Source organism: Monodon monoceros, unplaced genomic scaffold (genome assembly GCF_005190385.1).
Source record: "Monodon monoceros isolate NGI ecotype Baffin Bay Population unplaced genomic scaffold, NGI_Narwhal_1 Super_Scaffold_5, whole genome shotgun sequence".
Lineage (NCBI taxonomy): Eukaryota > Metazoa > Chordata > Mammalia > Artiodactyla > Monodontidae > Monodon > Monodon monoceros.
The window spans coordinates 21,793,146-22,056,861 of NW_021703782.1; the positions used below are offsets into that span (position 1 = coordinate 21,793,146).

Below are 263,716 nucleotides of genomic sequence, written 5' to 3' on the forward strand. Positions count from 1 at the left end.
CCTGGCCACACAATCAATACAATTGTCTCAGAGTAGCTATTCTCTTGGCTTTTATGAATACATCCTCCCCATTCCGAGGCCTAATCTGGCTTATTTTGATCTTAGCTTCCTGCTCTGGTTGACATCATTCTTGACTAAGTCAGTCCAGGTTCTTGGTGTGTATCTTGGCTGGTGCCCCAGTGTCAGCTTTTACATGTTGGATATTAGTTTGATCCCCTCGCCCATGATTCTTTGGAACTGATCTAGTATAATCTCTGGCTTGATTCAGTATACTTTCCCCTCCAGTTAATACTGTTTCTCCTGGGTCTTTGCTTCAGTCTCTTATCACATATATAGGTGTAGGAGTTTGCAAAAACAACAACAAAACAGTGCCTTGGGCACTGAGGTCAGTAGTCACCTGACCTCTCAGCTTATTCACAACGGCTGCTCTCAGGGCCACCTACTGGAACCTTCTGCCCACCCTCAGGAGAGCAGGGGAGAGGCTTGAACCCCTGTACCCAGTCTCTGCTCCAGCACTGCTTGGCCAAGTGACCCTCAGCTAGTTACTTAACCACCTCTGAGCTTCAGTTTCCAAATCTGTATGATGGAGGAATGATAACAATACTCACCCTGAAAGGTTGTTGTGAGTCAAATCATTGCAAGTGCTGAGGCAATACCAGGCTAGAGCCAACTCAGTACTGCCACCCTCGGCCGTTATCATTTAGGTTGCTGTGTGTTGAATTTCGTCATCATCCGGGACTTGAGGGCCCACATTCTTCCGTCTGCCTCTCAAGAGGCTTTCAGTCATTTTCCTCCATTACTTGGTTCAGAGGATGAGAACTCTTTTTAGTGTCTGTTGGTGGAAAAAAAAAACAATGATAAAGGTCAACCGGCTTCTGAGGTTAAGACGGTTAAAGCCCCGTAGCAGATTCTGGTCCCTGGGCAGTGTGTTTGTTTCCTGTGGCCGCAATAACAAGTCGCCACAAGCTTAGTGGCTTAACAAACACAAACTCTATCTCACTGTCACACAGGCCAGAATTCCTGACACAGGTCCCACAGGCTAAAATCAGGTGTTGGCCGGGCTGCTTTCCTTCCTGGGAGCTCTCAGGGAGAATCCGTTTCCTTACCTCTTCCAGCTTCTAGCTCCTTCTTTGGCTCTGACCTCCTTCCTCCACCTTCAAAGTCAGCAAAGCAAAGGTGGTCCTTCTCATGTCACATCTCCCCAGCCACCTTCCATCCTCAAATCCCTCTCTCTCAACTGGAGATGTTCTCCTCTTTTAAGGACTCATGGGGCTAGATTGAGCCCATCTGAATAAGGAAGGCTACTCTTCCCATCTCAAGGTCCTCACATCCCTCTCTCTCAACTGGAGATATTCTCCTCTTTTAAGGGCTCATGGGGCTAGATTGAGCCCACCTGAATAAGGCAGGCTACCCTCCCCATCTCAAGGTCCATGCCCTTAATCACACTAGCCGGGTAAGATAGCAGTCACAGGCTCTGGGGATCAGGGCGTCAACATCTTCAGGGGGTGGGGAAGTGCATGTTTTGTCCTGGGACCTTCTGGACTCCAGTCTTGCCCTGGCAGGAGATGGGACCTCAGGCCAAAGCATTGAATTTGCTTTTCTCCCTTACTTTAGTTGTAATATGATAACATTGGCTAGTGACATTAAGAGAATAAAAAAGCTTGAGTCTGGCCAGTGCCTGGCCCAGGTCACACACTCTACAAACGCTTCTCCGAGGTGCTCAGAATAACACACAGGAGAACCCTCTGAGAACTGTAAACACCATGCTGATCTAAGTTATTCTGGTGAACTCGGACCAGCCCAGCTTGTAGAGAATAAAGCTTGACTGAGGATATTTAAAAGGATATTTGTTTCAGAAGCAATTTGAGTTAGCTGGAAGGCAGTGAGTTCAAAAAAGATCAAGTGAATAATCTCACTTTAGAAAACTCATTAAAACTGTGTTTAAAGTAATGAATTTCAGTTCTGCATCCAGCCTGTTACCGCCACGGGTGGACGGTGCTCTTGGAGGTAGGATCCACATCGAGATCTGGTCCTGTGCTAACTTCCTAACTGGACACGCTGATGAACTGTAATTGAAACCGTCTTCACTCCCTGCTGGCGGAGCCCCAGAAACTTCTCTTCAGGGGACACAGACAGCTTGCCAGCAGAGCAATGCCTGGGACATCAGACCACAGGTTCGCATGTAGCCAGGCCATATCTCTCTCATCTCTTCACTCAGCAGCCGGCTCTCTCATCTGTGGCTGATTCGGTGCAGGAGGAGGGTCGGAAAGAGTGAGGTAGTAAGCACCAGGTGCAATGGCCGTCTCGGTGTCCCTTCCTGTGTCCTCATTCTTCTCCGTGGTCCCTGATGGCAATTTGGTGCCACTGAACACTTCCAGAAATTACATGTTTTTCCCTTTGAGATTTAAAAATGAAAGCACACGTGCATACACACGCACACGCTCACGTACACGACGCACACTTACACACCCCAAGGCCAGACCTCAGGCCCAGAGATTCTGATTTCACTGGTCTGGAGTAGAGCATCAGTATTAATATTTTTTTAGACTAAACACACGCACAAAAACAAAAAAAACGCTTCAAAACCATGAAACAGATTTATGGCAGGTACTCCATGAAACCCAGACGACAAGTGACATTTTATATCATTTACAAGTGATTTTTCAGAATCAGATCGACAGGGTGGTATCTATTGGCCACAGAACCATAAATGTTAAATGGCAACCCTACAACTTAGAAAAATTGTTTTCGGTGTCAGTGGTCTCCCAGGAGCCCGCTTGATTGGGTGCATGTAGAACTTTCTGGTGAATTGAATTTGTAATGATAAGATTTACTATAGTTTAGAACATGGCTGTGCCACTACCTAACATTGGCTCTTTGATGGGGGCCCCATCCTCTGTGTGGGGGGACAAGACAGTTGCATCAGGGAATCCTGCCCTCTGCCCTCTGGTATGTTTCCCAGTGGAGGGCTCTGAGGGGTGGGAGACTGATGAGGAGGGCCAGGCTGCCTTACTCCCTCTGCTGGTGGCCACACGTCGTCAAGGTGACCCTCTCCACAGGACTCCTTCCCTGGAACCACAGGACCCAGGGGTGGTCATGGCTGTACTCTCACTAACCCTTGTGTTCAAGCCCTCCTCCAATTGCCTAGTGGATAACTTTTCATCTGCTTCCTGCTGGGACTTGACAGATACCATTGAAATGAAGGATGCAGTTGGCTTTGTCTCTGAGACACACTCCAGGGTGTGTGTTGCCAGGTATCCCCCTGCAGGCTGACAAGGGAACATACACCACAGTGCTCATGATGGTGGGGTGTGGCAGGGAGTTGGGGCAGCCAACATGCTAATCTTGGGGAGGATGGATAATTAAAATGGGGTGGGAGCAAGCTCAGAAATACATGGTTAGAACTAACAAACCATGGTGGTGAAGGGGGAAAACCAGCGGGAGAAAGTGTTACCGAACCAAACTTGAGTCTCTTTGCCTGTGTACAGTAAAGCCTATTTATTGACACCAGCTGTGGTGAAGGAAAGTGCAGCATTTATTGCAGGGTGCCAAGCAAAGAGTCCAAGGAGCAGCTAGTGCTTAAGAAGCATTCACAGGATCTTTGTTGCGACATGCGGGATCTTTAGTTGAGGCATGCGTGCGGGATCTAGTTCCCCAACCAGGGATCGAATCCAGGCCCCCTGTATTGGGAGGGCGGTGTCTTACCCACTAGACCACCAGGGAAGTCCCTGGGGGAAGGTGTTTAAAGGCAGGGTGAGGGAAGGGTGTTGTGAGGTGCATGATCAGCTCGTGGACGTTCTTCTGATTGGTTGGTGGTGAGGTAATCAGGAGTCAATATCATCAGTCTCTGGTTCCAACGGATCTGTGATCTATCTATGTATGTGCCTGTGGGCAGCATACAGTTAACTTCTTCCACCCGGTGGGGGTTTCAGTATCTGCACAACAGCTCAAAGCACATGGCTCAGAATATTACCTACAGCCCTCGAGGAGGAACTAAAGGTTCTTGACTTTGTGTAATGGCTAAACTACTAATATTTTGTCTAGTTTGACTGTTTTCCTTTCTTTCTTCATTTTCTCACTTCTCTGATTAAATTTACTCCTTGGAACTCGGGTAAGGCCTAGGAGGCTAATGTTTTTCTACAGACAAGAGGCAGGCGGAGGACATGGGTTGGGGAGCTGTTCTGGGAAGGCCCCATAGGGTCCTGCTCAGTTACAAAAGCACAGAACCATTTCTGTGACCTAAAATGTGCACACACACAAAACAACACTACCAAGAGACAAGCTCATGGAAATCTAATACACAGCACCTCAAGTGGATGCCAGTGGTGAGGAGGAAGTAGGAAATGGGAGGTGCCAGGTTCTGAAGGGGAGGGCAGAATAAACAAGAGAAGCTTCTTGCACAGACTGATGCTAATTATATTTTACAAATGAAAGAGTATGACTAACTCAACTCACTTTTACCCAAGGTTAAAAAAATGCATTTTATAAGGGTAGGTTACCTTGTTACTACTCTTCTGTGGTACTCCACCAATCATGAATTATCTGAATGGGGTTCTTAAGAAACATCTCTCCCAATAATTTGATTGCCTTTGTGTTTTACAGAAGGCTTGATTTTGTGCAAAGAACCTGAAATTAATTCCTCCACTCTGTGTTATGGCAAAACACATGTTACCATGGTTTCTTAAAACAAAATTTCAATTAGCAGATGGAGCTACTGAGAGGAAAGTGTCTTACTGGTGTAGAAATTTAGAGCAGAATTAAGGCTAAAATAAACACATTTCAAAAAGTCCTACCATTTAGAATTATCATGAATTACTGCCAAGAGTACGGTGGTGTATTAATTATTGTGTTAAACATTCTTAATTTATATATATATATCATGAAAATTAGAAAATTTAGTATGAACATTTAGTTAACAATATTCTTTATTTTATGAATAATATTTTTAAACTTGGAGAATGTTGGCTAGAGGTAGATGAAATATAGGAACTTATTTAGATTTCACTGTGGAGGATTATAAACTATTGAAACATTTTGGAAATGAATCAATTGAGATCATCTAAATCATCAGAATTTAAATTATGTTATCTTTGTAGGGTACTTGAAACACTGGGAAATTACAAGGTGTGATATAAAGTCAGGGGTTTGTTATTACTCACAATTTGTTCTCCTGGTGATAGTACAAGTTTAGACAGGCTCCTAGTTGCTCAGAGTAAAGACTACATTTCCCAGCATCACTTGCAGGTACTTGCGGTCACATGGCTGTGTCTCTATGCAGTTAAAACTATTTCACCTTCTTGGAGCTTTCCTTAAGATCCAGCAACTTGCATCTTTTGCCGTCTTTATTCATTTCTCCTTGCTTTCTGGAATGTGGGTGCTGCTAAAGCTTCTGGGCTAGGTTTATTTATGTGTAAGAAAAATCAACTTCTACTAAGGTAAGCAAAAACTATCTGGAGTTTGTCACTTGAGGAGCCTAGTTCTAACTATTCCAAAGTTCTTTGTTGAGTCTCAAAGGTTTGAGACTTCAAAGGAGCAGCTAGTGTACTTGACAAGTTCTCACAAATAAATACATTTCCTATTGCAGTCCTAAGTGTCAATGGTGACACTAAAGACACCTGGTTGTCACTCTATTCTGTTCTCCCATCTTCTTGTGGTACCCACATTGCTCACTATGGAGGCATGGAACATGGCATGAAGAGTCCATAAGAAGCAATGAGCTTGTCTTTCATGTAGTTATGTTTGGGGTCCAAGAAGGCCTTGTGTGGCTTGTTCTGCTGACCTCTGGGACCTATGGGCCCTACTCTCCCCCTCTTCTCTGCTCTCCAGCCACACTGGCCTTTTTCTGTTCTCCCTATGCTCCAGGTCCCTCATGCTGCAGAGCCTTTGCCTATGCTTCTCCCTCTCCCGGGAAGTCTCCTCCCAACTGTCATGTCTTTGAGGTTTCACCTCCTACATGACTTCCTCAGGGAGCCCTCACTGTTCCTCCAGGTGAGATATGGTCCCACTGTTAAGTTTGCTTTCAGGGAGGGGCTGTGTCACTCTTTGCCCCATCATTCTATTCCTGGTACTTAGCACAGGACCAGGGACTTAGTGAGTGCTCAGTGAGATGTTTGTTTGAGAAATGTGGAACAGCATTGATTACTAAAATCATCATTGTCCTTCATATTTGGAGTGTCAGGGAGCTAGATGAGGAGAAGTGTGCCTTAACTATGCCATACCAGGCCTAAACTGTTCCAAGTTGTTACACTTTGTGTGTCCAATTATTATATATCTCCAGGTATACCTATATTCTTATAATGATGATATTTATTTTATACCAGAATTCTACTACACATGAATATTGAGAGGAGTCATTGGAAATGCAGATTACTGTTGAATGCAACTTAAAAAATACTCTCCCCATCCCATTTTGGTAGCACAGATGTTTCTTACTAAACTCGGTGGTAATATTAGAAATGAAACATATTTGCCAGTCTAGTGAAGGATGTTCCCCAGCACTGCCTCTGAAGACCAGGCCCCTTTGCTTTTCCTTTGATTTCTGGTGTTACCATGGTGCTGGCCCCATATTAGATATGCACCAGGTATTTTTGAATCAATAGAATGACTGAAAGAATTAGGCTATAAATTCATCTATCTATCAACCATCATCATTACTGTCTTCAAAATGGATCCCAAAGTAAAAGACTAGCAAGACCATAGAATCAGAGATACCTCTTACCACCTCCTAAAACTGAATCTCTTTCCTGACTTAACCTCCCTTTCTGGCTAACACCTTACCCCTTATCTCTTCTTAGCTTTATACTCTAAGGTTACAACAAATACCCTTGTAAGGGTCATCTCTGTGTTCTGTCCTCCTGTTCTCTTCTGGGTCCAGTGCAATCTGCCACAGCTGCTCTTACTTAGGCCACCAGGAAATGCCCACACCTCTTCTTTTTTTTTTTTTTGGGCCACGCCGCGGGGCATGTGAGACCTTAGTTCCCTGATCAGGGATCAAACCGGCGCCCCCTGCAGTGGAAGCACAGAGTCTTAACCACTGGACCACCAGGGAAGTCCCAAGAAATGCCCAACATTTCTAAATCCAACCATCCACTCTCTGTTTCAATCTAACTGGGGACCACTGGACAAAGTTGGTTACTCTCTCCCTCTTTTCCTTCTTCTTGGGCCATTCTTTCCCCTCTCCTCAAACCCTAGCTGCTGGAGTGCTCCCCAAACTCAGGATTTAGATTGTGTTCTCTTTTCTATCCACACTCGAGCCATGATCTTATGGCTTTAAATACCACAGATATGCTGACCATGCCCAAATTTACACGTCTAGCCCTTACTTTTTCCTTCAACTCTAGATTCCTATATCTGACAGCTTTCTTAACATTGCCCTTGGACTTCTAATATCTTGAACTTAGCATGTCTAAAACCAATGCCCCCCTCCCTGCCAGGCCTGCTCTGTCCACAGTCTTCCCCATGTCACAAATGGAAACAGCATGCTTCCCGTTCACATGCCAACAACCTTCAGCTTGTCCTTGACTCCTTTTCCACAACCCACATCCGATCCGTGAGCAAATCCCATCAGCTCTACCTTCAAAATACACCCAGAATGCCACTACTCCTGGTGCTCTGTTCCTGGCCAGGTCCGAGGCACCGTGCCCTCACACCTGGACTGCTGCATCACAGTTTAATTTGCCCTCTGCACCTGTACCTGTCTCTGTTCTCCATGCAGCAGCCAGCGCCATCATAAAAGGATGTAAAAAATGTAAGTCTGTTCTGAATGCACACCTTCTCATCTCGCTCAGAGTGAATCCAGAGCTCCCTGTGGCCTCCAAGGCCCTGCATGGCCGTCCCCTGCTGACCCTCTGCTTCAGGTCTTACTGCACTCCCTCCCCTCCCTCTGTCCAGGCATCCGGTTTCTGAGCCCTTCCTTGAGCATGCAAAATGCTCCACTCAGGGACTTTGCATCTGCCATCCCCTCTGCCCTATGCTTTTCTCCTAGACTTCTATCACAATTTCCCTCGGCTTCTCCGGAGCAGGACTCCCTCCATGCCCCTTGCTCAGCCCCTGGGCATCCAGCCTGAACTCATACCTCTTACCCATTGCAGCACATCCCGGTTCCACTCTTTGATTTATGTTTCTCATCAGCACCCATCACTGCCTGGTGTACTAGACATCTTACCTACGTATCTTGTTTACCTTCTCTCTCCTCCACTGCAGTGTAAGCTCCAAGAGGTCAGGGCTGTCCTTTTGTTGTGTTTCCTGCTGTATCCTGATACCTGGCACAAAATGGGTGCTTGTCAAGTTTGCGTGGTCAAGCAGGCTGCTCTGGTCTGTGTAGCCTTTGAAGAGTCACTGCCACCCGAGCAGCTGCAGAAGCCTGTCCTTGTCTGCACTGGTCTATGCTGGTCTGTCCTGGTCTGCACTAGTCCATACTGGACTCTACTGGTCTGCATTTTCTCTATGGTCTGCATAGGTCTATATTGGTCTGTACTGGTCTACAGTGGTCTGTACTGGTCTGTCCTGGTCTATACTGACCTCCACTGATCTATAGTGGTCTTCACTGGTCTGCACTGGGTGCAATATTCCATAAGTAATAATCAAATGAGTGAATTAATACAAATGTGATAAGGGATGCTGTAAAAGTGACAAGGAACAAAAGTAAAAATGCAATATATCATTCATGCATTTGTGGCCTAGCAAATCCTTTGGGGCCCAGTCTCCCCCAGATGAAGTCACGTTGGACCAGAGCAGAGAGGCAGAGGGTCTCTGTGTTGGTCAGTGGATAAGGAAGAACTGGGCTGCCTCAGCAAGAGCTGGACCTCGGCTGCTCGTGCCTCACCTCTGAGGACACAGATTTTTGCACAGTTCATATTGTCACACCTAAATGGCCTTTGAGATGCAAAATTCTGCTGACAAATGAAGGTTCTGCGCAATGGCTTGGGACCTCTGCCTGCCAGCCAAGATGCCACTCGGCTGCTTTCCATCCTCTCTCAGCGAGAGTGTTCAGTTGTGTAATTCCTTGACCAGTCTATTGGGCTTGGCATTATTTTATTGAAATGAATAGAAAACTAAAAAATGAGAGTGTTCATAATCTTCAGATATCACTTTCATCTCTCATATTGGCAAGATTAGTAAGTGTGACAACACACTGTGGGGTGAGGACATGAGACGGGCACTGCCAGTGCCATGGGTTCAAGGTCTATGGAGGGCACTTGTGCAACATCTACTGACCTTACTAATACATCTGACCAAGAGGCCTAGTTAAGTCCACTCCTAGAGCTTTCTCAGGTATACTCATGCACAAGTGAAATGACATAAATAAAAGTTCTCCATTGAAACATGGAATGGGAATATTGGAAATAACCAAAATGTCCATTAATAGGGGAATGGTTTAATAAATGATGCTACATTCATTAAATGGTATCTTCCGTCTGTAATAAGACTAAGGAGGACTTTTCCTTATTAATGTGGAGCTATTTCAACAAGGAAAGTGAAAATTGCAGTGGGCAGGACAGAACAGCAGGTATATTATATCACCCTCTGTACTTGCACAGAATATCTCTAAAAGGATACCCAGCGTACTGGCCGTGACAGTGGCCTCAGTGGGGTGACCGGGAGGGAGGGAGACTTCTTATAGTGTACTCAGATAGGTTTCATCGTAGTCTGCTTGGCTGCCAAGACAAAATACCTCAGGCTCGGTGGGTTAGACAACACACATTTATTTCTCACAGTTTTGGAGGCTGAAGTCCAAGAGCGAGGTGCTGGCAGGGTTGGTGTTGGTGAGACAGCTGCTTTCTTGCTGTGTCCTCACATGGCTTTTCCTCACAGCATGGAGAGAGAGAGCCCTGTTGTCTGTTACTCTTCTGCTAAGGTGTACACTAGTCCTATCAGATTAGGGCCTCAACCATATGACCTCATTTAACTCTAATCACCTCCTTTAAAACCTTATCTCCTAATACAGTGACATTGGGAGTTAACGCTTCAACATATGAATTGTGAGGGAACAAAATTTAGTTCATTCCAGTCTCAGGAGTGGAATCTAATGAAAACCTTGTAGGAAATCCTGAGGGATGCTGCAAATCTACCTCCTCTCTCTGACTCTCTCTGTATTGAAGTGTGTTATCCATACAAAGAAGTACACACGTCACATGGAGCAGTTCACAGCATCTTTGCAAACTGAACCTCCAGGCCACCAGCACCAGATAAAGAACTAGAATTTGACCAGCCCCCCAGAAACCCCCGGTCCCTTTTCCGTTGTTAGCCCTTTCCTCCAGTCTGCATTCTCCTAACTTCTAACAGCATTGATTGTTTTTGCCTGCTATGAATCTGGTGTGTGCCTTCTGAGGGTCTCATACCTGGGTTCAGTCAGATGCCCACTCAAGTAGAGTGACAAACTCTTACCTGGGACTGAGGGGATAACAGGGACACAGGACTTTCAGTTTTAAAACTGGGACAGTCCTGGGCAAGTGGGACTTGTTACTCACTGGAGGCTTAAGCCACTTGACTGTGTGTTCAAGTGTGAAGAAAAGAAATGCCTAAAGTCAGGAGTGAACTCTCAGAAGTACACGGTGAGCAAGTGTGTTTTTCTACCATGTCCTACTTGTTCTACCATCCGTCTCAGCTCACTGAGAATGTGCTATCGCTTTGATATTTGCCTGGTATGGATGAATGAATTTCCGGGAAAGCACATGTATGAGCTAATGTGTGTATCTTAGAGGCTGGACCTGACCTCCAGTCTGGTCCCTGAACTTGAACTTGGCCTGGGAGCCACAGGGAGCTCCTACCTCAGAGCCCAGCAGCCCTGCCCCACCACGCCTGCCCCTCCCAGGGTATTCCAGGGACGGGATTCAGGAGCTGGAGCTCCTCTCCTTGCCTCCGAAATTTTCTGTCCTTGGGAAAAATGGTTTCTGCTGATGAAGTGTGCCATGGGCTTCAGACTCTCATTAGGAACATTACTGTATTGTTTTGAAGACACCTTTCTTCTTTTTTCTGAAAACAGGAAGCAAATTTAGAGTCCGTGTAGTCTAGGAGAAGAATAAGGAATGTAATTAAATGGCATAAATGGTGTAAAGTAGTTTCCAAATGAGGAAGATTTGAAACAACATTTAAAAGAGAGGTAACTAGTCACAGAAAGCGAAAACTAAAGCAAGATTTTTTTTTCCCTGATGGAATCTGTCACAACTAAATTGTTTTTCGAGTTTTTATCACTGCATCATAAGGAAGTGATTCGATGTGTTTTAAACTATATTCTGAGAGAGTGTTTGGAGTATGTTAAAATAACACATTATGCTATGTGTGAATATTTGGGGAGATACACTGGGGTGCGGGTGCCTTCTGGAGATAACGCAGCCCTTCCTCAGAGCTGCCAGCAAGTGGTTAGAGAGGCTCTAGGTTGGGAGAGTTTAGACATGCAGACAGAGAAAACACTGCTTTAAAACAGTGGGCCGCAATTTGAAATTCAAGGTGGGCACTGCAGGGCTGACGAAGGCACTCCTTTGCAGTCATGCTGCTTTTCATAAGGTCCAGTCTATTAGCATGTTCCTGATTTTCCTAGGAAACCCAAGGAGGCCAGGCTAATCCCAGAGGAAGGAGGCAGTCAGTTGTCCATTCAACTCAGCACTGGGAAGTTCAGAAACTAAAGCTGGAAAAAGGAAATGCCCTGTTTCTGGAAAATTTCACCTAGCTACTGTTAAAAGGAAAATCACAGGCCCCAAATGGAGTCACTTATGTTAGCCAGGCCACCAAACCTGGGGCTTTATACCTAACCCAACAGCCATTTACAGCCTCTCTCAGGAACGGAGTTTTCTGGTCAACCCCAATGAGGTAATCTGTCACATGGGCACTCTCCATGCCCCAAAGGAAGATGAGGTAATCTACCACATAGACCCCTTCCGTCCCTCATAGGTAGGTCACCTAAGCCTGAAATCATCTTTTTTGTTTATGACTTCCTTGTCATGCCTTTCAAAACCTTTCCTTTTCTGTAGTCCTTTGCTGCCTGATTCATGAATTGTTCAATAAAGCCAGTTAGAGCTTTACCATTTACGGGATTGGATTTTGTTTAACACCACAGATTTAGGTGAATCCAGGTGCCTGGTTGTCTTCTCATAAGCCCCGCGCACCTAACCTGGGGGGATGGGAGAGCGAAGCCTCCCCCGTCCTCCCTCTTCCTTCCTCCCTCCTTCCTTCCTCCTCTGTCCTTCCACCCTCCCTCACTTACTGTTTAGCACAAATTCGTGTGCCTGAAGCACAGTGGGAAACGTCAGAGTTTGGAGCGGAGAAGGTTTACTGCAGGGTCATGCAGGGAGATGTGCGGCTCATGCCCCCCCAAAACCGTGAACTCCCGGGTTTCAGCAAAGCAGTTTTAAAGGCCAGGTGAGGGAAGGGGGTGGCAGGGTATGTGATCAGCTCGTGCACAATTCTCTGATTGGCTGTTGGTGAGGTAACAGGCGTTAACATTATCAGACCTTAGGCACCAGTAGGCCTGGGGGCTACATGCTCATGGTCATCAAGCAGTTAACATCTTTCATTCGGTGGGGGATTTTCACATCTGGAAATGTGCCTCAGATACTGTTATCTAGGAACTTCAGAGAGGAGCTAAAGCAAAGGATGGGGGGAAAGGTGTGCCCTGGGAACTCCCCATAGTGTCCTGCTCAGTTACAGTGGAACAACTACCAGGTGTTGGACAAAAGGTATATCAATGTGGTGAATTTTATGTGTCACCTTTATTAGGCTATGGTGCCCAGTCCACGCATCCCTGTAAAGGTATTTTGTAGATGAGATTCGCATTTAAATCAGTAGATTTGTGTAAAGCAGATTGCTTTATATTAATATAATGTGGGTGGGGCTCTTCCACTCAGCTGAAGACTTTAAGAGCAAAGACTGACCTCCAGGGGGAAGAGGGGATTCTGACTCCGGTTGCAACATCAGCATCAGCTATTCTGTCATCCTTGGAACCCGCCCTGCGGACTTCAGACTTGCCAGCCCCCACAATCATGCGTGCCATTTGCTTAAAATAAACCTCTCTTTATACACACACATTCAACTTGTTCTGTTTCTTTGGGAAACCCTAATACAATGAGTAAATTTAATTCCATTAAAAAGCATCTGTTGACAACATCAGGCTCATCGGGAATGATCCCTGGTCTCTGTGCCTCCTCTCAGCCAGGGAGGACAGGCATGTGACAAGGCCATTGCAGACCAATGTGATGGGGGCACGGCAGTGACAACATTGACTTGATGAGAGAAGGCCTTTTAGAAAAAGTGATGACTGACGCTGGGTCCTCATATAACAACACTCAATCATGATCCATACCCGTAGGTGACAGAGTGAATGAGGACTGAGGGGACACAGGGGACCGGAAGGTGAACCTGGACATGAGGGGGTCTGAGTTGGTCAGGACTGACTGAGGGCGGGGTCATAGATGTGCTGGTCAACAAAGGACGAGCCCTGGAAATGAACATCATTCCCAAGGTGAAGGACAGGATGAAAAGGCGTAGGATGGCTCTGGCAAGTCAATAGCTGTGGAGAAAGGAGAAGGTTCTGCAGGGGACTCGGGAATGGAGCTGACAGTGGACTGATGCTAAGGCTCGGGTCCTAGAAGTGAGAACCAGAGTGATGGAGGCTGGGGGCCACAGGTCAGGGGTGGTCACAGGCCCTGCAAAGTGAGGCACCCTTTCTGGAGCCCAGGCTGGGGTCTTTCGTTCTAGTTTAGCTTTTTATCTATTATCCTTTGAGTACAGTGCTCTCTTCCCTAAATTCTTAAGAAAACTGTGGCTCTTCTAGCATTAACTATTATACAAAGTGGGCACGGAATCCATTCAAGTGGGTTTAAGCAAAAAGAAATTCATTCTTAAGCAAAAAGAGTATCTATTGGCTTAAAGAAATTCCTGGAGGAACCAAGGGGAACCAGAAGATGCTTAGGACTTTTATAATGGGATTCCCATGCCAGAATCAATCCTCTGTGATTCTAGAACCTCCACCAGACCTGTCTCAGGAGATGTGTTTCCCTGCGCTACTTCTCACCACTCCCTTCTCCCATCTGCTTGGCTGAACTCAGGGTCCTGGCGGCAAGGGAGACTGGGAAATGCAGTCTTAGCTTTCCAGTCACTGCAGTGCAGGAAAGCCTGCTGGAAGGAGGCTGGCTTTGAGTGTCTCACCGCCCACCCTTCAGCCACCCAGCCTTACCACACCTGTGAGGTGCTCCCACTTTCACTCTTGCTGGTGCAACAACCCCTCATCCAATAGAAAACTCAAGTCACCCAGTGAAGGGAGGGAACAATCATCTATCACTGGTCCCACCTCCCTTCTCCAATTTGTTAATCATCCTCAGGGACAACATGCAAACGTTAACAACTGGCTTGGCAATGGCACCAATCATAGAAAAGCCAGACAGCCGGAGAGGAGCCCCTCCAAGCCCCTCCTCCATTGGCTGGATTATGGGGTCTCTGTGGAGGGTGGGGGTGACTCAGGTGACAGGGAAGGAACTCGGAGCTCTGGAGAGTGGTCCAGAAGTGTTCCCATGTGTTGGGCTGCACCCTGCAGGCCTACAAGACCTGTGCTTGCACAGCTTCAAGACCAAAGAAAGAACCCTGAGTCAGCAACATAGACATCAATGGTTTAAAGGATGGGGGAGCTTACATGTCTGAAACAAGTTCCTGGAGTGACACCCCACCGTGTGCAGTGGACAGCGGGCAGAACATGGTGGCAGTCTTCGCTCCCGGGGGAAGGGGAGATTACCAGTTATAGGGGAATTGATGTCAGGTGGGCTCATTAGTTACCAGGGAAACCAGCAGAGGGGCATGCCCCTCACCACCCTTTGATAAGAGCAATCACTAGCTGGAGCCTGGGGCAAGTAGGCAGGAAGGTCAGTCGTGAGTAGGGTGTAGGTGAAGCAGGCACTTGTTGGGCAGGGAATGTACAGAGAGCAAGAGAAGAGTCAACCTGAGTGGCCTGACTATACCCTATGTTTAGTAACCACCATGTCGTACTCGTGCCTGCTGGCCGAGAGCCCTGCTCTGTCCTCCAGAGTGCCTTGTGCACGACTGCTCAGCCTGCCAAAGGGGTCAAAGGTGTAGGAGGTCAAAGGTGATAACAACTTTTAAAATCTGTTGTGTTATGAGGACTTCAAATAATACACAAAAGTAGAGACAACAGTATTGTAAGCCCCACGTATCCATTGCTAGCTTCAACAGATATTAACATTCTACTGTTTTAACATTTCCCTTGTATTTTTTTTTAAACTGGAGTATTTTAAAGCAGATCCCAGAAAACGTCATTTTACATGTGGATACTTCAGTTTATGTATCTAATGGTAATTTAAGTAATGTTTTGCCCCTGGGAAAATGCTCTCCTGAAGCTGTCTTCTGCAACTGGGCCCTGAATCCTGACCCTACAGGCTCTGTTGCCTCTTGGAGACAAGGAAAACACTTGAGCTGGTATACATTCAGGGTATTAGACTGTAGGCAGAGTTCTGAGGGAGGCACAGAGGGCCAAGGCCTGCTGCCACACAGCAAGGAAAGTGCAGCAGGAGAATCACGCAAAGGGGCCATAGGCCCTGCCCCGGGGCCCACGGTTCCAGAGAGCAGACCTGAACTGCTTGCTCTGACCTTCCTGGACATGCACACTTCACCTTGTTCACACCCACACTCCGGACTGGGGAGGGCATGACGCAAAGGGGTGGGAAGAGCTGTTAGGAGCCACATGGGCTCCTTCTAACTGTCTTGGAGTCAGCCGAGGCCACCACCCTTGTCCCTGGTTCTGTTTTATCTCTACACCCCACACACAAGCGCTGCAAACGCCTGCTCAACAGAGTCCTGTCTTAGCAAAAGAGGCACCTTACAGTTATACTTGCAAAGTAGATTAATACTGTGTCATATGTGCATACCCAGTGTCCTTGACCAGCACTCCCTGCAGACTGTTTCAAGGAGGAATTCTAGAAAAACTAAACAGAAGAATCTTAATAGAAACAAAGCTTCCTGCCAAATACAGCAGAAGTATGTGCCATTAAAGCACAGAAAACTTTGTTCCTAATTCCAAGCCACCTTCTTCATCTCCACTGATTATAAGTTCTCATTTTCTTTACAACATAAATTGTAATACTCCATAGACCTAGTGATTTAGTTATCATCAGAGAATTGTTTCTATAAATTTGTACAATTTTGCCCGTTTTTGTGTCTAGATGCTCCAGGATTTATTTATTCTGGGAAAAGTCTCTTGATACAATCATATTGAAGTACAATTTTTTTTAAATAAATTTATTTATTTTTGGCTGTGTTGGGTCTCCGTTGCTGCACGTGGGCTTTCTCTAGTTGTGGCAAGAGTGCATTCTTTGCTGTGATGTGTGGGCTTCTCATTTCAGTGGCTTCTCTTGTTGTGGAGCATGAGCTCTAGGTGTGCGGGCTTCAGTAGTTGTAGCTCGCAGGCTCTAGAGCGCAGGCTCAGTAGTTGTTGTGCACGGGCTTAGTTGCTCTGCGGCATGTGGGATCTTTCCGGACCAGGGATCGAACCCGTGTGCCCTGAATTGGCAGGTGGATTCTTAACCACTGCACCACCAGGGAAGTCCTGAAGTACAATTTTGATGTCACGAATTTTGTGTTCTCACTGTGGTGGACATGCCTGCAGACCTTCCTCCTGGAAATGGAACTGAGTTCATTCCAGGTAACACTGGGCAGGGGGTGTCAATCACATGCCCCATTTTTCCCACCTCAGGTGCAACCTGAGGCCTGGGCTCTACTAGTTGAGTTCTTTTTAGGAAGTGAAATGGCTATTTGGAGAGACAGGGCTTTGCTTTTTCTTTTCTCAAAAGCTGGTGCCATAGTATCGTCTTCTATGTGCGTAAGGCAGCCAGCCCTTGCCTGGTAACAAAGGTACCAACCAGTTCCATCGCCACAAGGATCCCTAGTGTTGTCACGTCACACGCCTCCCCTGTCTGCCTCTCTCACCTCTCCATCCTTAATGCGTGGCAACTGCTAATCTGTCCTTCACTTCTGTAAGTTTGCCATTTCAAGAATGTTATGTAAATGGTATCATGTGGTATGTAACCTTTTAGGACTGGCTTTTTCATTTAGCACAATTCTCTAGAGATTCATCCAAGTTGTTGCTTGCATTAGTAGTTCATTTTTTAAAAGTTACTGAGTAGATTCTATGGTAAATCACACACGCAACAGTTTAAGAACACCCAGGATCTTTCCAATTTTGGCTATTACTGATGACACTGCTATAAATATTAGTATGCAGGTTTTGATGTGAACACAAGTTTTCCTTTATCTGAGATAAATGCCCAAGAGTACAAAATTATGGGTCGTATGGTAATTGCATGCTTAATTTTTTAAGAAATTACCCAACCATTTACCAGTGTGGCTGTACCATTTTATATTCTCACCAGCAATGTATGAGTGACTCAGTTTCTCTGCATCTTTGCCAGCATTTAGTGTGGTCACTAATTTTTATTTTGATAAATGTGTAGCAATATCTCATTATGGTTTTAATTTATATTTTCCTATTGAATAATAAAATTGAACATCTTTTCATGTCCTTATCTGCCATCTGTGCGTCCTCTTCTGTGAAATATCTGTTCATGTCTTTTGCCCATTTTTTCTTTTTTTAAAATTAATTAATTAATTAATTTACTTGGCTGCATCAGGTCTTAGTTGTTGTGCGTAGGCTCTTCATTGCAGTGCTCGGGCTTCTCTCTAGTTGTGGTGTGCAGGCTCTAGAACACATGGCCTCAGTAGTTGCAGTGAGAGGGCTAGTTGCCCCAAGGCATGTGGAATCTTAGTTCCCCACCCAGAGATCGAACCTTTGTATCCTGCATTGGAAGGCAGATTCTTAACCACTGGACCACCAGGGAAGTCCCTTTTGCCCACTCTCTCTCTTTTTTTTTTAATTAATTAAATTAATTAATTTATTTTTGGCTGCATTGGGTCTTCGTTGCTGCGCGTGGGCTTTCTCTAGGTGTGGTGAGAGGGGGCTACTCTTCCTTGTGGTACGCGGGCTTCTCACTGTGGTGGCTTCTCTTGTTGTGAATCACGGGCTCTAGGCACGCGGGCTTCAGTAGTTGTGGCACGTGGGCTCAGTAGTTGTGACTTGTGGGCTCTAGAGCACAGGCTCAGTAGATGTGGCGCATGGGCTTAGTTACTCCCAGGCATGTGGGATCTTCCCGGACCAGGGCTCGAATCTGTGTCCCCTGCATTGGCAGGCAGGTTCTTAACAACTGTGCCACCAGGGAAGCCCCCCTTTTGCCCACTTTCTAATTGAAAATGTTTTTAATTGTTGAGTTGTGAGTTGAGTTATATATTCTAGATACTAGTCCTTGGTCGGACATGTGGTTTGCAGTATTTTCTCCTAATCTGTAGCTCATTTTTTCATCCTTTTAAAGGGCCTTTAACAGATCAAAAAATTTTAATTTAGATGAGGTCCAATTTGTCAATGTTTCCTTTTGTGAATTTCACATTTGTTGTCAAGTCTATGAACTCTTTGCCTAGTCCTAGATCCCAAAGATTTTTTCCTATAAGTTTTATATTTTTATGTTTTACATCTAAGTTCATGATCCATTTGACCCCATTTAACTTAATCACCTCTTTAAAGTCCCTGTCTCCAAATACAGTCACATTCTAAGGTACTGGGGGTTAGGGCTTCAACATATAAATTTTGGAGGACACAACTCAGCCCATCAGAATTAGGAAGAATTGTCCTGCAGCTTTATTCTTTTTTTTTTTTTTTAACGTCTTTATTGGGGTATAATTGCTTTACAATTGTGTGTTAGTTTCTGCTTTATAACAAAGTGAATCAGTTATACATATACATATGTTCCCATATGTCTTCCCTCTTGCGTCTCCCTCCCTCCCACTCTCCCTATCCCACCCCTCCAGGCTGTCACAAAGCACCAAGCTAATATCCCTGTGCCATGCGGCTGCTTCCCACTAGCTATCTACCTTACTACGTTTGTTAGTGTGTATATGTCCATGACTCTCTCTCGCCCTGTCAAAGCTCACCCTTCCCCCTCCCCATATCCTCAAGTCCGTTCTCCAGTAGGTCTGCGTCTTTATTCCTGTCTTACCCCTAGGTTCTTCATGACATTTTTTTTTCTTAAATTCCATATATATGTGTTAGCATACGGTATTTGTCTTTTTCTTTCTGACTTGCTTCACTCTGTATGACAGACTCTAGGTCTATCCATCTCATTACAAATAGCTCAATTTCGTTTCTTTTTAAGGCTGAGTAATATTCCATTGTATATATGTGCCACATCTTCTTTATCCATTCATCCAATGATGGGCACTTAGGTTGTTTCCATCTCCGGGCTATTGTAAATAGAGCTGCAATGAACATTTTGGTACATGACTCTTTTTGAATTTTGGTTTTCTCAGGGTATATGCCCAGTAGTGGGATTGCTGGGTCATATGGTAATTCTATTTGTAGTTTTTTAAGGAACCTCCATACTGTTCTCCATAGTGGCTGAACCAATTCACATTCCCACCATCAGTGCAAGAGTGTTCCCTTTTCTCCACACCCTCTCCAGCATTTATTATTTCTAGCTTTTTTGATGATGGCCATTCTGACTGGTGTGAGATGATATCTCATTGTAGTTTTGATTTGCATTTCTCTAATGTTTAATGATGTTGAGCATTCTTTCATGTGTTTGTTGGCATTCTGTATATCTCCTTTGGAGAAATGTCTGTTTAGGTCTTCTGCCCATTTTTGGATTGGGTTTTTTGTTTTTTTGTTATTGAGCTGCATGAGCTGCTTGTAAATTTTGGAGATTAATCCTTTGTCAGTTGCTTCATTTGCAAATATTTTCTCCCATTCTGAGGGTTGTCTTTTGGTCTTGTTTATGGTTTCCTTTGCTGTGCAAGAGCTTTGAAGTTTCATTAGGTCCCATTTGTTTATTTTTGTTTTTATTTCCATTACTCTAGGAGGTGGATCAGAAAGGATCCTGCTGTGGTTTATGTCATAGAGTGTTCTGCCTATGTTTTCCTCTAAGAGTTTGATAGTTTCTGGCCTTACATTTAGGTCTTTAATCCATTTTGAGCTTATTTTTGTGTGTGGTGTTAGGGAGTGATCTAATCTCATACTTTTACATGTACCTGTCCAGTTTTCCCAGCACCATTTATTGAAGAGGCTGTCCTTTCTCCACTGTACTTTCCTGCCACCTTTATCAAAGATAAGGTGTCCATATGTGCGTGGGTTTATCTCTGGGCTTTCTATCCTGTTCCATTGATTTATCTTTCTGTTTTTGTGCCAGTACCATACTGTCTTGATTACTGTAGCTTTGTAGTATAGTCTGAAGTCAGGGAGCCTGATTCCTCCAGCTCCTTTTTTCGTTCTCAAGATTGCTTTGGCTATTCGGGGTCTTTTGTGTTTCCATACAAATTGCGAAATTTTTTGTTCTAGTTCTGTGACTGCAGCTTTATTCTTGTTTTTCAGAACTGTTTTGGTTATTCTAGGGCCTTTCCATTTCCATATACGTTTTAGAATAAGCATGGCTATGTATACCAAAAAAAAAATAAATGTGCAGGGATTTGGATAGAATTGCATTAAATCTATAGATCGATTTAGGGACAATTGACACCTTTACCATTTTGAGTCTTCTAGCCTATGAATACGGCATGCCCTCCATTTATTTAGGTCTTCTTTGCTTTTTTAAGATAGTTTTGAATTCTGTTTCAGTCCCTTGCAACAGAAGAACTCCTGACTAATATAGTCTCTTTGGTTGTAAGAAGTTTAGCCATTCGAGTAGCTTAAAAATATGCATATGTCTATGAATGCATGCATGCTCTATTTTGTTACTTAAATTTATTAGGCAAAGGAAAATATAATGTTTTAAAACTTTTTAAAATATGGAATGTTTACCCTATTTAGCAAATAAAATTGCATACTTTAAGGCTATTTCCTTGGCAATCTTCTTATAATCAAGTCAACAAAATTTTGGTTTACCAGATTTTCAAATCCTAGTAAAAGATCTTCAGAATGAAAATTCTTTTTGTTTTTTTTAATATTTATTTATGGCTGCACCTGGTATTAGTTCCAGCAGGTGGGATCTTTAGTTGCGGCATGCGGACTTCTTAGTTGTGGCATGCATGTGGGATCTAGCTCCCCGACCAGGGATCGAACCCAGGCCCCCTGCATTGGGAGCACAGTGTCTTATCCACTGGACTACCAGGGAAGTCCCCAGAATGAAAATTCTTACCAAGAAACAAAAGAGACACTTGCACATCACCGATGTCTTTCCTATGCAGGGATTTGTGTACTGTATTGACTTGTTTCCTCCATCTGAGATCAGAAGGATGTATGGGATGAAGTGGGACAGCGTTTGATCAGCACATCTGGGGACTTTAGGTTCTTCCCAAAAGCTATCTGTGCTCCTGTCATCCAGGACTGGCTCAATCTTCTCGAAGGTTTTTTTTGTTTGTTTTTTTTTTTTTTAATTCTCACACGTGTATAATCAGAGTGTGGTGAAGCAATGCAGTGTCCCTCATGCCTGTCATCCCTGTTTTCCTCTTCTGGAAATGTGATGTCTTTTTTCTGACACCAGACGTGGGGTGCTTCCTGACACCAATCAGTTCTCCAATTCTGACACCAGGTGGGTGTCCTACAATTCATTCATTCTGGTTCATTCTGACACCAACTCTCACCCTAGGTTGTCACCTGTGTTTCTGACCCACCAGCTGTAAATAGAAGGTTCCCATGTCCTCTTCCTTAGGTTCGATAATTCACTAGAAAGACTCACAGACCTTATGCTTACTTTACTTACATTCCCTGATTTGCTGTAAAGGGGACAACTCAGAACAGCCACATGGAAGAGGTGCATAGGATAAGGTAAGTGGTGGGAGGTGCAAGCTCCCATGCCCACTCTGGACAAGCCACCTCCCAGCACATCAATGTGTTCATCAACCTGGAAGCGGTCTGAATCTCACTGTTCAAGAGTTTTTATAACTAAATCTCTAGCTCCCCTCCACATCTGGAAGTCTGGGAAAGTCTTCACCTTCTAATCTCCTGTTTGGTCTTTCTGATGATCAGCCCCATCCTGAGACCCCAACTTGAGTCACCTCATTAAAATAAACTCATTGGGGCTCCTTATGAATAATAATGGACACTCTTACTACTCAAGAGATTGTGAGGGTTTTAAGAGCTCTGCCAGGAACTGGGGACAAAGATCAAAGACATATGGAACTCTGGTTGGACTAGTTCTTTTAAAGTTTCTTTCTGAGTTTAAATTTCTTTGATAATTCTTTTCTTCTTCCCTCACTTCCAAATTCTGTTCTCCACTTCTTGTCTCTCTCTGCTTGTCTCCTCCTGCTAAGGTTGGTGGAAGGATGGAAGGATTAAGGAAAAATGAGGAATATAATAAGGGGGAGAAAAACAGATTGTAGACTTGAAAATTAACATGGGGTAGAATTCAATGCAGTATCTGAAGCATAGAATGTTCCTGGAAGAAACCTGGTAAGAGTTGGTGTCTCTGGGGAGGGAAGCTGCGGGATGGGACATGTAATTCATGATTAATTTTTAAAATCCTTATGTTGGGTTACCTATTATTAAAAATCTCTCTTTTCTGTCTCTGTCTCAGCAAAAGACGACTATAACCTTTAAATTAATACTGTTAAAAAACAAAATTCAACAGAGTAAATTTGAAAATCTAATTGGCTTTATTAGGCAATTCATGAAGCAGGCAGCATCCCGTCTAGCAACTAGAAGGGTGCTCGGAGGGGTTGTAAAAAAATGGAAGGTTTTTATAGGAAGAAGCGTGGAGCAAGGGAGATATTAGCAAAATAAAAGAAAGGATTATTTTTATATCAGGACATTTTCTTGACAGACTTCCTCATTGGTGCTGACCAGAAAATTCCAAACTGGTTGATTAAGATTACATTTCTGGAAGAGGTTGAAACTGCAATTAGATCAGGTATTAAATCTAGTTTTGGTATCATGGGCTTTTAGCATGAGTGACACCATTTGGGGGGTATGGTTTTCTTTTCAGCAATGCAGAGGAAAAGGAATATGGAGAAAATATTATCAACTTAATAGAAAGTAAACATAAAACTAAATCAAATGAAAGAAATAAACAAATATATCTATAATCCAATAAATGAAAATGTATTAAACATATCCAATACAAGAAAAAAAATTCATTTGGAATAAGAAAAAACAATTGAGTCCTATGACTTATAAGACAGACACCTAAGACATAATCAAGGAACGATGACAGTGATATATAACTTTTAAAAACAGTAACCAAAAGAAAGATGATATAGCAGTATAAATTTAAGATAAATTAGACTCTGAAGAAAAAAATATTTAAGGATTAAAAAGGGTCATTATTGATGATAAAGGAATAATTACCAGGAAGATATAACAATTTTAAAAGCACAAGACCTATGTTGACCTGAAACAATAGACTCTCAGTTGTTTCTCCAGCAAAAAATCAGTTTATTTGGTATCAGCAAAGAATTGCAATTTGGGGTCTGCAACCATGGCAAGCCATGTGCAAGGCTTCAAGCAACAAGAAGACTCTTTGAAAGAGGGGGAAAGGAAGTTGGGAGGGCCATAGTAAACCAAGAGTCCATTGGAGGAATTGAGAGTATACTGCTTTTCCATTGGCTGAATTAACAGTTTCTCATTGGCTGAGCTCTTACCAGGTAAGAAGAGAAAGTCTTTCTTCTGCCTCTCAGGCTCTGCTATAACCTGTGGGGTGTGAGAGCTCCCCCTTCTGGCCTCCTGACTCTACTGTAATTGAGGTTTCTCTTTATTAATTTTTATACCTAACAACTCTTTTTCAACATATTATAAAGCAAAATTCTACAAGGATAGTGGCAGATTTTAACACATCTCTTCCAGAAATGAACAGATCAATCAGCCAAATATTTAGTAAAGATATGAAATATTTGAAGAACAAAATCAAAAGCTGGCAATAAAATAAAGCACATTCTTAGGACCCTGTGCCAAACAAATAATAATAACTGCTAACATTTGTGAAGTGCTTACCATGAGCCCAGCAGCATTCTATGTGCTTTACATGACTAACTCCTGCTAACTTAGGAAACTGACGCAGAGAGGAGCTGAGTCAATGACCCGGGATTACTCAGCCAGTAAGAGGCACAGCTGAATCTGAGCTTACCTGAACCAGATCCCGAGCTCTTCTCTGCTTGACCAGAGGTCAAGGGCCATATAGTCTGTATCACGACTACTTAACTCTGCAGTCATAGTGCTAAATAGACAGTACCTAAATTAGGGGCAGGATGGTATTCCAATAGACCTTTATTTACAAGATACAGGCAGGTGACTATACTTGGACTATAGGCTGTAGTTCACCAACTCCTATACTAAACTCTGTTGCGATTGCACCGTTTTTAGCTTATGTAGGAGAGTTATGAAAACTGAGAGCATGTGGGGCCACAGGGAAGGACAAGCATCAAAAGATCAACGTCAGGACCACCATATTCCCTGACCACGACCTGATGTTGTGCTACGTGTGGCCACTGGGAACATTCCTGTACAAACCTGTGTGGCATCAGTTTTCATTTCTCTCCTGTGAATATCTAGGGGAGAAGTTGCTGGGTCACATGGTAGTTGCATGTTGAACTTAATCAAATGCCAAGCTGTTTTCAGAAGTGGCTGTCCCATTTTACATCCCACTAGCAGCAGCCTGTGAGAGTTCCCGTGTCTCCACCTTTTCACCAGCACTTGGTATGGTCAGTCTTCTTAATTTTAGATATTTGAATAGGTGTGTGTTGACATCTCATTGATGTTGTAATTTTCATTTCCCTCGTGATTAATAATGTTGAACATCTTATTATGTGCTGCTATGCCACTTTTATATTTTCATTGGTAAATTATCTGTTCTAACCTTTTACCCGTTTTGTATTGGGATGTTTGTTTCTAACTGACCAAATCAAATGATCACAACAAAATGGTTGTTGTTTTATACCACTAAGTTTTGGGGTATTTTGTTATATAGCAATAATAACTGGAAAGACTTCCCCAGTTAAAGGGTACATGGGAATAAATTAGGTTCCTATGAGCAAGAGTTTGTAAGCAGCTCTTTACAGGAAACTGCACTCAGCAGGAAGTCCCTTTTCCTGTCACTTTAGCAAAGCTATATTGCAACTAACTTTTAACCCAGGCACCCCAATGCTCTGCTCATCTCCAGCGCAAGCACACCTTTCAAATCTTTTAATCACACAATACCTTGCCTGACTTGTCGGTTCTTCCCATAGATCAAAGAAGTAGAAATGAAGAGTAAGTAATTAACCGATGACCAGATCTCTTCCCTAGCTTCCCCTTCAGTAATCTCGGGAGCAGACTATGTGACTAAACTGTGTGAACAAGATAACACCTAGAGGAAGATCACAAGGCATCGACAAGCCTGTACACAAGCCTGCACACATCCCAATGGTTAACTGAGATTACCTCTTAAGGCCAAGCAGAATCTTTGGAGGTGGTTTTGGGGGGATGCTGAGTTCACCATCTCCTCAGATTGCTGGCATTCTGATTGAAGGCCCCTTTCTCCTCTACCATTTAGGAGTATGTAATTGATTTTGTAAGGGCGAGCAGTGGGACCTGATTTAGTTGGTAACAAGTTCGGGAGTCAGGAGCACTTGACCACTGGGAGGTCAGTGGGACTTCCCCTAGGTGAGTCTGGAGGGGTGGACCATCAGAAGCCAGGGACAGAGCAGGGATGGCAGTCTGGGGAATGGGATGCATTGCCTATGCCTGGGGGGTGGGGTGGGAGTGGTGGTGTTGCAGTAGAAGGGACCTGGGGGAGGGGGGAGGGGGGAGGGGGGAGGGAAGGGGATGTGTGTGCACTGCTTCTCTGCTGTGAAAGTGCTTATGAGAGAAAAGAGCTGGCATTTGTCAGCGGCCATCCCAGAGAAGGCAAAGCATTCTGTAATCGTTTCAGTCAGGTAAGGACCCTGTGCCCCCATTTCCTTTCTCCTGCTGAGCCCAGGGACCAGACACTGGTAAGCTCATCAGTGTAGGGGGAGGGGACGAGCAAGAAAGGGGAGGCAGAACTGGTTCTCCTCGCAGCCCAGCTCAGAGCCCAGTGCGGGGAGAGGTGACTCAGCTACCAAATGAGACTGTGTTGGTCACTTAAAATCACCTAAGATTTAAAAAAAAATTTAACTTGGGCATATTTGGGACCTACCTGAGCAAGGGCCGAGGTTGATAAACATCCCCCACTGAGCACATTTTTTTTTTTTTGCGGTACGCGGGCCTCTCACTGTTGTGGCCTCTCCCGTTGTGGAGCCCAGGCTCCGGAAGCGCAGGCTCAGCGGCCATGGCTCACGGGCCCAGCCGCTCCGCAGCATGTGGGATCTTCCCGGACCGGGGCACGAACCCGTGTCCCCTGCATCAGCAGGCGGACTCCCAACCACTATGCCACCAGGGAAGCCCCCGAGCACATTTTTAAAGAGACAACAGGAAAGCAAAATAAAATTGCATTTGTGTTACATCCTACCAGTTGTACTTGTTGGGTGTGTTTTATAAACAGGAACAACTTACATTTTAAAAGGGTCTTTGGTATTCCACACACAAAGGACTATTGAAAGGCATTTCCTATCTAGGGCTGGCTAAGTAATGCACAGCAGCGACTGGTTGGAAATAATTTCACTTTGACAATTCTCCACGAGTACTGTTTATATTCAGAGTATTTTTAGTTTCATGTGATAGTGCATATCTGTAGTGATGGGAAGTTGGATGCCATTTCCCATTCTGAGGAGGAGGAGGGTGGGGGACTGTCAACGGGTCCTTAGAGGGAAACTGGGGAAGAGTCCCTCAGGGATAGACAGGTAACTTGAGGAGGCCTCTGAGGAAGTAGGAGAGAGGACAGGGTGAAATGGCACAGGGAGAGGTGAGCTCCAGGGAAGATGGCATCTTCCCTAGGGACTCTGACCCCAAGACAGTGGGTCCAGGTGATCCTCAGTGGCAAAGCTCAAGCCATGGGGCATTAATATAGGTAGGCAAGGAGGTTTCAAGGGCCCAGAGCAAGAAGCAGCATTCAAGGCTGGTAAGCAAAGCTTTCAGAGCTGCACTCGACAAACTCACCTGCTCGTTCTAAGACATGCCTTCTGCGAAAGCCTAATTCTGTCTTGTGAGAATTAAGTTGAATGAGGCCAATACAGGCAATGTTGGGGACCAGAAATCCAAGAAAGAAATTCAGGAGACAGTGGTGTTGGTGTTGTCAGTGCCGCCCTCCTCTTCCTTCCCTCAAGGCTGCATACTGGCTTGTCCCTCTCCCCTGTCACCTCCACTGCCCACCCTTGGGATTCAAAATCCCAAAGGGAAAAATGATTTTTCTTAGTATTTACCCACTTATATTTTGTGATTCAGTATTGCTATGTATTGCATTTCCTCAAGCATTGAATGTTTGTATATCAAGTAAAACAGAGTGTTTAAAATTAATGGAACTTATGGTACCAGGGGTTCCTATGGTTGTTGTAATAACATTGGAACGTTTCAAATAATATCATTGAAAAATGAGCATGCGAAACTCGTGTTTCCGTGGACAGAAAACTCTAATGGAGGAATCTGCATTTTTAGTCTCTTGCCTTGTGGGCAATATGCCCGGAGGAAGCTAAGCTTGATGATAAAGACATGAGCTAGATTCCCCCAAACTTGGAGGGAGCAGCTTCCCACCTGGCATTCACTCTCTACTGAAGACTCCTCATTACCAGGTGAGAGTGCCCTCTCCATCTAGGTGCTGTCTCTAGGTATGAAGGAACTACTGAGATTTGGGGGACTTTATTTTTTTCTGTGGCCGCGCTGCGGGACCTTAGTTCTCCGACCAGGGATCGAACCCATGCCCTCTGCAGTGGAAGCGCAGAGTCTTAACCACTAGACAGCCAGGGAAGTCCTTTGGGGGATTTTTATTTTATTTTATTTTAGATTTGTAGTATCTGCAACACAACATTTGAATGAATGAACCAACTATATTAGAGCTGTTAAAAACAAGAGGCATGAAGTAGAAAAACCAGTGTGGAAAATGGTGCCATCTTTCCTGGCAGGAACATTGAGAAGCCCATTTATAACTGGAGAAGTGTATTCCCAGCCAGCACCCCAGGATTTTTCCAACTCTTTTGTATTTAAAAAAAGAAAAACAAGCAACCAAAGTGTCCATCAACAGATGAATGGATAAAGATGTGGTGTATATATATATACATTGTAATACTACTCAGCCATAAAAAGAATGAAATTTTTCCATTTGCAGCAACATGGATGGACTTGGAGTGAAATAAGTCAGACAGAGAAAGACAAAACTGTACCATAACACTTATATGTGGAATGTAAAAAAGAAAACAATCTAGTGAATATAACAAAAAAGAAGCAGACTCACAGATATAGAGAACCCATCAGTGGTTACCATTGGGGAGAGGGAAGGGAGAAGGGGCAAGATAGGGATTGGGGAGTAAGAGGTACAAACTGTTAGGTATAAAATACAAGGATATATTGTACAATGCAGGGAATATAGCCAACATTTTATAATAACTATAAATGGATATAACTTTTAAAACTATAAATGGAGTATAACCTTTAAAATTTGTGAATCATTATATTGTGTGCCTGTAACTTATATAATATTGTACAGCAAATATACTTCAATTAAAAAAAAAAAAAAGAAAACAAAATCACACAAAATAAAGCACCCTGAGATGACTGGAGTTCACACAATCAAATCTGGCCACCTATTAGGCCACCAGAACTAGAATACCTGACAGCAAAGGCGGCTATATTGGTGACAATTACCATATTTCCAAAAAAAAAAAGAGGCAGATTTTGAGTCCTACCTTGAGGTCCCTGGCTTGGCTCCTTGAAGCCCCAGTGGGGCTTGCTAAATGACCTTACTCTCTTTGGAGATGCGCTAACGAGATAACAGGACAGATTTCTCTGTGTCACAGTTCTTGCTATGTTGAGTCCATCACATTACTTTCCCGGGTGGGAACGATGAAACTGGTCGTCTGTGCCTTTCAGTTAACAGTATTCTCTAGTATTTCAAGGGCTTCTGTAACTAGCGCTGGAGTTTTGGGCTCAGGTGCGCTCGGTCCCCATGCCCTCCCAGCGCGTCCTGGGCGCGGCTGGAGCTGGCAGCCACTTGCGCCCAGCCTCTGCGCGCCCCCAGGCGCAGGATCTGCCCGGGGGAGTTTTTGACAAGTAGTCCTCACCTCTCCGCAGGTTAAACCTGACTGGGGCGGCTTCATTTCCATAACAACCCAAATCAAAGATCGCCTGGAGAGGCGGATGTGTGTACAAGTGGCACACTTTCGCTATTAAAATGACAACGACCGGAGGCTGAATCGAATTCGTTTAAAAATAGAATGAGACTCTCTCAGAGAAATTAAAATTGATTTAATCCTGTACTAACGTGAACTTGGAAACGGTAAATGTTGAAGCATTTCATAGCCTGCCTTGCACAATGACATGAGCAGCGACATTTCAAGAATATAGTGGTGCAGTAATAATAATAAATAAAAAGCAGTCAAATCTCCCCTGTGAAATATGGCCTTAATTGGCTGCCATGGGGTGGTGTGTATGAGCAACCATTGGAAAAAACAGCATAACAGAGAAACTGGCTTTTTTTTTCCATTCCTTCCTTCTTCCAAAATGTAATTAGTATACTAAAATCAACGTACATTTACATGGGGTATAATGCTGCTAAGAGCAGGACAAAACGGTTTAAATTACTTGCAGGTAATTTAGTTATTTTACAGGCTCAGATTTTTATTTTTATTTTTCAAATGAGAAGGTTAGTGAAACCATACTCAACAACGGTTTAAACATATAAGACAAATTGTTGTTTTGTGAATTTTTTAAAAAAGTTTGTGCAATGTGACAGTGTTAGAATATATTGCAGCAAATAACTCTTTGAGTTATTTGTAATTTTGAAAAGCATTTTCATCTTAATCCTTTAAATTCATTTAGTTTCTTGGTTTGGAAGGAGATAAATGATCTAATAAGTAATGTAAATTCACATAATTCATAAAAAATTCAATCTGTGTAGGTAGAATCTGAAAACCATGTGACTTCTCTTGCCTAGTCCCTTAATCTATGTTTAGCATCAGTCTCTATTGAATGGGAATTTCCATTCTTTCCTCTTAATTTTTGTAACTTTTTTTTTTTTTTGCTTATTCACAATGTGAGAGGATTTAAAAATTCTTCATATCACAGAAACATTTTAAATAAGATAATAGATCATTTTCTATGTGGATAAAAACATTTTTAATGTCTTTAAGTATAATATGGAAAAAATGTTAAACTATAACTAATTTTCTCATACTACCCTGGTCTAGTCTCCCTCAAATGGTCCTGCTTCTTTGCAATCCCCCTTGTATGTGCAGAGACCTTTCTTACTCAGGGCATCCTTAAAAACAGAGGCAGAACACAGATTTAAAAAAAATTATTAGGAAATAAGTAAGAATTCTTGAAATCCAACACATGCCTTTCTGGGATTGCTTTCAATTTTAATTACAGTGCTTTTAAAAAATTATGCTACATTATGAAAATGTAGTGGTGTTTCAGGTCCTGCAGGAGCCTATGGCTCGGGTGTCCTGTCATCTGCAAAGAGCAGAACCTATCTATGAGCAAATCGTTTGTTCCTACTCACCAAGAGGATGTTTCAGTGAGAGGTTAGGCAGGTCAAGAGAAATAATTTAAAGATTATCAGAATGACTAAGAAAATAAGACCACAAAAGTGATGATGTATAAGAATCTGGTGTACAAGTTTCCAGAGACTCCAGCTTCCTCTTTGCCTTTTCTGTCCTTCTTCTAGTAACATTTCATGCAGGGATATATGTACCCTGTATCATTTAGCAATATGGAAGACTAATATTAAAAAATAATTTAGGAGAATATTCATATGATAGATGTAAGCAAACACATTTCAAGTGCTTAACAATCTTCAGAGCACAACGAAGAATTCAATATTTGTCTGGAAACAATGAAGAGAAAACAGATTCCATATTGGGGACTCACACAGGCAAAGGACTTTTTTTCCCTTGAAATTTCATAGAGAGTAGCAAGTACTGATGTAGTAACTGAAGGGGCTTAAAGGAGCCACTAAGCACAGGAATTGAACATGGCTGGCAGGTAGAATGCACAGGCCCTGCAAAGGCTGTCTTCTGGAAAAGAAAGGCAAGAAGGCAGGTAACAGAGTTGTCCTCACCTCAGGATGTAATCTTTAGATTTCTCTGGACATAAAGTGACAAGGTACACAGGAGCCTAGGTCTTCTGTAGGACAGAGCCACAATGTGATATTGGGTAGGTTGTTCACTGCACAGGGGCATCTGGCTGAAGAGGAAATGAGGACTGAAATTCAGCCAGTACCCTCTTTGCCAGGCCTTGGGCCCTGGACAGCCAGAGAGCTATTTTTTACAAGTGGCCCTGGTCCTGGTACTAATGTCTCTCTCCCTAATCACAGTCACGTGGAGTGAGGAATCAACCTAGGGTGCAAAACGTGAAAATGGGCAGACTCAAGGCTTGAGAGAGTAGGGGAACTCTGGGATAGAGAAGAGAACACAGCAGCACTCCTGGAAGGGTCCTGGCCCTGCCTCTTGGTAGTGGAGGTGTTGGCAATGACCCGAGCCTCTGCCTTGGATGTCAAGCTACAGCCTCCTGCAGGAGCCAGCCTCCTGTCCACAGCTTTGTCCACAGCTGGCCGCCTACCTCTCACTCCTTATTCCATTATGTCCCCATCCCACCTAAAGAGATGCAGCAGAAATGTTCAAAATGAGAATTGAAGGATGGAGAGTCTATAGCCATGGCTGAAGTTGGTGGGCTGCTACCAGGGCCACAGACGAGCATTGCTTACCCTCCCCAAATTCTAAGTATAATTGTCTTCAGTATTTCCTCTGCATACGTTGAGCACCACATCAGATGGTGTTATAAGTTTTGCTTCAGCCACAAAATATAATTACAGAAACTCATGAGACAAATGATGATCTATTATATTATACATACCTCCATTTTTAGCTGTTTTGTTGCCTTATTTTTTTTTTAATTTCTGAAGGTCTCAGCCTACTTCTATTGCCGTTTTCTGTTTGGAGAGCTTTCTCACCTATTTTCATTTTTAATTTTATTTATTTATTTATTTATTTATTTGGCTTCACTGGGTCTTAGTTGCAGCACATGGGATCTTCGTTGCCGCATACGGTATCTTCATTGCCAGGTGCGGGATCTCCACTGCAGTATGCAGGATCTTCAGTTGCGGCATGCGGGATCCTTTTAGTTGTGGCACGCGGGTTCCTAGTTGCGGCATGCGGGATCCAGCTCCCTGACCAGGGATCGAACCCAGGCCTCCTGCACTGGGAGTGCAGAGTCTTAACCACTGGGCTACCAGGGAAGTCCCTTTCACCTATTTTTAAAGGATTACTCTGCTAACAACAAACTATCTGTTTTCCTTAATCTGAGAAATGTCTTTATTTTCCATTCCTTCCTGAAGACAGTTTTTCCAGATAGTGGATTCAAAATTGACAGTTTTCTTTCAAAATTTGAAAATGTCACCTCCTTCTGGCCTCCATTGTCTTATGTGAGAAATCTGCCATCATTTACATTGGTCTTTCTCTGTAGAGAATGTGTTGTTTCTCTCTGGCTATTTTTAAGAAATTTTCCTTTGTCCTTAGTTTTTAGAAGTGTAATTAGGAAGTTTTGGTGTGGATTTATTTGGATTTATCCAATGTAAGTTTTCCTCAGCTTCTTGAATTTGTAGGCACAGGTTTTCTGCACTGTCCGAAAGCAGAGTGCTCCTATGAAACCTTTTGTAAGACAAAATGGTGTAAAGCGAGGAAGCAATTACTTTAGGATGCATATTGCTAGCAGATGCACATAATAAACTGAGATAAAGCACAGTTCAAAGCTATGGCAGGATGATGCTGAGATGCTGAGTGCAGTTTCTAGGGAAGGAGATTGGCGGAGCCATTCTCACTGCTCGGGGTCCTTGGTGCCTCTGTAATGGCTGCTGCAAAACAAATGCTGAACACTATTTTCACCTTTTGCCTTTTTTGGTGAAAGCAAAAATCTTCTTTGAATTTCTTTCCATAGGCAAAAACAACTACCAATGGAGGTCTTTCGTAAAAGTGAAGTGGCATAAATCAAACTTTTGAAAAGTGGGGGACACCTATATATGTCTTGCCAAATTTGAGAAATTGTCAGCCATTATTTCTTTGACTACTTTCTCAGTCGCACACCCCTTCCTTCTGCTTCTGACACTCTAATAATATGAATACTAGATCTTTTGTTGCTGCCCCACAGATCCTAGAGGCTCTGTTCATGTTTTTCTATTTTATCTTGTTCAAGATAAAATATCTTGATTATCTTGAGTAAAATCTATTGATTTGTCCTCATGTTCGTTGATTCTATCCTATCATCTCCACACTACTACTGAGTCTACCCAGTGAGTTTTAAAAATTTCAGTTATTATATTTTTCATTTGATTCTTTTTAGAATAATTTTTATTTCTTTGCTGAGATTTTCCATTTAAAAAAATTGTTTCAAGATAAATTGTAATTGTAAATACTGGCTCTTGGTGTGATGAATTATTTTCGATTGTACGAGAACATTTTGGTATTATGTTAGGAGAGTCTTCATCCTTTCTAAGACTTTATTCTAGCAGGGAGTTTCCCTGTTTAGGTTTAGGGAATAGGTTCTTGCGTAGTTTTGTGGCTGCAATTGCAATGACAGTTTCCAGTTTCGTTTTCAGGGCCCTTTCAATGTTATTCTGGTCTGCCTCACTCTCGCGGTGCTGTTGGACTCACATATGCCTCTGCCATTGCCTGCAGGGAAAAGAGGCTCTCCCATGGGCTCCTGGTGTAGCCAGGCCACTTTCCGGGGTCAGGGGCAGACTCTGCTGGGCCTGGTTTGCCTTGTGCCATTGGGTGGAGGGCCAAGGGATTACGGGTCCCACTGCTGCTGGCCCTGTTGTTGGAATGGCCCAACTGCCTGTGCCTACTTGCGGAACAGGGTCTGGGTCACCTGCTGGGGCTTTCGGGCTGCCACTCATATAGATCAGACAGCAGATGCCACAAGGTTCCCTGATGGCGGTCAGCACTAGGTCTCTGTTGGGCTTCTCCTTTCCTGGTCCTTTGGTCAGAGGGAGTGGACTTTGTTTTTTCTTGGTCTATGACTGTTGGTCCAACTTACAGGCTCTCAAGCTCCAGTCTGAGATATGTAGGGGAGAAAAAGGAAGCCCATGGAACCCCTGTGTTGTCGTCCCTCAAGTTCTGCAGTCCATAGTCAGTGGCCTCCTTTATTCCAGCTTTCAGAGTCCTTTTATCATTAACTGTTAAATTATTTCCAGAATTCTCAGTTGTATTTAGAGAGGAGGAACAGGGAAAAGTGAGCCTTTGTCACCTTGTTCCAAAACCAGAAGGCTGCAATTGCCATTTTAAAAATCTGGATTATTAATTTCAATAATATGTGTCCGGGCTTCCCTGGTGACGCAGTGGTTGAGAGTCTGCCTGCCAATGCAGGGGACACGGGTTCGTGCCCCGGTCCGGGAAGATCCCACATGCCGTGGAGCGGCTGGGCCCGTGAGCCATGGCCGCTGAGCCTGCGCATCTGGAGCCTGTGCTCCACAATGGGAGAGGCCACAACAGTGAGAGGCCCGCGTACCGCAAATAAATAAATAAATAAATAAAATAAAATAACAATAATAATATAGGTCCCATGTTTTTCCATTTAATGAGTGGGAATTTTTCCAAGCAAAACAACTTTTAAAAATAGATTTCTCTGAATGGCCTCCAGACCTGACTGCTAGGCTCAAGGTAAGTCAGAGAGCCAGCTAGGTGTGATGCCCAGATCCCCTAGGAAGTCCCTTTGGATGGGACACATGGCTCTGGCTCTGGAAGCTGGTTCTCCCCTATTTTCTGACACCGATGAAAAATAGCAGAAAGCCTTTCTCTCCTTTCAAGAAAAAGAGGCAGCTAGTGCATAGACACATGCTTCCCACTTGTAGCTGTTTTATTTTTTAACTGTTTCCTTCTATTATTAGCAGTTTTTGACTTTCATAGTAACAGCCTTTGTATAGAGATGTCAGATTTCAGTAACTTTTATTTGTTAAAAAGGCAGGGAACTAGATTAATTGGACTCAGACCCTGGGAGAAGGTCTGGGCCAGTTCAGCCAGGCAAGATACCTCAAAGGGGATTCACTGGATTGACAGAGGGAAAAATATTCCATAAATTAGCTCAGTCAGGGTTATCAGCAGATTTAGATAAAGGCCTACAGGTCAGCAGGGTTTGGAAAGAAGCAGAGGAAAATGCAAGCAAAGAGGACTCAGGGTCAATTTTCATGACCAAGGGAGCGATGAGAGCCAGAGCCAGGGGTGGGCTGAGCTGAGCAGGCATCTGCTATGTTTCCCTGGCTACAGACCCCTCCTTCATGCTAAGGGTCTTAGAATTTGAAAAGCAACCAATCAGATGAAGTAAATGGTAACAGAGAAGACCGTGTCTAGTTTTGAGCCCTTGAGAGAAGGGCTGGGAGGCAGCATTTCACGAAGGCAATGATGCGGGAAGACTTGGGGAGATGGGACAGGACAGGGAGGCTGGGGGCCTATGGGGCACACACCTGTCCTCTCCTCTGGTGTTGGGTTCTTGGTGTGGACCAACTAGGGGTTTGGGAAGCGACCTTGCCTTGCTTGTCTCATGCTGTGTCAACAGAAGCAGAGGGTGGGGTGCAGGGCTGGGGAGTCAGGCCACACTTTGTGTGCGTGTCCCCTTGAGCCACCTGGCACAGTGGGGACCACCTTTCTCATTTACCGACACAGAATCAGTCAGGGAAGCTCACCTGCACATGACCACCCAGCTGGCCAGCAACAGGAGAAGAATTCCTCTGGACCTGTGCACCTGCCCGCCCTCTGGACAGTAGTGACCCAGGGAAGAAAGAAATAACACACCTAAACCCTTGGTGCTTCTGTGTTCTGTTCTGTAAGGGAGGCCCTTTGGTCTTATGCTTTGAGCACATGGATTCAACAGGCAGAGAATTGCAGGCTGGGTGGTTTAGGGAGTCTCAGGCTGGTGGGTTAAAAGTGAGAAAGAGGGGGAAGACAGCTAGAGGCAGACTCCCCAATGGTGTAAGGTAAAGGCTACCCGTGAGGGGAGGATTAGAAACAGTAATAATGTGTGCATATGCATTATAAATGACTGTGACATCAGAGAATGTTTAAAGTATGCTCTCTCTACTGTTACAGAAGATAGTTTACTCTTTAATACATTTTAGAAAGATTTGTCTTCAAAGATAAAGAATGGAGGGACTTCCCTGGTGGAGCAGTGGTTAAGAATCCGCCTGCCAATTCAGGGGACATGGGTTCGAGCCCTGGTCTGGGAAGATCCCACATGCCACGGAGTAACTAAGCCTGTGTGCCACAACTACTGGAGCCCACGCTCCTATAGCCCGTGGTCCACCACAAGAGAAGCCACCGCAGTAAGAAGCCTGTGCACTGCAATGAAGAGTAGCCTCCGCTCACCGCAACTAAAGCCCACAGGCAGCAGCAAAGACTGAATGCAGCCAAAATTAATTAATAAACAAATAAATTTATTAAGAAAAATAGGATAAAGGATGGAGTATATGAACCCATTATTCATTCTCCCATTATGTGGTCTTTTTTTTGGTAAATGAAGAAAAATTCCATTTTTTCTGCTGAAAATATGATGAATCAATGATGAACTTATTCCAGTATGTTCCCAGGAATCTACCAAGAATGCCCAGTTAGTGTGAGAAAATGGGCTCTACTCACCAAGGAGACTATCCTAGAGAGGGCTGGAAGAGTGAAACACCCACTGTCACTTTTTGAGGGGAAAATTCCTCTTTGCCATTCTATAATCAACCTGCTTCAACCATGTAGTATGTGTGGCACTGGCCCAACCATGAGCAATTAGAGTGCCCACCTTCCAAGCCACATTGGCTTGGGGTCCGGCCATCACTCATACCAGACTAATCATCATCTTCTCTGGGCATTTAGCTGGGAAAACCCCTCACTCTCTCTGGAGGGAGATGACTGAAAGGACCCCATGGGTCAGGAGAAAAAGAGGGGAGCATCTTGCTTCCACAAGGAGAGGCCCTGCCTGTGAATAAGGCCAAGAAAGGCATGCAGAGAGAGAGAGAAAGAGAGAGAGAGAAGACAGTGATGATATCATTTGAACACCTGGATCCAGACTTGTCTGATCCTAGAAACACCTGACATGCTTGATTTCCCAGTCATACAAGCCAACACATTCCTCGTTTTTAAAAAAAGTTTATTTGAATTGGGTTTCTCACTTGTAACTGAGTGATCCCTGATGAATCCTTTAGTGTAAAATACAGCCATTGTGCCAGAGTGTGCTGGGCTTCTCAGCTAGGTTGCTCTTAAACTGATTTAGTTAGCACAGTAAACACACAATAAACCTATCTGGAAAGCTATATACTACCCTTAATAGCAGTTTGGCTAGCTAAACTGGGGTCATGATAGCTCTGATCACTAGCCAGCTGCAAAAAGGTCACTGCCTAAGTAGGGGGTTCTATTGACTGAATTATGTCTCCCAAATTCAAATATTGAAGCCCTAAACCCCTATGTGATGGTATTTGGAGAATGCCTTTGAGAGGAAATTAGGTCATGAGCGTAGGGCCCCCATGAAGGGATTAGTGCCCTTATGAGAAGAGACCAGAAAGTTTCCTCTCTTTCTCCTCTCTGCTGTGTGAGGACACAGTAAGACAGTGGCTGTCTGCAAGCCAGGAAGAGAGTTCTCACCAGAACTGACTATGCTGGTGCCCTGATCTAGGACTTCCAGCCCCCAGAAGTGTGGGGAATAAGTGTCTGTTGTGTAAGCACCCCGTCTGTGGTGTTGTGTTATAGCAGTCCGAGCTATTGAGACAGGGGCTTAGTTGAGCCCCACAAATGGGAACTGGCTTCTTGAACTCCCAATGTACCAAATCCTCCTCTGGGAAGTTCAGCTACCACACCTTAGAGAGGAGGCTTTCCTCAGATGGAATTCTACTGCAGTGCAGTGGTGTGAGCTGTTACTTCATAAGCTTTTCCTACTGACCACCCCTTTCACTCCGTTACCCTTGTGTTTTGGCTCTTGAGGAGAGAGGGCAAAGAAAGCAGGAGTCAGCACCGTGGAGTGGTAACTGGAACACTGTGGAGGGAGGCATGGATGGGGAAGGGAGGCATCTGTGACTTCCTCCAACTGACGACCCTGATAAGAGAGATGTGGAACAGCCCATGCCGGAGACTTCTCCCTTCAACCCTGCCTTCTGGAAGCTCTACCTTTCCACCTGGAGGAGCTCACCAACAGCACTTGTGTTGATGGTCATTTTGGTCACAAAGTATATGGGAATGGTCAACGCCTAGCGTTTTCTTTGACTGTCCTCGTATGTTTTCATGAAGACATCTCCCCATTAGTGCTATACAAACTGTCTACTGGATTTGCTTGGAATACAGCAGAGGCTGGCAAACTTTTTCTTTGAAGGGCCAGATAGTAAATATTCTAGGCCTTTTGGGCCATACAGACTGACTCTGCCCTGACATGGGAAAGCAGCAGAAGATAGCATGTCAACAAATGGGCATGGCTGTGTTCCAATAAAACTTTATTTATGGACAATAAAATATGGATTTCATTTAACTTTTATGTGTCATTAAATGGTATTTTTCTTTTGATTTTTCCCCCCCAACCATTTAAAAATATGAAAATCATCCTGTTACAGCCAAGAGGAGCCCAAGGAGAAATGACTAAATGTAGCTTGGATGGGATCCTGGAACAGAAAAAGGACATTAGGGAAAAACTGAGGAAACTTGAATAAGTGTGGGTTTTAGTTAATAATAAAATATCAGTATAGGCTCATTAATTGTGACACAAGTACCATGCTAATGTGAGACATTAATAACAGAGGAAAGTGGGTGTGGGTTACATGGAAACTCAGTACTGCCGTTGCTATTTTTTGTAAATTAAAAAGTGTTCATAAAAAGTAAAGTTCATTAAACAACAACAGCATTTTTAGCTTATGAGTGTACAAAAGCAGATGGTGATCCAGATTTGGCCTAAGAGCTATAGTTTGCCAATTCTTGGTATAAAGAATAAAAAGGACTTCTATATCTGGCACTATGGTAGACCAGGAACTCTTCCTGACTCTCTTAGTAAAAACAGCTGAAAGTAATGATTAATAACAACAACAACAAAATTCTTAAATCTATCAATGATCTGGAAACAAAGTGTGATGGTTAATTTTATGTCAACTTGGCTAGGCTATGGTGCACAGATGTTTTGTCAACTATCTGTGAAGGTGCTGGATGCTGCTGCGAAGGGATTCTGTAGATAGGGTTAACATTTACAGTTGTTTGACTGTAAGTAAAGGAAATTACCATTGATAATGTGGATGGACCTCATCCAACCAGTTGAGGGCCTTAAAAGTAAAATTCAAGGTTTCCTGCAGAAGAATTCTGCCTCAGGACTGCAGTGTCAGCTCCTGTCTGTGTTTCTGGCCTGCCCTATGGATTTCAGATTTACCAGCCCCCACAACTGCATAAGCCAATTCGTAAAAAAACCTCTTTCTCTCCCTGGATATATTATATATCTATATGTGTATTGCATATATTTTGTTTCTGTTTCTCTGGAGGATTTTGACTGATATACAAAGTAAGGAATAGTAAGGACAAAACTGAATGAAGGCAACACTCTAAACAGGTAAGCTGGTTACTGAAACCAGCTTCCATCTTGAGGGCATTTGCTGAACCAGGTGTAAGTTCTAAGAGGAGAACCTCCTGCTTTGAGCTGGGACCCCAAAAGTCCACTCCATCAGTGCAGGAGTGGAGTATAAACAAGCCTTCCCTACCACACGGAGAATACAAAGGTAATTGCTGGCATTCCCTTAGATGAGCAGAAACCTCCCTGAGCATTTTAACTATAAGCCAGTGTTCATATAGACATTCACCTTGAAGTCACACTTGGAGTGACCCTAAATGCCTGGAATTTATTTTTCACATGGTTTCAAATTGACTGTGATCCCAGGGAATACATGGGAATACACTCACATCTTTCAGTAACCTAAACATAATCTTACATATCAAACATTCTCACACGAGTTTAGCAAAATGGGAGCCATTCACAGTTACAGTTTACTTACAGAAGGAAATAAGGTAGCTTGAGTGAGAACTAACAGCAATAACAGTCCACAGAAATAGGTTCCTAAAGTCTTCAAATATTGGGATTTTTAGACATAGGATATAGAGTAACTACAATTAACGCATTTGAATTAAGTAAAACGAAGTTTGAAAATAGAATAACAAACAAGAAACTATAAAGAATGATGAAACGATTATGAAAGAGAACTAATAGAACTTACAGAAATGAAAAAAAACATATAATTATTGAAATTAAGTACTCACTGAATGAGTATAGTAACTGATTGGGAATAACTGAAGGAAGAATTAGTGATTTGGTAGATAGAGATCATGGAATTATTCACGATGTGTGAGATAACAAAGAGATAAATAATGTGAATGATATTCTATCAATAATTAGAGGCCTTAGACTGTAAGCGGTCATTCTTAAACTTGAGCAAGCATCAGAGACGCCTGGAGGACTTGTTAAAATACAAATTGCTGGGACCCCCCCCCCCAGAGTTTCTGATTCAGTAGGATGTGGTTGAGAATTTGATTCTCTAACAAGTTCTCAATGATGCTGATGCTGCCGGTGGGGACCCCACTTTGAGAACCATTGTTGTCAGTGTGGTTCAAAGCTTTCCTTTGCATGTTCAAAAACCTACTTGTACTTATTGACTGTGGAAACTTGGAAAGTTTTCTTCACTTCTCTGTGCCCCAGTCCCTCCATCACAGGGTTGTTGTGGGGAACACATGCATTAACACTTAGTGCTGTGGTGGCAAGGGTGAGGATTCTGAAAGTGTTAGCTGTTACCGTGTTTTGTACATGGGACCTCTGACGCATTCTTTCCTGAGCATCCCAGATCACAGAATTTATGAGCCCTCTGAAAGTCATGTTAGGGACGTTCCAATGCTACCAGTTCTCTGAGATATAAGGGAGCCTGTTGTGTTAAAGTGCTTAAAGCCAATCATGAGGGAAGACTTGTCCTGATAGAATTTAATGCTGTACTATTTGAAAAGAAATTTACTTGTATTTACATGAAAGATTGAATATGCTGAATTCACTTCTGATCACGTAATTCCAAATAAAATGTTTAAATAAATAGATGAAACTCATTTGTAATGTCAATAAAAATAAAAATCAGTCAATCTAAGAAAGAAATTGAAAATTTTATTTGAACCAAATTGAGGATTATAACCTGGGAACAGCCCCTCAGAAAGTGCTGATAACTGTTCCAGCCATTAGAAGTCAAAGCATTGTTATATAAATTTTTTGAGATAGAGGGCTGTACATTAAATAACCTATTATTGACAGTTTACATAATCCAGATGTGCAAGTACAAAGTGGTGGGTCATGGTGACCCCTTACAAGATCAGGAAAGAATGTTATCTTTAAGGGGTTGTCTTGTTGATGCTAAGAGAAGGTTGCTCTTCATGGTTGAGCATGGTTCTGCCGTTAGGGGAGGTTTGGTTGATTCATGATGCTGATACACAATGCACAGTAGAGGGAAGAGAAAATTTTTTCATATTTAAATTGTTCTGGTCTTGCCATGAAATATGAATTTTTATTTCATAGTAATTAGTAGCATGTATTTGAATATAAGCAATTTATATGCTAAAATTCTTGGAAGAACTCATTCTCTCAAAGTGGATTATCCTGGAGCCACGCATATTGGCTGGCAGGAGCAATTGTACACGTATCTTCCCAACTCAGCAATGTCACTTTGGTAGCCTGACATCGGCCAAGGTGTGACACTGAGTGTATACACATAGAACATGGCAAATAGTAGGACTCAGGACTCTCCCTTCACCTTTACCCCAAGAATCAGTTGTTAAACATTTACCAGCACACCACTGGTTTAATAAATGGAATATTGCCCATACTTCTTTGCTTAGGAATCCTTTCTATAAAGATACTCTAAACTTCAGGGGTGTCCACCCTTATTTAAGTTCTGGTTTGTTTATGCTGAAATCTACATCATTGACTTTTTAAAATTTAGTTTTATTATAATCAGGTATGCATACACATAGCTCTAAGAAACAAACAGTTCTTGTATGGACAGTCTACTCAAGCTGGCTGTTCTCTGGCTCTCTGTACATCCCCTGCCCAACCAGTGCATGCTTCACCCGTATCTTACACGTATGACTGACTTTCCTACGTACTTGCCCCAGGCTCCAGCTAGTGATTGTTGTTTTCAAAGGGGTGGTGAGAGGTGTGCCCCTCTACTGGGTTTCCTGGTAACTAATGAACCCACCTGACGTCAATTCCCCTATAAATGGTAATCTCCCCTTCCCCTGGGGAGTGAAGACTACAACCATGTTCTGCCTGCTGTCCACCACACATGGTGGGGTGTCACTCCAGGACCTTGCTTCAGACATGTAAGCTCCCCCATTCATTAAACCATTGATGTCTCTATTTCTGACTCCAGGCTCTTTCTTTGGTCTTATAGCTGGGCAAGTGCAGGCCTTGTAGGTCTGCTGGGTGCAGCCCAACATTTCTACAGTGCTCTCTGTGAAAACCTGTGGTTCCCCTTGGTCCCTTCTGTCACTCATTTCACAGTCCTGGGAGCCTTCAGCTCTTGTCCCTCCCTCACATCACCATTTCCTATGTCCATCTCCCCAGGATAATTATTTCATAACTTTTAAAGATCACTACCTAGTGTTCTATTATTATAACTATGTCTTTTACCACTGAGCCACAGGGTATACTAAGAATACATTTTCTTTCTGGCACAGTTTTAAAATTTGTCCTGGATTCTTTCCCCATTTGCTTAATTTTTCTGTGCCCTTATCACTAACTCAAACTCAAACTTTCCACCACGTGTTGTAACCTCTGTTAATGTGTTTAGCTGCCTTAGAAGGTCTATCAATTTACTCTCACTCCTGTCCTCTCCTGTCCTCCTGGTATCTCCATGCATCACCATCCTGGGGAGCCCCCTCCTCCGTCTTGATTGAACCCCCCATTTCAATGTCTTGTCTTCTTCCTGTCTGAGTATTCCCTTCCTTGGATGGGACACATCCTATAACATCTTGCTACTCTAGTGTGGCCTGGAGGACTGATAGCTTTGACATCACCTGGGAACTTGCTACAACAAATGCAGACTCTCAGGCAATACCTCATACATACTGAGTTAGAATTCTCTCACTAAATTTTGAGAAGCACAGTTCCAGTAGCTTCCTAAGAAAGGATGCATGAGAGATAAATGTTTGAGAACTCAAATGTCTGAAAAAATTTTAATTCTACACTCACACATTATTATATGCTGGTCATAGAGCACTGGTTCGGAAATAGTTTCCCCAGAATCTTGGAAGCATTTTTCCATTACCTTTACAAACTCCTTATCCTTTCTTCAACTTGCTTTTTCCCCTTTGTCACCTTGTAGGATATTCCTTTTGTTCACAATTGTTTCATTTGTACCCACAGGATTTAAATTTACAGAGGTGACTGACTGGCAGCACAGAGAGGCCAATACCATTGAAAGAAGTCTTTTTTTTTTTTTTCTGTGGTATGTGGGCCTCTCACTGTTGTGGCCTCTCCCATTGCAGAGCACAGGCTCCGGACGCGCAGGCTTAGCGGCCATGGCTCATGGGCCCAGCCGCTCCGTGGCATGTGGGGTCTTCCCAGACCGGGGCACTAACCCGCGTCCCCTGCATCGGCAGGCGGACCCTCAACCACTGCGCCACGAGGGAAGCCCCGAAAGAAGATTTTTATATGTTACTTCCTGAGAGGAGAGAGACATGCCACCCCATGCTGGGCCACAGGGGAAACACCAAGCTTGGTCATGTGGCAGAAAGAGCAAGGGGAAAGCATTAGGCTAGAATCTTTATTGGGTTTATGTGAAAAGGCAAGGCAGAGCTGGGTAAAGGGTTTAGGATTGCCTAGTTGGAATAATTTGGTGGGCTTTGGGCTATAGAGATGGTCTCTAGTTGCCTAATTCCTGGCTCTGGTGTTACTAAACTTGGGTCCACTCATCTGCCTCACAGCAAAGCTAATCTACTGAAGCTGGATTGTGGTGAAGGAAAGTACAGTGTTTATATGCAGAGCACCAAGCAAGGAGAATGGGCAACTTGTGCTCAAAAGACCCAAACTCCATGATGGCTTTCCAGGGAAGGTTTTAAAAGCAACATCTGGGGTGAGGGTTGCAATATGTGGACCTTCTTCTGATTGGTTTTTAGTGAGGTAACAGGGTGATGTTTTCAGAATCTTAACCATCACATTTCTGATTCTAACCAGTCTGGGGTCTATGTGCTTGTGATCAGCATGTAGTCACCATCTGCCACCTGGGTTGGGGGTCTTTGTGTCTGCAGAACAACTCAACGATATGCATCAGATTGTTATGCATAGCCCTTGAGGAGGAACTAGGACTCTGTTTTATTGCTGAACTATTGTTTAAGCTATTATTACTTTCCTTACTTGACTGCTTTTCCTTTGTTTCTGCATTCCCTCATTTCCTCAATTAGTAACTGCTTGAGTCTGCTCTTTGGAACTCAGGAAAAGCCTAAGGGAATAAAACCTTTTTCTACAAACAAGAAACAGGGGACATGAAGGGCCTTTCTACCCAGGAGGGCCCTGGAGTATCCTCCTTCTACCCAGGAGGCCTCCGGAGGATACTGCTTGGTTTCACAATTTAACATATTTTAGCAAAAGGGGCTCTGAGGAGCTGTACAAAAGGAAAGACTTTTATAGGCAAAAGTGGGAACAAGAAAGTTATACCAGGCAAAAAAGTGAGTTAGTTATTGCAAGGTTACTTTCTTTGGGGGATGGCAGGGGTCTATCAGACAGATTATCAAACTGGGGCTTATCAGGAAATTCCTGATTAACTGATTCCTGATTCCATTTCTGAGAGAGCTGAAAATGTAACTAAGTCTTGGTTTGGTGACTTGGGGCTTAGCATAAGTGACTCCATTTGGGGCTGGTTGTCTTTTCTTTTTTTAACACTTACTAGATTATTACTGGTTTATTATAAAAGGATATAACACGGGAATGGCCAGATGGAAGAGATGCATGTTTCAAGGTATGGGGAAAAGTTAGGGAGCTTCTATGCCTCCTACAGGTGTGCCATTCTCTTGGAATCTCCATGTGTTCACCAACCTGGAAGCTCTCTGAACCCTGACCTTTTGGGTTTTTATGGAGGCTTCATTACATAGGCTTGATTGATTAAATCCCTGGTCATTGGCAATTGATTCAACCCCCAGCTCCTCTCCTCTCTCCTCCCTGGAGGTGGGGGGTTGGGACTGAATGCTCCAATGCTCTAATCACTTAGTTGCTTCCCCTGGCAAGCAGTTCCCATCCTTAAGGTGACCTAGGGGCTTTCCAGAAGTCACCTTGCTAATGTAACAAAAGACACCTTTAATGTTCTCATTACTTGGGAAATTCCAGGGATTTTAGGAGATCTATGCAAGAAACGGGATGAAGACCAAACAAATATTTATTATTATAAACACATTATCACACTTAGAATGTTCCTGCACTTGACTGTGTGGTGTTCCTAAGCAGAAGCCTCAGTGTTGCCCTCTGCAGAAAATCACCCTCCATCTTCCCCTAGGGTGGTGTGAGTGTGGGGGTGGGGTGAGAGTGGGAGTGGGGGTGGGAGTGGATAGCTGGCCCCTACCTCAGTCCCGGCCTCTGAGCCACCTTCTTCTCCAAGGCCACCTGTACTGCCACTTCTAGAGGACTGGGGCCTCTGATTTCTGAGTCTTTCAGGGGCTCCACTGTGAAAATCAGGTTGCAGCTTAGCATCTATCTGCATAGCCAGCTCAGAATTTGGTTCTTTCAGGTCTGCAGAATCAGATGCTTGCCAACTTTCCAGTTTTAGTTCTTACTGTCTCCTCTCCCATTCTCTTTTGTCTTGTGGGTTAATGTCTTCAAAAACTCTATTCACTATTGTTTTAGCAGGATTTGGGGAGGGGATGAAAGTGAAGGGATGTGTTTAAGCTGCCATATCTCCCCCCAGATTCCAGTGAGTTTTATCAAAATGATATGTTCACATGTGGAAAGTCTTTGTGATAAAAATATGACAATGAAATATTGAGACTGGTGGATCTTATGAAATCTGTTTTTACTCTATAAGCATATATTACTTAAGGAGATTTTATTTTTAAATGACTATCATGGGCCAGCCAGTGTGAATGACCTATTTACCTTCTATTCTCCCCTCTTTTTCATTGCCAGTACTGTGATTCCACTGGAGGAAGCCAACATGGTGGATTGTCCAGTCTGCCTTGTGGCCAGAGGCAGTTCATAACACAGTTCTGGCCAGAGAAACATAAGTGGATGCCCACTGTGAGTTTCTGGGAAAGTTTTGCTTTGCTTTCTTCCTTGTTGCTTCCTTTCCTTTCTGAATGGAATGTGGAAGTGACAGCTGGAGCTACAGTAGCCATCTTTCACCCTGAGGGAAAGGCCAAGATGATACAGAGTCCTTAGCTTTTTGACCTGCTGAAATAATGCAGTACTACTTGCCCTGGGACTGTTTTTGTATAGGGAGAAAAATGACCCCTCCTAATTAGTTTAAGCTGTGGTTTTGGTAGGTTTTCTCTTAGCCCCAGATGCATCCCTCAGTGAGATTTTTGGTATGTGGAAGGCAGTGTGGGAGTCTGCTCTAGAACCTTACTGGATTGTTACCATAATGTTACCCTGGAGTCAGATGCTCTCTAATACCAAGCATGGAGGTATCTCTGGCAGCTATAAGGAGCCCAGAATTATGCTGACTTTCAGGGTCTTCAGTAGCCCAGAAACACCACAGAGGACAATGTTTGACAAAAAAAAGTGTGGTGATCAAAAGTTGCAGTAGCCCTCCCTGTCCTCTTGAGGAGTTAATCTTCTGAAGGCGTTGACCCCACAGCAGGCGGGTGAAGGTTGTTCCTGAATCTGAAGTAACTGGATGCTTAAATGCCACTCCAGTGACAGTGGGATAAACAGTGTCTCCTGAGGGGACTTCTCTGTCCTGCAAGTTAAAACTTAATTTTACTGAAGGGGCAGTGATTTTACACTGGGAAGCAAGTCAGTCCAATGGCACATCTTCACCTTCATTTCAGGAAGAAAAAAAGGACATTTCATCAAAGTAAAGCTCATGTATATGGTTTAAAGAAAAAGGAAATTCTAGATTGTGTCTTGGACAGTATTCATGCTTCAAATAATTTACAATATCATAAGATATACACATCAGAAGAATTAATGATGACTGAATTTACCATTCATCACAAAACATTTAATTACATTTTGTAATTAAAATTTTTTATTTATTATGGCAAAGGAGTTTGAAACACATTTTAGAATTTGGAAAGAACTGTAAAAGGTTTTACAGGTTTAATGCATGGCTCTGCAAAGAATCGAGAAAGGTATAGTTACTAAGATTAATGTCAATCTGCTCAGGCTGCCATAACAAAGTACATACACTGGGACCTAAAACATGAGAAATTTATTCTTTCATAGTCCTGGAAGCTGGAAGTCTTGAGATCAAGGTGTTGGCATGATGGGTTTCTCCTGAGGACTCTCTCCTTGGCTTGTGTATGGCTATTTTCTCCCCGTGTCCTCACATGGTCTTCCCTCTGGGTGCACATCTTTGTATGATATCTTCTCATAAGGACACCACTCAGATAGGATTAGAGTCCACCCTCATGACCTCATTTGACCTTAGTGATCTCTGTAAAAATCCTACCTCCAAATATAATCAAATTCTGAGGTACTCAGGTTAAGACTCTAACATATGAATTTTGGGGGACATAGCTCAGCCCATGAGACCCTTTCTCCAGTCATACTGGATGGCTTGGCGGTGATTGTGCAGCGACCATTGTGCTTGCACACGTTTCCATGTTGTAGACCTCATTTAACAGTGCACAGCCGGAGGCTCACTCCAACAGTGCTTTCCCACTGTGGGTGCTCAGGCTACAAGCATAAAATCTGTTGATGACCAAGTTAATATCTTTATAAATTTAGAGTTGGAATACACTGTCACAATCATGTTTCTCATCTCACAAACAAGAACTCCAGGTCCAGAGAGGGTAAATGGCTTTCTTCCTTCTGTACACTTGGTGCCTCCCAGCCCCCTCTCCACCCCGTGCAGGCCTTCCCTCAAGTGTCACCATAGGAGGCATCAAGCCTCCAGACTAAGCCAACTGGCTGCCTACACCTCCAGGTCTGAGGTTCATGTGATAACAGAAAACATATTCTCTCATTGTGGAGGTGAAGTTTCACGGGACACATGGGTGAGTCACATATGCATGTGCAAAAATGGCGTCAGATGGCACACACAGGTGTTTCCAGTTTAAAAGGCTGTCTGGGCCATCCACCCCTCCCCACCCCAAAACCTCTTCCTACTTCCTCTAAATCATCCACAAAGAGGAAAAAAAATTCATATCACTGACAAAAATGAATATTTATGCACAGCCTGCCCATCCATCCACCCCCCCACCCATCCATCCATACACCCCTTCCTTCCTTCATTCAGTGTTTAAGGAGGCACTGGCTGAACTGCTGCAGATCCAGCAGTGGGCAAGACTGCGGGCCCTTTCCTCATGCAATTTACACTGGGGGCCATTGTTGAAACTGATGGGGCTGCTTTACAGAAGGCAAAAAGGGAAGGATTTTCAGTAGAGGCAACAAGTAGAAGGCATAGGAGCCAAGACAAGAACAAGGACCTTTCAGCTGGAGTGAGTGGTATGTTTAATATGATCTGCTTTGCAGTTTCAAAAGACTCATTGTGGCTGCCATTTTTGGAAGGCATAGAAGTGAAAGCAGAGAGGAGCAGTGGAGACAAAGGAATGTAGATATCTGTTTTGGAGGTGTGACCATCAGGACCTGTGCTGGGTTGGACGTGGAAGGTGAGGGAAAGGCAGGAAGCAAGGATGCACTAGGGTTTCTGCTTGCTAATGGGTGTGTGGTAGTGAGATGAATGGAGTGGGTAAGCCTGAGAGGATGCCATTTGGGAGTGAGTAGTAAACATCCGTGATTGGTGACATCTTGTTTTGTGGGAATCTTGGTACAGAGGGAGGCACACTCTGGCTGCTGACTGGACATTCAGGTGTAGCATCCTACCAGGGTGACATGGGGCACAGTCAGGGATCTGCTGTAGAAACAGCTGTCCAGAGGCCTGGGCCACATGTCCTTGTGTAGCAGTGTCCAATGGTGACAGCACCTTCAAACCATTATTCCTGAGCAGGATCTTGGCTCTGCTTTGCATATTTGGGTTCACAGCCAAGCCTGGTCCTACAGCCCATGTACCACCCATTTCTTCTCTGCTCAGATGACCCAGAATTAATGTTTGTGTTTGGTAACCAGAGAGGCTAATTGTATTATTTTCTGTGGGTGCTGTAACAAAGTACCTCAAACTGGGTGGCTTAAAACATGAGAATTTATCCTGTCATAATTCTGGAGACCAGAAGTCTGAAATCAAGTTCTCAGCAGGGCCATGTTCCCTTGGAAGGCTCTACGGGGAGACCTGTTCTTTGTCCCTTCCAGCCTCTGCAGGTTGTTGACACTCCTTGATTTGTGGACACATCACTCTGGTCTCAGCTTTTCTCTTCCCATGGGCTTCTCTTCTTCTGTCTGTGTGTCTCTTATAAAGACACTCGACATTGGATTTAGAGCCCACTGGATAATCCAGGATGATCTCCTCACTTCAGGATCCTTAGCTTTATTACATCTGCCAAGATTCTTTTTTCAAATAAGGTCACATTCTCAGGTTCCAGGAATGTGACATGGACACATCTTTTGGGGGACCACAATTCAACCCACAAGAGTTGAATTTTGGCCCTGTTAAGTGTGAGATGCATATGGCATGTGTGAGTGGAAGTGACTTAGTGAGCAAATGGAAATGTATATCTGGACCTAAGGGGAAAGGTCATCAGTATAGGAATGGAATTTAAAGAAGTGGAGCTGGATGGGCTCACCCAAAGGGAGCATGTTGATGGAGATGGGGCTTGGGGTGGAGCCCTGAGCAGCTACTGCCAATCAGGCAGTGTTCTGATTCTGCATTGCTGCATGACATATCCCTATAAAACTTAGTGGCTTAAAACAACTCTTTATTATTATTATCTTGATTCTGAGGGTCAGGAATTTGGACAGGGCACAGAAGGGATGCTTCATCCCTGTTCCACCATGTTTGGGGCCTCAGTTGGGAGGACTCAAATGGCTGGGTCTTGGCTGGGGCTTGGCTGGGCCTCTCTCTCTCTTTTTTCTCTCTATCCACGCAATCTTTCCACATGGCTAGCTTGAGCGCCCCTACATGGAGACTTCCAGGTGGTCAGACCAATAGATGGTGACTCAGGGCTCCACGAGATCAAGGCAGAAGCTGCAAGTCTAGCTACAGAACTGGCATGGTGCCATTTTCACCATTCTTGATGGGTCAAAGCCAGCCCAGAGTTGGGAGGAGAGGATGGACCCCTCCCCTCTGTGGAAGGAGTGCAGGGGTATTTGTAGCCAGCTTTATTCTGCCTTACCCAGATTGAGAGAGTCTGAGGAAGACCTATACTGACTTTATCTCACAGCAAAATTTGGGAAGAGATGCTATATCTTCCCACTAATCTTCTTCCTAGAGTCAGGCCTACCTGAGACTAGGTGGACTATCTGTATCATCCTTGGGGGTGTGTTAGAGCAAACTTTCTTCTCCTGCAATGCCACCCTCTCCCCAAATAGGACTGTATCTATTCAGAGACAGGAACCCCAGAAATCCCATTTCAGGGTATGTATGGGGTGTGTATGTGTGGTGTGCTCTGTGTGTGTTGTCTGTGGTGTGTGTGTGTGTGTGTGTGTGTGTGTGTGTGTGCGCACGTGTGTGTGTGATGCACACAGCTTTGTAAAGCGCCTGATGAAGTCGTCTCTGGATTTAGGTTGGTCTCCTGGGTTGTCTCTCTAAGGAGGGATGAGTGAATTGTGTGAACGTGGACTAGTTGGGTAACACCCAGTGGGTGTTCGTTGTCTTTATGTTCTCTGCATATTGATGGAAATGGAATCTTGCATCATAACCCCTCTCTAGTCTGGGTCAGCACTCCAGAGCTTTCAGCCCTTCAAGAGCTGATGTTTTTATTTTGAGGTAATTACCCAGAGGGTGGCCACTGGGGTCAGGGACCTCTCTTGAAGCATAAGTTAGAGTCAAAGGGTCCTGAGTTCACATGTTGGCCTCACTCACCAGGCGCTCCACATTTGGTCTATGAAATGGGGGTAACAACCTGAAAATATTTTCTTTTCACATGTGAAAGGGCCAGTGAATTACAAGGGAAACACATGGGCAGTCCAGCGTCACTCATTTGTATAATCCATGCTGCATCCTGATTTGATGGCTTGAGAAGAACTGAAGTGACAGCAAAGCTGGGAAGGGAGCTCAGCTGATGGCACAGTTGTCAGCTCCACCAGGCATGTGTTCACAAGCATGAAAATCGAAGGTGTGTCCAGGAGGAATGGAGGTCCTGAGCAGACTGGGATGGTTGATCACCCGGAGGGCAGATGCCCTGGCAAAGCTACCCCTCTTTTCCAAACCCTCCTTACGTACCAAGTAAGGGTGTAGGTGTGGATCCTGCTCTGGACTGAAGGTCTGTGTCCCTCAAATTCGTATGTTGAAGGCCTACCCCTTAATGGGATGGTGTTTGGAGGTGGGGCCTTTGGGAGATAATTATGGGTTTAGATGAGGTCATGAGGGTGGGACCCCTATGTGGAATTAGTGCCCTTATGAGAAGAGATACCACAGATCTTGTTCCCCTTGTCTCCACCATTTGGGGACAGTGAGAAGATGGCTATCTGTAAGCCCAGGAGAACCTCCTCAGCTCCCCACCATGCTGGCCTCCAGAACTCATCTTAGAAGCTGGGATTTGATATGGATATTCCCGGGTAGTGAGGACCAGGCAGCCAGGATGCTCCCAACCCCCACCCCATTTCCCCTGTTTGGGCTAGGCCAGGAGCTGCATTAGGTTCTCAGCCTTTGTTTTGGACAAGGGCAACCACTTTGGTGCCATCAGAAAGGTCCTCCTTCATGCAAAGCTCAGGAGCACAAGAAAATGGGATCAGGAAACTTGGGCCACTTTAAGGAATTACAACTTACAACAATAAAACTTATCCCCAAGAAATAAAACATTCAATATAAATTGGCCTGATGGAAGATTCTGGATTCCAATTAGGATTCTGATGAAATGTTACAATCTGTTTGCCAGAATATGATTTCAGAGACATTGAAAAGGAAACTTCAAAAAATATTTTGATTTGCTTCATTTGGGGCTTTCTAAATATTTAATGTTTAAAATCTTTCAGATTATTGAATCAAAATGATGTTTATTTCCAACTACTGATGTTTAGTTTATATTTGCCATTTATAAACATTCAACAAAATCAGTCTCATGTGGCATTTAGTAATGTTGGTAATTGCTATTATTGTTTTTTCTTAGAATTCTAGCTGTGTAAGTCATAGGAGGATGATGAAAAGCAAGGCTAATGTAATCCAAAGGGCATAAAAGCTCAGAGGTGATCCTAGGAAGCGTCCATACTTCTCCCTCCCACGGGGACGACTTCTAACAGTTTCTGCTGAATTCACTGTGAAGACACGGAGGGAAATGGCTCTAAATTAAATCTCAATATTCCAGCCAGCCTGGCCGCTCAGGCTAACAGCGTCTCAAAGTGCAGATAACATGCTGATGCTCTCGGGTCCCCCTTAGCAACAGGATTACCATGGAAACACATTGTAACTCACTGAGAGGAAGCAAGCAAGAGCAGGAGCGGTTTGCAGGAATTTCTTATTGAAATAATTACAGTAGGTCTCAGTGTGTTTAGGAAATGAGTGCACCATGACTTTTCAAAAAAATTTCCTTTACATAGCATGTTTGTGACAAGTCTTGCTTCCAAAGAGTTTAGCACAAATGTTTACTATTTTAAATCTAAATCATATTGTATTTAAGAAAAATATGTTTGGGGGGATACAGAGTGTCATATGCATTTAGATGTTTGTCCAGACATGAGCATCCCATGGAGGGGACTGGTTATATATGTCAGAGGCAGAAACGATGTACGTGAAATCTATTCTTTATAGAATTAAGGGTTTGATAGGATTTTGCATTAATTGAATGACTATGTGCCATTTGTGCTTTTATTCAATGTTCTTTATAGTGAATTACCACTTTTTTGGGTTGGATTGTATCAGCACCGTAGCTAGTACTGAGCCTTCTGCATATCTGATCATTTGGGATACTTTAGGGCTGCTATGAGAGATTTTGTTTCTATTTAGAAAACATTAGGTGCTTCTCTGAATCAGAACTAAAAGAATAATAAAATGTCATTTAATAAATTACTTCTAAAGATTCTTTGTAGTGGGGACCTGATTTTTATTTTAAAAAGTAGCCTTTTATGCTGGTGAAAAACCTGTATGTGTTCCTGGTAAAACTTGTAGAAATTATACGAAAGCACAAAGACAAATAGGAAGATTCTCCAGAAATCTCCTGCTGAGAGATACTCATCATCAAGGTTTTGCACTCTTCCTTGAAGTCTTTATTTTTAGGTGTATGTGTTGTTGTTTTATTTTAGTGATTGTGGTCAGGACAGTACTTAGGAGACAGGTATTTAACATGCAAAGCATTCATGAGAAGTGCTTCAGCTAAGAAGAAAAACTAAAGCACAAACCATACAGGTTGTTTGACATACAGAGAGGTTCTTCCCTCAAGAAAGATGGTACTCCGTGGAGAAATTAATTAAAGTGCTCACTATGGAAACACTATTTTAAAATTGATTCTGGCTATTATATTAACTTCTGAAGGCGATTTTCCAAGGATCCTGCTCCTGGGGAGGTGGTTGAATGTTGGAACTGCTCAGGTTGGCAGGGGCAGGTTTTCCACTCTGCTAACCTGGGTGGGCACTGAACTAGGTGCCCTAATAAATCTCTATTATTGTTTATCGAGTTGTAATTTTCATCTATTTTGATGTAAGAACATCCAGAGTTTTCTTAGGCCCAGGACCTTAGAATGAATACATTATATTAAGACAGTAATGAGTAAAACATCTAACAACATAACTCTCTGAAATAATAACATTGCTTATACACTGTGCAGAAAATACAATGAAATCCAAATCCTTCCACATCTAGGGATCCTGGGTGTGGGTTCTTTCGTTCCCTGCATTAACCACAGCACCCCTTTAGCAGAGCAGAGGACCATGAGTGGTGGGCACACTGGAGGCCCAGGGTGCCATGTCCATGGCTTGTGGGAGCTTTTATGAGCTGTCATCAGAATACAGAATAATGAGACCTCAATCTAGAAACTAAGGGCTGGGCTAGAGCCTGCAAATCAGTTAGTGATGGATTTTTCACTAGATTAATCAGTGGCTGGATTTCTTTTCCTTTGAAGAGAATTTGGAAGCTGGTTGCATTACTACAGACATTTTATAGGAGTCGAAAGTCACTTGAATACCACTATGTGCAGCAAAGAAAGTGCTTGAGGCAATTTATTTTCCACCATGTTTACCAGCAACAAGGTAAGGGAGGACTTTTTCAGAAAACGTTTTATTGTGGTAAAATATACCTAGCACAAAGTTTGTCATTTTAACTATTTTTAAGTGTACAGTGAAGTGGCAGTAAGTATACTCCCAATGATCTGTACCGATCACCACCACCCATTTCCAAAATGCTTTTATCACCCCAACACTTACCTCCAACCCATTAAACACTAACTCTTCATTCCCCTCCTCCCAGGCCCTGGCAGCCTTCTACTTTCTGTCTCGAGGAATCTGACTACTCTCAGTACTTCATAGAATACTTGCCCTTTTTGTGAGTGGTTTATTTCACTTACCAGAGTATCCTCAAGTTTCAACCATATTGTAGTATGTGTCAGAATTTCTGGCCTTCTTAAGGCTGCATAATATTTCATTTTATAGATATACCATATTTTGTTTATCCATTTATCCATCAATGCACACATGATTACTTCTATCCTTTGGCTATAGAGAATGATGCTGCTATGAACACAGGCGTACAAATATCAGTTCAAATCCCTGTCTTTAATTTTTTTGGGTATATATCCAGAGGTGGAATTGCTGGATTACGTATAGTACTTCTGTTTAATATTTTGAGGAACCACCCTACTTATCTACAAAGCAGCCGTATCATTTTACATTTTCACCAGCAATGTGTGAATGGTGAGGTTTCCAATTTCTCCACATCCCTGTCAACAATTCTTTTCTTTATCTCTCTCTCTCTTTCTTTCTTTCTTTTTTTTTTTTTGGTAGTAGCCATCCTAATGGGTGTGAAGTGGGGAATGGACATATTTTAAGAGATAGTGGTGGGAGATAAGGCAGAGAACCAATAACCAGTGTGGCTTTGCTCCCCAGACCAGCTCTCACCCCTGCTGGGAACTGTGCTCACTGCGAGGGTGCTGACAGTTGCTGCTCTGAGGATGCAGGTTAACTTGCATCCCACCTTCAGCCCCTTGGGGAAGACTTGCCACCTTCTCTTGGTGAACTTCCCATTGACCTTCACACTTCACTGTCCTGAACCAGAGAGACCAGGGCAGCAAATCACACTCTGTGACTGGGTTAATCTACCCAGTGAATTAAGGGGAAAAGAACGTGTTTGTATAGAAAAGTGTAACTTTCAGGGAAAAAGAAAGTGAAAAACCGAAATCAAGTGGGGTACCCTCTGCCATGTACCTAGGTGGAAACTTCCACCATCCAAGCTCCTGCCCTGATTTCATCACTGCTGCCATCTGCCCCTGTTAACCCCAAAGAGCTGGGACTAACGCTTAGCAGACTCAGTTCCTGAGAGTCTTTTGCCAGGACCTCTGTCAGTGTTGGCCATTTCATTTCTACTATCATAAATGTTTAAGAAAAGAGTCATTTGGAATCTTTCAATAAAGCTATTTGTTGTCCAGTTCAGATGGCGCCCATAGGAATTGTCCCTGGACATTTCTAGAAGGGATCTGTCACAACTGCCAGGACTTCCTGCAAGTTCTGGGCTGCAAATCACTGTTTTGTTTTGGAGAATGGAAACTGATCGCTTGTGGGGAGTCGTTACTGAGTATCCAGGACTGTGCTGGTCTGGGCTGAGAGGGAAAAGCTCTGACCAAAAATGTTGTCATGGGGTCAGTAGGAATATTATTTGATTTGCACTGTGTTGAAAAGCTAGAAGAAAGGTCACACATTCTACTAGGGATACGTATCCCGCCGCTTCACCTCAGGTGCAGGCTTAGTGGTCCCTCCCTCTGTTACAGATCTGGGGCAGACACAACTTTTTTGCAGGATTCTCCAAACACCACCTTTGCTTCACTCCAGCCTGATGTCTCTTCTGAGTCCCCATCTCCCCTGGGCACCTGCACTTGGAAGTCTCAGGAGAACTCAAACCCAACCCCTGATCTTCTCTCCCCAGTCAGACCTTCTTCCTGTATCCTTCTTGGTAAACAGATGATCTGCCCACTCTCTCATTGTGCCCTGAACTGCATGTCTGCTCTGAGTCCACAGTACAGACTGAAATGGTCTCCTGACCCCTCACCTGGACCTGCTGGCTCTCCACTGCGCCCCCTCCAATCCATTCTCTACTCAGCATTCAAAGGGATGCTCCAATATTCAAAAGGAGACCTGAGAGTTCCCTGCTTCCAACACCAGTAATTTCTGACTCTCTTAGGATAAAGGCCAAAATCAGTGCCATGGGTTGCGAGGTCTCCCTGGAGCCGGTCCCTGCCCGCCTGGCCTCTTCGCCTCCTGACATTTCGCTCTTCCTCACAGCCCAGTCTCTCGGGTTTAGTAGAGCAGCTATCCCCAACCTTTTTGGAACCAGAGACCGGTTTCATGGAAGACATTTTTTCCACAGACTGTGTGGGGGATGGTTCAGGTGGTAATGTGAGCAATGGGGAGCAACGTGGAGCAGCAGATGAAGCTTCGCTCGCTCTCCCACCACTTACCTGCTGCTGAGCAGCCCTGTTCCTAACAAGCGAGCACTGGTAGTGGTCTGTGCCCAGGGGGCTGGGGACACCTGCAGTAGAACATCTCACACTTCTGCCCTCTTCCATGGCCTAGAATGCCTTTCTTCCTGCCACCCCAGCAGTGCTCCTGGACTCTGGTCACAGATTGAGAGTCATTTCATTGGAAAGGCTTTCAGACACTCTTGAATAAGCTCAGCATCATCTGTGCTGCTATCTCAGACCACCACTCACCCTTTCACTGTTCTTCAGAGCTCTTTTCACGATTTGTAATCACATACCTATTTCCTTTTTTTAATGTTTATTGGAGTGTAGTTGCTTTACAATGTTGTGTTAGTTTCTACTGTACAGCAAAGTGAATCACCTATACGTATACATATATCCCCTCTTTTTTGTATTTCCTTCCCATTTAGGTCACCACAGAGCATTGAGTAGAGTTCCCTGTGCTACACTGTAGGTTTTCATTAGTTATCTATTTTATACATAGTATCAATAGTGTATATATGTCAATCCCAATCTCCCAATTCATCCCACCCTCCCCCTTCCCCCTTGGTATTCATATGTTTGTTCTCTACATCTGTGTCTCTATTTCTGCTTTGTAAGTAAGATCGTCTATAGCAATTTTTTCAGAGGCCACATACATGCATTAATGTACGATATTTGTTTTTCTCTTTCTGATTTATTCACTCTGTATGACAGTCTCTAGGTCCATCCACGTCTCTACAAATGACACAATTTCGTTCCATGTTATGGCTGAGTAATATTCCATTGTATATATGTACCACATCTTCTTTTTTTTCATTTTCACATACCTTTTAATGCCAAGGCTACATATGTCTACATTTCAGTATTATACTTTATTTTATTTATTTATTTTTACATCTTTTTTGGAGTATAATTACTTTACAATGTTGTGTTAGTTTCTGCTTTATAACAAAGTGAATCAGTTACACATATACATATATCCCCATATCTCTTCCCTCTTGTGTCTCCCTCCCTCCCACCCTCCCTATCCCACCCCTCTAGGTGGTCACAGAGCACCTAGCTGCTCTCCCTGTGCTATGCGGCTACTTCCCACTAGCTATCTGTTTTACATTTGTGTATATATGTCCATGCCACTCACTCACTTTGTCCCAGCTTCCCCTTCCCCCTCCCCATGTCCTCAAGTCCATTCTCTAGTAGGTCTGCATCTTTATTCCCATCCTGCCCCTAGGTTCTTCATGACTTTTTTTTTTTTTCTTAGATTCCATATATATGTGTTAGCATACGGTATTTGTTTTTCTCTTTCTGACTTACTTCACTCTGTATGACAGACTCTAGGTCCATCCACCTCACTACAAATAAATCAGTTTCGTTTCTTTTTTCATGGTTGATTAATATACCATTGTATATATGTGCCACATCTTCTTTATCCATTCATCTGTTGATGGACACTTAGGTTGCTTCCATGTCCTGGCTATTGTAAATAGTGCTGCAATGAAAATTGTGCTACATGACTCTTTTTGAATTATGGTTTTCTCATGGTATATGGCCAGTAGTGGGATTGCTGGGTAGTATGGTAGTTCTATTTTTAGTTTTTTTTTTTGTTTTTTTTTTTTGCGGTACACGGGCCTCTCACTGTTGTGGCCTCTCCTGCTGCGGAGCACATGCTCCGGGTGCGCAGGCTCAGCGGCCATGGCTCACGGGCCCAGCCGCTCTGTGGCATGTGGGATCTTCTCAGACCAGGGCACGAACCTGTGTCCCCTGCATCGGCAGGCGAACTCTCAACCACTGCACCACTAGGGAAGCCCTATTTTTAGTTTTTTAAGGAACCTCCATACTGTTCTCCATAGTGGCTGTATCAATTCACATTCGCATCAACAGTGCAAGAGGGTTCCCTTTTCTCCACACCCTCTCCAACATTTATTGTTTGTAGAGTTTTTGATGATGGCCATTCTGACTGGTGTGAGATGATATCTCATTGTAGTTTTGATTTGCATTTCTCTGAAGATCAATGATGTTGAGCATTCTTTCGTGTGTTTGTTGGCAATCTGTATATCTTCTTTGGAGAAATGTCTATTTAGGTCTTCTGTCCATCTTTGGATTGGGTTGTTTGTTTTTTTGATATTGAGCTGCAAGTGCTGCTTGTAAATTTTGGAGATTAATCCTTTGTCAGTTGCTTCATTTGCAAATATTTTCTTCCATTCTGAGGGGTGTCTTTTGGTCTTGTTTATGGTTTCCTTTGCTGTGCAAAAGGTTTGAAGTTTCATTAGGTCCCATTTGTTTATTTTTGTTTTTATTTCCATTTCTGTAGGAGGTAGGTCAAAAAGGATCTTGCTGTGATTTATGTCATAGAGTGTTCTGCCTATGTTTTCCTCTAAGAGTATTATAGTGTCTGGCCTTACATTTAGGTCTTTAATCCATTTTGAGCTTATTTTTGTGTATGGTGTTAGGGAGTGTTCTAATTTCATACTTTTACATGTACCTGTCCAGTTTTCCCAGCACCACTTATTGAAGAGACTGTCTTTTCTCCACTGTATATTCTTGCCTCCTTTATCAAAGATAAGGTGACCATATGTGCATGGGTTTATCTCTGGGCTTTCTATTCTGTTCCATTGATCTATATTTCTGTTTTTGTGCCAGTACCATACTGTCTTGATTACTGTAGCTTTGTAGTATAGTCTGAAGTCAGGGAGCCTGATTCCTCTAGCTCTGTTTTTCGTTCTCAAGATTGCTTTGGCTATTCAGGGTCTTTTGTGTTTCCATACAAATTGTGACATTTTTTGTTCTAGTTCTGTGAAAAACACCAGTGGTAGCTTGATAGGGATTGCATTGAATCCGTAGATTGCTTTGGGTAGTAGAGTCATTTTCACAATGTTGATTCTTCCAATCCAAGAACATGGTATATCTCTCCATCTATTTGTATCATCTTTAATTTCTTTCATCAGTGTCTTATAATTTTCTGCATACAGGTCTTTTGTCTCCTTAGGTAGGTTTATTCCTAGATATTTTATTTTTTTTTCTTGCAGTGGTAAATGGGAGTGTTTTCTTAATTTCACTTTCAGATTTTTCATCATTAGTGTACAGGAATGCCAGAGATTTCTGTGCATTAATTTTTGTATCCTGCTACTTTACGAAATTCATTGATTGGCTCTAGTAGTTTTCTGGTAGCATCTTTAGGATTCTCTATGTATAGTATCATGTCATCTGCAAACAGTGACAGCTTTATTTCTTCTTTTCCTATTTGGATTCGTTTTATATCTTTTTCTTCTCCGATTGCTGTGGCTAAGACTTCCAAAACTATGTTGAATAATAATGGTGAGAGTGGGCAACCTTGTCTTATTCCTGATCTTAGTGGAAATGGTTTCAGTTTTTCACCATTGAGGATGATGTTGGCTGTGGGTTTGTTATATATGGTGTTTATCATGTTTAAGTAAGTTCCCTCTATGCCTACTTTCTGGAGGGTTTCAATCATAAATGGGTGTTGAATTTTTTCAAAAGCTTTCTCTGCATCTATTGAGATGATCATATGGTTTTTCTCCTTCAATTTGTTAATATGGTGTATCACATTGGTTGATTGGTTAATATGGTGTATCACAAGAATCCTTGCATTCCTGGGATAAACCCCACTTGATCATGGTGCATGATCCTTTTAATGTGCTGTTGGATTCTGTTTGCTAGTATTTTGTTGAGGATTTTTGCATCTATGTTCATCAGTGATATTGGCCTGTAGTTTTCTTTCTTTGTGACATCTTTGTTTGGTTTTGGTATCTGGGTGGTGGTGGCCTCGTCGAATGAATTTGGGAGTGTTCCTCCCTCTGCTATATTTTGGAAGAGTTTGAGAAAGATGGGTGTTAGCTCTTCTCTAAATGTTTGATAGAATTTGCCTGTGAAGCCATCTGGTCCTGGGCTTTTGTTTGTTGGAAGATTTTTAATCACAGTTTCAATTTCAGTGCTTGTGATTGGTTTGTTCATATGTTCTATCTCTTCATGGTTCAGCCTCAGAAGGTTGTGCATGTCTAAGAATTTGTCCATTTCTTCCAGTTTGTCCATGTTATTGGCATAGAGTTGCTTGTAGTAATCTCTCATGATCCTTTGTATATCTGCAGTGTCAGTTGTTACTTCTCTTTTTTCATTTCTAATTCTATTGATTTGAGTCTTCTCCCTTTTTTTCTTCATGAGTCTGGCTAATGGTTTATCAATTTTGTTTATCTTCTCAAAGAACCAGCTTTTAGTTTTATTGATCTTTGCTATTGTTTCCTTCATATCTTTTTCATTTATTTCTGATCTGATCTTTATGATTTCTTTCCTTCTGCTAACTTTGGGGTTTTTTTGTTCTTCTTTCTCTAATTGCTTTAGGTGTAAGGTTAGGTTATTTATTTGAGATGTTTCTTGTTTCTTAAGGTATGATTGTATTGCTATAAACTTCCCTCTTAGAATTGCTTTTGCTGCATCCCATAGGTTTTGGGTCATCATGTTTTCATTGTCATTTGTTTCTAGGCATTTTTTGATTTCCTCTTTGATTTCTTCAGTGATCTCTTGGTTATTAAGTGGTGTATTGTTTAGCCTCCGTTTTTTTGTATTTTTTACAGATTTCTTTCCTGTAATTGATATCTAGTCTCATAGCATTGTGGTCAGAAAAGATACTAGATATGATTTCAATTTTCTTAAATTTACCAAGGCTGTACCACATCTTCTTTATCCATTTCTCTGTTGATGGACATTTAGGTTGTTTCCATGTTCTGGCTATTGTAAATAGCACTGCAATGAACAGTGGGGTGCACGTGTCTTTTTAAATTATGGTTTTCTCTGGGTATATGCCCAGTAGTAGGATTGCTGGGCTACATGGTAGTTCTATTTTTAATTTTTTAAGCCTCCATACTATTCTCCATAGTGGCTGTACCAATTTACCTTCCCACCAATAGTGCAAGAGGGTTCTCTTTCCTCCACACCCTCTTCAGCATTTATTATTTGTAAATTTTGTGATGATGACCATTCTGATCAGTGTGAGGTGATATCTCACTGTAGTTTGGCTTTGCATTTCTCTAATAATTAGTGATGTTGAGCATTTTTCCATGTGTTTGTTGGCCATCTGTATGTCTGCTTTGGAGAAATGTCTATTTAGGTCTTCCACCCATTTTTTGATTGTTTTTTTTCTTTTTTTTTAATATATTAAGTTGCATGAACTGTTTATGTATTTTGGAGATTAATCCTTTGTCTGTTGCTTCGTCTGCAAATATTTTCTCCCATTCTGAGGACTGTCTTTTTGTCTTGTTTATGGTTTCCTTTGCTGTGCAAAAGCTTTGAAGTTTCATTAGGTCCCATTTGTTTATTTTTGTTTTTATTCTCATTACTCTAGGAGGTGGGTCAAAAAAGATCGTGCTGCAATTTACGTCAAAGAGTGTTCTTCCTATGTTTTCCTCTAAGAGTTTTATAGTGTCTGGTCTTACATTTACGTCTTTAATCCATTTTATTTTTGTGTATGGTGTTAGGGAGTATTCTAATTTCATTCCTTTACGTGTTGCTGTCCAGTTTTCCCAGCACCACTTATTGAAGAGGCTGTCTTTGCTCCACTGTATATTCTGACCCTCTTTGTCATAGATTAGGTGACCATAGGTGCATGGGTTTATCCCTGGGCTTTCTATCCTGTTCCATTGATCTATATTTCTGATTTTGTGCCAGTACCATAACTGTCTTGATGACTGTAGTTTGTAGCATAGTCTGAAGCTGGGGAGCCTAATTCCTCCATCTCTAATTTTGTTTCTCAAGATTGCTTTTGCTATTTGAGGTCTTTTGCGTTTCCATACAAATTGTAAAATTTTTTCATTCTAATTCTGTGAAAAATGCCATTGGTAATTTGATAAGGATTGCATTGAATCTGTAGATTGCTTTGGGTAGTATAGTCATTTTCACAGTATTGATTCTTCCAGTCCAAGAACTTGGTATATCTCTCCATCTGTTTGTGTTGTCTTTGATTTCTTTCATCAGTATCTTGTAGTTTTCTGTATACAGGTCTTTTGCCTCCTTAGGTAGATTTCTTCCTAGGTATTTTATTCTTTTTGTTGCAATGGTAAATGGGAGTGTTTCCTTAATTTCTCTTTCTGATCTTTTGTTGTTAGTGTATAGGAATGCAAGAGATTTCTGTGTGTTTATTTCATTGTGTAATTAGATTCATTGATTAGCTCTAATAGTTTTCTGGTGGCATCTTTAGGATTTTCTATGTATAGTATTATGTCATCGGCAAACAGTGACAGTTTTACTTCTTCTTTTCCAATTTGTATTCCTTTTATTTCTTTTTCTACTCTGATTGCTATGACTAAGACTTCAAAATCTATGTTGAATAATAGTGGCGAGAGTGGGCACCCTTGTCTTGTTCCTGATTTTAGAGGAAATGCTTTCAGTTTTTCACCACTGAGACTAATGTTTGCTGTGGTGTTGTCATATATGGCCTTTATTATGTTGAGCTTGGTTCCCTCTATGCCCACTTTCTGGAAAGGTTTTATCATAAATGTGTGTTGAATTATGTCAGTAGCTTTTTGTGCATCTATTGAGACGATCATATGGTTTTTATTCTTCAATTTGTTAATATGGTGTATCACATTGATTGATTTGCATATATTGAAGAATCCTTGCATCCCTGGGATAAATCCCACTTGATCATGGTGTATGATCCTTTTAATGTGTTGTTGGATTTGGTTTGCTACTATTTTGTTGAGGATTTTTGCATCTATATTCACAGTGATATTGGTCTGTCATTTTCTTTTTTTGTAGTATCTTTGCCTGCTTTGGTATCAGGGTGATGGTGGCCTCATAGAATGAGTTTGGGAGTGTTCCTCCCTCTGCAGTTTTTTGGAAGAGTTTCAGAAGGATAGATGTTAACTAGTCTATAAATGTTTGATAGAATTCACCTGGGAAGCCATCTGGTCCTGCACTTTTGTTTCTTGGGAGTTTCTAAATCACAGATTCAATTTCAGTACTTGTAATTGGTCTGTTCATATTTTCTATTTCTCCCTGGTTCAGTCTTGGACGGTTGTACCTTTCTAACAATTTGTCCATTTCTTCTAGGTTGTCCATTTTATTGGTGTATAGTTGCTTGCAGTAGTCTTTTATGGTCCTTTGTATTTCTATGGTAACAATTGTAACTTCCCCTTTCTCATTTTTAATTTTATTGATTTGGGCCCTCTCCTTTTTTTCCTTGATGAGTCTGGCTACAGTTTCATCAATTTCGTTTATCTTTCAATGAATCAACTTTCAGTTTTATTGATCTTTTCTATTGTTTTCTTAGTCTCTATTTCATTTATTTCTGCTTTGATATTTCTAAATTCTTATTTTCTCTCTTATTAATGAAAATGTTGCATGCTAAATACACTCTTCTATACCTTACATTTTTTAGAAAAATCAATTTGTATTTTTGTTTTTAAATTAAAGTTTTAAATATCTGTTTAAACTTTTAGTTTCGTGATCATTGTAGATTCACATACAATTGTAAAGAAATAATAATGAGAAATGCCATGTACACTTCACCCACTTTCCCTCCATGGTCACATCTGCAAAGCTGTAGGGCAATACTACCACCCATACTGACATTGATACAGAGCATTGCTGTCATCACAAGGATCCCTCATGTTGCCCTTTCACAGCCACACCCACTTCCTCACCCCAACCACTCCTTATCTCCTGGCAAGTGCTAATCTGACCTCCATTTCTGTAATTTTTTTCATTTCAAGAATGTTATATAAATGGAAACAGATAGTATATTACCTTTTGAGACAGGTTTTTCACTTAGCATAATTATCTGGAAATTCATCCAGATTGTTGTGTATGCCAATAGTTCATTTATTTTTATTGTTGAGTCATATGCCATGATATGGATGTAACATGTTTGTTTGACCATTTAACCATTGAAGGACATCGGGGTTGTTTCCAGTTTTTGGCCATTACAAATAAAGCTGCTATAAATATTCATGTACAGGTTTTGGGGTGCACATAAGTTTTCATTTCTCTGGGATAAATGCTCAGGAGTGTAATTGCTGGATCATCTGATAGCTACATATGTAGTATTTTAAGAAACTTCCGAACAGTTTTCTAGAGTGGCTCTACCATTTTACATTCCCAATCAGCAATGTATGAGTGACCTAGTTTCTCACTGTGCTTCTAATTTGCATTTCTCTAATGGCTAATAATGCTGAACTTGTTTTCATTGTGCTTATTTGCCATCTGTGCATCGTCTTCATTGAAATGTCTATTCTTGTCTTTTGCTCAGTTTTCTAATTGGATTGTTTGCTTTTTTACCATTGAGTTTTGTGAGTTCTTTATATATTGTAGATACTAGTCCTTTGTGGGATATGTGGTTTGCAAATATTCACTTTCAAATTTATCTTTTCACCCCTCATTTATTTAAATGTCATTTCCCCTCTGTTTAATGTAAATTCTATGAGATTCCAGTGGAGTTCCATGAGATAGACCCATGTCGCCTTACTCCCCATGACATCTTCAGCCACCAGAGATGATGCTGGTTATATGGAGAGTGGGGAGTAGATGCAAAAAATGATAGTATATGTTTAGTGAATTTTATATAGTCGAAATCACACTACATCTAGTTTTAAAAGTACATTTATTGCTTATTTCTGGTTGCAAATAATACAAGTTAATTATAGAAATAGGGAAAATGAGCATAACACAGAGGAAGTGATCACTTGTGACAATATCACCTGGAGATAAGCATGTCTGTTTATATACATACACTAAAGTAAAATGCATTTGGACATATATGGATATATGTAGCTTGCTTTTAGCCCTGATTAGTTTTCATGGATCTTGATAGAAGGCATGAGACAAAGAATGTCATTACTTTCAAAATAGCAGGCAGCCTGAGCATCAGCCTGTTTGTGACATGGAGAGCCTGGATGGCACCACATAGGCAGTGAGTTGCACTGCAGGAGAAGAACATGAGCTTGGGGAAACCCACTGCTTTTTATAACAGGCAGTAAGCCCTGCTCTTTGTCCCAGAGAGGACATTACCTCATGCCTCAGCGTTGCTTGCTGCAAACACAACCCTGAGACATGGCCAGGACAAAGAGGAGTCAAGCCCTCAAATTCTTGGAACACCTGATAAGATGTGGGAGCAGTCGTGGGGAACTGTCTCTCTCAACATATGTATGCCATGTAACTTTTACCTATGCAGGACCATAGTTTACAATGTTTTGTAACATAGGTCTTTTGTGTAGCAAAAATATATTAACATTTTGTTATATTTATAATATGCATAACATGTACATGTCTATGTATATATACAGCTTTAAATATTTGAAATCAGGGTATTTAATGTTTTATAACACGCTTTTTTAGTTAGCAAAATTATATTAGCATATGTCATAATTTTTAAAGATTGCATATTATTATTATATATGAATAACTGCAGTTTCTTTAAATGAATTTTTATTGTATATTTAAATTGGCAGTGAGAATTTTATAGGCGAAATTTCTTGACCATAAGATGATTTTGGAATTACTGTTTTGTGTGTGTGATGAGAACACTAAAGATCTACCCTCTTAGCAAATTTTAAGTCTACCATACAATATTGTTAACTATAGTCACATTGTTGTACATTTGATCTCCAGAATTTATTCATCCTGCATAACTGAGACTTTGTACTCCTTGACCACCATCTGCCCATTTCTCCTACCCTCAAGCCTCTGGTAACCACCATTCTACTCTCTGTTTCTATGAGTTGAACTATTTTAGATTCCACATATAAGTGAGATCATGCAGTACTTATCTTTTTGCACTTGGCTTATTTCACTTAGCATAATGTTCGCCTGGTTCATCTATGTTGTCACAAAAGGGCAGGATTTCCTTATTTATTCATTCGTCTGTCAGTGGACACTTATATTGTTTGCTTATCTTGACTATTGTAAATCATGCTGCAATGAACATGGGAGTACAGACATCTCTTTGAGATCCTGATTTCATTTCCTTTGGGTATATGCCAAGAAGTGGAATTGCTGGATCATATGGTAGTTCTATTTTTTAATATTTTGAGGAACCTCCATAGTAGCTTTTTATAGTGGCTGAACGAATTTACTTTCCCACCAACAGTGTAGGAGGGTTCCCTTTTCTTCATATCCTCACCAACATTTGTTATCTTTCCTCTTTCTGATAGCAGTCATCCTAAAAGGTGTGAGGTCATATCTTGTGATTAAGATTTGCATTTCCCCGATGATTGGGTTAGAAATGGAGCAGTTTTCATGTACCTGTTGGTCATCCAGTCATATTCCTTAAGCCAGCTGGGAAGATCTACCTTATTCTGACATTGATAATAAGACTAAAAGGGGGCTAAAAGCATTGGGTTTGGAGTTTGACGTATATGCATTAGAATCCAGTTACCCATTAGAGCAGTGTGGCTTTAGCTACATTTTTAACCTTTTCTGAGTCTATTTCTACATCTATAAAATGGGGTAACCATTCCTATGGGACTTCTCTGAGCATTCAAGGAGATTATCTTTGTAAACCTTTAGCTCAACATCTGAGATCTAGTAATACGTATTTGCATAGTTGAGAGGAATGAATTTATTCAGAGCAAACAGCTGTCAACTTTGCCTGCCTCGAACAGAAATCATTATTGTTTGGACCTACTATGTTAGCCTTTGCTAACCTGGATTTTCAGTAATTGGATATTTAAGAAAATACTAAATGATGTTTTTAGTATCTTCTTCCACAGCAAACGCCAGAAGCACCTGGGTAAGAGCTGCCTGCATGGTGATTTCAAGGGTGTCCTTTCCTCAGAAAGCGTGTTTCAGTTTTGTGGAGGAGGGCTGAGCTGGAAGACCCCAGAAGGTGACGACCTGGAGGCAGTGGTTTTGGAAAAGGAGACCAGAGCTTGGCCCTCAGTGGGGTTGGGGGTCCAGGAAAGAGAGGGCCCTGGAGTAAGAGGAGGTACAGGCTTTGGGGTTTTGTGAGAGTGAGTGTGTGTATATATGTGTGTGAGTGTGAGTGTGTGTGTGAGTGTGAGTGTGTGTGTGTGTGTGTGTACACACAGGGCTGGAGGACCCCCTGGCCCTTGGGGGCTCAGTGTGGACTGCTAATAAAGGGACACCTGTAGAGGCTGGTGGCACTGCTCAGTGGCATCAAGAGTCTGAGGAGAAGACAACAATCGCCTCCAAGAGCTCTAAGTCAGCCTGGAGCCAAGCCCGCAGCTGCCCAGGGCAACTGGGAGCATGTGCAAAGAAGCACATCAGGAGCACCACAGGCCCACCTGCCCCATCACCAGTTTTCTGGTACTCACAGGTGACAAAGAGGACATTTCCTGCTGTCCCAGGTGGCCAGGAACTCAGTACAGCTTATCTGATTAAGAGAAATAATGAATAGATGAATGGATAAAGAAGATGTGGTACATATATACAATGGAATATTACTCAGCCATCAAAAGGAATGAAACTGAGTTATTTGTAGTGAGGTGGATGGACCCAGAGACTGTCATACAGAGTGAAGTAAGTCAGAAAGAGAAAAACAAATACCATATGCTAACACATATATATGGAATCTAAAAACCAAACAAACAAAATAAATGGTCAGAAGAACCTAGGGGCAAGACGAGAATAAAGATGCAGACCTACTAGAGAATGGACTTGAGGATATGGGGAGGGGTAAGGGTAAGCTGTGACAAAGTGAGAGCATGGCATGGACATATATACACTACCAAACGTAAAATAGATAGCTAGTGGGAAGCAGCTGCATAGCACAGGGAGATCAGCTAGGTGCTTTGTGACCACCTAGAGGGGTGGGATAGGGAGGGTGGGAGGGAGGGAGACGCAAGAGGGAAGAGATATGGGAATATATGTATATGTATAACTGATTCACTTTGTTATAAAGCAGAAACTCACACAGCATTGTAAAGCAATTATACTCCAATAAAGATGTTAAAAAAAGAGAGAAATAATGAAATGTGTCATTTACAAAATAGAAGTGGAAATATACAAAAATTAAGTGGCAAGAAGTCAAGGAACACTGCACATGTGTCATCTACCTGAGAGTGGGAAAGATTCTGAAGCAGAATCTGGGCAAAGCACTCCAGGTGAGCATCGTGGTCCTCAGCCAGACCCACAGGTGCTAGGGGGAGCCCTATGCGGCTCGAGGTCACCACCCAAGGTGCTGGCTCAGCCCCAGGCCAACTCAGGAGAAATTCAGGGAATTGTTCAAGCCTGTGAAGGCCATGAGATAACAGTGCTTTCAAGGAGGCATCTGATCCTAAGTTGGAGGCTGTTGGAATTTGCACAACATCGCTGTGAAGAAAGAGAGAGTGACATTGCAGCTGCCAACATTCACAGAGATTGCTGAGGATGGGGTCATCTGCCTCGCCATGCTCTCTAGGGATGCAATGTGTCCCACTTGTGAACAAATGGAGGTCTTACCTCTCCAGAGCAACATGGGGGTGGCCACTTGGGGAAGATTTGGGTAGCTTGATGGCTGTGGATCCCATTTCACAGAGTGGATCCATGCCTGCCCTGCCACTCTGCCTTAAGGGCCCGAAAGGTAGGTGTCCTCTAGTTCCACTTAGTGACTCCTGGTAGGCACTAAGCCCATGTTTGCAAAGAACCCAGAAAATAGGCAGAGGGCTTTACGTTCTCTTGTGCTTTTTAATATCACCATAGCTTGCCCTGACATTCCTTATGAAGGAACGAGTAGAAACCTGACAATCCTCAGTTTAAATTAAAAACTAGAGGTATGAACATGGAAAAAAAAAAAAAGAAAGTAAGGGTTAAAATGAAATTTCTGGTACCCACAGGCAAAGGAAGGCAGGGACATTCTTGCATATTTTAAGGACAAGTGTGTGAGGGTATAAGAAAATGCAGGTATTTGTCCATTTGTTTTGTAATTCACAAAGCACTTTCACATTCATCGTTCTCATTTAGGAAAAATTGGTTTTGAGGGGTATGAATTATGATTCCTATTTTATGCAAAGAGGAAAAATAATATTTGAAATGGTGAAGAAACTGTGACAAGCCCACCTGGGAAGTAGCAGATAGGGGTTGGGATGCTGGTAAATGTTTAACAATCAGCTTTCTGGAAAACAACAAACAAATAAACCTTGATCAATGTTTGCCGATTTCTGTGGTGTCAATGTTCCACCACAGCTAATTTTAAGCTACTAAGAAAATCAGTCTCACAAAATCCCTGACAATGTAACCAGCTCTTGTGAGCTGGTACTGAGGTAGGAGATAGATGGACCCCAGGCTGAGCAGCTGCAGCCAGTCTCTGTGCTGACACTTTGAGATAAGGAACTAGCAGCAGCATCAGGCCTGATTGGGTGAAAGACAAAATTACCACATTTTTCTCATTCTTGTGGTCAAGGGGATTTCCCAGAACACACATGTGCGGAGAAGGTGGTCAGTCTAGAAAAGGGGTCAAAGGAGGAAGGAACTGCCAGGCTGTAATCTGTGCTGCCAACCTCCCAGAAACCTTTCTGTTGGAATCCATCTTGACTGAGGGATGCACACTCACTCACCAGGAAGGACCCTGAGTCAAGCCAAATATGGGCACAAGCAAGATGATTGACCAGAGACAACCAGGAAGACTACTCCCATATAAGCAATCTAACCCACCCCCATTCCACACAACTCATTCCGCCAGTTCACCGTGTGTTCTTCCACATGTAATTTGCTTCTAATAAACACTTTATCTGCTTCACAGTCTGTCTCTTTGCTGAATTCTTTCTTCCAAGAAGACGAGGACCAAGGTCCTGCTTCAAGCTGCCACATCCCCCCACCCCCACACTGCTGAGGCCAGTACCAGCTAGCTCCCGCATACCACTGCTTGATAAAGAACCTGAGTGCATGTCTTTCTTTTTGTCCTGACTGCTTCCTCGCTGCCAGGGGATATTTAGGAGTAATAATTGTCATCCCCAGGAAGCAATGGGGAGGTGCTTGAAGTTGATAGGAAATTTTGTATTAAATATAAAATACTGCATGGATTAGTATGTCTTGAGCCTTTAGATGCTAATCCCTACTTACACTGTAAGGTCAAAATTGGTTCATTTTCTTGAGTTGTGTTTTTTTTTCTTGGGGGCTGTCAATAATACTTTTGCTGCATCCACGAGCCTTTGTGGTGATGCTGGTTTCTGGCAGCCCAGCTATATTTCTCAAATTTCTGTGACTACCCCTGAAGTCTTGGGAATTGGAAGGATGGTGGCCAGACCTCTTGGAGAAGCCCTCATGCAGATTTCCCGTCTGCACTGAGCTGCTGTCTGTCTGTGTTTGTGGTTTGTGCGCTGCGTGGGGAGCGTGTTGCCAGGGAGACAGGGCCAACCTGAAGGGAGGCAGTGGGAGTCCTTTTGCAGAGTCTCAGGAACTGGAGCTGGTTGCCTTTCCTGTGACTGGAAGGCCTTCTGCCACATGATGCTGCAGTAGGAGATACTGTGTGATGCGAGGGGTAGACGAGTGACTGCTGTGATTGTGGCAACCCTGCTGCACTGATGACATGAGGCTGCCCTTAATCCTCCACCAGAGCACCAGTCTTCCCATGGGAAATGCAGTGTGACATCTCTCAGGGCTTTGGCCTCCATCACCTATTTTAAAGTCATCTTCAACCCTGCATCTGCCATTTTAGGATGAACATATGGGTGGTTAATCACCATGTATCGACATTTCCAGTTAACCTGCACACAGAGTTTAGCTTCCTGACTCTGCATGTATTTCCTCTGGAAAAATAAAGAGTTGTCTCAGGCTTTCTTTCTGATACCACAGAATAAACTGAACCCCAGAGTCAGCGCTGCGGGAACGTGGTGGTCCTGAGGTCCTGATATCCCACTGCTGCTTCCAAGATGTCTAACTTCTCTCTTTTCACTTTCTCATCTGCAAAATTGCAGACAATACTTCCGGTCTCATAGGGGTTTGGTGTGGAAATTAATCAGTTGCTCCAAAGAAAATGCTTCTCACCGTCTCTGTCTCCTGGAATCACTCTGTAAATGCTGGTCCAAACTCCCAACCAAATTGCCAGTAGCAGTCAGATTGTATACAAGCTGTAAGGTTCTAATCCCCACATCTGTCCCCATCTTTTGTCAACTTGATCCAGCCCACACATTCTCTCTCCTGCCTCTCTACCCTAGGGGTCCCAGCCTGGCCTTTCTACAATATTTCAATTGATTAAAATCTATAGTTCTTATGTTCCTCTACATGATAATGCATTTTAAAAACTAAGATGAAAACTTCTAGTTATAAAATAAATAAGTCATGGAAATATAATGTACAGCATGGTGATTATAGTTAACAGTACTGTATTGTATATTTCAAAGTTGCTAAGACAGTAGATCTTAAAAGTTCTTACCACAAGAAAAAAGAATTGCGGTGATGGATGTTAACTAGACTTAATGTGATGATTATTTTGCAATATAGACATATGTCAAATCACTACATGGTACAACTGAAACTAATATGTTATAGGTCGATTACATCTCAAACATTTTAAAAACTGAAGTTATTTAAGTTAATTTCCTTTGAGAATTTGACGATTTTGTAGAACCACTGGAGGAACTTTGAAGCATGCCAAACTATACAAATTGTCATCAGTGCAACTGGAAGAACAGTGTTGCTCTGGACAAAACATCAGATATCTGAGTAATTATTAATGCAAAACCATGTGGTCATCCGAGAAATAGAACATCCCTGGGACATGAAGAGCCTCTCGTTGGCCTTTGGACTGAGCTTGGAAGACAATGTTTTTTTGTTTGTTTGTTTGTTTTGCGGTACGCGGGCCCCTCTCTGTTGTGGCCTTTCCCGTTGCGGAGCACAAGCTCCGGACGCGCAGGCTCAGCAGCCATGGCTCACGGGCCCAGCCACTCCGTGGCATGTGGGATCTTCCCGGACTGGAGCACGAACCCGTGTCCCCGGCATCGGCAGGCGGACTCTCAACCGCTGTGCCACCAGGGAAGCCCTGGAAGACAATGTTTTAAGGCTAAGTTCCCAATGCAGTGGCACTCTTTTAATAAACCCACATGGCGAGCTAGTATTCCAGGTCACCGGGAGGATCGTCGCTTAGAAGAGAAGGTATTTCTAGGGCAAAACTTGCTCTGCTAGGCAGTATCCTGCATGTTTGCCTGAGCAATCAGCACTTATTAGAGGTATAAAACAAGTTTCAAGTGTGTCCCTGCTCTTGACCTGGGGCACAGAGAAGTGTCAGTTCACGCTGGCACACCGAGCAGGGTGTCTGGAGACCCCCAGCTGCCTGGGTACACGTGCCTGGGAGGCACGCTTTTACTCTTTACATGGTGACAAAAGTAGGCCCTAGATAGGGACCAAAGGACAAGCTGAGCAGCCAGACCTGAAAGCACAAAGCTCAGGGCAGTTCTAGGGTGTCACAGCAGGTTTCTGTGAAACTTCACTCTGAGCTCTTCAACTACCTGGCTCATTTCCTAACTCTCTCTCAGCCATGCTCTCCTTGGTTCAAATTTTTGAGAAAGCATTTGATTGGCCACTGGGCGTTGAGTCGTCAGCAGGTTGGTTCCCTCTGGTCCAGTCAGCCGTTGTCGGGTTGGGTGGTAGGGAGGGATAATGGGCATCTTCCTGGCATGGCTCTGTCCTTCCAGAGCTGCGCGCTGCAGACACCTTAGCTGCTCCCGTCGCCCTTGAGATGAGGTCAAGCTCCTTTGCAAGGTCTTTCTAGACCTCTTCACTCCTCACTCACTGGCTTCATCACACACATCCTCCCTCCAGGGCTGGCTGCAAAATGTGCAAGCCCAGCACACAGTGAAAATGTGGAAGCCCCTTGTTCAAATAAGTAGGGAAAATGTGCCTTAAATTTACTTCGAAAGCTTTTTTCTTTCTCAGGTATGTTCCTTCTCTGCTTCTAATGGTGTTTATTTATTTATCTTCTTTTGTGTTTAATGATCTAAGGAAAAAACTGAGTTGTCATGAATGTTATTGTTCATCTTTATACTGGGCAATGTCAATTTTAAGTGCAAACAGCAGAGCATCTGGCTTGTATGCAGTCACTGAAATGACACAGTTTAGGTTTCCTGGCTGGTCCTGGGAGGCTTCCTCAAGCTGTCTAGTAGAGTTGGGCACAGACACTCAAGGAGGGAAGGAGGCAGAGAAGACCCCAGGCACACAGCTGGCTCAGGGAGTGCTCCCAGGCTCCCTGGGTCCCTGCTTATGACTTGGTGTCCTGGCACTGGTTTGACCAGGGCTGCTGAGTTCCCCCTTGCCAGCTTCAGAACAGATGTGCTATGCTCCAGGTGAGGGGAGATCTGGGGAAGCAGAGCCACCCCCATTCTCATGGGACCACTGTGCCCACCCATGGCAGATGGCTGACTCCCACAGGGATCTTCGCCTGGATCAGGGAAGAGCAAGAGGCTCACTCCAGCCAAGAGGTGACCTCCCACTGGCTGCCTACCAGGATGTGCAATGGTACAGCCAGCCTAGAGCTGGGGGAGCTGAACAGGTCCACCTCATGCCACCTGAGATGCTGCAGGCATGCCCATGTGAGCCTGGATCTCTGATAGGAGAGGAGAGCAGCTGAGGTCACAGCATGGGGACAGGGCATCTGAGCCAGATCCCCGCAAAGGCAAGAGGAAGCAAGAAGGTGAGAACTCATCCTGGGGAGGCAGATGGAGGTGGAACCACATGAGCTAACCTCCCTGGGCATACTCCACTGTTCCACTGACTCTGCTTACAAAACACAAAGTCAAAAGATACAATTATTAAGAATTTTGAGATGGTGAGAGTGGACCGCGGCATTAAACCCTAAGCATGTGCTACAACTTTGGTCTCCGTCAGCAGGCGGGCGCCATCTCCTTCTTGCTCCTTCTGTGGACAGGCTTTACTTCACCTCCCAGCCAGCTCACATGCTTTCCCTTTGCTTGGGGGAAAGCTCCCACAACCCCTTTGCCACCTTCTGGACTTAGCTAAAATATCACTTCCTGCAGGAGTCTCCCTGACCCACCCAAGCTGGAGCAAGGGCTCCTTAGACCCCTAGATCTCCTAGATGTGGATGTAATTGCTTGTTTCCTGAGCTGTGCACTATCTGGGACTGCTTCTGTCCTCCTCCTTGCTGTGTGCCAATATGTCACGGGCACATGCGATCACCCAATAAATACTTGCTAAATGAACGAATGAAGGAGCTAGCAGAGGATGAAGTATGCCTCAATGTCTGGAATGGTCTGGAACCTTCTGATTATGGATATAGGAAAGCAAATCTGGAGAAATGGCCCACTGTCCTTGACATTCCAGGAGAGTGGGGTCCATGCCCCTCTGACTGACCCATAATGCATGGAAACAAACTATCAAACGGTTTTTTTCTGCATGGAATGATGAGCTAGTCTATGGTATTAGTGAATAAGGATATTGTATTTTTATCTTTGGGAAACCACTGATATCTAAACACTCTCTAAATTATCAGGAAGCATCAAGAGCTTAGACAATGTGCATTTATGTCAGAATGGTAACAGAAAACCCAACAAGAAATTGGATTCTGTGGTGCTGTTTTTGATGTTTTGTACATCATTTCAATCTCCACTTATTAACTTTTCATTATGGAGAATTTCAAACACACAAAAATGCAGAAAGAGTCATATAATGACCTTCCTTGCACTCTCATGGGGCCTTCCTGCTTATCGACATTTTACCAATCTTGTTTCCTGGATCCCCCAGCTTTTTTTTTTTTCTTCTGAAGCATTTTAAAGTAAATCTCAGATATGGTGGTAGATTCCTACCCCTGTGAGACAGTTGCTCTCCGCTCCAGCACCTAGAATATTGACTGTCATTCTAGTGGTAGCACTTTAGGGCTGTCGCAGAAGCACAGGTGAAGCAGTAGGGAAGAGGGGAGGGTGGGTTGCTGACAGCAGCATTGAAAAGGGTCTGTTCAATGACCCTGCCTGTCTGAAAAGAGAAAGGCAGGGGGGCAAGGATCTTGCTCCAGGAAACATAGAGTGGTATGAAAAGGAACTCCAGCAGCTGCTGCCATACCTGGAACTGGAGAAACCACTTAAAACTCGGCAGGTGAGGGTCTAAAAGTTCAAGGGAGGAAATGACTTATCACAGGTAGCACCCTGAATGGAGCCTGTGTCTGGGACAGTTAGGGACATGTGCTCACCATATAGAGCCTGGGACTTAAAACTTGTAGGTTCACTTACAGATGGCAGATCTGTCACGGATTGTGAAGGGAGCCTGAGCATTTATGGGGCTTGATCTTCAACTCTGAGACCCCAGCACACCACCGACTGCCTGTTTCATGAGGGCTGCGGGGGCTTGGAAAGGCAGAGGGCCCATCACCCAGCACAACAGCCCTGGGTCCCTGAGTGAGACCTGACACCGCAGTAAAAAGAACAAGCTCTTTCCGCCCAGGTTAGTGGGTCTCAACTGGGGGAGGTGCAGGTCTGGGGTGTGTTTTTCACATTGCCCTCTCTCCTGCTCTCCCAGCCCAAACAACTCTGCAAAGCCCCAAACCAATCAGCTGACCCTTTCTCTGAGGCACAAAACTACTCACTTCTTTTGTACTCCATCATTTCTTGATTCTTACCACTTATCACATTGTGTTGAACTAGCAGGATGTGTGGATTTTTCCCCCCAGACTGAAGGGGAGGATCACTTTTTTTAAAAATCACCTTTGTATCATCCACTAGCATGCTGCATAGCAGGTGATGGAAGCAATAAGAATGTTTGTTACATAAATAAACAAAGTTGTTTAAAGAAAAAAAACCCTTAGTGTCACAGTGTATACATGTACAATGTACAAATTTGGTACTTCCCCCACTTTAAGCAAGCCAAGTGTTAAGATGTTACAGTGCCATAGGTCTCACCCACTTCAGGCAAATTTAATATATGAATTCAGCACTAAACGTGCTTTTCAAAAGGAATCTCATATTACAGATAGGATTTCTTAAAAGTGGATTGTGTTGGGGAGAGATACCTTTACAATGGGAAGATCAGGTGGCTGTGTCTTTAACCTGAGTGCTCGGACTTAATGTAGGGACAATGGATCAAAGGACTGGATGAGATGCCGTGAGAAGAGCATGAGGTCCCTCAGGCCAAGGGAGATGAAGGGTGTGATGCCTGCAGTGGGCTTTCAAAGGGTTTGAAAATGTGTTGAGAGAGAAAAGGTGTGATCAAGTACTGCAGAAGGTAAACAATTGTGAATGCAGGTGAGGGATACAAGGTTGCTAATTAACCTATGCCTCCAAGGCTTCTGTAGGTGTAAAAAATTTCAAAAAAGAAACTGGAGTGTGGGGGTGGTACGGAGAGAGAAGTTTCAGGAAGAGAAACGTATCTGATAAAGTGGGTGCCCTAGGAGGCAGGGCCAGCGGCTCTCAAAGAAGCTGCCCAGGGGGCTCTGACTTGGAGAACATGCTGTCTGGCCCTTGGTCTGCAGACCAGGAGTTCCACCTGCTGATGAGACGTACCTGTTCTATTCATCCTGTCATCAGTCCCTCATCCTCCCCACCTGGGCAATGGTGGGGAACAGATGTCTCCCAGGGGTTATTCTGTTTCCAGTCTCACCTTCCCAGTCCATTCTCCATCCTGCTTCTAGTCTGTGAACCTAGTCACATGAAAAGATGGTTTAATATACTTCTAGAAGTACCTGTTAACCAAAGAGTTAGTATAAGCCCTAGGCTCACTAGAGGGGCTCCCCGGAGGGGAGCTCCACTCCCTCATTCTGTGCAGCCATGCCAACCACTCGGACTCAAAGTCCCGCTCACAAGACTTAGTGAACACTGAATCCCCTGACCTTCTTATAATCCTCTTGAGGCTTCTGCTGGGCCTGCCCTTGCCCCACCAGCACAGTGCAGCTGCCTCCCTCTCCTCTGGGCTCCCTGTGCCCTATGAAACTCCCTGTGCAAGCACCCAGCACCCTGTAATGCCTGTGTGGTTTCTGGCACCCGCAGCACAATGCCTGACCCAGGCCGAAGGAAAGATACTTGTGGGCAGAATTGGGATTGTGTAATTGACAGAGAGAACTTGAACTTGCATATCCTCCAGTGCAGGGTTCCCTGGCCCAGCACATCCTCTTCCTGTAGGAAAACAGCTCCACCATCTAAGTGGAGAGAAGAACGTGCTGGGTGAGCTGGACATTAGGGGGAGGCATGTGGCCCACGGCAGAGGCTCTGGAAGTAGACATAACCAGGAAGATAGCTCAGGATCCTGGGTCAGGACCTAACTAGGGTTTCTGGATGAAATATAGAACACCAAGGCAAATTTGAATCTCAGATAAACAACAAATGATTTTTGGATGTAATTATGACCCAAATATTGCACGGGGTATACTCATACTAAAAAATTAAAAATGACTTATGTGAGGTTCAGACTTAACTGGATGTCTATTTTTTCTTTTTCTCCTGAATATGGCAACTCTACATCTAACTCCTTTTTCTGTTCTTCTACAAAGCCTCCTTGTTCTGATGTACATATAGTTTTTAAAAATATATTTGTTAAAAACTGTGATAAAAGAGGGCAGACAGCAGAAGCAAGAAGAACTACAATTCTGCAGCCTGTGGAACAAAAACCACATTCACAGAAAGACAGACAAAATGAAAAGGCAGAGGACTATGTACCAGTTGAAGAAACAAGATAAAACCCCAGAAAAACAACTAAATGTAGTGGAGATAGGCAACCTTCCAGAAAAAGAATTCAGAACAATGATAGTGAAGATGATCCAGGACCTCGGAAAAAGAATGGAGGCAAAGATCGAGAAGATGCAAGAAATATTTAACAAAGACCTGGAAGAATTAAAGAACAAACACCTAGAAGAATTAAAGAACAAACAAACAGAAATGAACAATACAATAACTGAAATGAAAAATACACTAGAAGGAATCAATAGCAGAATAACTGAGGCAGAAGAACGGATAAGTGACCTGGATGACAGAATGGTGGAATTCACTGCTGTGAAACAGAATAAAGAAAAAAGAATGAAAAGAAATGAACACAGCCTAAGAGACTTCTGGGACAACATTAAATGAACAACATTCACATTATAGGGGTCCCAGAAAGAGAGGAGAGAGAGAAAGGACCCGAGAAAATATTTGAAGAGATTATAGTTGAAAACTTCCCTAACATGGGAAAGGAAACAGTGACCCAAGTCCAGGAAACACAGAGAGTCCCAGCCAGGATAAACCCAAGGAGGGACACGCCAAGACACTTAGTAATCAAATTGACAAAAATTAAAGAAAAAGAAAAGTTATTGAAAGCAATAAGGGAAAAACGACAAATAACATACAAGGGAGCTCCCATAAGTTAACAGCTGATTTCTTAGCAGAAACTCTACAAGCCAGAAGGGAGTGGCATGATATATTTAAAGTGATGGAAGGGAAGAACCTACAACCAAGATTACCCAGCAAGGATCTCATTCAGATTCAATGGAGAAATCAAAAGCTTTACAGACAAGCAAAAGAATTCAGCACCACCAAACCAGCTCTACAACACATGCTAAAGGAACTTCTCTAAGTGGGAAACACAAGAGAAGAAAAGGACCTACAAAAATAAACCCATAACAATTAAGAAAATGCTAGTAGGAACACACATATAGATAATTACCTTAAATGTGAATGAATCAAATGCTCCAATCAAAAGAAATAAGCTCACTGAACAGATACAAAAATAAGAGCCATATATATGCTGTCTACAAGAGACCCACTTCAGACCTAATGACACATACAGACTGAAAATGAGGGGATGAAAAAAGATATTCTATCCATGGAAATGGAAATCCAAAGAAAGCTGGAGTAGCAATACTCATAACACATAAAATAGACTTTAAAGTAAAGACTGTTACAAGAGATAATGACACTACATAATGAACAAGGGATCAATCCAGGAAGAGCACATAGCAATTATAAATATATATGCACTCAACATAGGAGCACCTCAATACATAAGGCAACTGTTAACAGCTATGTAAGAGGAAATTGACAGTAACACAGTAATAATGGGGAACTTTAACACCTCACTTACACCAAAGGACAGATCATCCAGACAAAAAATTAATAAGGAAACACAAGCCTTAATGACACAATAGGCCAGATAGATTTAATTGATATTTTAGGACATTCCATCCAAAAATAGTAGATTACACTTTCTTCTCAAGTGCACACAGAACATTCTCCATGATAGATCACATCTTGGGTCACAAATCAAGCCTCAATAAATTTAAGAAAACCGATATCATACCAAACATCTTTGCCTATCACAATGCTATGAGATTAGAAATCAATTACAGGGAAAAGAATGTAAAAAGCACAAACACGTGGAGGCTAAACAATACATTACTAAATAACCAAGAGATCACTGAAGAAATCAAAGAGGAAATCAAAAAATGATGCAGCAAAAGCAGTTCTAAGAGGGAAGTTTATAGCAATACAATCCTACCTCAAGAAACAAGAAAAATCTCGAATAAACAATCTAACCTTACACCTAAAGGAACAAGAGAAAGAAGAACAAACAAAACCCAAAGTTAGTAGGAGGAAAGAAATCATAAAGGCCAGAGAAGAAATAAATGAAATAGCAACAAAGAAAACAATAGCAAAGATGAATAAAAGTAAAGTTGTTTCTTTGAGAAGATAAACAAAATTGATAAACCTTTAGCCAGACTCATCAAGAAAAAGAGGGAGAGGACTCAAATCAATAAAATTAGAAATGTAAAAGGAGAGGTTACAACAGACACCACAGAAATACAAAGCATCCTAAGAGACTACTACAAGCAACTCTATACCAATAAAATGGACAACCTGGAAGAAATGGACAAATTCTTAGAAAGGTATAACCTTCCAAGACTGATCCAGGAAGAAACAGAAAATATGAACAGAACAATCACAAGTAATGAAATTGAAACTGTGATTAAAAATCTTCCAACAAACAAGTCCAGGACCAGATGGCTTCACAGGTGAATTCTATCAAACATTTAGAGAAGAGCTAGCACCCATCCTTCTGAAACTCTTCCAAAAAATTGCAGAGGAAGGAACACTCCCAAATTCATTCTATGAGGTCACCATCACTCTGATACCAAAACCAAACAGAGATACTACAAAAAAAGAAAATGACAGACCAATATCACTGGTGAATATAGTTGCAAAAATCCTCAACAAAATATTAGCAAACAGAATCCAACAGCACATTAAAAGGATCATACACCATGATCAAGTGGGATTTACCCCAGGGATGCAAGGATTCTTCAATATATGCAAATCAACCAGTGTGATACACCATATTAACAAATTGAAAAATAAAAACCATATGATCAACTCAATAGATGCACAAAAAGCTTTTTACAAAATTCAACACTGATTTATGATAAAACCTCTCCAGAAAGTGGGCACAGAGGGAACCTAGCTCAACCTAATAAAGGCCATATACAACAAACCCACAGCAAACATCATTCTCAATGGTGAAAAACTGAAAGCATTTCCTCTAAAATCAGGAACAAGACAAGGATGTCCACTCTCATCACTCTTATTCAACATAGTTTGGGAAGTCCTAGCCATGGCAATCAGAGAAGAAAAAGAAATAAAAGGAATACAACTTGGAAAAGAAGAAGTAAAACTGTCATTGTTTGCATATGACATGATACTCTACATAGAGAATCCTAAAGATGCTACCAGAAAAGTACTAGAGCTAATCAATGAATTTGGTAAAGTTGCAGGATACAAAATTAATACACAGAAATCTCTTGCATTCCTGTACACTAACAAAAAAAGATCAGAAAGAGAAATTAAGGAAACAGTCCCATTCACCATTGCAACAAAAAGAATAAAATACCTAGGAATAAACCTACCAAAGGAGGTAAGAGACCTGTACTCAGAAAACTATAAGACACTGATGAAAGAAATCAAAGATGACACAAACAGATGGAGAGATATATACCATGTTCTTGGATTGGAAGAATCAATACTGAAAATGACTATACTACCCAAAGCAATCTACAGAGTCAATGCAATCCCTATCAAATTACCAGTGGCATTTTCTACAGAACTAGAACAAAAAAATCTTAAAATTTGTATGGAGACACAAAAGACCCCAAACAGCTAAAGCAATCTTGAGGGAAAAAAATGGAGCTGGAGGAATCAGGCACCCTGAATTCAGACTATACTACAAGGCTACAGTAATCAAGACAATATGGTGCTGGCACAAAAACAGAAATATAGATCAATGGAACAGTATAGAAAGTCCAAAGATAAACCCACACACTTATGGTCAACTAATCTATGACAAAGGATGCAAAGATATACAATGGAGGAAAGAAAGTCTCTTCAATAAGAGGTGCTGGGAAAACTTGACAGCTACATGTAAAAGAATGAAATTAGACACTCCCTAACACCGTACACAAAAATAAACTCAAAATGGATTAAAGACCTAAATGTAAGACCAGACACTATAAAACTCTTAGAGGAAAACACAGGAAGAACACTCTTTGACATAAATCACAGCAAAATCTTTTTTGATCCACCTCCTAGAGTAATGAGAACAAACCCCAAAATAAACAAATGGGACCTAATGAAACTTCAAAGGTTTTGCACAGCAAAGGAAACTACAAACTTGACAAAGTCTGTAGTTTCTCAAACCTTTCTCCCTGTTTTCTTCTAAAAGTTTTATAGTCTTAGCTCTTATGTTTAGGCCTTTGAGTTCTAATAAATTTTTTTAAGGTTTTTATTTATTTATTATTATTATTTGGTTACATTGGGTCTTCGTTGCAGTGTGTGGGCTTCTCATTTGCAGTGGCTTCTCTTGTTGCAGAGCACAGGCTTTACGCATGCGGGCTTCAGTAGTCATGGCACATGGGCTTAGCTGCTCCACGGCATGTGGAATCTTCCTAGACCAGGGATCGAACCCATGTCCCCTGCATTGGCAGGCAGATTCTTAACCACTGCACCACCAGGGAAGTCTCTCTGATAAATTTTTCCATATGATGTAAACTAAGGGTCCAACTTCATTCTTTTATATGTGCATATCTTGTTTTCTCAGCACTATTTGTTGAAAAGATATTCCTTTCCTCATTGAGTTGTCTTGGAACCCCTGTCAGAACTCATTTGTCCTTATGTTCAAAGGTATATTTCTGAGCTACCTATTCTATTTCATTGATCTGTCTTTATGCAAAAACCACAATGTTTTGATTACTGTAGCTTTGTAGTATATTTTGAAATCAGGAAGTGTGAGACCTCCAACTTTGTTCTGCTTTTTCAAGACTGTGCTGGCAGTGCAGGCTCCTCCTCTGGGCTCCACTTCTGCTGGAGATGGGAGATGCAGCCCAGCCAGCGACATTTCCTCCCTGTGAACTTCTAAGGGGGCCATCCGACCTTGTCCTACCACAGTGGCCAGGCCACCACCACCCACTCATTCGGGAGCAGGGTGTTGCAACTGCAGTCCTGGCCTTGGTGTTTGGCAAGCAGAAGCCCCAGTGTGCCAGGATCATGCAGCCCCTCTCCCAGCCTGGCAAGCCCTGGGCATGAACCGTGCTGAGGGAGGATGGCAGCCTATGGGATGGAGAAGAGCAGCAAGAAGAAGACTGAGAAGAAACTTGCTGCTCGAGAAGAAGCTAAATTGTTGGCGGGCTTCATGTGCATCATGAATAACATGTGGAAACAGTGATTTAAATCCACCACGAACTGCAGTTGAATCTACAGTCTACCCAGGGATTTGTACCCAGGGTCAACTTGACATCATGCTGGGAGGTACTGATTACAGAACCTTGTTGACAAGCTACATAAATCCAAAGAAAATATTGTGTGATGTGATCCTTAAAGTCCAGCAAAGAAAGATACCTGCTCATCATGTTGTCCTTGCTGCAGCCAGTCATTTTTTTAAACTTAATATTCACAGCTAACATGCTTGAATCAACATCCTTTGAAGTAGAACTCAAAGATGCTGAACCTGACCATTATTGAACAACTTGTGGAATTCGCTTATACTACTAGAATTTCTGTGAATAGCAACAATGTTCAGTCTTTGTTAGATGCAGCAAACCAGTACCAGATTGAACCTGTGAAGAAAATGTGTGTTGATTTTTTTGAAAGAAGAAGTTGATGCTTCAGATTGTCTTGGTATAAGTGTGCTAGCTGAGGGTCTAGAGTGTCCTGAATTGAAAGTAACTGCAGATGACTTTATTCATCAGCATTTTACTGAAGTTTATAAAACTGATGAGTTTCTACAACTTGATGTCAAGTGAGTTACACATCTTCTCAACCAGGACACTCCGACTGTAAGAGCAGAGGGTCAGGTTTATGATGCTGCAGTCAGGTGGTTGAAATATGATGAACCTAAGTGCCAGCCATTTATGGTTGACATCCTTGCTAAAGTCAGGTTTTGTCTTGCATCAAAGAATTTCTTAAGTAAAACAGTACAAGCTGAACCACTTATTCAAGACAATACTGAATGCCTTAAGATGGTAATAAGTGGAATGAGGTATCATCTCCTGTCTCCAGAGGATCGAGAAGAACTGGTAGAAGGCACAAGTCCCAGAAGAAAGAAACATGACTACTGCATTTGGAGGCTCCCAACCAGTCTTGTAGATATTTTAACCCAAAGTTGAAAAAACAAGATCAGTATTCTGCAGGACACTGGAAGTGAGACTGTAACTTCAGAATTCTTATTTGATATCTTACTTTGCTCTTATAAATGGCACATACTTAATGCTCTTCTGTATATTCAATCACAAGATTTTAGACTTCCAGTGGAAAATTTAAATAACTGAGGATATAATTACCAATGAAAACATCCTCATTCCATCCATTATTACTTATTCCCTAATGCTAATACCATTAGAATCCCATTACAATATTTATTAAATATTTCTATTAGAAGTACCAGCCTCTCCTTTCTTTCTTCTAAAAATTTCATCTTGAAAATTTTCACCATTTACTATTATTTAAATGTAATATTTTTATATAAATTGGTTGTCTTTATTATTTCTAATATTAAAACAATTGGGGAGGCTGATTTAATTATAAGTTATTCTTATTTACCTTGAATCTCCCAAGGCTAACATTATTTCATTATTCAAGTAGACTGCTTAATAATAAGTACTGTATAAGCATTGTTTTAAAATTCTTGAACTTAATATTTTCAGAGATGTTAAAATGGTTTTAACTATCATTAAATGGAATTCATTGATGTGTGTCCTATACTAGCCCCAAATGATTATTTTCACTGAATTGATCTCCTTCAAAGAGAACAAGTTAAGCAGTACTACTTAACTGAATTATCTAGAATTAAGCCAATATTCCTATAAACTCTTACCTTTAGATATTCCTTGGATATCATTTGTGAGAGGCGGCAAATATTTGTATTAATGACTGACTGAAAAATGGTAAGAAAGAAAATCTTAACATTGTTTCTAATAGATAAGTTGATAAAGTAGTAGATAAAGAAATCTTGCTTTGCTATACTGAACTGAAATTATATTGTTCTTGTCATGGTCCTTTCATGAAGCCTGCTCAATCTCCCCTTCCCCACCTGTACCTGTTTTTAAAGTTTTCAGGTGCTTAATGATTACTAAAAGAGTTATTTATCTGAATCCAGTGCTCTATTCTCTTAGAATTGGTTTTCTCAAACTGTAGCATGGGAATATTTTATAATATTGATGCCAAAATAAAAGTTGACTTAATTGGAAAAAAAAAAAGACTGTGCTGGCTATCAGGCCCCTTGATATTCCGTCTGAATTTTTGGATGGATTTTTCTATTTTTGCATAACACACCACCGCAATTTTGACAAGGATTGCATTAAATCTGCAGATTGCTTTGGGAAGTATTAACATAGTAACTATATTAAGTCTTCCAATCCAAGTACACAGATGTCCTTTCATTTATTAAAAAATTTCTTTTGGTAACATTTTATGGTTTTCAATGTATAAGTTTTTCACCGCCTTGGTTAAGTTTATTCTGAAGTATTTTCTTCTTTTTGATGCTATCGTAAATGGAATTGTTTTCTTAACTTCCTTTTCAGGTTGCTTATTGCTGCTGTATAAAAACACAAATGATTTTTGTCTGTTGATTTTGTATCCTGCAACTTTGCTGAAAAAGTTGCAAAAAAACCCCAATTGTCTCTTTGAAGGAGATCAGTTTTTCTTTGTGAGCGTGTGTGAGTGTGTGTGTAATCTTTAGAGTTTCCTACAGTATAAGATCATGTCATCTGTGAACACAGATAATTTTTCTGCTTCCTTTCCAATTATAATCAATTCCATTTCTTTTTCTTGCCCAATTGCCCAACTGCTTTGGCTAGGACTTTTAGTACTATACTGAATAAAAATGGTGAAAGCAGGCATCATTGTGTTGTTTCTCTAGTCAAGCCCTAGATTATGTGACTTTAGTATTCATTTATACTTCATCCATCCATTTATCAACCATTCACTGGGTTGGTGTTTCCTGAGATGTGATTGAGCAAGAATTTGTGCCAGCCAGAACTGAGATGCTGAAGGTGCAGGGATTCTTAGGGCAGCCTTTGCCCTTGGGGACCTCACACAGCCTTCTCAGTAGAGAAAAGTGTGGCTGTGGAACGCTGCATTACCAGTCATTCACTAATCACTGCTCCACTCTTTGCAGAAAGATTGAACAGCATCACCATACATGACTCAGGCATGGTCACATGACTTCCTCTGGCCAGTGAAATGTGAGCAGAGTTATGGGTGTCACTTCCTGAGAGAAGCTTGAAGGTGTGAGCATTGCCAGCACTGTTCTCTCTGCACAGGATCATGGACATAACAGGCTGCTCTGCTAACTGAGTCCCTGAGAGAAGACAACAGAGAGCAGAGTGCAGCTGACCTAGGGTTGATGTGTAGATAAAGTAAAGACCCACGAGATGTTGGGTCTTTTGTTACCACAGTATAATCTAGTCCATCCTGACAATACTGCACCAATCATGCAGATCTACTAGTAACAGAAGCAAAATTCTCTAGTCTCCTGGAACTAAAAATATCATTTATTTTTCTTGTTCTTGACCTGGCTTTCTGATAGAACTGGTCTGATATGTCTAAATACACAAACTCCTTTTGTTAAGGTGTAAATATCACTCAGATATCTAATTCAAACTTTATAGTGTTTTGAATTTTATACGTTCTATGCTCCAGTCAGTTAACATTACTGTCATAGGAGATGTGAATGCTTAGCATCAAATAATGGTTACTCTAAACTCTCAATTGGAAAATCTGAATTTGAAAAGCTGTTTCCTCTTGACCACACCTCTAAGTAAGTGTCTGATTCAGAGAGGGAAATACAGGACAAAGCTAACCTATAATCACAACTAACAGTATTAGATGGCAGCCTATAGACTCAGGGTAGGGAAATGTTCACATATAGTAGTATCAATCATTATTCATTATTCATATATTTTTATTAATTTATAGTATTATAGATTATATAACATTACAGATTATTATCAGTCAGTCCTCTATTATTCTCTATCCTTGAAAGGGAGGTTTTAGGCCAAGCTAGAGGTAGTCATACTCCCCCTAAATCCATGTTAACTCTTTAAACCCAGTATGCTTTGATGGTTTGGTAAAACTTGCAAGGAAAGCCAAATGGAAGCAGTAAAGTGTGCAATTTTGAAAAGTTCACACAAAAAGAACTCAACTTTTAAAACGAATTCTAAAAAATGACTTTTTATAGTAGATCATAGTAGATTAATATTGGACACCAGTTTTCATTAACTGCTGATAGGATTATATCTTTCCACTTCACACATTTGTATCATTCCAGATTTATGTCAACACTCTGTCTAGATGGGACCCAGTATCACCACCCTCGACTAACATTCAATGTTGAGAAGTGCCCTAAGAGAAGATCTTCTACTTCAAAATGTAATGTCATGGGGGCACAACTCCTCAGAGAAAACTCAAATTATAGTATGCCTCATTTTAAAAGTTGGAAAATATTCTCTCTCTTTTGCTACAATTGCAGATCCTTTATTTTTCTAGATATCTCTCTTTCCATCTCACCCCATCTCACCTCAAACAGCTTTGCTGTTGGTAAGGTGTAGTGCAGCTGACTTCATGTAATATCTTGTATGAGGAATAAAGGACTTAAAGGAAGGTCTAACCTGTAATATCACTGGGAGAATCAGAATGGAAATGCTTTTACACAAAATCATGTCTTAGTTTCCACTTTTTATAAAGAAGTATTTCAAAATATTTTTCTTAAGACAGATTGTTTGCATACCATTAAATTCAACCATTTAAAAATTAATTTTTTAGTAAATAATCTTTACAATTTAGTAATGTTTAGTAAATTTATGGGATTGTACTACATCACCACAATGTAGTTCTAAAATGTTTCTATCACCCTAAAAACCTTCCTTGGGCCCATTTGTAGTCAGTCCCCAATCACTGCCCACCTCCCATTGCCCCCCCCTGCAGGCATCCACTGATCTGCTTCCTGTCTCAATATGTTTGCCTTTTCTGAACATTTCATATAAATAGAATCATTCTGTTGGTCTGCATGTCTGGCTTTTTTCTCTCAGTGTAGCAGTTTTGGGTTCACCTATGTTGTAGTGTGTATCAATAATTTATTCCTTTTTACTACAGAGTAGTATTTCATTCACCAATTGATGGACACCTGGGTTGTTTCCACTATTTGGCAATGATGAGTATTGATGTTATGAACATCTGTGCACAGGTCTTTTGTGGACATATATTTTCCTTCCTCTTGGGTAGATTCTAAGGAGTAGAATTGCTGGGTGCATAAGTCTATGTTTAACATTTTAAGAAACTGCCAAACTATCTTCCATAGTGTTGGCACCATTTTGCACTCCTGCTAGATTAAATTTTTATGAATGAGCTGCATGCCCTCTTAGCAAATGGTAATACCCTGCCCTGAGGATAGATGGGCCTTTGAGGCTGCCAGCAGGAGTGACCCAAAGATCAGCCAAAGCACAGGTCAAATGACTGGCAGAACCACTCAGTATGAATTTCTATAAAACCAGGCAACTCTCACCACACAAACCGACTGACAATCATAAGAAATTTCACCCAACATGTCAATTAACTCAGATATCTGGAAATACATTTACAGCCAGTTACTTCTGCTAAGACCATGAAGATACAAAACTGTCAAAATCAGAGGCTTAAGGGAAAATACAATTATTTTCCTGGTTGGGGTTTCTGACTGCAGTACTTGATCTACAAAACTCTGGGCTGAAGTTATGTGTGCACGTCATCTGAGGGGTCCATCAGTTGTACAAGGCCTGTCTGGAGAAATGGCAGCCCCCATCCATTCTTTTTCTGTTTCTCACACCCCAGCAGCAATGAGTTTCAATTATTCCTTAGAATCAATTGGTTCTTTGAAATTTATAATACATTCACACCACATACGCACTTTCCAAACCCCAGTTCTCCCAATACAATTATAGTGTATTTCGGTTAGATTAACATTCAGTGTTTACATTATTTTGATTATGCAAATATTACTGAGAACTGACCCATGTAGTATGCTGCAATTAGTCTTCCTTTTCTGCCCCAACTCCTTAACATTCCTTGGAGATGAAAAGTTGCCTTTTTAATTTGTTTCGTATTCTTTGTACTTATCACGAGTAGTACCCCCAAGCCCCCATCAGCAGTCTGAACTGCCTCTCTCTGTGTCTGGTTTTACATTCCTGTACCGTGCTCTCCTGGCAGGTGGACTTTTTAGTTGTGGCTTGCAGTTTCCTTAGTTGCAGAACAGGGGCTCCTTAGTTGTGGTATGCGAACTCTTAGTTGTGGCATGCATGTGGGATCTAGTTCCCTGACGTGGGATCTAGTTCCCTGGCAAGGGATCGAACCCGGGCCGGGCCTCCTGCATTGGGAGTGTGGAGTCTTAACCACTGTGCCACCAGGGAAGTCCACTGATACTGATTCTTTCTCTTTTTTATGGCCATGCTATGCAGGTTGTGGGATCTTTCTTCCCCGACCATGTATTGAACCCGGGCCCTCGGCAGTGAGAACGTAGACTCCTAACCACTGGACTGTCAGGGAATTCCCTGATCCTGATTCTTTTTTTTAAACATCTTTATTGGAGTAAAATTTCTTTACAATGCTGTGTGAGTTTCTGCTTTATAACAAAGTGAATCAGCTATACGTATACATATATCCCCATATCCCTTCCTTCTTGCGTCTCCCTCCCACCCTCCCTATCCCACCCCTCTAGGTGGACACGAAGCACCCAGCTGATCTCCCTGTGCTATGTGGCTGCTTCCCACTAGCTATCTACCTTACATTTGGTAGTGCATATATGTCCATGCCACTCTCTCACTTCGTCCCAGCTTACTCTCCCCCCCCAACCTGATTCTTTATATGTGACCTGTTTCTCTCTTCCTCTCTCCCACTGAGGCTTTTCCACACAGAATGGTCTCTTTGTACCTGAATCCTGGTCAGTCTCAGTATTTATGTGCTTCAGTTCTGGGAAATTTTGCTGTGTTATTTCATTCTCTCTTCTCATTTTCCCTTCCTTCCTTCCTTTCTTTTTCTCTCTCCTTTCTTCCTTCCTTCTTTCTTTCCTTCCTTCCTTCCTCCCCTCCCCTCCCCCCTCCTTTCTCCCCTCTATCTCTATCGCTCTTTTTCCTTCCTGCAACTCCTATAATTTGGCTAACGAATCTTCTGGTTTGGAGGTCTAATTTCTTATCTTTTCTACTTTCCATCATTTTGTAATTTTGTTTGGCTTTCTAGACATCCTCAATTTCATTCTCCAACCCCTGTATGAAATGGATTTTTAATTTCTGTTGTGTTTTAATTATCAAAAGGGAAGAGCAGGAGGCCTTTGCAGTGGCCTCACTGTGGGTACATTTCCCAGCCCAGCCTTTCCCCTGCTGTGCTCACTCTTATCTGCACCTGGTGTCTTAGGACAGACACCTCCACTCCACCTTCTCCAAAGCAAAAACAGCTTATCTTTGACAGGGTGGGCAGGAAGCTACAGCCTGGATGTGTGGTGTGGAGAAAAGACCTGGGATCCAACTACTTTTAAAAAGACTTTCAAGTATGCCTGCTTATGTCAGCCCCTCTCCTTTGTACCAAGTCCCCAGGTACCTGGTGTTGCTAACTCCTAAGGCTGTAGGTCAGTCATCAACAGCCTGGTGGACCAGAGCTGCCGAAGCCAAGGTCTGGCTCTATCCTAACTAGCCTGTGACTGTGAACCATTACTTAAGCTCTCTGTGCCTTAGTTTCCCCACATACAAAAGGCAATGGCAGTGCATATGTGATTAGGGAGCTAGTAAAGGTGAAAGAACATTTAAAGTACTTAGAAAAGTATTCGGCCAATTGTTTTAGCCATTATTTATTTGTGGGGGTTCTTGGTTTAAATTTCTGGCTTCTTTGATTAGGAAATTCTCAAGATTTCCAATGTACAGCCAACATTGGAAACTGTTGCAGAAGGATTTCACATTGTGAAGTTCTCCAAGAGTTCTACTGAGCTCCTCAAAGACTCGTGACAGGAATTTGCCAGAATTTTGTCTTGCCAGCCTTATCAAAGTTAACCACCTTGATGTTCCCAGATGCTGGCAGGTGGAACCATTGCAGTCTGTTGTGCACCATGGCTGGAACATGTCCAGGGGTTTGGTTTTCAGTTGGGGATCACTGGCTTGCACAGCTGCTGAGTGGTCAGCAGGCATTGTTTATGTGCAAACCAACTGGGCAGCATGGTGATCACCTGGGAACCACCAACAACTACTAAATCAGAAACTCCAGATGGGACCAGCCATTTTCGTGGTGTTAAGCCCACCAGGGGAATCCTCATCTGAGAACTACACAACACAGCATGGTGACTGCCGTGGGAAAACTTACAGGATTTGCATTCTCAGTCTTGCTAAGTGCCTCTGAGACAGTGAAGGTCTTTCCAGGGTACCAGTGTCAGCATATTGATGCACCAGTGTTGCTGCTTCTGATTCTCCACATGAAGGAGAAATAATATATGTAATTAATATATATAAATATTATACCAACAAAGATTGTATAAGCATGTTAGTATATATAATTATGTGTAAATCATAAGACATAATACATCCATATGAAAGAGCAATAATACATATAATTAATATATATAAACATTGTACAAATGTAGGCTATATAAATATATTAGTATATATAATTATGTATGAATCACAGCATATATCCATATGAAAGAGAAGTAGTACTTTTAATTAATATATATCAGTATTATACCAATATAGATTATATAAGTATATTAGTATATATATTTATGTGTAAATCATAATGCATAATATATTATACAATATGTAAGTAATTATATAACAATGTAACTATATTATATATAATTATATATATACTAAAATATTTTTTGAAAAAGGTAAAAATGGTAAACATTTGACTATAGTAAAAACCCACACAGAGTCTGGCAAAAATAATCCAAAATAAAAATAGCCCAAACAATACTGTGAGTCCAGAAAGATGAGTGTGAGATTCAAAGCAAGGCCTGTGTTTGATGGAAAGTTATGGGTAAGGGTCTGTACAAGTTCAAGTCCACAGGCAGACTCCCCGCCCCCCACCCCTGGCCCCCATTCCAGATCTGGGCAAATCTCACCACTTTTGGTTTGGATCCAACCAATCAGAATGAAGGCAGAGGTATGGCACTGTCTCCACCAGTTAAAAGCCCAGACCCTTGAATAACCATCCTGCAACTATTAAATAAGAGAAACCATTTACAAATATGAAAACCAAAAAAAGGTTTCAGAGACACAGGTCTACTCCTACTGACTGCTGTCAGAGCTGAAAACATAAAGGACTTCAGGAAAGGCACTTTGCAATAATAATCAAGAGCTATGGAAGTTTGCTTTCCCTATGATTTATACTGAGAAATAATCCAATGATACAAAGCGAGCTGGATGTGTAAAGGCTCTCATTATGGCAATGTTTATGGCACTGATAAGTTAGAAACAACAAAAGTGTCCAGTGATGGGGAAGGCCTAAGGGAATTATATTTTCTCAATTCCATGGAACATTATTCAGCCATGAAATATATTTGTGGAGATTATGTTACAGAACAAATTGTCTCTGAAAATAGATTCTTTAGAGGAAAAAGAGAAAGCATTAAATTGTTTCTACGTAAAACTAGACGTGCATATGACCAAGGAATTGACAGGACTATAGAATCCACTAAATTTTTTTTCTTTTTTTTTGTGACTGCGTTGGTTCTTCATTGCTGTGTGTTGGCTTCTCATTGCTGTGACTTCTCTTGTTGTGGAGCACAGGCTCTAGGCACATGGGCTTCAGTTGTTGCAGCATGCTGTCTTAGTAGTTGTGACACGTGGCCCTAGAGCACATGGGGTTTATTAGTTGCAGCGCATGGGCTCAGAGGTTGTGTTGTGTGGGCTCAGTAGTTGTGGCTCGCAGGCTGTAGAGCGCAGGCTCACTAGTTGTGGCACATGGGCTTAGTTGCTCTGTGGCATGTGGGATCTTCCCAGACCAGGGATCGAACCTGTGTCCCCTACATTGGCAGGCAGATTCTTAACCACTGGGCCACCAAAGAAGTCCCTACATGTTTTCTAAATGAATTAATTCTTCAGGCAAAGTTATAATTTATTTTACAAAGGAATATAAGGAAAACTATATGACACTGATGAAAGAAATTGAAGATGACACAAACAAATGGAAAGATATATCATCTTCATGGATTGGCAATTAATATTGTTAAAATGACCATATTACCCAAAACAATCTACAGACCCAAAGAAATACCTATCAAAACACCAATGGCATTTTTCACAGAACTAGAGAAAATAATTCTAAAATTTGTATGGAAATACAAAACACCCAAAATAGTCAAAACAATCTTGAGAAAGAAGAACAAAGCTGGAGGTATCAGGCTCCCTGATTTCAAACTATATTGCAAAGTTACAGTAATCAAAACAGCATGATACTGACACATAGATCAATGGAATAGAATAGAGAGCCCAGAAATAAAACTATACATATATGAGCAATTAATTTATGACAAAGGAGGTGAGAATATACAATGGGGAAAAGACAGCCTCTTAAATCATGTTGGGTAAACTGGACAGCTACATGCAAAAGAATCAAACTGGACTACTCTCTCATACCATGCACAAAAATAAATTTGAAGTGGAATAAAGACTTAAATGTAAGACCTGAAACCTTAAAACTTCTAGAAGAAAACATAGGCAGTAAGATCTTTGACATTGTTCTTAGTAATAGTTTTTTGGATATGCCTCCTCAGGCAAGGGAAACAAAAGCAAAAATAAACAAGTGGGACTACATCAAACTAAAAAGCTTTTGCACAGTGAAGAAAACTGTCAATAAAATGAAAAGACCACCTACTGAATGGGAGAAGATATCTGAAAACAATGTATCTGATAAGGGTTTAATATCCAAAATACATAAACAGCTCATACAACTCAACATCAAAAAAACAAACAACCCAACTAAAAAATGGGCAGAGGATCTGAACAGAAATTTTCCCAAAGAAGACATACAGATGGCCAATAGGCACGTGAGAAGATGCTCACCACCACTAATCAGAGAAACGCAAATCAAACCCACAATGAGATATCACCTCACACCTGCCAGAATGTCTATTACCAAAAAGACAACAAATAACAAGTGTTGGCAGGGATGTGGAGAAAAGGAAGCCCTTGTGCACTGTTGGTGGGAATGTAAATTGGTCAGCCACTCTGGAGCATGGTATGGAGATTCCTCAAAAAACTAAAAATAGAACTGCCATGTGATCTAGCAATTGTACTCCTGGGTATCTAGCCAAAGAAAACAAAAACACTAATTTGAAAAGACACATGCATCCCCAGTGTTCATGGCAGCATTATTTACAATAGCCAAGAAGGAAGCAACCTAACTGTCCATCAACAGATGTGTATATATATACATATGTGTGTGTATATATATATAAATATAAATATAAATAAATACATATATATATACGCACACACACAAACACACACAAAATGGAATATTACTCAGCCATAAAAATGAATAAAATTTTGCCATTTGCAGCAACTTGGATGGATCTGGAGGGTATTATGCTTAGCAAAATAAGTCAGAGAGGGAAAGACAAATACTGTATGTTATCACTTTTTTGTGGAAACTAAAAAATAAAACCAACTAGTGAATATAACAAAAGAGAAACAGAGATATAGAGAACAAACTAGTGGTTACCAGTGGGGAGAGGAAAGGGTGGGTGGGGCAAGAGAGGAGTAGGGGATTAAGGGATACAAACTACTAGATATAAAATAAGTAAGATACAAGGATATATTGTACAGCACAGGGAACATAGTCAACATTTTATAATAACTATAAATGGAGTATAATTTTTAAAAATTGTGAATCATTATGTTGTACACCTGAAACTTATATACTATTGTTAATCAACTATACCTCAGTTTTAAAAAGCAAAATTAAATTTTTAAAAAGAAACTATCCTCAGTGCTGAACCATTGGCACACCCAGTTTTCAGCACCCAGGTTTCTCGCCATCAGGTGGCCTGTTACAGAGGATTCCTATACCACAGACATTCCTACATCCAGGGACCTGTGAGGCTGCTCCTCTGCCTCAGGGGCACCATTAGGGACCTTCTGCTCCCTGCCACTTCCCTGAGATTTGCATCCCAAAGGATCCAGGCTGCCACCTCCCCAGTGTTCCTCCTCTTCAATGCCACCATGCTGCACTTGATACTCCTTCCATGGCCACTTCCATCTCTGTCCTTCTTCTCCCCACAGCCCATGTCCCACTCCTGCTAGCCTGCCTTCTCCTCTCCTTTCCTTCTCTGCCTGCATCCTTGAATGAACCCTCTACCTAATGATCTACTGTCTTCCAGCTCATATGTTGGCAGATGAACCCTTTAGAAAAAAATCACACCTCTGCCCTCGGGGACACCACAGAGTCATGGTGGGTTCATAATGCTGTGCAGGGACACCATCGCTCTTCCTCAGTAACATCCTCTGTTCCCCTCAGCAGGCACTCTAAGTGTTCATTCTCACCTCAGTTTCCTTACTTAAATGGACCCCTCTTACTTTTTAGCTACAATCTTGCCTTTTGTGTTACAGAGGAAATCAGGTGTAACATCCACATTAGGTATAAAAATTTTTTGGCTTCTTACCATGGTCACAGACAGATTTTTCCTCACGGTGATGGCTGTGGTCCACTTCCCTTTACCGTGCCCAGCCTGCTCTGTTCCTGGGAGGCTGCCCCCTAACTCCCCATTACCAATCTCCTTGGACCTCCGGCTTCCCGTGAGTTTGGCTAATAAGAGGCAATCACAGGATGCCAGAGACTGGGGAGAGAGAAACTGGGGTATTTAATCTCTGTTACCTCCGCATCATTGGTTCTACTTCTCTGTCAGCAACTTTATTCCTCCAAAACTATAACTCGTCCTGGCAGCCTTACCTCCAAATTTCCAGCTGGAATTCCACTGGCTCCAGAAATTCAGTTGTCTTCCCATTCCTTCAGCCCTAAAGGTGGGAATGTCTTCTGGCTCTTAGGAATCCCTGGTGTGTTATATTGACTGAAGAAAAATGCACAAGCTAAAAGTTGCAAGTTAAATTTTATTTGGGAGTCTTATTGAGGACTATACCCAGGAGACAGCCTCTCAGAAAGCTCTGAAGAAATTGTTCTGAAGAGGTAAGGGAGGAGCCAGGATATATATGAGTTTTTTTGCTGTTAAAAAAAGATGTAGTCAAACATCAGAAGATTACTGCTAATCACAAAAAAACAGACTTCTCAATGATTTTAGTGCTTTTCTGTTTTTGAAGGTGCAAGAATCTGGATTCATTGAAATTGTTCCTTGATATATGCATTTTAACTCTCCAAGGCACAGAATGTTTCCTGTTTTTCTCCATCCTGAATTCCCCTTAGGGTGCACAGTTGGGCAGCTGCAGTGGCTAATAGCTTGATGCTTATAGAAATGGTGCATTCCTTGTCCACAGTCACCATCCTTTGGACTTCCTTAACCCCATCTCTGAAAACATGTCTTCACTAAGGCCTCCTCCTTGAAACCACCTGTTTCCTACTCAACCCCAAATGATCTGCGCCCCCATTCCTCCCTGTCCCCACCATCCTTTCTAGGGTGATAGCTCCACCTCTCCTCTTGACCCTCTCTTTCCTGGATCTCCATTTCTCCCATTCTGTTCTACTCTAAAGCCCTCACCTTTACTCTAAACATGCCCGTAACTCTTCTATCACCTGTTCTATACTCCCTGCTATATTTCCAACCATTGCCCTATATCTTCCCTTTTGTTGCACTTAGTCTTCTGAAAAGTATAGTTTTTTTCATACATTTCATCATCTCCCATTCGGTTGGCACCATCCTGTGACCTAAGTGGCAGCCCCTCCATTTTCCTGCTAAGGTGTTGTGATGGGTAATCACCGCCTCCATAGGTGATTCTCAGTAGGTCCTTACTTGAGCTCTCTGAGGCTGTGGTCATAAACATGGGTTTGGAGTCAGACAGAATGGCCAGTTCCTAACCCTGTGTGGCCTGGGCACATCTCATAACCCTTCTGATCCTCTGTTTCTTTCTGTGCAGAATGGGATGTAAACTCTATCTCAAGGTCATGGGATTGAAGGAGATAACGGGTGTGCATCACTTGGCACATGGGGATGCTCAAAGAAGTTATGACTGCCACTGCTGCTCTTATTCACCATCACTGATTTTCTCTTGAAAACAATATTTGTGCCCCACAAATGCATATGTTGAAACCTAACCTCCAGTGTGATGGTATATGGAGGTTTGGGTTTGGGAGTTGAGCAGGTCATGAGGATGGAGCCCTTATGAGTGGGATTAGTGTTTTTATAAAAGACACCTCAGAGAACTCCTTTGCCCCTTCCACCATGTGAGGACTCAAGGTGGCACTCTATGGATCAGGAAATGGGTCCTCACCAGACACAAATCTGCTGGAGATTCGATCAGCTTCCAGAACTGTGAGAAATAAATGTTTATTATTAAAGCTGCCCAGTCTATGGTATTTTGTTATAGCAATCCCAACTAAGACACATGGCATCCATCAAATTAGATTTCCATATGTATCCTCCAAATCCTGATCACTTTTTCTCAGCTCCCATGTGGGAAGTCTGGCATTTCCTTAGGAATCCCTCCTCTTTGTTCTTCCTGCCTAAGTTTGCACAAGTCTCCAGAGACTCAACATTACCTGCACGCCTATGACTTTTAAGTTTCAGTCTCCAGCCCTGACTGTTCCTCAGCTCTGGACAGCTCTCCATGGAAGTGCCACTACTCACATGCATTCAGAACAGAGCCCTTACCTTTCCCTCTGCCACGTGTGCTCTTTATCTTAATGGATGAGAGTCACTCAGGCTCACCATCCAAGTCAGAATTATAGCCTTTGCTCTGCATTCCTCTCCAGGGGAGATGCAGCAGGCCCTGATTAGACTCCTCCACAGCCAGCTCCTGCCCTGCTGCCAGGCTGTGGCGAGCAGGTAGTTTCCACTGCCCACTCCTTCAAGGGCTCAGCTGCAGAGGCTGCTTGGCTGGAGGCCATTACTCCTGGGCCAGTTGAGGGGGTGAGGAGTGAGGGGGCGAGGGGAGCCCTGCAGACCCTAAGGGGACCCTCAGTTGGGGGGGCCACCAGGCTGGGGCATATGTGGCTTCACAAAGCCGCACTTCTCCACCTGCTCAATCCTGCAGCCTCTTCCTGCCTTCCATGGAGGTTGGTCCCTAACGCATCTTGCACCCCCCAAACTCCATCTCAACTTTGCCTCCAGACAAGCCAACCTGCTCCACTTTCCCTCACCCATCCTTGTCATCCAGGTTGTTTTACTGTCTCCTTTCCAGACCACTGTTCTGGCCTTCCTTTAAGACCCCAACTGTGAACAACTCCCCAGAGCCACCCTGCATCACTGTAAAGGTGTCCACATAAAATGCAAACCTGACTGTGTCACCCCTCTCAAGCCACTGCAGGTCTGCTTGAGCATCTTGAGGAAGTTACCGGATATTCCTAGACCCTCCAGGTCTAGCCCTCTTAGTGGCCTGGCTTCCCAACATTCCACATTAGCCCAACCAATCTACACAGGATTCTGGAAATCCTGAGCCTACTCAAGCCTTGAGCTGTTCCCCACACAGCATCTCCTCCCAAAGTACCTTTTCCTCTCAGCCTACCTGGAAGATCCCAGCAGTCCCTCAAAACTCTGCTTGGGGGTCATCTCCCCACTGAAGTCACCCCTGACATCCTTAAGCCAAGCTCAGCATGGCCCCCTCTGGATAGTTTTTGTATCTTACACATGTTAAAACATTTACATAGCATACTGCATTATAATATTAATTTTCAATTTTCTGCCTCTCTTGCTAGAAAGAAACCTTCTATGGGGCAAAGCCACACTCCCCAGAGCCCAGCTTATGGCCCATCCTCAGGAATACCTGTTTGGAGTCTCTAGAAGCAGGAGAAGGCAAGGAGAAAGATTCTTCTCCAGAAATTCCAAAAGGCATGAGGCCTGCCCACATCTTGACTTTATCCCCATGTAAGCCATTTTGGATTTCTGACCTACAGCACCAGGAGATAACAAATTTGTGTTGTTTTAAACCACTGATTTTGTGGTTATGGCAGCAATAGAAAATCAATATGCTTTTAAATGAATAGATTTAAAAAGAAAAACTGAAATATTCTGGAAAGGCTGCCTGGCTTTCTCAAGTCTGACTTAATAATGGTTTCCTTTTTTTCTGTTTTTGTCTGTGTCACCAGACTATGAAAATTTCATCCATCATCCATCTTTATGTAGTCACAGGCTGATAAACTCAATACTCGGGCTTTTGGGATAATGTCTAAAATAAGCAGTAACAGCCCCCAGTGAGGGCCCACAAGGCTGTCGGCGGCGGGGGGGCGGTGAGCGGGGGGGCTTCTTGACTGGGCTTGCAGCTTCTATTTTGCTGCTAAGAAGCCTTTGGGATTGTCTTTCTGCTTTTCTCCTATGTTCCAAAATGCTGATACCATCTTCCTGAAGTGAGGTTTTACTGTACTATTGTATTCTTAAAATACTAATCACACTCTTAGATTATGTATCTTCTTACATGTGGTAAATTTATATTGCTATTTACATTTTAAAATGGTCAATTTCCCTTTACTTGCTTCATCATAACAAAAGAAATAAAAGTCTCCTGTTGGCTAAAGGGTTAACATTGTAGCTTTTTTTTTTTTTTTTTCCTCCTTGGAGACTCAGAACGTGCATGCCTGTTCTATACTCCTTTCACAAAAAGAATCAAGGGCGAGGAGCCTAGGTTTGAATGTGCATTCACTGTACATTCATAATAAATGCTGAACAGAATGGCACATTCATGGTTGCTCCTTGATGTAAATGAATGGCTGAATGAAAGTTTTAGGGCACAGCTCACTTCCAAGAGGGCAATCCTGTTCACACTCATACCTATCCAATGGTTCTTGAATTTCCTTGGAAAAACTAGTTTTTCCTCTCTTTGTAACAGCGGTCTCCTTCCTCCCTGCATCTTTGTAATCAGGCTGGCTTTTTTTTTTTTTTTTTTCCCACACTGCCGTTGGATGAAAGATCCCGCCTTTGATTGAAATGGAATCTTCCACTATTGAGCAAGCTTTTGTTGAATGAGTCATCAGGGCGGATGCTCATTGGCTGAGTCCGCTGGAACCAGGGGATTGCCTGGCGCCGGCTGCAAGGCCCTGCTTCATTCACAGAAACGCTGGCTCGCTCGCTAGCCCTTTCATTCACACAAACAGCATTTCATTCACATTTTGCTGTTTTTGTCTGCTTCTAATGAAGATCACGGTTTGGGAATGATAGGGCAGTTTTGCTTTAGATTTGGGGGTACTTGGATAACCATCACCATCATCTCTGGGGTGTGCATTTGCTGTTGCTATGCCAGCAAGGGGAAGGAAAAAAATGAGTGCCATGCGGCTGCTCGGCTAGGCCTGCAGCCCTGGGAGGGGGGCCGCCGCTCCTCTGCGCTCCTGCTTCCCCGCAGCGGGCCTCACCTGGCCCGCCATCAGGGGCACTCCTTACACCTTGTTCCATAAAGCTCTTCAAGGCTCGGTGTCTCAAGTGTCACATGTCTAGTCGTGGGTGTGAGAAGACTCAGGGTGACCTGATAACATGCTAGAGGTAAATTCATTTTTTGCACAGAAGTAGCCGGGAAACTTGGACAGGGAGCGTTTTCACTGTGTCGGCAGCTTCTCTCAGTAGACAATGAAGACCGGCAGAGCCCATGGTGACAGGGGTCAGTGGGTTTGCGCCTCCGTAGACCTTCTGGGGGTGGGGGGGGGCAATGCTCTGTTCTGCCTGACAGGAAGGAGGCCTGTGTTTTTCACTTGCAGCCCGTGTCTGACTCCTGAAGATAAGGCATTTTTCTGCGGATTTGATGTGTAATGAGAGCAGCTGCATTTTTTTTTTCCTTCCTTATTGCAGGGTTGCAAGCAGCAAATAAAGGGATATTGAAATGTATTTGTAGTGTTTTTAGGCATTTTTCCAGAGCTTGAGCACATTCAGTTGGAATAAAGCTTCAAGCACAGCCCCCTTTTTGGAATGGATTTCTGGAGCTTGTTGCCATTCATCAAAGAAGCACTCTTCTTTTTCGGAAGTAGGTTTTCAACTTAACCCTGGCTGAGAAAGACTGTTGTAAATTAGCAGGGAAGAGACCCTCACTGGCTCTGGGCAGAAGTTCCTATGCAGATTTTTTTTTTTTTTTTTTTTTTTGAGGAACTGCATTGCCACAAAGGCACTTGTCATGGCTGCTCTGTTGATTTGAAAAGAAAAAGTACCCTGGAAATTGGTATTTTATGTTCACCTGGGAGTGAATATTTCCCCTTCTTCTTCTTCTTCCTTTTTTTTTTTTTTGGCTATTTAACAATTCCTGCTGCTTTCCAAATCAGAATTCATGAGGATCCGCTGAAGATCTTATTCTTAAAAATCCTTCGTCACATTTTAACGCTGCGCCGTCAGACACTTTTCCAGGCTCACACAGATGGGCTGAACAGGGAAGAAAAAAAAAAAAAAACCCTAGCATAGAATAATGGGTTTCAGAAAGTTCATCTGATCATCTGAAGGAACTGGATTTACCTCTGGCACAAATGCTGAGGGGGGTCGGGGGATGGGGAGGTGAAAATCCAAAGGTTGGAAGGAAATATCTGGGAAGGTAGAGAAAGGAAATTTGAGAATTGATTGGCTCTAGTGTGCTGTCAGTGGGTGTATGTGGTTTTTTTCTTCTTTTTTTCTTTCTTTTTTTTTTTTTTTTTTTTGCTACAGGAAGTGATTTGCAGTGCTCACCGAGCCTTTGTTGAGAAGGGTCTCCTCTCGGAGTGAGTCATGCTTTTGCTGTGAGCAGCCCCAAGCAGCTGGGCGCTCATCAGAGGAAACTATGACTTTTGCAAAGCAAACGTGCCGCCCTCAGCAGCCGAGTCCGGGGCCGGGGCTGCGCGGCCACGGCCGTGCAGGGTGTTAGCGGTGGTAGACCGGCGCCGCTGCTCGCGCCCCCCAGCCGGCTGTCCCGGCCGCTCCGTCCCGCCCCGGGGACCGCGGCTCGCCTGCTATGCGCGGCAGCCCGCGCCGGGGCCGGCACCTGCAGCGCCCGGGCGGATGCGGCGAGCCCACGGAGGGGCATGCTTCCACGCACCAAGTACAATCGCTTCAGGAATGACTCGGTGACATCGGTCGATGACCTTCTGCACAACCTGTCGGTGAGCGGCGGTGGCAAGGTCTCGGCGGCGCGCGCGGCCCCGGCGGCGGCCCCCTACCTGGTGTCCGGAGACGCGCTGCGCAGAGCGCCCGACGATGGGCCGGGCAGCCTGGGCCACCTGCTCCACAAGGTGTCCCACCTGAAACTCTCCAGCTCGGGCCTCCGCGGCCTGTCGGCGGCCAGGGAGCGGGCGGGCGCGCGGCTCTCGGGCAGCTGCAGCGCGCCCAGCCTGGCCGCCCCGGACGGCAGCGCCCCCCCCGGCCCCCGCGCCCCGGCCATGCGCGCCGCCAGGAAGGGCCGACCAGGCGACGAGCCGCCGCCCCGCGCCCCGCACGCTAGCGACCAGGTGCTGGGGGCCGGAGTCACCTACGTCGTCAAGGTGGGTGCGGGCGCGGGCTGCCGGGTGGGAAAGCCCGGGCGAAGGGGCGTCCGGCACAGTGGGTCGCCTTGGAGGCCGGGAGGTCACTCCTTCGCAGTCAGCTCGCCTGGCTGCGGCGACCCGGCACAGCAAAAGCGCCCGTTGCGCATCCATTGGGAGACGGTTTGAAATCGGTGACCTCACTCTGTCCTGGTTTCCCTTGGCTCCGCTTCTTTGGCATGCCTTTGCCACCTCGCTTTGCCATGTGTCCGGCCAGTACCCCTCTCCGCATGGACCACTATCCTTGGAAACTGTGCATCAGGCCTACCTAGGGTACAGTGAACATACTTGGAGGAACTGGGCAGCCCCTGCGATGAGAAAGGCAGGTGGTGTCACTACTTCTGCTGTGTTTGCTCCAGGCGGCAGGGTAGGTGGTTTCATTTCTGCCACAGCAAGAATTTCCAGCTCCTTTCAGTGCAGGCCAAGTGCTGTCCTTGCTTTATACCAGATGGGTCGTACTTTCTTACCCAGCTTTAGTGTCTGCCTTTCATTCCATACCTAACTGTGTTGGTTAACAGCAGCAGAAGGAGAATTTGGGACTGTTTTTCCTTGGGGACTGTAGTCATCCATTTAAATAGGCTAAAGAGAGCTGAGCCACAGGCTGGAAAGGAGATTTTTTTCCTCCAACACAAGGAATTATACAATCACGCCGGATGTAGTCCACAAAATTCTTCCCTTATGCAAGTATTCTATGATATTTAAAGAACAAATACTCAGCCGCATTCAACTGGCCTGCCACATGCTTATCATGGCCTCCTGGCTGCCGGGCAGTAGAGAGCCACCACAGCGCTCTCCAGCTGGGCAGATAGCCTACAGACAGGGGGAAGGGGTCAAAACTACATTATTTCAGACTGGTCACTCCAAGGCATGGCTTTTTGTTTAAAAAGAAATGAGACCCAAACTCTGTCTCCAGTGTCGTCAACCCCATTGAGAAACCTGCAGGCCATCTAGTCAATACATACTGGCTACAGATCCAGTTTAAAAATTCTACAGATCACATCCCCAGGGAAAATGTTGTATCTTGGTAATTTTGAACCAAATATTAAAGGAAACAGTTAACTTTGTGGATTATCTTTAACTATCTAAAAAGTACCGACAAAGGAATATGATCATTAGTATTAAACATGGGCCTTTTCTCCTTTTGAAGCTGCTTTTTAATTTCATCTTCATTCTTAACTTCTGAAAATGGATTAATAATATATTTTACAAAAGGGATAAAGATCAGCATAAAGTATGCACAGCAGGTTGAGTTTATTATAAAAGAATATTCTTCTTGTATTTCTTCTTTAAATTATATAACCAGGAGCCAAAAACAAAAAGAAAAAAAGAAAAAACAAAACCAAACAAAAATCCCTGACAACTCTGAGGTGAAGAGGTGATGCCAGAGTATATTACGTGGCATATTAGTATAATTGCTATCTAAAGAAAAAAACAGCCTACGTTTGAAATAGATGGATGTTGGCAAAGCTTTTTATACCTGTCATGTTGCACATAGAGGGTAGTTTCCAAATGGAGGGAGAATTTTCAAACTTATGCCTTTAAAGTTTTCCTTAAAAAAAAGAAATCATTCACTTTGCTTAGGGCTTTACTCTTGCTTTTTGAAGGATGAAGGCAGACATCCAGTTGTAAATGTCAGTTGTGGCTGAAGAACGATGAGCAACTAAAACTAGTCTGCTCTGCTGGGCCATTAGGTTGTGACACACCCCGCAGCAGTAGCAGCAACACTCAAATAGGCAGAAGGCTGGGTCTGCCCAGAGCCTTCTGGATTTCAGGTCTCATTGTTGTGCCATGAGACTGTAGTGACCTGGGGGCATATAGCACGGCCCGGTCAGTGCCCCTTGCTGTGGTCTGGCCCATCTTCAGTGGTGAATGGCGGCAACATAGGACGCTCAGGCTTCCCTGGAGAAGTTTGAAATCACACAGCAAAGGAGACCAGACACTAAAGGACAATTTCTTCTGTGCACGTTTGATTCACAATATCACATGGCCCTCTGTTGGTACACATTTCTGAATTGCCCATGTTGAATTTAGAACCATGAACTTATTCTCTTAAAAAAATCACAAAACTGAAAAAAACTTAATTTGGTATTATTTGCTGACTTGTAAATAGTTTTATTGGTATCCTCACTTTAAAAGATCTCTGGTAGATAGAAAGGGGCAATCTTTATAACATGCCTGTAAGTCAGCTGCAAAATCTAAAGGCTTAGGGTTTGGGAAAGAGCTTCTTATTCTCTTTGATTTAAATGTATTTCTAAATTAAGGAAAACCCCCCAAATGTTTTCCAGTTTCCTGGAAGATTCATCTGCTGTATAATTATAGATTTCCTGCCTCATAGAAATACCTACCTACAGACAATATTAAGATATTGCACACAGATTCATTCTTCAAAAATATTTTAACATAATCTACTTACATGAAAGCGGAAATTGTAAAATCCCGAGGTCTGGCTGGTTTTGATCAACTAGGAAACATCGAACTATTTGAACAGCAGGTTGTAATATTAATTAATGAAGGATTTAAAATTTAAAAATAGAAGTACCTGAGCAGCAGTAGAATTCCAAGCTCAGAGCATGTTTAATTTGTCCTTCATGCCATCACTTGAGTCTGCTTTTAATAGCAGCATGAGGGTATGCAGATAAGGAAGAGTCCAGGCAGCCTCCAGGTTTGTATTTATTTACATCAGGAGACCCCACTGGCAGCACCTTTGTACCTGCCTAAGTATGCCTGACACTGGGTTTTTTCTTTTGGTGACACAAAAGGGAAAGAACAAGAAAATATGCCCTTTATAGATAGAAAAGGAACATCGTAACAGCAAAGAGCAATGAATATTTTCATTACAACCCTATTTTAAAACTATTTTAAATTTGAACTTGAAAGGCCTAGAGAAATACAGACAAGTGTTGATTACGCTGCTGCCCACTTTCAAATTCTATTGCCTAAAAGTCCAAGCTGGCAAGGAGCCTGAGTGCCCATGGGGGCTGATAAGCGTCTTTAGCAGGTCCCGAAGGCGCTATTTGGGTGTTCCACCTGCAGATCCACAGAGAGAACAGTTTAGGAAGGGAAGATAGACATGAACAGTTGGGAGTCAGTTCTTAAAAATAGGCACTGGCTGAGGTGGAGTAGCCATTTGAAGACAAGTGTGGTCTTGAGGTTCAGCCTTGACACCTCCCGCCCCCCAGCAGTGGAAGGCAATACTGTGTGGGAGGTACCTGGGCTAGCTGGCAGCCCTGGGGGGGGTTCCCCAAAACAAGGGCTCTCTTTACAGCACATCACGCCACAGACTCAAAACAGGATAAAAGTTACCACATTTAGGACTGACCTGAGAGCCCATGGCAAGAATCAATAGGTCCAAGTGTTCGCTGATCACCAGCAACACAGTGAGAAAGTAGGTTATGTGTCCATAAATCCCGTGATGCCTCCCTCAGACAGCTGAGGTTTTGGTCTGCAAAGAGTGTTATATCTTTACTGATAATAGCTCTATGATACGAGCTGTTTACAGGAGATTTTAACAGAGAACTACTGAATTATTACCTGGTATGCTGGATTGTTTTTCTTTTGGAATGAAGCCTTGTTTTTACAAGAGCTCTTTGAAAATATTTTGTTTCCCCCATTTGCAAATCTGATGATATTTAGGGTGGTATAAATTATTCATTTTATTTATAAATGTTCTATTGCTTTTTATAGATGGTCTTTATTATTTATTTATTTTTTGCGGTACGCGGGCCTCTCACCGTTGTGGCCTCTCCTGTTGCGGAGCACAGGCTCCGGACGCACAGGCTCAGCGGCCATGGCTCACAGGCCCAGCCGCTCTGCGGCATGTGGGATCCTCCTGGACCGGGGCACGAACCCGTGTCCCCTGCATCGGCAGGCGGACTCTCAACCACTGTGCCACCAGGGAAGCCCTAGTTGGTCTTTATTAACTGTACTCTAAAATTTATTCTCAGTTGGTAGTTTTTTCACTGTCTTTAAAAGTATTTTAAATCTTTTTCTTAGCAAAAATATCTAAACTTTTTTTTTCTTAACATTATGTTCTTTTGATAACTGTGAGCTAAGGTCATATTAAACTGTCATCAACAAAGCTATTTCAAGTATAGCCATGATATATCATTATGGTGAGACTTATTGAATTTTGCTTTAATTTTAGATTAAAAAATTGTTCCTTGATGTAGAATACAACTTTAAAAGTTGATTTTTTTCTTAAAATTGTTGAAAAATCTCATAAATGGGTGGCTTACATGTAAATTGTCTAAATCGTTTGAAAAACAGTTTAAGAAACTCTTTTGAGATTAATAGACAAAATTACTAATTTGATCTGGACATCTCTTTTTTTATGTGACGCAGGTATAATAGATGCATTAAATGTGTGTGTGCACATATACACTACATCACACATACACCACACATGCACACATATATAGCCCACCTCCCCACATATACCACACACACACACACACACACACACATACCCTATCCCCCCACATATACACACACACACAGCACATCACACGTACACCACACACACACACTCACACACATACACACACATACAACTTGTAATGACTTTGGACAGGGTCGTTAGAAAATAGTAAATGTTTTATTTCCAGAAATACCTGATTATTTCATTCATTGCTTTTATATTCATGTTTAAGAGAAAATAATTCCAAAAGATAAGCTTTTGATGAAACTTTAATCTCACAAAGAGTAGACTTCTTGCTCTTCTATGCTACCACTCTGTTCTGTCTTTGAATATATGTCATGCTTTTGGGGAATACGTGATAAATATCATTGAAGCAAAGTAGTGGTAATGGGACACTTGGGCAGCAAACATGTAAAACACGTAAGAGGCTGGCTTTCCAGCCAACAGGCTCATCCTGAAGGGTTTGTGAAGCCTGCAGCCCCTTGCTTGGTTGTCGTGTCTCCCAGCAGGGACGTGGCCTGGACGTGGAGGGTCTGGGGGGCGCCTGGACACTGGGACCCCAGATCCACTTGGCCACCTCAGAGTGTGGAGCTCAAGAGGTCAGCCCGCCTATCTGGACCTTTACATGGGGCCGCAGGAAGTAGAGGGTGGGCTGAGCACAAGCTCAGCCAGGCTCCTGTGGCATGGGGGAGGAGGCGGTGTATGGCTGGGGCAGTTCCTTGCTCCTGCACCTCATTCATCTGGAAGAATGGGGCTTCTGGGCTGCACCACTGTATCAGGGTGTGCTTCTCCGGGCAAGGACCAGACCCCATGGTGCTGCTGCCCAGAAAGCTCTGTGGGGTTCAGAGAGAAGCACAATGAGGATTCAGCATTTTAAATGAAAATACCCAAGGACAAATTAAGTTAAATGGAATTACTTAATTTAGAAATAAGATGGTTTCATGAAATTGACTTATTTGTAGTGAGGTTGATGGATCTAGAGTCTGTCATACAGAGTGAAGTAAGTCAGAAAGAGAAAAACAAATACCATATGCTAACACACATATATGGAATCTAAAGAAAAAAATGGTTCTGAAGAACCTAGGGGCAGGACAGGGGTAAAGACATATGTAGAGAATGGACTTGAGGACACAGGAAGGGGGTAGGGTAAGCTGGGGCAAAGTGAGAGAGTGGCATGGACATATATACACTACCAAATGTAAAATAGGTAGCTAGTGGGAAGCAGCTGCATAGCACAGGGAGATCAGTTTGGTGCTTCGTGTCTACCTAGAGGGGTGGGATAGGGAGGGAGATGCAAGAGGGAGGGGATATGGGGATTATATGTATACGTAGAGCTGATTCACTTTGTTATACAGCAGAAACTAACACACCATTGTAAAGCAATTATGCTCCAATAAAGATGTTATTAAAAAAAAGAAATAAGATAGTTTCATATGAAATGGAAAGAAATGATCAGTTGTGCATATTTCCTGGGTAAAGGACAAGAAAAAAATTAGAATTTTAGCATAAGAAATCTACAATATGCAGTGGATAAAGAATGTTTTTATGGTGGGAGGCATTAAGTGTAAGAATGGCCTACTGAGTAGGTAGATGTTAACTCTGTGTGTGTGTGTGTAAGTGCACAACAGGATGGACGCTGACCATGGGGTGTGTGTGTGTGTGTGGGTGTGCAATCATACAATAATCTTATAAGTTGCTTTTGGTCCTGCAAATTCATAAGTATTGATTTTCAGTTGAGGTAAAGAAACAACAAATCATTCTGTCCCCATGTGGTTTTGCCTCTTCCCTCCCCCCCACCAGGGTGGCATGCTGCTGTGTGTCAGTCTGTGCCTCCCAGCACTAGGATTGGCGAGGTTTCCCTAAAACAAACAGAATGACACTAGTTAAACTTGGAGGGTTGGGGGGCCAGGAATCTCCATGAGAACCACTGGATTCCAGCAAGATGCCATACCAAAGACTGAGTTTCCATGGTTCAGGCAATGCTGTGCTCTTCACCTTGGTGGGCAGAAGGTGCCATGGGCACCCCTGATATGCCTGGGAGGAGAGGAACAGTTGCTGCTCTTCTTGGGGAGCTGGCATCCCCTTGCATCCTCTTGACTCTGTGCGGTGCCTCAGGTTCGGATCAGCCTCTGCTCTTGCTTGGCAGATGCTCAGGGCATCCATGGTCTTTGGCCCTCAGATTCTGGGCTCAGACTTGCCTTGCCTCTCGACAAGAGAGGTCTGGCAAGTTCCACCACCTTCCAGCGGAGATCTGGGTTTCTAGCCATGATCTCATCTCCTGCGGAAGCTGTAGAGAAACCTAGATGCCGGAAGAGAAGCTGCAGAGAAGGGAGAGCTGAGGGACTGGAGCCTCACCTTATCACTGGTGTTCCTGATGCCCAGTGGCATCAGAATATCTGAAACCCCTCAAAGCCAAGGCTTTCTGAGAAAGAATGTTCAAAGAGCTTGTTGTTACGACGCTGCTTACTTTATTTATTATTATTTTTATTTATCTATCTATCTATCTATCTATTTATTTATTTATTGGCCACAGCATGTGGGATCTTACTTCCCTCACCAGGGATCGAACCAGCGCCCCCTGCAGTGGAAACGTGGAATTTTAACCACTGGACCACCAGGGAATTCCCAACGCTGGCTGCTTACTTTAGACTTGAAGCCATCCTAGTGTGTCATTTGAAATGTGTAGTTTTCCTAAAGTGAAGGCCCCTCAGAAGAGCATTTCCTCACTTCTGTCTATTGAATGGGCAGAAAAAGCAGCAAAGATTTCTTTCTAAATTTTAAGAATTTAAACTTGTATCAAACCTGCAAACTCAGTGGAACTTGACTTTCACCCAACTTCCCACCAGTAGTGCTCTCTGCTGGGATCCTTCTGACAGTTAAATATAATTGTTTGGCATTCTAGAGGGACCGACAGACAAGGTTCAATCCTATTGCTTTTTGCTTTGCAAATATTCAGCATTTCTAATACTATTTGCCCATATAGAAACCTTCTGTTTAAAAACATCTTGAAAAACCACAACACAGTTCTAGCTTTGTTGATGGAAAACTAGCCCTAGCCTGGTTTTCAGCAGAAACACTATAAAATCGGGGTCCCTTATGCTTTCCCCCAAAGAGGGAGTAACAATGCTTTTACCTCTTGGGAAAAAACAATGAAAACATAACTGTTTTGAGTGTTCTTTGTGTGGAAGAGCCAGCCCCTTTCACGACACATCAGTCCTCCTGGAGGTGGATGCAGTGTATGCACGCATCTCGGTCCTGCTGGGACCAGTGGGCTGCACCATGTTGGATCCTGAAGAGCCCTTTACCTCCTAGGATTTGGCACATCCATCTCACTTCCTTTCCCTCCGGACCTCAGTTTGGACCCTCTGCTCTTCCTGAGCACAGGCCTGTTCAAGCAGAAGTCCCCACAGCCTGCTTCCGCCAACACTGAATTATTTCTAAAAGACAGGAATGATGAGAGGGACAGGCAGAGAAAGGCAGCCTCCAGAGGCTGGGACTTGTCTTCAGATGGGCCCCAGGGCCCCCAGAGAAACACGGTCATGGACTCGAAAGGCAGAGACTGAACAGCCACCTTCTCTTGCTGGCAGCAGAGATGTCACTCTTGTGATGTCACTCACCTGGTTCTTTTGTAAACCTTTCTTTATAAAATGTAGACGTTTGCTGTGGAAATTTTCAAACATACATACAACATACAAAATATATCAACATTAAAAAAAAGAGAAATGATCTAAAAGGTACCCGGTAGCCAGCTTCTACAGGTGTCAGCTCACAGCCATCGACACCCCTCCCCCGCTTCCTGAATCCTGCAGAGCTGGGGGGGCTCCCACATCAGCACTGACAGAACTCAAGGTTCTGATGAGTAAGTTGCAGGATTAGGCTTAATAGCGGTTCCAAGTCTGGCAGAGCGCGGTCAGGGTCACAGGCCCTGGAACATCCCTGCATTCGACTTTGTGGTCCCCGAAGCAGAGGAGGTGGGCCAGCCTCTGTGATTTCTCCTTCAGAGGTGATGACATTGGGATTCAGGAGATGCCTCTGATGGACACCCCCAGGGGATGGGGTGGGAGCTGTACCTCCACACCCACCCTGCTCAGGCTCCCCTGGACTACCCTACCTCCTGGCCCCGGTGGGTTCTCCTGTAGCAACCAGATGATCCTTTTAGGAACAGGTTTTCTCCCAAACTGTTTTTATAGTAGTGGATTAGTCCAGGGTCTCCAGAGAAAGAGGACCAATAGGATGTGCATATATATAGAAGGAGATTTGTGATGAGGCATTGGTGCATGTGATTATGGAGGCTGAGAAGTCTGCAGGGTGAGTCAGCAGGCTTGAGACCCAGGAAGAGCCAGTGTTTCAGTGTGAGTCCAAAGGCAGGAAAAAGCCATTATCCCAGCTTGAAGGCCATCAGGTAGGAGGAATTCCCTCTTTTCCCAGGAGGGTCAGTTTTTTGTTCTCTTCAGGCCTTCAGTTGATTCGATGAGGCCCACCCACATTAGGGAGGGCAGTCTGCTTTACTCTGCCTATCCATTTGAATACTAAAGTCATCCAAAAATACCCTCACGGAAACAGCCATAATCATCTTTTTTTTTTTTTTTAATTGCAGGTCTCGGTGACTTGTTCTTATTAATTAATTAATTTATTTTTGCTGTGTTGGGTCTTTGTTTCTGTGCGAGGGCTTTCTCTAGTTGTGGCAAGCAGGGGCCACTCTTCATCGCGGTGCGAGGGCCTCTCACTATCGCGGCCTCTCTTGTTGTGGAGGACAGGCTCCAGACGTGCAGGCTCAGTAGTTGTGGCTCACGAGCCCAGTTGCTCCGCGGCATGTGGGATCTTCCCAGACCAGGGCTCGAACCCGTGTCCCCTGCATTAGCAGGCAGATTTTCAACCACTGCACCACCAGGGAAGCCCCCAGAATCATGTTTGATCACATATCTGGGCACCCAGTGGGCCAAGTTAACATGTGAAATTTACCATCACAGGCTGTACACAAACTTTTGGAGTCTCATCTAGAGTGGCCACTAGCTGACTCAAACACTTAAGGAGATTCATATTCTCTGGAAGAATGGAGATGAGAGTAAGAAATGACAAAATAACCCACCTGGAAGAGTCTCGGGTTCCTTTACCATTTCTGTGGGCACCAAATGGAGACACCTTTAAAAATTCCTCAAGCCTAACCCTCAAACTAAGGTCCTGGAATACGAGACAGTTGAACTATGACCCCTACTCACCAGAAGAGCTGTGAAATAGGTCTTTATAGGACCAGTGGTAATAGTGTGTGTCTGTGGTTTGTATACTTGTCCAGAATGGAGGCTGGAACGGCCTCCTGCACCTGATGAATGATGGTGTCACACCTAACGTCATCATTGGAGGTCGTAACAAGTTCACTGGTCCCACTGGTCTCACTCCTTCAGGACTGCCCCCCTCCAGACTCTCCTACTGGTCCCTGAGCTGGAGACACTGCTATTTTATGGATGGTTATTTGTGAGGCGGTGGTGGCTGCATGATCTAAAGGACTGAGCTGTGATTTTTTCGCTGGAAGTAACAACTCCTGTAATAGATAATAACCTTGTTTGCAGATAGACTTATTTACTCGCGTGGGAGAAGAAAATAAAAGTCATCAAATGATGGCCAGGAGAGGGGATTCTGATGTTCCAGTGTGGCCCACAAACTCCTGTCCTTTTATTGCAAATACCCCCCCCCACCTCCCCCTGCCCCAACCCTCATTCCTGTGCTATCTGTTGGTTAAGGCTCCCAGGGCAGGGCTATGCGGGGAAACGTTAACACCTGGCTTTGTGGACTAAAACGTCATGATTTATAGGGTTTGCCAGTTCCTGTGGTATAAATAGTTATACCCTGCTGCCACTGGGAGGTGGGAAAGGATGTGCAGTAACACAGCTTTGCAGAGTCTTAACTTCAAGGGTGTGGTCGATAGTAACATGTCACACAATGATTAGCAAGTGATGAGTTTTGAGTATTACCTTTAAAAAATATAACTTATTTTTGTGGACCTCATCCTTAGGCTTCTTGTACCTAAAACAGCTTCCCCTCCAAGCATCCCTTCTTCCCTCTCCCACCCCCTCCTTCCTCATTTCACTTTCTCTCACCTTATTTACACCAACATGAGACAATTGGCTTCTCCCGATCCGCAGACAGTGTCTGGAAAAGGTTCCTTGGTGATCCCCTAATTATAAAATCAAAAACTCCTTTTCACCTGGTGCTGTCACCTCACAACCTTTCTCCCAGACTCCCAGCATCTGCAGTGCAGGTTCCTCTTTATTTTTTCTTATTTCTGATTATTTGTGAACAGACTTACCCTCTACTTATTAGTTTATTCCTCCATCAATATACTAATCAATTATTTCATTCAACTAGTGTTTATTGAATTGCCACTCTGGGGTAGCCCTGTCCTAAGAGTTGGGGATAAAGAGGTGATTAAATAAGCATGCTTCCTGCTCTTTCAGTGTCAGTAGTAGAGACAGATGAGAGAAAATACCAGGAGATCACATTGGTAGTGAGGATACAGAAATCAAGATTGGCTTCTCTGAGGAGGTGATACAGAAGTGGAGCCCTAGATACCCAGGAAAATGGATGGGATTGGTGTGCAGGTGTTTTTGTGCATGAGTGTGTGTGTGCATGCATGTTTGCTGCATTCTAGGAGGAGGAGATAGAAACTGACAGTATCCAATGTAATTAGTGTATTGAGTCAGGGGGAGGGTACCTAGGAGGTGGCCCAGCACCAGGCAAGAGCAGTGGGAAACCACTGGAGATTTTCTGAAAGATTATTCTATCTTCTGTGGGGAGAACAGATTGGAAAGGCAGAAATGAAAGTAGAGGCAGTTCGGAGACAATTAGGAGGGGTGAAGGTGGCTTGGACCAGTGTCATGTGTCAAAGGGCAGTGGCATACATTGGGCTCAGGTCTGTATTGCTTACTGACCATGCAACATGCCCATCCACTGTTTCATGGCCTCTTAAATGAAACAGGTCTCAAACTGAATTCATGACCTTTCCCACCTACATTCTGTTCCTCAGTTAATGGTGTCACTGCTCACCTGCTTCCCAAACTCGAGACCTCATCGCCATCCTTGAATACCTCCTTTTCTTAAACTTATTACATCTTTTCAGTCACTAAACTATCATTTCTGCTCAACAGGGTTTCAAATCTTTTCCCTTCCTTTTGTCCTGATTCATGCCTTCACCATTTCTTTCTGTGATTATTACAATAAACTAACTGGTCTTCAGATGATTCCTTTGGGAAAGACTCTTCTTTTTAAATTGGCTAAAAAATATAATATAGTCTTACTTAGATGTTTCAAAGTTTCCCTTCAGCTGCTTTCCCTTCTAATTTTCTTCCTCTCAGAGGTAATCACCATCACCTGTTTGTTATTTATATTTCCAGACACACACATACACACTTATTTTTCTTCCTTTCTTTTATCTTTTCTTTTTCCTTTCTGTTTCACAAAGCAAAGTATTCTACATACATAGTTCTGTGACTTGCTCTTTTCATTTAATATGCTTTGGAAATCTTTCAATATTAGTACCTATAATTCTGCTTCATTCTTTTTGGCATTTGCTTAATATTCATATACAAGGAGGTGCTAATACTTATTCAGTCAGTTCTCTATTTTTAGACATGTAGATAGTTTCCAGTTTATCACAGATTGTAAAATAATGAACATTCTTCTACATGAATCTTTCCATTTGGGCAAATATTTTTGCCTGTGTGTACAATAAGTTTTAGCTAATATTAACCTTTTCTTTTCTTATTACATTCATGGGACCTAGAGTACAGTAATCAATTCTATTGGTGAAGGTGACTTTTTTGTTTTAAATTTTTTTAAAAACATCTTTATTGGAGTATAATTGTTTTACAATGGTGTGTTAGTTTCTGCTTTATAAAAAAGTGAATCAGCTATACATATACATATATCCCCATATCTCCTCCCTCTTGCATCTCCCTCCCACCTTCCCTATCTCACCCCTCTAGGTGGACACAAAGCACCGAGCTGATCTCCCTGTGCTATGCAGCTGCTTCCCACTAGCTATCTATTTTACATTTGGTAGTGTATATATGTCCATGCCACTCTCTCACTTTGTCCCAGCTTGCCCTTCCCCCTCCCTGTGTGCTTAAGTCTGTTCTCTATGTCTGTGTCCTTAAGTACGTTCTCTACGTCTGTGTCTTTATTCCTTTCCTGCCCCTAGGTTCTTCAGAACCATTTTTTTTTTTTAGACTCCATATATATGTGTTAGCATACAGAATTTGTTTTTCTCTTTCTGACTTACTTCACTCTCTGTATGACAGACTCTAGGTCCATCCACCTCACTACAAATAACTCAATTTCATTTCTTTTTATGGCTGAGTAATATTCCATTGTATATATGTGTCACATCTTCTTTATCCATTTATTGAAGGTGACTTTTTCACTTCTGGCTACAAAGTCAGTCTTCTGTACTTATTATAAAGGAGGACATTTACTATTATATACACTTTTACAAGTTAATAAACATTTCCTATAACCCTAGTTTTCCAAATGAACTTCCAAATTAGTTTTCAGCATTTGAGATAAATATATATTTTTCACCCTTTTTCTATTAATGTGGTGAATCATTTACCTTTGTAAAATAAATATCTCTCATCTTTCTAATGAAAAGTTCTCTGTTGCTTGCCTTTGCTTGTAGAAGTCAATCCAAATGCCTTATTATGACACACAAACTTTCATGGTTTGGCTTCAGTTTAGCTCTTGAGCTTCATCTTTTGCCCCTCAACCACCAGTATTTCAGCCACGTGAAACAGCTTGTTTTCCCCAAACCAGTTGCAACTCTGGCCTTAGCTCAAATTCTCCTGCTCTGGGCCCTTTCTGTTCACTCTATCTTGGTCTGAAATAACTCTCTGTTAGCTTTCAAGACTCAGCAGCAGAGTGTATGAGGCAGAGTTAATGATCACTTCTTAGGATCTCCATAGCCCTGTGGGTTTGTCTTTGTGTTCATTGATTCAATCCATGCTAAGTGGGAACCTACTGGATGCCTATTGCTGGGGCTCCTGAGAACCCAAGATGAATTAAATGGTCCCTGCTTTCAAGGAAATCATTCTCCAGAGGGGGCTTTACAGATGTGTGATAGAAGGCCATGAATTGTGGAAAAGGAGGTCAGCTGGCTCTTCCCAAAACTTCCCTGGGGAAAGAGCCAGTGATAAACACTTAACATGTGAAGAAGGAGGAATCAAGGTGACTGTAGGACACTGGGGAATGTGACAGAACAAAAGAGACTGGTGAGGAGGGTGACCTGTGGGCCTATTTATATATGGTTGGTGATTAAGAATGTAACTTCAGAGAGGCACATTTTGAACTCCATTCTGTTTAAAAATCCCTTGATGATTGTTCTTTCCATGAACTGGCATGTATGACACAGCCCACCCAAAGTCTTTACAGGCTGTTCCATAGATGAGAAGCCTTATTAGCAGACCCATGAATTTTGTTTTTATTGCTCTTTTTCTTTAAAGCTAATTACAGAAGGGTTTCAGTAAGAGAATCAACTTTAATGATAGCCATGAATAAGCATTATTAAGGTAAAATATTGTATAGCCAAATGTCACCAGGACGTTTCAAAACAGAAAGCTAAACTCCTGCACACTTCCACGTGCCCCCACCTTTAATTAAAGCACGTGGATTTATGAAAAAGAATGAGGGAAAATGAGTGTATCAACAAGTACTTTTTGAGGGCTCAGTCACTTGCCTTGTCCTGTGGAAGGTATTGTAGATTGTGAAAGAGGTACAGGGTGATTTTCCGAAAAGGACTTGTGATCCAGTTGAGGAGGAAAAGCTGCTCCATTTTAAAAAGAAAGAAAAAAATATCATGTTTAATAAGGTGCTAATGGCATGGTGAGAGATTGGTGGTGGCTGGAATTATCAAGAAAGGCTTCTCAGAGGGTGTGGGATTTTTTTTCTGGGTCCTGAAAGATTGTCCAGATCTGGGTAGGTGGAGGGATGGAGGATGTTCAAGCAGGAGAGCCAGAGTGAGAGACACTTTGGAGGTGGGAGTGGGCATGGCATTTGACGGGGCGGTTGCGAGGGGTGGGGGGAGACATTCCACTGCAGACTGGCCACAGTCAGAGGGACGCTGAGATGTTGGCTGCCATTTGTCGGTAACAGGGGCTGTAGCCCCTTGGAGTCAGGATGCTGCCTGTTCCATGGGGGAACCAGTCCATTCCTGGTCCTTTTTGGATTACACTAGGCAACCTCCCTCCATGATGCTGGGAGCTGGAGGTATATTTCCCTCACTTTCTCCTCTCCAAGCTAAACATTTCTCACTCAGTCAACAGTCCTGATCTCACGATATCCTGGATTCTCTTATCTGTTTACGTCTTAGTTTGTAAATTACATTTAAGAGATTTTGCTCATGTAAAGAATTTGGTGGAATTGCTTGGGTTGGTGTATATTCTGTTTGTAGAGTTTTGTTGTGTCCTGAGAATAATTTGGACCTTAGTTCGTATGCCTACACGACAGAGATAAATTCATCTTTGTCTAAGATACAGCTGCTCCTTTTTCCAAGAAAGGATGATAGGGTTTTCTTTATGGCTTATTTGTTATAATCTACAAGCAGATGATTTTCAGAGTCACACTTCCTTTTATCTAAAGGCTCAGTGTAAACTCACCTCTGCCCTCCCACCCTCCTACTATAGGCCACTCAACAATTGAGAACTTCCAACCATCAGCCTTTGTCATCAAAACTCAGAATTGCAATTAAGAAGGCCAGTGGAATCATCAATGGGAATAATGCCACCCACAGAACAAAGTGAATGTCCCACAATAGAGTGGTGCTATAAGTTCTGATGCATTCAAAACCATGCAGTAACATACAGACATTTAAAACAGTGAGTTAGAATTTTATTATGGTTTATTGGAAAAGAGGCATCTCTGGCTGAGAAGAGCATGGTGCAGCGTGTGTGTAATATGAACTAATTCTTATAGTAGAAATGAGTACAGAAATGCTTGTATATATCCATAATTATAGATGGAGATTTCCACAGCCCACTCTGAGCAATTGATAGGTTACTGTGCTTACAATCATCAAGGATATCCAAAGCTGAACTTCATAATCAACCACAGAATCTAGCAGACATCCATAGAGTCCTCCATGAAACCACAGCAGAATAAACATTCTTATCAAGTGCCCATGGAACATCTACCAAGACAGATCATTCCTCAAGCCATAAAATAAGCAAATCTAACCAAGTTTAAAATAATTGGAATCATACAGATTATGTTCTCTGACCACAATGGATTCAAATTAGAAAGCAATAAGGAAGGACAGCAGGAAAATATCCAAACACTTGGAAATTAAGCCACATGCCTATAAATAATCCATGGGACAAAGGACAAATTTCAAAGGAAAATTTAAAATACATAGAATTGAATGAAAATAAAACTACATCATATCAAAATATGTGGGGCGCAGCTAGAATAGTGCCAAGAGGGAAATATATAGCCACAAATGCTTACATTGGAAAAAAGTTCTCCAACCAATAATCCAAGTATCTAGCTCGACACTAAAAAAGAACAAAATAAAGCCAAAGCAAGCAGCCATAAGAAAATAACAAAGATAAAAGCAAAATCAATGTAATGAAAAACAAAATCAATAGAAAAAAGTCAATAAAACAAAAATCTGTTTCTTTGAAAAAAATCAATAAAATGAATAAACCCAGCAAGACTGACAAAGATCAAAAGAGAGAAGATACAAGTCACCAATCCTAGGAATGTAGAAGGGGTTATTTCAACAGATCCTGTAGCCCTGACAAGGCTTCCGAGACAGCTTGGCCTTGTTCTCAGTTGTTAGAGTCCAGACCCTGGGCTGGCGGCAGCTCCCTAAGAGCCAGGACAGTGAGGTAGGCTCCAGGCAAAGGGAGTGTGGCAAGGAGTGGAATGCAAAGCCAGGAATCCAGATATAGTCTGGTGCAATTAAACGGAGGCCCAGCCCTGAGACTGGGGCTCAAGGCCCTGTGAGTGGGCCCACAGAAGAAGGCTGGCTGGGCTAAGAAGGTGGCTGTTGGCACTAGGCCTACAAGGGGTTCAGCTACACAGAGAGAAGCTAAGCAGACCTCAGGGGCCATCTTGTCCAATAATCTTTTAATTTATTTTTTCAGATGGTGGGAGGTGAAGAAAACGAAAGGTCAAGGTGAGAGAATGTATCTTCTGAGACCAAGCAGCTAGTTCAGTGTCAGAGTGAGGATGAGAGTGGTGAATGGAGACACACTCCATAGGATAAAGAGGGCTGGTCAGCTTTGCCTCCTTTACACATGAACTAGAACAGGACTTTAGCTGTAATACCAATATGTATTTTGGGAATATTTCTTCCATCCTTTTCTTTGACTTTGAATAGCAGATGTGGCCTATTGCATTGCTGTGATTTTCAGATGAAATGAAGCACAGTGATTTACTTTTAACCAAACCCCAGTCATACTTCCTCTCTCTGACTCAGCTTCCTCATCGTAAATGAGATGGATGACACACGCCACCAGCTAACATTTACAATGACATCCTGGCTCTTTTGATGAAAGCCTATATGGCATTTGTATTAATAATTTTCCCTGTGAGATGAAAGATTAAAAGAGAATTGTAGCACTAGCTAAGGAAACGTTAAGACATAGGGTTCCTATGGAACCAAATGGCTAATTTCTTCCCTGTAAGGGAGCTGAAAAGAATCTGATAAAGGAAATAGGGAAACTGAAAGTGGGCTGTTACCTCTCTCAACATCCAACCCATTTATTCCCACAAGACTGTCCTGCGGCATCTACCTCTTCACGTCATGTGACCTTTGTGCCACTGCACCGGAGACACATTTCTGGCTTTACTCTTAACAGCAGGTACCCCGGGTTCTCTGGACATGTGACAACTCTACTTAACTCTTAATCTTCCCTTCCACAGGGTGATGCCTATCAGGAAGAGGTACATCTGAGACTCGAGTCCCTCATCTGAAATGGGGGTGACTACAGCATCGTCTTATAGAGTAGTCAGGAGGAGTGCAGTGAATGACCATTAGTAGGGCAACCGGCACAGTGCCTGGCAGGTGACAGGAGCTTCCTGAAAATTTGCTATTTGATCCATCTGTGTCCCTATTATTGAATCTGGAGCTCACCTCTCCAAAGTTCCATGAGTCAGGGATGACCTCTGTCTTCAGTCAAAGAGATTGATTATTCATTTGCTTTAGTCAAGAAAGAGTACTGTCATATCACAAGATTATAACTCCAACTCTGTGTCAGCTCAACTTCCTAACATGTGAATCCATTCCAGGAGATGGATGTGATGGTGCAGCACTGCTCTCGATGCCGCTGAGGTGGACGTGAGGCTGAGACTCGATGGGATGAAAGCTGGGAAGTGATTGCTTGGTCTTCCTGGTGCCTATTTTGGGTTCTCAGCTTCGCAGCTTCTGCAAATTTTCTTTGGGGCTGCAGTATGAACAGCATGGGTTTTGTTATGGAGGGTGAATAACAAGGTAATTGCCAGTAACTGGTTTTGAAAACCAGCCAACTGGTTTTTGCTGCTGGGAAGAAGCAGCATGGATGCTGGAAACAGGTTGCATTGTGGGTGTGTGGTGTCTATGCGGCCATAGCTTCCAGTGTCAGTGTTGAAGTTGATAGGTTCTGATAAAGAGCTTGACAGCTGCCCTATAAGCCAGGGAACAGAAACTGAGCTGTTACAGGGCTTCAAACAACATTTATTGTAAAGCCAAGTTATTCTGGTGGGTTGATTAGAAATGATTTTCATCTTTTGATGCTTGTTTGTGTTTTCCAAATTTTTGTACAATGAACATACATGATTCATCAGAAAAAGTTGAGTATTAAAAATAAAATGACTTTGAGGGCTTTCTTTTTTTTTTTAAGTTTTTTAAAAAATTAATTAATTTAGGGGCTTCCCTGGTGGCGCAGTGGTTGAGAATCTGCCTGCCAATGCAGGGGACACGGGTTCAAACCCTGGTCTGGGAAGATCCCACATGCCGCGGAGCAACTGGCCCCATGAGCCACAACTACCGAGCCTGCACATCTGGAGCCTGTCCTCTGCAACAAGAGAGGCCGTGACAGTGAGAGGCCCATGCACCGCGACGAAGAGTGGCTCCCGCTCGCCGCAACTAGAGAAAGCCCTCGCACAGAAACGAAGACCCAACGCAGCCAAAAATAAATAAATAAATAAATTTAATTTTTTAAAAAAATTAATTTATTTTTGGCTGCGTTGGGTCTTCGTTGCTGTGTGCGGGCTTTCTCTAGTTGCGGCGAGTGGGGGCTACTCTTTGTTGTGGTGTGCGGGCTTCTTATTGCGGTGGCTTCTCTTTGTTGCAGAGCACGGGCTCTAGGCACACGGGCTTCAGTAGTTGTGGCCTGTGGGCTCAGCAGTTGTGGCTTGAGGGCTCTAGAGCGCAGGCTCAGTAGTTGTGGTGCACGGGCTTAGTTGCTCCATGGCATGTGGGATCTTTCCAGACCAGGGCTCGAACCCGTGTCCCCTGCATTGACAGGAGGATTCTTAACCACTGCGCCACCAGGGAAGCCCAAGGGTTTTCTTAAAAGCAATGATCTTTTATTCTTTTTGTTGACTACATAGTAGACCATGCAACCTTGAATGTTCAGCTCAAAGAGCACCATATATATACAAATACATCACACCCACACAAGTACCTGACAAAGACCAAAAGCATATTCTCAGGTCCTCCCAGGCTTCCTCATGCCCCAGCCAGTCAGGACCCATCCAAGAGTACCCACTATTCTGACTTCTGCCACCATTGATTAGTTTATGCCCATGAACTTTTAAATGAAAAATAATCTATGATATTGGCAAAATTAGTGCTGTTAAGTATGGCCCATTCTTCTTGTGTGGACAGTAACATTTCAATAAACTTCAGGCTATTTTTAGAGGAAATCTTATAAATATATAACTTTAAGGATACAAAATCCCATATAAAGTAGATTAGGCAAATTAATTGATGAAATCTAGAGTTTTCCTTTTCTCAAATATGTACAGCCCGGTGTGGACCTCACGGTTCTGCTGAACAACATACAGGCTGAGTAGGAAGCCCTGGCCAAGCAGAACCGCAGGGATGCCGAGGCCTGGTTCAATGAAAACAGTGCTTCACTGCAACAGCAGATGTATGAGGATATGGGAGCCACCACCTCAGCCCAAACACTGGAAATTGAACTTCAGTCTCTCCTAGCCACGAAACACTCCCTGGAGTGCTCCTTGACAGAGACCAAGGGCAACTACTGTGTGCAGCTGGCCCAGATCCAGGCTCAGATTGGGGCCCTTGGAGGAACAGCTGCACCAGGTCAGGATGGAGACCGAGGGCCAGAAACTGGAGTATGAGTAGCTCCTGGACATCAAAGTCCACCTGGAAAGAGAAATCGAGACCTACTGTTTCCTCATCGGTGGAGATGATGGGGCTTGTGAGTCCAAAGGTTACAAGTCTAAAGATTATGTATCTGGAAATGTGGGAAACCAAATCAAAGATCTGGCCAAACCCATAGTGATTAAGAAAGTCCTTGAGGAGGTAGACCAAAGCAGCAAAATACTTATCACCAGGCTCCACTCCCTGGAGGAGAAATCTCAAAGCAATTAATTTGATACACAAGAGAGAGCATATGCCAAATACTCTCTGAGAAGAGAAGGTGTTTTATATCTGTCTGGAAAAATGAGCAAGCCTAAGAAAAAGGTCTGTCCTCTTGCCTTTCTGTTACTGAAATATAACCTTTCTCTGGGCAATCAATAGCATTATCAATAACATCTTTGCATTCATTTGGAAGAACGTCATGTACAAATGTGATGACTCATTTGATTACCTTACAGAAAATGCTGTCAATTCTTTGTAGTCAGTAAACCTTCCTTTAAGAAAATGTATATATATATATAAATAACAAATAATCTTAACTTTAAATAATCTTAACTCATAACAAATAATCTTAACTTTAGCATCACTAAATCAAATCATTTTGGAACCTGAAATTATTTCATAGCAATACCAGACAGAATTACATGCCATGTTATATAAGTGGGAGAGTGGGCATGGTTGACTTGAAAATTGTGAGAAGGTGCTCTTTTTTTAAAAATTGAAATATAGCTGATTTAAATGTTAGTTTCTGGTGTACAGCAAAGTGATATATATATATATATGAACATATACATATATATATGTATGAACATATGCATATATATATCGTATATTATTTTCCAGTATGGTTTATTACAGGATACTGAATATAGTTCCTTGTGCTATCCAATAGGACTTTGTTGTTTATCTATTTTGTATATAAAAGTTGATATCTGCTAATCCCAAACTCCTAATTTTTCCCTCCACCACTCCCTTTCCCCTTTAATAACCATAAGTTTGTTTTCTATGTCTGTCTGTTTCTGTTTTATAAGTAAGTTCATTTGTGTCATATTTTAGATTCCACATGTAAATGATATCATACAGTATTTGTCCTTTTCGTTCCAATTTACTTCACTTAGTATATAATCTCTAGGTCCATCCATGTTGCTGCAAATGACATTGTTTCATTCTTTTTTATGGCTGAGTAAATTTCCATTATATCTATATATAGATATATATTTACCACCTCTTCTTTACCCATTCATCTGTCGACAGACATTTAGGTTACTTCCATGTCTTGGTTTATAAATAGTGCTGCTATGAACATTGGGGTGCATGTGTCTTTTTGAATTAACAGTTTTCTCTGTATATATGCCATGAGTGGGATTGCTAGATTATATGGCAACTCTATTTTTAGTTTTTAAAGGAACCTCCATACTGTTTTCCACAGTGTCTGCACCATTTTACATTCCCATCAACAGTGTAGGAGGATCCCCTTTTCTCCACACTGTCTCCAACATTTGTTATTTGTAGAGAAGTTGCTCTTGAACACAAGAGTTTGTGATCGACTTGCTAAGATAGTTGGACCACAGCTAACTTCAGTAGCTCTAAAGGATTTTTCAAACCTAAAATTTCTGGAACAGAATTTTGCTTGAATTTAAAGTCCCCACACAGGAACTTCCCTGGTGCTCCAGTGGTTAAGAATCCGCCTTCCAATGCAGGGGATGCGAATTTGATCCCTGGTCAGGGAACTAAGATCCCACATGCCATGGGACAACTAAGCCCACGCACTGTAACTACTGAGCTCAACTCTCTAGAGCCCATGCGCGGCAACTAGAGAAGCCCGCATGCCACAATGAAGAGCCTGTGCACCGTGACGAAAGATCCCGAATGCTGCAATGAAGATCCCAAGTGGCGCAGCTAACACCCTACACAGCCAAATAATAAAATTTAAAAAACAAACAAACAAGAAAACAGTTGCCACACATTCCATAAGTTGATGACATTTGAACTCTATTTGATAGTGGGTATAGTAGCCCTTACATGTGCTCACCATTGGGGTCACCCAATGGGGATTTGGATGAAAGAGGTGAAGTTCACAGCCTGCCCTGGGCCTTTGGGTTCTCACAGGTTGCTGAGTGATGATTCACCAAGTCAGAGATGAGACTCAGGCAGGAGCTCGTTTATAGTGTACTTTATGCCCCACATATTTAATTCAGATTTCCTGGAGAACAGTTCATCACATGTGCCAGTTCTCCATAGAACCTGAAGCCATTCAAGTCACTAGGGGTTGGTGCCACTAACAACAAAATCCTAAAAAGAGATTCACTGACCATTATTGCAAATCCAAAAGTCTGTACACAACCCTACTAAATATGGATACTTCTAGTTAATAATGTTTAGCTTTCTCTTATGAAAGCAATACATGCTAATTGCAGAAAAAGTAGAAACTAGAGAAAAGAATAAAGAAAATTAAACTTACCTGTAATCACAATTTTTCATAGTAACTGCTGTTAAGATTTCCATGATGATTTTTAGCCTTTATTTTTACTTATGAAAAATTGAGATCAGGTTCAATGATTCTCCAAATTATTCAATATTATTAGAAGACATTTTTTTTTTTTTTTGGCTGCGCCGTGTGGTTTGTGGGATCTTAGTTCCCCAACCAGGGATTGAACCTGGGCCCTTGGCAGTGAAAGGTAGTCCTAACTGCTGGATGGCCAGGGAATTCCCTAGAAGACATGGTTTTTAATGATTGCATAATATTCTATCCCATTAAAGCATTATAACTTACTTAAACACTGTCTTATTTTTTAATATTTAGGCTATTTCCAATATTTATCACTATAAAAGCTTGTGTATCCAATCATTCATTCATGTACTCAGTAAATCGCACTGAGTTTATACTCAGGCCCCGTACAGTTGCAGAGGGTACAAAATGGGGATAAAAAAAACCAGTTGTGGTCTTTTGCCTCATAGAGCTTACATTCTGGTTAGGAAGTCAGAAACAAATGAAACAAATGAAATAAACAAGTTAATCAAATAAAGACAATTTAAAAATGCAGCCATGCCCAGAAGAGCCAAAATAATCTTGATAAAGAAGAAAAAAGTTAGAGGACTCACATTTTCTGATTTCAAGACAATATGATACTGGCCTAAGTATAGCTATATAGATCAATGGAATAGAATTGAGAGTCCAGAAATAAATCCATACATTTATGGTCAATTTACTTTTTACATAGGTTCCAACACTGTTCAATGGGGAATTGTCTTTTCAGCAGATGGTGCTAAGACAACTAGATATCCACATGCAAAAGAATGAAGTTGGACCCCTTCCCACATCATATATAAAAATAAACTCATGCTGGATCAAAGACTTTAAGAACTAAAACCACGAAACTCATAGAAAACACATAGGGGTAGATCTTTGTGATCATGGATTAAGCAATCATTTTTCAGCTATGATACCAAAAGCATAAACAACAGAAGAAAAATAGATAAATTGAACTTCATTAAAATGAAAATTTTTGTGCTTCAAAGGACACTGTCAAGAAAGTGAAAAGACAACCAAAGAATGGGAGAAAATATTTGCAAATCATATGTCTGATAAGGGACTGACATCCAGAATATATAAGGAATTATTATAATTCAACATTAAAGACAAAAATAACCCAATTTAAAAAATGAGCAAAGGATTTGAACAGACATTTCTCCAAAAAAGACATACAGATGGCCAGTAATCACATGAAAAGATGCTCAACATCTTTAGTCATTAGGGAAATGCAAATCAAAACCACAATAAGATACCACTTCACACCCACTAAGATAGCTGAAATAAAAAAGACAAACAATATCGAGTGTTGTTGGTGAAGATGTGGAGGAATTGGAACTCATATGTTGCTGATGGGAATGTAAAATGCTATACCTGCTTTGGAAAAAGTTTTAGTGGTTCTTCAGAATGTTAAACATAGAGTTACCACATGACCCAGGAATTCCACTCCTATGTATACACCCAAGAGAACTGAAAGCATATGTTCACATGAAAACTTACATGAATGTTCATGGCAGCTTTTTTTATAATAGCCCCAAAGTGGAAATAACCCACATGTCCATCAGCTGCTGAATGGATACAATGGAATAGTATTCACCCAGGAAAAGGAATGAAATACCAACACATGCTGTAACATGGATGAGACTTGAAAACATGCTAAGTGAAAGAAGCCAGACACAAAAGGGCACATATTTATAATTCCATTTATATAGAATGTCCAGAATTGGCAATTCTGTAGAAATAAAAAGTAGATTAGTGGTTGCCAGGAGCTAGGGTAGAGAGAGGGTGGAGACTGCTAATGAGTCTCTACCCAGGTTTATTTTGGGGGTGACAAAAATGTTCTGGAGTTAAATAGTGGGGAAGATTGTACAATATTGTGAATATACTAAAAATGACAATTGTACATGTTAAAAGGATGACTTTTTATAGCAGATGAATTATATCTCAATCAAACAGAATTGCTAAAAATGTGGGTATGTTAAATAAAATGAGCCAGAGGGAAGAGGGGACTTGACTTCATCAAGCATGTGAAGTCTGAATGTCAGAGCAGTCATCTAGGGAAGAAAGGAGGAAAGTGTTTTAGATAACAGGGCACAGCGTGAAAGGTCTCAGGAGGGGGGTGTGGAGGGGCCATGCCTTTTCTGATGGGCCCCTCATTATTTCCTTAGATTAGGTGAAAGAGACTAGGCATTAAAATGTAAATAAAATCTCATTTCCGAGGCAATGAAGTTCATTGTAAAAATTATGATTTTCAGGTAAATAGTAAAATGAAAATAAATCACATCCTGTAGAGTTGGCAAAGAGGGAGGGGAAAGGTGCTCTCACACACCATGAGCAGATGTATAAATCGGTACAAGTTTTATGAAAAGCCAATTGAAATACTTATCACAGGAGTGTGTTGTGGATGAATAATCAGTGTTCTGAATATAGTATAGGTAGCTTTCACTCATTGTGCCTGGCTTAATTAATGCCATTTGTTTAAAATCCATGCTGTCTCGTGTATTTCTCACAATAATCCCATTTTACAGATGAGGAAAAAGAGACTCAAAAAGGCTCAGTGGTTTGCTGCAGTTCACACAACCACGAGGTGGGTCTGTAACCTAGGGCAGTATGAATCCAAAGTCCACTCTTGTCTATCTAGCTGAATGCAGAAATATGCAAAGCTTCACAAGGCTTTGTCATTCGCCAGCCAGCAAAAGTGACATGTGCCTTTCTTAGAACTGTCTTCTTATGCTTTTAAAAGAACGGAAGACAGAGGAGTGAAATTTAAGGTCAGTGGTTTTTCTTGTTCATTTTTATATTGTAGCGCTTGGCACATAGAAGCATTAAATACATGTTGAATTGTGTAATTATGGCATACTCGGCTTAAAAGAACACATGCCAGTTAACATACAGACTTAGAGATTAGGTGGCTAACTCATAGAATATATATTCATTTAAAAATTGTAATTAGTCATTGGGAAACTAAGTATGTGATTCAATTGGAAAACTATCAATTAGCTGGCCTTTTAGGAAATGCACCTGTAATCCCAATTGAATGTTACCTGTATCCATTTCCAGGATACTGCTCTAGATGGGGAAAAATTGACACCTAGGTAAACTGGAGAAAATGTTGAAATTTATAGCAATACTATTATAGTCTTCTTTTTTCCATTCCTGAACTTTTTAAAAAACTTTTTATTTTGAAAGAATTACAGAATATTGTCACAAATATTTATTGTGCTTTTCACTCCTCTCTTCCTTTGCTAGGATCAGCATTCCCGTCCCCCACCTTGTTTTTTCGTATTGTTCTTTAACTTAAAATACACAGTCTCAGACACCCACTTGGATTAATATAGCTAAGTGAAAAGGCTTATTTAACAGTCAAATATCTAAATTCCAGAATAATTTCAGGGAAACACAATCAGGGAATATTCAAGTACATTACATATCACAAACCACTGTAAATTGGTGCTAATAAGTGAAATGAAAAGTTAATGAAAAAATTATGATTCATGAGATTTCTGCATTATCAAAAGAAGTGTTATAAGCTTTCTAGTTCTGATTACTGGAGGGATGTTGAAAGCATCTTTAACTTCGTTAGCCTTTAGTGAATACATTCACCAAACATTTATTTTGTACCCATTCCAGGTGAGTTATTAGGAATGCAAAGAGGAATAAAGACACAATCCTGCAGCTTCTTCTGGGTGACAAAATGTGTAAATGGGTGCTGGAGCCTGCACTAGGTTAGGAGACAATGATGCAGGGCACTAACTCGACATTTTGGAGGCATCCTGGGATGTGAGGGAATTGATAGGGAGGGATGGCATGACAATGACAAAGAGCCCTAAAGGTTTAAATTTTCTTCATTTTTAATTTTGGCAGCGTAACTTTGTTACATTCTCTGTGCAAAGCCTGTGCCGTGATAAAATGGTGAAAAGGCATCATGCAAAAAGGCAAAGAGGTCCATGGCAGCAGAACACAAATAGCGCTCTCATACAATAAGGGATGTTATTACTTGAGGGGGGAGGGGCATTTTCTGGGTGTCTGATATTTGATGTGGATCGTTAAGGATTGGAAGGGATCTGAGAAGGGGAAGTGGAAGGGAGGGAAGGAAAGAAGGGATTGCAGGAAGCAGTTCATTGCATATATGGACACAGGAGGTGTGAGAAGGTGGGGTGGAGAAGGCGGTGATGAAAAATTCGGTTTGGTTAGGAGTATGGGTGTGGAGTTAGTGCATGAAGCCCAAAAGGCAGGTGAAGGATAGAACGATTATTTATTTATATTTATTACCTACTTTCCTGACTAGAATGGACCCTCAGTCAGTGCACGACCTCACCTATCCTGTTCGCTGGTGTCCTACCATCTGCTTAGACTAGTTCTGACACAGAGTGGGGGCTCTGCCAACATTTAGAGAATGAATGACGTGGTTGAAGAGTCTTCTTTGTCAATTACAGAGATAAGCTGTTGCATATAGTTGAGGTTCTTTCAATTTTCATTGCTGTACCATCAATCACCATATTTTGTGAATATATTACTATTTATTTATTCATTATACCATTGATGGATATTTGGTTTTCCTTCAGTTTGGGACTATTATGAATAGTGTTACTATGAATATTTTCGTACATTTCTTTTGGTGGCAGATGGATTTATTTCTCTTGGAGTGGAATTGCTGGATCATAGGGTATGCACATATTCAGTTTCAGAAGAAAATGCCAAACAGTTTTCCCAAGTGTTTGCCCTAATTTACACTCCTGCCAGCAGTGAAAGAGTTCCTGTTGCTCCACATCCCCCCGCACTCTTGATATTATATTTTCCACTTTACCACTAGAGTGGGTGTGTAGTGTGTGCATTGTGGTTCAATGAGCAGTTACCTGATGACTAATGAAACCGATCACCTTTCAATTGTGTATTTTCCCCTTGAAGTTACCTTAAAATGTAATGCATAGTTTAAACTAGCCTTAGTATCTGATGTTAGTCAGTATTCTAGTCCAAAGGAGACAAGAGCCTCACCACCTTTCATTTCTCTTCATTGCCATCCTCCCTCTGCTATGCTCCTTCTACCTTCCATGTCTACATAGAACTTTAGAACAGATTATTACATAGAACAGATTATTATTATATTAAGATGCAGCCATAAGATGTTTAGACTTAACAGTTAATTTCATTGATTATTAAATATTGCATCCTAGTTCCCATTTCTTTTTCTAGGATTTATCTTAATTCTTGCTGAGTACAACCTCAAGTAATCCTTTCAAGAGAGTTTCTGTGCAGTAAACTTTCTGAATCTATGTGCATCTCAGAATGTTCTCTACCTGTCCCCCTCCACAGTGTAGTTTAGCTGGGTGTTGAATTCTAGGTTCAAAAATTATCTTCCTGGGCTTCCCTGGTGGCGCAGTGGTTGAGAGTCCGCCTGCCGATGCAGGGGACACGGGTTCGTGCCCGGTCCGGGAAGATCCCACATGCCGCGGAGTGGCTGGGCCCGTGAGCCATGGCCGCTGAGCCTGCGCGTCCGGAGCCTGTGCTCCGCAACGGGAGAGGCCACAACAGTGAGAGGCCCGCGTACCGCAAAAAAAAAAAAAAAAATTATCTTCCTTCAGAATTTTGAAGATGTTGCTCCATTGTCTTTTTGTATCTGAAGTGGTGGATGAGAGGTCTACTGTCCATCTGCTCATTCTTTTATCTATGTATTCATGTATGTATGTATTTTAAACTGTGTTAAAATATACAAACAGAAAATTTACCATTTTAAGTGCACAGTTCAGAAGGCATTAACTACCTTCACATTTTTGTGTCTAATTCTTTTTTAAGTAATTGAATGTTCATCTCCAACTCCCAAACTTTCTAGAATTTCTTCTTTATCTTTGTTCTGACATTACACCAAGACTTGGGAGTTTTTGTTCATTTGTTCTTTTAGTCTTTTTTTTTTGTGTGGTGGGCTGCACTGTGTGGCTTGCGGGATCTTAGTTCCCCGCCCAGGGATCGAACATGTCCCCTGCAGTGGAAGCGTAGAGTCCTAACCACTGGACCACCAGGGAACTCCCTGTTCTTTTAATCTTGCTTAGCACTTGTTGGAACATTTCAAAGGAGAAATTGAGTCTTCTCTATTACTTCTCTGTATTCTGATGCCTGCATCTTATATTGATGGGTGTTGAAATGTCTGAATCTATCTTCAATGTCTTTTAAAATTTCTTTTACTCATCCCCAGTCTTTGTACTTTTATACTGTTGGTGTTTAGTGTGGTCGGTTCCTCAGTCTCCATTTGCTCTTTCCACATATGTAGCAGCAATGGATTTCAGGAACTGTGCCCATCTCTAGGTGTGGTCTTGATTACTCTAAGTCAGTCATTGTAATCATAGTCCCCCTGTAAGCAGTTAGCTCAAGAACCAGGATGAAGCCTGAACGAGGCATTCTCTTGGCAACATCCTCTTGATGCTGTCTGTGCTCATCATTTTTCCTGTGTCAGTCCTCTGCTGTGCACACAGTGTTTGGTCCACTGATATGCCCCTTCTTCTGCTTTCCATTGTAATTAGGGATTCACCTACTCTTTATAGGTCTGCCAGTACTGGGGATTTGAGTGGAAGGGGGAGGCTGCAGTGTGCATGCAGGCAGCTAACATCATCCAGAACTTTTATCAATTTTTAAACAGAAAGAAATTTCTCATTCATAATATGAATGCACTTCCTTCTTAATTTCCTTGGCTTAGTTAAGCCTATTTGTATTTTGGGGTGATGCCCTACTGTTAGGGAAAGGATATGTGTTGCCAGCTTTGCATGCCCATCATAAATGGAGTGAGAGCTTGTCTCCCACCCCAGAGAGCTGAGTCCTGTTTGGAGCTCAGCTCAGGTTCACACCAGAAAGTCCCTGTCTCTGTCAGATGCTTCACGGAGACAAAGGGAGCTTGTTATATAATTTTTTAAAAATTACCAAAGCAATGAATACTTATGAACTTTGGAAAATATAGAAAGTATAGTTTATGGATTTTCAGGATGAGTTGATATTATATTTAAAGACCCAATAAGTATATTTAAAATATATATTTTAAAAAATGGTCAAAAAACAAATCCCCTTTAATCCCACAACATAAAGTTATCCCTAGGCAGCAGGTGATTGAGATCAAGAGTTTGGGTCCGATATGACATGATCTGGGCTCAAATCTTGGCTCTTCTGTGACCCTGTAAGATCAGCATTTCACCTTTCTAAGGACTGGTTTTCCAAATGTGGCCTCTGACCAGATATCAGCATCAGAACCCCTGCAGACCTACTGAGTCAAAAACTCTGTGATGGGGAGGGCCTAGCACTCTGGGCTCAAGAAGCCCAGGTGCTTCTAACGTATGCTCAGTTTTGAGAACCATTACTCTAAGCATGATTTCATTTGCCCTTTAGTTATGTAATTATTTGTAATTGCATAAGTAATACATGGGTACATTCTTGCTGAAAAAAATTATGTCACATAGAGTGAAAAAGCAAAAGTCCCTCTTCACAACAGTCAGGTATAAGATTCCTTCCCAGTGATCACTGCAGTTACCAGTTTGCTGCCTGTTCTTGCAGATCTTTTTGTCTGTGCATATACATGCATCTATGCAGACATACATGCTACTAGGAATATGTAGTTTTGTGGGTTTTCCTTTTTTGGTTTTAACATAAATGGTTTCATACTTTCCCGAAGTTTTTACTATTATTATTATTTTACTTGCCTTGGGAATTTTTCAAAAACAGATCCATTAAAAAAATTACTTCTTGGATCAACCATGATTTAATTTCTTTCTAATACAATCACACAGTAAAAATCTTTGCACATGTTCACTCTTAAAATGTGTGAGAATCTCCCTCGAGTAATTTTCCACAAGAGAAGTTTTGTATCAAAAGAGAAGAGTGCACATCTAAATTTTTGAGGCATTCTCTGAAATGCTGGTACCGATTATGGTCCCACCAACAGTAAATGAGCACTGTTTCATCTCATTTCCACTAACACTAATGTCATTAAACTTTGCAATTTTTGCCAATTTTCAATTTCTTGTTGTGGTTTAAACTGCATAGCTTTGAGTGCCAATGAAGTTGAATATATCTTCACATGTTTGGTGGTCACCTGGATATGTCCTGGAAATTCCCTCTTCATACTCTGCCTCCATTTCCACATTGTACAATGGAGCTAGTGATAGCACCTGTTGTGTGGGGCTATTGCAAGGATCACCACTCAAAATGGTCAGCACCATGTGTGGCGCATAGTGAGTGCTTAATAAATGTTTGCTCTTAATGATTAACATTTTGGGATAATTACTTCCATTTTTTATATGTAGCTTTTGAAAGACCTGGTTATTATCATACTGTATAGTCTTTAAAAATTGGCTATGTTGCATTCTTTTCTCAGTATTTATACAGTCTTCATAAATATGTGATGATGACATAGTCCATCCAATAGCTTCACCACACTGGCCCTCATCTCCTGAGGACGGTTTAGTTTGTGTCTTTGTTGTTCTTGTAGTAAATAATAGTTGATAAAGCATCTTTGTGTATGAAGCTTTTTTAGGAGTGAGGATCATTAAGACACATTCCTTATAATTTCAGCAATGATGTTTCTGGAGCAAACGAACAGAGCCTCTTTATATGTATAGAAAAATTATTTTCTGTGTGGTTGTACAGATTAAAAATATTTTTATTATAAGGTTAATGCATCTACTCTTTTTGTATTTGTTACACACACACACACACGCACACACACACACACACATGAAAATCCAACCATCCTTAATGATATAACATCAAAGTACGAGGCCACTTCTCTCCCTCAGCATACTCCCTGTGGCATGCCAGGTGTGTATCGTGTCATATCCTTTATCAATATAAGCACACACACACACACACACACACACACACAGAGAGAAAGAGAAATGTGGATGTGTGTTTGATTAGGCAGAGAAAATATGAGGAAAAAGAAGGCATTTATCTAGATTATTATTGTTAAAAAAAAAAAGACAATATGGCCCTGCTTTTTTTTTTTAACATTTCCAGACTTTTTTTTTATGGTTTACCCTTCTATTACTCAGGTTCATGGAATTTCAAGCTACACTTTATCTTTCTTTAAATACCGTCCTTTGCAGATGGATCCTCACGGTGAAAATTCAGATCTGCCCATGGTCCTGAAGAACAAGCACTAGGGCTCAGGAAACAACCCCAGCTCCCCCTGAAGGCCCAAGAAGGGTGGGCACAGCTTTGAAAGTCTGGGTGTTTCCCAATGCCCTGAGGGTGGGCACAGTGGTATCTCCCTCTCCCCGAAGAGTGAGGAGCGTATTTGTAATCTGAATATTGCTTGCCAGTTTGTGAAGCACACTACACTCTAACCGTGCAAGAGGCTCTGCCCCTCAGGTTTCAGAGGGCCCAAGCAACATGCAAGAGTGGGATAAATTTCGGGGCCTGGGAGTTGTCGGTTCAGGGTGGCAGGTTTCAGTGAGCACTACAAACCTTCCCTGGCCTCTCAGCCCTCCTGCGAGTCCAGTTTTCTGTTATTCTAGGACCCGGTCCCTCGGTCCTTAAATTCCTGCATCCCATGGGGAAGTTTTGCAATTCGGTCTCCAAAATGTGTCCCCATCCCCCAGACCCCTTCACTCCCTAAAACTCCTGGTAGGGCAAGGAAAAACACGCCTGCTAGGACAATTCTGATGTCCCCCTTGTCCTTAGACACTCACGGCCGAGGCTCTGGGTCTCCAGGTCTCTGTAGACCTCTGAGATGGCAGCTCCTGGCTCTCCGGGTGAGGAGAGAGCCATCAGAATCAGTGGAGGGTGACAGACCTGTGACTAATCTTTCCCAACTCATTTCTGGCTTCCTGCCCTTTCCGTTCATTTGTAGCTGGCTCAGGCACACAGTTGCCAAGAAACGTCTTTATCAAGACCCTCTTTTACAAAATAATGGCTTTTGTCTTAGTGCTATCGGCGGTTATCGCTCTTTTCTTATGTATTGAAGGCACAACATTTTCCCTTATTTTCCTCCTGCCCCGAATGAATCGAGTTTTCTTTCAGGATCTTTGTAAGTTGCAGTTCTTTTTCTGAGGGCTCTGGATTCTTGCCTACACACCCCATTATTTCTTTGAATTCCTTTTTAAAAAAATTTCTTTGAATTCTTGAACAAGCTGGCTCAGTTTATTCTATCAGTGACACTTATTTCTGTTATAGGAACTCTGTCTCCAACCCTAGATGTTTTTGGTTTTAATGTTTCTCATCCAGAAAGCTGATTTTATTCTGAGCTCTTAAGTTATTATTGCTAATAATAGTGCTGTTTCCCCATATTCCTCTGTTGCCTGGAGAAATCCTTCAGACACAATTGCAAATACTTTATTTTAATATTGTGAACGTGGGTTTTCACAAAGTCCATTTACCAATGTTATGACATCAGTTTCCTAAGATTTGGGATGTTCTGAGGCCCTACCTGGGGGCTGTGTCCAAGGCTTATTGCAGAAAACAGGAGCCAAAAGCCACAAAGTCCTGGGACCCTCAAGGTTAGCTGGAGTTTGAAAAAAATAAAACACACTGAAACATATGCCATTTTTAGCTAAGTATGAACTGTAGCTGAGCCCTCAGCCTCATGTATAAAGGTACCCCTAGGAACCTGGCCTCAAGTGTACAAATAATATTACTGGTATCTTGAGCCACATGTATGCCAGGAGTTATGTGAAACACTTGACAGGTGAGTTTTATACTCATGGCAAATTCAGGACATAGATATTGACATCACCATTCTTGTTTAAGGAAAACAAGACTCTGGGAGATTTATTTCAAAAAACTAAGCCTTCAACTATTAAATGGAAAAACCAAGATTTGAACTTACATAGCCTGCATACAACACTGATCAGATAAAGAAAGTTCAGAAAGTTAGATCAGTCTTTATACAGATAAATCTCAGACCTAAGTGGACATCAAAATCCATAGAGAGCTTGCAGTAAGTTAGGGACTTGCATTTCTAACAAGTTCCCAGATGCTGCTACTGGACAGGGGACCACACATAGAGAGTCACTGCCTCAGATTAACAGTTCACATGGACAGTGCTTCGTGGTCTCTCCTTCAATTTCCTAACAATTTGTCTTTCATCCTGTCTCTGGCACATTTCTTTTGCTTCCCCATGGTGTAGCTGTCAAAGGATGACCAGAAACTGTAATGTCTTCAAAGGCACAATACCTGTTCAAATTCTCTCTACCTGAGCATCCTAACAGGTGCAGATAAGTGTTTATTAATTGTGGCATGAATGATGTAGGGTCTTGTTACCTGTTGTTAGTAAACAAATGCTTATATTATTAATAGCTATGATTTAATTATTACTTAAGCATTTTACAGTCATTTAAGAGATGTTTCTTTGCTCAGTACCAGAAGCCTAAAAGGCAAATTACTCAGTAGGCTAACAAAATATTGAAGATATAATAGACTTTTCTTCAGGTCTAGATGGACAACATCCCCATTTATGGGCCATGCTTGAAAATTCAAGCCTGGGTTTACCATAATTCCAAATGAAATTTGAAAGGGGCCTCTAATAGGCACTGAAGCTAGAAATCACCAGGGTTAATTATTCATAAATTCTTCTAAACTCCTCTGGCCAGAAAGGTATGGGGACTGAGGAACAGTTACTGTTAACAGTGCAGCTCTCAGAAGCTGCGTTGGAGCTTGTGACTCCTAGACAGTAGACAGTCCAGGCAATTCCACCAAAACTCCAAGGTCTGTGACTTGGCCTGCCTGGGATCACACACCCGTCCTTGACCAATTGCTGAGGCTTGGGGATGGAATTCAAAGACGCCCATGATAGGAATAGCCTACCTGAGAGGTGTGGCTGGTTTCACTAACCACTTCACTTTCCATTGCATTATCAGAACAAGGTAGCTCTCCAGAAGATTCAGGAGGGCTGTTCCAGATCCCTTGTAATTTGAGATACCAGATGACCTTAATCACTTTGTGATCAATTCTACATCATAGCTTGGAGGTCCAATTTTATTAAGTATGGTCTTTTTCTTTTGGTGGAAAATATTTTTATTTTTTCCTCATTTTGTAATTGTATGATTAATAAATGAACATGTTTTTGTTATAAAATGTCTAAATAATGTAGAAGTATTCAGGGATAATACTCCTTCCTAATCATTCCTCCTTCCCACTGCTCTCCCCAGCAGTATCTGCGCCATCTTTGTCTCTTCTCTATGCCTTTATGTCTTCAAAAGTGGACCTAGTGAACCAAGCATCCTTTTGTTCACACCCTTAAGTGGTCCCCTCTCCTTGAATCTGGGCTGACACTGTGACTTGCTTTAACCAGTAAAATGTGGAGGAAGTAACAGTGTTTTTTTGAGACTAAGCTTAAATCATTAAAAAAATGGCTGCTTTTGGAACCACAGTTTGGATGTGCCCTAAATGTTTAACTATACATTTATTGATCAACATTTGAGGAGGGGATTCAAATTTTCACTCTTTAGAGGCAATGAAGTAATGAATATTTTGCATGTACAATTTCATGCACTTATGCATGAATAGAGACCTACAAATAACATTACTGGGTAAAGGACAAGCACATTTTCCATATCCATGGATACTTCCAAATAGTCTTCCAAAAAGTTTTCACCAAATTACACTTGTTACAAGAATGTGTGACAGAGCCCATTTTCTTGCCTCCTCACCCAACTCACTATTCTGCTGGGTGAAAAATTGTATCTCTTTCTGGTATTATTTTAATTTCTCTGATCCATCCATCTGGGCACGCGTCTTTACAGATGCATGTTGGCCAATTGTCTTTCTTCCTCTGCGAATCTTCTGTTTGTATCCTTTGCCCATTTTGTCTATTAAGTTGATGGGCTTGCTTAAATTTTTTGTGTTTGTTTTGGATTTTTCTCAGTCTTTCACTTGCCTTTTCATATTGTTTATATCATTTGTCTTTTTCTTCAAAAATGATTAATTTTCATGAGCTCACTTATGGCCTTTGAGTTTTAGGTCTTTTGACAGAAATATAATTTTCTATTTCTTGTAATGTTTCAATAATTTTATTTCTTAGCTTTAGCTCTTTAATCATTTTGTGATTACTTTTGTGCTTGGAGTTAGGTGAGCATTTTAGAGAGGGCATGACTTTCATACATAACACACACCTTATACACCATACACAACAGCTGTGGGCAGGGCTGTCTAGATAGATCTTTTCCTAATGTACAGCTAGTCAAATCCCCACACTTGCTGACTGGCTTATTTTTTCTTTAGTGACACCCACAGATCTGTATACCTTTTTCTTCTCAGCCCCATTCTAGTCCCTTGCATGATTTGTCTATTCCCATGTCAATATCACGTAACTTTCACGAGTTACTTTTCATTTTTATTTTCTTCAGAAATTTCTTTGTGTTCTTAAGGATCCTCCTTTATAAGTTTTGGAATTAGTTTTTCTAGTTCTGGGGGTAAAGTCCTGTTGGGACTTTAATTGGCATCACAGTGAAATTATAGATGAATTTGGAGGAGGATTGGCATGTTTTTAGTATTAAATCATCCAATCCAGAAATCATGGTATGTCTTTCCATATAAGCAGGTTTTAAAAAATTTACTCATCCATCATTAAAGTTTTTTTTCCAACTTAATCTCGCAAATTTCTTGTTTATTTCATGTTTCTTGTTTCTTTTGATTGTAAATGTGTTACTATTTCCCTGCTTTCTTTTGTTAGCAGTTGCCTGATTTGAATCTGTTTTATCTTCTTAGTATTTTCTTTGTCAGTTTATTTAACACACATATATCCTTTTTATATCTTTATTGGAGTATAACTGCTTTACAATGTTTTGTGTTAGTTTCTGCTGTACAACAAAGTGAATCAGCTGTATGTATACATATATCCCTATATTCCCTCCCTCTTTAGCCTCCCTCCCACCCTCCCTATTCCACCCCTCTAAGTGGTCACAAAGCATCAATCTGATCTCCCTGTGCTATGCAGCAGCTTACCGCTAGCCATCCATTTTACATTTGGTAGTGTATATATGTCAGTGCTACTCTCTCACTTCATCCTAGCTTCCCTTTCCACCCCATGTCCTCAAGTCCATTCTCTACATCTGCATCTTTATTCCTGCCCTGCCACTGAGTTCATCAGTACACACATATATTTTTAATCAGTGTGAAAGTCTTTGACTTTTAATTAGTGGGTTTGATCCATTTATGATTGTTGTGACCAATGAGGTGTTTTGACCTATCACCGATGTTTTGTTTAATGTTTTTTCTTTCCCTTTAATTTGTGCGTTTTAATTTTTTCCCTTCTTTTTGCTAGTGGGGCTATTTAGTTTGGAAGTTGATCATTTCATTCTTATTTTTAGAGTGGCTTACAATTTCTTACACATGTATGTAAACTTACATTTTTCTACTGCTACCTAGAATTAGTTCTGGCCCTACTTTCACAAAACACAACTGCCTTTAGCAAGCTTCCCTCATCCTCTTCAACCACTCTTTTTGATCTGTCCCCTACCAGCCCTGTTGAGGTCTTCTGAGATTTTAGCTCCCCATCATTGTAAAAAAAGTATTTGGAGTTATGCATCAATAATTATTAAGTCATAAGGCATACCTGTAAATTTTTTTGATTCTTTTCATATCATTGTTTCTCGTAGCCCACATCCTTCTGTTTCTTGTATTTCCATTTTCCTGGAATAATTCTTTCAGAGAGCATCTGTGGGTGGTTAACTTTCTGAGTCTTTGCTTTGCCCTCCCACTTGAATGGTAGTTTGGATGGATATAAGATTCTTGGCTTAGTACTTCTCAGTCTTCTGATGTTATTTGTTTTCATGTATTTGATGCTGAAAGAGAACTTTCTTTGTAAGTAACCTTTTTCTTTCCCCCTCGTGGACTGTTTTCAGGATGTTTCTCTCTTGGTCCTTTTGTACTGAAATATGAAAAAAGTGGATCTTTCTTCATATTTCTTCTTGAGCCTTGTAGCCTCCCTACAACACTATAAATTTTACTCTCTTTGTTCTTAAATATTTCTTTCCCTCTACTTTTTTCTTTTCTTTTCCTGGAATTCCTGTGAGGCTGATGCAGGGACTTCTGCATCTAAATTCCAAAAATGTACACTCTCTTTTGTATTTTAATCTCTTTGGCGCTAGGAGGTTGTCTTCAGTTCTGGGAGGTTTTCTAGGCTCCATTGTCCAGGCTTTCACAATTCTTCAGTTTTGTACATCTCTGGAGCCCATTGATTGAATTTTCTATGTAGTAAAAACCAGGTAGACATGGGATGGAAAAATCAAACTCTCATTCCCTGTGGTTACCAAAACTTAGAAAATAATGCCTCAGAATACACTGAAGAAAAAAAGTGTAGGATATATATATATATATATATATAATAAAATTAGATAGCCTTATTAAATGTGATAAATAATATCTGAAATGGAAACAACTCTAATGTTTATGGATACAAAAACTTAATAATAAATGTAATTCTCTTCAAGGTAATATATGAAATTTTGATCGTAATCCAAATAGTTTTTGAGGGCAGGAGAACCTGACAAAATGATCTTAAAGTTCTCAAGGAAAAATATGTACAAGAGACACAGAAATTGACAAATGACATAGAATAGAGTTTAGGTAAAAGTCCATACAGAAATAGGAATTTGATATACCACAAAATTGGCACATCAATCTAGGAAAACATGGATGAATTATTAAATCAGTGGTACTGATATAAGTAATAGTCCATTTGGAGACTAGTATTATAATTCATGTCATAGCCTGTATAGACAAATTCCAAATCGATAAAAAAGGTAAATGAAAACATTAAAGTGAATGTATAGATAAATAAATGATAAATATTGTTAAAATAAAATTTGGGAGAATATTGTAAGAATCTAGGGACACAAGACCTTCTTAAGCAAGACAGGGCATTCCAAAGCCATACAGAAAAGGATAGACATGTGATCACAGTAATTATTACCATATTTCTACAGTAACAATTCTTTTAGGTAAAATGTAGAAACTGGCCATCAAAAGAAAAATGACTGAATGGGAGATTAATATCACATTAATCTATAAGAAAAAGATTAAAAACTTAATAGAAAATTGGGCCAAAGATATGAATAGTCAATTAACAGAAAAAGAAGTGCAAATAGCCAACAAACAAATGAAAAAACTACATAATCTTATTAGATATCAAAGAGATTCAAATTAAAACAAAACAAAAAAAAGAAATCTTTGCCCATGAGAGGCAAAGGTTCAAAAGACTGATGCTGTCCACTGTTATGAAGGATAGAGAAATAAACTTTCTTAGACATTGGTGCTGAGAGGACAAATTGCTACAGCCCCTTGGAAGGGTAACTCAACTCGGCGATGTTGGTGGTGGTGTTCACGTAGCACTGCAAACGTGGTGGTGGTGGTCATCATGTAATTCCCTGAAGTTGGTCATGGTCTTCATATAACTGTGACAGCAGTGGAGGTACTGACATATCTGTGAAGGTAGTGGTGGTAATCATATAACTCTGAGAAGTTAGTCTACATGTTACTCTGCTACATTTGTCATGGGATTCACATGGCTTTGCGTTAGTGTTGGAGGTGGTATTCACAAGAATCTGTGACACTGATTGTGGTCACGTTCATTTAACACTGCAGAGTTGGCTGTGTTATTCAAATAATTCTGCAATGTTGTTGTTGGAGGTATTCATGTGACTCTGCAATGATCAATGTGATAGTATGCATCTAACTCTGCAATGTTGGTCATGTTATTGGTTATTCTGTGAAGTGGGTGCAGGTGGTCTTCACATAACTCTGCTGTGGTGGCCATGATATTCACATAACTGCAATGGTGTGGTGCTGATGATATTCAATTGATGTTGGATGTTGGTTATGGTATTTATACAACCTGTGGTGTTGGTTGTGGTAGTCACATAACTCAGTGGTTTCGTTGGTGGTGGACTTCCCATAACCTCATCATTGGCTGTCTATTCCCAAAGCTCTGTGACTTTGGTCACGGTATCCACATAACCCTGTCATGGTGGGGGTGTTTGCATGCACATAATCAGCAACTGTGGTAGGTGCGTTCATGTGGTTTTATGATGTTGTTGCTGATGTTATTTCCATGGCTCTGTGGTTGGCCAGGTGTTCACATTTCACATACTACCATGGTGGGGGCAGAGGTGGTGTATGATGAGGCAACCCAAGATGGCTGTTTTTTGTTCTCTGTGCATTCCCTGCTTGACCAGTACTTGCTTCACTTACACCCTACTCACATGGCTGACCTTCCTACATACTTGCCCTCAGTCCAAGCTAGTGATCATTCTGATCTTTAGATCAGGGCATCTCCACTGTGATAGCTTATCAAAGGGGTGGTGAGGGATGTGCTCCTCTGCTGGTTTCCCTGGTAACTGATTGCCAACCTGATGTCAATTCCCCCTATAATTGGTAACCTCCCTCTACCCTGGGAGTGAAGATTACTGCCATGTCCTGCCCGCCCTCTGCTGCACACGGCAGGTTGTCACTCTAGGACCTTGCTTCAGACCTGTAAGATCCCCCTATCCATTAAATTGTTGATGTCTCTGTCACTGACTCCGAACTCTTTCTTGGGTCTTGAGGCTGGGCAAGTGCAGGGCTTGCAGGCCTGTAGGGTGCAGCCCAACAGGTGGTATTCAAATAACTATGTGGCAAATGTCATGTTTTCACATGACCCTGCAGTGTTGGTGGAAGTTGTGTTCACAGATGCTGTGAAATTCATCACGGTATTCCTATAACCCTAAGACGTTATTTTGTTATGGTGTTGGCATAATTGTGCAACATTTGTGGTGCTACTCACATATCTTGTGTTGGTGGTGATGGTGTAATTCAGATAACACCAGGACTTGGTCATGGAACTTACATAGCTCTATGACAATGGTAGTGTTGGCATTAACATATCACTGTGAGGTAGTGATATTCCCATAACTGAGAGAGCATTTACAGAATTCACATTATGCTGTGGTGGTGTTGGTAGTATTTACATATCTCTGCAATGTTATAAAGTGGTCTTCAATAACTCTGTGACAGTGGGCATAGTAATCAGATGATCTACAGTGGCCACGTCATATTCACACATCTGCAATGGTGGTCATGGGGTTTCCCTAAGCCTGTGACCATGGATGTGGAATTTGCATAACCCTGCAATGGTGGTGGTGATGGTAGTCATATATCTCTGAGAGATACTGACACAACTTTGCCACTTTGGTGGAAGTAATTACTTTGGTGGAAGTAGTTAACATTAATTTGTAATGTTGCTGGTGGTGGTATTCACCTATCTCTGGGATGTTGTGATGTTCACATAACTGTGACAGTGTTGGGTGTGGCAACCTTATAACTCGGTAAAGTGTATTGTGGTATCCACATACCTTAGTGACAGTGGTCGGCATATAACTCTGCTGTGGTGGTGATGGCATCCACACAACTCTATAATAGCAGTGGTGGCAGTCACATAATGATGCACTGTTGTTCATTGTTTTCATGTGACTTGTGACATCGTTGTAGTATTACATAATTCTGCAATGTTGGTCATGGTATTCATGTAACTTTGTGATGATGTTGCATAAGTCTTCGACTTTGGTGGTGGAGGTAGTCATATAACCCTGCGATGTTAGTCTTCGTATTCACATGACTCTGAGATGTTGTCATTTTAATCACATGACTCTGCAATGTTAGTGGTCGTCTAATTCATATGTCTCTGCGACCATTCATGGTACTCACATAACTGATGAAGGTGACAGTATTTAAAAAACTCTGTGACTGTGCAGTGGTTAGAGTAATAGTCACATTTCAGAGAAGTTTAAAGTTTTGTTTAAAGTTATATAAGAGTATATGACAGATCCAGGCTCAAATTCAGGCTTTCTGAATAATTCAAATGCAGTCTTTTCTGTACTACACCATGAGATCTCTTCCTGCTAAGTCTAAATTTAAAGACATTGGTATAAAACATCTGTACCGTCAAACTCCCCAAAGGCTTTGGAACACAAATATTCTATCTCTTCCACTCTAGTGGTGTGTCTATAGCTTTAGTTTTGGCCATATATTCACATATACACATACATTTTCACGTGTAAAACTGATAAAAAATTTAACTACAAATTTAGACGTGTAAGTTGAAATTCTGAAAATTTATGTTAAATTATGCAGAAGAGGTCTTTCTGGTAAACCAAAATAAAGCACCTTTGGGGGTAATCTATAGTTTATTCATATAACCCAAAATACATTTATTAAATAATGAAGTTTAATTTTGGCCAAAATGTTGGTATTATAGTGTTTTCATTCTTTCTTTAAAATTATAAACTTCTAGAAGCTTTGTAAAACACTAGAAATGTGATGCTGGAATGTTGGAGTTTGGGTGGTGGTTACATGACAGGTACATGTTTAAACAATCATTGAATTAAACATTTAAGATTTCTGGGGACTTCCCTGGCAGTCCAGTGGTTAAGACTTCGCCTTCCAATGCAGGGGGTGCGGGTTCAGTCCCTGGTTGGGGAGCTAAGATCCCACATGCCTCATGGCCAAAAAACCAAAGCATAAAACAAATTCAATAAGGACTTTAAAAAAGGTCCACATCAAAAAAAATCTTGAAAAAAACAAATTTCTGCATTTTACAGCATGCTAGTTATACCTTGACAAAAGTTTTTGAAAATGTATTTCTAAAGAAAGTGAAAATACTAATGGATTTCAGAAAAGTTAAGCATAGTGTCAAATGTCAGCACTCAGGATATTTGCTGATGGGTGTGAGTTATTACTTTTATTACTTTTATAGAAATGGAACAAAGTGTCACCATGAATAAAAAGTTAAAATGTGGCTAAGAAATGTGTATGCCTCCCAAAATGGCCTTGTTGTAGTTAGGAATTGTCTCTTCTTGTCAGTTCTCAGTGCTCATGATTTACATTTTCTCGCCTTGCAGTACTTGGGGTGCATTGAAGTTCTTCGCTCAATGAGGTCACTTGACTTCAGTACAAGGACACAAATTACCAGGTAAGCCCTCTTGAAAATGGACTCCTGTGATTTTACTTTGGAAAGGAATGCTTTCTGAGGTGAACAACTAGAAATTTCCAGAGGGGAAGTCTGCCCCTTGAGTGCTGGTGACTGGCGACAGGGAGTCAGGACCCACTGTTTCAAGTCTCTTTAGTGTTCATCCATGTTTGTGACATGTGTGTCTTAATACAAGCCCCCTGAAGGACACTCTCCACTTCTAAGCTCTTTTTATAATTAAGCTGGAGCGTTTATGTTTGTTTCTTTAATAAATGAAACTCTAAGACCAGATTGATATTTTAAAATCTACTGAACTGTGTTATTTGTTTTTAAAAAGAAAATCAAGATGTCAGAGAGAATTTCCAACAGTATACATAGGGAATAAAATGCATAGAATTGGAAGTAGAAATCTTAATGGGAGTAGTAATTTAGAAAGCTGACCAAGTATTTTAAGGTGTCAGTGGTTTTGAACAGGTTTATATATTCTCCAACATCAACTAGATTTTAAACTTCTTGAGGGTCAGTTCTGTTTTTGACCATTGGTTTTAAAAAATTCATAGTCTAGTAGAGCGTGTACCTTTAGAAAAATGCCAATTTCAAGTCATCTTGAAGAAGAGAACCGGAAAGCTAGGACTGGGTCTGTGAAATAGCTACATTTCTGAGGGCAATGAGCTTATATTGCTTTGGCAGTCGTGGAATTGTTTAATCTAAATAGTGATATCAGAAAATGCCTCATTTTTATTTCATTCAAATCTCTCTATTGGATATCTTTGGATTAGCAAGCCAAAAAGTAAAGATTGAGCTTTAGAAAGCAATTATTGGTAGTAATTAGCTACTCAGTAGTGTACATTGCCTCAATTCTATGCTTTAAGCACAACAGTGAAATCTCTTCTTGCTCATTGAAGAAATTCGTGTTCAAAGAGTTGAAGTTCCCCTTCTCTCTAAAGCAACTCAAGACACACGTATTGGGAGCACACTGACAGTAGTAATCTATACCAAGGGAATAATCCATCTCTACATATTTGTACAAAATGGTTTATGGAAATTGCCAAGGCAAAGAATGGTATTTTGAAGTGAGAGCATTTAAAAGAAAAGTTTGAATGTTTAATCAATCATTCATTCATCCCAGCCATGAAAAATGCACGTGCCGTGCGGGGTGGGCAGAGTGCTTGGCCGCGGGCCTGGGGACACTGGAACCTGTGACACTGGTCACCTTCTCGTGGATGGTGGCAGTTTTTTTTTTTAAACTTACAAAAAACTGAAGTATATTTGATTTACAGTGTTGTGTATGGTGCATTTTCTTTAAAGAGAATTGTCGACCATTTCTACTGAATTCACTTTATAGATATTAGAACTTCTGAGATGATTTTATGTCATTTTAATTCTTCTGATGTATTTATCAAGTGTTTACTGTGGCTGTGCACATGCAGCATGCTGGCCAACTTGGGCTGTCCTGCTTTGCAAGACCTCCTGGTTTGGAGGGAGAAAGATGCACATGCAAATGACTGAGGGTCCTGTGAGGGGCACAGAGCAAGTCGGGCTCCTCAGGAGTGGAGGTGGGTGGGGACCAGTGAGCACACCCAGTGTGCCCTTGGATGAAGGTCTCAGCACTATTTGAGACCACCTATAGTAGTGGTAGAAGAAAGCCATGGAACAGATATCCAATCCCATTCCATTTAGATTTCAGCAAAGGTACAGCAATGTAATGGGCCAAGTGGAGTGCCATTCTTTGACTCAGAAAACTTGGTGTTGCATTCTGGTTATACCATAATTGCTTTGAGTTTATTAGACTTTTAAGAAAAAATCAATTTATTTATCTTAATTGAAGTATAGTTGATTTACAATGTTAATTTCTGCTGTACAGCAAAGTGATTCAGTTATACATATATATATACATTCTTTTGGGTTTATTAGATTTTTGAAAACTATGTTTGCTTTTCTTTATGATGCTTTCTATTGTTTGCCTCATTTTTATCGTGTGACATGTTTCTTATTTTAGTAATAGCCAGAGACCACTTGTAGGAAACAATTTGACAAGTCAGCATCAGAAAGAAGCCTTTGCACCCAGGACAGGAATGCCCAATGATGTCCTGTAGACGTGGCATATTTTAAAGCCTACGTGGTAGCTGAGTGTTAAACACCCTATGATTAAACTCTACCACCGAGGTTTACTTTATATACTAAGGTCATTCTTGAAAGGTTTTAGGGAAATCTAATGTAATTGTTAGATCAGGCCCTAGTAAAGCCTGTTTCCAAAGCTTCTTAGCCATGCCTTTCATAAAAATACATATATATATATATATCTTTTATAAGGAAACAACCAATCCCTACTCATCTGTTCCGCTATTTCAAGGTTTGGGTGTGTCTTTTAGAGGTTCTGACAGCCAAACCAGATGTCCTTTTGTTGGGGTCAGTTTAGTTTTATGCTGTTCCTGAGTCGGGGTTCAGATTGATTGTGGTGCTTGCAATCACATCAGCATTGGATTACTGATCTCTTACTAATAGGTCACTTTAAAAACTACCCGGGAGCTGCCATTGTTGGTGACTGTTAATGGCCTTGCCCTCCTAGCGCTCTGGGCAGAGGCTGTTGGTGACTCGTTCACAGTAATCAGTGCCCGCCGTGTGGAGGAGATGGCCTGTATGTGGAGCCCAGCTCTGCTAATTTCTACCCCAATGGTTGTTGTGGGAAATAGAACAATTTCTATATCTGATGCCCACAGGACAGGCCCTGGCAAAAGGGCAGCCTTGTTTAAGTGTTTGCTCCGTCCTGTTGCCTGAGCTTGTATTCAACACGTACTGGGACACAAGACCCCAGTGTCCAAAGAAGTGAGTGTTGGCAAGCATGGGGGCATTTGAGGGCATATAGATCATGGCCTCGACAGCCACTGCTTCCCCGGGTCAGCCTGCTGGTAGGGTACATGGAGGAGTTGAGAGATTCGGTATTTGTGAAAGTCTGCCCAGGGGACAGATGCACACCAGAAGAAGAAATATCTCCTGTAGAAGAACTAGCTTCCCAATGTGCCCCTGGTCACACACCCGGCATGGCCTCACAGAGGGCGAATCTCTTGAGCTCCTTCCCCTCAATGTGTCCTCTGTCCGGGAAGACTCCCTACTCCCTTATGACAAGGCACTGTTAAGGCCATACAGGAATCCCGCTGCCGAAGGTGGGCCACTCTAGAGCTTGTGGCAACTGCCCTGTGCTCCCTGCCCCCCCACCAGGAGCACGTCACAGTCCTTGAAACCCACAAGGGACTGTTCTTCCCGTGTAGATTTCACACCGTGCTGTGCAGCCCCTGAGGGCCTTGGGGGAGGGTCTCAGCTTGGTGTCACCCTGGAGAAGGTGGGGGTCCCAAGCAGGGAGGACCCAGGTCCCCAGTCAGAGGTCAGTCAGAGACCTCGGCTTTCATCTGAGTTAAGCCACTGGGTCTCCACACGAGGTGACTGTGGTACAATGCTGACAGCCACTGCTCCGGCGACTGGCCACTCTGCCCATGGGAACCACAACCTGCGTCTCCCTGAGACGTCCTCTCCTGCGACTTCTCTCACCTTGCCTTGGGGGAGGAGTTGAACTGAGTTATTGTACTTCCCATCAGAGCGAGATGTGCCTCATCAGATGGGGCCCACTCCGGGAAGATCGAGCTCTCGGTCTGACACTTGGAGAGCAGCCTGTTGGGCCGCCCTGCAGGGTGACAGGAAGCTCCCATGTGCTGTGGTCATGGGAATAACACGGCCTTACTTTCTTTCCCCCATCCCATCTGCTAATCTTTATTTGATTTATCGTGTTAAATTTTATCTATTATGGGAAATCACCTTAAGCCGTTTTTAGGGCATGGAAGGCTATAAATATATACGCAGTTAAACCCAGAGCACTCAGCAAGGTGGTCCTTCTCCAACAGTAAGTGTGAACATCTGATGTGTATTTTTGGTTCTAAATGACCCCAGCTGTTCTCCTGCACCGCTTGGACTCATCCGATAACTGCTGAGTTTGCTTTCCACTCAGGCCCACGTAGACATGTGGGCTCAGTGTGCGTGGTTTTGCTACACTTCCTGGGTGAGCTTCTATTAATAAAATGTTGTCCAGGGCCCACGACAAACCTGCTTTTCCAAATTGTAGAGAGTAAACAGTTGGATCTAGTTAACGGTTTTCGTTTCCCTCATTTTAAAGTTGTCATATTTTCAATGGGCCCTGAAGATACTGGTTTGGCCCAGACCTTGGCCAGCACTGCCCGTGGATGTGACCACTCCCTAGCATTCCGCTTTGCATCCACACACTGGAGGGTTCTGCTTTGGAATTGGGGCTTTTCAAAAATTCCCCAGGAGCATGCATAAACTCCTTTTGGTTTGAAACCAAACTCAAAATTTGTAAAAGGAGAACATTCTTCTTTGGGGAAAGTATTTCCTTCTGTTCTTATTCAACCTATTGATGGGGTCTCCGGAGACTTTTATCGTGGATGCTAGCACATGTATTGAAGTTCAGAGTCACCTGGCCACGACCTTCTCATGTTACCACAGCTCGAGGAGGCAGAGTGTAATGGACACAGAATCAGCCGTGAGCTGGTGAGTGGGACTGAACTCTGTGACACTGGATCTTCTCTGTCTGATGTTTCATGAGGGGACTTTGGTTAGAAGGTAGATGTGTGACCACGTGGAATTGCTCTGACAGTGCTGGGCACTGTGATAGCTGCAGGGCCGTGAGTTTGAACAAAATAGCCGGCATTGTCTGGAGGCGGAGGAGAGAAGGGAGCCCAGAGACGAGGTGTTCAGAATCACGGATGCTCCTGCTACAGTGAGAATGGCGGCCTGGCTTGCAGGGGCATTTCTCGCCAGTCGGGTGTGTGGAGGGGTCCATCCTCAGCCTGAAGGAAGGCAAGTCAGACGGCCTCGGTGCAGCGTCTCCACTCTGTCCACCCTCCCTTCCCCGAGTCGACCTGGCAGGCTTGGTAACACTCACTCCTCCAGTCACTTCTGGCTCAGTGCTCTCAAAAAGAAGAGAAAAAGGCCAAGGTAAAACCTTTCACCATGCAGTCCTTCAGCTCCATCCAGTCCCCGCGCATCCTCATCCGTGTGCATCCATCCCAGCTGCAGTGCATTTCCCCTCGTGTACTTGAAGGCCCCCCGGCACCGTGCGCCCTCGTTGGACTTCCTGCAAGAGAGGGGCCAACCAGGCTGCGGGCCAGGTGCCCTGGCCCCCTCCCCCCACACCGTATCCACTGCAGCCCTTCACCATCTCGCTTCAAACATTTGTGTCGTGTGGCCATTTCATCACCAGTTCATGGGGATCAGAGCAGCACACAGGGTGTGGTTTGGGAAAAGGCCATATTTACTAACAAGATATTTGTGTTGTTTGTGGAGGCTTTCCCACCTCAGGGCAGCATTCACCTGTGAGGAGCTGCGGGGGCAGAAGATGGATGCAGAGGACGAAGGGCAGGTAAGGCGTTGGACACCTCTGCCTCTGGGAGAACTGCACACAGCCCAGGGAATGACACGGGGTCTGGTTGCACTACCCTGAACAGTAGAAAGATGGAAACACCCAGGAAGGGTGGCGGGGGGGGCTCTGAACATCTTCTTTTCAGGTTTGGGGTGATCGTTCCCTCTTGGACTGTGACATGGACTCTACATGCTGCACCAAACCGGCAGGACTTTGGCTCTGTAGCTTTCTCACTTTGCAGGCTGAGAGGAAGAATTTGGAAGGTCCCTTTTTTGTAAACCCATCGTATCAATGATGTTAAGACGTGTGCTTGACACCTGGCAGGTGACATGGAAAACAAGGCTGACTTTTGCTTAGGTGCCTTGGTGCTCCACGGATCTGATCTCTCCAATTAGACTCCTCGGTCATAATATTGGAGAATTCCTTTTTCACTACAAAATAAACACCTGTAATGTTGATTTAAGTTCAACATGCCAGGAAAAGGAGCAAATCTGTAACAGTCTTCCCTGAGGCTGGTTGACTCTCAGGATTAGAAAGGAGAGCGGCAGGTGTGAACAGCCTGCACACCCGTCCCTCTGTACTCGACTAGTGCAGGTTGGTTAACTTGTGATTTTAGCCTTAGTGGCTCGTTCTAAATTTACTTTTTCTGAACACGTTTTTCAGACTGAGTCTCTCGAAGCCTTCCACCCCCAGGGGGACGAGGCCTGGCAAGGGGGGGAGTTAGTGTTTTCTCAGTTTAGAATTTTTTTTGAAAACACCAGCTTGCCTGCGTGCAAACGCATCCGGGCTTTGGATGAAGCAGGCTGAGTCCTTCCGCTTTACTTCTACATCGTTACTCAGGGCTTAACACCAACCAGAATAGTTTTGTGCCCCTGTGCCTCCTTCGTCATCATTTGCATGTGAGAATGTGCTAGACAGGGGTGCATGGATCACAGGTGCCCAAGAAACCACGACCGGGGAAAGAGGCCCAGAGTCACAAGGCAGTGGGACAGGCAGCAGGAAGCATGGGAAAAGTACCTCAGAAACATGGAAGAAGATCCCTGGGGCCTGGACAAGTCTGGAAGGACTTCCTGGGGAAGGGAGCATTTAACCCCTGGTGAATTTCTCCCCCGACCACATGGCAGACCAGAAGGAAGCATAAAACTGAGGCAGTTGCTTGCACTTGGGCCCCACAAGGGGTTCTGCCTGTCTGCCTCTGTGCAGTAATTCTAATGCCTGCCAAAGGGTGGGGCCTGAGTCGGATGCCGCGAAGGAACACAGGGAACCGTCTGCACCCATCTGAGGTCCTGCCCCGAGCCCGGCTGCCTTAGGACATCTGGGCCCTGGGGCAAAGGGACACGGGTGTCTGCTTTCCGATAGGCCTCAATTTCATGTTCTGTCTCTTCATGCTAATACATGTTGAGGCATTCACCCGCTTTGTGAGGATTAAATGAGACATTACTTCTGGAAACACCTGGCACAGGCTATGTACAGGAAAGGTCTCAAGGCCATTCCCTTGACCAGACCCACACGTACATGTATGTGCCTTAATCTGTCCTCTGAGCAGACCCTGAGACTTGGTGTGGGGAGCGTACTAGGGAGGGTGTGGTAGGGAGCAGAGGGTGGGAGTGGGCTGAGGGTGCTGGCAAAGCCTCCATCAGAGCAGCGGAGGCCAGACCCTGGCCCTGGAGGCAGCGTGGCCATGCTTATGCAGACGTCCCTGGAACCTAGAGTAGGCTGGGGGCTGCGAGATGACAGCTCTGGCTGAAGGCTTGCGGCTCCAATCACTCAGCTCCTGGGCCTGTCTCTCTGAATTGGATTTTTCTCTTGGGACCTCCTCTCTGAGCAGCTGTCCCAGCCTGATCTTTGGACAGCAGTCTGCTGACCCACATAGCAGAGCTGTATTTACATGGTTGGGGTTCCTCACCTAGCAGGTGAGTAAAGGGATCCTTGCATACTGGCCCAGAATTACCTCTCACCAGAGAGGTGCATTCCAGCTTCTCATTACCTCTCAGCATTGGTTTCTCTCTCATGGAACAGGGATGGAACCCACATAAGCAGGCTTGTTGAGAGTCTTAGAAATGAGACCTACATGGGGCTGCACCTGGCACATAGTAGGTATTCAGCAAATCTGGATACGGTTTTTACCATGGATTTAATTTTGCCGTTCACTCTTTCCAAATTTCTGTATATGATAATATCAACTGCAGATTGATATTACTCTAATTATCAATATCAATCAATTCAATTCAGGGTAGGTTTTCTAGCTGAAAAGAAACTTTGGTTTGATGCAACAAACTGAAGTTACTGAAAAGGATAAAATATTTGGTAATGTGACATTAATTTTCACTTGAGCCAATATTATCTAGTATTTCATTCTATCTTCTGCTTTGCCAATTGCTGCTGCTGCTAATAATAATAGCACTAGTATTGAATACTTACTGTATTGCTCTAAGCATGTTATTCATTCATTCAACAAATTTTTATTGATCACATACCATGTCTAGTCACTGTTTAGGTATTAGGAACAGAGCACTAAATAAAAGCAAACCCTCTACAGCAGAGAGAGAAAATAAGCACACAGACATATACAAAAGAAGGGTGTTAAGGTGAACCCCATGAACTTATCGCTTTTGTAGTTGAAAGTCATCAAATGTCAGCCATTTCATGTCGTTTGGCATAATAATTTCAGATAGTGGTGAGAGCGTGTGGGGTCTTCTCTCAGGATCCCTGGGAGGCGGGTTGTGTGCATTTTGGAGATGAGTAAGCTGAGGATCAGAAAGTTTAGAAAAACTGTCTAAGATCACAGAGCCAGGAAGTGGCAAACTCGAGATTGGAACCAGAGCAAGTCAGAATCTAGAATCAAGAGTCTCCTGTTGCTGCTTGATCAAGAGGGTTGCATCCTTCAGGAAGCCACAAGTGCTGGCAAACACCAGACACACTGGGCCGGGGGGCACACGTGGAAGAAGGAAGTTCGATGTTAATTATAAAACTCCTTTCCTGACCACAGTGACATGATGGTCTTGAGCAGGGCACAAAGCAAATGAGGCACTTGCAGTCCAGTTGGGATGAATGGGGCAAATATACATAAGGAAAATGGTCAGTTGTGGGGCAGAGTGGGCTCTGCAAAGACTGTGCTACTCCTATTCTACTTGCTTTATTCATCCTGGGAATGTTTGTCCTGTGCTTCAGCAGCACTTCATTGAATTTCACTAAATAATGGAAAGAAATATAATAAATGTGTCCTTAAAAACTTTTCATATGAAAAGTTTGTAGAAAGGATGAGGGCCTTGCCACCTTAACTAGCTCAAAGTGAGTAGGGTGGGTTAGAACGGGAAGAGGGGAAGTGGGAAGCGGGTGACTGGGGGGTGAGAGGATAGATGAGATGAGGAAGGGTGGGCTGGGTGAGGGGGATGCGAAATGGGAAAGGCTGCATAGAAGTGGGGTGAGACGGGGTGGGCTGGGTAAGGTGGAGGGGGCTGGGTGGAAAGGACAAGGTGCCATCTTTCTCTCCCAGAGGTTCTGGGTGAGTCGTATTCCTTTTCTCGCCTTGACCATTGGAATAAACCAGTCTGATTCTTATCTTTTTCCCAAACTAGAAAATACAGACATTATTCTTGTTTCTCCTTTCATTTCAAACACTGGTTAACACTTTATCAGGATGACCCCATCATCATAATTTTCTGGCAAGCCAGTTATGGAGATCAGGGGCAAGTTATGTAGCTCTCTCTCCCACTGAGGGCATAGTGCCCAAGGGCATGAAAACTTCCAACCATGGGACCTGTTCCTATGAACCTGGGTGGAGATATCTTTCTACTGACAGTCTGCTGGCTGGGTGTGTCAAGGTCAACTGGGTATGCATGGACCGGCAGCTCAGGGCTTGGCATGGGCTTGGACCTCCGGTTGATTGTACAGATGAGCCAGGATCTCACAGGATGTGTGGCTAGGAAGGGCAAGTGGCTAGGATAAGTTCATTGAAATGTTGTCATTGAAATACAGAGAAAGGGGTTAGATACAGTGTCTAAGAGTTTAAGCTGAGCAAGTTGAGGACTTTGCAGAGCCTCATGTGCAATACCTCAAGATTTGTTTGTTTGTTTGTTTGGTTATTTTTTTACTTCTTTAGCAGCTGGCTGTGTCTCCTGGTGAAACCTTTGGTTGGTAAAGACATGTCGCTCTTTACGTGAAGGCAGAGGAAACAGGAAACTTGTCAATTACCATGATGCCCTGCCATGGAGATTCTGTTGCACTGGGTTGGGGCGAGGCCTTGGGTGATCCCCAAGGTGGTCTGCTAATATCTCTGGATGATGGCAATAAGAACAGAAGATCTTTGTCTCTTCTCTACCATATTACACCACATGGAAAGGAATTCTCACCTAACCTGGGCTCCACTGTACTATGGATTTCTTGAAGAATCCAGCAGGCTGGACATAGAGGGGCCACACAGATATGTTCCGACCTGGGACAGGGTCCCCAAAGATTTAACACACATACACATATCATCTCATTTTCTAGAGCAGTGGTTCTCAAACTTGGACATAAATCAAAATCACCTGGAGACCTTGTTACAACAGATGGCTGGGCCCCACCCCCAGAGTTTTTCATCAGTAAGACTAGGGTGGGAGCTGAGAATTTCCATTTCTGTCAAGTTTTCAGGGGGTGCTGATGCTGCCAGATCAGGTACCACACTTTGAGAAGCAATGTTCCAGAGTTCTATTTTTAACTTCTGAACCATTTGCAACTACCATCTATGAAGCCACAGTTTGAAAATAGGTCCATTTATTATTTTTTCAAGTGATCCCACTCATCCAAAAATTTTAAAAATGGAGAGCATACATGGCTTGGTGGCTTAGAATGGTTTAAATAGAATCTATAAGATGAATATGTGGCGCTCATACCATACTCTCCTTAAGGACCATCTGGTATGGTGTATATTTATAATCCTCATGCCAGAAGCACATTTGTGTCAGAATGTACCCCTCTGATTGCTCCTTTTCTGACTCTTTCTCTGAGTTCACTTACCCCAAATATATCATTCCATAAGGAACCCTTTGCCCTTGCTGAGGGCAGCTAGTGTTGCAGGTTTTGGAGTCAGATTATCCGGTCTTCTTCTAGGCTGAACAACATTCCAGCTGTGTGATCTTGTGCAAATAACTTAAGTTCTCTGTGTCTCACTTTCCCCATCTTTAAAATGGGAATCATAATGGTACCTTCTTCATTGGGTTGAGAAGAAATTGTGTTAATATCTGAAAAGCACTTAACATGCTGTCTAGTACATGGAAGGGCTCAAGGCATGTTAACTAATACTGATATTTTCATTTTTATTATATCCTCTCATTGTTGGTAATCTCATTGCTTTAAATACCACTTCTAGGTATATAAGCCACAAATCTGTATTTGTACCTCTGGATCTTCTCTTAAGTCCATCCCTGTATTTTTAGCAGCTGACTGGACCTGTGTCTTCTTGGACATGCTCGGTCAGTCGCCAAGTCCTAAGCAACCTATCTCTGCCTCTCTGTTCTGTTTACATCCCTCCATTCTCACCTCTATTACCATAGTTAGGTCCAGCTCCCATCTCCTTGAATGCTTGTCATAACTACAGCCCACGCATTCTCCCGAAGTAGAAACCAGGGAGTCAGTCTTATATCATCTCTCCTCCCTGTTCAATTACCAATGCTGTCGATTCTCCCTTGGAAGCCTCCTGAATAATTTCTCTCCTTTCTTCTAGTCTCTCTCTCTCCTTCAATTCTCTTTCTACTTGCTAATCCTGAATGTGCCTGAAACATATTACTTCCTGTTAAGTTTCATTGTTTTATCCACTACCTGCAGAATACAATGAAAAAAATTTTAATGTTATTCAATGTTCTATTTGACCTGCCCCAGCATAACTTTCCAAATATATTTCTTATAACTCCCCATTATGCTTCCTTTGCACAACCACACCGACCTACACACTGCCCCATTCTCCTGGTCCACTGTCACACCTCAAGGGCAAAGATTCAGCCACAAGAAGTATTTGCTTTTGCCTTGAGCTATAAGACCACTTTGTCTGAATTGCTCTACAGGCTTTTACGTTCTTGCACATTGTATTAGACTTTTAAAGCCACAAGCTATATTTCATCTACTCTAAAATACCATCTCCTATACAAAACACTTCATTTTTTATAACCACTAAAAAATAAAAAAGAAAGCACTGCCTATTAAAATATGAAACAATGCTTTCACGTCACTTAGATTCAATTTACATAAATTGAAAAAGCTATTTTGGAATTTTGCAGACACAGATTTATATCATTATAATACTTCTACGTTTGTTAGAAGGAAAATATAAGTAATATGAAAAAGATATTCCTAAAAATTTCTTCTATTTCAGAGTCTGAATATAGTGAATCTTCTTTTTTTTTGACTTAGAATCTTGCTATTTTTTTTTCTAGGCTTTATTGTCCTTTGGGCTATTTCAAGAGCATTAGAAATCAATAAAATTGGAATCAGAAAAAGAATAGAAAAGTGTTTTTTAAAAAGCACTAAAATTGATAAACTACTACTTAGACTGGTCAAGGAAAGAGAGAGAAAATTCAGATTACAAGTAACTACTACTTAGACTGGTCAAGGAAAGATAGAGAAAATTCAGATTACAGGTAACAGCAAGGACACATTACTACAGATACTACAGACACTGCTAGAATAAGAAGGGAATATTATCAACAATTTTATATCAACAAATTGAATAACTTAGATAAAATAGACAAATTCCCTTAAAGTTACAACTACCAAAGTGGCTTAAAGAAAAAACAGATAAACATAATAGGTCTGTATCTATTAAAGAAATTAAATTCATGGTAAAAACAACAAACAGGGAACTTCCCTGGTAGGCCAGTGGTTAAGACTCTGCTCTTCCAGTGCAAGTGGCATGGGTTTGATCCCTGGTCGAGGAACTAAAATTCCACATGCCATGTGACGTGGCCAAAAAATAAAAATAAATAAATTAATTAAAAAACAAAACCAAACAACAAAAAAACCTTCCCACAGTTTGCTAAACTCACTTATTAGTTTTAGTAGCTTTTATGTAGAGTCTTCAGGAGTTTCTATATAGATGATTATGTCATCTACAAATAAAGGCAGTTTTATTTCTTCCTATCTAATTTGTATGGCTTTTACTTTTCTTTTTTTCTTGTCTTACTGCACAGACTAAGATCTCTAGTACAATGTTAAATGAGTTGTGAAAGTAGACATTCCTGCCTTGTTCCTGATATTAGAGGGAAAGTATTTAGTTTTCCACCATTAACTGTAATATGGGCTATAGGATTCTTGTGGATGTCTTGTTACCAGATTAAGGAAGTTTCCTTCTATTGGTAGTGAGCTGAGAGTTTTTATCATGAATGTGTGTTGAATTTTATCAAAGGCTTTTCTGCATCTATTGAGATTTTCATATAGTTTTTCTTTCTTAGTCTGCTGATATGAGTAATTACATTGATTGATTTTTTTTAATGTTGAACCAACCTCTCAAGCCATGGATAACCCCTCCAGTATACGATGTATTATTATCTTTTTGATATATTGCTAGACTCAATTTGCTACTATGTTGTCAGGGTTTTGTATGTAAGTTCACAAGTTATTTTGTTTTTGTTTTATAATGCCTTTGTCTGATTTTGGTATCAGGGCAATGTTGGCCTCAAAAAATGAACTGGGAATTGTTCCCTCTTATTTTCTGGAAGAGACTGTGAAAAATTGGTGTTATTTCTTCTTTAAATGTTTGGTAGAATTCACCAATGGAACCACGTGCTCCTAGAGTTTTCTCTGTGGAAGGTTTGTTTTGTTTTTTTAAAAAGAAATATTTTTTTATTTTTTGGCTGTGTCATGCCCATTTCTGTGAGAAATGCTATTGGAATTTTGATAGGGAGTGCACTGAATCTGTATATTGCTGTATATGGTATGGATATTTTAACAGTATTAATTCTGTCAATCCATGAGCATGGAATATCTTTCCATTTATTTGTACCTTCTTCAATTTCTTTCATCAGTGTCTTACAGTTTTCAGTGTACAGATCTTTCACCTTCTTGGTTAAATTTATTCATAAGTGTTTTATTCTTTTTGATGCAATTTTAAATGGGATTGTTTTCTTAATTTCTTTCTGATAGTTCATTGTTAGTGTATAGAAACACAAATGATTTTTGTGTATTGATTTTGTTTCCTACAACTTTACTGAATTTGTTTATTAGTTCTAACAGTTTTTTTTGGTGGAGTCTTTAGGGTTTTCTATACATAATATGTCATTTGCAAATAGAGACGGTTTTACTTCTTCCTTTCCAGTTTGGATGCCTTTCATATATTTTTCTTGCCTAATTGCTCCGGTTAGAACTTCCAGTACTATGTGGTATACAAGTGGTAAGAATGAGCATCCTTGTCTTTTTCCTGATCTTGGAGCAGCTTTCAGGCTTTCACCATTGAGTATGATGTTGGCTGTGGGTTTGTTACATATGTCCTTTATTATGTTGAGGTATGTTCCCTCTATACACAGTTTGTTGAGAGTTTTTATCATGATTGGATATTGAATTTTGTCAAATGCTTTTTCTGCATCTACTGATATGATCATTATAATTTTTACCGTTCCTTTTGTTAATGTGGTGTATCACATTTATTGATTTGCAGATGTTGAACCATCCTTACGTCTCTGGAATAAATCCCACTGGATCATGGGGTATGCTTTAATGGTTGTTGAATTTAGTTTGCTAATATTTTATTGAGGATTTTTGCATCTATGTTCATCAGGGATATTGGCCTATACTTTTGTAGAATTCACCAGTGAAGCCATCTGGTCCTGGGGTTTTCTGTGTTGGGAAGTTTTTGATTAGTGATTCTATCTTACTAATGGTCTGTTCAGCAAAATCTTTATACATGCAAGAATATATATAAATCTCAAAAGCACTGTGCTGAGTGAAATAAGCCAGACACAAAAGGCTGCATGCTATATGATTCCATTTATATGACATTCTGGAAAAGGTAAAGCTAGAGGCGGAGATCAGATCACCAGTGGCCAAGGTCTGGAGGTTGGGGGGAGAGGATTGACCACAGAAACGGCACGGGGAAACCTTTCAGGGATAATGGAAATATTCTATCTTTTGATTTTGTGGTGGTTACATGACTGTACATACCTTTCAAAACTCATAGAACTGAACATCTAAAAGAGTGAATTTCACCTTATATAAAATATCTCAAGAAACCTGTCTTTCCACTATTGTCTCTGAAATTGTTTTTCAAACTAATGATACTCATTCTGCAAATTGTGATGTGTATATGCAGGAAATGGTAACTACATAATGATGGCTGCCTGGCCCACAGAAGTTTCAGAAATGTTAAGATATGAAAAAAATGTGCCTCTTAGAATCAATTCATTGTGCTTCCTTCTATTCCCTAGGGAAAAGAACCCTCTAAACTTTTAAGACCTTTGATAGCATCATCAGAGATGGAATTTTCCTTATACTTCACAGACTTTGATTAATAATTATTGGGTCAGTTAATGCATTTTACATCAGAGAAGCTTCTTAGACCTGAACTGGAAGGCGGAGAATTTTGTGCCTTGGGAAACATAGGGAATGCACAGACAACAATCAGGAATAAAATTTTCATGAAATAACTCTATTCTGTGGATCAAGATGTATTCTTTTTTTTTTCTGGGTATAAAAATGACACCAAGAAATTAATGTGTGCATATTGGTACAAAATTGGACTGTATAGAAGGAGTGTAACCTCCTACCCACAAACCCAGCACCACATTCCAACTTTCAGATGCACTCTTTTCACATTTTAACATCTCTGAAATCTGGATGCATATATATTCAGTTGTATCTTAACCTATTCCTGCCCAGTGGACTACAGTTGTATGTTTGCTGTTATTGCTGAGCACCTGACAATCTAATTGCTGTTCATGTCAGCTCAGGTAGACAACTTTGATCCTCAATGGTCAGTCCACCAACCATTTAAGGGAACATGAGTCTTCAGAGTTGGTCAAAATCCTTCCCCCAAGCCCTTTTGGAAAGGCCAAGGGTTAACTCTTGCATAATAGCCTTCAGTGGCTTCGAAGAAAATACCGAAATAGTCATGGAGTGTTCTTTTAAAAACTGCTGTCTCACCTACATTCTTGATGGCTCAGAGGATGATTTTACATAGAAATGCATAGATGCCAACAACTGAATCAGAATGTGATTCAGAAGTGTTGAAACCACAATGCAAAGAGATTGGAGGAATATTTTAGTCTATTTATTTCACTTACCTATTTCTTTTTACATATACAGAAGAGTGATATATATAGATAGATAGATAGATAGATATAGATAGATAGAAAAATATAAATCTATGCATTAACAAGTCTAAAAAAGTTCTCTCAAAGTATAAAAGAAAAGTTTTAAGTGATGAAGTATTGGGTCATAGTTTTTTCTTTAGCTGTGGGACATACAATATGCATTTTTTCTTTATTTCTGGGACATAAAATATGATCCATATTGTAGTCAGTTGCATCTTCAATTTGACTAAATGTAGCATTTCCTTCATGTTTTCTATGCATTTTTAAACATTTTATGTGATTTTAAACTAACAGAAAAGGTGTAAGAATAGGACAAAGGATTCCTGCAAATCTCTATTTTTTTTTTCTGAACCATTTCAGAATAAGTTGGAGATATTGTGCTTCTTAGACCTTAGCTATGTAAGAGTGTCTTTCCTAAGGACAATGGCATTTTCTTACATATCCAGAGCACAATGACAAAATCTGGAACTATAACACTGATAGAACACTATTATCGAATCTACAGCCCATCTCCACATTTCATCAGTTCTCCTGGTAATGTCCTCCATAGCTGTTTTTGTCCAGTCTAGGATTCCATCCAGGCTCGCACATGGCATTTAGTTGTTGTGTCTCTTTGGAGTCCTTTAATCTGGAATAGTTCCCCAGCCTTTCTTTGTCTTTCTTGACATTGACATTTATTAAGAGTACATGTCAGTTATTTTGTAGAATTTCCATCACTTTTAATTTTCCTGTTGCTTTCCCATGATTCATTTCAAGTTATGTATTTCTGGCAGTAAACAATAGAAATTGTTGTGTCCGTCTCAGTGCATGACATTAGAAGGTACATGGTGTCACTTTGTCTCCATATTGATGATGTCAACTTTGATGAGTTAAGATGGGGTATTTTTCATATACATTGTTCATATAATAGTGTTCAGACTGTATATAAAAGTTTGTGTTCATCTTTCCTCCTTTAGAATCATAAACACTTCTCATCATTAAAAGCTTTCAGTATTTATTGTTTATTATTTAAAAAGAATAAAGTCTAAAATGTCTGAATGCAGTGGGGACTGAGCCAAGTTATCTTGAAAGTTGGGTTTGAATTTCCTTGATGAGCTCTCAGGGAGGTATTCTTATGGCCCACAAAGGCAACAGGCTATCCCTAGAAGAGACCTAGGCCCTGGGCCAGCACATAGTAGGTGCTCAATCAAAGTTTTTTGAAATCTTAAAGTTTCATGAATCTAGGGAAATGACTAAAAATGAAGCATAAGAAAAAGCAAATTGCTAATAGTGGCAGCTCAGAAGATGTGATTAATATGACAAACTCTGAGTGGAAAAAATGATATTAAATTCCTCCTTCCTTTTGGCCCCCTGGGCCTTTTCTATGAAAATTAGTGCAGCTACATCTGCTGAGCAAAATGGAAGGCACTTGTTTTAGAAGACCTGGCTTCCTTTGTTGGAATATAATATTGTGGGATAGTGTCCTTTCTCTCCATATTTTAATTTTCTACTTATAACCTGGAAAAATGAAGACTTGTTGGATAAGTTCCAGATTAGCAACTTGTAACTCCTTTTGAAGTAAAGCCTTTAAGCACTGGAAAGTAAATTCAATTAGCTAATCTGTAATTTAGTTTAATGTACTTTAATACCTAAAATATCAGAGAGAGAGACATATTGTTGAATGGTGAGTCTGATTCTGCCTCCTCTGGGGGACATGGCTTGTGGCTGGTGTTCTTTTAAAAGAATGAACTCCTTCTCTTCCTCCTGCCTGCTGGTACCTGGCCTGGCTGGTATCCTTGCTGTGAGGCATCCGCCTCAGGGCCCAGGGTCTCTGCAGCGCCCCCTTTGGTGGAACTTGTAACTCTGCCTGTCGCCTGGGATGGGAGCACCTGTGCCGGAAGTCTCCCCTTGCAGGGCTGGGGCGACTGGCTCCCAGCTGCATCATGCAGTTTCTTCCACCCTCTTGTGAGGCCCTGGTCACTCCTTGTTATGCTCTCTTCTATTTTAACAAAACAATCCTCACCTCCTCAGGCCCTGAGTTTAGCAGGACCAGCTGGACCCCTTGACCACCTCCACTCTGTCCAGAACCCAGGACCCCTCTTCCTGGGGAGGGCAGCTGGTGGCAGATCCTGGGGTTCTGGTTTTCAGACCCTTCGAGGATTATCTGAAGTACCAGTAAATGCTCCCTGCTGCCTGTGACTATCAGAGGCCCAGCCTGTCCTCACCCCTGTTCCCCCTTGACCTGTTGAGACCTGCAGGACAGGCAGGTGACGGTGAAGGTGGGGTCAGGCCATCCCTGCAGCCTGCACACCGGGTGCTCCCTGAATGTGCACCGGGAGAGTGGGGGCAGCCACTTCAGCGATTTTCACACCAAGCCTCCCTTCCTTGGACATCTTTCTCTCGTGTAAAGAGCACACCCATGGGCTCCTCCTGGGAAAACACACACACACACACACACACACACACACACACACACACACACCTGGCACTGCTGGTGGCCTGAGAAGTGGGAGTCCCGGCACTGCGGTCCCATATGGGAAACAAAAAATAGGCTCTACGCCAGGGTTTCTCGGCCTCGACATCATTGACATTTGGGGCCAGGTCATGCTTTGCTGTGGGGACTGTTCTGTGCATTTCAGGATGTTTAGAAGCCCCTCTGAGCTCTACCTATTAGATACCCTCTTCCCCAACGTTGCAACGGCTCAAACCATCTTCAGACTTTGCCCAGTGTCCCCTGGATTAAAACTGCTGCTTTACACTAACCTCCACACCTTAAAACTAAATTTGAGTTCATCATAAAAGTCATACGTACATGCTCACCAGAGAAATTTTAGAAAATAAAGAAAAGTATACAAAAAAGGAAGGGAAAGTTTTCCCTTAATCTTTCACAATTTTGCAATCACACTTTATGCAAAGTTTTGTGCCTTCATTTTTTTCTTAAATGTAATATTAAGTAATCAGGTTCATATTATTACTTTAATTTTATGTTATGTGTATATATTATCTCCAGGTCACTCCCTCCAGTCTATTCACTGGGTCTTAATGGAAATTAACTCAGCCCTTCACATTTGATAGGAGCCAAGTCTTAGCACAAACCTCACCTGGGGGTGGATGGGGTCTGCCTTGCAGTCTCCACCCAGCTCCTTGAATCCAGGACACAAGCAAGTAACGATGTCCCTATTCTTGGGGAATTGAGAATCATCTCATGCCCAGTTATTAGCTGTTAACATTTTGTATGTTTGACAAAATTCTTGTTTTCATCTGAATACAACTTTCTCATCCATCCGTATTCAACATTAGTGAGTGTAGTAGAGTAGACCCTGATCCTCTGAAATGTATGTGCCTAAATATATGTTATTCATTATTTCTTATCTGTGGTTTGTTTACATCTGAGGCAGCACTTTCTGACATGTGGCCAGACGCCCACAAAGCCTTTTAATAGCTGCAGAGCACAGGATGTGCTGAAGGATGTCCCACGAGAAGCATGTTATCATTTAGGTTTGAAAGGGCCTTAGCTCAATTATTTATAGACTCAGGCAGGAATTCTGTCATTCTGGGCATAAAAATGTATTAAAAAATGATGATGCACTTGACAGGAAATACTGAAGGTTTAATTATACCCAGAATGAAGGACAAGATTAAAATTCATGAATCTCAGTAAGTCACCTATGACCCAGTGGGTCAGCCTGTAGGTGGGAGACACACTACACTTTTATGCCCGGCTGCTGCCAGGGTGCTCGTTGTTGTATACACGGCCCTTGGTGTCTGGCTCTGACAGCAATGATTGTTGTTGTTGTTGTTTTTATTTTGGCTAAACATAAAATTTACCATTTTAACCATTTAACCATTTTTAACTGTACAGCTTAGTGGCGTTAAGTACATTCCATTGTTGTGCAGCCATCACCATCAACCATCTCTAGGACTTTTTCATCTTCCCAAACTAGAATTCTGTCCCCATTAGATAATCACTTCCCATTCTTTGCTCCCCTCAGCCCCTGGCAACCTTCATTCTACTTTATGTCTCTGTGAATTTGACTCCTCTAGGGACCTCATATAGGAGGAATCATACAGTATTTATCTTTCTATAACTGGCTGATTTCACTTAGCAGAATGTCCTCAAAGTTCATCCATGTGGCATGTGTCAATTTCCTCCTTTTTTAAGGCCAAATAATATTCCACTGTATGTATATTCCACATTTGGTTTATCCATTCATCTGGTCAATGGACACAGGTTGCTACCACCTTTTGGCTATTGTGAATAGTGCTGCTATGAACATGGGTGTACAAATACCCAAGTCCCTGCTTTTTTGGAGATATATATTATATATATAAATATAAATAAATAAATAAATATATATATATATATATATATATATATATATATATATATATATATAATTTTTTTGATATATACCCAGAAGTGGAATTGCTGGATCATATGTTTAATTTTTTGAGTGACCTTCATACCAGTTCCCACAGCAGCAGCATCATTTTACGTTCCTGCCAGCAATGCACAAGTATTCCAGTTTCTCCACATCCTTGCCAACACTTACTATTTTAGGCTTAGTTTAAAATTTTATTTTAATAATAGTCATCCTGATAGGTATGACATGGCATCTCATTGTGGCTTCAACAGGAATGATCATTTATACTTGTAGAGTGTTTTGCTTTTTTATTTCAAATTCCTTTCGCATATGAGTTTACATTTGATCCCCTCGTAGGTGATGGGTGTTTGTTGTGACTCTAATGCCAGGTGCCCCAGTCTGGATTCGTCCAATTTCTTCCAGCATCCAGGGCTTATGCTACAAACTAGATCCACTGCCCACAGCCACCTCCCAGCTGTGTGACCTCAGACAGACCACTTAACCTCTCTGGTCTTAGGTTTTTCACCTGTAAAATGGGAATCATAATGATTCCTACCATATTAAAATATTAATATGCTCAAAATCATAGAACAGGGCCAGACGCTTAGCAAACACTCCAGAAGTGTTAGTTGGGGCTATTATTATTACTTTTACAATCTTCCTACCTTGGCAATAACATCACCCCGTCACCAGCCTCAGAGTCAGTGTCTTCAAATTGTGTGTGCTCTTCTTGAAAATGCTTCTCGGGTTCCCACCTTCCTTCCATCCCACCTCAGCTCTTCCCAGGATTCTTTACCACAGAGACTCACTTTCACATTAGACCCCTAAGTATTTGCCCAGCAACACTTCTTCCTCCAGTTTCTCCTTAAATAAGATCATATTACTGTTCCAAAACTATTTTCATCCCCTTTTTCTCTAGCTTCAAAAGCTACATTGGGTCCTAATGACAGAGCAGAATACATTCCAGTCATGCTGGCTGGTTTTCCTGTGTGACTTTTCATTCTTGTTTTGTATTTAACAATGAATTTGTTGAGGTATAACATACCTCCAGTAGAGTGCACAAATATTCAGTGTAAAACTCACTGGAATTTTACACGTGCACACGCTGAATAGCTGACACCCAGATCAAGACTTAGAACATTACCAGACCCCAGAATGCCCTCTGTGCCTTCCCAAGCTGGTAAAACCCCACCCTGTTCTTGAACTTCTCATAAATGGGAGGATATAGGCTGTCCTTGTGCCTGCCTTTTTCCTTTCCCTCATCATATTCTCTTTGACCTTAATTCCTGCTGTTGTCTGTTCTTTTTTACTGATGAGTGGTACCCAGGGAGTGTGATACCACATAGCTGCTATGCATATTCTTGTGCGTGTCTTCCAGGGAACGTGTGCATCATTCCTCTGGGGTATGTACCTTTGTGTGCAGTGGTGGTCAAAGTGTAGGCTATGTTTCTTATTTTATTAAAAGTTTTCTCTGTGACTATAAATGTCCCCCTTGATTCATTGAGGTCTGACTTACATCAATAAAATCCACCCATTTTAAGTGTACAGTTTGATTAATGTCGGCAATTGTATAGTCATTTAATTACCACCACAAAGAAGATACAGAACATTTTTATCTCCCCTTCCAAATTCCCTTATGCTTTTTGTAGTCAATAGCCATCCCCAAGTCTGCCCCAGGCAACCATAGCACTTTCTGGTCCTATAATTTTGCCTTTTCTATAATTTCACATAAATAGATTCATACCAAATGAGGTCTTCTGCATCTGCCTTCTTTCATTCAGCACAATGCTCTGAGGGCCCCCATGTTGTTGTGTGTCATTGCTGGTAGGGATGCAAAATGGCACAGCACTTTGGAAAACAGTTGGGCAGTTTTTTTTAATAAGTTAATATAAATTTACCATACAACCCAGCAAAACATATGTCCACAGTAGGTCAGTGTTCATAGCATTATAATTCATGATAGACCCAAGCTAGAAACAACTCAACCATCAACCAACCAATGAATAAATAAACAAATTCTGGTATGTACCTGCTATAAATACCACTCAGTGATAAAAAAGAATGAATTACTGATGCATGTGACCACATGGACTAATTTCTTGTTCTATTAAACTTTTTTTCTTTTAAAAATTTGATTAAAACAATAGATGCTTATTGTAACATGTCAAATAGTATAGAAGTACAGAAAGAAAAGATAAAGTTTCTCTCTGTTCCAATCACACCTACTTGAGGTAAGGTAACAGGTAACCACATTTTTTTGTATTCACACACTACACACACACAGATGCACCACATATCACACACCACACACATATAGCACACACATACACACACACACACACACAGGAACTCCCCATCTGTTTGTAAAAACGGATTGGTACCACACTCATTTCTCCACAATTTGCCTTCCTTAGGAACAGATCAGTAGCTTTGGGTCTAACTCATTTTTTTATAGTTGCAAGTCATTATGGCTACATGACAATTTAGTCAACTCCTCCCATTTTTGTTGTTTTGCTGGACAAAGCCACGCTGCAAGGTCACACGGGTCTCTATCCTTTGCGCTGGAGATCTGATTTCCATAGGATTCTTCGATGTGGGGCTGCTACAGGGTCGCTTCTCAAGTTCACACCATCTTGAGCAATTTATGAACGCAGTCCTTTCTTCACAAATTTGTAGCACGGTGTCTTAATGTTGTTAATTTACCAGTTTTATGGTCAAAACAATGTTGCTGTTGTTTTCCTTTGAGGTTTTTGTGTTCCAGAAAGGTGGCATCTTCTCACACATATTTGTTGGCCGGTTTCATTTCCTTTTTAATGAATCACTTTTACATCACTTGCCTGTTTTTCTATTGGGTACTTTTTCATTTTCTTATCAATTTTGGGGCACTTCTTGCACATTTTATATGTGCTGGAAATATTTTGCAACACAATATCTCCCTCACTGTGAGATTATACTAATGAGTTTTTAATATTTCACTTTACTTTTTATATTTGGGTCTTTTTTTCACCTGTAATAAGATACAGGTGCCCAAACTGGAATCTCCCACTGAGTTGAAATTCCACCTTATCATCTACTAAATTCCCTTATCTCTTTGGCTCTGTTTCTGGGCCCTATTTAAGTCCGCTGATGGATTTTTCTTCGGTGTACCAACAACCTACGGTTCTGATCTTTGTGGTGATGGTATCATATTTCTGATCTCATAGGAGGTGTTGCCCCTTGCTAGACTTTCTTTCTGTTTAAAAACATTTCTTCACAATTTTTGAACTTTCTTATGCAGTCTAACATCATACTGCTCAGTGCAAAAAGATCTCATTAGGATTACAATTATAATCAAATTAATTTATTGCTTTGGAGAGAATTTACATTTAATATTAGTATGTCTTTATATCTGGGGACGTTTATTCAGACCTTGTTATGTCCTGTGGTAACATTTTAGCTTGTCTTCATGCAGGCCGTGCCCCACGTGTTACACTCCATCCTGTGTCTTGCACAGTTTTGGCCTCGATGTGCATGGGGTTCCCCACCCTTCACCCCACTATTCCCCTTTCTATGTGCTCACTGCTGTTGGAAGGAAAAGAGTCTTTCTTATTTGTTTCTACATTACCAAACCTTCATATTACTTCCCAGTAGTTTTTTTCCTTATGTCTCTTCAACAACACAATTTCCCCCAGCGTTCATGACACCACCCTTGTGGCTTACTTGCCTGCATCCTTGGTTCCTGTTCAAGGTCTTGCTTCTGGGCATCCTCTGTGCTCTGTAGCTGCCTTCCAGGCCCAACCTCCCTCCTCTTCATTTCTGTGTCTTTGCTTGCCCTCCCCTGTCCTGCACTGGGCTTGGCACTCTTCTCAACAGAGAGCCTGCCAAAACCCCTGGGGCGGGGAGCCAGCCTGTGCCCAGAGGGCCAAGGATTTCCCTGCTCTGACCTTGCACTTGGAGACCCGTGGTCTTTCCTTTCTCTGAGACCATGTCACATAGTGTGGGGCTGGATGTGGTCCTTCCTTCTCCTCACTTCGTGCATTTGGTTTCCCTTCTCATGTCAGTTCTGAGCCCACCCTGTGCGGACGGCTCTTCTTGTCCGTCCCTGCTGCCCACAGGGTCTGGCTGCTCTGCACACGCTCGAGCCCCATGAGGGAAGGGCTGGCCCAGGCCCACCCCAGTGCCAGTGCTGGCCTCGTGGTCTCGGCTGACCTGCCGGCCTCCCCAGCAGAGGGAAATGGACAGGGATTTGATGTCTGCCCCCCGTGTCTTGTCGTCTTAGTGAGACGCTGTATCTGAAGGCCCTCTCCTGACCCGGCTCATCAATGCTGTGCGCCCATCCATCGTGTGTGTTCATGGGATTCTGTGTGGACCCGATGATGTGCTTGGGTAGCTTTGGAAGGCAGCTCGGGAGTGTTGAGCATCCTCCTGAGAGATGAAGTCTCAGGGTTCTGGAGCCGTGCCCAGTGTCACCGAGCAGTGCTGCACACCCAGTGGTGCTGCCCATGGTGGTTGTGCACTGTGACAATGGGGCAAGATCACAACCCACACCCGGATGTCCCGGCCTGACAGGGCTTGTCCCTTCTTCCTGTGTGACCGTGGGGTGCCCGCTTCTTTGCTCACGGAGGCTGATGGCAGGATGGCCCCTGGATCACTGGGTGCATCTGATGAGTTAAGGTGGCCGGGGCCTCCCCACCACAGCCTCTAAGGAGACTCAGGGCTGGGAAAGGCCCGGCTGTGGAGGCTCGAGGATCTAATTCAGATTTTGACTCCTCTAATGCGATGTGATTCTGGGAAGAATTAAGTACCTTCTCTGAGCTTAATTCCTTTTATCTTAGTTTATTTTTCCCCAAGGGGAAGGATGGTGCCTACATCTCAGGGGTGGCAGCTCAGGGAGATGAGGGGCGTGGAGGCACACAGCAGAGGCTAGCTCCCTCACTCTTGGGGTGCTGACTTAGCACAGTGTCTGTGTGTGTGTGTGTGTGTGTGTGTGCGTGCGAGCCCCTTTCTTACAGCTTAAATTCCTCATTTGCAGGGAGCCTGAACACCCACCCTCCAGGTCCCAGATCCCCAGTCCCCTCTCGCTCTGCCTCTTAAATTGAGAATTACCTCCACACAGCAACTGCCCAAGTATATTTCTTTGAAAGTTTATCTCTAATGTTTCCCTCACGGCCCTGTCTTGTGCCCTCTTGTCCTTTCTCCTCCACAAGTTCAACAAGAGGGACTTCGTTTTCACACCTACATAGAAACAGGCAAATACGGACAGAAAGCCAGACAAGAGGACTAAGAAGGGAACTCTCTCCAAATAGAGGAGCCTATGATGAATGGAGCTCGTTGAATGATCAGAGAAAGGAAACAGAGCTTGTCTAGATAAAAATCACCATGAGGCTGTGCCTCCCCCAGGAAGGGGTGGGATTAACACCATTTATACCTGAGGACGAATAAAACCAGCATGTGCTCTCTTGCCTTGCAGATGTACTCTCTCACTGAAAGGCACTTTCTGAGGATCCGCGGAGAGGGGCCCCATGCCCCAGGAGCACTCCTCGCCACCTCTGAGGCCCACGGCAGCGGGGGGTGCTGACTCCCGTGCTCCGAATTCTCCAACCCTCCGCCAGCCAGCCGGCCTGCTCATGTCCCTCCTGCGGCTCCTCCCCTGGCCCCTGTCCTGCACTTCCCCACCTCTTTGGGGGCCTCCCTGTCTTTTCCCACGGGGCCTGGCAATCATCCTTTTGACTGATTGCCTTGTAGCTCTTTCCTGATATTAAACATATTTCTGAGAAAAGCAACCCATTGTGTCTATGGAGCATTTATTTCTAGGAATTTGTACTTTGGCTTCCTGAATTCCATGCCGCTCGTCTTCTAGAGTTATATAATAATGTGTCGTTGTCTTATTAATAAAATGGTGACAAGAGAGGACGTTTTGGGACCAGCGAAGTAGACCGCCGAAAGAGGTGGGCGTGGGTGTGTGGGTGGGCGGAGTCACCTGGCTCTCCCTCCCCTCCCCTCGTCTGACTCCCCAGGGCTCCTCCCCCGCCTGTGACCCTCAGCAGCTGCCCCGACAGGAGGAGCTCACTAAGAAGGACCCCCGCCCCGGGCTTTTCTGGTGGCGTAGTGGTTGAGAGTCCGCCTGCCGATGCAGGGGACACAGGTTCGTGCCCCGGTCCGGGAAGATCCCACGTGCTGCGGAGCGGCTGGGCCCGTGAGCCATGGCCACTGAGCCTGCGCGTCCGGAGCCTGTGCTCCGCAACGGGAGAGGCCACAGCAGTGAGAGGCCCGCGTACCGCAAAAAAAAAAAAAGAGGGCCCGCCCCCCACCAAGAGTAGAGAGGAGGAGCTGTCTGACTGAGACTGCCTCTGGAGTTGCTGTGAGGCTGGCATTAGCTCCCCGCTCCCCAGTGCACCTTGATATCGGGGGCCACAGGGGGAAACACCAACACCAGGGTGGGCAGGAGGCAGAGGACAGGAGAGAGGTTTAGGCCAGAGCCTTTACTGGGTTCTCCATGGGAAAGACAAGGCAGGGCAGGGTGGACAGCTCAGGATGGCTAGTTCGGGCACCTCCTGCGGGCTCTGAGCTATAGGGCTGGTCACAGTTGCCTGGCACCTGGTCCTGAGATGAGTAAGGCAGAGGAATATTGCCTCTGGGGCCAGGAGAGGAGGCCTCGCCCTGCACTGGTTAATCTGCATGTCATAGGTGATCCGACCGGGCCCTTTGCTGTCTCTAAGAATTGACTAACCCCAGAGGGGTGGTGTCTCTCCAGCTAGAAAAGTTCTTTAAGATGTCAAAATGTCATGCTATACAGAAAATAATGTCAGAGGACGTGTCTGTGTGTGACACAGGGCTGTTAACAGGGCTGCATTCGAGATCCTGTTGGCTGAGCCTATTTTTAGCTGCCTGCTCCAAGACCTGCATCCATCCACCCACAGGATCCTAAAAGGAAAGATCTCATTGGGAAATGGGTTCTCAGTCTGCAGTGCGGTAGAGAGCACAGCACGGGATCAGGCATGGCCCAGGTGTCTGAGCTGCCTGGCCAAAGTGTCACCCACAATGCTGTAGCCGCCAGTTTACAAAGAAAAGTGAACACAGAGGACAGAGGGAAGGAAGACCAGGTGTTTGTTTGGCCCAGGTTTAGGCGGTTCAGTCAAGACTAGAGCCACAGAGAGACTTGGTGATGGAGGCCTGCCCTGACCTTCGGGGGACATGATGGGAAATCCTGGGCCTAGGCTTCTCCCAGGGAGTATGGGAACAGGCCCCTTCCTGCCTCCTGCCGCCTCCCAGACACCCACACAGCATCAGCACTTATAATTAGTGTGCATTTCCTGGAGTTTTTATATGCCTGGAATCACGCAGCACATACTCTTTTTTGTCTGATCTCCTTCATGCCACATAATTTTGTTCAGGCTGGTTGATGTTGTGTGTGTGTCCCTGCTCTTTTTCACTCCCAGCACAGTTTCACTTGAGCCCTCTGAACGTGGTTTGTTTATCCACTCAATGTAGATTTTGTACATATGGCACCTGGTTTCTGGTTCCCACGGTTCCCATCTTGCACACCACTTCTGGTGGGTTAGAATTGGTGTTGAGGATTTCCAAGGCCTTACGTGGTCCTGTGATTGTTAGAACTCTAAGATTCTGAGTCCTATTGTGGGTGACCTTGCTGAGGAACAAGCAGATGGGCTCTCCCTAGGTCCAGAGAGAGACTGGAGTTCAGAAAACGTGCCATCTCCGTGGACCTCCCACGTGGCCTGTTCTTAAAGCTGTGGGTTCACTCCCTGGGCTCTGAGCAGGCTTAGGCGCTTGCTGGCTGTGTGATCTCAGGCACGTTGCTTAACTACTCTGTGCCTCCATCTCCTCAACTATAAAACCAGCATCAATGCTCCTACCTTCCAAGGATGTGTGAGGATTAAATGAGGCCATCCCTTGAAAGCACATAGAACAGAGCCTGGCAAAAGTCAGGTCCCCTTGTGTTTTTGGTATGTGTATCCAAAGGGTCAGAGACTTTGAGGTCAGGTTTGCTTGCTTCTGTATTTCCGCTTTGCTATTAGGAAGCAGATTTCAGCAGAGTTGGGCTCTTTAGAGCTTGTGGTAGTTGATCTCAGAAGATGCATCTCTCCAAAAAGCTGGCAGTAAAGACGGATATATGCAAAGTTTCCAAGGTCTGTGGATTCCACGCTACTTTGGGCAACCCCTTTCAGCCCCTTCGTGGCTGGCGTTCTGAAGGCAAGTGGCACCATCTTGCCTGGAGCACAGTGCGGTTGGGTGGACCCATCCCGATTATTTGAGACCTTGCTTTTTATAAAATTGTACCTGCCATAAACAGCAATTATGAGGTGTAACTTTCTTTTTGATTGGCTTATCAGCATCTTGAAGCAGCTGAATTGGGAGTAGAGAACTTTTACTAACCCAACGGTTAGAATTTTAAAAGGGAAAAGAAAATTCATTGAAAGTGTTCATAAGAATGAAGCAAGTCCCTGATCTCTCAAACAAAGATGTCTGTGACACCACCTGTGACCTTGAGCGAACTTTAGTTATTTAAACCATTAGGAATATTAGCTTCAATATTGTCTTGGGAGGGCTTTATTCTTTGGTTCTACATTTTTAGCAATCCTAAGGGTTTATCTTTAATTTGGGAGATATTGTACAGCAAGGTTAAGGAATCTCTTTTCTAGTTTCCTATTGGGCTTTTTTTCAAAATGAGAAATTATAGGATACTGGTTTTTTTTTGCATCTGTTTAATAATCATCAATCTGTAGTTATTGACACCTACTATGTATGTGTGTCTGGGGCAAATCACAAACATTGGGAATGTTGGGATAAAAATGGCAGGGGTGATTCTGTAAAATTATGACAATTAGGGAACTTGCTTTGGCATCTCACTGATTTTTCAAGTGGTGCACAGATTTCAAAATTCATGGCTATACTTATGCTTGCAACATACCTATTGTTGGAAGATTTAAGTGGTTTCAACCTGTTCTGGTGAAATTACTTTTGACAAATTAAGGTATTTTTGATGCCTAAAATTGTGTTTAACTCTGTATGATGCTTTAGGTTGTAGGTGCTGGGAAGTTTCGATTAATTTGTGCGGATGAAGCTGGGAAGAAGCCATTTGCTCTAAGTGCCCCTCTTAGCACTCTGGGCCCCCACATGCCCTCTCACCCTGGCTGGCAGCCTCCTGGCCCCATCCTTGCTGTGTGTTGGCTCTCATACATTGCCTGTCTGTCTCATGGCTTCATGATGGAGATAATCGGCTGCTTTCATGCCTCCTTGGGGAGGGAGAGAGGCTGTCCCCATGGTGAAAGTGAGCTGTCTATAGCCCTACCCTCAGCTCTACTCTCCATGATCAGGCAGACCTGTGAGTTTTCTTCTCCAAATGGGCCTCTTTTCATTGTCATTTTCACCACAGAAGTCTGGGCTGGTCTCCCTGCCTGCTGTTTCTCAGCCCTTTCTGTGTCTTGCACACTGCTGCTAGGTTAATGTCCATTCAATCCTGTTTCGATCATATTAGCCCTATTTAAAAGGCCTCTGCTGTTTATCACCCCTCAGCACATCCCTGGATGCTTCTCAGACCTGAGTCTAAATTCTAAATTCCTCTGCCTCTCTTTGCTGTCCTTCTGCAAATCTGACCCAGTCTGCCATTTCCCGGCACAGCCACTGCTCGACAAGGCTGCTCCTCTGGGCCCAGTTCCAATCTGTACTTTCTCCAGAGATCTTCTACCGCCCCTGGTTTCCAGCTCCTTTAGTGATGAGGCTTCTCTGTGGACTGGGTGTACACGCCCTCTCGTTTTTCTGAAAGACAGAATTGCCCTCTAGTAGTTAATAGTGCCCATGCTGTGGCTACTTTTTTCTCTAGGCTATTCCATGAGTTGTTAATCTCCTCCGCTGCCCTGTAGGTTTCTTGAGAACACAGAATGTCTTGCCTTCTCCATGGTGGTCAGGGCTGTGATGGATTTGGTGTGGGCGTGGCACAGGAGGATCAAGGACAGTTCCTGGGTGGGGGTGAGGGCAGCTCTCTAGAGGAGCATGGTCTCATTTTCCGCCATGGGAAGACCAGGGTAGGAATGCTTTTGGTGGGGACAGTCAAGGCTTTGCTTGAAAAGATTAAGTCTGAGGAGACTTTAGACAATGAGCTGGAGATATCAATTGGATGTGGTAATTGTCTATAAGATCTTGGTACCAACATCCTGGGAGATGGAAGAAAAATGAGGCTGGAGATAAAGACAAATGAGGCCTTTGGAGCTAGAGACAATAAGACACCTTAGAACAGGAGTGGATGGAGGTAACTGCAGAGTAAAATTAGACTCTGTCTTTGTTTAGCTGAGATCCAAGTCAGGGCATGGCTCCAGCAGTCCCGAAGGGCTATGGTGTGGGACCACCCAGGCAGGGTTTGGGAAGACAAGATGGGTGTGGGAATCTATTTTGCTGTTATTTGTCCAACACTCACCTGGAAAGTATAATGAATGAGGCTGGGAATTACAGAGAGGATTTCTTTGGCTGGAGTCCCGTGTCCTGTGATCCCTACCCTGATAATGTGGGAGGGGCCAGGTGGTTCCCCCTTGCTTCAGATAGAGTGAGGGGCTTTCAGCAAATGACGCTGACTTTGGCATGTGTCACCCAGAGCCTGGGGAGCCCATTGGGCCACACCACTGAGACCTGAAGCAGGAGTGAGTGTGTTTGGGGAGAAACTACCTCCCGCTGATGGTAGGTGCTGTGGGCAGGAGGCACCCTAATGGGGCCATGAGCCCACTGGACTCACCCTGGAATGCTTACTGCTAAAGATTGGGGCCGTGTCAGCAGCAAGAGGCTGGACCTGCCCCATGGGTGTTGGTGCCAGGAGGGGGAAGGTATGTGGGCGGATGAAGAACAGACACTGTCCATTTCACGGCATGGGCACCCTAATATTCCCGGGGTTGGGGGAGGAGCCTTAAAGAAACAAGGAAAGTGGCTGTGGGAGGAGTTGGCTGCAAACCTCAGCCCTGGCCAGAAGGCCCAGCCGGGGCTGTCAGTGTCACTCAGTGCTCCCTGACTTCTTCATAGGCACCCCCAGACCACCATCACAGCCAAGGGGTCAGAAGCTGCAGCCAGAAGGTTGGGAGGTACCTCCTTCTTTGACCACTGGGAGGTTTTGAACCCCAGACAGTGCTAAGGGAAGGAGGAGAGCTCTAACTTTAAATGATGTTCTGGGTTTTCATAATTATGCTGAGGCTAAGAATTTTTACCTCTAAAAATAGGAAAATGGAGTAAGTTGTAAGTTATTGAGGATATTTTCTTCTCTGGAAGTGAGTGGACTAGATACGGGGCATGCCCGGGGCTCCGTCTGGGGCCAGGGAGGAGCTGGCCCCGAGTGGATTTAGACAGAAGACATTGAGGCAGTAAACTCGTTCTCAGATTGTACCATCCACTCATGCAGGTCACACAGAGGACAGAGAGGAGGTGGGTGGAACGGATCCTTGGGGCTCTCCGTGATTTAGAGGTAGAGTCACGGAGAAGGTGAGAAACTGACCACGAGCACCCAGGATGGTGGGGGATGTCAGAGGACTGTGGGATCAAGAAGTCAAGAAAAAGAAGTGTGTCAAGGAAGTGAGGACAGCAGATTGCCTGTCGATTTGGTGCCAGGGAGGGTGTTGGCGACTTTGCAGAAGAGTTAGTAGGAACAAGAGTGGCCTGGGGGGAGCTGAGGAGAAAAGGGAGGTGAGAGTGGAGAGGGCACCATCAACAACGCTGTTGACGGTCCATTTTATGGAGGAACCATAATTTATTGAACTGGCCCCTGATAGGTATTGATTGTTTCCTATCATTCTATTAAAACATTGCAGCAATCAATAGTGTGTACGTGAATCTTCTGGCCTGTTTCTGAGAGTATTTAGAGGATGCATTCCCAGAAGTAGAACTGCTGGATGAAAGGGTTTTGTTAGGAATATGACCAATCTGCCCCCACAGAGGCTGCACCAAGCTACATTCTCACTGATGTGGGATACTTTACCGACAAGTTCTTATCAAGCTTAAATCTTTGGCTGTGAAAATTGACTTTTAGTATAGGCTTTAATTTGTAATCTTATTATGAGTAAAGCTGAGAATCTTTTCATATTTTCAAGTGCCATTTATCTCCTGTGTAAACTCTTTGTTCATATCTTTTACTCATTTTCTATTGGGTTTTTGATGTTTTCCTTATTGACTTATATTAGGACAATTATCTCTTCAGCTGTGAAATGTTACCATTTTTTTTCTTGCGCATAAAGTTTTATTTTTATGATATTGTGTCAATATTTTCTTTTATGGTTTCTGTATCATTCTAAGATTCAGAGATTAAAAATGTCTTCCCAATTTTCTTTTAGTACTTTTATGGTTCATCACAAACAAATTAAATTTGCAATCCATCTAGGATTTGTTTGCATGTAAGGCATAAGATAGGAACTCAACTTACTTTTTCCTGGATAGTTGCCCAGGCACTCAAATGCCACTCACTGGGTAACTCTTCCCCCCTACTGACATGCATTACAGCATTTATTCTGTAGGGAAGGAAAAAAACTTTTGTGCTCTGCCCTCCTATATTCTTTGGCTGGGACCCTGCAAATTAGACTAACAGAAGACAGATTAACAAGAGAAAACCAAACTTGATTAAAGCACGAAGTGCACATGCTCGCAGTGAAATTCAGTGATGAGTAACTCAAAGAAGTGGTTAGAACTTGGGCTTATATCTTAAACGAAGATGAAAAATCTGTACAGAATTGACAAGCCACAGAAAAAAAGACTTTGAGTTTCTGGGGGTGACAAGCTGTGGGAAGGTAAATGTATGAGGAAACTTATGGAAGATAAGGGCTAGTAACAAGGTTTGTTATGCAGATTCCTCTGGTGCATCTCTTAGTTGATCAGGGTCTAGAGTTGTCTCCAGTGATTAATGTCTGTCCTTCTTGGTAGAGAGGGGAAGGGGATGCCTTTACAAATTTATGTCCTGCTTTTAGGCCAATAGGGGAAGTGAAGGGACTTTTCTTGTATCTGCTTCTTCTCAATTGCCTTCAGCTCAACATGATCCTTATACCAGAGAGACATATTTGGGGGTGGCATGTACTACTTATATCCACATGTTCTACATACCTCTCCTTCTTGTTTCTTCATGAAATTGATTGCAATTTACCATTATATGTGTTCATTTGTTGCACCCCCCCACACACCAGAATAGGAGTGAATGAGTGTAGAAGTAACCCAGATGTCCTATTTTTTTTTATTTTTTAGTCTGTGAAATATGAATGTGTGTGTGTGTGTATGTGTGTTTGGGGAGGCTGGGTGGGTAGCAATGAGATGGGTGAGTAGAGAGTAAGATGGTGCTGCATGATTTCAAAGGATCCAGTACTACATTCTAATGAAAAAACTATTAAAATATCAAAGGTACTGGCTCTAATGATGAGAATTTTAGACAAAAGGGGAAGATGGTGCACTCATGAGAAAGTAAGGATTAGCATTTGGGGCTGGCTTCAGTTACTTTCAGATGACTCTGGAGGTGCCAAATATTCCATTTTCATATTAACTGAACTCCAAGGTCATGGGTTGGCTTACCAAAATGGGGTCTTACTGGAAAGAATGTTAGGAAGCACTCTCCATTACTAAAAACAGGGCAAAGTCACTACCTGAGGCTCAAACTGAGATTAAATGGATTTACACAAAGCTAAATAATTATTGCTAAAAGAACCAATTAAAATAGCACTGCTCACCAAAATGCACTCTGCTAGGCAATAAGGAGAGACGATAAGAATGGTTATATTTAAATTAGACTTTGGAGTTCAAGTTACTAATTTCAGTCATCTAACTATTGCAATTACTAATAGTTATGTCACATTTCTATTTCAAACAGAAATAGATACCATCAACCTGGTTGAAGTGAGAATTCACACACACACAATTTATATGAGCATCAGAAACAAATTTTTGCCAGTGATGAAAGGAGAGCATTCTTCTGAAAAGCAGCTTGGTTTGCAAATCTCTTTGAGAATTCTAAAGGTTGGCTGACGGGGGGATCCCTAGGACTTTCTTGAGTCCATGAGCTCTGATAAATTTCTGGAACGTCTTACATTTGCAAAACTTAAGGCCAAAATATTGAGTCTCTGAATGTTCTCTGAGATGCTTGCTTGCCTCTCTGTGGGAGGATTTGTTTGATAGACCATGTTTATTATTTGCAACATTTTCTCCACAATCCCACTCTTAATGCTCACTGGTTGTTTCCACCTCCGTCTCCCAAAGTGGCACATAAGCAGCAAGGCCTTCTGCCCAAGCTTCATAGCCTGACTAGATTAGACGTTTGATGATGTGTAACCTATATAATATATTAGACATTTGACATTTCCTTTTTGAAAACTGTCATCCAAGACTGATTTTTTTCTCTTATCCTCTACGTCAGTGGATGGGAAAAGAAATACGATGCTTACTAGGGGTATTTAAGGAATGACTTACTGGAAACTTTCCACCAAATAATGTCTTTCCAGCCTATTGGGACTATCAGGGACTGAGCTGCTTTGCTCAGCTAAATGTATCATTTAAAATAATAAGCACAGTGCAGACGCGCATCAAGCTTTAAAAATTAAACAGATAAAATATAGATACTTTTTATACATGTTTCTCTAGAGAAACAACTTGACTCTCTTCAATAAGGAATTTACCTTTAGAAAATACTTTGGATGATTATTTTGATAGAACCACTTTTAGAATATTATTATAAAATAAATGACTAAGGATAAACATCAAAAAAACACTTGTTTCTTTCAAACAAACTTTTTCTGAGTCATGGTGATTCATAATCTATAGTTTTTATGGCATCTGAACTTTTAAAATAGTATTTCTTTCTTCTCTCTGTACAATGAATTGAATGGCAAATGTGAAGCTTATCTTAATAGTCTCTCACCTAATTTGACAAGGTCATATTTCTCTTAAAAGCATTGTATTGTGACAGTAATTATGTTTCTAGATGATAGAAAATAATTTCAAGAAGTATTCAGCTGAGAAAGTTTGTGGAATGTTTCTAAGGACCTGTTATCTTCTCTATCATTCAGTGTTTCTCCATATTCCTATTTTTTTTTTTCTGTGTTCTTTTACTATTTTGTCCTTCCCCATGTGGGAGTTGAGAAGTTCACCCAGCTCCTTTCTGGGCTCCTAACTTTGGATCCGCCTTTGGCATATCACCCATTATTTCTCACTGAGACCGAGTCACAAAGTTGAGCTATGCTTGCTTTCAAGCACCTGCCCAAGCCACGTCCCCACCAGCCTCCAGCTTCTGGACTGTAGCAGTCTCTGTCTAGTCTTACTTTTCCACCCTCCCACTGCTCCCGTGCCCTCCTGCCCCGGGCAGACCTGTGGGTCAGACCCTCTGCAGCTGGTCCTTCTGTCAGGCCCCCTTGGTACCTAGGTTGCTCCTTGCCTCCTTCCTCAAGACAGTGCCCAGCACATTGTAGATGCTTTAGAAATGCCTATGCAGAGCCTCATTTCTGGCTCATTTGTGTACCCCTGGAGTTCCTGTCCTCCTTCAAAATCCTCTTGATTTTATGATATTTAGTAACTGCACAAGCTGGGAATAAAACTCAGAGGACCAAATTTCTTTTAATTACATTCTGACTCACTTCAGAAAGATCTTAATCAATAGCAATGCTTGATTAGGTTTGGGCCTTGTGCCATGACCATGGCCATGGAGAGGACATCCAGAAGAGTACACTTCAGCACTTCAGGGTACTGATTTTCTAAAATATAATCTTAACCAAACATTAAAAACAGAAAAAAGAAAGTGTGGCATCGATTCATATCCCACCCTTAGGATACAACCACAGCAACAGAAAGAATTAGGATACTGCCAGCCAGAGGCTCTAAGATGTGGTTTGCTTAGTTTTGTTTTTTGCACGTGTAGAACGTCTGGGTTATGTAATCCTGAAGGATGGGATAAAATGGATCTCTCTCTTCCTGTTCTCTTAAGGGAAGCCATCAGCCGGGTTTGCGAAGCCGTCCCTGGCGCCAAGGGAGCCTTCAGGAAAAGAAAGGTACTGTTCTCTTGGCTCCGTGTCTACCTGTGTCTCTTTTACTTCTTCTCTCTTCTGTCACCACTCAGAATCTTTAATCACACACAATTGTTCCATTTCTCTTTTCCGTGGCCTGGCTCTTGTCACTTTTTTTTTTTTTTTTTTTTTGCTGGACAGAGGGGAGCCAAGAGACATCTATTGATTTAAAGGGCATAACTCACAGTGACTCTTGTCACTTTTAAAAACAAAAAGAGCTTATATTTCCTCTTTGCCACGTGGTTGACGAGGACATTTAGCTATCAAGGCTAACTGATAGGGTTGTCAAAATAAACACCCCAGGTCTACACCGAAAGACATGTAAACCAGGGCCAGGCATTCTTCTCAGCCTTTATGTACATTAGTTCATTTCATTAGAACGACTCTGTGGTTGATGCCCTCAGTGGTGTGCTGGTAATAGTTTAACAACAGGCTCTTGGGGCTGGAGGTGGAGACTGAGAAGCACTAAATTTGCTGTGTTTGCCAGTTTCTGTGGCATAAACGCTTCCACAATGGCCGATTTCAAGCTCTAACCTGACATCTCTAAAGTGGAGTTGGGAAGAGATGTGCGGTTGGTCACCGTTACACAGTGTCCCCACTACATGTAGTGGACAAGGACATTGTCCACACTAAATAACATGAACAGCATAGGTAATAGCTAATGTGGAAACAATTAGGAAGTGATGAGTTTTGAGTATTTATTGTTTGTTTTTTTAAAAATGTAATTGATTTAATTGTAAGTTTACATAAATTAATTTTTAATAGCAGCTCTTTTTAATGGCCAGCTCATAAAATTCCTAAAAATTTAATAATTGTCTCTCATTAGCTGGAACAAGACAGCTCTAGAACACCATTGAATATCCCCATTTTACAGATGATAAAAACTGAGGCACAGGTATAAGAACCCACAATGCGAGAAGGTGGTGGAGCTGAGCTCAAGCTCAGGCCACCTGGCTCCATGGGCTGCACGTTCAACCCCTGGACTCGACCTTTTCATCCTGGAGGTGGTTGGACCAGACGGAAAAAACTGGATTAAGACAAAGCTCAGAAAAACTCTTTTCTTAAGTGTGTAGTGAATACATAATTAAATATCCACCATCTAGCCTTTTCTATGCCTGGACTGAATGGTGGCGAGCGCATCCCTGTGAGTATCTCCGAGTCTGTCCTGAGGCTGAGGCTCTGGGGCAGGTTGTGTGATTGCCTCTGCTGCTCCCAGGGCTGAGGGTCAGCTCTGTCTTTGGACTGGAGACATTTGTGAGCCCTCAGAGCAACTGGGTTTCAGGCAGAGAACTTTGGATGAAGACTCATCTAGATGTGCCAGCCTGTGTTCCAGTCAGCCCACAGGGGACATAGAAGCCAGGCAAGGCTCCAGAATCTTGAATACAGGAACTAGGAGGGCATCTGAGAACTGAGATAAGGAACCTTGTCTTTCACAGCCACTTGGTACCCGACCAGCAAGTCTCGGGGTTCCCTCTCAGGCCTCTTGGTGAAAGTGGTGGAAACAATGTCGATTTCTGGGCTTCACCCCTGGTATGCTTAATCAGAATCTCTGAGGTGGGGCCCAGGCATCTCTATTTTTAAATAGCTCTGGTAGGGGATTCAAAAGTGATGCCTGCTTGGTTAAGAACTAGTCTTAATTGGCATCTCAAAAGAGAGCATGTTTTACTCTGAAAAGGAAGGAAGGGACAGCTAGTGGGTTCCTGTGCCAAGGACAGTTCTGAAGGGCTGGTTGATGCACCAGTTAGAGCAGAACTGGGTCTGTCCATCCTCGTGCTGGCTCCAGACCCCTGAGTTTTAACTGGACCATTTAGTTGCTCATCAGCCCCATGAGCTGCTCCATTTCAGTCTGGTCCTGAGTAGTTTGATTCCTGGTAGGATGAAACTGGTTTCTGAGGCTGCAAAGCTTCAGGCCCTGGCCTGTGGCACCTTCCTGGGACTTATGAGTGACCCCATGAGACACACCCCAACAGGAGCTGCCTGGTGTACTGACATCTCTGACCTTCCAGCAGAGTTGTCATCTCAGTGTGTGTATATTAGGTGCTTTACAGTTTGCCTATTGCATATTCTAGAGTTTGTGTGTTAGTGTCAGATCCCACACTCCCAGCTCATTCCTGGAATGTTGCCTTCATGTGCCCGATGAGAGGGGACGGTGGAGGTTGAAGGTGTGGAAGATAACAGCGTAGAGGCCTTGACAATGTGGCCTCCTGTGAACGGAAATCTAAAATAATGCTGCTTGATTTCACAGCCTCCGAGCAAAATGTTGTCCAGCATCCTGGGCAAGAGCAACCTCCAGTTTGCGGGGATGAGCATCTCCCTGACCATATCCACCGCCAGCCTGAACCTGCGGACCCCAGACTCGAAACAGGTCTGTAGGTGCTCAGGCCCTGCCCTGCCCATAGCCCCCAAACCGTGGCTGTTGCACAAGGCTTCCCATTTCTATCTTTACCGGGTCCCTGCGGAGCACATTTGTGTAAAATCTTCACCAGTCCACAAACTCTGGCCACTTCCAAAGGTCGCTGACAGAATGATAGATGGAATTGGGTCTCTTGAATTCTGCTATAAATTACCTTTTTTTTGAGGATAATGCATGAACTCATCAGTTTACTTATAGTGTAAAAAGAGGTGTGTGTATGCCCAGAGGTCTCCTTTCAATGTCCTTGACCTATTTTGCTTTCTTTAATATTGTATTTTGGTGGTTCTACAGTCCACATTTTGTTTTCAGATTTATCATCTTTGAGATGATGGCATGTCATGGTTTAATTGACAGTATTTTTTTACTTCTTCGTGGGTTGTTATTTTGGAGCCTCTCTTAGTTGACAGTGTCATAGGTTGGTGCAGTATGGCGCATCTGTGGCATGTCCAGTGCGGACGGGGCCCTTACTGACTGAGGTGGGGACGACGATGCTTACTGAGGAAAACCCTGTTAAGATAGTTGGGTTTTTCTTCAGTGTCTATATCTTAAGTTTCTCTGATTGTTAGTTCCTTTAGCTGGGAAAGTGGGTGTATGAGTAGCTGTCCTGGAACCAGCAGGGGAGTTCTGAAGGCCAAAGGAGGCAAAGGAGGTGAAAATGCTCATAAACCATAAAGGTGGGAGGTGGAGCGAAGCCATCCTTCACTTGCTCTGCCCAGTCTGGGCCTCTGCTGCTGGCAGTGTGAGCTGGGATTTGGATGTGCCTACACGGAGAGGGATGGGCAATCCACAGACCTCTGAATGACACACTTCCTGACTCTGGCAGTGTGTCACCAGGGATGCCTAGGGGTACCTTCATGTTGCTATACATATTCATAATTATTGATTCTGTATTCCCCAGGTAAGCAAGCAGCATCCCCAGCTTCATTTAGGATGAATGGGACACCACCGCACCCCTGCCCCAACCCAAGATGTTGAAATAAATTCTAGATCTAGCATAGAAATGAGAGGCAACACCTGGGCTGTGTTTTGACATAGTGGATGCCACTTCTCACTCCATTCATTTGTCCTCACTCAACTGATGGATAATCCCCTGTCTTTTCTCATCGGCCCTTCCGAGGGATGGGTAACCAGTCGTTAGGTGGCAGATTAAGAACGTGCAAGAGGCTCAGCGTTTCTCTGGAGCCGCCTCCTGCTGAGCACCGTGGTGGCTCACGGTGCGCCTTGCTCGGCGCTGCCCTCACACGCTCACTTCCATTCCTTTTGTTTTTAACTGAAGTATAGTTGATTTACAATGTTGTGTTAATTCTGCTGTACAGCCAAGTGATTCCATTATACATTTATATACATTCTTTTGAAAATCCTTTTCTGTTATGGTTTATCACAGGATATTGAATCCAGTTCCCTGTGCTATGCAGTAGGACTTCTTGTTTATCTATTCTATATACAATGGTTTGCATTTGCTAACCCCAAACTCCAGTCCTTCCCTCCGCCCCCTCTGCCTGGGCAACCACAAGTCTGTTCTCTTTCATTCTTATTCATGTGGCTTCTGCACCTTTTGTTTGTAGGAATCCTCAGACCACAGTCCTCAATTCTGTGAGATCTTATCTCCTAATTCTCCCTTCTACCTCAAAAAATAAAAAAAGGGAGAGAGAGGCAGACTCTCAGAGCAGAAACGATGAAGTCACCATGGTTGGCCATCCCATCCTCGGGTTGGGGGCTGGTTGGGTGTGTCCAGGTCTCATTGTCCCGCCCTTGGTTTATGTGGATGTGGGAGGGAGTGCGGGGCTGGGGGGATGTCTGAGGAATGGCAGCTCGGGTGACATGAGCACAGTCTGAGGAAGGTTTGGCAGGACCCAGAGCTCACATCCCTCTGCCTCTCCCGAGTTAAGGGCCAGGCTGTAGCAAATACAAGGAGCCCGAGTGGGCAGACCCTTCGCAAACCAGAGAGCCAGCAGAAAGGCAAAGCTAGCTCTCCTTTTCAGAGCTCTCAAGGAGAAGAAGCAAGATGAAACACCCTCAGAGCAAAACACATCCTTTAGTTAATTAGCTCTAATTTTCTTACTCTCCTTTTCAATGTCTATCTTACCCAAAGGGACAACATACAATCACGCAGTAACGGTCACGTTGGCCAAATATGATTTCCATTTTTTTCTTAAATCTTTGTGTTCACTTTGATTTCCAAACCCCAGTTTTAGAGCTGCTTTAGAATCAAAAATTAAATAAACAAAAAATTCAATAAGCAAAAAATGAACAACTTTAGAAGTCATAGTTTATCATCATCTGGGGACTGCTATGTCCTCATTGCTCTCTTGGGAGCCCTCTGCCCCTGGACTAGAGGCAGAATTCAGAAAGCTGCAAAGGGCAGCTATTAGTCTGATCCAGCTGGTTTGGGTACAGGCTACAGAGCTGGACTCGTTGTTTTTATTCATCGATATACTCAGGCTTTTCTAGATCCTGAGTAGTTTTGCAAGTGCCAACAAGTGAAGTAGGCATTTAAAAATATCTAATTTTATCTTGTAATTCAGTTATAGTTTTGCTTTGTGTTTTACTGGAGCATGGTTGGAAAAATCCCTTGGATGGTAGGATTACAGCTCTGTAAATTCTGCCTGCCTGCCGGCGAGGACCTGAGGGGGCTGTGCAGAAAGAAACCTGGTTATGCTGGGATGGAGATGAGAGTGCTGTTCCCACCCCCGGAAATTTACTTCAATGTCACTATGTTGTCTTTAAAAAGATAAAAATAGCATGGAAGACTTATGTAGCCTTTTAAATTTAGGGCAGCTCCTAATTTACTCAGTGTCTACTAAATCCCACCGTATGCTGCAGTTTATAAAGCTAATGGAAATTTCCCAATTTAAAATTAACTTGGAACATCCTCAGTGGTTTTTAAATTGATAAATTACAAGAGTGCCTGAGAGGACACCAATTTTGATCTTGGATGCCGGCTTTCTAATTCATGTGCTCATGATACAAATGAGATGAAGTAGGAGACAGCCACACTTCCCTCCACTCCAGCTATGGGGTCTGTACCAAAGACCCCATGTGTCTTTGGAAACAGAAACTGCACAGTTGACATGTTTTGGTGTGTGGTTGAGAGAAGTTTTCCTTCTCAAAGAGGCATGGTTGTTAAGATCTCCTGTGTTCGGTCACAGCTCTACATTTAACTAGCTGTAGAGCTTTGAGCCAGCTGCTTAGCCCCTCTGGGCCTCAGGCTCTTCATCTGTAAAATGGGATTGCAATAGTTCCTACCACATAGGGCTGCTGTGAGACTTAAATGAGATAATTCTGGCAAAGCAGCTAGATGAGCGGCTGACATTGTGAAAGTTCATTCCGGGTTATCTATTGTTATTACTTTTATAATTGTTATTTTCATTGGGTATGAATTTTACCAATTATCAGGAATCCTTGTGGATTTGTATTTCCTGCCAACAAACAGTAAGTTTTCCAAGACATGGGAAAGGTAATAACGGCACATCTCTTTTCTTGTTTTGGACCTGGCAGATTATAGCGAATCATCACATGCAGTCCATCTCCTTTGCCTCTGGCGGAGACCCGGTAAGTGCCCTTGGAGTTGTTTCCTCTTGCTCTTGTCAGAATTGCTGCGAAGGGGCCCTGCTTCAGAAGCATGCCTCTTAGGACCCTATAAAGAAAGTTAACTGTGATACCAACTATTTCCACTTCCCTTTCATAAGCTCTTCCTGACTCATTTTTTTTTAGGGGTAACCCGTGACAAGGACCTACCATTAAATTCCATTTCATTAATAAAAAGCTGTCAAAAATCCCTGAAGCACTGGCTTTCTTAAGGGGTAATGACATAGCTCCCTGGTTTCTCAAGTTGCTGGATTGCACTCGTGACTGCTAATCCTGCTTTGTTCCTGTTTTTCTACTGGCTCTCCCTTGGAGTCTTCCGTTTTTGGATTTTAAGTCTATTCAAAGGCTGTGAATTTACTTAGTCTGGTTTATTCATAAATATTTGAAATTGGTATTTTTCTCTCCAAATTTAACACTGTAGTCTTTTAATGGTTTGTTTTGCCAACAGGGAAGGAGTTTCAGAGATAGAGAGAGAAAAAGAGAGAGGATAGAGAATACGAGAATGTTCTAGTTTTCATTGCTTCTTTTATTAAGAAGGTGGAATAACAAGGGAATTTGCTCCCCACATTCAGTCAGGAATTCTACGATACAATGCCAGCATTCAGTTTCAGTGTCAGGAAAGGCAGGACTCAGAAAACCACTTCCTCCTCATGCAGGGCAGTGTTTCTGTTATCATTACTGTTGTATGTATTATTTTGTCAAATTATCGGTAGACAATGCTCAGATTTTATGTAAGAGTTTACTGGTCCAAGATAGCCTGAGTAATTAGTGCATTATATTACTCCTTATCCCAAGGCCAGGGACCTTGTCTATTTCTAGCCCGGGAAGGGGATTTTCCCCATGCCCTGTGTTTAACTCATATATCTTTACTGCCATACTCCTACCTGGGTAACCTGATTGCAGAACTGCTGTTGGCACATTGAAACCCAAATCGAGGGAGTGATCTCCACTGGCTCCAATCTTGATGTTCCCAAAGGACAGTATAATCATGACACTGAGTGTCTCAGCTACAGGAAAGCCTGTGCCTGCCCTTCCCTCTCCCACCTGCTACAGCCTCTAGGGAGGCATCACTCCTATCTCCCTAGCACTGAGCTCCTGCTGGGGAGATGCAGGCTGCAGGGAGAGGCCCCAGGAGTCTCCCTGTCTCAGACCCTTGAGCCAAGGGCACTGGCAGGAGAGGGATTTGGCCACCCTGCAGATGGTTCTTTGCCCTTAATCCTCTGCTAAAGTGTCACAGGATGACCAGAGCATTATTTAAACATCTCATTCAGTGGGTTCCACTGGCTTTGGCCCTATTTCATACTTAGGGTCTAATTTTCAGAAGTCTTCCAGGATTCTTTCCTCTTCTTTTTTCCTTCCCTTCCCTTCCTTCACTTTCTTTCCAATCCTTTAATTTCTTATGATCCACTGCAAAATGAAATACCTCACTGAGATGTATGTTTAGAAAGTGGAAGTGTTCCATAATCAAGCCCATCTAAGGAGCATTTCTGAAGATTATATCTAGACATACGTATACACTCATTCTCTACCTGTACTGCACATATACACATATCTATACTTATATCTGTAACCGGATCTAGTTAATTTGCAGTGGCTGTCTACTTGCTTGTCTAATGTGATGCTTAGAACCATAGTTTCTTAAATTTGGAAGGTAATCCAGTTAGAAAAATAAGAGGCGAAATGTTGCACACCTGCATCAATATCTCCTTTCAAGAACTTGTCTCAAACCTCATCTTCATGTTGACATTGAGTGGAGATGCAGAGCTCTAGAAAACAGAAAGCCAAATACATTGTCCTGTGTTAAAATTATTTTTTTCTCCACTATGCACAAAGACCTGTGAACTATTTTCAATTTTCCCTATCACCTCTTCTTAAAAAAAGGAAACATTCAGTGACCCTTAAAGTAATTCATAACTTTTAATATTTTTTTTCTGATACAGAAAATGTCATGATTCCAGGGGACAGGAAGCCTGGTTACTTTTTATTTTAACCAATTCAAATGCACATCACATTGTGCATGAGTTCTCATTCCAAATTTATTTATAACCATTACAATTGGTATACCTTTTAAATAAAACCAACAATTCTAGGTCCTATTCCTTGTTCTGCTGTTAAGTATATATCTACTTTTTGCTTTGTGCCTCAGTTTACTGGGTGAGAAAATGGTATTTTGAAATGTCAAATAAGACAGACTGGAAAACACAGTTAATCCCCGCAATTAAAAAAGGCATATTACAGGGCTCCCCTGGTGGTGCAGTGGTTGAGAGTCCGCCTGCCGATGCAGGGGACATGGGTTCGTGCCCCGGTCCGGGAAGATCCCACATGCCACGGAGTGGCTGGGCCCGAGAGCCATGGCCGCTGAGCCTGCGTGTCCGGAGCCTGTGCTCCACAACGGGAGAGGCCACAACAGTGAGAGGCCCGCGTACCGCAAAAAAAAAAAAAAAAAGGCATACTACAATTATAATCTACTATTATTAGCAGTTCTAAAACATCACCAAAAGAAAGCCAGAATAATGATCAGGCTCAGAAAAACTTGGGGAGTGAGAACAGACATGGGTAAATACAGAACAAGCACTTGGCATCCCCATCTTTGGCACTTAGAGTGCTCACTGTGTGACTGGGTGACGTCAAGAACATTGTTTTAACAGCAATACACTCCCCCACTGTGCCGGGAATGCATCAATATTGGCATTGGAAAAGCTGTGTCCTTGGCTTGGCCATTGATCATCTGAGTGACAGGGACACATCTCATCTCTTGCCTAGTCTTCCTTCCCTAGCTTGAAGCCAGAGGAGCATTTCTCAGACTGGAGTAAGAATTTAAAAAGAAGAATTTCCTTGTATATGCTACTAATGTGGACTCAAATTAGTTTTGTTACACAAATATGTACAAAAATAAATTATGTATAGACTCTTTATGTTTATTCCTTTTATTAAACTGTAAATCCCAATCAAACTTGGAAATTAAGTACAAATAAACACAGTAAAGGCAATACCATTCAAAGTAAAATTAATTTACTGTGATGAGTAAAGTTTTGTTGAAACTAAATCTCTGCTCCCAATGTGACTCTAGAACTGGCTACCATGGTGCAGAAGCCTTTGAGGTCAGCATCTCTCTACTACCACAGGTGCCAGATGACTCACTCCTTCCACTGATTTCTTCCATTCAAGTAAACACTTCAGTGGTACATCATTGTGTACAAATGTGACGTTAATTTGCTTCAGGTGGGGCAAAGCCATCTGACTGTTCTTTTCTCTCTGATTCTTTAAAAACCTGGCACCCATAATGTTGGAAACCCCACTGAAAATCTTGGCACTGAAATTGCGTGCAGAGCTTGATGGCACAGGTGTCATTCAGATGACCCCGCATATTACTGTATTAACTTTTAAGATTATCATAGAAATGAAAGCATAAAAAGAGATTCTGGTGACATCTCAAACACTGGAGAATATACCTGCCCAACCCTAGGGTTCCATGGATCTCAGACTGAGAAACTAGTGCTCCCTAAGCCCACTTCTGACATTCACATCTCCTGAATCCAGGAAGAGTGTCTCTGATTACAAGCTACAATCCTTATTTTTGCCAGTAACTTCAGATTCTGACCCGATCTTCCTTGATGAAATGGCAGGAAGTCAGGTCGACCGGTTTGATGGACTCCCACTCCCTTTCCCAGGTCAGTCTGTGAATACACCAAAGGACAGAGATAGAGAAAAAGAGAGAGGATAGAGCCTGAGCAGGAAGGAGAAACAGCTTAGATAGACTACACGCTGGAGAATGACCTCAGGGTAGCAGTCCAATATGTCAAGAGCTGCCGGAAGAGCTCTCTCTCCCTTCTTAGTCTTAGTGGGTGTTTTTGAGTTGCAGGGCAGTGATGTTTGGAAAAGCGACTTGCACCCTGCAGTGGGTGCTCAGAAGCACGGCATCCTCCTCCCCTGCCTCCACACTCACTTTCCCTCTTCCCCTCGCACATTGGAGGGTTTTCTGGAGCCCTGTGGAGAAAGAAGGGGTCGTTTCTCCTGCCCACAGAGCATCCCAAAGAAGGAACTCACGACAGAGAATCTTGCAGACGCTGAAAACATTGGAAGCTAATCAGTAACCTTGGAGTCCTCCAAAACCATCACATGGGGGAAATATCCACAACAACGAGGAGACCTTTACCAGTTGCCCCCCCGAGACTTTTTGAATGTTGAAAATGTCAACTTTGCAGGAAAGTCTTTCTTTCGCTTTCAAGAATTAAGAGAATTATTGTTTCCTCTGTTTAGAAACTAAAATTCACATGGTCGCCTCAGCTCACTCCTGAGGTCATCGTTTCCTCTGCGTGCCAAGTAGATGAGGCAGGCAAGGGGACTTATATTTCATGTGTAAGGCTGAGACTTCTAAATAGAGCTCATGCTTTTGAAACATCTTAAAAGAATTAAAATTACTACTTATGTCATCGTATCCATATCTCATCCACCCATGAGGGATGTTTGCAACCAACCTTTGAACATCACTTCTAATTCTCTCAGTGTGGCCCCCAGATCAGCGGCAGCACCTGGTTGCTTGTCAGAAATGTACATTTCGGGGCCTCACCTCAGACCTGCCGAATCGGATACCCTGGGCTGGAGCTCAGCAATCTGTGCTGTAACAAGCCCTGCCGGGGATTCTGACCCCAGCTCAGATTTGAGGATCGTTGTTGGAGACAGCTGACAGCAGTGGCTCTCAGCCTTGGTTCATAATAGAATCATCTGGGGAGCTTTTAAAAATCCTTAATGCCTGGGCCTCACATCCACACCAGTTAAATCAGATTATCTGGGAGTTGGAACTCAGGTATTAGCGTGTTTATAGCTCCTCAGTGATCCGACATGCTGAGAATGGATGCCCTTCACACCCTTGCTGCTCAAAGTGTGGGTGTGGCGAAGCTGCCTCAGTGTCTTGTGAGAGCTGTCTGCAGATGCAGAACCTCGGGCCCAGCTCCTGGCCTGTGGAGTCAGAATCTGCATTTCACAAGATCCCCGGTGATTCCTGCCCACTGTACAGTCTGAGAAATGCTGGGCTGTCATCAGGGTTACTCTTGATTACTGATCTGCTGTATGCATGATGTGTCTGCTGTCCTGTCTTCACCTGTGATTAGTGATGTGACATCTCATTTTTCTTTCACAGGATACAACAGACTATGTTGCGTACGTAGCTAAGGACCCTGTTAATCGCAGAGGTAAGCGATGTGTGACTTTCGTCATCTCTCACTCATGAGCAGCCAGGCTTAACAATGGATACCAGATGGTCCTCATGATCTCAGCCCCCTTCATCCAAACTAAGTGTCATATCGTACTGTTAGCGATAATTGAGGTTTGCAGGCAGTGAAGCGTGGCGGCACACCTGGCTGGGTTAGGAGATGCTGGATATCTGAGAGCTTTAAACACACACTTGTATCCAGATGGCTAGAGCTTGGTACACCTGACCTGCGCATGGCAGCTCCCACTCATACTCTGAAGGTGCCCTCAGTTACACCTGAAGACTTTGCAAACCGCTGGCCTCCTGCCCAGCTACAGCTCCTTGTGCGTCCACTGCGAACTAAGTCTCCCCGAGAAGCCTCGTGCTGCTCTGCATGGCCCTGGAAGCCAGTGTCCAAGCTCAGGTGCTGCCCACTTACACCCCACAAAGCTGCTAGGGCCTCAAACACAGGCTGGGTAGGGGATTTGAAACATCCAAGTACTTCCCATCTTCATGGAACCTTTATTCCTAGACCCTCCCTACATACCCACCACCCCATTTCTTTCATCATTTACAAAACCAAAGGGTCCCTCCCTCCAATGTTAACAAGCTTGGGCAGGTGAGCTGATTAGGGGGCACTACCCTTGAATCCCAGGCAGCCACCAGGTGCTGCACAACTCCAATTTAGAACTCACTGATGGAGGTCACCTGTGGGGTTTGTAACACTACAAATGGCACTTCCCTCTATCACCCATTGCTTCCCCTCCTCCTCCCACCCTCTACCCCAGGTACCCATTGTAAAGATTTCCTAGCTGGCTTTGCAGAAGTTTTATATCTGTCCATATACATATATATACTCTTCTTCTTTTCTTTTTTTTTTTTTTTCTTTTTTTTTTTTTGCGTTACGCAGGCCTCTCACTGTTGTGGCCTCTCCTGCTGCGGAGCACAGGCTCCGGACGTGCAGGCTCAGCGGCCATGGCTCACGGGCCCAGCCGCTCCGCGGCATGTGGGATCCTCCCAGACCAGGGCACAAACCCGTGTCCCCTGTATCGGCAGGCGGACCCTCAACCACTGCGCCACCAGGGAAGCCCTACTCTTCTTTTAAAATTTCACCACAGATGAGATTCTAGCATTCTGTTTTTCCACCAACCTTGAGGGAGGGGGAGGTGGCAGGCTGCACTCATCCCAGAGTTAACACTTGTTGAAGTTCTTCCTTTATTTTTGTTTGTTCTAAGTTAACTTCAAGTAATCCTAGACTTTTTTTTTTACACCCTTAATGGCTCCTAGGTCAATGGTTCTGAAAATGAACTATACTTTAGAATCACCTGGGGAGCTTTAAAAAAATCTCAATGCTCAGGCCTCAGAGAGGGGTACCCAGGCAACTGTACTTTTTAAAAGCTCTCCAGATGATTCCCATGTACAGCCAGGGCTGAGAAATCAGGCTCTAGGTCCAGACCCTGAAGGAGTTTAACCCTGTGCTATTTGACTTAGAGCCATGGAAGCATACTAGCTGATACCTTGTTTCATGGCTGCAAACCAGCAGCACCTTCTGTCCACAGTACCTTTTCAAAGTTATGGAAATCAGGATCCACTCCATGTGCTCGATGGTTGCTGGACCAGCTCCCTTTGGGACCTGCATGCAGTGCTGGTGTGAAGACAGACTCTGGACCTCTGCGCTGTTGCTGGTGCTTTGGGGGCACCAGCAGCATAGGGGTCCTTTGAGATGTTTGATAGGAGAGGATCACTCCCTCCTTCCAGTTATCTGTTGCCTGTAACAAATCTTAATGGCCTAATAGCCATCATTTTAAAATATCTTTTGATATGATGAAGTATCAAGTGTCCAGGCAGGGCTCAGTTGGCCAATTCTTCTCCTCTCTGTGGCATCAATGGGGTATTGGGTGGTCTTTGGCTGGTGGCTGGCCTGGTCTAGAGGGTCCAAGCTGACTTCACTTCATGCCTTGGACCTTGGTAGGGAGGACAAGAAGCCAAAGCCAGAAGGGTCCTTCTCCCTCTGCAAGGAGTCTCAGGGTCCCTCCAAGTGGCCCCTGAATCAGGGCAGTAGGACTTCCCACATAGCAACTCTGGGCTCAATGATGCCAAAGTGGATGCCAAAGACCAGGCACCACTTCATCTCTGTCATAGTTGACTAGTCAAAGCTGTCCCAGGCAGCTCAGATTCAGGGGAGGGGAACCAGACCTGCCCTCCGACAGGAATTTGCAGCCTTCCTTATCCATCACATCTCTGTTCCCGCACGTACCCAGGCAGCCCCAGCCTCCTGGGAGGCAGTGTGGGAAGGGAGGGGAGTCATAGATCTGGCCATGAACAGTATCTCAGAGCAGGCTTTGCCTCCATCCGATATGTGTCCACCCACCGTTTCCTCCTTCGGCAAGGAGCTGGGGGAGGGCTCCCCTGGCTGCTCTCTTCTCTTTCCTCCTGCCCTAGGCCAGGAAGAGAGTTTAATTGAATAAGAATGGCCTCTGCAATGCAGGAGTCAGATTAGCAAGAAATTCTGGGAGTGAATGTTCTTATTTGGACTCTTAAATATCCAACTCCCCACGCAGAGACCCCAGTTGATGTGCTGACCCCATTGTGGTTCCCTGGCTGCAGGCATAGCTACTCAAGGCAGGCAGGCATCAAGGCACATTTGGAGCCCAGATAGTCTTCTGTCAAAATCCTGCAGAGATGGGTCAAAGTCCCTCACTGTTATCATTTGTCCTTTCCACACTGATTCCAGCTTATACATTCTGGTGTGTGTTTTTGGATAATCTAGCAGTATTTACAGTGAGAAAAAAATTATATTTTTCTCTCTAGTATCAAGAACCCATGGCTTATATAATTAATCTGGTGGAAGGGCAAAGGATCTCTGACCCATGTTATTAAGCTCTATGGTAACCACCACCACCTTGAGAAGGTAGGGATTGCAAATGAGTGAAGTTTCATGAGGTTGGCACCTTATAGCTGAAAGGCAGGTCTGACAGGAGACCTGGAAGGTGACTACTGATATATGTAGGATAAAAAGCCCCCAAAATCAGGCTTTGCTGGATCCTAATATACCATTTTCTTTTCACATTGGAATCTGTATTACTACCCAAGGACTCCCATTCCCTGCAATCTAATGTCTATTGGTTCAGAATGGACTGTTTGGGTCACAAAAGTACATAAAAAATAATGTCCTAATTAGACATATGGCTGCCTGCAGGTGGCATGTACTTCCTATAATTTATAACCACAATAGCATCCCTGTTCAGGCGCCTTCTGAAACTCCTGAACTTTCGTGGAAAGTCATATCCTACGGTGCTGACCTGATGGTAGAGAGGCCTGAGTGTTCAGCTGTTATAGCTTCTAACACATCCTGCTGCCCTTTCCCCAGGATTTCCTGAATAAGGGGGAAACGTGGTGATTGGACTTGAGGGGGAAGCCCCCCGTGGACTACTGCCTCACATGGCTGCGCTTTCTTCTCCAGGCTTCTCTACTAGCTCACGGTCATTTCAACACTGAATTTAGGGTTCCTCTGGCCTCAGACAGTTGTAGGCCGCAGGAGGTGACTTTCTGGGAGAAACTTAGAGTATGAACTCTTAAATAATACAGAACCTTCTCTGGCTTTTCTTTCCCCTAGGAGTAAAACCTCTTCTGTATAATAGGTGAAAGCAATGATTTATTTTTTTAAGCCAGGAGGTTAAATTCCATCTCATAACACTGTGGTGGGAGGTTAATTTTCCTGTGAGTGAATGTTTAGGTTGTTTCCCATATCTGGCTTTCGTCAACCATGGTTTTTTGTGTGTTTTTTTAAAATAAACAAGCCAGTCCCTGGGCTGTAAACACCCTGTGCCAAAGACTATGAATGTTCCTGCGTAGCCCAAGCTTCTGGCTGAAAGTCAGACTTGTGTAGTTACCAGCCTGCTGCACATCTCTGCTCAGAAGCCTCCTAGCCCCCTCACCTTGACAAGCCACAGAGCTAAGTCTTTCCTTCCACCACAAAGTATCTGCCTGTCTGACTCATCATGATGTGAGCTCACTCCTGCTCTATCCCCTATCTCATTTCCTGTGATCTCCCCTCACCTCCACTCCAGCTCCACTGATCTTCTGGCTCTTCCTTGAACATGGCAAGCAAGCACCTGCCTCAGGGCTTTTGCACATGTTGAGCCCTATGCCTGCAACATTCTTAGACTAGACCTTCCCATGGCTCACCCCCTGACTTCCTTCAGGCTTCTTCTGCGATGCCATCTCCTATATGGCTTTCCCTGGTCATCCTACATGTCACCCTACAACATCATTCTCATCACCCCCTTTATTTCACATTATTGTCTTTATGGTTTTATTAGTTTCCTGTGACTGCTGTAACAAATTACTGCAAACTTTGTGGCTCAAGACAACAAAAGTTTGCTCTCTCACAATTCTGGAGGCTAAGGGTCTGAAATCAAGGTGTCAGCAGCCATGCTCCCTCCAAACGTTCCAGGGGGGAAGGCTTCCTGCTTCTTCCAGTGTCTGGTGGCTCCAGGAGTCCTTGGCTTATGGCTGCATCACTCTAATCTTGGCCTCCATCTTCACATCACCTTCTCCTCTGTGTCTGTGTCACCTCCTCTTCTGACCCTTATAAGACACTTGTCATTGGATTTAGGGCCCACCCTAATCCAGAATGATCTCATTTTGAGTCCTTAATTACATCTGCAAAGACTCTTTTTCACAGGTTCAGGGGGTCAGGATGTAGACAGGGCTTTGGCTGCTGGGGGGCACCATTCAACCCATTCTAATGGTATATTTTTCCTTCTTTATTTTCAGTGTTCACCTTCTAGACTGTAAGGTCGGTGAGAGCAGGACTCTGTTTTGTTACTTGCTGTATCTGGAGATCCTGGGGCAGAGCCTGGTACAGAGTTGGTGCTCAATAAGTGTCTATTGAGTGAAGTCTGCAGTAAATATTTTGTACATTTGCCTTGTGCTCATGTGCAAGAATTTTCTTAGGGTTATACCTCTGGGACAAATCGCTGTGTTCTGGAACATCTTCAGTTTTTTAAAAATGGTTATTTCACTTTATAATTCCACAAGTGGCACAGGAGGGCTCCTTGGCTTCAGCTCTTGTTCAACACTTGGAATTGTCAGACTTTTAAATCCCTGCCAGTCTGATAGGTGCAAAATTATCTCCCCATAAAGTTTTAGTTTTCCACTCTGGGGCTAGAACAGATATTAAACAACTCTTAATTAAGAGCATGGCAGCTGAATCTTGGAGTTCTTACCTGTCTCAGATCAAAAAAGTCTGGAACAATGAGGAACATGTGGATATATGAAGTGAACAGACTAGGGTTGGCTGAAAACTATGCTTGAGTTTGGAGTCTCCATTTCTCTGGTAAGAATTCACTGGTGTTCAGTGTTCCTTTTAAGGGGTGAGAGTTATCAGCCCACTAAGAGGAAGAGACAGCAGTCATTGTTTGGTAGGATTTTTTTCTGATTAGGTAATGACTCCAGGTATCTCCGAGGTTCCCTATGTCCGTCACCAGTTGGTAGAGAACTTGGCTATGAATTTGAACTCTTGGAGAGTCCGTGAGTCTAGATAAGAGGATAGTGGGACAGTCTGAGATGGGACCCCTTCAAGGGCTGGGCTGCCTTGTGGAGGCCAGATGGCTGTGAAGTGTGAGTTGGGTTGGTGTGGGTGTGGGTGGGAGGGGTCATGACTTCTTAAAAGAGCAGCACAGATCCTGAGAGGTTTTCTGCTCATACTTGCAGAGTCGCCCCATGAAAACAATGCCCACAGAGGTGGGGTGGCCCATCCCACAGGGTGTGGAAGCAGCCACTGTGGTGGGAAACACATGCTGGAGCCTCTGTCTATAGTCACTGATCTGAGATAGAGTGGGTATTACCCCATAGTCATATGTAAAGGGTGCAGTGAGCCAGTGACACCCTTTCTGTATGTCAGCTGCTCCTGACCACAGAAGGGGTGGGAAAGTGGGGTCTTACTTTTACAAAGCAAAAAAACCAAAAAAACAAAAAAAAACACCCTAACAATAATCTAATCAGCTAAGATAAGGAATCAACCCCTCCAGACTCAAAATGATTAAGAAAAATATTTCAAAGATGGAAGGATGAATTTCTATCCATCATCATTACTGATGAACCTCACCCAAAATATTTATCTTGCTTTGAGATAATAAATGACAGTGTGATGCTTTCAGGGCCAACAAGACATCTTGAACTTTATTTTATCTTTATTGTATCATTTTTAACATCTTTTGAAAGATATTTTTATAATATACATACTATTATATTAACACAGGAATATATGTTCATAATTTATAAATAAGTAGATGCATATTTGGGACACATGCTCAGTATAGTAAAGAGTGCTTCACTGGTAAGCATGAGAAAATCTTTACAATTTCTTATTTACAGAAGTAACGCCTTTTGGGGTGTTTGGTGCATGCGATAGGCATTGCTAGTGCTCACTGATGTCCTGACCTCACTCCTTCCAAGCTCGCAGGAGACTGTACTACCAGCCTCTCCTGGGTGGAGGAGGAGCCAGGCGACAGTTCTGTGTGAGAGCAGAATGGATGACACAGTTAGTGCTGGTGCAAGGCCCTGCTGTCTCTTTCTTCCCTGGCTTGGGAGGAGGCCTTGTGTTGAAATTCAGGATTGAAAGATCAAAGCAGCTTGGTTCATGGGGTCACCACCTGGAGAGTTGCCCAGAAATGAACAAGTGAGAATGGGACTGTTTTCAGCCACTAAGATGCTGGGGCTGTTTGTTGTTGTGGCGTCACTTGCCTGTGCTGACTAACGGAGCAGCCATCCCAGGCAGGGCTCAGAGAGCTAGCTCAGATGAATGGCGGCCCCAGTTGGCCTGCAGTCCATTTGTCAGTCAGATGGCCAGGGCAGTCTTGAACACTGATGAACAGGTACAGCCACTGGCCTCTGGACTTATTTGGAGCCATTGGGAAACTTGCGGAGGGACTTCTGATCTGCCAGTGTCTACTGTGCAGGGAAGATGTGTGGGTAACCCATTAGGAGGCTGCTGTGTGAGGAAAGACGCTGTGCCCCAGTTCTATCTGGCATGGTTACAAGGGCTGCAGCACATCCTGCTCTCAAGTGGCTCATCCCAGGTGGGGAGTGGCCTTTGTGGTGAGGCCTGATGAAGTCCCCTCACTAGTGTCAGGGCTGAACTGGCTGTTGTGGGGTCTGAGCTGGCTTTCCTGGAAAGCGACATCAGCCTTGCTTATTGGTCAGAGAGAGAGACCAGCATGGGCAGACAAGCACCCCCAACCCCCCCCCCGGAGCCCCCCCCCCCCCGCAACTACTGCACCGCTGCCAAAGAGCTCATCCCCTTCAGAAAGGATAGAATGAGGAATGACCCCATTTTGCTGCTCCTATGTTTGTTTGGGGCCATGTTTTAGGTTTTACAACATCATTCTGAGTCTTGATTCTGGGCCCCACCACTCTGTACCTGCCTCTCATCCAGTTCTTCTTGCTCATGAATGACACCTCCATCCATCCTTTCCTCATGGGATGTAAAACAAGCAGCCCCAATGGTTACCTGTGGCGAGAACCTCATCATTCCTAACACACACTGAGTCACACAGGTGAGGTTAGAAGACAGTGGCTTTTAGTGAAAGACTGTTGCAACAGTTAGAGAAAATACAGGTCCAGAGAGACTGTCAGCCCAGGGTTAGATCTGGATTTGGAGTGGGTTTCTGGAACACAGAGAGGCCATTCTACAGAAGGATCCTCAGACCTAGCCAACAGATGACGTTTTCACGGTCCACCGAGGAATAAGCCAGGCCCCAGAGCCTGGAGTCGTGATTTAATTCTGCATCTGCAGTTCCTGTCACCCTCTGGTATCTAGACCAGATACCAGGGCTCCACCCTCACCAAGTGAGGGTGCTTCCACCCAGAGCCCTGCATCTTCCCAATGTCCCAGGAACTGATTTAAAGAAGTCTCACTTCCAACCTCGTGCTCTCTAGTGTGTAGAAGATGAGGGGGCCGTGTGGATTGATCATATGGCCCCCTCCGCAGAAACCTTGCTCTTTATTCACTAAGGCTAGGGCACTGCTTCTCTCCTTAAAAGAAAAATAAGCTTCACTTTCTTGGCCCGTCCCCAGTTGTTATTCTGTTTCTCTAAAGTACTGGCCAGCCAGTTCTTTTGGCTGGTGCTGATGCTGCGTGGAGGGGGCAGGTGTGATGGAAACACAGGGCAGGTGGGGGAGCCAGGTGTCTTTCTCTCACTCTGTCTTAGACTCCTACTTCCTTATTGGCTGGAAAGACACCTCCACTGCTATCCGTTAACGAACAACCCCATGACTCCAACAGCTGCTTAATATGGCCTTGCTTTGTGCCTAACCGGGTTGATAATAAATATTAATATCAATAATAACATAAAACAGTATCAATACTCAATAATAAAATACAGCCGGGACACCTGTCTCCTTGGACAAATCCCTTGGCCATATCTGAGATAGGGCTAATGTATCCAAGGGATTGCATTGCAGTCTGAAGCAGCAATCCGGTTACACTTGCTCTTCCCAGGAAATGCTTGTCCCTGTGTCCTCAGGAGTATGCTCCCTCCTCGAGCCTGGGGAGAGAAGAAGCCTGAGGCCCCCCACCCTAGCAGCCGCCATCAGGGTGAGCTCTGTGGTTCCTGGCTGTCTTTGTGCGTGTAGAAGGCGGCATCGTGATGGAAGAGCGGCCAAACTGTGGAGGTGGTGATGTCTCTGTTCCTTCCCTCGCAGTTCCCACCTTAATGAGTCCTCTTTCTGTGCTCGCTTCTCCTGCAGCAGAGGGATGCTTCTGCATCTCCCTAATCACTGCTGGGGAATGGCTATCCCTGTAGCAATGCCTCTTCTCACTGCTGGGCACCCACTGTGCTCCTGGAGGAACCTCCTTGAAACACAATTGTATCCTAACTGGTGGCAAGAGAAAGATGGAGTGTGACACATGCATCTGTCATTTTCTCCAGGGAGACGCCTTTATCCCATTAGTAACAGAGCATGTCATGCTGGTCACGGGACAACGTGAAGGGTCTGGGACTCTTCTGTGGGATGCCATGGACGCGTGTCTGGGGAGAAGACATTCTACTTTCTTATAGAGCAGAGATGGGACCTTCTTCGGTGCCTTCCCCCGCTCAACACTCTTTTCTCCAAAGGTTCCACATGGATTACACCACAGCCTGGCCACCATGACAGCGGGCACCCCAAAGGGGTTAAAGGTTGCTCCAGGTCTCTGAGGGGCCCTCGTCCGGCTGCCAACACCCCTTTTCTGAGAACTGGCATGAATATCCAGTCTTGTCCAGTGTAGATGCAGGTGGCATGTGGTGGGATGGTCATAGTGGTTAATTAATATCCCTTTAAACTCATCTTACAAGGTTGTTGATCTTATTGCTTTGAGTTGCCACGTCTGGTGGTGACACTTTACTCCCACTAGGAAGTAAGCAAACAGCTCGCTCTAAGTCCATCCAATACCTCAGGATTCATTCAATAAGAGCCAGTTTAAGTCCATTTGTTAAGCCTCACGGGGTCTTAAAGGGGTTCATTTCTTGTTACTATCAGGTTCTTTGTCTTGTTAAGGTTTCCTTCCAAACCCTGTTTCCCTACTAAGTTCTGAGTTGATATTTTATAGACTCTAAAGCAATAGAAGAGCAATCAAATTCAACTTAAAAATGTTAAAACGTACTTACAAATAGAACCTTTACTTTTGGAGAGAATAGGCTATTAAGAAATGGATCTCTGCGGTGAAACGGTACCGCTGGGGGCTCTCAGGGATTAAGCTGCACGCAGAGCTGACAGGACATGTCATGAAAGGCACCTCCTTGTCCCTCTCTTCTTCCCTAGGCTGCGGGCTTTCACCCTCAGGAAGGAGGAGCCTGGGTAGCTCCAGTGTCTGTCTCTAATGAGCCTGTGTCCCTTGCTCCTACAGCTTGTCACATTCTGGAATGCTGTGACGGGCTGGCCCAGGAGGTCATCGGCTCCATCGGACAAGCCTTTGAGCTCCGGTTTAAGCAATATTTGCAGTGTCCTTCCAAGATCCCTGCTCTCCACGACCGGTGAGTAGCGCTGTGACACCGTTTGCAGTGGCCTCTCTGCATTTTCTGACCTTTCCTCTTAAAAACACTTAAAAGGAGGAAACCACAAAACCACCTCCCCGAGGAGTGCTCTGCACAGACACAGTTAATCCCAGGGCTTCCTAGGCCCGGAGACACCTGACTGGTGCTGGGCCATGGCTCAGGAAACTGACAGATGGAAGCCGACATATGGGCGATGCTCCCAATGTTTAGAAAAACATTTTCTTGAAACTATAGTGACAGTAGCCAAGGTTACAAAAAAAACCATTGTAATATGTTTTTGTTCTGTTTCTTCTGCAAGCACGTGATGTTTCCACATGTTGCCTCCTTGGGTCGGTGTCACCACAGGTTCTACCTGTCCCATTGTCCTTGTCCTCAGGGTTAGCCAAAGTCCCGATTCAGAGGCTCCCTTCGTGAGGCACTCCGCTTGGAATGACGAGCATTGATTCTGCTTTATTGGCTTTCGTAGCTTTCAGACTTGATGGCCTGTGTGGTCCTGGGCAAGTTCTTTAACCAGTCTGGGTCTCAGCAGTTTTCTCTGTAAAATAGGAATAATAGTGGCTTGGCAGTATTTTAAGTGTTAACTGAAATAGTAAATGTAAACAGGAATTGTGAGATGTTTAGTTTATTATAAAAAATGTTCAGCGTCTACCCTTGAGATTCCTTAGGACATAAGAATATTCCATGCAGCATTAAAAAAAAATAATATGGGGCATGTTGGTTATTCAGTCACCTGTCTTATTGAAAGCCTATTACAATGGTGTGTTCACTGTCAATAAAACTTTATTTCTCCTGAATTTACTTTTTATGTTTTCTCCAACTTCTGCAGCCACATTCCAGGACTTAGTTGTGAAGGCAGTGCCTCCTCTACCTTCATTATTATGAAGTCTCCTTTCATCTCTCTGAAGTCTTCACCTTTCTTGAAAGAGAATTTTAATTTTTTTTTCCTTCATCCACTGGAAAATTTCTGTTAAGACATTCATTCTGGAGGTGCCTGTGAAGGCCCCATTTTTTCCCGGTTGATAAAGAAAAGGATATGAACCATCTATGGAAATTTTAAAAACACATAAAAAATTGTATAGTTTATGGATAAGTGCATGTGTATAAAGAGTATAAAAACATGCAAGAATATTACATACCAACTCTAGGACATCTGAGGATGACAGGGACACGGGTGGGCTTTAACTGATTTTGTTAATGTATTTCCTCCCTAACATTTTATAACAACAGTGTTCCAATATACAAAAAGAATTTGCGGAGAATACCTGTATACCCACCGTCTAGATTCTACCATTAGCATTTTACAGTTAATATCACGTATTTTTTCATCCAAAGCAAGTGTGACAAGTTTTATTTCTTTAAAAGAAAGGGATCAAATATAGCAAAATGTTCACACTTGTTTAATCTCAGTGGTGGATGTGTAGGTGGCTTTTATATTAATTTAGGCTTTTCTGTACTTTTGAAATGTTGCAAAGAAGTCAAATAAGTCCTATTAAAATAATATGTCAAAAAATGAGTGGGGGGAGTTAATTGAACTACCATGCTTCTCCAGAAATATACTTAAGGTATGAAGTCCTGTATATGTTTCTATATAATAAAGTTTGAAGAAGTTTTGGAGAAAGAGAATGAAGTAGAGAGATCTTATCTACTGAGAAAACTTTCAACCCAATATGCAAGTAATGGTATAACATTTCTAAAGCAGAGCAGGAACAAGGGGACCTGTGTTCCCTGATATCAGTCTCATCTTGTCTGACAAACTGCTTGTTGTGTCCACTGAGCAGGTCTGAGATCCAGGGAGCAGGTGGGAATGCACCACCTTCTGTCCCAGCTGGGGACATCCTGGGCCATGAGAGAATGCACTTTGCTTCCAGCTGCCATGTCCCTCTTCCCCTCCCTGCCCTGTTATGGGGACCCTGGACTGTGGAGGGCACTGACCCATTTTCCTTCTAGATTTCCCAGGGGCCAGCAAAACAGGAGGTTCTATTTGTGAGCAGTTCTCCTTGGGTTTTCTGCTCACTTGCTCAGGCCATTTCTCTTCAAATTGGGCATGAGCTGGAGGTATGAGAATTGGCACAGTCAGCTTCTTTGTCCACATTCCTTGGAGTAGAGCTGGGGACAGGTGAGCGTGGAGTGAGTGGGGCAGCATTAGGTCCCAGCAAGCTGCCCCAACATCTCAAAGTTTCATGTTGGTGGCACATGACTTCCTCTTTCCTTCTTCTCTTGCTGCTAGTGAGTGGATGGCTTTACTTATTCGTGAATTATTTTTTGTTCATTGTATTAATTATTGGGGGAAAGACTCTGTGATCTGGATTCATCACCCATCTCCAACTGGAAATAAAAAATAATACTTTTAAATGAATGGGTTTTTTGGTATGGTATGATTTTCCTTAGAAGATTTTTTCCTCTGATTTTTCTTGCAGAACTCCAAGGTTATTTTCAACACAAAACCAGAGAAGACAATGAAAGAGAATTCAAATGTAGCCAAAGCTCCATTTATTATTTTTTTAAAAATTGATATATAGTTTATTTATGATAAAATTACCCTTTAAAAATATACAGTTCTGTGGTATTTAGTATTGTCAAAGATAGCACAAGTACACTCATCACCACTATCTAATTCCAGAACATTTTTCATTACCCCAGAAAGAAACCCCATACTCATTAGCAGTTACTCCCCATTTTCCAACCCCCTTTCCCCAGACAAACACTACTCTACTTACTGTCTTTATTGATTTGCCAATTCTGGACATTTTATATAAATGTTATCATACAATATGTGCCTGACTTCTTTCACTTACTGGAATGTTTTCAAGGTTAATCCATATAGTAGCATGTATCAGTATGGCATTTTTTTTAGGGCTGAATAATATTCCTTTGTATGCATACGTTACCTTTTGTTTATTCATTCATCAGTTTATGGACATTGGGTTATTTTCACCTTTTAGTTCTTATGAATAACGCTGCTATGAAGATGTGTACAAGTTCCTGTGTGGACAGATGTTTCAGTTCAACTAGGAGCTGAATTGCTCAGTCATATGGGAACTCTATGCTAAAATTTTGAGAAACTACCAAACTGTTTTCCAAAGCGGCTGTACCATTTTATATTTTCACCAGCAATGTATGAAAGTTCCAATTTCACTGACATTTGTTATTGTCCATCATTTTGATTTTAGCTATCCTAATGAGTACAAAGTGGTCTCTGATTGTGGTTTTGATTTGCATTTTCTTGTTGACTAATGATGTCAAGCATCTTTTCACGTGCTCATTGGCTATTTGTATATCTTCTTTGGAGAAAGTTCTGCTCAAATCCTTAGCTCATTTTTAAGATTGAGTTATCTGTCTTTTTATTGTTGACTTGTATAGAAGTTCTTTATATATTGTAGATATGAGTCTCTTTTCAGATATATGATTAGCAAATATTTTCTCCTATTTTTTGTGTTGTCTTCACATTTTTTTGATAATGTCCTTCGAAGCACAATCGTTTTTAATTTTGATGAAGTCCAATTAATGTACTTATTTTTTCTTTGGTTGCTTTTGTTTTGGTGTCATATGTAAGAAACATTGCCTAATCCAAGGTCATGAAGGTTTACGTCTATGTTTTTTCCTAAGTTTTAGCTCTTATTTTCAGGTCTTTAATCCATTTGACTTAATTTTTGTGTATGGTGTGAGGTAAGGGTCCAACTTCATTCTTTCACAAATGGCTATGCAGTTGTCACAGCACCATTTGTTGAAAAGACTATTTCACACATTGAATTGCCTGGGCATCCATGTTGAATTCAATTGACCATAAATGTATGGGTTTATTTATGGACTCTTAATTCTATTCCATTGATTTGTATGTCTGTCCTTATGCCAGTACCACATAGCCTTGAATAGTATAGCTTTATAGTTAGTTTGAAATCAGGAAGTATAAGACTTCCAACTACATTCTTCTTTGTCAAGATTGTTTTCACTATTCTGGGCCCCTTGCAATTTCAAATAAATTTTAGCATAGCTTGTCTACTTTTACAAAAAAGGCACTTGGGATGTTTATAGATATTGTCTTGAATCCATAGACCAATTTGAGGAGTACTTCCATCTTAACAGTATTTAGTCTTCCAATCCCTGAACACAGGATGTCTTTCCATTTATTTAGAGTTTCTTTAATTTCTTTCAACAGCGTTTTGTAATTTTCATTGTACAAGCCTTGCACTTGCTTTGATAATTTTTACTACCGAAAGAATAAATCTTTTATTCTTTTTGATACTATAATAAAAGGAATTGCTTGTTAATTTTATTTTTTCATTGTTAATGTATAAAATTACAATTGATTTTTGCATATTCAGTATGTATCCTGCAAACTTACAGAATTCATTTATCAGCTCTAATCATTTGTGTGTGTGTGTGTGTGTGTGTATTCCTTAGTATTTTTTATGTACAAGATCATGTCCTGTGCAAATAAATATAGTTTTATTACTTCTTACTTCCTAATCTGAATTATTTTATTTCTTTTTATTATCTAATTGTCCTGGCTAGAATCTCTAGTACAATGAATAGAGGTGGAAAGACAGGACAACCTTGTCATGTTCCTAATTTTAGGAGGTAAGCATTCAGACTTTCACCATTAATTGTGTTCTTAGCTGTGGGCTTTTCATAGATGCTTTTTCAGGTTGAGAAAATGCCCTTCTATTCCAAGTTTTTTTAGGGTTTTTATCATGGAAAAGTGTTGGATTTTGTCAAATGATTTTTCTGTGTCTACTGAGATGAGCATCTGGTATTTGTTTTTATGTATTTATTACATTAGTTGATTTTTGAACATTGAACCAATCTCACATTGCTGGAAGAAAACCCACTCAGTCATGGTGTATGACTCTTTTTGTATGTTGCTGGACTTGGTTTGCTAATATTTTGTTTTCAATCCATATTCATAAGAGATATTGGTCTGCAGTTTTGTTTTGTTTTTCTTGTGGTGTCTTTGTCTGGTTTTCATATCAGGGTAATACTGGCATCATAGACTGAGTTTGGAAACTTCTGCCCTCTTCTATTTTTTTGGAAGAGTTATGAAGAATTGCTGTTAATTCTCCTTTAGATGTTAGATAGGAACCACCAAGAAGCCAGCCTATGATTCTGGGCTTTTCTTGGGATGCAAGATTTTGATTACTAATTTAATCTCTGTATCTGTTACAGTTCTGTTTAGATTTTCTATTTCTTCCAGTTCTGTTTAGATTTTCTATTTCTTCTTGAGTCATTTTGGTAGATTGAGTCTTTGTAGGAATTTTTCCATTTCATCTAGGTTATCTAATTTGTTGGCATATGATTTTTAATAGTTTCTCTTATAATCCTTTTAATTTCTGTGTGGTTGGTAGCAGTCTTTCCTCTTTCCTTCCTAGTTTTGGTAATTTGAGTCTTCTCTCTTTTTTCTTGGTCAGTCTAGCTGTAGATTTGTCAATATTGTTGATCTTTCTAAGAACCAACTCTTGGTTTCATTGCTTTTCTCTATTGATTTTCTACTAACTATTTTATTTATTTCCACCTTAATATTTATTATTCTTCCTTCTGCTTGCCTTGGGTTTAGCTCTTATTTTCTAGTTTATTAAAGTAGAAGGTCAGGTTATTGATTTGAGATTGTCTGTTATCATATAGGCATTTACAGTTCATAAATTTCCCTCTAAGCACTGCTTTACATTCAGCCCATAAGTATTGGTATGTTGTTTTTGTTTTTATTCATCTGAAAGTTTCTTCCAATTTCCCTGTGATTTACTTTCTGATCCGTTTGTTATTTAGGCATGTGTTGTTTAATTTCTACATATCTGTGAATTTCCCAAATTCCTTTCTAGTATTGATTTCTGCTTTAATTCCATTATGGTCTGAAAACATATGTTGTATGATTTTAATCTTTTAAAAATTTTGAGTCTTGTTTTGTGGCTTAACATATGGTCTATCCTGGAGAATGTTACATGTGGACTTGAGAAAAATTTAAATTCTGTTATTGAATGGAGTGTTCCATAGATGTCTGTTAGGTCTAGTTGATGTATAGTGTTCAATTTTCTATTTCCCAATCTTCTCTCTGGTTGTTCTATCCATTATTGAAAGTGGGTATTGATGTCTTCAAATATTAGTACTGCATTATTTCTCCCTTTGATTTTGTCAGATTTTGCTGCATATAGTTGTGAGGGTCTGTTGTGAGGTACATATAGCTTTATAATTATTGTATCTTCTTGACTGGTTGCTCTTTTATCTTTGTCTCTAGTAAACATTTTGTCTTGAAGTCTATTTTGTCCGATATTAGTAGAGTTACCATAGCTCTCTTTTGGTTACTGTTTGCATGAAATACCTTTTTACATCCTTTTACTTTCAACCTAAATCTTTAAATCTAAAATGTCTTTCAATCTAAAATGTGTCTCTTGTAGAATGCATATAGTCAGATCATGTTATCGTAAAAATCCATTCTGCCAATCTTTGTTTTTTAATTGGAGTGTTTAATGTATTTACATTTAATGTAATTACTGATAAATTAGGATTTTACCTGACATTTTGCTAGTTTTTTCTATATGTGTTATGTCATTTTTTTGTCCCTTTGTTTCTCCATAACTGCTTTCTTTGTTGTCAAATAAATATTTTATGAGTGAACTCTTTTCATTACCTTGTTTTTTTTTTCTTTTTTTTTAACTGTCTTTTAAAAGTTATTTTCTTAGTGGTTGCCCTGGGAATTACAACTAACATCTTAATTTGTAACAATTTAGTTCAGATTAACACCAATTTAATTGCAGTAGTATACAAAAACTTTGCTCCTATGTGGCTCTATTTCTTCACCTTACATTGTGCTGTTATGTTATGAAGATTCCATATTTATACATTGAGTGCTCATCAACACAGGTTTATAATTATTGCTTTATTCAGTTGTCTTTTAAATCAGAGAGGAGAGGAAAAGAGTTATGGACAAAAACTACATTTATACTGTTTTAATATTTGCCTATGTATTTAACTTTACCATTATCTTCTATTTTTTCATGTGACATGAATTATTGTTTAGTGGCTTTCATTTTAGCCTGAAGTACTTCCTTTAGTATTTTTTCGTAGTGCAGATTTGTTAGTGATGAATTTTCTAGGTTTTTATTTATCTGGCACTGTTTTAACTTTTGATTCATTTTGAAGGATAGTTTTGCTGGGTACAGGCATACATCAGAGATATTGAGGGTTTGGTTCCAGACCACTGCAATAAAGTGAATATCACAATAAAGCAAGTCACACAAATTTTTTGGTTTCCTAGTGCATTTAGAAGTTATGTTTACAATATACTGTAGTCTATTAAGTGTGCAATAGTATTATGTCTAAAAAATAATGCACACACCTTAATTATCAATACTTTATTGCTAAAAACTTTATTGCTAACCATCATCTGAGCGAGTTGCAACCTTTTTGCTGGTAGAGGGTCTTGCCTCAGTGTTGATGGTCGCTTACTGATCAGGGGGTGATGGTTGCTGAAGGTTGGGGTGACTGTGACATAGTCTTAAAACAAGACAACGATGAATTTTGCCACACTGATTGACTCTTCCGTTCATGAATGATTTCTCTGTAGCATGTGATGCTGTTTGATAGCGTTTCCCTCACAGATTTACCTTCAAAATTGGAGTCACTCCTCTCAAACCCTGCCACTGCTTATCAACTAAGTTTATATAACATTCTAACCCTTTGTTGTCATTTCAACAATCTTCACAGCATCTTCACTAGGAGTAGATTCCATCTCAAGAAACCACTCTCTTTGCCCATCCCTAAGACGCAGCTCCTCATCCATTAAATTTTTATCATAACATTCCAGCAATTCAGTCACATCTTCAGGCTCCATTTCTAATTCTGGTTCTCTTGCTATTTCCACCACATCTGCAGTTACTTCCTCAACTGACGTCTTGAACCCCTCAAAGTCATCCATGAGGGTTGGAATTAACTTATTCCAAACTCCTGTTAATGGTGATGATTTTACCTCTTTCCATGAATCATGAGTGTTTTTGATGGCATCTAGAATGGTCAATCCTTTCCAGAAGTTTTCAATTGACTTTGCTCAGATCAATCAGAGGAATAACTATGTATGGCAGCTACAGCTTTATGAAATGCATTTCTTAAAAGCTAAGACTTGAAATTGAAGTTACTCCTTGATCTATGGGCTGAAGAATAGATGTTGTGTTAGCAGGCATGAAAACAACATTAATCTCATTGGCATCTCAATCGGAGCTCTTGGGTGACCAGGTGCATTGCCATTGAGTAGTAATATTTTGAAAGGAATCTTTTTTCCAAGCAGTAGGCCTCAATAGTGGGCTTGAAATATTCAGTTAACCATGCTGTAAACAGATGTGCTGTCATCCAGGCTTTGTTGTTGCATTTAGAGAGCATAAGCAGAGCAGATTTAGCATAATTCTCAAGGGCCCTAAGATTTTCAGAATGGTAAATGAGCATTGGCTTCAACTTAAAGTCACCAGCTGCATTAGCCCCTAACAAGAGAGTCAGTCTGTCCTTTGAAGTTTTAAAGCCAGGCATTGACTTCTCTCTAGCTATGAAATTCCTAGATGGAATCTCCTTCCAATATGAGGCTATTTTATCTGCACTGAAAATCTGTTGTTTAGTGTAGCCACCTTCATTAATTATCTTAGCTAGATCCTCCGGATAACTTGCTGCAGCTTCTACATCAGCACTTGGGGCTTTACCTTGCTCTTTGATGTTATGTAAATGGCTTCTTTCCTTAAGCCTCATGAACCAACCTGTGCTAGATTCAAGTTTTTCTTCTGCAGCTTCCTCATCTTTCTTAGCCTTCATAGAATTGAAGAGAGTTAGACTTGCTCTACATTAGGCTTTGGCTTAAGGTAATGTCGTGGTTGGTTTTATATTCTATCCAGACCATTAAAACTTTCTCCATATTAGCAATAAGGCTGTTTTACTTTCTTATCATTTATGCGTTCACTGGAGTAGCACTTTTAATTTCCTTCAAGAATGTTTCCTTTGCATTCACAACTTGGCTAACTGTTTGGCACAAGAAGCCTAGCTTTTGGACTGTCTCAGCTTTTGACATGCCTTCCTCACAAAGTTTAATCTTTTCTAGCTTTTGATTTAAAGTGAGAGACATATGACTCTTCCTTTCATTTGAACACTTAGGGGCCATTGCAGGGTTATTAATGGGCCTAATTTCAATACTGTTGTGTCTCAGGGAATAAGGAGGCCAGAGAAGAGGGATAAAGATAGGGGAACAGTCAGCTGGTGGAGCAGTCAGAACACACATTTATTGATTAAGTTTGCCATCTTATATGGATGAAGTTTGTGGCACCCCAAAACAATTACAATAGTAACGTCAGAGATCACTGATCACAGATGACCATAACAAATATAAGAATAATGAAAATGTTTGAAATATTGTGAAAATTACCAAAATGTGACACGGGCACAGGAAGTGAACAAATGCTGTTGGAAAAACGGCACTGAAAACTTGCTCAGTGCAGTGTTGCTACAAACCTTCAATTTGTGAAACATGCAAATTGTGAAATCTGTGAAATGCAATGAAGTGAAGCACAATAAAACAAACTATGCCTATATAGAGTTCTTGGGTAGGTAGTCTTTTTCTTTTGGTACTTGGAATGTGACATCTCACTGCCTTCTGGCCTCCATTGGTTCTGATAAGAAATCCACTGTTAATATTATTGAGGATCCTTTGCATATGATGAGCTGCTTCTCTCTTGCTACTTTCATGATTCTTTCTCTTTGGCTTTAATCAGTTTGATTATGAGGTGTCTAGGTTTGAATCTCTTTGTTATTCCCCATTTGGTGAGACAGCATTGTCATGTTTGATTTTTTGTTTCCTTTAGTTCTCAGAACATATTGAAAGTAGCTAATTTAAAGTATTTGTCTAGTTAGTCCAAAACCTGAGTTTTCTCAGGGACAGTTTCTGTTGATTGCTTTTTTTTCTTGTGTGTGAGCCAAATTTTTTTGTTTCTTTGCATCCATAATTTTTTGTTGAAATTGGAAATTTAAAATAACGTGGTGTGACAACTCTGGAAGTCAGATTTCTCCCCTCCTCAGGATTTGTTGTTGCTGTTTGTTGTGGTTGTTTGTTGTAATGACTTTTCTAAACTAACTTAGTAAAGTCTGTATTTTTTGTCATATATGGTCACTGACAACTCAGCTCAGTTCATTTATTAGACAGCTAATGACTGAAAAGAGATTTCCTTAAATGTCTGAAACCACTAAGTCCCACAGTTTTTGCTGAGGGGTTCTGTGTGTGTGTTGGGGAACTCCTTCAACACTCAGGCAGCTGACAACTCTGCATTAGCTTTTACTTCCTGCTTGTGCAAAGCTTCAAAGTCAGTTACAGGTGAGAACTAGAGCTTTTTTACATCTTTTCTGAGCAGGAACAGAACCCTGGCCATGAAAACAGCCCTCGTATACATGTAGCCTTCTAGATTGCCAGAATTATGTCAAAGCTTATTATTTCCCAGCTTTTCTTTTAAGCTTTCTGATTAGCTCACTCTTTACCCCAAATGTTATCTACTGTTTCAGGGAGCCACAATGTTAAAGAAGTGCCTCTAATTGTTTTTGACAAATGACCCTGGGGAAGAAGCTATGTTCCCTGGACAAGCTCTGAATCAGGTCAAATAAAGACAACCTTTGGAGTGGAGGATGCTGGAGAATGACCAGAAGCGTAATAATGACTGTTCTCTGGGAATAGGGCTTTGAAGGAGCCTCAATGCTCTTTTGCCCCCTCCCATGGCTATTAGGCTGCTGGTTTTCACTGTGACTGTGGGATTTGGGTTTTTAAGGCTACCATGGAGATGACAATAAAGCAAGTTAAAATGCAACAAAGCTGTTGTTCTGACAGCTGTTTGTGGTTTTTTGTTTGTTTAATAAACATGCTCTAGGTTGCTACAAGCTTCTGGTTAATTTCCAGAGTTATGAAAAAGTTGATTATGAAACTTTCTTTGCTAGCTTTCTTGTTGCTATTACAGAGGAGAGAATTTTCAGAGGTCCTTACTCTGCCATTTTCCCTGATGTCACTAAATCTCCATTTTAAAGTTAATTTTGTTTTGGGTAAATTTCATAATGTACTAAAATGTGTGTCTATGCCTTGAGAAACTGGTTATCTTTACATATAAATTATATTTTTCCTTATTAAAATGTAATTTTAAAAAAGGAGTTCTTTCCTGTTTCAAATATGACCAGAATTTCCTAAAGGGTAGAACTGTGAATAAGTCAGGGATATTTGGCCAAACCACTCATCTGCTTTATATATATGCCTGAGACCTAGATGGTTAAAGGGGCAGTGACTAAACTCTGCTTTCTGGGTCAACAATTACTAACATTAGATTTTTTTGGTTTTGACTGCAAGCTCGACTTTTGGCTAAAGTCCCTGAAAATCCTCTTTTAACAGAATGCAGAGTCTAGATGAGCCCTGGACTGAAGAGGAGGGTGAGGGCGCAGACCACCCGTACTACAACAGCATTCCAAGCAAGATGCCTCCTCCAGGGGGCTTTGTAGATGCTCGACTGAAAGCCAGACTCCATGGTCCTGACACAGCCCAGGTGAGTCTTATACCTTTTCCCTTGGATGGTGGCTAACTGAACTTTCCTTTTGCTTTCTTTAACTATATTTTCAGGTCCAGACAGAAAAACTCACAAACTTTTCCCCCTTGAATTTCACAAAGCAGACAAGTAGGGGAAGCTTTTGTTTTAACGTCAAATGCCTTGGAGCTATATTGTGATTCCTGAGTCTGGGAGTTCCCTCTTCATCCTAGCACAAATCCCATTCTACTGTGAACTTAATGAGGAAAAGAGAGAGTTCAAGACTTCTAAAAGGCCTGGGGTGCTTTGGGTTCTCTGAAAGGAGAGTGGATGTAAGCCTTTAACATGAGATTTTTTTGAGTTTTTCTGTTTTGCGCATTTCCCTGATTTTCCCTCTAACTCGAAATTCTAGTAAGGCATTCGTTTTCTAGAGTTGTGGTATCTCCATGATATCTCTTCGTTATAGGGAATTTTTTATGTCACCTACCTTATGTGAATGACAATGACACCAATGAAAGTGGCAAATAACATTGAAACCAAGTGTCAGTAGCTCTAACACTGAGAAGGAATCAGCAAGGTGGACTTGCCAAGGCATGAATGGTTATGGATGTATGTGCTGGGTGGGAAGTATGTTCTGACACATAGATAATCTTTAACTGAAATCTATTTTAGGTCATGTTGAGTGATGTGGCTACACGTAAAAGAGCTCAATTTATGGTCACACTTAGGGAAGGGATGTGGGGGGTAATGAAAACAGGGGGCATTTGTAGTTTTGATGAGATACAGCCTCTTCCTCACACCCACACAAACTTATTCCCCAAATCTTAATGCCAACCGAGAGGCATGAGGGGAAAATTGGGTGTAATAGGCATGCAATCCATTGGCCATTGAAGGCCCTTCTACTGTACTATGGCTTTTAAAGATGCAGAAACAAGAAGAGGATGCCTTTTTCACTCTGTGTATTTATATATGTCTATAGTTTGCAGGAAAAGAGCAAACTTACTACCAGGGGAGACACTTAGGAGACCCGCTTGGCGAAGACTGGCAGCAAACACCTGTGAGGCAAGGTGAGAGGCAAGGCGAGGTGGACAAGAAACAAAAAATACTTTTCGAAAGTGATGTGCTCCCTAGTGGGTAGTTCCTCTCCTGTGGAGTGGCAGAGTGACCCACTGGAAATACCTGCTGTGGGTGTGGCTGCAGGTTGCCAGCCAGATCATACAAATAGAAATAATGGCTGTCGGGCATGTCTGAGGGCACACATCAGATGATGCCGCCCCTGGCACCAGGACCAGCTCACTGCCCCCACCCGCCCCAGTGCTTCCTGCACCCTGAGACTTTCCTCCTAAGGCCTTTCTCTGGCAGGAGGATTTGACTGCCCAGGGGATGAGGAATTCACCTCCCCAGGGGCACCTGCACCCATTTCAAACAGGGCTGGCTTGGGAGATTGTGGGGCGTGCTTTGTGTTGTCCCTCAGCTCCCCAGCAGGGCTGAACCCCGGTGGCTCCCAACAGTAGCTTGTAGCTTTCCGCTCCTTGCCTCACCCCTGCCTTCTCTCTCCAGGGTCAGCTTCAGGAAGAGTAGAGCAATGCCGGCCCTTGGCAGAGATAGTACCAGGGATACAAATCCCTCACAAGCCCTGGGTCCTGTCAGAGGACACTTCCACCTCTTATTCAACCTCTTAGCATGCACCTAACTCCCACATTAAAAATTATATGGCTATTGAAGGACCATTTAGTTTAAACTAACCGCTAACATGTTTCTATTCTCCAGACAGTTATTTCTACACATACATATATGTGTGTGTATGTATACATACATTTTTAAAGTCTCTTTTAATTTTAAACTTTTTCCCACCTCAAACATTTCTATAACTTTCAATAGCTCTGGGGCCCTGAATATTAACTGTTCAGGGTCTGGAGGAGATGGAGTGACAAATGAGCTAAGATCCAATGTACACTTCTGGGTATAGAAATTTACATTTGTTGGTTTAACATTAAGGCTTTTCCATTCATTATTGACATTTGTTCTGGCGAGTAATTAACTATATATATATATGTATATATATATATATATATATATATTTTTTTTTTTTTTTTTCTTTGCGGTACGCAGGCCTCCCACTGTTGTGGCCTCTCCCGTTGCGGAGCACAGGCTCCGGACGTGCAGGCTCAGAGGCCACGGCTCACGGGGCCAGCCGCTCCGCGGCATGTGGGATCTTCCTGGACCGGGGCACGAACCCGTGTCCCCTGCATCGGCAGGCGGACTCTCAACCACTGCGCCACCAGGGAAGCCCTTGACAATATATTTTTAAAATTTCCCCCGATGAAAGAATTTCATGTCTTGCCTGCCCCAGCTGAAAGATGACCCATCCATACTGCCCAGCCAGTAATCCCTAAAGCCCAGTCAGTACACCACATGGCTCTATCTCAGAATAGGATGGAAATAGCACATTAAAGTTATAACTTTGCCAGAGGAACTTTTTTTTTTTAACATTTTTCATCTTTGTTCTATACACATTTAAAAAGTATTATACAGCAATTGTGTACATAAACATATAACTGCTAAAGATTAAAGGAGACACATTACTTACATGAGATATTTACTCTATTGAAAATTCATCAGGTTTATTTGAAAATGAGGTCTTTTTTTATGTTCAAGTTATTCCAGCCAGATCAAAAACAGACAATGTAAGAAGTTCACCAGGGCAAAAATGAGCACAAGTTCTTGTGTAAAGAGAATAAATAAATTTCAAGTTCTTATTTGTAAGCAATAAATTTATTTTCCATAGAACAAATACAAATGTTCCTTATTGACCTGCTGGCAGCCATTTCCCTTAAATGAAACTGAACTCTGGGTACCAACACCAGGGAGGGTGTGTCTCCCTGCCCCCGACTCAGCACCTGCCAATGTCTTAAGTGGGAAAGGGCTGTCATCAGCAACTTATTCATTGGGCTTTTGATCTTTTTAAAGATTAGTTTGTAAAGTTGTTTTTACAGTCTGAGTTGTCTGCAGTTCATACAGACATCTGAATGGAAGATAGTCATCACTAAGCCACGACTCGTAGCGCAGGAACGACCAGTGATGCATAGAAACCACGTCCAGGGAGAGGAGTAGACACAGCTCAGGAATTTGTGGAGATGCTCTCCAGAGACGGGATTTTCGCAGGACACCTGCATTCTCACGCTTACAGGCCAGAGACAGTGGTGCTGCCAAAAGTCCTTTAGTGGGCTCTTGGGAAAGCTCCCAAAGCCCTGAACCCACTCTAGCCAGCTGGATTGAGCTGACTTCCACAGCCCACCACCTGGAGAGGTGACCTCTCTCCAGGCCCAAGGCGATCTTGAGAGTGTCTGTGGAAGCCTGTTAGAAACAGTGATCCCATACAAAGAATGGGATAGTGGCTCAAGCAGGGCGACACCCTTCATTTGCCTCAGGCAGCAAGAGCAGGGACAGCCTGACCCTGCCTTAACAGAGTCTTGGTCCAGTTGGGAAGTCCCACGAAGGCACAAGCCTGACTGTTTTAGAAGGAAGGTGCCTCATTCATTAGGAAGTAACTTTCTAATAAAATGGGGTCACAGCACCTGCACTGCATTTCTAATGGAGTTAACATATGAAGCATTCCCCTACACTTAAAAAAAGAACAATGAAAATAAGGCCTGTTGTTCTTCTGCTCAGTTATTTTGATCTCAGTCCTTTGTAAAGGGGATGAGGAGGCTGAGGCAGCTTCTGCAGCAGGTGTGCCCCCCTCCCCGGCTCCCCCCAGCCCGGGTCAGAGGCACCTAGGATCTTGGTAAGGCTCCTAACCTTCATGGCGTCCATCATCCTGGGCCAGTAGGTCCCATTTTGACAGGAAGGAGTGGAGAGCATCCTAGCAGAGTACAACAGGGTGTGAGAGGGTCAGAGAGGAGACTTAACGGATGGGCATCTGAAACAAGGATCTTCTTATGAATGGGCTAAAGGAACTTTTCTGTGAATCACTGGGTAGCTTAACATGAATAGCTTTACGATCAGAAGAGAAAAGAGGGCTGTTTTCTTGTTGCAGGGTCCTTGGACATCTACAGCATGCCGGAAAGGAAATCGCATGTGGCCCCTACGGGAGAAGCCCCCACCTATGTCAACACCCAGTGCATCCCGCTGCAGGCTGGGCTGGCCACGGGCAGCAGTGCAGAAAGCAGCCCACGGAAAGACCTCTTTGACATGAGTGGGTTTCCATCTGCCACTGGATTTTTCTCTTTCGAGGCTGTTTTTTTACATTGTCTTTTGTTTGAAATCTGTGCAATTACTGAATTTTCTTCTGGTGGGGTTTTGATGAATGACACTGATTAGCTGTATTTTTCTGGGTTATGATTGAGCTTTTCAAGGCTTTGAACTTGGCCAACCCCTGCTTTGGAATTACAACCTTCTCTGCAGTCCAGAGGCAAAGCAGCTTCCCTCTTTTTTTTTTTTTTTTTAATTAATTAATTTATTTGGCTGTGTTGGGTCTTAGTTGCAGCACATGGGATCTTCGTGGTAGCATGCGGATTTCTCTCCAGTTGTGGCATGCGGGCTCCAGAGCACACGGGTTCAGTAGTTGCAGCATGCAGGATTAGTTGCCCCACGGCATGTGGGATCTTAGTTCCCCGACCAGGGATCGAACCCACGTCTCCTGCATTGGAAGGCGGATTCTTAACCACTGGACCACCAGGGAAGTCCCCCCACCCCCGTTTTATAATTGACTTTGCTCTTGAAGATCGTATTGAGACAGATGATATACATAAATGCATTCATTAATTTATTCACTTAGGTATTAATTGGATATTGTGTGCCAAATACTGTATCAGTTTTAAGGATGCCAAGATGAAATGGCTTGGCCCCTGTTTTCATAGAGCTCTTAGTCTGTTGAACAAGACTAACACATAAGCAAGAAATTGTAATATACCCTCTTGTTTGCCTACATACACTCACTTTCCCTCTCACTTTTTCTCTTTCTCTCTCCCCTTCTTCCTCTCTACTGAACACCTACCATGTGTCAAATACTAGTCTACTTACTGGGGATATACAGGAAAACCAAATAGACAAAGTCCCTACTCTCATGAAGTTTAAATAACCACCATGTTTTACAGGTAGTGACAGGTACTCTGATGAAAAATAAAACGGGATAAGAAGAGCAACCCCAAACTCCTGTTGATTGCACTGTAGTATGATGTGTACCATGGACCTCTGTTTGGCATACAGATTGGGAAAAATAAATCACCCATGATTAATGAAAGTGTAAATTGTTGTTAAGGAATTTTGAAAGAGCTTCCCAAGCTCACAAACAGCTTTACATCCCCGAATTTCTTTTTCAATTTCCTTGAGAATTTTACAGGCTGAAGAGGGAAGGAGAGGAGACTAGCACTTAGTGAGTTTCTACCACGTGGCTAGGTGCTTATTATTTTATTTAATTTTTGCAATAGTCCTACGGGTAGATATTATTATTATTACCATTTTATAGAGGAGGAAACAGAGAACCCTAGAGGTTTGGTAACTTCACTGCTGGTTCACCACATACAATACATACCTGTTATTGTATGTGGGTTAGGACAGGGCTGAGTGCTTTTATAAACAGGCTGCACCATGACAACAAAAGTCTATTTTTCCCCAGAATGGGACACTGGACTCCCATTCTGATTTTAAAAATCACCAGAGCCAGAAGAACTGTAGAATCATCTCGTCTAATCTCTTCATTTAAAAAAATGTGGAAATAGCCTAGGAGGTATGAAGCAACTTCTCAAGATGCAGAGCAAAGTGTAGCTCCAATTGTAACGATATCTCCCAACTTCAGTTTAGTAGTTGTATTTATGGTCAGACAATTTTCACTGTTTAATTTAGTCAATATACCAGTGACTCTTGGCCCCAGAGCCTGAGGAGAGTTAGATTTGGCTGGGGTTTGAGATGGGAAAAATGAAAGCCAGACCTCCCTTTTTTCATCCATCAATTTCTACTCCTACTCCCAAAACTAGAGAAGGGGAAACCGAAAGTATAAAGAGCCCTGGAGAGGCTAGTATCTATTGAAAAGTATGGAAAAGTATACCTAGCACTCTGTGTTTATCTTGAACCACTACAGCTGAATAATGATGGCGGTAGTGGTGCTGTTAGTGATGGTGATGGTACTGATGGTGGTGATGATGGTGGTGATGGTGGTGATGGTGATGGTGATGATGATGTTGTGGTAATGGTGATGGTGGTGATGATGGTGATGGTACAGAAACAGAATACAAATTTTCAACTACTCCAGGTAATCAGGGAAAAAGTAGAATAAAAAGAGAAAATCTACAAACATAATTTTAGCCCATAGTGTTAACCCCTTTTTTGCCCCAAATCTGTAAATCATTTAACAAGTGTCAAAATGATTTAGTTTTGGTTTCATTTATTCACTTCACTTCTGCCCATTCTCTACCAACATTTAGCAAACTGGTCTGATTTTACAGCACTCACTGAATATTTATTGGTACAAACTATGTCCCAGGAACAATGTTGGACTAGAGGGATGTAGCAGTGCCCAGGAGAGAACCATTCTTGTTCTTGTGGTGCTTGCATTGTAGTAGGTTGGCAGTGGGGTCCTAGATAATCATCACAACACCTTACACTTGTGTGGCACTGTGGGCATTTTTCAGAGTGCTGTTGTACATATTGCCTTGTTTGAAAATCGAACATTGAGATTTAATTAGTTGAGCCTGGTGACTTCTCTTACCGCTGATATTTGTGGCTCTTAGAGCCATGGCCTGCAGTGAGAAGTATGTTCTGAAGGGCATAAAATCAAGCTCAATCTCAAACACTCACACAAGAGCCTTTTTCTACAGGGAAACAAGTGAAGATCAAGGGGAGGTAGAGCTCCTAGCCTGGGGCAAGTCACACAAAAGGCACCCAATAAATGTCAGTTTTCTTCTCTTTTAAGAATTCACCTAATACAAAAATTTTGAAAGAAACATTTGTTGGGCTGGGTTTCAGTTTTGCATGAAATCAAGACCTTGCCACTTGTCTTTTCCTTTGTGTATTTTCTTTGGTATTGGCAGGTTTTTATTCAGAAGAGAACACATTTGTTGAAGAGGCTAGCCAATAGTCCAGAGAAAGTAGATGGCATGTAATATTCATGGCCTCTTGCAGCGTGCAAAAATGGAGTCATTCTAACTAGTGAGGCAAAGGGTGTGCTTGAGTCTTTGGCACAAGACACAATGCCCAGCTGTCTTGGGAAAGCAGACTCATCAGAATGAGTCATGCCAAGATTTGGGCTTTGCTTTCAAATGCTTGTTATGATGAGTCTTGTTGTATTACCAGCCAGTCATTTTTCTCTACTTCTTTATTTTCTGGTAGAAGTTGCCTTTGCATTTCCAGCCCTCACATTGTACTGTTTATCATTTGTTCTCCTTGGGATTGACGTGTTGCTGGCAAATGTTGTTGGCAGAACCTTTTGAAGATGCTCTCAAGAACCAGTCCTTGGGGCCTGTGTTGAGCAAGGCAGCCTCCGTGGAGTGCATCAGCCCCGTCTCACCCAGAGCCCCGGATGCTAAGATGCTGGAAGAGCTGAAAGCAGAGCCTTGGTACCAAGGGGAGATGAGCAGGAAGGAGGCAGAGGGGCTACTGAAGAGAGATGGAGACTTCCTGGTCAGGAAGAGCACCACCAACCCAGGCTCCTTTGTCCTCACTGGCATGCACAATGGCCAGGCCAAGCACCTGCTGCTCGTGGACCCAGAAGGCACGGTGAGCACAGGGCGGAGTGTGGCCGGCACTGGGCAACCTCCCTCCGACAGCCTACCCTGGGTCACTGCACTGGGGACCACTTTCTCTCCTCTACTCACATATGCCTGCTGAGTCCTGACGGTCACTTCTCCAGGGCCCTGGAGACCAGGCCCAGAGGACTTATGCTTTCAGGCCAGAGCCAGGCTACAGGAGCCCATGGTCAGGACCCCCTGTGCAAGTTACAAAACTTGGAAATCCCCAGGGCCTGGGTTGAAAGGTTTAATTCTCATGTTCTTTAAAATAAATACAAAAACTGAGAAAGTTTTCCTTTCAGATATGTTCATAGTGGACAAAGAAGTACAGGGCTCCTGGGCTTTTAATATTTACCTCAAATATCTCTACAAGTTGAATCACCAGTTTTTATTTGTAGGTTATAAAATGTGATGAAGCAGTAAGTAATCCTCCTATTAATTAGCCTCTTGCTTTCCCACCCAGGGAAGTAATACCTCATGACAGTGATTTTGGCACTTCCTGGCAGTACAGTTGTGTCTGAATAATTCTATGGGGTTGACTGAATATACCATCTTTCAGTCAATAAATAAATTTGACTTCACCCTGGCACAGTCCAAGAATTACTAAGTTTAATAAATGTAGTTACCTTAGCCTAACCATTGAGTAAATTCCAGGATTGTTGTTTAAAATTTTTTTATCCAGTGAAAACAAAGCAGCAGGTAGAGTTATCTCAATAGTGGTTAAGAACATTGCATTTAAAAAAAAATTATTGAAGTGTAGTTGATTCACAATGTTGTGTTAATTTCTGCTGTACAGCAAAGTGACTTAGTTATGCATATATATATATATATATTCTTTTTCATATTCTTTTCCATTATGATTATCACAGGATACTGAATATAGTTCCCTGTGCTATACAGTAGGACCTTGCTGTTTATCCATTCTATATATAATAGTTTGCATCTGCTAAACCCAAACTTCTAATCCTTTCCTCCCCAACCTCCCCTTCCCCTTGGCAAACACAAGTCTGTTCTCTAATGAAGGACATTGCATTTTTTGATTGACAGGTAGGGATGAAGACAGTCTTCAGTTGAACTTGGACACAATTTAACTGTGTGTGTTTGGGGAAAGAGGCAGTGTTACCTGAGATGATTTGTTGCCTCAGGTGTCTAGACTAAGTTGCCTGCACACCTCAGCTCCCTAGACCTCTGCACCTTCTCTTCTCTTCCATTCTCCAGCTGGGCAACCACTCCCCATGAATGTAACATATATCCAATTCACCTTCTTTCGTTGTGTGGATTTTTTTTACATATATGCACACCAGGGAAAATACATATTTTGTGTTTGTGTGTTTCAGAAATTTGCAAACAAACATGATGTTATTCCATAAATCATTTCTTTCTTTTTCCCTTCGGTACATGTTTTTAAGATCTGTCAGTAGTGCCTTCCGTATACTGAATTGTTACTTGGGTGGGCCATCTGGGGCTCACTGGATACACCATCTGCACATCACTTCCTGAGCTCTCTTGTGAAACATTGAAAAACTGAAGGTGCTGCAAACCTCGTGCCTGTTTCCCCTGCACCTGGGATGGTCTCTCTGGGTCATATCCCAGGAGTGTTTGATCATAGGGTGTACATACACTTAATGTCATCAGGGGTTGCATCTGCTTCCAGAATGGCTGGGCTACTGACAAGTGCAGCAGCAGAGCGTGAGGGTCCCACACTCACCCTTTCTCTATCTAGTTTTGCTAATCTGGTGCGGGTGGGGAGTGAAGTGATGCCTCATTGTTTGCTGTGCAATTCTTTGATTGCACTTTAACAGGTTTCTCCATAAATTTTATGTTCCTATCTTTCCTCCATGTTTCTCTTTTAATCTTCTTATTGGGTTTTCTTGAGTTTATTCCAGCAATAGAATCTCCATATGTACTCTCCCACATCTTCACCTATCAGATAGTTTTGTCTGTGACATTCTTCATCAGATAAAAGTCTGTTTTGGGGGAATGTAGCTGAATCCATCAATTTTCCCCTTTATGCTTTATAGTTTTGAGTTTTAAAAGGTTTCTCACCTACAAATCACAGATGTACGGTACTCTATATTTTCTCCTACTAGCTTTATTGTTTGTCTTTCACATTTACCTTTCAATTCCAACTGAAGTTACTTTGGAAGATGATATAAGATAGGACCCAACATTTTAAAAATCGCCATGTAGTGAGCCAATTCTCCCGTCACTATTTACCAAGTAATTCACCTTTTCTCTGTGGTAGTGATGCTCCCTCTATTACACACTAAGTCTCTGTGTCATGGGTCTGTTTCTGGACTCTCAGTTTTGTTCTACTGATTTGACTGTTTCTTGTGCAAGTTCCATACTGCTTTAGTCATTACGGCCTTAAACTGTCTTAATATCTGGTGGTGTGCGTCCTTCCTCTTGAGTCTCCTTTTTATAAGTTGTCTTAGCTATTCTCAGACCTTTATTCTTTGTACTGATTTTAGATTCATTTTATCAAGTCACCAAAAATACATGCTGGGGTTTCGATAGGACTTGCACTGAATTTACAGATTAATTTGGGGCGAGCTGACATTTTTCAATATTAAATCATCACCTCCATGAACATGGCATGTCTCCACTTATTTAGTTATAAGATGTCTTTTGTTAGAATATTAAAATTCTCTCCAGAAAGTTCTTCTGTTTCCATTGTTAGGTTACTTCCTAGGGATAGTTTTAGTTCTTGTTGTAAGTGGTATGTTATTTTTGATCACTTTTTCTCAGTAGTTGTTGCTGCAGGGAGAGGAAAGTAGTGTGATCTTGAGCCTGGAAATTTTGCTGATTGTGGTCGTTTTACTGGACCAGCGGTCGTTGCCATTGCAAACACTGAGTTTTTTCGCCTGCCTTCCAATCCCAGACATTAGAGGACACCTTTGAGCATTGGCCAGGAGAGGGCGCCCTTGTTCAGCTTCCAACCTGAAGGAATGTTTGAGGTATTTTTCCCTTAAGGATGATGTAAGCTTTTGGTAGATGTCCTTATCAACCTAAAAGACTTCATTCATTCATTCACTCAACAAATGTGTACTGGATGACTACTAATCCAGGCATTGTTTTTGGCACCTGGGATATGTCCATGAGCCAGTTAAAAGGGCAATCTCTGCTCTCATTACCTATTTATACATATTAATTGACCAACTACTTTTATCATGTATAGGTGTTGAACTTTATCAAATGCTTCTTCAGCAGATTTTGAGATAATACCATGATTTTTTTCCTAAAGTCCATTCATGTGGGAAATTACACAGGTAGATTTTTCTGATGTTGCATCCTGGCATAAACCCTGCTTGGTCTTGACATAGTAATCATGGATTTGGAGTCCTAATATTTCCTTTAGGATTTTTCAGGCACAGTTCATGAGAGAAATCTGTCTTCATTGTCTTTGCTTCCTTCTCTTGTGTGTGCTCATCTGGTTTGGGTGTCAAGATTATGTGGTTATACACACCTCTTACAATGATCTAGGCTTACTCAGGTCAGAGGAGACTTCCCCCACCATTTTACCTCAAATAGAATCCCCTAGATATCCCCTATTTCTTTACCCTGATTTATTTTTACCCTTAAGCACTTATCACAAACAAGCACTCGTTTATTTGCTAATTTGTTTATTATTTCGTTTCCCCCACTAGACTATAATCTCCAAGAGGGTAGCAGTCTTGTTCATTGCAGTATTTCCCACCATCTAGAATAGTGCCTGGCACATAGCTGGTGTTCAATAAGCATTAGATAACTGAATACATAAATCAACCTCAGGATTTTTCAGGTTAGGAGGTTGAGGACCGAAGAAGGTGACCTGGGGTCACAAGTGAGATTTTCTACACAGACTCAGTCCAGAGTTCTTTCCATTTGCATTGGCTACCTATTAAATTAGTTGTAGTTATCTAAAGGAAAATAGGAGGGAAATAGAAATCCTATGAGAATATGAATATTTCAGTTGAAAATTTTAGGTATTTTTTAAAGTTAAAATTTAGCTAAATTATACCCTCTTACAGATCAAAGACGATTAGTATTTTTGTTCACTCAGTTCTTATAGACAAAAAGATGATTTACAGAAGATACGTACTACTACTAATATATTATACATTCATGAACCAGTATCAAGATAATGTAGAAGACAAGGAGGACGTGAAGTTAGACCAGGTGTCTGAGCAAGCCCAAACACCCCAAGCTGTGCTGTCTCTACAGCTTTAATTTTGGAGGAGAAATTTGCAGTATGGTTGAGAAAATCTGTAAATCACACCTACTAATAACTGTTCTTTTGGGGGGCTTTTTGTGGGATCTGATTATCTAGCTTAATTGATCCTATGGAGGACAGCTTTAGCTGAAAAAGAAAATGGAAATGAAAGACTTAATTAAAAACGTAATGTCACTTCCTTGCTGTGAGGACACCAAAATAGACGATGAACACATTCTCTTCAATATTTATTCATCTGATTTTCATGGTAATTGGTTGGTCCCTGACTATAAAGGCGGAAACTTGGCAGAACAGATTACTCAGATAAATAAGGATGCAAAACAGTTCTACGTCTAAATTTACTCCAGAGTATACCAACCTATGTGCCTTCCCACTGTGCACTGATTGTTCAAGGCGAGGGCGCCTGGGCGTGCTGGAAATGTGGGTGACAAGGATCACTGTGACAGGGCTTTTGAGCTCCTGCAGAGGTGCTGACGCTACCGACCCTAGATAACAGCAGCTGAAAAGAAGCCGGCGAGTGGGTCTGTAGGAACAGCCTCAGATATGGAGTCTGGTGCAGTTTTTTTTCTTTTCAACATCTTTCAGAATCATTTAGTCAGCCCTCTGTGTCTAAAATTATTCCCTGAGTCATTTATCATTGATTCATCACTTTGGCCTTGAAGGACCAGCAAAGTGATGTGGGCACTGTGCTTGCATTTGAACAAGCTACGGCTGCACGTTGCTGGGTATTCCATGGGTTTCGTCAACGTGGTCTCAGGTTATGGCATGTTTGAGAGCGTGTACAGGGGCTTTTGCATTCCTGAACTCACCAAACCATGACAACCATCCAACATCCACATTTATCAGGTTTTTATTTTCTTCTCAGGGTAATTAAGAAAACAAAAAGCCCCCTGATCCCTCCACTTAATAAAGCCCTGTTGTTATTTTGAAATTCCCTTTGTACCAGTCAGTCTAGCCTGTGCTGCCGTAACAAATAAGGGACTCCCTTCTCCAACAATGAGAAAACTGACTCCCATTATTCTTAATGTTTTTACCTGTTTGATGAACTTCCTTGTATGTGGAAACCTTCCTCATCAAGCCTGGATTTCGACTCCTCTGCCCAACTGTCCCCACATGGGTTCCCTCCTCACCCTGTTCATATTTTGACACCCACACTGCTCGATCCTCCTACATACACGCCCTCCCCCTCCTTGGCTGTGACTTCCATGGTGGGCTGCCCAACCTTCTCCTTGGCATGGATGCTTCTGACACCCTGTGCCAGTCCATCCACCCATCCAGCCCTTGGGCATACCCACTCTGCCCGCACTCTGGGATGCCACTTGGGGCCATTGTGGCTACGTGACCCCCACATCACAGACACCTGTCTTCTTGGCATTTGGACTTTTTGTTCACTTAGGAAGGAAAAGGAGAGGAAAGGAAGGGGAAGAGGAGCTTTGCAAAGTATTTCATAACAGATCCTGGGCCTCCTATCATTCCTACTATAACTACCTTAGCATGCATCCCTACCAATAAGGACATTAAAACAACAACAACAACATGTCATTGTTATCGCCAACAAAAACCAAAACTAATTACTAAACATACTCAAAATTTCCTGATTATCTCAAAGATATTCTTTTTATAGTAAGTTTGTTGGAATCAGAATCCATAGATTGTCCACATCATGCATTTCATTATGTCTCTTAAGATTCGCACTCTGTAGAAGCTTTCTTTCTGTTTCCCTCTACACCTTGATTTGTTTGGTGAACTGGGCATTTGTCTGTAGAGTTTCCCATGTAGTGATTTGTGTCCTTGCTTTCTTGTGGCATTATTTAACTTGTTTCTTGTCTCTTGTATTATCTATGAACTGGTAAACATAAAGATCTTTAAAAACAGCTCTGTTGGGACAGAATTTACATAATACACACTTGAAGTGTACAATTCTGTGGTTTTTAGTATATTCGCAGATACGAGCGTCCATCATCACCGTCCATTTTGGAATATTTTCATGCTGTACCATTTAGCTCTCACCTCCCTATCCTCCCATCCTGCAGCCCTAGGAACCACTCAGCTATTTTCTGTCTCTATAGATTATCCAATTCTGGACATATGTATGAATAGAATTATATAATATGTGGACTTTTGACTAAGTTCTTTCACTTAACGTAATGTTTTAAAGGCTTACCCATGCTGTAATATGTGTGAGCACTCCATTCCTTTTTATGGATGAATAATATTCCATTTTTGGACATACCACATTTTATGATTAGTCTGTTGATGGGCACTTGGCTATTGTGAATAATGCAGCTATAAATGGTACGTACAAGTTTTTGCATGGACATATGTTTCATTTCTCTTGGATATATATCTAAGAGTGGGATTGCTAGGTCAAATGGTAACTCTATAATTTGTCTCTTGATGAAATGCCAGACGGTTTTCCAAAGCAGCTAATACCATTTTACATTCCAACCAGCAGTGTATAAGGGTTACAATTCCTCTATATCATCACCAACACTTGTTATTATCTGACTTTTTGATTCTAGACATACTAGTGGATGTAAAGTGGTATACCATTGTGGTTTTGATTTGCATTTTCCTTGATGACTAATGAGGTTGAGCGTTTTTTCATGTGCTTATTGGCCATGTGTGTATCTTCTTTAGAGAAATGTCTATTCAGATCCTTTGCCTACTTTTTCTTCCTTTTCTTTTTTTTCTCTTCGCTTTTTATTGTGGTAAAATATATGTAATATAAAATTTACCATCTTAACTACTTTTTGAGTGTACAGTTCAATGATATTAAGTATGTTTATATAGTTAGGCAACCACCACCGCCATCCATCTCCAGAACCCTTCTCATCTTTCAAACCTGAAACTTTATATCTATTGAACAATAACTTCCCATTCCCAACCCCCAGTCCCTGGCATCCACCATTTTACTTTCTGTAACTATGAATTTGACTACTCTAAGTATACCTCATATAAGTGGAATCATACAGTATTTGTCTTTTTGTAATTGGTTTATTTCACTTAGCACAATGCCCTCAGGTTTCATCCACATTGTAGAATGTGTCAGAATTTCCTTCCTTTTTAAGGCTAAACAATATTCCATTATATGTATGTATCGCATTGTATTGCATTTTGCTTATCCATTCATCAGTGGATGGATATTTGGGTTGCTTCCATGTTTTAGCTATTGTGAAAAATGCTGCTATGAACATGGGTATGCAAATATCTCTTCCAGACCCCACTTTAGACTTTTATAGTATATATCCAAAGGTGGATTTGTTGGATCATATGGTAATTCATTTGTAATATTTTCTTGAGAAACCATCATATTTTTTCCACAGTGGCTGCACCATTTTACATTCCCACCAGCAGTATACAAGGGTACCAATTTCTACACATCCTCTCCAACATTTATTTTCTATTTTTTTTTTTTTTTTTTTTTTTTTTTTGCTGTATGCAGGCCTCCCACTGTTGTGGCCTCTCCAGTTGCGGAGCACAGGCTCCGGACGCGCAGGCTCAGCGGCCATGGCTCACGGGCCCAGCCGTTCCGCGGCATGTGGGATCTTCCCGAACCGGGGCATGAACCCATGTGCCCTGCATCAGCAGGCGGACTCTCAACCACTGCTCCACCAGGGAAGCCCTCTATTTTCTTGATAGTAGCCATCCTAATGGATGTGAGATGGTATTTCATTGTAGTTTTGATTTGCATTTCTCTAATGATCAGTTTTGTTGGTCTCTTTATATTCATCCTTATTAGAGTTCATTGAGCTTTTTGGACGTTTATACTCATGTATTTAATCAGATTTGGAAAATTTCTGTCATTATTTCTTCAAGTACTATGTCTTTCTCTTTTTACTCTCTTCTCCCTCTAGCATTCTAGCAATGCATATGTTGATCTATTTTATGGTATCCCACAGGTCCTTTAGGCTCTGTTCACTTTTCTTCAATCTTTTTCCTTCTGTTCCTGGGACTCAAAAATTTCAATTGTCCTATCTTCAAGCTCCCTGATTCTTTCTTCTGTCTTGTGCTTTTCCACTCCAGAGTTTCATTTTGGTTCCTATTTAGGTTTTCTAAATAGGTTTTATTGATGTTTCTATTATTTGCGTACATCATTTTCTTGACTTTCTCCACATCTTTATTTAGTTCTTTGAGCATCTTTAAGGCACCTTCAAGTTATTTTAAAGTCTTTTTCATGAATATTTATCCCTTTGTTTTTTCTAAGAGTTTTATAGTGTTAGCTTTTCCATTTAGGCTTTTGGTCCATTTTGAGTTAATTTGTGTATTTGGGGTGAGGCAATGTTTCGATTTTATTATTTTACAGGTGGATATCCAGTTTTCTCAGCATCATTTGTTGAAAAGACTATTCTTTCCCCCATTGAATATGTTTGGCATTGCTGAAAATCGATTGACCATATATGTGTGGGTGTATTTCTGCATCTCAATTCCATTCTGTTGATCCCTATGTCTACCTTTGTGGCAGTACCACATTGACTTGATTACTGTTGCTTAGTAGCAAGTTTTTAAGTCAAAGAGAGTGAGTCCTCTGACTTTGTTCTTTTTCAAGATCGTTTTAGCTATTCAGGGAACCTCACAATTTTATATACATTTTAGAAACAGCTTGCCAATTTTTACAAAGAAGTCAGATGGGTTTCTTATAGGAATTGTGTGTTGAATGTACAGATCAACTGGGGGATAGAGAGTATTGCCATCTTAACAATGCTGTCTTCTGTCCATTAACATGGGATGTCTTCCCACTTATCTAGATCTTCTTTAATTTCTTTTGACAATGTTTTTTTAGTTTTCAGAGTGTAAGTTTTCCACTTACTTTGTTAAATTTATTTCTCTCCATATATTTGTTTCTTGGATGCACTCATGAATGCAATTGTTTTCTCAATTTCATTTTCATTGTGTTCTTTGCAAGTATATAACTACAATTAATTGTTTATATTAATCTTATATCGTGCAAACTAGCTGAACTCATTTATTAGTTCTAATAGTAGTTTTTAGTGATTCCTTAGTGTTTTCTACATATAAGATCATATTATCTGTGAATAGAGATAGTTTACTTCTTTCAAATCTGGATGCATTTTATTTCTTTTTATTGACTATTTGCCCTGGCTAGAACATCCAATAGAATAATAGAAGTGGCAAGAGTGGTCATCTTTATCTTTTTACTTATCTTAAGGGGAAAGCATCCAATCTTTCACCATTAGGTATGATGTTGTGAGTTTTTTGTGGATGTCCTTTATCACGTTAAGTAAATTTCCTTTTACTTTTTTGAGTATCTTTTAACATGAAAAAGTGTTGGATTTTGTCAAATGCTCTTTATGTGCCTATTGAAATAATTATGTGATTTTTGTTTTTTATTCTATTGATATGTTCAACTCCATCAACTGGTTTTCAGATGATAAACCAACCTTGCATTCCTGGAATAAATTCTGCTTGGTCATAGTGTATAATTATTTTTATACGTTTCTGGATTTGGTTTGCTAGTACTTTTTGTTGAGGATTTTTTGCATCCATATTCATAAGAGATATTAGTCTGTAGTTCTCTTTTCTTGTAGTTTCTTTGTCTGGTTTTGGTATCAGGGTACTACTGGCCTCATTGATTGAATTTGGAAGTATTCCCTCATCTTCTACTTTTTGGAAGAAATTCCAAAGAATTTATATTAATTTTTCTTTAAACATTTGATAGAATTCAGCAGTGAAGCTATCTGGTCCTGGGCTTTTCTTTTGGGGTACTTCTGTTTAATGCTTAATATCTTCACTTGTTATAGGTGTATTCAGATTTTGTATTTCTTCTTGAGTCAGTTTTGATAGTTTGTGTCTTTCTAAGAATTTGTCCATTTCACCTAATATCAAATTGGTTGGCATAAAATTTTCCATGGTATTCTTTTATAATCTTTTTTATTTTTATAATGTGGGGAAAATGTTCCCCTTTTCATTTCTAAGTATAGTAGTTTGAGTCTTCTTTGTTTTTTAATTTGGTCAATCTAGCTAAAGGTTTGTCAAGTTTGTTGACATTTTCAAAGAGCCAACTTTTGGTTTCATTGATTTTTTTCTATTGTTTCTCTATTCTCCATTTTGTTTATCTCTGCTTTAATCTTTATGATTTTCTTTCTTCTGCTTGCCTTAAGTTTAGTATACTCTTCTTTTTTTCAGGGTCTTTAAGTGAGGGGTTATGTTATTGATTTGAGATATTTTCTGTCTTAATATAGACATTTACAGCTATAAATTTCTTAAGTATATCTGTAGCTCATAAGTTTGGTCTGTTGTGTCTTCGTTTTCATTTATTTTAAGTATTTTCTTATTTCCCTCCTGATATCTCTTTGACTCATTAATTATGTAGGAGTTTCTTTTGAATTTCTATGTATTTGTGAGTTTCTGAATTCTTTTCCTGCTGTTGAGTCCCAGTTTCATTCCATTTTGGTCAGAGAATGTATCCCCTTAGTGTGGCATTATTGTTATACATATTAAATCTATTATATTAATGTTACAGACTTAACAATGCATTGTTATATTACCTTACCCTCTGAAATTATTTCCCTAGCCTAATGCAGCTTTGCTCTGCCCACCTCCTTTGTACTGTTATTGGCAAATATGTTATACGTATATTACACTTCTATGTTAGGCCCAACATTACATTATATTCATATTATTTTATACAATTACTTTTAAATAAGTTAATATTGAAGTTTCTAATTGCCTTCTTCTTGAGAGAAGAGACCTAAGTTTTCCTCACCATGTCATTACTATTATCCAGCTCATTCCAACTATTTTTGGAACATGCATGAAGACAGTCTGATTTTCTGTTCTAATGTGGACTAATAGATTACTAAAGCAAACCCATTATTCTAAGGACATAGTCTCATTGGAGTCCTGGGTGAGTTTCAGCCTGTTGTGTATACTATATCTTCCTCTTTTATGGTTTTCACTCACTTTAATTGGAGTTATTCCTCAAAACATGTGCATGGGCATGAACTTTCTCATTCCTACATGTCTGAAAATATATTTTGAAGTCACTTTGATTCACCTTATGGTTGGCTGTAGCATGGCTGCTCTGATTCTTAATCTTTCGTAGATTACTTTTTCTTTACCTACTAGACATTTTTAGTTTTTCTTTACCTTCTACAATGACGTGGTCATGAATCTGTGTGTACCTTTTCTTATTCATTTTTCCAGAGATGTGATGACCCCTTTCCATCTGAAAATTTTTGTTTTTTCTTAGGTCAGAGCAATTTCCTTATATTATTTCTTTGATAATTTCTTACCTTCTTTATTCTTTCCCCTTAGAACACCTGGTTGAGGGGATGGATCTCTTGGACTGATCTTCTGTCTCTTCTTTCCTGCAAGTTTCCAGTTCTTTGAAAATTTGCTCTATGTTCTGAAAGCTTTCCTTGATGATCTTCCAAACTTATTATATGTATAATTTTACAAATTGTATATTTAATTTCTAAAGGAAAATTTGTTATCTTCTGATTGTTTTACTTTTTTTGTGCATCTTGTTCTTTTTAATGGTTAAAAAGAAGAAGAACATTTTTACTTTCTGGTGTTATTAATATGAGTTGTTTTAAATATTTTGTCTATTTTCCAACTTAACTTGTGGGGTCAGGTGTTTGTTTGCTTATCATGATTTTTCTTTTCATGGTACTGACATTCTTAAGATGCCCAGTACATTTCCTTGCCATATATAAGAACAAGAGGCTGGATTGATTTTCCTGGGATGGATCTCCTCTGCTGTAATACATTTAGGTATCTTTCCCTCTAGTCTTCCCTGGCATTAGCATTGAAGACTGACTGAGATTATGTGTGTGTGGTGGGTGAGGCATGGGGTAGGGATATTTTGGAGGGGATTAGGTGAAAGGAAGCTGTTGTATGACAGATTAGAGGACTGTAGGGTGAGAAGGAGGGGAGGGGGCTCGGACTTTTACGCTGGGTACCTCCCAGGAGCGTTTTACTTGGAATCACCTTTACCCTCCTATAGCCTTAATTTCCCCCAGACGTCTTATTTAATTTCTTTGGATAAACATTCTCTGGCTTCTTCCCTGAAGGCAAAATACTAGTTTGGCTATAAGGAGGCAAAGGGGAAGGAGGGGGTGGTGGAGCTGCTGGCTAAATTACTCTGGAGCATTCTCCAGGCAGCCTAACTGCTCTCCCTCCCACCATTGCTCCTCTCTCTCCTCAGCTGCAGGATCCGCCCTCCCCTCTACATTCTAAGCTACCCTCCTCCTCACTCTTTTATTTCAACAGGCTTCCTCTTTTCTGCTAGACCACAGTGTGCTGATGTTACAGTATCCACTGGCAATCCACCTCCTTCTCTTTTGTTTTAGAAGTTTATTCCTCTACTGTCATTTCACTGGGTTTGGCGAAGATGGGATAAGACAATACCTATACTCAGCCTTACATTTTAAATTAGAATTTCTTTACTCATGCCTTTCTTGTAAAAAGAGAATCATTTAATGATGTAAAACATCAGCTATTCACCCACCTCTATTTTCTATCAACAATTACAAAATTAAAGAAGTAAAAACACATAGGTACATTTTAGTATCTTCCCCACTCAATATTTGGTAAGGGACCTTCCCTCCTTTTTTTCTGTAAATACACCAGTGCCCTAGGGGAGCTTGGAGCTAATGTGTCCACAACATTTCTGTGCTTCTCTGGCATGGCTCTGAAGAAACCCTGATTGGTGAACATTTCCTATGAATTTCCCTTTTGGATACCGTGGTCAGGCTTCTACTTTTTTCTCTTCTATTATCAGAAACAGACTTTGCTGACTTTGGGCAAACCTGGGGATGATTGAGGCTCCTTAGTACCTTGGAACTGGAAAAAGAAGGGACATTACACCTAGAAGGAACCAGAGCCAGGCAGCCCAAAATAGTCCCCCTCACCCTGGATGTGGCTGGTCAGGGAAACCATGGGGTGGGAGGGGGAGATTGGAAGATCTCCAGGATCCCAGCTGTGCAGGGATTCATGATCAAGCTTACAGTTTGGATGGAAAATTAGTGTTCATGTGGAGCAAGGCATCAATTGGAAAACGTAAGCAATTGGCGTGCAAGATTCCAAGTATGACCCTTGGCATTGCAGCACCGGGGGCTGATGTGGAGCCAGCACTGTAGCCATTGGGTTTAGGAGGGACCTGGACTGCACCTTAATTTCAAGTCTGGAAGAAGCCATGCAATGTGGCCAGGGTGGGTCTACATCCTATCTGTGTTAGGTTGCATTCAGGCATGAACTTTTGGGGGCGGGAGGATGTTCCAGTGGATCCAGCCAAAGCTGAGACAGTAGACAGAGGGCTGAAGGTCTGTATGTGCAACTGTTCCTGTGGAATCAGAGTTTTCATCAGGAGACATCTTCAACTGACAGCTTTGCCTGTTCTAGTGCCACCCTTTGGACGGGGCTGAATGTAATCATTTTGTCATCGATTGAGTGTACTCCTTAAGGCATGATTTTTTTTTTTTTTTGGCCGCACCACGTGGCTTGTGAGATCTCAGTTCCCAAACCAGAGATTGAACCCGGGCTGTGGCAGTGAAAGCCTGGAATCCTAAACACTAGGCCCCCAGGGAACTCCCTTAATGTGCCATTTTTAAATGCACAACTTCTAAATGCCTACAGAGCAACTCCACATTAAGTGTTCTAGGCAACTTGAGCCCACCACGTCTAAAGGGGAAGGTATCATCCATCGTTCCCGGCTCCTCACCCCAGCTGCCCCCTGGATGCCTTCCCATGGCTTGCCCAGTCAGCAAGCCTCTGCCACCAGCACCTCTCTCTCACACTCCACATTCTCTGACTGACCAATCCCCTAAATATCTCTGAAAGTGTCCCTCTCTTCCTGGATTGTCAGTGCATTTCCCCCCACCCTTCACCGCCAGCAGGAGGCTCCGCTAATGTCATTCCCTGCTCTAAATCTCTCCAGGATGACTGTTGCCTTCAGGCTAAGTTTAAACTGCTCAGTATGGTATGAAAAACAGGAACAGCAAACATTTACTGAGCATGTACTAGGGGCCCTGCACTGTGTGAAATTCTTCATGCACATTAATCAGTTACTTCTGATGAGAATCCTATGAAGTAGGACTATTATGATAACATTATATTATGATTACATGGGAATGAAGGCTCAGAGAGGTCAGTAACTTGCCCTAAAGGGCACCATTAGGAGGTGACAGGTGGGGAGGTGAACCCAGGTGCTTGAAACTGGCTTCTTGTCACTACACCAGACAGTTATCTTGGGGGCTGGGGGGGAGGTCCGATGGTAGTTCACAAAGCACACAGAATGCTGCTTGGCACCCAGCTGGGTGACGAAGGAAAGCGCTGGGGTCTGGCTGGTTTGCATCTCAGTGGAGCATCTTGAGAATGTCCCATCATTTCTGTTTTGATACTGGGTGGGTGGAGGGGCTGAATGAACAGGGCAGGTACTGTCACGTTCCTGTCAACAAGTGCAATTAGACCAACAGAGCTTCAAGCTGTACTCTTCTCGCCCAGTGGTTCTCAGAGTGGGGTCCCCTGTCCGCTGGAACCTGCTAGAAATGCAAATTCTCAGGCTTCACCTGCTGAGTCAGAATCTCTTGGGGTGGGGGTGTCAGGCAGTCTGTGCTTCCAGAAGACCCTAGGGGCTTTTGATGCTGCTCAAGCTGAGAACCACAGTCTGGTGAACGCATCCTTCCTGGCCTGTACATTTTGGGGCCTCTGCCTGGGGCTTTGTGTCACAGGGTTGCTTCATGGCTAAGAAGAAAATGTTTGGGGAGGGCAACACCAGATAATATTGAAGGAAGCTTCCAGCTCTCAGTTCAATTTCTTCGCCAGTGTGTTCTGCCAGCCACTAGAGGGAGCAAAAGGCACACAGCTTCTATCCTGGGAAAGGGATGGCTGAGCCTCACCTGTAAGGACGCAGGTGAGCGTCCAACCTCCGCTTCTCAGCAGTCCAGGCAGGCTTGCAGGAGAGCCTGCTGTTCACGCTACTCTGTGCTTCTTCTCTTCCTAGTTTGCTCTGTGTTCACAGATTTTCACAAAGTTATCAGGTTAGCTTTGTGGGATGGCTCTGTCCTCCCTGGGTCTGCATTCTGGGCCCAGGGTTCTCCCCCAACAAAGTACATTTGGCATGGTCGCCGGTGGTGAGCGCTGCAGGGTCAGACAGCTTGGGGATGCATTGAGTGCCCCAGCCTTCCTCCTTTAAGCTGGAATTAGGACTTTTTTGGTACTTTCTTGAGCAGTGCCTTATCAGCTGGCACCCTGGAAGCCTCACAGAGGTGAGCACTTAGAACTAGCAGGGCCCCGGAGGATCTTCCTGGGATGAAAGTTCTGCATTTAGAGAGACTACAATTCTATCCATCTACAGAGCTCCTAAAAAATTATTTTTAAGGTAGAATTTGCTGTGCTAGTTGATACAAGCAACAAGGAATTATTATACTTTCTGAACAGTTAGAACAAAAGTTCATAAACTCAATACTGCTGGAAAGTTAGAGTTCCAAAGGGCTGATCAAGCAGCCCCACATCTGCGAGGTCATGGAGGCTCACCTGTGAGGTGATCAGGTGGCTCAGACCAGGCTGCAACTTAGCTGTCCTTTCCTTTGCCCTCCTGGATGACTGCCCTCTGCATCACCCCATCCTCATGGCACTCACGTCCACCACTGCCCTCTTCCACTGCTCATCAAGGTGAAGAGCCCAGACTACAGAGCAAAACCCGGGCATAGGGTGTCCCTTCTGACAGATGTCCACATCTGGCTTAGTCAACCTTGATGGAGAAAACGTCCAGAATCAATGAAGGGGAGTGGTGAGAAGAGCTCAGAGACTTCACTCAGTCTCTCCTGTGCCCTCAGATCCCAAACCTGATATTCTACTCCAAAAATTAACATCCTGAGGTTGACCCACCACTTCCCACCTCCACTGCTGCTCCCACCCTTGAAGATACTGCTAGGACAGTAAGGTGGAATTGCTGGATCACATGGGAAATCTATTTTTAATTTTTTGAGGAATCTCCATGCTGCTTTTCCACAGTGGCTGCCTCAATTTACATTCCCACCAACAGTGTAGGAGGGTTCCCTTTTCTTCGCATCCTGGTCAACACTTGTTATTTTTTGTCTTTTTGACAATAGCCCTTCTGACAGGTGTGAGGTGATATTTCACTGTGGTTTTAATTTGCATTTTTGTGGTGATTAGTGATGTTGAGCATCTTTCCATGCCGGTTGGCCAACAGGCCATCTGTATGTCTTCTTTGGAAAAATGTCCATTCAGGTCCTTTGACCATTTTTAATCAGGTTATTTTTCTTTTTTATGTTGAGTTGTGTGAGTTTTTTGTGTATTTTGGATATTAACCCTGTATTGGGCTTATTATTTGCAAATATCTTCTCCCATTCTATAGGTGGCCTTTTTTTGTTGTCAATAGTTCCCTTCACTGTACAAAAGCTTTTTAGTTCGATGTAATCTCATTTGTTCATTTTTGCTTACATTTCCCTTGCCTGAGGAGACATGTCCAAAAAACTATTGCTAAAACCGATATCAGAGAGTGTCTGCCTAGGTCTTCTTCTAGAATTTTTATGGTTTCAGGTCTTACATTTAAGCCTTTAATCCATTTTATTTCTGTATATGGTGTGAGAAGGTATTCTAGTTTGATTCTTTTGTATGTCCAGTTTTCCCAACACCGTTTATTGAAGAGGCTGTTTTTCCCCATTATGTATTCTTGATTTGGCCCATTTTTAAGTCTGGTTGTTTGTTTTCTTATTGTTGGTTTTAAGAGTTCTTTGTATAGTAGAATATTGTATTGGATAATAGTCCAAACTTATTATTTTATTATTTATTGTTATTATATATTATTTTATTTATTAGATATGTCTCTTGCAAATATTTTCTTCCCATCTGTGGCATGTCTTCTCATTGTCTTGACAGTGTCATTTGAAAGGCAGAAGTTTTTAATTTTAATGAAATCCAGCTTCTCATTTCCTTCTTTCATGGATCATGCCTTTGATATCATAAATAAAAAGTCATCACCAAACCCACAGTCATCTAGGTTTTCTCCTATGTTATCTTGTAAGAGTTTTATAGTTTTGCATTTTACATTTAGGTTTATCATCCATTTTGAGTCAATTTTTGTGAAGAGTGTACGGTTTGTGTCTAGGTTCAGTTTTTTGCATGTGGTTGTCTAGCACGATTTGCTGTTCTAGCACCATTTGTTGAAAAGACAATATTTACTCCATTGTATTGCCTTTGCTTCTTTGTCAAAGATCAGTCATCTATATTTGTGTGGGTCTATTTCTGGGCTCTCTATTCTGTTCCATTGATCTATTTGTCTGTTCTTTCACTAATACCACACTATCTTGATTACTGAAGCTTTATAGTAAAACTTGAAGTTGAGTATTATCAGTCCTCCAACTTTATTCTTCTCCTTTGGTATTGTGTTGGCTACACTTGGTCTTTTGCTTTTCCCTATAAACTTTAGAATAAGTTTGTCAATATACACAATACCTTGCTGGGATTTTGATTGGGACTGCATTGAATCTATAGATCAAGTTGGGAGGAACTGACATCTTGACAATATTGAGTCTTTCAATCCATGAATACCGAATATATCTGCATTTATTTAGTTTTTAAAACTTTCTCTCATAATTTTGTAGTTTCCCTCATATAATTGTGTATATATTTTGTTAGATTTATAACTAAGTATTTCATTTTGGGGGTGCTACTATACTGGGTTGGCCAAAAAGTTTGTTTGGAGTTTTCCATAAGATGTTTTGGGAAAAACCCAAACAAGCTTTTTGGCCAACCCAATAAATAGTATTATGTTTTTAATTTCAAATTCAACTTGTTCATTGCTTATACATAGGAAAGCAACTGACTTTTGTATAGTAACCTCTTATACTGCAATCTTGCTACAATCATTTATTAGTTCCAGGAATGTTTGGTTGTTTGTTTGTATTTTGGTTGTTGTTGCTGTTGATTTTTTTGGATTTTATTCATAGACAATCATATCATCTGTAAGCAAAGACAGTTTTATTTCTTCCTTTCCAATCAGCATACATTTTATTTCCTTTTCTTGACTTGTTGTATTAGCTGGGACTTCCACTATGATGTTGAAAAGGAGTAATGAGATGGGACATCCTTGCCTTGTTCCTGGTCTTACTGGGAAAGCTTCAAGTTATTTGTAATATTCCTTTATTATCCTTTTAACGTCTGTGAGATCTGTAGTGATGACCCCTCTTTCACTTCTGATATTAGTAATTTGTGTGTTCTTTCATTTTTTCTTACTTAGCCTGGTTAGAGGCTTATTGATTTTATTTATCTTTTCAAAGAACTAGCTTTGGGGATCATTGATTTTCTGTATTGATTTCCTATTTCAATTTCATTGATTTCTGCCCTAATTTTTATTATTTCTTTCCCTTTACTTAACTTGAACTTAACTTGCTTTTCCTTCTCTAGTTTCCTAAAGTGGAAGCTTAGATTATTGATTTCAGATTTTTCTTCATTTTCAATATATGCGTATTGAACTAAAACAAAGGCTCTCATCCTCACTTTTATATGCTTTTTTGCTATGCAAAGCCTAACGTAGTTTTCTGGGGTTAACATTCATGTGTCATCACTGTAGCAGAATCCCTTTATGTATCTGGAGAAGTTTGTCCTAGGTTTGTCTGGGCTGCTGGGCTTTTAAAATCAGTCATTGGCATTTCCAGCACATGGCAGGTGAGTCCACACAGATGGCTCTGTGGGCTGCAAGTTCTCTGGGCAGGAGCCAGATCAGAGTTTCAGCAAGTGTTTATAGGAGTGAAGTAAACTGCCTATTTCTTTATATGGCTTACTCTTCTGTGTGCTTATATGTGTGCATGTTTATACTGGCCAGCCTACGTACTACAAAAACACTGACCAGTGGTCCTCAGCTTGGCAGCATGTTGGAATCATGGAGGGAACATACAACACGCTAGTGCCCAGGCCCCATCCCAAGCTCCTGGTGAAGTTGGCCTAGGCATGGGGTTACTGAGAGCAACTTAGGTGATGCCAGCGTGAGCCCAGGTTTAGACCACTGTCCCAGACACTCTCCCAACATAAATCCTTCTTCATCTGTCTCTATTGCCCCAGAACATAAATGAGTGTTAATCATTAAGAAGTGGAAATGAGGAGTCAATGATGTAAAGGCAACACCCCGATAATACTAGGCTCAAGCTGAGCTCCTGGGTGCCTTCAGCATCCAAGGAAGGGGCCTGTTGTGTTACCCAGGGGGTCTTTCTGGGTGGGGAATTCTAAGGAGCCCCAGGAGGATTAAACAACCTTGATGCAAAGATGCCAGAAAGTCTTGCAAAAAGATTTTATTCTGAATGTGCCCATCAGATTACACCCTTACTGAGGCTTAATGCCCAAGAGTCAGGGGACCCCATGGCCTGGGAAGTTTCTTCCCCTTCAGTGCTTACAGAGGTGGGTGGGGAGGAGCCTCACATCAGAGTTGGAACCCACGAGAGGAGAGCATCCTAATTTTAAAAAGTTTAAAGCCCAGGGCAGATGGCCTGGGCAGGGGCTTCTGATATACACACCTGAAGCATAGATTTAGAGAGAGAATGAGATATGGGACTGAAGGCCCAGAGATGGACATCCCATTGGTGGGTTGATGGAGGGGGAGAAAAAAGGGTGGCCACATTAGGAAAGGAGAGTGAGATTAAGAACTTGGAGAAGGATGGATGGACCTAGAGATTGTCATATTGAGTGAAGTAATTCAGACACAGAAAGGCAAATATCATATGATATCACTTATATGTGGAATCTAAAAAACGTTACAAATAACTTATTTACGAAACAGAAATAGAGTCACAGATGCAGAAAAGAAATTTATGGTTACCAGGGGGGAAAGGCGGGGGAGGGATAAATTGGGAGATTGGGATTTGCATATACACACTATTATATATAAAATAGATAACCAATAAGAACCTACTGTATAGCACAGGGAACTCTACTCAGTACTCTGTAATGACCTATATGGGAAAAGAATCTAAAGAAGAGTGGATATATGTTTATGTATAACTGACTCATATTGCTGTACAGCAGAAACTAACACAACATTTTAAATCAACTATACTCCAATAAAATTAAGAAAAAAATAACTTGGGGAAAGAATATTGGGACAAATAATTGAGGAGAATAGATGTGCCTTCAGATCCTTGAGGGAGGGATGGTTGTTCCCTGGTTGTTCCAAGGGAGGGATGGGTCCCAGCAATGAGGCTGGAGAGAGGGGTTGGGGTACCCAGGCATCCCAGACCCATTGTGAGGGTCATCAATGGGACTGGAGCACTAGTGGGTACAGCCAGGGGCCTGCTCCCTGCCCCGTCTCCGTTCCCTCTCAAAGAAGTAGGCCCCCGGGGCTGCATCCGGAGCATGCTTGGACACTGCTCCTGGCCAGAACTCATACTGCCTCCTTCAAGTGTGGTCTATACTGTGAGTGTACCGGCTCAGGGTGGGGGGACTGGTGGCCCCCAGGGACCAGAGCACAGGGCCATTGTGCAGAGGGAAGAGGCAAAGTGCCACCCAGCACCCTCACCCCATCTCAGGCCTTCATCTATTCAGGAGAAGTTCATGGACAGGCACCCTACTAAGCTTTAGAACTGAGTGACCAGAAACGTGCAGCACTGCCCCTCCATCCCAGCAAGGGTCACCCTCCAGTGGGAACTTGGAGCCCCTCCTCACAACTGTGGGCTCCTTCCTGGCAGGTGCGCAGGATGCTGACAGCTGGCCTGGGGAGGGGTGGTGAGGAAGGACGGGGGCCTGAAGGTGCTGACCTGGAGGCTGAGCTAGGTTCCCAGGTGGAAGAAGCTGTCTGGGCCAGTACCGCCGGGCAAAGGCCTGCAGGTGGCAGGGGCAGGGGAGCCTGCAGACACCGCTGGGTAGTGCAGGACAGAGGTTTCTGGGATGAATCCCATGAGGGCAGGAGGGGAGCCAGAGAGAGGAGGCTGTTGGGATGCAGAGGATCTCACCACGGCCCCTGGTTGCTAAAGGTGGGGGAGGACATGGCTCAGTCCCAGAGGGGTGGACAGATGAACTGACTGAATATACTGGCCAGTGACAGGGACCAGGGACTTAGCAGACACCACCTCTGAAAGCACAAGGAAACCCTGTGTCGCTAAGGAGGCTGCGTCTCCAGTTCTGACTCCCAGTGGGGGGCGTTCTCCTTCCTTTGCCTGTGGGTGGTGCTAACCTTCCCTCTGCACCCTCACAGATCCGCACAAAGGACAGGATCTTTGACAGTATCAACGACCTCATCAACCACCACCTGGAGAACAGCCTGCCCATTGTCTCTGCCGGGAGCGAGCTCTGCCTTCAGCAGCCGGTGGAGAGGAACCCGTGACCTGCCAGCTGCCCCGTCCCGACACTGCACCTGCAGTCAGGAGGGCTCACTTCTTCCCGGTAGATGGGTACTGGGCCATGGGAACTCAAGCATCTGCCCACTAGCTCAGAGCTTTGTTCAAAAGCCCCAGGAGGAAGGCCTCCCTAAAGTGCAAGTTTCATAAACTTGTTCTGAATTCTCATGTGCATATTAAAGGTGTACATATCTATACATCCTGTACAAATTATCCCTCTATATTTATATTTTTTAAGACTAAGAAAGATGTAAGACTGATGTTCCGTGCTGTATGTTTTTAATGAAAACAAAGTTTGACTGTAGTTGTCCGGGCAAAATGTTAATTCAGCTGACCCATTCCACTGGGAAAGTCCACTGGGAAGGTGTTACCTACTAAGCACAATACAGGGAATAGAAGCAGCAGGAGGGTCAGTAATAAACACTTGGGACTGTAATAGAATAAGGCAAGATGCTGTCTATGCTCTGCACGTAAAGCCCTGTGAAGTGCTGGTCCTCATGGCTGTCCCTCCTCCTTGGCGACGCCTCCCAGGCTACCTGCATCACACCTGTGTGCATGGGGTTTCCAGCACCAGAGATTAGGGCTGCTGCACTGAAGAGTAGGCATTACTCTAGCTGTTTCAGGTAGTGCTGAGCACAGGAATGCCATCTCCCATGACCCCGGTTGTCCAGGGGTTCTTGGGGATCCACTTTACTGACAAATAGGGCACAAAATAAGCCTCACTGATCAAGATCTTGACAGGTAAATGCTTCCTTTGTTTTTATCTGTATAAGGACAAAATGAGGATGTGTAGAGGGGTAGATGGGGGTTTGTACATCCTCTTAGCCAACGGGCTGCTGCAGTACCTGCTAGTAAAACCCCGCCCCCTTTATATTCAGTAGAGGAAGAAGCATGTGTACGATCTGTGGAAGACGGGTGCAAACACATGTGCTCAGAGTTCCTGCCTGGAGACATTCCATCAGCTGTGGCTGATTCAGGTTTGCCTGAAGCTCGGGACCAGGCTCAAGAGCTTTGGGAATCAGTTTGAGGTCCCACTTCTGGAGTGATTGGTGGTAAATTGGCTGGTTTGTCTCTACAATTGTTTCCCAATTGCTTCATGAAAAGGGCTCATGCCCTGGGCAGCGCTTTGTCCCGGCTCCTTCCTTCGGGATCAAACACTGATTTCCTACTGGGTGGTTTGGTGTTAGGAAGTCGACAGTGTTTCTAACTTTTAAAAAATGTTTGGCTTGAGATTACCATATGATTTAACAGGTGCTGTCTTTTAAAAGATGGAAGGATTCACTCATTCGTTGGCACCTTCTCACTTGTGCTGCAATGTTGGCTCTTGTCCCAGTGAAATCCATTGCGGGCAGCACCCCCTTCATCAGTGCAACGGAAGGACTCTCTGCATACACTTAGCATTGGAGAGTAGTAAGTTTGATGCTTCCAGAATGTGGAGTTAACGGTAGATTTTAAAAATTCTAATGAGCGCTAATTCCACAAAGTTCTAATGCTACGTGCGTGAACCCTGTTTCTACTTTTAGAGGGTGTGTATGGCCAGGATGGGAGGATGGGGTAGACCTGTTGGCTGAGGATGGCTTGGGGCAGGTCCAAGGATTCATGTTAGCCTTCTGTGGAGTTTTTACCCTTTGAAGGTCCAATGAACCAAAGCTGACAGTGGCTTCAATCTTCTAGAATGTTCTGCAGTGAATTGGAAATTTATGGGGAGTCTGGCACTAATCTAGACTGCTCTGCCTCTTCCTAGAATGGTCTGTTTTCAGGTGCAGAACAGATACCCTGCTCCAAGTTATCCAAAAGCAGTGGGGCCTGAACAGGGATGCCGGACAGCAGCTAGGTCGGACTCTTCCCCTGTGACAATGTAGACTTTGGGGTGGCTGTGAGAATTGCCCTGCACTCTGTCTCCTTGAGGCCTGCAGCCCTGCAGACGTATACATAAAAATCTGACCTCCGTGGGGATGCATGATCCTTCTTTGTGTGCGAGTGTACACACATATAAAAATGGATAAAATGACTTCTTTCAACAGACTTGCACGTCCCCCTGCATAAGGCCAAAACGCTCATGTTAAGGGCAAAGGAAAGTAGTAAACAAGAGTTAAGAACTGAGAGCCCCTGAACATTTGATCTGTTTTGTTTTTCTCTTGGGAGTATAAGAAATGGTAATCTGCAGGTTTAGTAGCTCTCTGCTCTGAAGTTAGCGTTTATCTCAATGGTGATAAGCAATATATGTTTTTTTGCATGAGAATCAATTTAGAAAATTAAAAGTAATGGGGGATCAAATATTGTTTCAATATTCATTCGAAATATGTATTTTTAAGCTCAGGTTTTAAGATCGCTTCCCACAGAACAGTGCTAGTGGGACATAACTGGCACTCCTTTGTAGCCATTGGAGCAGATTTGAGGTGTAGCAGCAATTTTCTAGTCTTTGCTTTCTCCCATTTGTAAAGCATGTAAAGCATGTAAGAGCTCACCTGGGTCATCTCGTCTCTTCCTTAATGCCACATGCTGGGTATCACGGAGCCTCACTCACAGATGGGGAAATTGAGGCTCAGGTAGTGCCCACCTTGCTCAAGGCTACAGGGTCGGTGGGCAGCAGAGCTGTTCCACTCTCTCAAAGCTTCTCCGAGCTCTGCTCCATAGGGAGCTCGGGATTCAGAGGCAAACTTCACTGCAGCCACAGTCGGGGCAGCTCCAGGGCCTCCAACTCCCAGGGCGTGGTCACTGAGCGCCGTGCCGGGCCACCCTGGGCCCTCGGAGTGTGCCAGGACCTGCTGCCCCTCTCGTGGGCCCCCTGCCACTTGACCCAGGCCTCTGTGTCTGACGGGAGAGCCAGGCAGGGTCCAGCAGTCCTAAAATGGCCCATCTTGCTAAGTAGCTCTGGAGACCCCCCTTCCCCTTCCTACCCACACCATCCTGTTTGAATTAGCTGTGCTTTCCAGTGACACTCCTATCTGCTGGGAGCCTGCGGGACTTCTGTGGGGCCGCTGGTCACTGGTTTCAGTCAGCTTTGACGCCTGACTACTAGGGATACTCTGAACAGCTCATAGTAGAGGCAGGTGGGGAATTCCCTGGTGGTCCAGTGGTTAGGACTCGGTACTCTCACTGCCGGGGCCAAGGGTTCGATCCCTGGTTGGGGAACTAAGATCTTGCAAGCCACATGGTACAGCCAAAAAAAAAAAAGAAGCAGCAGGTGGACAGTCAGATGGTGTGTTCAAATCAAATAACTCCCCACCTAAATCCTATGTTTAAGCCACCACTTCTGGACTTTTTATGTTTGAGAGGCCAGAGGACCGGGAGCCTGCCTGGCCTTTACCTGTGTTTCATTTGAGCAATGATTCTGTTTTGGGCCATCTCAGCTGTTGGGGTTGCTGGACAAAGACCCAACTGGGGTTCTACTGATGGAGGAGGGTAGCACTGATCATTTCCAATGAGGACAGAAGGTGAGAAGCCGAGTGCGAAGGGAAAGTCCTGGCTGAAAGCAGGGCAGGCCTGGGAGAGGAGTGGATGAAACAGCACTTTGTGCGGCCCCCTGAAAGGGCCCCGTGCTTGGGGACAGTGTCGACTCATGTCTCCTGGCTCTGTGTCCAGCCTGCTGTCCTGAAGATGCCCGCTTCCTGAAATGGAGCTCTCCTTTCAGGTAGCATCAGATGCCTGGGTGACTCCTTTATATAAGTAACACTTGAAAACGAATGTCCTGGTCCTTATTTCCCTGAATCGGTCGCTTCTTAAAGGCCAGTCACACGTTTCCTTGGATCCCAGGCTCCCCGGACAGCCTACCTTGGCTCCCATATGCACAGAGCCATGTGGCCTTGAGCCGGTTGCTCAGTTTCTCTGAGCCCTGGCTCTCCACATGCACCACCAGGCTGTGCAGTCCCTGTCCTGAGAGGCTGTGGGGGCCGGTGACTATGTGCAAGCATGGAGGACAGTTGTTTCCTGGGATGCTTCACTCTCAAAAGTGTACATCTGTGCTCTCTCGCTGGCCAAGTATGTAAGGACGCCATCCATAAATGCCTTTCTGTGAACGATGACAGCCCAGTGGGAAGTGGGAAGGAGATTGTAGAAAGATTGTAAATAGGTAACTGTAGGACACAGACAGATCTTGGCCTTGGGTTTCAGAATGATACTCTAGGGTTCTGTAGTAAAAACTTTAAGTTGGTCCTGAGAAAGAGAAGTGGAAAAACGACTGGCACGTGTTGTTAACCTGGAACTGTCCCTGCTCCTCAGAGGACAGCAAGTAAGGGAGCGTTCTGGGATAATATAGCTGGAGGGACCCATTTTTCAGTGAGGAAACCAGAACCAATTGACTTGCTGGAGGGTGGCGACAGTCAGTGACTGAATCTAGGACAGAGTGCAGGACTTATTAGGGTCCTTTAGGGCTTGTACATAAAGCTCAGCCCCTGATGGAAAATGGCCAGTAGTGCTTCCCTCCTTGAGTTTACATTTATGTTCCATCTTTTTTTCCAAAATGCATAAAGGCGTGAGTCATTCACACGGACAAGGAAGTGTTTCTATTCCTTTGTTTAGTTTGGGGTCCCTCAGAAGCAGACCTTGAGAGAAGCTCAGAGCCTATGTAGACTTAGGGGTGAGGAAAGGAAGGAAGCTGATGAGGAAGGCATGGTCAGGCAAGTCACCAGGATGTGGCTAACGAATTGCACTGGGGACTGAGGGCGGCAGGGCTGGACATACCTCAGAGCTAATCCACCAGCGTGGGGAGAGAGCTAGATATTTACCCAAACAGCCCAGCACTGGTGGAAGGCTGTTTCTAGCTCCAGTGTCCTGGCCAGTCCTATGCACACCAAGCCAGGGAATCCTTTGGCAGAGAGACAGGCCTTCATAAGCAGACTTGGGGTGAAAGGCAGGCATCAGAGCCATCGGGGGTCCTCCCCGGAGTTCCTGACTCAGTAGTTCTGGATGGGGCCAGAGAATTTGCCTTTCTAATAAATTGTGGGTGAAGCTGGTAGGCAGTCTTGACTTTGAGAACCATCCTCAGGTGCGAATTGCTAGCCCTTACCTGTCTCATTGATGGTTTTTCCCCTCTAATGTATGATTATGTTTTCATGCCACTTCATGTTATAGATCCCAGCGTCCATGCTGTGAGTTTAAAAGTGGAGGATTAATAAGCATTTATAACTCCATGCAATCATTGCTGGCAGATAAAATGCCATCTGCCAGCCACAATTTATTTATAATGGAGTTTATATATATTTATAAGTTTGCAAGCAACAAATAAACAGTTTTAAAACTGGCATATTTTATAGCAGCCAGAAAAATTGCAGCTTTATACCAGGACTTGTGAATATCAATTGCATATGTATAGATACATATATACACACACACACACATATATCTACTGATTATGACAGATGTGCATCTCTGTCTGTATATACATATATACACATGCATATACCTACATTGATTACAACGGACGTGCATCTCTGTCTGTATGTGTGCACACGCAGGTTGACTGGGCAATTTGCACCTCGGGCCTCCTCCCTGGGTTTTGGTATTTTAACTAACAAGGACAACTAGAAAGTTACACAAATGTGGAGAGTTTGGGGACCGATATGTCCTAGAATTTGCAGACACAGGGAGGAGGGTCCTGGATGCTGCAGGAACAGGACAAGAGGGTCACGGGGGGTCCACTGTGGAAAGTGACACAAGGGAAGAGAAGTCAATGGGGGAAGACAGGAAAGGAAAGGATGGGAGGACAGAGGAAGAAAAAGAAAAAAGAAGGGAGGGGGCAGCACGTCCAGACCTACATCCCCTGTTCATCCAGTAGCATGTAAAAAAAACAAGCAGGGGTGGGTGTTGGTGAGGCTGCCCGGGCAGGCGTGTTTGGGGGCCGAGTGTGGTCTTCCTGGGTATAGCCGCACTGCTTGTTGGCTTTTCTACCAGCATTCTCTTGGCCTCATCTTACGTTAGTTCACGTGAAGTAGGCATTGTTCTGGGCTCCTGTGAGTGTGCAAAGGTTCCGTCTACCTGAGGATATAGTCCAGTAGGAAATAAACGCACAAAGAGTGTGGGAGCGTGACAGGCCTGATGGCTGGTGTGGCCAACTTCAACTAGGACCCTGGAGGGTGGAACTCCTGGGTGGGTCTGGGGAGTCTGAAGGCTTTGCAAACTAGGCTGCAGACGGGATGGGGAGGGTAAGAACAGGCAGACAAGGCGTGGATGGCCCAGGAGGAGGCCGGGACCCCCTCATGCATGAAAAATGGTCGGTGTTAGGAGGGATGCTGGAGGCGGAGGTGAGGTTGCTCCTGCCTGTTCTCGCCTCCTTCCTGCATCTCATGCAATGTAAAGTTTCTCTTTTGTTGTTTCACCTTGAAATGCTGTAGGCAGGAATATATGCAAGTGGGACACACACTGTGGCCCTGGTGTTTGAGGTCATGAATTCACACTTGTCTGGGACATTTTTACCACAACCAAAGTTTCTAACCACAAATCAAGTGACAACTAAAGCCGAAATCAATGGGCAAATCCATTTTTGAACACTGAATTAACTTTTTTGTAACAGCTGTATGTTGGTTGCAAGTGGAATGGTCTCTGTTCATTTGACTTTTGAATATAACTTGTTCCAGAATAAATATTGTAAAGTTAAGTACATGAATGTTTCTTTGTATCCAGAACTAAATAAGAATTAAAATTTGATGTTTAAATCCAAGGATTAGGAGAGAACTCCGTGTACATCTAATGTGTAATAATGAGATATTTATTAATTTTTAAAAAGCATTTGGATGGCAAATTATACATATTGATAAATATTTGAAAATTTTGTGTTTTGTTTTCCGTTAACTTTTGTGAAACAAAAAGGAATTACTGTGAAGGTCTATGGTTTATTGCCAATTTACCACTTTCTACGTTGATATTGGAACAGAATCGGTATTTGGACATCTCTGAGGAGTGGAAATACAAAACCAATTTCAAGTTTTCTAATCTCTGTTCTATGAAAAATAATAAAACCTAAATTATTTGGCCAACATTTGGGATATTTGTTAACACAACGGGTAAAGAGAATTGGCTTAAGTTCCTTCCCTCCTCACATTCAGTGAATCCACTTCACTCCTTCAGTAAATGATGTGGCTTCCAGTTGTGAGCCTGCTGCCACGCTGGACACACCCCTGAGCTTCTAGGGCAGCCAACTGGAGATGCCACATGTCGTCCCTGGATGCCATCACTGTGGCCCAGGGGCAGAGGCTGTCACACCCACTTAGGCAATGCTGCACTTCTTATCACTGGTTATTGGAAAATGTGCCTTCATTTTCAGAATAGTGGTGTGTGCATTTCTGATTATGTAGCAAACCCTTTGATATTTGACTTAGATACTAAAAACATTTGGGTGTGGAAGTTTTGCACTCGTAGATACATTTAAAAGCATGGACTTGGTAATTTAACTAGAAGTTTTCTATAAAGTACACCTTGTTACATTTCTGTGAAAGGCTCTTTACCAGTGCAGAAGCAACATGGGTCAAGGGTGGAAACAACCGTTCTCTAAATAGTCTGATGTTAACTGTCAATGTGGGTCTGAGGGCAATAAAGAATATCGTGAAAAGTTTCTCATTTGTTTGGTGGATCTTGTATTGCCTCATGAAGGAGAGGAGTTGAGTTTGAAACCTTTCCATAGAAAGCAGATATTCTCAATTATTCCCCAGGAGACCTCTTAAAATACAATCACACCAGAACCCCGTCAGGGACACCAAAGGTGTGGGATGAAAATGGTGGCCTGGCAAAGGCATTCCTGTTGAGATTTATGTTAACTTCTGTCCACTCGGCCTTGGGCAGTTAGCAAAGGTGGCAGAATGTCACTACCAACTAGTGATGCCATACACTGGTCTCCTTCTACGTAGAATGTAGGGTGGAGAAGTGAAAACTTACCATTTGTGCCGGAGAAAGCTAGAGAAAGGGTTAGTTCTGATCTAGTCTCTCCTGTTGCTTCAATTACACCAAATGGAACAGAACCCATCATCCCATCTCTTTCAGCTGTACTTTGGCTGCCATGACCCTTACAATTTTCCCCCTATCAAAAGGATAGTCCATTGATCTTCCCTATTGACCTACCAAAATTGGTGGAATAGCACCTAATACACTGAAGTTTACTAAAACACCAGCTCTGCTAGTGGGAAGCCTAGGGGAAATGTTATTGGAATTCTCAGTGTTTTAATTCCTACAGAAACACTGGCACCAAGTGAGAGGTCACACTGCCACTTTGCACATCACCAGGGGCAGCCCCAGTGTACATAGCCCCTCACATGGACTCCCAAGAATGAGTTTATACAAAGGCTTTCAGTTTTATTTATTTTTTTAACAAACATACATGGGACACAGTAAAGGTTACTAACTGTACGAGATCTAATGCACAGGTTCTCTGTGGCTTTGACATACTCAACTTCTAAATGATCTCCAGCTAGCTAGTTAGGAATGTACACATCGGTACTAAATTTGATTACCTTTTGCATATATCAAATAAACACAATTACTTTTTTGGAGTATTTTTCATTCAGATTGATTGAAAGTTTTGCACTACCTCAAAAAAAGTTGAGTTATAGTGTTATTAATATTAGTGCCAGACATCTGGGGCCCCCAAGCAACTCAGAACTAACATATAAATTTCTTAAGTCATTTCACTACCTAAGGTAAAATGCAATACTCAATATTTGGGCTCTCTGAGGCAATTTTTTTGTTGTTGTTTTCTTATCCCAGTATCTTAATGCTTAACTTTTCCAGAAATGCCCTGGATTTTCTCATGCTATTGACAAGAGAATCAGCTCCTTTTCAGTGACGTAATGAGGACAACAAAAATGCCACCTATGGGCTTCCCTGGTGGCGCAATGGTTGAGAGTCCGCCTGCCAATGCAGGGGACACGGGTTCGTGCCCCGGTCCGGGAAGATCTCACATGCCGCAGAGCGGCTGGGCCCGTGAGCCGTGGCCGCTGAGCCTGCGCGTCTGGAGCCTGTGCTCCGCAACGGGAGAGGCCACAACAGTGAGAGGCCCGCATACCGCAAAAAAAAAAAAAAAAAAAAAAAAGCCACCGATGAGCATCTCCTTACAAATAGGATTTATCTCATCAGTAACAAAAATTAAGAAAGATGTTGGTCGGTACATGATCACCCAGGACCCACAGAAATCTTCCTTAATAAAGAGGAACTGGCATCATATAACAAAGAGGAGTCCCTTTCTCTTTGAAAAGTTATTCATGTATTAAGACTACTCTTTTAGTCTTTATTCAGGCAAAATTCCCACTGAACCTAAAAATTTCAGGGGGTTCTGATGTGAGGCTTACCCAAGAAAGAATCCTTTTAAAGGCTGTTTTTTGTTTTTTAACAAAGAACTCAATACATCAACTATATGCTTATGACAGCTCTACAAATTTGTGTATTTTTCACCCATTTGTACTGCATGAAGAATCACTGGGGATGATTGTGTACAAAAATACAGTCTAAGTAATTGCTTCTTAAGGTAAACAGTGATACAGGGTCAACATGTGTTGAAAAGGAAGAGTACAGTATGGCTATATTTCTTTGAAGAAAGCACAAGCTGCCAGATCACAATTAAACTGCTCTAATAGTCATGGTCAGGGTCAGCTTTCGGGAATCCATGAGGCTGCTGACGACCCCAGCTGCTCAGCTGTGACAACGCAGGGAGTTGTTGACTTGGTGCTTTCTGATACAGATTCAAACTCAACATAGGATCACAGTGCTGCCTTGCAAACCTCTCCTAATTCAATAGAAACTCACCATTACATTGGAAAGGTGAAATGAGCCAGGGGTCTGTCCTCTGCTTCTCCCTCGTGGGTTCTTTTCTTGGTTGGTCTGGGGCACAGCCTCCTGGAATACGTTGGCTGGCTTTTCTGTGATTTGGAGAAATGCCAAACAATCACATAATTTGGCTGATTTGGCTTTTAGATGTGCTTAAGACTGCAGGGACAAATGACAGAAGAGAAGCAGAGGTCCCCTTGGGGGATGTACGCCCACAGAACTTGCTCATTCTCACCAGGATACTCCAGACGCTGTCAAGTGTATGTCTCAGGACAGTTTGGAGTCAGACCCACACATCTGAGACCAGCCTCGGACAAGCCCTTTGGGGGGGATTTGGGCTTTCAAAACCTGCTTAACTTGAGACTTCATGTCAGTCTGAGGAGACTGGGACCAGTGTGTCCACCTAGTACCCAGCCATATCCTCATACCTGGTGCTTCAGTCAGAACATACCTGTACTTCCTGTTATGTAACAGTATCACGTACTGCGACTTATGCATGTACCAATGGCAGACATATGAAACGCAAGTGCTCTGTAACACAGAAATGACGAATATACAGCATCTATCCTGTGCAGAGTGTAGTGTAAAGTTACCAAACATCATCCTGATGTTCTGGGAGACACACTGTACACTGTGGTCCACGACCTTCCCTCTCTAGGCACAGCAGACAGTGGTCGGTGGGATTCAGGGTAAGGTGACTGATGACATTGGCAGCTTGGTACATTTGGAAGAGCCTGGAGCCTAAACGGACAAGGCATGCTGTCGACACTGAAATGGGTTGGCAATTCCTTGGGTTCCCTCCTTAAGAGACGTCCACAACAGGCAGGCTGTTGGCAGAATAGGTTTCCTGAGTCCCAGCTCTGTAATAGCCCCCGTGGGTGAGGCATGCAATCAATAAGAATGTGGCTGCAGGGTTAGCTGCTGCTCGTTCCATGGAGATGCAAGGACCCCACGTTCCTGGAGCCCGGCGTCCTCACTTGCAGAGGATCCCATTCTGCAGGGTTTTGTTTCTGTCTGTTATGCAGGGCGAGGCAGCTGTTTGGGGGAGGTCTTCCTTGCTCTTTGGGGAGGGGCTGCTGTTGTTGCTGCCGCTGGATTTGCTTCTGCTTGGGTCGAGAGCAGGCTGGATGGGTGAGGAGAGGGCACCCTGGCCCCTGACCAGGCAGGTGCAGACCAGCCGGAAGAAGGCCCGCCGCATCTCCTTGCTGGCCAGCGTGTAGATGACCGGGTTCATGGCGGAGTTGAGCACGGCCAGCACAATGAACCACTGGGCCTTGAACAGGATGGCACACTCCTTCACCTTGCAGGCCACATCCACGAGGAAGAGGATGAAGAGTGGGGACCAGCAGGCGATGAAGACGCTCACCACGATCACCACGGTCCGCAGCAGGGCCATGGACCGCTCTGAGTTGTGAGGGCTGGCCACCCTGCGGCTGCTGGACTTCACCAGGAAGTAGATGCGTGTGTACAGGATCACGATGGTCACCAGGATGGCCGTGAAGATGCTGACGCAGAATGCGATGTACTTCTTGGAGTAGAGGGGCAGGATGGTGGAGCAGTCAGGGAGGTTGTGCAGGCAGTTCCAGCCCAGGATGGGTAAGGCGCCCAGCGAGAACGCAATCAGCCAGCACATCCCGATCAGGAGAAAGACGCGGTGCTTCTTGTTGGCATCGTAAGGTCTCATTTTGATCATGGTCAAGTGCCGCTCGATAGCAATGGCCAGTAGGCTACAGGTGGATGCCCCGAGGGCCACAAACATGCTGCCTTCCCGTAGGAACCAGACCGTCAGAGACAGGCTCAGGGTCCTCTTGCCTGACATCAGAATGTTGACCTTGTAGGCTATGCCGGCCAGCAGGTCGCAGAGAGCCAGGTTTCCAATGAAAAAGTACATGCGGTTGTGAAATTTATTGTTTTTCCAGATGGCGATCAAAACCATCAGGTTCTCCAAGACAATGAAGCTGCAGATGATCAAGAAAACAATGGTGGTGAGCGTGCTGCCCTCGGGGGCGTCCTTCAGCCTGTCCTTCAGCTTGCCTACATAGCTGTAATGTTTGTGCAGGGTCTCGTTGGAGGTGTAGGGTCTGGGGTGCAGCGTGAGAACCGTCGCCATCACTTGGAACTCACGATCGGTTAGCTCCAGAATCCACCAGAGGGCGCCCTGGGAACGTCCATTTCCCGGGCAAAGAAAGCCTGCGGCTCAGGCTGCAATAGTGATCCAAGCCAGACACCGGCTAGGGTGTTGAGAATGGGCTCCTGAAAAAAGATAAAAGGAGGGGGCGCCCAGTGATAAAGTAACAGCACCTAAGATCAACGGCAACAATAAAGTTGGGGAAAGGCACTAAAAATGTTGAAGCATTTGGACGGCTGGTCTGCATGGGCCCAGAGGGGGCCTTTAACACAGGTCAAGATCTTAAGTGACCATGGAGACAGAGGGAGCAGTTCTGTGTCTGCAGTTGCTGAGGAGGGAAATTCAGTGCATGAGCTCCGCCATCATTCAGTCACGTCACCATCACACACACACCCAAGTAATACTTCCATCTGGAAATCTCTCTTTTTTTTTTTTTTTAAGATGTTGGGGGTAGGAGTTTATTAATTAATTAATTTATTTTTGCCGTGTTGGGTCTTCGTTTCTGTGCGAGGGCTTTCTCTAGTTGTGGCAAGCGGTGGCCACTCTTCATCACGGTGCGCGGGCCTCAAGGCACTTAGGAACGCTAACCAGTTCATACTCATCTACTGCACAGGAGCTGGTAAACCCTTATTCCCAGTTACTGAGAGAGAAACAGTATTATGCCAGGTCCAAAAAATAGAATAGAATCTGGAATAATGCCCGTCCGATTTCTGAAACGTCCTTGGTGGGTTTTGGAGAAACATTGTGGGAAGTACTCACACTTCCTGGATGGGATCCCCGGGTAGCAGGGCCAGGGCCAGAAATTGAGTCTAGACGGCCCCCAGGTCTGCCCAACGGAGAGCTCGGAAACCGACCACATGGCCACCAAAGGAAGAAGAGCACAGGCCACGCACGGCCCACATGGCCACCCCCCTAGCGAGCAGCTGAGCATGGAGCCAGGGGAGGAAGAAATACAAACCTGTAAAAGTGGAATCAACAGCTATTGAGACTAAAGGAAGAAAAGAGAGGACAACTAACTGGATTTTCGCGTTTGGCTTAAAATTCAGAGTTTAGCTCTAACTGTCTAAACTGCCAAAACTAAATCGGTATGTGTGAACTGAAAGAAACCAACCTGGGAGCACTAGTGAGAGGGTGGGGCGGAAAACCCAAGAGCCAGACTTCCGATGGTCCTTCCCCACTGGACTTTGGATGCACCCCAACCCACCTGTGGCTTTATCCATCAGCCTCCTGTGATGTCCACAGTGAAGCAGACCCAGCTACCAAAGCAGAAATGGATTTCACTAAGCTCACTTATTCTAAATTAAAATTGTTTGAGTATTTAAATATATAATTAAGATCAAACGAGGTTAATTTACAACAGCCGACTGTGTGAAGTTTTTTCTTTACCTTTTTTTTTTTTTTTTTTTTTTTTTGCGGTACACGGGCCTCTCACTGTTGTGGCCTCTCCCGTGTGGAGCGCAGGCTCCGGACGCGCAGGCTCATTGGCCATGGCTCACAGGCCCAGCCGCTCCGCGGCACGTGGGATCCTCCCGGATTGGGGCACGAACCCGTATCCCCTGCATCGGCAGGCAGACTCTCAACCACTGCGCCACCAGGGAAGCCCGCACACCACTTTTTAAAACAAATTGCAAGCTGTCTTTTTAAGAGTAGAAGTAGGCGCAGCAGCTGACACTCTCAGAGCACTTTCCCTGGAGCCCCTTATTTAATCCCCATGCTGACACCGTGAAGATCTGTCGTGGGAAACCAGGCACAGGAGAACTTAGTCGCCTGGTTATCTTTCCACCACTTGCCACCCCAGAGCACAACCCCGGAGAGAGTACTCCGCATCCCCACACAGATGCACTGCCACTGCACCACGTGTGAGCTCATTCATGGAAAAGCCGTGGCACAAAGGTAGGGAAGAGGAACACATGTGCCGCTCCACCAAGAGCCACAAAGCAGCAGCATCCTGAGAGCGGCTATTTCCCCGACAGCAATGGGGTCACATGGCTGGCCCGAGGGCCCTACATACGCAACATCCCCCATGCCAGACCCCTGCTGCCACATCCAAGTGGCCGCCCTTCTGTCCATGACACCATCATGTCGGGTTTGCCTCAGATGCCTCTGAGACATCTGCTTTCCCATCAGGGGTTTCTCTCCCAGGACCTGATATTGGCAAGTATAACAAGAGGATTTATAATGGTAACTGACTCAGCACCAGAGCAGTCTGAATGATAAAAAACATACTAATAAGACTAAAAGGACAGGAACATGAATTGTACAGGAATTCCCACTCACACTGGGGTGAAAGGGCTCTAGGCATCTGCAACTGAAAGGCTTTTGAAACCAGGGTGTGTCCAAAGTTTGTCTCCTGTGCCTTAGTTTCCCCCATAACTCCACGGCATTTGAATACCTCTTGGACAGTCTCCACCCCTCCGACTAGGTTGTATAGTATGGATAGCAGGGAAGTGAGTCCCTTTAAAACTGATGGATCTGGACTTCTCTTGGAAATAAAGGGCAGAGGAAATACACCACAGGCTTTGCAGACTCACATCAGCTTTTTTTCCCCCTGAATATATAGAGTTTTGATAAAATTGAGTAGAGGAAACAAAAGGGAACAATAAAAAGTGATAACCAGAAAGAAAATAACCAAAACAAAAATTGTCTAAGATGTGCCAGAAACCCATCCAAACCATGAATCTTGAAGGTGAACATATTTTCCCGTTAATTCTTGATTTATAGTTTCCCTTAATTAAATATTTATCGCTCAAGAAGCACATTTTTTCAGAACGTCTTTTGTTAAATGTGAATCTCCACATTTTGCGTAACTGGAAGATATCCATCTCTCTTTGGAATCTAAAAGCTTATTTTCTTTGGATTATCAACATTAGAAAGTAGACCCTATCTGAGAGTTAAGTGCTGGGCTAAAGATCAGATTGATTTTGGATGCATCTGAACACCACTGTGCATAGTCCAACCATCTCACGGGCGAGTTCGGGCCTCCATCCCGAGGGGCGCAGCACAGACTCCGAGTTTGCCGGAAGAACGCTCTGCCCCTCCCAGGTCCTGCTCATGGCGAGGTGGGGCATCGGCCCTCCCTGGCTCATCCATCCTGTTGCTGCTGGTCACTGCAGGGGTGCTGGGCACTGCGGGCACCAGGGCTCCTGGGAGACCAACCTATCCTATCCCTCATGGCCTCTTCTAGTCACTAACCACTCCCAGATAGTAACATTCTCTGGACGTCTCGTCCCCTAGGGTAATTTAGCCTGTGTCTGACCTTCATATAAATGGAGCCATATGATATACAGTGTGCCTGGCATCGTCCTCTCAATGTGATGCTCCTGTGAGCCATGCGTGGAGATGCCGGTAATTCCTTCCCATTGCTTCCACCGTGTGGATGGATGCAACAGCCTCCATTCATTCCTGGTTGTGGACGTGGAGTGGTTTCCAAGTGTTGTTGACCTTAGCAGTGGTGCTAGGATGGGTTGAGGATGTCGTTGTGGTGAGCACATGCCTGTGTTTCCAAGGAGTACCGTGGATTTCCTAGCATTGATGTCTAGGTTGGGCTTTGATGGGAGGGTCCCTGCAGAGGCTTATGGGTCTTAGCCCCTGGTCCTGCAAGTGGTATTTGCGGGGAGCTGGAGAAGTCCACATAGAGGGTGAGCATTACACACTACAAATGCTCACGTTTTGTTTTATTTTAAAAGATAGGTGTCTGGGGCTGGCAGTGACCAGCATCTGCCTTTCCATTGTAAAAGGTTGATCACTACTTAATTTCCACCAGAATACTTAAAAATACAGCCTGAGGCTGAGAAGTGTGGCTGGGTGCTGGCTAGTCGTGTACACATTCAGAAAGCCAGGCATGTTATAGAAGATACTCAGGACAGAGATGCTCCTGCTTATGGGCAGTGGTCTTCCAACAAACCCAGATTCCGACACAGCTGTGCCTTGCTTATGTCCACAGGCAGAGTTCTCACTCTCAAACTGTGCTCATGTGGCCCAGACCCCCACAGACCTGTCCCCTGAAGTACACTGCCCACACCTGAGCTTCCCTTACATCTACTCAACAGAGACCCGCTACACCTAAGAGTTTTCACTTCAACCTCATTCAGTTGGGGTCTTCAAGTCTACCTCAAGGCATTTCAACACCAAGCCTTTTTCTTTTTGCAGAGAAGGAATACGACACTTTCTGTAAGGTGGTTCAGAGGTGCGTCACCCCACACCTCTTCCCTCCATTCCAAGTTGGAGCATCTGCGGGGAGGGGTGAGCCCGGCAGGGGCCAATGGATTCCAGACGTGCTTTCTGTGCTAGCGACTCACTTTCTCTACACATGTCAATTTGAAAAATAAACAAACTGTAAAAAGAAGGAAAAGGAAAAAAACAAAGGGAAATATTTCCACAATCTGGGGTCTGTCTCTTTCTGTAATGGCCAAAAAAAACCCCAAACGAACAAACAAAAAAGCGCACGCACACACACAATAAGATAGTGAGAAATTTATTTCTCCTGGTCGGATGCAGGGCAGTGTATTTTTAAAGGCACGTTCTCCCAGTTCATCCCCCAAACTGAATTAAAACATGAAGCATTTGCCAACAAGCCAAATTTCTTGGAAAGCAAGGTGTTTTTTTTTGGTTTAGAAGAATTTAGGAAGGAAATAATGAGTTGGCCATTTCATGGCCCCAGAAAAATTCCTATGCTAATGAGTATTTCCCCTCACTCCGAGCTTCTTAGGTGACCTCACTCTGCTTTCAGAGATAGTTCATAGCAAGAGGCTTCACACACTCAGTCTTGCACGCCTGCGAGTTGCTCTGTGACCATTAGTGGAGCTCCCAGTGAGAAAACAGCTGTTACAGATGAACCATGTCAGGATTCCACACCTTCCCCTTTCTTCTCTGGAGTGTGGAAGTGAGTTGGTCCCTGATCAGGATTCCTGCTTTTCAGTGGCTTCTCCACAGCTCTTTCTCCCGGTAAACAAGGCTTGGATGCTAACACAGATCTGGGGGCAGTCCAGGGAGCCCCAGGAATGCAGGTTGTACCCAGGACCTGGTGCAGCTCGAGCATCTGCCTCTGTGCACACACTCCTGGGCATCCTGGCTCGTCGATCGGAGGGCAACTGCTTTAGATGCAAAAGGTCTTTACCTTCATTGGTTTTCAACCAGCCTTGTCAAACTTTCTCTTCTGTGCTTGTTCTAAGGAAGGGCACGGGACTGAATTCTTACCAAGACTGCCACAGGACGAATGAAAGTGTGTGGAAATGAGCTCCTCCAGGCATATGCAAATAAGAGGTGTTCTGCCCAGGAAGTCCTAACTGGGGGGTCCCTGTCATCCTTTCCCGCAGCAGTGCTCTTACTCGGTGATACTGCACATGTACCCCATGTTGCACATTGCAAGTACCATGTCTGATCCCCACTACAGCATCTGCCTTCCAAATGTACATAGGAGGAAACTGAGTCCGGGGGGTTGGGTGTGCGGGCGCAGTGTCCTTTGTAGCACAGCTTGGAAGAGGCTGCGCTGGGCTGGATGCCTGTGTCATTGGATTCCAGCGCACCACGTTAGGGATAAGCTCTTCCGGAGGCTGTCACCTTTCCATGTGTTCCTCACCTAGATAGTGACAAGAGTGTCACCACCATGCTTGGAACTGATAGCAAAATGCTGGAATGCTAATGTGAGGGCTTGACTGAAATATATGGAAAACTCTGACCCCGAGGAAATGGGGTGGCATCTTCAAGGCCAAAGAGCCTAGTCAACTGACTCAGGTCTCTCACTCCAGCTCACGGTGCTGATGGGACGTTAGAGCCACCCAATCCGTACCACACTCTCCTTGGAACAACCTTGTCACTGATTTACCTGACTGGCTTACTGCCTGGCCTCTTATAGATGCAGCTGTAATTCCTCAAAAATTGAATGAAAACAAAAGAGAAGAAAAGGCAACTTTATGCTTAGCAACTGTAACAACACTTAAAAGTATTATTAACTAAAACTAGACAGGATTCCACTCAGTATATCATATTATCTCCAAAAGTTCATGGAATATCTCTTAAGGCAATTAATTAATTTTACAGAAAATGTACGGCAAAGGAATAATATGAAATGGCTCCGAAACTGCTAAGAAAGGAATCACGAAGCCAAATGCGAGGAAACAGAAAGGCTGGTGTAGCCCACGGCACAGCAGTCTTGGCTAACTGGCCAACGTAACAGATTGCCTGAGGCTGCCTTGCCAGCTGTGGCAGCACCAGAGTCATAGTCCCAAGTCCTGGCAGAAAAAAAGGGTTTCTCCAACTGGGCAACCCCAAATGTTTCGAGATTATGGTATGCTCAAATCCCCATGTCTTTGCGACAAAAATATATGTATACACTGTAGGTCCTGAAACATTTTTAGGAGGTGGAAGAGATACCGTGGAATCAAATTAGTGTCATTATTTCCAGACAAAGAAAAATCAGTTAGTAAATTTTGAGAAATAAATTCATTAGGCCAATAGGTAAGGCTCCTTGTACAGGAAATGGGAGTTTCAGTATCCACATATGGTAGAAAATTAGAAGACTCATGCCTTTAATGAAATTCACAAATGTAAAGAGGAAAGCAGCATTTTCAGAGATGAAAACTGGTTGAGGAAGCATTTTGTCTGTATCTTAAGGGCTGACTTTGTGTTTCAGATCTCTGGTGTCAGGCAACAAGAGCGCCTGGACTAGCAGGCCCTAAGTGAATGTTTGCTGACTGAGAACATCTAGTGTATGGTTCTCCTCCCGCAACAAAATTATTCATACTGGCACTGAGCTCTGCATCAATTGAGAACTTGTACAGATGTGGATAATTCCACAACTCCTTAAGTACTACACACACACACATACCACACCATACCACACTCCACACACATATACACACCAGAACCACTACCTACACCAGCAACAGGCTTGGTCATCCCTTGTTACTCATATACCCACAGACCATAATCCTGCCCTCGTACTTCCTAGGAATTACGTTTTTGTTAACATACCAGCAAGATTTTCATCAATGAAGAAATAAATGTTGAAAAGATAAATTAGGAACATGTGATTATATACAAGGTCTGCAACTTCTAACTCCAGACTTGAAAAAGATGCCTAATTCTGGAAGTACCCAGAGCTCCAGAAGAGCCAGACTCAGTTCATGCTGCTGCCTTTCTTCATTTTCAAAGTAAAGCATGTTCACTTTAAAAATCCAACAAGAAGTCCCTCTCTTACCTCTAAATACAAAAACACCACAAAGTAATATGTCCTTGGGAGTGTCCAATGTCAGGAAGAGAGAGAACGTAAGAAGGAGAGGGATCAGGAGAGAGGGAGAGAGAACCATTTGGAGACTGGAGGGTTAAAAGTGGCAAAGTTAGCACTTTCCTGCACCAGGTCAAAGAAGGACCTTCCCCAGCTTTATCTGTTAGGAATGTAACATACTGATCTTCCCTGGGAACCTCATTATTGCACGGTAGGAAGTTTTTCTTCCAGCCCCCTGATTCTGACAGCCCTGACTGCCTTGTTTGAGACATAGAAGGAAAACTGGAATTTTGTGGCGAATAAAATTAAATAGAATAATTTCCCCAAGAGAACAAGCACATATACACGCGCTTCCAGGGTCCCAGGTCCTCATCCTGGGCGGGAGCCCAACTTTTTAATTGTTCCAGGAAAGCGACTGACGGAACGTCTCTGTGAAGAGTCACTACTCTTTCCTTGGCATTTAAATGCTCCAATTGTACTTAAAAAGGGACCATCCCCTCCCCCACCCCGCCTCGGCTTCAGTCACCAGAATGGCTGACCTGTGTGGAGGGGGTGATGCTGATGTAATGTGCTCGCCCACCCAGGTCACCGTCGCGCCGAGGACTGGCTGGAAATTTGTGAGAAAAGTGGGCTCGGCTGCCCCCACCCACCCACCCCGGTGCCCAGGGCCTTCGGCCGTGCCGTCTCACCTCCTTCTGGGAAGGGCACTTGGGCCACCGGCATCCTGACACCCCTTCCTCCGCTCAGATGCGAGCTGGGCTGGGACGCCGGGATAGTCCTGGGGCTCGGGAGTGGGGGCACGTTCCCGGGCCGGAGAGTCTCGCTCGGGTTCGTCCTGCCACCGCGCTTGGCGTCGGGTTCCTGTCGCGTGTCTCCCAGACCAGATTCTTCAGCCTCTGTCCCCGCCAGCCGGGCGCAAACTTTTCCAGCGGCCCGCTGGGGCGGGGCCCGAGCTCCGCCTCCCCGCCCTGCCGCCCCACGCCCACATCCCGGGCCCCACCTCCACCTCCCCGAGCCCCAGCCCCCTACTCACGCCCCCCATGCCCCCTCCTCCCCTGGCCTCATACCCCACCTCCCCACACCCTGCTCCATCCCCCGGCCTCCCGGCATCTCCCCGCCCACCCATCTACCCTTTGCCCCCTCCCCCATCTCCCAGCCCTCTGCCCTAACTTCTTTGTCCCCCGCCACCTTCATACCCCTTCCCTCAGCGCCGCGCCCCTATCTCCGCGTCCCTCCTTCCCTGCCCCCCGCCCCAGCATCCCCCGCACTCCGCGCCCGCACTTGCCCCCAAACCCGTGTGTCCTGCTCCCGGACTCCCGCCCCCGAACTCCTGCTCCGGTCTTCCTGCCTCCCTTGCCTGCCCCCACAGTCGAGGCCCTCTCTGGAGGGCCCTAGACATTATCCCATGGCCTCCCGCCTCCCGCCGCAGTCCCCCTGGGCTTGGCTTGCCCCTCCGCCTCTGCCCCAGAACGGCCTTC

General features: G+C 42.8%; 2 protein-coding genes across 2 annotated transcripts; one reads left to right on the forward strand and one right to left on the reverse strand.

Moving 5' to 3' along the window:
* The first annotated feature begins 102,082 nt into the window (after nt 1-102,082).
* SHC3 (SHC adaptor protein 3) lies at nt 102,083-243,424 on the forward strand. The gene is made up of 12 exons (XM_029203279.1): nt 102,083-102,830; nt 145,025-145,095; nt 181,060-181,123; nt 183,384-183,503; nt 187,050-187,103; nt 192,280-192,331; nt 202,223-202,349; nt 213,754-213,904; nt 214,863-214,950; nt 217,923-218,081; nt 221,304-221,599; nt 242,994-243,424. Exons 1-12 carry the CDS (start codon nt 102,375-102,377, stop codon nt 243,120-243,122), a joined length of 1,767 nt encoding a protein of 588 aa, XP_029059112.1. The 5' UTR covers nt 102,083-102,374; the 3' UTR covers nt 243,123-243,424.
* A 9,510-nt stretch (nt 243,425-252,934) lies between these two features.
* S1PR3 (sphingosine-1-phosphate receptor 3) lies at nt 252,935-263,137 on the reverse strand. Its single transcript, XM_029203975.1, has 2 exons — nt 262,928-263,137; nt 252,935-255,138 (listed from the first exon to the last, which is right to left on the reverse strand). Exon 2 carries the CDS (start codon nt 254,993-254,995, stop codon nt 253,859-253,861), a length of 1,137 nt encoding a protein of 378 aa, XP_029059808.1. The 5' UTR covers nt 254,996-255,138; nt 262,928-263,137; the 3' UTR covers nt 252,935-253,858.
* Between the last annotated feature and the right edge of the window lie 579 nt (nt 263,138-263,716).

What these genes read in the sequence shown, in the direction of transcription:
- SHC3 (XM_029203279.1), top strand. Translation starts at nt 102,375, where the DNA reads ATGCTTCCACGCACCAAGTACAATCGCTTCAGGAATGACTCGGTGACA. An exon ending in GGACCCTGTTAATCGCAGAG is followed by an intron (nt 192,332 to 202,222) that starts GTAAGCGATGTG and finishes TTGCTCCTACAG; the next exon opens with CTTGTCACATTCTGGAATGC. An exon ending in ATGGTCCTGACACAGCCCAG is followed by an intron (nt 213,905 to 214,862) that starts GTGAGTCTTATA and finishes ATATGTCTATAG; the next exon opens with TTTGCAGGAAAAGAGCAAAC.
- S1PR3 (XM_029203975.1), bottom strand. Translation starts at nt 254,995, where the DNA reads ATGGCGACGGTTCTCACGCTGCACCCCAGACCCTACACCTCCAACGAG.